The 250,713-nt window shown below is 38.7% G+C and overlaps 1 protein-coding gene and 2 long non-coding RNA genes across 3 annotated transcripts; 2 read left to right on the forward strand and 1 right to left on the reverse strand.

Annotated features, from left to right (window-relative positions):
* Nucleotides 1-16,597: 16,597 nt before the first annotated feature.
* On the reverse strand, nucleotides 16,598-187,159 carry LOC140227861 (uncharacterized). The gene is made up of 5 exons (XM_072308251.1): nucleotides 186,820-187,159; nucleotides 153,278-153,412; nucleotides 152,477-152,607; nucleotides 102,180-102,408; nucleotides 16,598-17,196 (listed from the first exon to the last, which is right to left on the reverse strand). Exons 1-5 carry the CDS (start codon nucleotides 187,157-187,159, stop codon nucleotides 16,598-16,600), a joined length of 1,434 nt encoding a protein of 477 aa, XP_072164352.1.
* On the forward strand, nucleotides 81,555-83,964 carry LOC140227239 (uncharacterized). Its single transcript, XR_011901026.1, has 3 exons — nucleotides 81,555-82,108; nucleotides 82,964-83,222; nucleotides 83,706-83,964. It is a non-coding gene; the product is annotated as an uncharacterized lncRNA (long non-coding RNA).
* On the forward strand, nucleotides 170,747-172,963 carry LOC140227240 (uncharacterized). The gene is made up of 3 exons (XR_011901027.1): nucleotides 170,747-171,131; nucleotides 172,014-172,232; nucleotides 172,713-172,963. It is a non-coding gene; the product is annotated as an uncharacterized lncRNA (long non-coding RNA).
* Nucleotides 187,160-250,713: the final 63,554 nt, after the last annotated feature.

Raw genomic sequence — 250,713 nt, forward strand, 5'->3', positions numbered from 1 at the left:
ATTGTTTTTTATGAAAGTTACAGGTGACCTTAGGCATTGAAATTTGGCAGAGATCATCTTTGGGTCTTTCTAAATATGCTGATCGATGTAGCTAAAAAGTAATTTCTAGCTTTTCTATTGATGCACACTTAGTATTTGTGTGAACAAAACGGAACTGCATATTGTCTTGTGAAGATGAGTTCTAAATCCATTTCTGAACATTGTGTTTTCATACTTTCCTCCAGATAAAAAGACGTAACATGACAGTTCTTCGGGAGTGATGGTGATTTAAAGGAACTCGGTATAGGGGTCATCATTTGGAGAACGAAGACAGATTGATAGCTGTACAGTCTCTGTCACACCACGAGGGTGCAGAACACCAGATTGAAGAAGTGCATGTAACAGATGTGGCCAACGACTAGCCATTGAATGCAGGGTTGACGAATGCTGGAAACACCGGGCCAACATCAGCGAAGGAGCCTCTGAGATATGGACTTCCATTGCACTAACCCTGCTGTAAGCTATTCTGTTGTTTTCCACGATGATTAATGAAGGGAGACTAGTTTGAAATTGATTCACATTTATTTTACATTCTAGAGTCTCAGTAATTACATAAGAGGCTACATTAAGAGACTGAAAGCTTTGTTGGTTTTGTTTTGTTTGAAGAAATGATTTTCAAGTATTAATTATTCTTCATGGAGCAGTTTTGGAGCTGTCCTTCTCTCTGAAAATGAAAGCCTTGAGAGGTTAGTACTCGTATTTAAGAAAAATGTGTACTTGCTGTATCGACAGAAGTGAAAACCATGTTATGGTCAGTCTTGAGTTGTGTAAGTAGAGCTGAACGTTGCTTATGGCAAATATGTATATTAAATGATTTTGCATTTCAAGTTTATAATAATGTAAACTGGAGGGACCTATTATCCTCATGCCATAATTTGTATGATTTGTAAAACCTTTAAATTTTACTTATTTGCCCAGGAATTCAACACACACATCACTCCAAGGGGGAGGAGATACTTCAATAGCTGATGGAAGGAGTTCTGACTGCTCCAAGGAGACACCTGCTTATCCAGATCATCGTAGCATATTTCTTGTTGATAATGGAAGCAGAAAACTGTACAGCGTATGTTCAATTGTTTGAATACTGGTCTGGAAAACCAGTTTCCCATTGTCATGTCTTGTACTATACATTTCCATGCAATATAGCACCATCTAATTTGCCTGTTCACTTTTGTTTTTGTCTTCTCAAATATAGAGAATAACAGTCTAAAATGTGCCCCCCCCCCCCAAAAAAAAAAAAAAAAAAAAAAAAAAAAAATGAAGGGACCGGTAAGTATAACGTTGTAAATGAAGTGATGGTTATAGATTAAAAATAAAGACTGATATACTTGTATGAAACATGTAAACAGAGTGTACCTACAAGACTCCGCGCTGACTTATTTTCTTGGTAGCCCCATTGGGCCACATGTAAATGATAATAGTCCTAATACTTATGATATAATTATAATAATGATGAATTAAAAAAATGGAAATTGATTTGCCATAAAGTTCGATGGATAATCACATCTTGTATTTTTCTACTAACTGTGCACATCCACACTTAACCCATCTGCATGAAATTTTCATTTGTATTAACTGATATTTGGTGTAAGAAGCACATGAATAAATGTACTTGAAACAGCGGTACTGAATAGCAATAGAAATTAATGCCAAGAAAAAAAAAACATGAAAATAGTTCAGCCCCTTACAAGATTGAAATGAGGGTAAATTTTTTGATGTTATATATTTGCTTCGTAGAATATGATTAACATTCTTCTTGCTTCCTTTTAAATTCAGATACCCAAGTAGTGAGCAAAAGACGTGTTGAAGCCAAGGCAGTTGCGATGCAGTACCCCACTTTGTGAGACACCACACAAGGTGCACAAGGATATGTAAGTTTATACTCATAAGTTTATGTGATCTACAACTTTTTAGCCCTCTTTAGCAGAAAGCTTAAGTGACAAACATGGTATCTTATTCATCTAGCTTTTAAAAACTTGAACATTTTCAACTTTTCTCCAGAGATAGTGGACAGAATTCAACCATACTAGGAGTTGATCATCCTTGTTTAGTTAGGGGGCAAGGACCCAAAGTTGTTCAGGATATGGTCATGAGCCCCCCCCCCCCTCCCCCCCCCCCCCAAAAAAAAAATGGCCTTTACAGGGAAATTAATTGCATCTATGTCTTAATTAAATCATTGGGTAAATATACAGGCAATGTGGGGGCTTTTGATAATCTTTGATGTACATGTTCATAGATGTCTAATAAATTTTGTGTGCAGATTGGTCTGATTCCATGACTTAGGTTGGATGTACGTAAACTCCAACGTAACGTAATGTAACGTAAGCTCCAACATGCCAGTTGCGCCGTTCATTTATTATAAACCTATTCTCGTTTTCTTCCATAAGAATGCCACTACATGTATTTCTACTGCTATTAGATCTTCATCAGTTATAGTCAACTCTGTGCCAAAGTGAAATTTGTTGAGACTCGAGAAAAAGCTTCGACCTACAATGCATTCTTATATTTCAGGAGTACCTGTATGACAAGGATCTCGGGATTCATTGAGTATCGTTTGGAGACCTTGAGGAGCTATGACACCACTCATCAACTCAGGCAGAGAGAGAGTAGTTGCAGCTCCCACCAAGCCCCTGACTGAACACAATTCCAACGTTAGATTAGAAGCCCAACGAGAAGAGACAGCTACCATCGGTGTATAGGCCTACGTACATATCCTTGCTTTTTCCTCTTTTGAGATACATTAAATGCTCCTCTGAAGTTGGAACTTACATTCTTGTTGAAGAGTCAGCCTCATCAGGCTCATCTGTAGTTGAACATGAAGCTGTTACCAGGACGTACTGCAGCACTTCAACACTAAAAGTAGAACAGGGCTCGTCGATGAAAAGAGTTTGTTTTGAAACTTCAAGCTGCCCTGAAAACAACCTTATTATAGGGAAGATTTTATTTTCCCAAACAACTGGCAGTATTCACCAAATATTGTGATGACACAAAACGATCCAAATTCTGTATGTTCATCCATGCTTCCTTCCATGTGTCCATCTGTTACAGTTTCAGTAACTTTTTTGAACTTCAATCGTAACCAAACTTGGATAATAGGTGCACTATGGTAACTTTCCCCTTATGACACACTTTGAAGTCACATGACAGGGTCAAAGCCTCAAAAGTAAAAAAAAAAAAAAAAAAAGGTCATTTGAGGTATAATTGTTAGTTTATTTTGGTTAACTGTTTCAAATTTTGTCAATTAGTGCTAGTTGATATTTAATTTGAATATTAGATGATCAAATATCAGTAACACAATAAACTGCCTTTAGTCAGAAACTGGCTTTCTGGTGAAAAAAAATGATCTATTTTTAGGACAGAGACTGGTCGATCCATGTACTGTTTTCAAAATGTGGTCTTAACAACTGCTAGTGAAGTGGGTAATGTTCATTGTGTCTATTTTAAACTCAACTGAGCCAAAGGCTTGAGTGAGCTATTGCGATCGATCGCTTTTTGTTCGTCATGCGTCGTGCATAGACTTTTACATTTTCATCTTCTTCTCAAGAACTGGTGGGCGGATATCAACCAAACTTGGTGGGGATCATTCTTAGGGGGTAGGGACCAAAAGTTGTTCATGTGGAGCATGTGGCCCAGGGGGACAGCCCCAAGGGGAAAAAGGGGGTAATCTTTAAAAATCTTCTTCTCCAGACCCCAAAACAATGCAGTTAATATGTTATTTGTAGATCTATACATTTACCTATAAACAATATAGTTTGTTCATGGAAAGACCCAAGTTTCGGTGGTGGGGGCCAAGGGGAAAAACACATGTCCATCTTCTTCAAACCGGAGTCCAGATTTCAATCAAACTTGGTTGGGATCATCCTTAGTGGGTAGGGTCCCAAGGTTGTTCATGTTGAGCATGTGGTCGAGGGGGGGGGGGGCAAGGGATGATGGGAGAAACTTTTGTGCTCTAGATCCAAAAGCATTATAGGCAAGATATGGTGTATGTGGATATCTTTATAGGTGAAGAATATACGTTCATGACAATGCCTCAATACCTATGATAACCTCCTTGGAGCTGGGGGGGGGGGGTGGGGGGGTGGGGGGGGGGGCAGAGGATAGGCCCCCAAGAGAGGAAAAAAAAATCTTGCTCTCCAGACCCAAAAGCATTACAGTCAAGATACGTTTTAAGTAGATACCTTAAAGATAAAGAATATTCATGAAATGTTGTTCATGACAATACCTCGGAAAACCCCTTTGGACAGACTGTTTTGTGTACTAACATCGGTCTTGTACTAGTCTGATTTCATACCTTGATACCACCTTCAGAAATGCATCCTTTCTGTACAAAATGGCATGATATAAAAAGAAAGTCAAAATCTGAAATTTTTAGAGAATTTGTTCCGTTTGTTGTATTTTTAGATCAGATTAATACATTACATGTACCTACATTTGTATTGGATGTTACATCACTGCAAGCCTCATTACATCTTATTCTTATGGACAGTAATGTGTTTGTGTGTGAAAGTTTATGAAATATACTCTGTAATAACGAAATTGTATAGGAACCACACACATTATCTCAATGAGTTATTACTATATGCCTATGTTATAATCATTTGTAAGAAAGCAACCAGAGTCAGATTTCTCTAATTAAATTCCAAAATACATGTACTGTACATTTAGTACACAATCCTTGGGAATGAATTTCTGCTTTAGTTTCAGACTTTGCCTTGCGGCTACTTCTTGACACAGATTTCGAGTTGTATAGCCACATATAATTTATAGTTCTTAATACACTGTACAATAAAACATGCGTTATGAAGCTGAAATAATGAGAAGGATGAGAAAGACTCAAATCAAGTTTGTAGCCCATATTATACCAAAATTATGAATTATGATAAATTTGCTCTCATAGTGTTAAGTTGACTTGGTCATATGATTAAAGCTTTTGTGACTTGATTTGAGATAATTATCATTGAGAAATTTATAATGCATTTGGAGTTGGATTATTATACCTGTCCTAGCTGTAAGAAAAAACCAAAATCAACTGCCTAGTTCCTAGTATAGCAAAGTTATTCACATAATTAAAAAAATCGCTCCCATAGACTTTATGTGTACCGTTTCTCTCCCCTCTCCCCTCACCTCCCCGCACCTTCGTTTTTTTTTTTATTCTATCACTTGCCGTGTCACAATTTCATGTGCTTAATGAGCTCATATAACAATGAATCATAACATAATTTTTTTTTTTTGGTCCACCCTTTTGGGTTGCAAGTTCACAACACATGGCCATTTACGGGTTCAATTTTATATAAATGTTGTATATAAGGAGATATGCAGTTGTAGAGCTCGACTCTTGATTTATTTCATGCTTCCCATTGTGCATTGAGTGTTTTTATGTAACCCTGTATATTCATATGTTTATTCAATGCTGCAATTCAATTTCTTTTCAATTATGTAACATTCATTTGTGATATTCATGATGCCTACATTAATTTGCTGCATTCGTTGGATGAATAAAATTTGAGATTTTCAACCTGATATTATTGCTTTTGTTTTAATGTATTTTCGTCACAGTTACATTATCTGCATACATGTAATTTCATTTCAGATTCATCTCCGAGACCATGACTAGCTTTCGCTTGTCACGCATGCTGCACTAGGTTTGGTGAAAGCTAGTCAAAAGGGCCAGACCAGCAATAAGCTAGTCTAGCTGTTTGTACTAGCTCTATGTTAGTGTAACTTGACACCATCTACACTAGTTTAAAGCTAGTCGTTTTCTAGTCAAGCAGCAATGACTAGCCTTACTCAGCATAGTCTAGCATCCATTACAAGTCTCATGCTAGTCCAGCAGTCATGACTAGCATGGAAATCCAAAGCTAGTAACTTAGTTCAGCAGACATGACTAGCTTTGTGCTAGTCCATCACTCTTTGACTATCTTTTGCCTAACTAGTCCAGCAATCACTACTAACATGATGAGTAGTTTTATGCTCATTACTAGCTTGATTTCCCTAGTCCAGCAGTGTTAACTAACATCATGACTAGCATTATGCAAGTCCAGAAGTCATTACTTGCCTTGGCTTACCAAGTCCAGTAGTCATTACTAACTTCACGGTAGTCCAATAAGCAAGTCAAGCTAGCATTACTAGAATAACACTAGTCCAGGGTGACACCATCTGGACTAGCTTCTTATTAGTCCTGCCTACCAATTTAGGTTGTGTGTGCATGGTCGGTTACATAACATTACGCAATAACTTCTGAACGGCGATAATAGACCTTATGCATTGACGTCATCACTCGCTTGACAACCACTCGCGACGCCATCTTAGAGGGCAAGCGAAGTCCTTGACATCGCAGAGGCGTGCAGTTAGTTATGTGCTTTTCCTATGCGCGCTAGCGGCGATCGCCTCACTCGCCGCCAGTCCCCAGGCTAGTGGCAGGTTTTTTTTACCATCAAACAAGTTTGACATGACATGACACATTATGCAGCAATATTTGGGTAATTTTCTCACATTGTGCAATCGAAATACTCACAGTAACTACAGAATTCATAGGTTATATCGCAGAAATTTGTATCCATAGCGCAACATCGCCGTTCGCTGAATGTGTGTCGCCATTTTGAATTTCATTAGCCAATCACATGCGAGGTACGTGTTTTAGTAAAAAACACGTAGAAATCTACCTCGCATGTGATTGGCTAACGGATTCGTAGGTTGATGAGCTGTTACGACCGCTGGTAGTTGCATCTTTTTTCATGAAAATTGTGCCAAAATGTTGGATATATCATTAACCTGGTGAGTGCAATGCATACATCAAATGTCGATTTTGCTATACAAGCTTGAATTTCCCGATCTAGGGCTGTAGATTACATGCAATAGAAAAGACAGTAAAAGAAACACCGATGTTGTGTGTAAATGCCCATTGCCTCGCGTGTAAAAGCACGCTCTAGCAACGCATAGCTTGCCCTCTGAGGGAGGGCGCCCTTCAGTTAGTAAGACCGTGTGACGTCATATGCATAAGGTCTATAAGCCAGTTCGGGGTTCCACTTTGAGCATGAGCAGAAAAAGGTCATCAGTACCGGCAGAGCATGTTGTTTTTTTATTCACTGAGATAAGCATCTGTGATGTAATGATTATTCAAGTGATCATTATGAGTGGTGCTTGCTAGCACATCCACCTGACAGCAAATGCGGTATTTGACAATATCAATAGAAAAAGATTGTTAATACATTCAGTGCGAAATAATGAAATGGATGCTTTCCAAAGTGCTAATTGATGGACCATTCTGGTCACCTGGTCTACGCAAGTTCATTCTTTCTTTAAACATGACTGATGAATTCCATAAATTGTTACGTCGGGTAAGCTGAAATACCTTCTCTCGCTTGAAAACTCGTGGAGTGCCTAATCAACTGAGAAAGAAGAAAGGTCATTTGTACCGATGTGCCCATGAGCTAACCCCGAACTGGCTTATTCAACAAGGGAATTTCACATACGATACAATTGCAATGACATTATAAGATCACTGATATGCAGAAAGCAGCGTTGTCTTTACAGCTTTCTTGAAAGAATACATAGACTTTGAAATTCAAATTTCTGAAGGAAGAGAGTTCCAAATATCAGGTCCATTGTGTCTGATAGATTTCAGAGCCATCACCGTGTATTCAAAAGGGTTAAGGACGTTTTGGATTTTCTTGTTGGTAATCAGTATTGGAATGAAAGAATGGGACAAAAGACAGTGGTCTGAATTTGATGGGGGCACCACCTATCTCTCTCAATTCATTCTACTCAAGGAACACAATAATGCATGAAATAGATAATTCGTTTAATTAAAAGGGTAAATTCATTTTAATAAACAATTAGTTCAATAACGAATTTTCACTAAACTTTATAAACAGATTTCACTAAATAATATTACGATCTAAACCTTAAGAAGGAGCGTCTTCGATGACTCAATGAATTTAAGAGGAATTACCTTTGCCATCTATTCAGAGAAATAGCCAGAAAAAATTATAAAGTTTAAAGGTGAAACTATAAAATTCGTTCGTTGTTAAATTTTATCATTTCGTCTGGGTATGACAAACATTAAAACTAAATGTTTAAAAATTACAATTTCAGAAAAGTTTGTGCAGCAGACCATTTTTTTTTTGGGGGGGGGGGGGCATAATGGGTACTTCGTACTCTTTCGTCACTGTTCGTTGAATGATATACCATGCTTAGAATTATGTCAAAGTACCTCTAGAGTATACTCTAAGCTGCAACAAATTAACCTTGAGGAGAAATTATATCGGTAGTATCACCGTCAAATGAACACATAAAAAAAAGACATTTACAATCTACGTCTCACAGTGTTTCAGAAATGATATATAACATAAATGACAATTATTTTACACACTAAACCCAACGTACAATGTATCAACCTGAAAATAGGCACCAAGCATTATTTCTGTAGCTATGCGTGAAAGATATGTGGTGAATATCAAGCGATATGACCACAAAATATATACTTTTTGTTCTACAGTATCAGAGAGTAGAGAATCCATGCATTATAGTATATACGAATTAAAAAAGACTTTCGGTAGTGGCTGCACTTAAATGTGCAAGCTATTGTGTGCTAGACACAGATTACTTCCCAAAGTATTTACATGCAAATACATTTATCAAAAGTTGTACTTTCAGGTTCGGTTTAAATACTTTGTTTGCTACTAAAGGAATATACGAATATAAAATCTACAATACAATGTATGTATGAATGCATTGCATAAATTTCTTGCTAAAATACGTTTTGCCCTAGATTTTATACTCAAAATTTGCATTATGATGAGTCTGAATAATTATATATACGGCACAATTTATTTGTATACATATTTCATGCATGAGTATTTGATAAAACCCGACATGTGTAATATAAGTCTCACACGGTTTCAAAAGTGATATACAGATTACAACTTCTTATTCTTACACACGTAACCTAGCCACTTCAGCCTCAAAATAGGTAAACACTATTTTGTAGCTATGCGTGAAAGATATGTGGTGAATATCACACGATATAACCACAAAATATATATTTTTTTCTACAGTATTACAGAGTACAGAAACAATGCATCATAATAATAAAAAAAAAATATTCAGCAGTAGCTACACGTGAATATGCAACCTATTGTGTGCTAGAAACGGTTTACTTCCCAAAGTAATTTCAATAAACTTCCCAGAATTGTCCACAAGGAGACTATAAAATACAATCTTGGCTTTTCACCATGTCTGTCAATTTCCTGCAACTTTAATATCAATTCAATTTCATCTTCTTATGTGATGAGTAGTATTGTTGTTTTCACGTTCGCTTTTTTTTTAACTACATTGTACTGATATGGTGTTATTTTGTGTACGTAAAAGTTTTGAGTTGTTAGAAATGAAGTAAATGAAATGAAATAAAAGTATTTGCATGTGAATACATCAATTTTATCAAAAGTTGTACTTTGCATGTTCGGTTTAATACTTGCTAGGAAATATATGAAAATAAAGTCTATAATACAATGTATATATGAATGCATATTACAAATCCCTTGCCAAAATTAGGTTTGCCAAAGACTTTATTCCCCAAATTCGCGGTATGCGCCTGAATATTTATACAGCACAAGGTATATGAATACATATTTCCTGAATATTTGAAAAAAAAAAGCCACCATCCATAATCTACGCTTCACACTGTTTCTAAAATGGTAACCATAAATGACAAATAGGGATCAAGCACTATTTTTATAGCTAGGCATGAAAGATTGTGTGGTAAATATCAAGTGATATGACAACAAAATATATACTTTTTTTGTAGAGGGAGACAAACTGAAGAAACTCAAACCTGATATACTTTTTTTTTTCTACAGTATTACAAAGTAGAGAAACCATGCATTTTATTTTTATTATATACAAATTTAAAAAAAAGACGTTCGGCAGTGGCTGGACGTAAATGTGCAGGCTATTGTGCGCTAGACATAGGTTACTTCCCAAAGTACTTATATGCAAATACATTTAACAAAAGTTGTACTTTGCGGGTTCACTTTAAATACTTTGTTTGCTAAGACATATGTTAATATAAAATTCATAATACAATGTTTATATGAATGCATGCTTATTCTTACTGTAATGAATTTCTTTACAGCCTCAACGTTCAAAATTTTCTGGTTATTTCCCCAGGATAAACCCAACCATACCACCAAATCGACATTGGCTTTATCTTTGATACAACATGTATTATCTAAAGGGCAGATATGCTGTAAAATGTTTTGTACAGATTTCTTGCTAGAATTACCTTTGCCCTAGATTTTAAACACAGAATTGGCAGTATGATGCCTCTGAATTCAAATGTATTTCTATCAGTACAAGGTATAAGTATATATATTTCCTGAATATTGAGAAAAAAAAAACGACATTTATAATAAATGTCTCACACGGTTTCGGAAATTATATACATAAACGACAATTATTCAACACACTTTACCCAGCATACAATGTACCAGCCTCAAAATGGGCATCAAGCACGATTTCTGTAGCTATGCGTGAAAATTAATGTGGCAAACATCAAGCGATATGACCACAATATATCATGTGACCCTGCACCGCAAAACCAACACCTGACCAACAAGAAGTCGCGTTATCATTACTAAGCCGTGCTACCTGGGCCATGAATGAGAAAAAAAAAATGATGTAGACCATTGTATCAACAACAATGAAGGAATAATCAGGTTAAGGTGAATTTGAGCATGCTCTATTACCACATTCTGTCTATGATAAATCTTAACTTTCAAATCAGTAGCATCATCCTTTCAAAAGTTCTGGAGTTGAAAGTGAAGAGTGTTGAAAGGATTTTCCAACTTGATCACACTACTCTACCAAAAAAAAAAAAAAAAAAAAATAATTGGGGGGGGGGTGTAGAAAACCTGCTAAAAAACACTTTTCCGTTAAGAATATCTCTTTCAGAAAATGTGGAAAACTCAAAATCGGCCAGGTTGACCCGTTTCACCTTTCTTCAGCAGTGTTGTTGAGTCATCACGTAAAATCAAGGGGTGCGACTTTTTGTTTGTTTTGTGATGCACGGTCACATACTAGTATATATATATGAAGAGCTTGCTTCCAAAAGGCGCTAAATCCAATTTTTATCGAACTCCATCTTTCGCATGATTCGAACAGATCTTTGTCATGTGCACATAAGGCACTAAAAATTTAATCAAAATTGTTTGAGGAAATATGAGAAAATTAAGCATGAAATTCACGCTTTCAACCAAAAGGCGCTAAATCCATTTTTGCTTTCAACCAAAAGGCGCTATATCTAATTTCTCTATTCCGGTCTCTGATTGGTCAGAGCACGCCAGCTAGGGGTGCTCTGACCAATGAGAACATGAAACACGTACTATTACATGCAGCGATACTGCACTACATATTTCAATGGCAATTCTTCACGATCATGGATCACTACCACTGTTGTCTGTAGTGCTGTACAGAACCATGGCTATCAGTCGAAAGTACATGACAGTTTCATAATGGATGAAAGACCAAAGACTGCCGGTGATCTAAAAAGTGGTACGAAAAGTGGAAAAATGAGGCAGTATTGAAGAAATACAAGGCTAAGCAGTGGAAATACAGCTGTGAAAGGTGAGTTTACTTATCTGTACAACGCCCAGATTAAGTCAGTCCCATATGTGCGTCTTGGTGTTGGGACCGAGATGGGCATCATACCCTACTTTGAACATGTTGAGTTGATTTATGAGCAACGTAGAATGTCAAATTTGGGTTTTATTACAAATTTTATAATTAGTCATTCACTGGGATCAATAATCTGCTGGGGAAAATCGTGAAATGGGCCCCACCATGCACTGGCACCACAAACAGGGCTCGTCGTCGTGCATCAATGTACATTATGTATTTTACGTGTTGGCTACCAGCTAAATGTTTACCTGTACAAGGCTGTAGTGTAGAGCTCTAACGTTAGAGCTCTAATTAATGTTAGTACTATATAATAAGTTTTAGTAAATTAAACCTCTTGATCTACGGGTTCTGCTCGACGATGCAATAGTAAATACCAAGCAAGGTAAATTTACTACTAGGCTAACTATACACAGCCCAGTCGCCGCTGTACATACGTAGCGCGACAGGGCTGTACCAACGAAGCTCCAAACACGAAGAGGGTCCAACGATAGCATGCGATCGGATTGAATTTTGATACTTTAGATCATTTTTTTGTCACTTCAAACTCATCTGACGAACTAAATGATAATGAGACTTCATATCTATGCTATGAATATTGAAATTTAGATTTGATAACTTACCTAAAATGATGGTTATATGCAGCATGTGTGAACGGTTCACGAACGGTACATCGTCTTTCACGCCAGGCCATTTCCAATATCCGGGAGGTCACATGATCTGAATGCCCTTTCAAAAGGTCGCGCTGTCGACCGTGCTGCTACACCAACACTCAAGCAGCGCATCGCACGCACGCAAAAGATTTCCGCAGAGATCAAGGCGCCATTTTGAATTCTGCAACGATGAACCCTGACGGTGTTAGGGAATCCGCCAGAAAGTATCATTTTTTGGTTCCACGGACTTATCACGAGGGCTCTCAATGGACTTACGAACCTTCTGGAATACAAGCATGCACTTAAGGTGAGTAACGTTTGGTAACGTGTACATTGTTTATAAAGAACGTATAAATTTTCATAAGTTTTGTAGTTGTGTTGTGGTTCCCCACTTTGTAGGTGCCCGCTCGTTGGTCAGACGCTGTATTCGCGTAGCGTATTAACAGCGTCTGGTCGGGCTACTACTAGGCCTACTATACTAGTAGTAGCTACTACCAGATATAGGGTGGACTTACAGCAACAGGGCTGCGTGTGTATAAACAGGGTAAATTTATCGGTACTTTTCGGCGATGCAATACCAAGCAAGGTAAATTACCAGTAGGCCTACTACTAACGTATAGGGTGGACTTACAGCAACAGGGCTGTGTGTGTATAAACAGGGTACTTTTCGGCGATGCAATGCCAAGCAAGGTAAATTACTACTAACGTTACTAACATAGGGTGGACTTACAGCAACAGGGCTGCGTGTGTATAAACAGGCGAGCCGCTGTGAACCAATACTGACATGCAGTGGTGGGGCCTATTTAACAAGTATGCCGTGGCATTAGTTTAGCGTAGGGTTGTATACCTATGGTAAGAATAATCAAGGGTCATGAGGAAGTCTTTCCAAGGATAGAATGAAGGGCAAAATCGTGAAATCGGCCCCACAGCAGTGTGCTTGCACTCGTGCATTTAGCAATTAAGCAAGGTTACGTAGGTTAGGGTTTAATAGGGTTTAAGGTTAGGTTAGGGTTGTACTTATAGTTGAATTGGCTGTTGAATTAGTCGAGGGACATTAGGGAGTCTTTCCAAGAATAAAACATGAAGACCAAAGAAAAAAAAAACGGGAAAAAGGGAGGAGTATGCTGTGCAAATCGGCCCCGCCTCTGTATCAATTGCTCGTAAACACCGTTTGGTGGGGCCGCATTCACAAGTATTATACTATGGAAGAAAGCCCCAACGCCGTGCTTATGTACCGATGAACGCCACACGGTGGGGCTGAATTCACGAGTATAAACAGGCGAGCCGTTGTAGTATTAGTACTGACACGCAGTGGTGGGGCCTACTTCACGAGTATGCCAAATGAAGTGTATTGCTACATTGTATGCAGTGGAAACTGGTCCCGTTGCTGTATCAATCATGCATATTAAAGTGTCGTTTGGTGGGACCACATTCCTCAGTATTAGCCCTGTATTGTGCAAGAAAGCACCACATTGAACACCCCATGGTGGGGATGTAACAGGTAAGCTGCCATATTATTTAGTACTGATGATAGAGAGACAGTGGTGGGGTCCATTTCACAAGTATGTCACTAATTATCTGTTGAAGGAACTGTAATCAATAAATGAAGTTACCTTGACTCATTTTCTCAGTTAAGTTTTCTGTAGATCTACAGCGTGTAACTATTCAAGTCAGTCTATACAGTACTGCTTATGCTGTGTTGCAATGGTAATGACCTGGTTACCTGCTTTTCTAACTGTTCGAGTTGGTCTATGCAGCACGGGTGCATTGCCCTGGTAATGATAGAATTAGAGCCTGTCTAATATTCACTGATGGATCTTATAATCCTGATATGATTGCATTAGTGTTTTTTTTTATGGTTATATTAAACATTAAAAAATTATGTTAACAAATCTGTAAATCAAACTAGTCCCTTTCTTTTTGGTCTTTCAGTAGAGTAAGTGTTGCTCCAAATCACTATGGCTGTCTAGAAGCTATTGAGAAATGTATAAAAATTGGAAGTTTGAGGTTGTGTTTGCTACTTGTGGACAGATACTCTAAGCCAATGGTATTAATTACTTTTGATTGAATTCTCTTATTCTTCTCCCAATTCAGGTTAATGGCAAATCATCCTTGGAAGTCATACAACCTACAGCATATCTGCAAGCAGCAAGTGTCACTGAGCTGGCAAGACACCCAACGACCTGCCCAACTTGTTGTCACGCCCAATACATCTGTCCCCCCAGGAGCAAACCTCCCAAGGAGGGAGTGGGTGTCATTAAATCGGATTCGAACCCGAGTTGGGCGTTTCAACGCAGCCATGCATCGGTGGGGGCTACGCCCGTCAGCAGCCTGCCAGTGTGGTGCACCAGAACAGACTGCTCAACACATCTTGAGTGAGTGCCCTGATCTCCGCCCTCCTGACAACATGGACCTGACACACCCTACTCCTGAGACTGTAACTTGGCTACAACAACTTAGGGACGTTATTTAGCTGCCGCTGCCTCATACGCAAGAAGAAGAAGCGCACATCGATGACATTTACCATGCCTTATACCAGGAGGGTGACAGGATGAATTCATAGCAGTACATGAAAGGCCAAGATTTCGTGAATCAGAGGATTGCGAAAAATCACAGAGCTTATCGTTCATTTCTGAGCTCATGCCTACTGAACCAGACAATGGAACCATCACAGTGGTCTTAATCTCATTGAATGCTGAATCAAGCTTTCTTGAGTACGCCGGTAGGTGCAACGTACTTCGAGTGGCTGTGTGTTTTTGACATCATTAAACTTAAGCTGAGAGGAGGAGAAAATATCCCTGGAAAACAACATCAATGTGATATTGCTTGCATTTAGGCGGTGAACAGGAATTCGGCGAGGGACTAACCAAGTGGCCAGTGCTTTGAATGACTTCCTTGATATTGAATACAGTGGACCTCTGACTCGAGCTTATGGCAACACATTATGATTCCTAGGGCAGGCACTTTAACTAGTTGAGATATTCTGCCATGGACTTGATGGTATGCATTTCATGCGGTAAACCTCCTGCTTTGGCTGTAAATGACTCAATTTTTACTTTTTAGAAATGAACATGATAAGAAGACAAAAAAAGACAATGTGATTCACAGCACAGATGTCTAGATGTAGGCCTTATTGCTGTTGACTTACGTATAAACAAAGAGTTTTGTCCACAGATGTGCTTTCATGTGCATCTGTTGCCTTCTTAATAAGTACTACAGTTTTAGCAAATTGACTTTTTTTTTTTAAAACAGATGTTTGGGTAGTCCAAATCAAAAAGTCTCCAGCAAAGCCTTGCGATGCTTTCTTAGTATTAATAGGTAAAGCATACAATGTGAGGGCTTATCATAGTGATTTGTTTTCATGTCTGTTGCAGTCAGATTTCTGCATGACAGCCTGTATTTTATTTTCACCTGAAGTAAATACTATCAGTCAACATGATTTCACAATCTCTGCAAGTCCTCACTTTCCTTGAGTCACTGTACCTTCTGTATAGACTTCATGATATTCAGTGCAAAGTGTTATTAGGAGATCAAAGTATTGTATTTGTTGTTGTTGCTGCTGCAGTTGTATTTTGCATGTGTGGAATGTATAATGAATAGATGTACAGTATGCTGCTATTATGAGTAAAATTAAAAGCAGCATGCTGGGAAAGATTTCACATGTGTGTGTGTTTTGGTGCATTTGTGTATATGTGTATGTGGGTGTGTGTTTGTGTGGGTGTGTGTGTGTGTGTGTGGTTGTGTGTGTGTGGGGGTATGTGTGGCTACTGTGATGTAAATTTATACAGTTCTCTAGTATTTACCTGGATTGTACATTAATGACATTCCCTAATACCAATGTTATTGAACAACTCAAAAGTATTTCTTCCAAAAGGCGCTAAATCCGAAAAAATCTGAAATACAAAAATTCATAAAAAATAAATGGTGTGTGCAGGATTTTTTTATAAAATGTGCATTTTTATTACCTACTGTGATGGCTCTTCCACTAGGAGCATACAGCTAATGAATAAACAAGCTGTAATATGTGTAATTAAAAGCACGTAAATGCACGTAAATGTGCAAGTTATTGTGTGCTACACACAGATTACTTCCCAAAGCGTTTACAAGCGAAAACATTTATCAAAAGTTGTACTTTGCAAGATCAGTTTATTAACAATGTTTGCTAACCATAACGCATCACAGTCTAAGTTTTACTCCTAGAACAGTCTTCGTCTCCCATTCAAGCTATAATGTTATGCATTTGCGTTTGATTGTTCTAGGCTCCTACTAATGACGACGACTACCGGCTCTTCCTTAGGAGGAACGGCTTCTGTAGGAGGAACAGCTTCTGTTAGAGGAACGGCTTCTGCTGGATGAACGGCTTCTGTAGGAGGCACGGCTTTCTTTGAAAGAACGGCTCCTGGTTGATGGGAGACTTCTGTTTCTTCCTCAATATACATAAATCGGACCCGGAAGGCGTACAATCCCTTCAACATGGCTTGACCCACCAGCGTTGCAAAGATCACACCCACCACTGTTGTGGCCGCTTTGCGAGGGTAGTTTTCGAAATCGAGAATGTGAGAAACGGAACTCTCTCCAAACGGGTCCGTTCCTCCAGCCGCAAAGTAGGTGACGATGAAGAGCAGGTAGACAACCAGGTACAAGAACGGATAGACAACATGAACGAAGCGGACGGTGATCCGGGTGTAGAAGATTTCGAGGAGGAAGATTACGGGGGGATGGATAAAGATGACAAGATTGTCCAGGGACCCCAAGTAGAAAACAGCTACAATGATGGAAGGAGTGGCGACGCAGTTATAGAGAAGCCATTGAATCTGGTAGCGGCATTTGTCTGAAAGTACAACGACATAAATGATAGAGAGAGACCGAGAGTTAAAAGTGATCAACACACATGAAAACAAACATGATTAATGGCCAAATGTCATGCGCTTACTGCAGGATTACTCTAATGAGAATGGTATAAGAAAGTTGGATATATTTGCTTTCGCTCAAAAATACCTTAAGTTTGTTGAAGAAATGCATTTTCACTTTTGAATATATTCAATTTATTTTATGAAATCTTAAATAAACTGAGCCACGACCTTAGATAAAACGTTGCAGTACTGCTAGACAATATAGTTTTTGCGCATAGCTTAATGCACCAACAGTTATCGTAAGATAAAAATGGTAGTTCTTTTTGAAAAGCAAATGAGCCTATATGTCCCCATATACTACGTTTGTTCACACGTACATTTTCATTTCAATTCCGCTTTACTCATTTGTTATCACATGTGACAATATCACATAAAATGTTAATGTAATATTAAGGGGCAGTGCTTTTAGATTACTATTGCACCGATACGAGGTTTATTCATTCAATTCTATTCATGATTTCTTTAAAGGAAAAGGGGATTGGCACATTAACTTTGCCAGCCACAGAAGTAAGTCGCGTATGGAAAATTTGGGAGTTAAAAAGTCAATTAACTAACTGAAAAAGGAACACATTGGAGTATGCTCGGGTGAACGAACGAACTAATTTGAACTCTGTTGAATTTGTTTGCTTAAGTTGCAAAGTGGTAAGTGAAAAGATGCATGTAATGCCGGGAATCTACCAACAATCCTCATCAGTCATAGGGTGCGTTTATCAAATCCTTTTCTCGGTAGAAACAGGTTATCCAAACAGCTTTCAAGGAATTTTTACGAGTTGATAAACGCAAAGCTGTTTTGAAAGCCCTTTAGGAAAGCCTCTTTGAAAGCCCCAAATTTGTGGCCATCCAAACAGGTTTCATAAACAGGTTTTCAGAAACCTGTTTGTAAAAGCCTTTTGGAAGGTGATAAACGCAAAGCTGTTTTGAAACGGCTTTGTAGTCTTGTACTTCAGTACTTGTACAATTTGTACTTCTCCTCGGGTCGAATAGCGCAATGCAGCTGGGCATTGACAGGCCAGTTAAAAAAACGTGTTCGCGAAGAGAGTTGATAAACGCAACTATTTTGAAAGTCGTTTCTAAAGGGCTTTGGAAAGGGCTATCGAAAGCCATTTAAACAGGGGAAAGTCGATAAACGCAGCCAAAGTCTCATGCCGCCACTCAGAAATATTTGAAGTGTGTGCTAAACTGGAGCTGCCTCACAGATAGGAAGACAATTGATTTATGTGGCATTGCATTATGATTCGTCACTCTCAAAGGAAGATATTATGTCTTTAAGATGGTAATTGCTTTTCGCCGTCCCTTCTTAGAAAACAAGCGGCACATTAATAGTACAGGCAGTCAGGGCTTTGGAAAGGGCTTTGGAAAGGGCTTTGAAAAGGGCTTTCGAAAGGGTTATCGAAAGGGCCATCGAAAGCCGTTTAAACAGGGGAAAGTTGATAAACGCAGCCAATGATGGTTCAAAGAGACATAGTTGTGGTTATACAGGTGAACAGAGTTTTCAGCGGGAAAAAGTCACTAGACTGCATCAGCATAAATGCGTTTGCATGGCGGGACAAATTACAAGAAAATTACTGAATCGCGATTTAAATAAGCTGCAGTTCGTATGTACATTGTGGCTCCCGAAGCAGGATCTCATGTGCAACAATCTACTCAATGATGTGCTATTAGGTTTAATTTGCATTTCTGGAGAAGAATCAGTGGTACGGAAGTAGCAACGTTGAGTGTGAAAATAGAACTGTAGTATGTATCGTAAGGTATTATATTTAATATCGTTAGTATTATATTCATTATATTCATATAGATTTGATTCGATTTGATTTCATTTGATTTGATTATTGGTTCCTGCATTATATCATTGCTCATGCAGATACAAATACATATAATAATATACATCGTTGGTGACCCACATATATATACATAAACATCAATTGTTAACAAGGTAAGCGTCTTCATTGCCGTTAAATTGTACAACAAAACATATCAGCGATGCAATGAATAATACAGAAGGGATACAATTTTAATAAGCATCGCTTGATTTGTATGCAGCCCGCGTACATAATACATAACAAATAGGAAAATAGGAGGGAGGAATGACTTGCATAGAGATAGGATAGAAGAAAGGAGAAAGGAAGAGAGAAGTCTGTCTGCTTTCACTAAAGGTTTACACAAAGTTAGATCATCTGAATCATTGAATAGTAAAGCATGACAAAGTATTTTCTCAGCAAGGTACAGGTGAACAGTAACAGGTCATGGTAAGTTACATAACATTAAGCAATAAATTCAGAACGGCGGTATTTCCACGAGGGAATTTTATACACAATTCAATAAGCCAGTTCGGTGTTCCACTTTGAGCATGAAAAGAAAAAAAGTTCATTTGGACCAACAGACATATTGGTTTTAAAATTCACTTGGATAAGCATTTGTGATGTCATGATTATTCATGTAATCCTTATTAATGCTGCTTGCCAGCACATCCACCTGAAAGCATAAGTGGTATTTGGCAAATCAATAGAAAGAGGTTGTTAATACATGCAGTGCAAGGTAATTAAATGGATGCTTTCCACGCGTTAATTGACGGATCATTCTGGTTATCTGGTCTATACAAATTCAGTCTTTATTTGAGCAAGATTGATGAATATAATATACATATCAATTGTTCATTATTATCAAGCACATCAGAAGCTTTTGCACGCAGAAGAATATATGAAGAGTTTGTTCGCAAAAGCCGATAAGTCCATTTTTGAAGATTTTGAAGTACGGTCTCTGTCATAAGTACAAAATAATACCTTTTAAATGATATATTGGTCACTTCATATAAAGGTACATTTTTGAAGTTATGGTCAAAAGAAACAAAATTTTTCTTATTATTCCCTCTATTTTTCTTGACCCTTTAATCGCAAATATATCCATTTGGCAAATATGGACTTATCGGTTTTTGCGAACAAACTCTTCATATGTCTATAGGTTTTGCGCTTTATAACTTGATATTCATAATAATTATTATGAATACCACAAATCATTATGTAAAGTTTATGCATTATGTCACTCTGAAAGCCAGTGAAGTGCCCCTAACCGACTGTGAAAAAAAAAAAAGAAAGGTCATTCGGGCCAATGTGCCCATGAGCTAACTCCGAACTGGCTTATTGCAATGGCACTATATAGTGATATACAGATATCCAGAGAGCATCACTGTTTTTACAGCTTTCCTAAAAGAGTACATAGACTTTAAAGTTCGAATTTCAGAAGGAAGAGAGTTCCAAATATCACGTCCAGTGTGTCTGATAGATTTCGTAGACATCACCGTTTGAGGGTTTAGTAAATGAAGTGTATCAGAGTGCCTAGTGGGATAAGAATTTATGTCATTGTTTCACTGAAATAGTGAGAAGAGGAGATGGTAACTGACCGTTTTACAAACGAAACATAAAAAGTTAATTTTGAAAAAAAAAAAAGTCAATTACCTTAAAAGGTGCCACACATCCTGTGCTGACAAACATGCTTTAGGAAGTGAGTGTATATTCATGTGTGCATATTTAGTCTTTTTTTTTTTTCTGTCATTGGTGATCACGACATGCCTTCATATACATTTTGAGCACACATGTCATCCTACACCACAAAACCTGATTGGCATATAGAGAAAAAAAAATGTTTAAAAAGCTGGAGTCAAATTGTATAACGCAAAATGTGACTCTGCACCTCAAAACAAACAAAAAGTCGCCAGACATGAATTTTTAGTTAAGGCCATATTCTGAAAAAGCAGACTTTAAGCTTTAAAATGATGTATAACTCAAATCAAATGGACTCTCCTAACCTATCTAAATTTTGGAAAGAAAGCACAAACTCAGGAAAAGTGTGAACTGAGAAAAGAGGCTCTGAAGTACAATGTTTATTCAAGCGCATAATCTTTACCAAACCGTGCTGGCTGTGCGATGAATGGGACAAAAAACAGGAAGTAAACCACCAGAGTATTACAACAATGAAGGGATTATCAGATTAAGTTGAAATTAAGCATGCTTCATTAACACATTCTGTCCATAATTAATGCCAACTTTCAAAACAGTAGCACTATCCTTTCAAAAGTTATTAGAGTTGAAATTGAAGAGTGTGGACAAGGTTTTTCAGATATGAAAAAGGGATTCTAAAGACACACCTGATCACACTATTCTACCAAAAATGTTCGAGATAAACTGCTAAAAAAACACACTTTCCTGCCCGTTTTATGATACCAAATTTTAGCATAATGTAAAAGAAGACCCGTTCTTTCAGAAAATATGAAAAAGTCAAGTTCGGCTAGGTTGACCCATTTCACTTATTTTCAGTCCTCACGCAAAATCAGTGTGTGCGACTTTATGTTCGTTTTGAGGTGCACTGTCACAAATAGTTCAAATCTGCTGTGGTGGCATATCATGTTGTTATGCACAATTTGACACGGCATTTTTGTAAAAGAATGTAAAAGTTATTTTCAATAATTATTTTTGTTGTCCAATCATGCATCAGACCAGCTGATTATGTAATCATGTTATCAATTAATGGTCTTCTGTCAAATGTATCGTAAAAAATTCTGTGTCATCCTATTTAGCAGCCTCTTATCATAAATTGCATTAAATATCAAGTCAATTCAACAAAGGATTTTAGCTCAATCAATTCAATCGATAACATAATTATCTGAAAAACAAGAGTTTGAGAAAACAAAGGAAATAAAAAGCCATCACAACCCGTGCCCACTGCATAAACAGCGCGTGTGAAAAACATTACACAACTTGTATTATGTTTGGTGAACAGAGGCAATTTACAAGCTGTGCACTGCCTTACCCCTAGGCATAGACCCTGCTCTTCAATACAATGCCTTATGTGAGGAAGTTCAATGAACAGTAAAGAATTTAGAGCTTTTTGAATTCATTATTATTCGTATTGTTGCAAACATACTTTCGAGTCAAGAAACAATAAGAAACATAAGATTTCGATCAACTTTTGCGGCACTTGTAATAGGAATTTTGAAACGATTTTTTTTTTTTGCAGATCTATCAATAGTTGATGAAATGATTTCTATCAAAATCTATATCAAAATCTATCAAAATATATTGGTGCCATTGGCGAACAAAATATATTGCAGTAACTTAGATGAATTTGTAATATCATAGTAGCGGTCCCAATATGGATCCTTGTGGGACGCCACAATGTATAGGTAAAACTTCAGAGTTTACCGATTCATGGTATACGTACTGCTGCCTATTTGATAAGTAATCTTAAAACCATTCCAGTGGAATGCTATGCATTCCATAATAATTTAATTTGCGTAAAAGGACAGTGTGGTCAAGAGTGTCGAATGCCTTGCTCAGGTCCATGAACACACCAATGACATTTTTTTTTTTTTGTTCAGCTAAGGCAGTAGACACTCTGTCGTACAATTGGGCTAGTGCCATATATTCTGTAGAATGAAATTTCCTTAAACCATATTGGTCTTGGTTCAGTATACCATTAAAAAAAAAAAATCATACAGTCTATAATTACAAACAAGCCGTTCTATGACTTTAGACAGACTGGGAAGAAGAGATAGGACGGTGATTCGAGAAGAGACAAGAGTCATCTTTTTTTTATATTGGAATAACTTTTGCAATTTTACATGCGTTTGGAAATATACCAGTTGATAATGAAACATCACAAATATGTACTAAAGGTGTCAATGTACTCCCAACAATTTGTTTTAGAAGAAACGTGCCCATTTCATCATGACTACAAGAATTACTTGATTTTAGAGAATCTCCCTAAAATTTGTTGGTTTGAAAAATAATGAATTTTCGTTTCACATGCCTAACTACTGCTAGAAATCTGTCTGTGTATGATCAATCTTAAAAGCTTGACTTGGACCTACATTAACAAAATACTCATTAAAACACCTTCTTTTGCCTACTAATGACCTCATCGATAACCTTCCAAGTGGCTGACATATTTCCAGTAGTATTTTTAACAGCTTCCGTATAATACATTCTGCGGGAAAGCCTGATAATCTGCATAAGTTAATTTCTGTATAATTTATATCTATTAAGATAATCATTATTAGGATGCTGTTAACATTATTATTATTTATGTAAAACATTTCTTTCACTAATGGTCGAAAATTCCCTTGTTATCCGCGTTTATTTTTTTTTTTATTGTTTTCCTTTCCAATTGTGGGAATATGTTTTATGTTTTTGTGTGGGAGGAAGAAGTTGGACTCTTAGACTCAGTGGGAGAATGAAGGAGGCATGACTACCATGGCTCTGGAGTCAAAACGCAAGTGTGCTTTATTCATTGTTCTCCAGTATATTAATCTAACACATTTACAATTGATACATCATATTTACAAAACACGACCCGGTGTTGTTTACATTTATATTGCTGATATAGTGTGATGAGGTGATGATAAATGACGGGGAGAGCGGAAAGGAAGTGGGAACAGAAAGTGGCTGTCGGCGTATCAAAGATCAGGATGAGAGAAGGAAACCAGAGTACGATTAGAACTTGACAGTGGACAATTGTGGTGGAAGGATGGCGGTGAGATGGCTGACTATGGAATGAATGAAACATGCTGTTTACTGCTACACCATAGCTAGTCACAATATGTTCCGTGCAGACACAATATCCCTTCCCTTTTTGGAAAAGAAACACATCACTTATGTTGTCTGAAAATGAAATCATAGCTAAGAGTTAAGGAAGAGCAATAGACATAGAGATAATATACGGAATACAGTCACGAGTGATTTTCAAACAAAATACGGTCATGATAAACTGAAACAAATTATGTTTTGCGTGTCAAACTTCAGTGGAATATAAATCCATGCACTGTTGCGTTATGTACTAGGTGTTTCAAAAAACATTTCCCACTTTTGATTCTTAACCCGTTTAGGACGGTTTGCTTTGGCGAGCGAACACCCCCACAGACGGACAGGTTTTCCAAAATCGAGCCCGAACCGAGGGTTACTAAGGGGGTGTGACTTACGGTCCCGCTTTACCCAATCATCAAATTGCCGTGTATGCGGTGTAGGAATCCGCTTTCTGATTGGATGAATAACGACCGCTCATGAATAATAATGTCGCTTCCCTTCGCTATCTGGGTTCGCGCGCGCGGTTTGAACTTCACGTACTGACGATAGTCAATTTACGTTCCCTCGTCAACTCAAATGAACAGCGTCTTTTATTATTGGGCACCAGGCTATGTCGAGGGTGTCGCAAATTTCTACTACATAATTGTCTTGAATTTACTGATTCATGGAGGCAATCTTTTATGGAAACTGTAATCCGTTGATCACAAGCCTTCAAAATCTTTCAATGAAAAGCGATCGATCGGAGGATTGTGTTCAGGCTTGCGTATTTCCATTTACACGACTGTAAGACACGCCAAGTAAATCTCGTATTGTGGCGATATCAAAGGCACACGAACCCACTCTTGACTTCCTGTTGTTCACAAAATTCCTTACCATAGCTAGTCAATGAATTTTGGAAACAGAAGGAAGTTTATTCATTGTATACAACATTTGAAAATCTGTTACACCTTGTTTGTCCCCGCTACTTGTATCCAAATACAAAGCTCGCGTGTCTGTAACAGAAGCACGTGGCTTTATTTCAACACTAGGCAAACCATCAACGATGTAATATTACAAGTAGAATTGGTGATACTGATTTATCAAAGTCGAATTTCGTAATAGAATAACGTCCACTTGAGTTTATTTCTTGGTTCTGTTACAGTAATTCCCATAAAATTGACAAGAGCCTGGAATATGTTCAATATTCAAACAAATCTTTGCATCTTTCTAACTTTCTTTGAGACGAATAAAAATGCATAATCCACGCTTGCGCGATACCTGCCATCCCCTGAAGAAGTCTGTATAAAGAAGTTTACTTCCTGAAATTATCAATCGTGACTACCTACAAATTTCGATCATGCGACTTATAATAGGTTTTCATTGGATGCATACAAGATATCACCGAGTGGATTTGTGAGTTTATTATCGGGGTTTGATGCTGCTATTTTTCTGTGCGATCTTACAATTCCTTTACAACTTCGACGTAATGTCGGGAAGATAATGATTATTCACTATGTATCAAGTGAAATGAGATTTCACACAGTGATACAAGACATATATTTAATTATTATAAAAAGTAATCACCAACCTAAATGAGTATAGTTATTTCTTACATAGAAAAAAAAAAAAAAACTAAGAATAAAACACCGGTCCTGTTTAAGCCAGTTGACAGAACATGTATGAGCTCTTCAGATGAAACAGGGGAGTCTATACGATGAGAAGAGAAAAAGGAGAGAAAAATAGGCTGATCATCTAAATTTTGTTTGATTGACGGTAGATAATCTGAAAAGATTTTTCAAACGTAATGCAAAATTATACAAGATGAGGTTTGCCTACAACCTGTGTTTTGGTAATATCTTTCTACGTTTTATATAATACATATGTAATGTATCATACATACATAATGTATATATAAATTCTATGGGCAGAGTATCTTGGAGAAGCGATCATCACCATCAATGATAATATTCAATCTACACGTTTGTATATATGGGAATGAAGAAGGGGATAGCTGGAAAGGAAAGTGTTGAGATGCAATGAGATAAAATGAAGGAACACTAATTGAGACATATGTATTACAAAGGAAGAGCAAAACGGCAAAAAAGGGCAAAAGGGTACAACATTATGCAAAGATTTTGCAGTCATTTTTGTGTACGTTTGCCTTCCAATTTCGTAGTTACGTAATTCAAAATAGCCAACAAAAAAAAAGAAAAAAAGATAGCGCCATGAAGATGTTCATTCAACCTCGTTTGCCTTTCACTATGTCCTATCACTTCAAAAAATGTAGCATTAGCACAATTCAAATTAGAATTCCCATCGAGAATTCAGATTCGCATCAATGTGAGAGAGTATCTTTTCAGACAGGGTCGCAGGTGAGCATTTCCGAGTTCGTCGGAGAAGTTCATTCATATTAGAAACAGAAAGGTTGACCACCCGCCAGCTGATAGAAGAAGACGACATGACCATGGGAGAACGGCGAGCACATGTCACACACGCTTGAAGGTCTAAAATCATTACATCACTTCAGAAAATAACAAAAAGATGATAATATGTTTGTTGAAATAAACGACATTTCTCCCGACATCCTTCGATCTCTCATAACAGACGGTTAATTTTGCTGAAATGATCTTCTCTTATGTCATGAGTGTAAATCAATATTATTTTGTTTTATTGTGTATACCAGTCATCGCCCGGTAAAAGACAGAAAATGAAGTACTATTCTCATTCAATAAGCATAATGTATAAAGGAAACGAGCATTTGCTGCAATCATTTATGAATATGAAAATGCTTCAATGCGATTTCACGAAGTCTAAAGGAATGAATGCAAGTAGGTCTACGTAAATACAGAGATGTATAATGCAATTATTATAAAAAAATACGGAGCCACGATAAGTGCATAAACCACTTCAATAGCAGCATGAAAACATTTTGATCACATCAATATATGAGATGGACAAGAACATTTCATGCTTTTATTGCTCGAAATTCCTTGCTCCTAAACAAAGTAGAGTGTTCAATTGAAGCGACGGGTTATCACATCTCCGTCTCTCGCAAAACTGAATCATCACTTCGCAAATCTGGAGTGCTTTCTACAAATTTACATAAAAAGAGTTTATTTTTTTTAGGTATGAGTTACCATATTCTACTGATTATAAATCGATTGAGCTACAAAACGGTAGTGTGTTGCTAAAACCATTATAACTCAATGATCGCGAAATCATTTGACTTGTGAACTTCCGAAAGAGATGGACTGAAAACCCAGACTTCTAAACGTATAAATTATTGACAGAGCGACTATATAGATATAGCCGAAAATTAACATATTATGAAGAATTCATACAAAACTAGAACCAAAAAAGACTAAACAGTCAGCATCACCATTGTCGGTATCGTCGTAATATGGGATGTAATTTTATTTTGACTGCCTCTTTGAAATGCTGCAAACATCAAATACTGAACATCATAATTTTTATTTGTGAATTCTAAGCGTATGAGAGAGAGAGAGAGAGAGAGAGAGAGAGAGAGAAAAGACAACTTCTGCCGTATGTCTTGTTTCTCGCTTTATTGCAGCGTATGTCATTGTCGAAGTTTAAATTCTGTAATACATGTTCGTATCAAGTACATGAGAACTTGCACATTGGATTTTCAACAACCATAAAATCATTGGGGTCCGTAAAAGCGGTTACGTAATACATACGAAGCACATCACTATAATGCATTCTATGGACCGGTGCAGAATAAAGAGACTGTCTGTAATCGGCCTTTGAACTTCTCTATTATGCTCATAATCCCCGACTTTTCGGATGGCGTCTACGAGTGCGTCTTAGGAATGTTTTTGTATCAACATCCTGTCTATTCAAGGAGGTACAATGTAACCTGATACTCTGGCCACCTGGTCTATTCAAAGTGTTCTTGCCTATAACACGCGCACATGTTACGCTGTGTTTCGCCATGATGAATATAATTGTAAGACCCCATAGTGGCAATATCGGCTCTTGCATTGTATGAAAATGATGACTATTATACAGTATATCCTCTATTTGGTTCGTTGGCCGAGTAGATTTTTTGAACGATCTTATAACATAATCACGCTGTCATTCATAAGTATGAGAGAGAGAGAGAAAAAAAAAAGCTTCAAGCAACATCGAAGTTGAGTTTCTCAAACCAATCTTCCATTTGAGTTTGTTTCTTGGTTTTGTTTCAGCAATTTTCATAATGTTGACAAGAGCCTGATGGGATGTTCAATATTCAGATAAATCGTTGCATCTTTCTTGCAATCTTTGACAGCTAATGGTGACTAAACCTGCGAACTCCATGCAATTTTGTATAAAGACGTTTGCTTTGTGAAATTATCCATCATGACTGCCTCCAGATTTCGACCATAATTATATGACTTAGGTTTCCATGAGATGAATAAAGGAGATCAACGAGCGCATTTGTATAAGTTTACTGTCGGGTTGTATGTTGCAAATTTTATGTGCAATCATGATTCCCTTACAACTCTACCGTAATGGCGGGAAGGTATTGTTCACTGCACATCACTTGAAATTAAATGTCACACAGTGATGTGATAATCATCAGCAAACGGGATAGATTATTGTATATATATATATATATATATATATATATATATATATATATATATATATATAACACCTATTCAAGTCAGTTGATGGAGCATTTATGAGCTCTTCCGGTCTGCAAACGAAACATCGGAGTCTATACGATAAGAAGAAAGATTGAGAGATAAAGAGATAAAAAATAGGCTGGTCTTCTAAATTTAGTTCCATGGACGGTAATCTGAACACACTTTTGCAAACGAAATGAAATATTACACACGCCTAGGTTTGCCTATAATCTGTGTTATGGTGATATCTAATGAGATTATATATAATAATACGGGCAAAGTATCTTGGAAAGGTGATCGCCACCATCAATGGGGATATTCAATGTAACGATTAATTGTAGATGATGGGAATGAAGAAGTGGATAGCTGGAAAGGAAAGTAATGAGATGCAATGAGATAAATCGAAGCAGCACTAATCGAGGCAAATTAATGTATTACAAAGGAAGAGCAAAACGGCATATTCGAGTGTTCAAAATGGTTCAACATTATGCAAAGATTTTGCAGTCATTTGTGTGTGTGTGTGTGTGTGTGTGTACGTTTGTCTTCTAATTTCACAGTTAGGTAATTCAAAATCGCCTAAAAAAAAAAAGATCGCGCAATGAAGATGTTCATTCAATCTCAGTTTCCTTTCACTATATCCTATCACTTCAAATTACGTAGCCTTAACACAATTCAAATTAGAATGTCCATTGAGAATTCAAATTCGTCTCAATATGAGAGAGCGTCTTTTCAAACAGGGTCGCAGGTGAGCATTCCCGAGTTCGACGGAGAAATTCATTCAATTTAGCAACAAAAAAGGTTGGCCATCCGGCAGCTGTAGAAGAAGCCGACATGATCATGGAAGTATGGCAAGTACAAGCCACACAGGCTTGAAGACCTACAATTATTACATCACTTCAGAAAATAAGGAAAAGACGATATTTTTGTTGAAATAAACGACATTTCTCCCGGCATTCTTTGATATCTCATAACAGACGGCTAATTTTGCTGAAATAATCTTCTCTTATGTCATGAGTGTAAATCAATATTATTTTTTTTTATTGTGTATACCAGTCATCCCCCGATAAAAGACAAAAACAAAAATGAAGTACTAACAATATCATTCAATAAGCATAATGTATAAAGGAAAGGAGCATTTGCTGCAATCATTTATGAAAATGAAAATGCTTCAATGCGATTTCACGAAGTCTAATGGAATGAATGATTGTAGGCATACCTAAATGCAGAGATATACGTAGACATAAAAAAATACACAGGCACGATAAGTGCATAAATTACTTCAATAGCAACATGAAAAAAAAATTGATTACATCGATAAACATGAGATAAGACAAGAACATTAATTTCATGTTTTTATTGCCCGAAATACCTTGCTCCTAAACAAAGTGTTCAATTGAAGCGATGTGGTTATCACATCTCCGTCTCTCGCAAAATTGAATCACCACTTCGCAAATTTGGAGCGCTTTCTACAAAGAAAAAAAAAGAAAAATCGGGGGTTTTTTTCGGTATAAGTTGTCATATTTGACTGATTATAAATGAATTGAACTCAATGATCGAAAAAAAATTGACTCGTGAACTTACGAAAGAAGTGGACTGAAAACACCTCAGACTTCTAAATGTATAAGTAATTGACAGAGCGACTATAGCCGAATATTAGCATATTATGAGGAATTCATACAAAACTAGAACAAAAAAGACTAAACAGTCGACATCACCATCGTCGGTATCATCGAAATATGGGATATCATTTTATTTTGACTACTTCTTTTAAATGCTGCAAACATCAAATACCGAACATCATGATTATATCTACAATTTTTTGGCGAATGCTAAGCGTATGAGAGAAAAAAAAAATGCCATATGTCTTGTTTACTCGCTTTATTGCAGCGTATTTCGTTGTCGAAGTTTAAATTCTATACATATATGTTGGTTACAACCACATGAGAACTTGCACATTCGCTTCCCAACAACCATAAAATCATTGGGGTCCGTAAAAGTGGTTACGTAATACATACGAAGCACATCACTATAATGCATTGTATGGACCGGTGCAGAAAAAAGAGACTGTCTGTAATCGGCCTTTGAACTTCTCTATTATGCTCATAATCCCCGACTTTTCAGATGGCGTCTACGAGTGCGTCTTAGGAATGTTTTTGTATCAACATCCTGTCTATTCAAGGAGGTACAATGTAACCTGATACTCTGGCCACCTGGTCTATTCAATTTATATGAATTTACGACTTCGATGAAGTAGCACAATCGACTGCGTTGTTTGTATGCAGTACATCCCCTACTCGGTTTGTTCTTGGCCAAATGGTTTCTTTCTTTTAAACGATTTTATAACATAATCAGAATATTATTCATGACGGTAAAACTCTTCAAACAACTACAAGTAACATCGCTGTCATGATAACAAACAGACACAAAAACATTCACACACATCACATGCATGCAGGGACACGCAAAAGATTTACTTTTGAATTTATTCAATTCGCCGAGTTTTGGCAAATCCCAGGACTCGGCAGCGGGAGAAGAAGGCCAACATTTCATGCCAATAATGGTAAGCAGGTTGCCATGCCGAGGTGGCTTTCATAGAAGATCCATAAGTACGACATTGCACTGATATAACACGAAGTAGTATGCTACAATACTTTATCATGTAAATGTGTGCTAATAAGGTAGGTGCGTGCACGCAACGGTCTTGACCGCCGCACGCACGCTTTTCACTTGAGTGTGACAATTTGCATACCGATGCAAATGAGATCGCCAGAGCGTGCGGCTGGTCGCTCGTCATTGGTCAGTTCCCCGACCGTTGCGAAGGTCTGAATGTCGTGAAAATTGCACTCATGTTTGTCAATATTTTGCTTGTTTATAGACATAAGATATGACCAATCATCACAAAATGTTCACAGATGGCAACTTTGATGTATGTAGTCCCACAAAATATAAATCATTTTCAACATAGGCATCGTATTGTTGGTGAAATTCTAAGTTTAAAAATGCGTGTTCATTTCACTCTCTCAGCCCGAGTATACTCGGGACCAGTCCACAGCCTGGAAAACGTCAGCCCGAGTATACTCGGGACACGTCCTAAACGGGTTAATAATTCAAAAACTATATATTAGATAACACTGTCATTGGTATGAGTGATAGCTAAATAGTGTACAATTTGGTTGAAGGTGGTTTAAATATGAAAGCATAAATAAGTTTCATGAAATCCATGATTAATTTCACAGTTAGGTTCCAGACTTTGCTCTATTTTCAACCCTCTGTACTAAATGTTACTTTGCACAGGGGTCAATGGGTGTGCATGGAAGTGTGTGGTTAACACCTTGACAATGGTCCCGAACAATGGCCAGGGTTTGAATGCTTCATTGTTTATTCATGAGAAATTCCACTATCACAACTACTCTTTATTCAGCCTCTGGCAGTATCTGTGTAAAGTCAAACGCCTGTCGATACTGTCCTTGAGTCGTGACAGTGCTCTCCCTACTTCTAAAAAACAAAATTACAATGAATACCTTCTGTTCTGTCGTAAACGTGGTGACAGGAAGTAAAGAAAATCAATTAGAGTATATAAAATCTACTGTGAAACAAATCGCCCCACTGATAAATGCTGCTGAACTCTTTACGAAAAATGATCTCTTTTTATCGAAAAAGCGAAAAATTTGTCAGACTATTTAATTAGTAGACAGTTGTATTAAAATGAGGAACTTTAAATCATTTATGCTTGTTTATATCCCAAATTTAGTGACATGTGAAGCAAAATTTGAAAATGATTGCCAGCGGGAATGAAATGTGGTGTTTGCAAGCACTTTACCGTGCATGAATTCAGACTAGCAGTGCCCAGGGCAATCCACATTAATTATTGATTGAGCATTCATGTGCCAGGGAGCGCGAGACTGACGCCTAGTCAACAGGTGGTTCAGGCATGTCCATTGTTCAGGGCCATTGTCAGCACACACTCACATACACATCATTGGTTCCTGTGCGAGGTTCAATTTTTGTACAGAGGGTTAAAATTTGACCAAAATCTGAAACCTTAAATCAAAATCAATCTTAGATTTAATGAAACTGATTTATGCTTTCACGTGCAAATTACCTTCAACCAAACTGTACACTATCCAGCTATTACTCATATCAATGACAATTTTATCGAATGAATAGTTTTTGAACTATTAATGATCAAAAGTGGGAAACGTTTTTTGAAACACCTAGTACTTGTATGTAACGATATTTAACATATCAACTTGTGAAGGTAGAAATTAATACATTAAAATGTGCTTTATGATCTTTATATTATGTTTTATGTATACTTAAATTTGGTATACCAACAAAGTTGTATTGCAAACATGAATATGCATCGTATTATAACCATAGAAACAGGAGATAGAGTATAGAGAGTAAAAAGAAGATAGAAGTAAGGCCAATCTGATGTCTGTTATTCAACATGAATACAAATATTTTTTTAAACAATTTGTGAATACTTCCGATAATATGACAATACACGAATGAAATGTCATACGAGCAATGTAATGTGAATTTCATTACAAGTATATAAACAGGGTTCATAATGAGTTGTCTTAACTTAGTCTGCGTTATATTTTGCTTTATATGAAAACATGTGGTGCCGGAAAATACAAGTGTTTTATATCAATGTAAAGCTTAGGAAATGGGCAATGTGATGCAATGAAAAAATGAGTTTTCAAAATTCCCGACTTTTGCCTGAAACCGTTGTCGCGGGTCACATTTTATAAAGTTCGATCAAGTACATCAATGTTAGACATTAGCTTTCTTTACAAATTCTGTCTTGGAATCCCCTTTCTTTTCCTGTTTTTTTTTTTTTTTTTGATTAAACATTTCGCCAGTCACTTTGTTCTCACACAGTCCTAAAGCAAAGGTCATCATCATCTATTTACAGTGTATTAACAGTTCTTGTGGCACTGGTAATTTTCCGCTGAGTGTTCCTTTATTTTTATCAGTCCACTTTACAGTTAACGAGTCAGGAATTCACTATGGTTCACATGAGTGTGTAAATGATTACACCTGATTTGAAGTATGTAAGTCTGTCTGGTGGTCGCGATTGCCTGTGCGATCGTCGACGCTCTGCTCCGTTCTGCTGCGGAGCGGTCTGACGATCACGCTGCGTGTCATCGTGAAGGTCGAAGTCGGTGTGGTCGTCGCGTTCTCGCGAATCTGGCTTTTGTGGAGCAAGGATCTGGCGTATTTCCGACATGTATCTCATCGCTGTCTCGTTTCCCCTGCGAAGTTTTACGCTTCCACCTTTTCTCGCGATAACTACCCACGGTTTGGGGTTGAATCGCAAGGATAATTTGTCTCGCTTTCTCTGCTTGATGATAACATGATCCCTCGGGTTGACATTCCGTGGTCGCGAGCGTTTCTTGTTGTCGTGGTACGCCTTCATGTTCGCTTTGTACCGCTGATCGTGTCGTCTCGCAGAGGTGTACGCTCTGCGAGTTGGCGTTGGCGTTGACGGCAACTTCGTGCGAAGCTCTCGATTGTATAGGAGCTTTGCCGGTGTCGCCAGTGTTGCCGGATGAGGCGTTGAGCGATAGACAAGAAGAAAAGCTAGCATAGCTCGATGCCAATCACGGTTGCTATTCCTCGCTGTTCTGATCGCTTTCATGAGAGTGGCGTTGAATCTCTCAACTTCAGCGTTTGCTTGTGGATGGTAGATTGTGACGCGGCGGTGTTCGACAGCAATCGCTTTCAAATATTCTGCGAACTCCTGCGAAATAAACTGCGGTCCGTTGTCCGTCACGATTTCGTCTGGAAATCCATGCTGCGCGAAGATTTTATCTAGCCGCGACGTGATCACTTGCAATGTCGTTGATCTGAGGATTTCAACTTCTGGCCACCGCGTAGCTGCATCTACGACGACTAGAAGCGTTTCTCCAGTCGGTAGAGGTCCACACAAGTCGATGTGGAGTCTGCTCCACGGAGTGCGAGGCATGGGCGATGGCTGGAGAGGCACAGAGGGAGGAGCTGGCATCTCAGTTTGGCAGGCTGAGCAGTTTCGAACTAGTGTCTCTGCATCGACATCGATTCTCGGCACCAAACTTTCGTGCGTAGGGCCTGCTTCAGTCTCACAATGCCCTGATGCGGCTCGTGTGCGATGTCGAGCGTTTGCTTTCGCAGCACAGTAGGGATGACGATGAGAGTTCCGCGAAGAAGAAGACCATTCTTCGTCGATAGCTTGTCGCGAACGCGTTGATACCCGGATAATGCGGGTTGTCGGGCCACTTCTGTTACAATCTGTATTCACCGCATCGATCACCTATTGGATTTCGGAGTCGACTAGGGAGGCTGCGGTGATTTGTTGTCGCGAAAGTGCTCGTGGAATTGCGTGCGTCAGAATTGCGTCAATGTACTCTTCTGCGATATTTCGATCGCGATGAGGTTGATCAATCGGTAGACGTGACGAAACATCAGCTGGATTTGTCTTCCCTGGCATATGCCTAATCGTGAAGCGATATTGCTGTAGGCGTAGGGCCCATCGTTCAATACGTGCGTATGGTCGACCGTGCGGTCCGTAGATGCATAGGAGCGGCTTGTGGTCGTTGTGGAGAACAAACTCGGTTCCGTACAAGTAGAGATGAAATCTCTCACAACCCCAAACGACAGCTAACGCTTCTCGTTCGATTTGCGAATACCGACGTTCCACATCAGAGAGCGTGCGACTAGCGTGAGAACAGCACCGAGACCGACGGGGCTGGCATCGACTCGTAGCTCAGTCGGTGCTCCCGTGACGAAATGTGCCATGACTTCCTCGCACGTCAGGGCATGTCGAAGTCGGTCAAATGATTGTTGTTGCTCAGGACCCCAAATCCATGGCTGGTCCGCTCGAGTTAGTCGGCGAAGGGGCTCGGCAATGGTGCAAGATTTGGGATCAGTCGCACACAATACATGTAATTCACTAATCCCAAGAACGAGCGAACTTCTGAGGAGTTTGTCGGCTTTGATGGCCGCTATTCGAGCGTCATCGGCTGCGATGCCGTCCCTCGAAATCACGAAGCCGAAGAATTGATTTTCGGCACCCGGAAAATGCACTTCTCCGGATTCACGGTGAGGTGTCGGTCGCTGAGTCATCTCAGCACGGCGTGGAGGCGGGCATCGTGCTCGGCAATGTCCCTCCCGAACACCACGATGTCGTCCGAGATGTTCTTTACGCCTTCCAGTCCTTGCAATGCGGTCTGTATGGCATATTGATATGCCTCGCTGGCTGATGACAATCCGAAAATCAGTCTCTTATAACGCATCACACCACGATGCGTCACGAATGTCGTTATATCTCGTGAGGTCTCCTCTAGCTCAATTTGGTGGTATCCCCACTTTAGATCAAGTTTAGAGAATACCACGGCACCGTTGAGTGCGGTAAGGGTCTCGTCTAGGGTGGGGATCGGATGGCGCTCTCTTTTCACCGCTTGATTGGCTTTTCGCATATCTACATGTAACATTCTTGCTTTGCAGCTCTTACAAGAATAAAAGACGGGTTCTTAGAATGGATTTAACAGGAACAAAGTGCCATGGTCTGTGGCTTTATTACAGTATATTTTGTGCTGCCCTCTACATGAATAAGCATTATAGTGTGAGATTCAACACATAGTACATAATGTCACATCCTCCCCCTTTTGAAAGCTTGCAAAATAAACAGAATTACATATATCATGTACTTCAAAATGAGAAAATGAACATCTCTAGATGAGAATGGGTTCCGCAGTTTTTTACAAATTGTGCTGATTATTATCCATCTATTTCAAAACTGTATGTTTAGCCATGTGTTGCTAATACCGGATAATAATAAACATTTTACAAGAAAAGTTAACACTTTCTCCAATACTCCAAAAAAGTACATTTGGCTTCCAACATCTGCCAAACTACTAACATGCTACAAACTATCAAAACAGACATTTTAAGAACAACTTGTCCTTATTCGGTTTGCATATGTCCTTGATACATATAAAGCAGTACTTTCTGCAAATGATTCATAATCACCCAAGAAAACTTAAGAAGTTTTCTGCATGCCAAAAACAACATATTTTATGCAACAATGATTTAATATGCTTACAGCTTTGTAGTGTTTTCACATATTCTAATTTTGGCATATCTTTCCAAAAACACTGGCATTTATAAGTATGACAAAATAATACATCAATAAATTTTGCTTGCAACTTATGTACATATTCGTGTACATTTATGAACAAAATCAGAATAACCACAAACGCTCTTTGCAGATAAGTCCAAATCAGTCCATCAAATGTTGATGATAATCTGTGATATGTAAAAAAAAAAAAAAAAAAAAAAAACAAAACATGCATGTCCATATGAGTACATATCACATTTTTTCCTTTCCCTTTTTGATCAAGCTTCAGGATGCAATAACAGTCTTGTTTCATCATACTGCTCCAGCGTCCATTGACAAATATGCTCCAAGCAAATTGAAATAATAGTTCACTCTTATTGAAGAAACAGTCCTATTAAACTCAAATCTCTTTAGAGTTATTTTCTTTCAATATTCCTCCTGTTTATGAGAATTGTGATTTTAAAAGCATGCATTAACAATTAATACTTCACGTAATCAGCCAGGTTTTTTGGCTCACGTCTCCGGCGGGTAGACCTCACAAATGGTTGTCCATCAGCTGGTCGCCCATGCTGCTCGCTCGGGTTGGTGCGCACAGGCCTGGAACGCGATTCATGAGAAACACCAGTATGCGACTGTGAGGTAGAGCCTTGTCCAGGATCAGCAGGGGGCGGGGTAGGCTCAGGATCAGGCATCTGAAACAGAGGTGAGTCAAGATCAGGAGACCCTCTGCTTGAGCGAAGATGTTCCCTGTTCCGTCTATACACCTGATTGTGGTACATCACCTCGTACGATCGCTCGTCAAGCCGTCGTACGACTGTCGCCTTCTTCCACTTGTCATCACCTAGTCTGAAGGGTTTCATTCGTACAACATCTCCTTCATCAAGCTCAGGTAGGGGTTTGGAATGTTTGTTGAAATAATGAGCTTGTCTTTTCTGATTAAGCATGAGTTGCTGGATTTCATGCTTGCTCTGATGTTGCATTGGTTTGAGAGCGTCATGAGTTGTTGGAATCTTGGTCTTAGTGCGTCTCCCAAGAAACCGTTGCACAGGGCTGCTATCAACACCTTGGGTAGGGGTGTTTCGAATGTTCAGTAAAGCCAGGCATTGATCCTCACCAGACTTCCTGCATTTCTTCAGCATGCGTTTAGCGGTTTTGACTGCTGACTCAACCTTGCCATTTGCCTTGCTGTTGTATGGTGATGTTGTCTGGTGTTTGATTCCCAGTTCTGTCGTGAAATCAGAGAATTCTTGGGACTGAAATGGGGGACCATTGTCGCTGACCATTACATCTGGCAGGCCATATCTTGCAAAATGGTGTTTCAGTTTTGATATGACCGCTCCAGCAGTTGTCTTGGAGAGCTTGTCCAATTCCCAGAAGTTGGATTTATAGCACACGGTGACCATGTACTCAGCACCTTCAAAACTGAAGAGATCCACTCCGATCTTCTCCCATGGTCGGTCAGGGAGTGTGTGTGACATGAGAGGTTGTGGACTTTGAGAATTGCTGAGTTCCATGCATACCTCACATGTTTCAATCCATTCAGTGATCTCCTTGGTCATTTGCGGCCAATACAGATATTCTCTGGCCCTTCTCAGTGTTCCATCAATGCCATTGTGTCCAATGTGAAGATCCTCCTTGATCTTCGGTCTCATTGCTTTTGGAACAATCAAACGTTCTCCACGAAAAATCAGCCCATCTTGCACTGACAATTCATCTCGAAAATTGAAGTAGGGCTTCACCATCAGCGGCAGCTGATTTCTGTGTTCAGGCCATCCATCAAGGATTGTTCGTTTCAGTGCTTGCAGACTTGGATCCTCAGCTGTGAGATCTCTCATCTCTTGAAGATTTTGTTCAGGTAGGGTGAGGTGATTGACTGCATTCACCCTTTCAAGGTCTTCCTGGCCTTGTGCATATGGAAGTGTGGCTCGGCTGAGGGTGTCTGCCATGAGATTATCCTTGCCTTTCAAATAGCACACATCTATGTCATAGGCAAGTGCGCGTAGGAGCATCCCTTGTAGTCGCTTAGGGGCTCTGTCAAGAGGTTTACAGCAGATCTCTAGGGGCTTATGATCTGTGTAGATGATCACTTCACGGCCAAATGTGTATTGATTCCATTTCTGCAGTGCGAACACAATGCCAAGCATTTCCTTCTCTATGACAGAGTATCTCGTTTCAGTCTCGCTGAGGGCTCGGCTGGCATAGGCAATTGGTGTGCCGTTCTGCGTCATCACAGCTCCTAACCCACCGGCACTAGCATCAGTGTGGATCACCAGTTCTTTCTTTTCATCGTAGAAAGAGAGGACAGGGGCCTTGATCAACAAGTCCTTCAGTTCTTGGAAAGCTTTGTCACAGTTAGCATCCCATTTCCACACCACATCCTTGTGAGTCAGATTGTTCAGAGGTTGCATAACTTCAGTCAGTTTGGGCAGGTATCTGGCCAGATAGTTCACCATACCACGCAAACGATGAACGTCGTCCTTGCATGTTGGTGGTTTCATGTTCACGATTGCCTCAACCTTGCAAGGATCAGGTTTCAGCCCAGAACCGGATACAACGTGGCCAAGAAATGTAATCTCTTTCAGACGGTATTGACATTTCTCTTTGTTCAGCACTATGCCCACAGATTGGCACCTCTGCAGAAGTTTGCGGAGTCTTTCATCATGCTCAGCATCACTGCTTCCCCAGATGATGATATCATCGGCCACACATTGTACTCCAGTGAGTCCATCAAGAGCTTGAAGGAGGCGTTTCTGGAAGATCTCGCTGCTGACCTTCAAACCAAATGGGTGTCGTTTCCATTTGTATCGTCCCCACGGTGTTGCGAAGGTGGTCAGCAGACTGGACTGCTCATCAAGGGGACAGTGTAAGTAGCCATCTTGAGGTCACATATTGAGAAGACAGTTGCATTTGAGAGCTGAGGCAGGATATCATCAAGAACAGGTAAGGGGTAATGTTCCCTTTTCAGAGATACATTCAGGGGTCTTGGGTCTAGGCACAAACGAACTTTTTCATTCTTCTTCTGTACTACAGCCATTTGGTTGACCCAGTCAGTAGGTACAGTGAGTTCTTCAATGATTCCTCTGCCCTCTAATGTGTCAAGTTCTTCCTTGACCTTGGCCTTCAGAGATTCAGGGATAGTGCGAGCAGGCTTGATGCTAGGCTTTGCATCATCCATCAAGGTAAGATGAACATCTGATCCAGGAAGTGTACCAACTCTGGTAGACGAGAAGACATCAGGATAATCATCAGGTATGTGTGTCAAGCTTATGTTGTTCACCAGTTCCAGTGAGTCATAGTTCACTTTGATAAGATCCATTTTTTCTGCAGCTTTCTTGCTGATCAAAGGACGAAGATCATCTTCAACTATGACATAGTCGACATTGTATTTCTTTCCAGTGGCTGGATTTCTAGTTTTGACCTTGCATCTGCCCAGTGCTTGTAGTGTAGATTTGTTCCACATTTCAAGTTTGACTACTTCCTCTCTGATTTCATCCTTGGAAGTGAGAAAGCTCTTTGGCAGCAGGTTTACAGTAGAGCCCGAGTCAATCTGAAATTGCACTCGTTCATCATGAATGATCATGTTGCACAGTATAGGGCCATCATGAGCTTCAATACAATTGACAGCATGATGTGTGACACAGCTAACGCTTTCAGCTGATGAGGATGCATCATCACCGTCTTCCTCAACTAGGTTTACAGTGTTGGCAGGACAGAGTTTTGAAATCCTGAAATGGTTTGGCTTCTTGCAAGCATTACACCTTTGACCCCAGGCAGGGCACATTTCTTTCTTCATTTCATGTTTCCTGCAGCAGAACTTGCATAACAATATCTTCTTGCTATGCTGTGAAGAATCCTTGGGTGGTTTCTTTGTGAAGTTTGTAGAGTGGGCCTTGTATGACTTACTTGAAGACTTGTGGGAGCTTCCTTTAGCAATGGCATGGACCTCCCTACGCATTGACAACAGCTGAGAAGATGCAGCTTCCATCGCCTTACAGATATCAATGGCTTTAGTCAATGTCAAGTTGTCAACAGCCATGAGACTTTCCTGCATTCGCCTGTCACGTACACCCAGCAGTAGACGGTCCATAAGTAGCTTGTCAGCCATGCATTTACAAAATCCACAGGTTTTGCTCATATTGCGCAGGACACTGATGTACTCATCAATGCTTTCACCAGCATGTTGATCCCTTCTGTTGAACTGAAATCGTTCAAAGTATTCTCTGCATGAGCCCAAGAAGTGTGCATCTAGTTTTGCCAGAATGGTTGATGCTTTAGAACAGTCCTCACCAGGGGCAAATTCCATTCCGTTGTACACCTTGATACCTTCGGGTCCAAGACAGTGTAGCAACAGAGCTTTCTGATAACTCTGCTCTTGAGAATTGAGGTCAGTTAAGATGCAGTAATTGTCCCACATTTGCCGCCACATTTTCCAGTCCTGAGCAGCATTTTTTCCACTAGGGTGAAATTTTTCAGGAGGTTGAACATTGGGCCTTAGAAACTAAGATCTCGCACCTACAGAAGAAGTACCAGAAGCATCAGGACGGGCAGAAAGAGGAGTATCATTCCCATCCACTCGTTCAGCAGTATCAGATTCAGACATGATGCTAATCGGTGCTAGAGTTCTAACAGCAAAAGACAGGTGTGGGACTTACCACTCAGTGGAGCTCAAAGCAGGCACAAAACATGTGAATTGTGGTCCAAAATCAGATCCATTCTATCAGTTCACAGGACATTCCACAGTAGAAAAACAGTTTCTACACCGCTGCCACCATGTAACATTCTTGCTTTGCAGCTCTTACAAGAATAAAAGACGGGTTCTTAAAATGGATTTAACAGGAACAGAGTGCCATGGTCTGTGGCTTTATTACAGTATATGTTGTGCTGCCCTCTACATGAATAAGCATTATAGTGTGAGATTCAACACATAGTACATAATGTCACACTACACATACGCGTATGTCCCCATTTGGCTTTGGAACTACCACAAGCAGGCTGGCCCACGATGTCGGGCCTGACACAGGCTCGATGATGTCCAGGTCGATTAGCTCTTGAAGTTTTTTGTCCACCTTTTCACGGAGGTGAAATGGTATCCGACAGGCTGGCTGAGCAATAGGGGCTATGTCCGGATCAACATGTACACGCACCTTGTAGTCGGTGAGCTTGCCGAAACCGGCAAAAACTTCTGGATATTGACGCTGGAGGTCATCGACGTGGTGGCTGGCAAGATGAGCGTTAATGTGAACGGCGCTGGCGTTGTGATTTGTCTTTTGTACACTCTCGTCTGCGACTCGAATTAGCTGTACCGCTGCGGCTGTGTCTCGCCCAAGAAGACATCCACTGCTTCCGTGCACGACAGCGAATCGTGCTGTCGTTGAAAGTTGAGTCGAGCACGAAGTCCTAGCGCTGAATTCCCCAATCACTGGCAATGGGGTTGTATCACCGTACGGAAACAGGCGAATATGAGTGGGGGTCAACCGCAGATCAGTCGTTGATGCGCGGCCTCTCATCCACTCATACGTGCGGGCGTCTATTATATTTACCGACGCTCCGGTGTCGACCAGCATGTCGATTTCGATGTCCGCTATTTTGACGCGGGTCTTGTTTCGCGACTGCCCAATGGTGAAGAGACGGTGGGTGTTCGTGGTAGGCGTTTCACCAGTCTCACTGCTGGGGTCTCGGTGGTTGGCGATCTCGTCATCGAATGGCTGGAAATTACTGAGTTCTTCAGCCACTGAATTCACGCCTTTCGAGCTGCTGCTGCGACAAACTCGAGAATAGTGTCCGATTTTATGACACTTTCTGCACTCCTGTCCTCTAGCTGGGCACTGTTGATCTGGAGGTTGATGTCCGTTGACCCCACAGTTATAACACGGTCCAACGTTAGGTTGGCGCGAGTATTGTGGCGCGTTTCCTCTTCCTCCTCCTTTGCGGTGTCGACCGCGATTTGAGAACCGCCGACCAAGCCTGTCATTAGGCGCTCGATAGCTCTGTCTAGCAGTCACTTTGTCTTCGTCTACGTGCTCAGTGGAGGGAGTCGAGTTCTTCATCACCATCGCCGAGGCTTGGCGATCGGCTGCTTCCGCAGCACGAGCGATAGAGAGAAGACCAGTTAGCTTAAGGTCCGGCTCTCTCAGCAATCGACGGCGTAGCGACTTGGAGTTGCATTTGTCAATGAACTGATCTCGAATGTGGTTGTCCTCGTTGTCACCGAATTCACACGTAGAGGAGAGCGTCTTAAGCCTCATGAAGTACTCATCAACAGACTCGCTGTCACGTTGCTCACATTGGCGGAATGAGTGTCTCTCGAATGCAACGTTTTTCTTTGCCACAAAATAACCTGTCAAGGCTGACAATGCAGAGGTGTAAGATGTTCCCCCATTCAGAGTGGCAAAAAGCTGCTGCACATCTGGTCCGACGCAGTGAAGAAGAATTGCCCGTTTTGCTGCATCTTCTGTGACTCCCGTAGCGGCAATGTAGTACTCGAATCCCATCCTCGTCGCCATTTTTATGTTTTTGTGTGGGAGGAAGAAGTTGGACTCTTAGACTCAGTGGGAGAATGAAGGAGGCATGACTGCTTGACTCTGGAGTCAAAACGCAAGTGTGCTTTATTCATTGTTCTCCAGTATATTAATCTAACACATTTACATTTGATACATCATATTTACAAAACACGACCCGGTGACTTTCCGGTGTTGTTTACATCTATATTGCTGATATGGTGTGATGAGGTGATGATAAATGACGGGGAGAGCGGAAAGGAAGTGGGAAGAGAAAGTGGCTGTCGGCGTATCAAAGATCAGGATGAGAGAAGGAAACCAGAGAACGATAAGAACTTGACAGTGGACAATTGTGGTGGAAGGGTAGCGGTGAGATGGCTGACTATGGAATGAATGAAACATGCTGTTTACTGCTACACCATAGATAGTCACAATATGTTTCGTGCAGACACAATAATATGTTTGTCAACATAAGAAAGAAATATATTCCAGAAGGTGTCAAAAACAATGTTTGGGTCTGCACAAAGTAGTACATCATCCCATGTTCCCGAGATTAAAAATAAATGTCGTTGAGAAATGATGTATCTTTTAAGGTGAATTTCCGCTTCTTCAAGTTTCAAGTTTGTATAACATTCATTTTCCATCTTTTTTTTTTTCATGTAGGAAATCACATGCATGAAATTATTGTACAGGGAGGCAGAACCTCAAAAAAACAAAGCTTGTGGTGAGCTGCCTTACAAAATACATTACATCACAAAGACAAACACAAAAAACAACGAAAACATGATAATAGTTCCCATGAAAATATTGAAATGAGATATTCCTCAAAGGGAGTTGTACAAAGAGGCAACAATGAGTGTGAAAATATGTTACAAGCTACAGGCTATGGCAAATGTTGCATATACAGCAAACCTCGCACGAGTCGAAGCTCTCGGGACTGAAAAAGAAAAAAAAAAATGTGACTTTCGCGAGAGTCATTTTTTTTTGTAAACTCACAGTTATGTACATGTATAATACATTTGCATGCATGTGTGTGTGTGTGTGTGTGTGTGCATGTGCTATGTCTATAGTGCAACATAGGTAGCCACTTCTTCTTACGTTATTATTGCTTAACATAGAAATAGTGTGTGTCGCCACGAAAGAAAAACATAGGTAGGTGGTCAGAAATGTCACTATACATAAATAAAACAGATTTCGAATAATCCGTGCCAATATTAGTAAAAAAAAAAAATATAGTCGATCATCGTTGATTTAAATACAAATTCAGAAAATAGTTACTTTCTACCTATAATTTTAGATAATTTAAATTGTTTTAATTTATGTTTGAGAGCTTTCACCTGTCCTGATGACGCAGCACTTTGCGTGTTCTGCATGCGGACCTCCCTTCTTTCTTCTCTCCTCTTCCTTTCCTGTCTTTTGTTCTTCGTAGACTTGCATTGTTACCGTCTTCTCTCCTCTCGGTACTGTCTCGCGTCTTATATGTGTCTGGGTAATGTGCGTACGAGTGTGTTGTCCTTGTCATATTTTCTCGGTACACGTGGTTCAGTAAACAGTGTCCAGGCATTAACATTGATATTTTATATACTTTTCTCCCGACCTGTGTATCTCAATATAACTACACATATATATTTTTTTACAAATGATTTAAATAATCTATATCAAATATAATAGCTATAAAAACTCTCGATAATATGTTATTTACTCATTATTTATCTAGCGATCCACGTCCCACAAGCTTTGCTTTTTAGTGGATCACTGTTTTCCATAATCGAATTTATTTTTCGCACGTCCACGAAGTATATATGTATTATTGTATATATATATATATATATATATATATATATATATATAAATAAACATATGTTGTTATATACATGTATTCATATTACATGAATCTTTTGCAAATGCCCGAACAATATCATTTCATGACATGTATACTTTGTACTATGTTTTGATTTCTGTTTATTGGAAATTTGTACTATGTTTCTTGATTTTCGTTGAATGGAAATAAACTATGATTGATTGATTGATTGATTGATTGATTGATTGATTGATTGATTGACTGATTGATTGATTGATTGATTGAGTGATTGATTGATGAGTTGACCGTTGAGTTGAAGGTTCATCAACTGTAATATTAAAGAAATTTGCTTGCCAATTATTGCAAAGTTTGTTTCTAACGATGTATCTTCTTTCGAGATATAAATGTTAAAATCACCCATCATACAAATGCATCTTTGTTTTCATGATTAATCAGCTTTAACAAAACATCAAAATTATCCAAAAATGAATTACTAGCTGAACAAGGGGGCCTATTATTACACAACGTGTTATATATCTTGTTCTTTTATACATATGAACGTCAACACATGTGCAATCAAATTGATTTCCATTGTATATCAAATCAGGCCTTACTTTACGAGTGTGATAGGAACAGGGCGACTCCGCCTCCTCGTCCGCATTTTCTATCAGAACGGACAGCAGAATATCCATCAATGTTATATGTGACCCTGCATCACAAAACGAACACAAAGTCGCCAGACATGAAATTTTATTTTTAATCTGCAAGAGCAGAATTTAAGCTTTCAAATGACGTATAACTCAAATCAAATGGACTCTCCAAACCTACCTAAATATTGGAAAGAAAGCACACTCTCGGGAAAAGTACAAACTGAGAAAAGAGGCTCTGATGTACGGTGTCCATTTAAGCTCTAAATTTTTACCAAGCCGTGCTGGCTGCGCGATGAATGGGACAAAAAAAAAAAAAAAAAACAGGATATAACCCACCAGAGTAACAACAATGAATGGATTATCAAATGAAATTGAAATTGAGCATGCCTTATCAACACATTCTGTCCATAATTAATGCCAACTTTCAAAGCTGTGGTCTCATCCTTTCAAAAATTATTAGATTTGAAAGTTAAGCGTGTGTACAAGGTTTATAAGAAATAAAAAGGGGACTCTAAAGACACACTTAATCACACTATTCTACCCCCCCCCCAAAAAAAAAAGCTGTTCGAGATAAAATGCTAAAAGACACATTTTCCTGTCCGTTTTACGATTCCAAATTTTAGCACAATGTAAAAGAACACTTGCTCTTTCAGAAAATATGAAAGAGTCAAGATCGGCTGGGTTGAACATTTTACCTATTTTCAGCGCAGTCCTCACACAAAATGAGTGTGTGCGACTTTTTGTTCGTTTTGTGATGCACGGTCACATATAAAGGGGGGGGGGATTTGTCCTTACGTCATCTTTCTGTGATACCAATAGCGGAAAATTGCATGTTTACCCTCAAAAATAATAATTGCATATTTTCATAATTTCTTAGCAGACTGCCGGCATTGATTTGTAATACACTGAAAGAATGTCCATTATTAGTGAATTCTGAATTGAACTCGTCAGGCAAATAATATCGACCATGGACATTTGACTATGTATACATGAATTAAATTCACCCTTATTTAAGATAAGGACAACACATGGACCATACCGTGACCATCCCCACTTGTTAATGCAGACAAAAAGAGAAGGAATGTATATAGCAAGCTCTGTAAATTGTTTACGAAGTACTCTCGTGAGTAGCGGCCGCATCGGACAGGTGAGATCTCACAGTAAAGATCATTGGTAATTCAACTCTCCCTGTACACAATATATTATATCAAAGTCAAAATGTATTTGGATTACATATTCCATTGACAGATAGTAAGCCTACACGTTCATGATATCTAATTACATAAGTGCACATTGATATTCATATTCCGTGTTGCAGACTTAGAGGTCGTCAGAGGGAAAAAAAAAAGCAGAGAGGAGGATGAGAAGAAGAGAAATAAACATAAAGAACGTGGTTGTGACGTGATGAATCAAACAAGTAATATGAGAAGCATTATGGTACAAACACGCGGCAGACTCAGTCTGTAGTGATCCATTCGGAGGAAAGGAAGTTGTGCGGGACTCCGGTTCGGTTCCTCCATTTCCCGGCAAAGATGCGAAGCTTCACGCCGTTCTTGTAGAGCTCCTGAACGTCTACGGACCACTTCCTCTTCTCGGCCAGATCGTCAGATATGAGATCATCTCTTATGACTCATGGGCTGGTTCTTCGTGATGTCGACTTTCTCGCGGTATGACAGGGTTTTGAAGAGGATGTGCCTGGGCCGATCCTTTGATGCTTTTCCATCGCTGTGCGCTCTTTCTACCTTGATGTCAAGGCCAAACATCTCCTTCGTGACTTTCTCGACGAGAGATGTGCAATCCTCGTCGGCAATGGTGGACTCGGGTATACCCACGATGCGAATGTTGTTCCTCCGTGAGAACCTTTCACTCTTGCTGATGGCTGAGTTGTGCCTCTCCACTTCTGATCGCAGTGCACTGACCTCTTTTCCAGCTCGCCCATTCTTTTTTCCAGCTGTATATTTCTAGTCTCTACCTCCGTCACTCTCCTGCTCTCAAACGCGACAGCCTGTTCCAGATGTGCCTCCACCGGTTTGATGTCTTCTATCAAGGAATCTATCGCTTTCTTTATCATCCGTTGGAAGTTCTTTTGTTGCTTCGTGGAAGGAGGGTATAATACCTTCAGGTGAACTTACGTCATCCTTTTTGTCATGGAGATCTCTTGACATGTCTGGCATGTCGTGGGTATCGGAAGGTACGGGTGCTGCGGCCGCTGCTGTTGAAGTGGTCTCGGGGTGGTGACTTTACCCGGGGTGGGCTGGCGGGTTGAGCTACGGAAGCCCGTCTCCTTGGTGGCGGCTTAGAGTTCTTCAGAGAATTGAGAGTGGCGCCACGATTTTCCGTCCCAAAATTACACTTCCTATATACCCTTGCCTTCCTTGTCTGGGTACTAATTCTGATGATTTAGTATAGCAGATGTCGACAACAGTATTCAAACATTAATATCCAAGTGAGATTCGGGAGAGCTGATAAGGTGACGTGTTACTCCCTGGCGGTCATTGAATACGTATGATGAGTACAATAATGTTAGCGTTTAAGGAGATGATTTATTTAATAAAAAAATATACGATGTGACCCTACACCACAAACACAACAAAAAGTACCCGGGCATGGCTTTTTAATTAGGGACAGATTCTGAAAAGGCAGACTTTAAGCTTTAGAATTATGTGTAACTTCATTGAAATGGACTCTCTAACCCATCTAAATATTGAAAAGAAAACGCATATTCGGGGAAAAGTGTTTACTAAGACAAAGAGGCTGTAAAGTATAGGTCTCTTCAAGCGCTTAACCCCCGTTATTTGACCCTTCCCGGGAACAAGGGGGAGGGGTGTAACAGTGAGTGGAGAGCGCCTGTCAGAATCGCCTGTCAAAATCGCCTACCAATGTCAAAATAACCACAAATGTCTTACTACGTCAACCGCAAATGACAAATGACCACTAATGTCATAACACGTCAACCACAGATGTCAAAATCTGATTAACCACAAATGTCAAAATCTGAATAACCACAGATGTCATAACGCGTCAACCACGAACTCGTTGCAGAGAGAGAGAGAGAGAGGGAGGGGAAGGGAATTGAAGCCTCCCTAAAGTCCCTAATCTCCGGATTTTTTTTTTCTTCTGTCGAACCGAAAAAGATAGAACTCAGTTAGTGCAATGAAGACATTAATGACTTAAATTTTATGTTTCATTATGGCGTATACAGGGGTGCTTTGATGGTGGCAGAGATGAGGGGAGGAAGGGATTTCCACATTTACAGCATCTTATTGAAAAGTCTCTGACGGATTGTCGCCAAAGTAAGCAGATATCATGTTTATGGTGATATCATCTTTATAATTATGATAAAATGAACCCCATCCACCCCCCCCCCCCCCTCCACCGCCGAAGGGGGAGGGAGAGTTCAAGCCTCAGAATCTAGGCTAGAAACTCTGGAATTTTTTAGTCTTCTTCTGTCGAACTGAAAAAGATAGAACCAAGTGAGTGTTTTGGAGACATTAATGACTGAACTTGCATCTTTGATTATGGCGGATTCAGGGGTGTCCAGATCCCGGGGGGGGGGGGGGGGGTGATGGGGGAATCTCCAACATTGTCAGCATCTTCTTAACAAACCATACGACGGGTTTCCCCCAAACTTAGCAGATTGCATCTGTATCTTGATCGAATCTTAATTTGATAAAATGAGCCCAATCCCCCCTCCCCCCGTCGAAGGTGGGGGGGGGGGGTGGAGTTGAAGCCTCAGAGTCCCTACACTCTGGAATTTTTTATCTTCTTCTGTCATTTTTATCTGTTTTTTTTTTTTCTCACCAGAAACCAAGAACATCTAGTTATATATTACCCCCAACATGGAGCAAAGCTGAAGTCTTTTAAAGCGAAGTATTATACTTTTTCAGTTTTGCACCATAATAAAAGAAATTTGATTAAAAACATTGACCAATTAAATTTTTTCTCGATACTTTGATTGTAGAACTCTCAGTTTTGGGGTTATGTGAAACCTGGATGGCCGAAAGTGTCACTTCATTAGTACAATTAGACGGTTACACCCTCAAATACACTAGAATTTGAAAAACGAGGTGGAGGTGTGGCATTTTATGTGAGGTATATTGAAATGATAACCCAGTTGAAGTATATGTCTGATTCAATTTTCACTCCTTGTATTTACCAAGCCAACAAGATTATCTGGAGCCTCTGCAACACCGAGGTATAATGTATCCTCAAACAATCACACTTATGTTGATCAATGTATTGTTGTAACAGACATGTCAAATCATTTTCCCGTTATAGTTTCTCCCAATCCTGCTATACCTGAATCACAGAAACAAAAGATGTGTAATAATTTATTACATACATGAATATTCTCTGATTATGATATCCAGCTGTTTGAACATAATTTATCCGCAATTGATTGGAATGAAGTTTTTGATTCCACTGATCCGAACGACCGTGCGTATAAATCAAAGAGGAAATTATAAAACAGTTCCACGTTCACCTTGGATAACTAAAGCCTTACTTAGTTCCATAAATAAGAAAAATACTTTGTTTTACAGATACAAATCACATAATACAGTTTTTATTAAATCAAAGTATATTTGTGACCCTGCACCACAAAACACACAAAAAGTCGACAGACATGAATTTCTAGTTAAGGTCGGAATCTGAAAGAGCAGATTCTAAGCTTTAAAATGATATATAACGCAATCCAAATGGTCTTTCCTAACCTATCTAAATATTGGAAAGAAAGAACACGGAGGTGCGCACGCAAACCCTTTTTACCCGTAACCATGTTTAGGCCTTGTCACACCTTTCCGGGCAAGCTAGCGGACTTTTTGCGTGTGGCGATTTTCCAGCATACAGGCCAATTTCTGAGGGAGCACAAGGATTTGGGCGAGTTGTGCATGTGTCTTACTTGCTGGATGCGTGCTACTTATGTTCTTCTTGTAGGTATTCAGTGTGATTGATTTGCGTCCCAGGCGCGTGGGGGCTGACAACTCAGAAATTCATCTGAAGGAATGGCAGAAGTCCAATAGAAATGACAGGGTGTCATTATCTTGGCCGCGCTGGCCGCATACTGGAACTGCGAAGTACCTGCGTGGGAGTTGCCCGAGAGGTGCTGCTCAAAACTTGGCTGCGGGTATTATCGGACTTGCTAGCGCAGCTCCGGGCATCTGTAACCCCTACGGGCGAGATAATTTCCCTGCGTGCTGGAAAAACCTTACTCGCAACAAACCCGCGTAGCTTGCCCGGAAAGGTGTGACATGGCCATTATAGGCTACCGAACTCATTCGGTGGGGACAAAAACCAGCTACACTTACAATTTGTTTTTGTGATGATTGTGGAGGAGCAGAAAGTTACCAAAAAGTGCCATCAATGTCCTGCACATTATGGTACATTTAACAAAACGTGCAGTTACCAAGGCGTGCCGTAACAAGGTGGTTTAAAATCGTTTACTTATTTTTTTTTTTAAATGAAATGTGATATTTTAGCTGATAATCAATTTAGGTTTCGGAAAAACATGCAACCACCCGTGCTACATTATTACTTGTTGAGAAAGTTGCCAAAGCTACAGACTAAAAATCCCCGAATGAGAATAGCACAGGCTCAATGGGCCAGCGAACAACACTTTAGATTACAAGAGTTCTGTGCTACAAATCTCCTGACCCAAAATGGCTGTCTGAGCGAGCCACGAGAGCTTCTGAATGAACGCACATTCTCAGTGCGCATGCGCATGAAGAGAGGCCAAAAGAGCCACGCGTCTTCTGGCCTCTCTCCTCCAATCACCGCAGCTCACGGTCACAATGTTTGTGTATGATGCGTACACACACAAGCACATACGCACACGTGTCTCACTGGCAGCATGGAGCTACCATGGTGGCAGCATATATGGATATGGCACCGAGTCTGGCATTGCGCAATTGCATGCACAAACTTCGGTCGTTCGGAGTTTACGTACCATTAGGGATGACGATAGTCTGCCTTTAAGAAAAACTCTAAAAGCCAAATTTTTAAAATCCTATGTTTAATTACTTGCCATGATCATTTGATATATCTGTGCTTATTCGCAATGACGCCTCGCTTGGGTGACTACATTTACTAGACCAATATTGCACTTTATTTGGCACTAAAACCTTGAGTTTTATCATGAACATTATTAGTTACTAGGGGTTTCAAAAAACATATCCCACTTTTGATTCTTAATAATATTCAGAAATTATATATCAGACAACACTGTCATTGATATGGATGAAAGCTTGATAGTGTACAAATTTGTTGGAGGTAGTTCAAACAAGAAAGCATAAATCAGTTTCATCATTACAAAAAGTCTACACGCGAACGGTGACAAACATATAATAAGCTATGACGTAGATCCGTCATTTGCATACCTCCAATCACAGGGCGTTGAGCGTTAAAGAATGATACATATTCATGATGCAATCAGGCGCCGCAAATGCTACATTGAACTAATGTATTAATGAAATCTAAACAGTAATAAAGACGCGCGCACCTATTGTCACGTCACGAATTTGCGAAATTTGCGAAATTCACGATCACGCGTTGACCCGATGCGACCTCGTAAGGCCAATGACATTTAGCCAATCAGCGTAACGTATTCAAGTGAGAAGCACGCAGGGACGCGCAATTGCTTTAGTGTATGACCATATTGGTGGGTTATTCACTCGGGGCTAAACTAACATGGTTTATGAATATCGAAAAGGTACCGATGGCGAAGTTTCACGAAATTCTTCCAAACTCAGTATAAATACACGTGAGTATTTGCTGCAACTCACTAGGCAGGTGCATTGTACAAAAACAACAGGTATGGCAGTAAAATAACCCTTCCAAAATGGCCTTCAGGCTCGCAGTTGGTACACCGCGCCGTCAATGTAAAATTGCGTGTTGTCGTAGAGCTGATTGTGTTTGAGTGAGAAATGACACCTAATTTTCAATTCGAAAGGTACCGATGTAAAATTTTCACAAAACTCTACAAATGAGGTATGTATAGCAAACTTGAAATCTATATTTTCATAAAAACCAGGTGCATTTAAGCAAAATGGCATATTCTGGGAGGTATTGAGTTCGTAAAGTCGAGAGTCCGTGTAATTGTCCTATATCTGATTGTGCGCTCTGCGCGGTGCATTTAAAAACGCTCGTTTCCTATGGAGGATGTCACCGCACTTTTTGTAATGTGAAATCCCTGATTAATTTCGCAGTTAGGTTACAGATTAGAGTATACACTTGTGTATATGGAGCCTTTAATAAATCTACTGTGAAACAAATTGCCCCAATAAAGAAAACTGTTGCTGAACTCTTTACCAAAAATGATCTCTTTTTATCGAAAAAGCGACAAATTTGTCAGACTATTAGTATACAGCTGTATTAAAATAAAGAACTTTAGATTATTTATGCTTACCTATATCCCAAATTTAGTGATATGTGAAGCAAAATTTGAAAATAATTGCCAGCTGGAATGAAAGGTGGTGTTTACAAGCACATTGAAACACGTGCTTACATGTGCAGACTAGCAATACCCAGGGCAATCCATATGAATTATTGATTAAGTATTCATGTGCCTGGGAGCGCGAGACTGACGCCTAGTCAACAGGTGGTTCAGGCATGTCCATTGTTCAGAGCCATTGTCAGCATGCACTCATATATACATCATTGGTTCCTGTGCAAAGTTCAATTTTTCTAAAGAGGGTCAAAATTTGACCAATATCTGAAACCTCACTTCAAAATCAATATTAGATTTAATAAAGCTGATTTATGCTTTCACATTCAAAGCACCTCCAATAAAATTGCACACTACTCAGCTATTATTCATATCAATGACAGTTTTATCGGATGAATAGTTTTTTGAGCTATTAATGATCAGAAGTGGGAAATGTTTTCGGAAACACCTATTATTTTGTACATTCCGTATTTTACCATAATCTCGACACATTGAATTTCGCATGCCCTTTGTCATTTTTCGTAATTAGCATGTTGTACTAAACGGTTATATTATAACTTTGGAACCTGCATCCTACAAGCATTGCTTATTAGTAGGTTCCTCATATTACACATCAATTACATTATATGTGACCTTGCACCTCAAAACGAACATAAAGTCGCACACATTGATTTTGCGTGAGGACTGAAAATAAGTGAAATGGGTTAACCTAGCCGATTTTGACTTTTTCATATTTTCTGAAAGAGCGGGTCTTTTTTTACATTATGCTAAAATTTGGTATCATAAAACGGGCAGGAAAGTGTTTTTTTTTTAGCAGTTTATCTCAAACATTTTTGGTAGAATAGTGTGATTAGGTGTGTTTTTAGAGTTCCTTTTTCATTTCTGAAAAACCTTGTCCACACTCTTCACTTTCAACTCTAATAACTTTTGAAAGGATAATGGTACTGCTTTGAAAGTTGACATTAATTATGGACAGAATGTGTTAATGAGGCATGCTTAATTTCAATTTAATCTGATAATCCCTTCATTGTTGTTACTCTGGTGGTTTACTTCCTTTTTTTTTTGTCCCATTCATTGCACAGCCAGCACGGTTTGGTAAAGATTAAGCGCTTGTATAGACACTGTACTTCAGAGCCTCTTTTCTCAGTTCACACTTTTCCTGAGTTTGTGCTTTCTTTCCCAAATTTAGATAGGTTAGAAGAGTCCATTTGATTTGAGTTATACATAATTTTAAAGCTTAAAGTCTGCTCTTTCAGAATATGGTCTTAACTATCAATTCATGTCTGGCGACTTTTTGTATGTTTTGAGGTGCATGGTCACATATGTCCTTATACAATTGTGAAATTAGGTCTAAAATTTATTGTTGTGTTAGATATATTTTACTTCGAAATCAAATGGAATATGAAACCTGAATGTGAAATGTGGAATATTGAAAATGAATAAAAAGAAAAAAAAATAAGACTAAATTACTTCTATGAAAGTATCAATTAATGAGATTTTAAGTTTGATTGTGGCAGATCCAGGGGCGCCCTGATGTGGGGAAGGGTTAGGAGGCGAGAGGTGTTTTTTTTATGTTTTCAGCATCTTCTCGAAAAATCTCTGACGGATTTTCGCCAAATAGTATAGTTATTATTATTATTTAGTATGTTATCTTTATTTGTTAAAATTAGCCCCCACCCCCACCGCCGAAGTAGAGAGAGAAAAAAAAAAGAAGGGGGAGGGGAGGATTGAAAACTCTCGACAAAAATAGCGACAACAGGGTAACTTTTAACTCGGTTTCATTGCCCCCCCCCCCCATAACCCCATTTGGGTAATTTTTGTAACCCCGATGCTTGGTTAGGCCTATTTAAAGTGACCACGGAGAACGTGGTCATTTTGACCCCGGATGTAGTAGGTGCACAGTTGGCCACGGAAACGGAGGTTAAAATAACCCTTTTGTGGTTAGACCACGCTTCCGTACAATGTACAATTAATTCTATAATTATCAAAACATTTCTTATTCAAATTTTGAACAGTGTGTGTGTGAAAAGATGTTATTATGGCAGAAATGACTTGTCATTGTAGATGATAAGTTGAGTTCTAGAGCAGTTTTTCTTTGCATAATATAACGACTGAAACGTAGAGTTCTATTAAGAATTTGTGTGTCAAAAATATATTAATAACATAAAAACAATTCCAATTTAAAGCTACCACAAGATACCAAAAGGCACAGAAATCAACAAAATATATTCCTCACTCTCTCACTTTATTCATCACATGGGTAGAATTCTATTCCTGTGACACATATTCACCACAAATTCATGATATTGAATATCGGTCATTTGAAATGATGACATTTAATTGTACAGCATAATTATAGTTAGTGCATCTATACTGCAGCCGCCATATTGACTCGATATTATAAAAAGTGATCATTCAGCAGAAAAGTGTCTTCTCCTTTGCAAACCATAATATGAAGAGATACAAAGAAAATATTTAGACTTTGGAAATCTGTGGAAAGTTTCGGCTGTTTCCCCAGTACAAACTGTTACAAGTGAATATATGTGACCCTGCACCTCAAAACAAACAAAAAGTCGCCGGACATTAATTTTTAGTTAAGACCATATTCTGAAAGAGCAGACTTTAAGCTTTAAAATGATGTATAACTCAAACCAAATGGACTCTCCTAACCTATCTAAATATTGGAAAGAAAGCACAAACTTAGGAAAGGTGTGAACTGAGAAAAGAGGCTCTGAAGTACAGTGTCTACTCAAGCGCTTAATCTTTACCAAACCGTGCTGGCTGTGCGATGAATGGGACAAAAAACAGGAAGTTAACCACCAGAGTAACAACAATGAAGGGATTATCAGATTAAACTGAAATTAGGCATGCCTCATTAACACATTCTGTCCATAATTAATGCCAACTTTCAAAGCAGTAGCAATATCCTTTCAAAAGTTATTAGAGTTGAAAGTGAAGAGTGTGGACAAGGTTTTTCAGAAATGAAAAAGGGATTCTAAAGACACACCTAATCACACTATTCTACCAAAAATGTTCGAGATAAACTGCTAAAAAAACACACTTTCCTGCCCGTTTTATGATACCAAATTTTAGCATAATGTAAAAGAAGACCCGTTCTTTCAGAAAATAAAAAAAGTCAAGCTCGGCTAGGTTGACCCATTTCACTTATTTGCAGTCCTAACACAAAATCAGTGTGTGCGACTTTATGTTCGTTTTGAGGTGCACGGTCACATATAAGAAATGTCGAGTCTGGGGAAACTTATGGAAAGTTTTGCGAAGGATGCTAGTCCCGGGGAGGAGGGAGGAGCACCACACATACTCACATAAGGGATTTTCCATCATGACCAGGCAGGTGGTAGTGGACAGTCGTCAAGAGTCGTTAAGAGCATGTATGGACAGTCGTTAAGAGTATACATGTGAATATTCTTTTACTCGGAAAATGTGAAATATGAATGCAGTAGAATTATATTAACATGGTTTCTGCTCTCATTAAGTAAATGAATGAATGATTGATTGATTGATTGATTGATTGATTGATGATGATGATGATGATGATGATGATGATTGTTATTATCATAGGCATTGTTATTATTATTAAAATGTACCTACATAATCCCACTACTGCATTAATTATAAATCATTAATTATGATCATGTTCTTCACTACGAAATTAGATAACATGCGCGAGTGAGTGTTGCGAACGCTCTATAGAATGCACATATTTAAAATGTAAGAGAAAGTTATCTTTCTGATAATCCAGGACGTGTAGCTCCAATCTCCAATTGCAGGCTATAACTGTTGGCATTGCTGATAATCTATTGCGAAAACCTTGTAACAATACTCTCTAAAGTCATTCGATATATCCAGAATCATCATTATAAAGCTTCACTTATTTGTGTATGCGAGAGAAAGAAAGCGAGCCAACGGCTGAAGAAGCATGCAGTTTCCATGTGTCTTGAAAACATATCATATTTATCCGATGAATATCTTCCGAAAAATAAAAGTTCCAGAAGCAAAAACTCCTATCTTTCTTGTTGGTGCAAGGTTTGTTACATGTTAACAGTTTTCCTTACATTGATTATGGAATGCCGGTGTGAAACGACATATTACTGACAGCAACATCAGGGGAATTGCGTAACAATTGAATGCGAGCAAGCGGAGCGAGCGAGCAAGCTTTAAAATTTTGACATTCTACAGTCCAAAAACTGCCGTTTGCTGCTTTTTTTTTTTCGCTTTGCAAATTCAAGAGGGGGGGGGGGGGCTGATGCGCCCCCCCTTGAATTTGCCAAAAATCTGCACTTAACAGCATCCCCTAATTGTTTGTGTTTTTGTGTGTATGCGTGTGTGTTTTATATACTTGGAAAAGTTAGGAAATAGCCCAGGTCATGTCATTTAATTGGCAATGCAAGGCGTTTTGATATAACACTGCAAAATCAACAATCAAGGATAGCTTTCATATAACGAAGCGTAAGGTACATTCTACATTCTACATTCTACCATTGAATTACCCTTTTTATAAGTTTATATATATATATATATATATATATGAAGGGTTTGTTTGCAAAAACCGATAAGTCCATTTTTGAAGATTTTTAAGTACGATCTCTGTCAAAAAGTACAAAATGATACCTTTTAAATGATATATTGGTCACTACATATAAAGGTATATTTTTGAAGTTATGGTCAAAAGAAGCAAAATTTTTCTTATTATTGTCTTTATTTTTCTTGAACTTTAATCGCAAATATCTCCATTTGGCAAATATGGACTTATCGGTTTTTGCAAACAAACTCTTCATATATATATATATATATATATATATATATATATATTAAAACAAGAAAGGGAAAACTGAACAGAAACAAATAATTGATAGTGAAAACTTTGAGCAAAGAAAATGGGTTTTCATCGGCATTCGTACCCGAGACATCTAGATTACTAGACCGGTGATCTACCGACTGAGCTATTGAACAGAAAGCCCTAGATCGCTGTTCGTCCCAAACCCTTAACTCTCTTTGCTCGTGTGGTCAGAAACTACGGTACTACAGCGTGTGTATGTGTGCCCCACACACACATTACCCTGACATAAACCCAAAGAATGTAAATCAAATTTGGAATAAATGCGAGGAATCCCCGAAGTGATGCAGCTTTTTGTAATATATTTCGAAACAAGAAAGGGAAAACTCACCAGAAACGAATAATAAATAATGAAAACTCTGAGCAAAGAAAATGGGTTTTCATCGATATTCGAACTCGAGAACTCGGATTACTAGACCGGTGCTCTACCGATTGAGCTATTGAAAGCCCTAGATCGGTGTTCGTCCCAAACCCTTAACTCTCTTTGCTCGTGTGGTCAGAAGCTACAGTGTGCGTATGTGTGCCCCACCCCCCCCCCCCCCCACCCCCCACACACACACATTAACCTCCCTATTTGAAGGATTGACAACACATTCGACACTTACGCATGTTCCAGTACACATGCTACGAGAAAGCGTGCTTGAAGCATCTGACTTTATAGGTGCAGCAACGCATCTCGATCCCAAATTAACCAATGTCTCACCTGACATTATCCCCACTTGATAATCTACCCCTTGGTGAGATTCAGTGACATCCACTCTCATGTTACACTTTGTTGATACGTCAACTGATTCATTATTTATTGCATTTCTTTCTGGTACCTCAGCCGAAGATGCTACAATTCTCGAGCATTTCACACTGCTAGCGCCCGACGCCTCTCGAAGAAGTGGAATTTCGTTCATTCCTATCTTAAGTGTTCGAGTTGCCATATCGATCATGCAATCTTGCGTAGAAAGAAAGTCAATGCCAATGATGCCCTCGTCGACAATATCAGCTACGATAACACGATGCTCCACCACGTCATTGCCCATGCGAATGCGCACCCACGCGGTACCTCTAACATCCGCCTTCTCACCAGTCACTGTGACAATTCGTCGTGCATCTGCGGTAAGTTGCATTCGTGCCTTCCTCTCGATTCTTCCCCAGACGTCCGGTCTGATTAGGGTCACCCCTGACCCAGTATCGACGAGGAACCTACACGCCTCTCCTTCAACTTCACCCCTCACGACAAGCCCTCCCGGCTCTCCTCCCAGTGACCTGATCATAACGTGATTTGGAGCATTCTCAAAGTTCCTAGTCGTCCTCTACTCCGTGAGGGCGACTACTGGTCGTTTCCCTGCTTCTCCCTGGAAGCAGAAGTTGACGTGCAATCCTTTGCAAGATGGCCTCGTTGTTTGCAGACGGCACACGTCATTTCAGGGTAATCCCTGATAAAGTGTCCCACTTCGCCGCAGTTGTAGCATTGCCCTTTTCCCTTTAGTGTGGTCTTCTCTCTGCCACCAGTTCCACGTCTGATAGCTTTCTCAAGTCTCTCAACCAGCGTGTCCATCAATTCCCCAATGCCATTGTCAACCTTCACCTCCCTTGTCTTGACATCCCTCTGTCTTTCTCTACTAGCTAGGGAGAACGACTCCAGTTCGAGAGCGAGCTGCAAAGTCTCGTGAAGCGTCGCGCAACGATGTTGACGAAGTCGCAAACGCATATCTTCATCGCTGATGGCGTCGATAAACTGATCGAGAGCTAGCGACTCGTGAATTGCGGTGCCTGCGTCTGGATATGCCTGCATAACGAGACGCTCTAAGTCTCCTGCTAACTCAGGCAAGCTCTCGTCAGGGCGGCGTCGACGATTTCTAAACTGTACGCGACTCAGTTCCGACTGGTGGATGCAGCCAAATCGCATTCCAAGGGCTTGCATTAGTACCCGAAATTCACCTCTCTGCTGTGCTGGAATGGTAGCTAGAACCGAAGCCGCCTTACCTGTCAGACTTGCTGCCAGATAAACAGCCATCTGATCTTCATCCCACCCGTTTGATCGTGCTAAAAAAGAAAACTGAGAGAAGTAAGCTTCCCACGGCACTGTTCCATTGTACGATGGAGGTAGAATCACTTTGCCGCGTTTCTGATTCAAACTAGACTGCTCTAGTAGTTGCGACGGAGATGGTTCCCTGGTTTGATCAACTTTAATTTCTTCATGGTTAGTTTCAACAACTGTCATGCGCTCTTCAAGTTCTTTTTGACTAGCTGTAACCGAGTCTAATTTCGCATTAATCGTAGATGTAGTCTGCTGCAAGCTTACAGTCAACCCATTCAACGCCGTAAGTAGGGCAGTCACGGCAGACTGATCGCTCGATGACTGACTTTTTACCGTTTTGGTTTTCCGCTTAGAGCGTGTTTTTACCGGTGTTCGTCGCATCATACTCGGTACATCAGACACTGATAATAAACAATAAAATGAACAACACGCATACACAACGTTGAATAAAACACATCAATTTACGTCAGCTGACAACTTAGGCAATATTCATCTCATGAAATATTGTCACAAATGTACACACAAGTAGTTCTGTACATGCATCAAGGCTGTATGCATGGTTGTTTTAATGTGTATGTACACAGGTAGACCAGATTAATGGAGAACATTCTATATGATATTAGATATAGTACATACAGGCTGACCAGATCAGTGGAGAATTTTCTACATGGTATACAATGTAGCTACAGTACATGTATGCATGTGACAGGAAATACATTATAGCTCACTCAATCTAGAATCATTTCACCCATTCCAGAAAATTCTAGGAAGTGCTGGCTGAGTGAGGCACTGCCCTTGTAGCCCAATGTGATTGGTAGTTAATTTTGGCAATGATGTTATGCACATATTAGGCAGTGAGTCATCCAGGATTCCTGGAATTTGGACTTGCTAGTATGTTCAGGTATGTGGCCCCAGGTTGGAGAAAATTACAGAATGTACTAGAAAGGGGTGAATGGATAGCATATAAGCTGGAGAAATTCTGAGGTAGGCAGAGTATCCAACACCTCTGCTCCGAGAGTTACGTCACTTCTGGCTCTGAAGCGACTTGTTATAGTCAGTCCTGTGTTACCTGCTGACCTGCTATATAAACTGTGTTTGTGGAGATAAGGCCTGGGAGACATTTTGCCTGCAGAGAATTAATTTGCCTACGTTGGAGATAGACTCCATATTTTAATGTCAACGGACATTGTTACGGCAAAGCTGTGACGGGCTGGATTCCTCGCTGGACATTATAAAGTGAATCATCATTCAATACATCAACTGGACGTGGTCGTCATAACGTTTGGATTCTGCACGTTTTGCTGTGGACACATAACTTGGATTTTACCCCGGATCTATACCTTGGACTATCGTAACCTGCACCTCTGGATTTACGTCGAAGGTATCATTCATCGGTGCATCGTGGATCATTCCTTTGTGTATCGAGCATCGTATTTGGACATTTCCAGGGATATTGCATGTAATAAGTGTAAGTGATTCTATTACTGATTTGTAACTGTTTCTATTGATCATTATTGTACTGATGTGAGAACCGATCACGAGTCTGTACCCACAATATCACTGTTAATAAACCGCCTGAACATTAGTTGATTGTTTCTTTTGTGCGATCATTCTCAGAGTGATTTTGGTCGTAACAAAATTGGGGGCTTGTCCGGGAAGTGAATTTAAACCAAAACTTAGAATTTGGAACGTTCCGGAATCCAGAATATTGGTACAGACAAAATACCAGTGAGTTGATTGTTTAATTGTACATTGTGTGTAATACATGTGACAATGTCAATCAGTACAATGGATGTTCAGGCATTTGTTCAGAGGACAGATTTGTCCCTCAAAGATTTGCAAAGGTTACGCATATGTGATTTGACTGCTATTGCACAGCATTTAAATGTTGATGTTCCACAAGGTGTAAGAAAGGCAGAGATTCTTGACTTTGTAGCTGGTCACATGGAGCTCAAAGAAGAAACTGACACTCCAGAACAAGCTCAAATTTCAGATCAAACACGGCTTGAGCTTGCTAAATTGCAAATGAAGGAGAAAGAAATGGAACTGGAAAAAGAGAAGATGAGATTAGAAAGAGAGAGGGAAAGAGAACAAAGAGAAATTGAAATGAAGAAACTTGAAATGGAACAGAAGAAATTTGAGGTGGAGCAACAAGTGAAATTGCGTGAGATGGAAATGGCTCATGCACAGACTGTTGGAAATCGTGAAAGGGCTCCCTCTGAGTTTGATTTGGCCAAGAACATTCGATTGGTTCCAAAGTTTGAAGAAAACAGAGTCGATGCGTATTTTGTGTCATTTGAGAAGGTGGCTAACAGTTTGAACTGGCCACAGGAATTTTGGCCCTTGCTCCTTCAAAGTGTGTTTGTCGGCAAAGCAGCCGATATGTACTCATCTCTCTCTGAAGAGCAATCACGTGACTATGCTACAGTCAAGAAAGCAGTGTTGAATGCTTATGAGTTGGTGCCAGAGGCTTACAGACATAAGTTCAGAAATTCGTACCGCAAACCAGGCCAGACACATGTTGAGTTTGCTCGTGAAAAAGAAATGATGTTTGATAGGTGGTACAGGTCCCTGAAAGTGGATCAGGATTTTGATAACCTACGTGAGGTTGTTCTCTTGGAAGAATTCAAAAAGAGTGTTGCTTTCAGTGTGAGGTCGCATTTGGATGATCACAAAGTGACAAGTTTGCATAAAGCAGGCTTGATGGCTGATGAGTATGAGCTGACCCACAGAAGTGACAACAGACCACCTTTCAGGAATTTCTCTGGAAATAAGAGAGACAAAAATCAGTCGAGCAATCCAAAGAATGCTGGTTCTGAAAAAGGCAAGAGTTCTGAAACTTCATCGGCACCGAAGCCTCAATCTGACAAAGGGTCCAGTACAAGTGCAAATGTCATCAAATGTTTTCACTGTAACAAGACAGGGCATGTGAAGTCACAGTGTTGGAAGTTACAAAACAAAACAAAGAAGGACATGGGATTTGTCATGTCAAAAAGTGTCCTACCCGAAAACAGTGTCCCGTTCAGTGAAACACAGGCCATTGAAAGTCGATCTCCAAATTTCAAAGATAGGACTAAGCAGGTGGATGAGAGCTATCGTAGCTTTTTGTTTAATGGTGAGGTGACCCCATGTGCTTCTGGTGAGGCAGGTAAACCAGTAGTCATCCTGCGGGATACGGGGGCCTCTCAGTCGTTGATGGTGGATGGTGGTATGACTTTTCCACCAGATAGTGCAGTGAATGCAAAAGTCTTGATTCAGACTGTTGATGGCAGTTATATGTCAGTTCCACTGTATAGAGTGGATTTGAAGTGTGACCTAGTTTCTGGTCCTGTGACTGTTGGAGTTGTTCCTGAGCTGCCCATGGCAGGCATCGACTTCCTGTTGGGGAATGACTTGGCTGGGGACAAGGTGGTTGCGTCTCCAGTTGTTTCGGATAAACCAGTGGTGGTTGCTGAAACTGAGCAGTTGCAGGAGGAGTTTCCTGGGATTTTCCCAGATTGTGTTGTGACTAGGTCTCAGGCTCGTAGAGCTGTTCAAGATGATGCGGATTCTGTTGATGTGGAGGAGAATTCCGGTGTTTGGTTGGCAGAAACCTTTTTCAAGGATTTGAATGATGGGGTTGCTGTATTAGGCTCCGAGGCTAACAGTGATGGGCTGTTTAGCAAGTCTTCCTTGGTTGAAGCACAGCAGGCAGACTCTGAGTTGAAAGGCTTGTCTCAGACGGCATGTTCTGAGGCTGAGGCTGAAAAGGTCCCTGAGTGCTATCATGTCAAAGATGGCATTTTGATGAGGAAGTGGAGACCTCCCCATAGCCCAGCTGATGAGGATTGGACGGTGGTCCGTCAAGTTGTTGTCCCTCCCTGTTACCGCGGTGAGATCTTGAGGATTGCTCACGAGTTACCTGTTGGCGGCCATTTAGGCGTCAGAAAGACAAAGGATCGGATCATGAGGCATTTCTATTGGCCAGGGTTGAATGTGGATGTGGCTGAGTTTTGCAAGACTTGTCACACATGTCAGGTGGCTGGTAAGCCACAGCATTCAGTGAAGCCGGCGCCATTGATTCCGATACCTGCGTTTGAAGAACCATTCAGTCGGGTTCTAGTCGACTGTGTTGGACCTTTGCCTAGGACTAGGTCGGGTCATAAGTACCTCTTGACAATCATGGATATGTCTACACGGTTTCCAGAGGCTATCCCATTGAGAAATATCACTGCTAAGACTGTGGTAGATGCTCTAGTGCAGTTTTTCACTAGGTATGGGTTGCCCAATGAAGTGAAGTCTGACCAAGGGTCAAATTTCATGTCAGGCATATTTCAAGAGGTGATGTATCGTTTGGGTGTGAAGCAGCTGAAGTCGTCAGTTTATCATCCCCAATCCCAAGGTGCGTTGGAGCGCTACCACCAGACCCTAAAGACAATGATTAGGGCATTTTGTGAGGAGTATCCCGAGGATTGGGATAAGGGCATCCCTTTTCTGCTGTTCGCAACGAGGGACTCCCCAAATGAGTCGACGGGTTTCAGCCCATTTGAGTTGGTGTACGGTCATGAAGTTAGGGGCCCACTGAAGCTCATCAAAGAGAAATTCATGACTGAGGATGATGAGGTCCACCTACTTGACTATGTGTCAAAGTTTCGTGAAAGGCTTTCAAAGGCTTGTGAGGTAGCTAGGGAACACTTGAAAGTGTCACAAGACTCAATGAAGAGAAAGGCAGACAAAAATGCCAAAGCCCGAACTTTCAAACCAGGTGACAAAGTTCTTGTACTGCTGCCCATACAAGGTGAACCGCTGAAAGCCAAGTTCAGTGGCCCATACTGTGTCAAAAAGAAACTCAATGATGTGAACTATGTGATCAAAACACCAGACATGAGCACAGATCAGAGAATGTGTCATGTCAATATGTTGAAAGAGTGCTATGACAGAAAGTCAGTTGGTGTGACATAGGTAGTGGATAGCACAGTAGAAGTTAAGGGTGAAAGGTTTTCACCTCACATCGCACATACAGTGTTTAGCTTATCCATTACTGATGTACCGGTATGCAATTTGAGTTTGACATGATTAGCTCAGAAAATTCAAGCAATATCATTGTAAATGGTATCCATGAAAAGAGAACATGGAATTAATGCAGCTATTCACAAGGCATGTGATTATTGTTGCTTGACTTGGATTTTACCTCACATGATAATGAGAAATTGTGAAGGTAAAAGAAACCCTTGCTACGGCAAGGCTTTCTTTTTCCCATGGGGGATGGTGTCACAAATGTACACACAAGTAGTTCTGTACATGTATCAAGGCTGTATGCATGGTTGTTTTAATGTGTATGTACACAGGTAGACCAGATTAATGGAGAACATTCTATATGAAATTAGATATAGTACATACAGGCTGACCAGATCAGTGGAGAATTTTCTACATGGTATACAATGTAGCTACAGTACATGTATGCATGTGACAGGAAATACATTATAGCTCACTCAATCTAGAATCATTTCACCCATTCCAGAAAATTCTAGGAAGTGCTGGCTGAATGAGGCACTGCCCTTGTAGCCCAATGTGATTGGTAGTTAATTTTGGCAATGATGTTATGCACATATTAGGCAGTGAGCCATCCAGGATTCCTGGAATTTGGACTTGCTAGTATGTTCAGGTATGTGGCCCCAGGTTGGAGAAAATTACAGAATGTACTAGAAAGGGGTGAATGGATAGTATATAAGCTGGAGAAATTCTGAGGTAGGCAGAGTATCCAACACCTCTGCTCCGAGAATTACGTCACTTCTGGCTCTGAAGCGACTTGTTATAGTCAGTCCTGTGTTACCTGCTGACCTGCTATATAAACTGTGTTTGTGGAGATAAGGCCTGGGAGACATTTTGCCTGCAGAGAATTAATTTGCCTACGTTGGAGATAGACTCCATATTTTAATGTCAACGGACATTGTTACGGCAAAGCTGTGACGGGCTGGATTCCTCGCTGGACATTATAAAGTGAATCATCATTCAATACATCAACTGGACGTGGTCGTCATAACGTTTGGATTCTGCACGTTTTGCTGTGGACACATAACTTGGATTTTACCCCGGATCTATACCTTGGACTATCGTAACCTGCACCTCTGGATTTACGTCGAAGGTATCATTCATCGGTGCATCGTGGATCATTCCTTTGTGTATCGAGCATCGTATTTGGACATTTCCAGGGATATTGCATGTAATAAGTGTAAGTGATTCTATTACTGATTTGTAACTGTTTCTATTGATCATTATTGTACTGATGTGAGAACCGATCACGAGTCTGTACCCACAATATCACTGTTAATAAACCGCCTGAACATTAGTCGATTGTTTCTTTTGTGCGATCATTCTCAGAGTGATTTTGGTCGTAACACTATTTATCCCATAATTCACTCAATTCAAACACCTCTCACAATTTGCACATAGTGAGGTTATAATTCAGTTTCATCCCACTCCTGACACCAATGTTACAACGGGTGAAATCTACTGAATTGATAACACTTGAGGGTTGAATTGACTTACGTGATGTTAGCTCATTCACTGCAGATCTCCAACTGCCAACGCCGGTGCATCTTCTACCCGCACATCCATGGCCAGGGATGATGATGCGCTGCCTGGCAACGCAGTATGATGCGCGTTGCCAGGATGAGGGATATCCACTACACAACTTTGGAATAAATGCAAGGGATCACCGAAGCGATGCAGCTTTTTGGTAATGTATTTTGAAACAAGAAATGGAAAACTGACCAGAAAAAAAAAATGTGACCCTGCAGCTCAAAACAAACAAAAAGTCGCCAGACATGAATTTTTAGTTAAGACCATAATTCTGAAAGAACAGACCTTAAACTGTAAAATGATGTATAACTCATATCAAATGGACTATTCTAACCTATCCAAATATTGAAAAGAAAGCACAAACTCAGGAAAAGTGGGAACTGAGAAAAGAGGCTCTGAAGTACAGTGTCTATTCACGCGCTTAATCTTAACCAAACCGTCCTGGCTGTGCAATGAATGGGACAAAAAACAGGAAGTAAACCACCAGAGTAACAACAACGAAGGGATTATCAAATTAAATTGAAATTAAACATGCCCCATTAACACATTCTGCCCATGATTAATGCCAACTTTCAAAGCAGTAGCGCTATCCTTTCAAACATGCCGTCAATCCCTCGTTTGAGGCGAGACCTCAGCTGGGTTTTTCCAAAGTGGGGTGCGTATATTTGTCGTTTGAGAGTTGGGAGTCGAAGTACTTGTCCATTGCAAATAAACTTTCAGCTCGGCGTGACAAACCTGGAGGCCAAGCCAGGGTTTGATGACTCCAGCAGCTGTCGTATTACGTAAGAGCATGATAAGGATATCTGCCTGTGGCAGACCATTCAAAGTGAACTCAATTTTCTCTATCCTTTTTAAAGTTTTCAATTTTATATTCTATTGAGAAATTCTATGGTCATCCATTTTACATTTCGAACGAAAAAAAAATGACCCGTAAATAACGAAAATACAGGAATAAGAAGGAGAGCATTGCCAGTTTGCCGGTGCTGACAATGTGTAATGTATGCGTACACACACGCACACAATCGACCACCAGCTAGCTGCATGCATCTCTACATGCGCAATACTCAGTATGCCCTTACTCGCGCATTGATATGATAATCATTGCGATCGGCAATAGTTTTTGTGTTGATGTACAGTTTAAAAAGTATGAGGATTCTGTGACAATCATGCTAAGAGATATAAAAGCTATCGATATTATATACAAAAAGGCCCAAAATCAACACAACTACAAAATTTGTGAAAGAACTTCTTTGCCACTAAATACCTTGATTTCAATAAAAAGTACCTCAATTTGTTCAAATTTTATTTCCTGAAACACAACCAGACTGAGGTTCGTGTACGGCTATTTGGCAGTGAGTTACAACAGGGAGGTGAGACTACCTCCCTGGTTTCAATCAGCCTGCTGTCTGAGAAAGAGAGAGGGAGGGAGAGAGAGAGAGAGAGAGAGGGAGAGATGGGGGAGGGAGAAGGGGAGAGACAAAATGGAATGAAAATAGTTCCGGTCACTGCAGTACAGGCATGCTCTGTCTGCATACGCTGAATGTCTACACTCACACACACACACACGTACACACACACGCACCATGGAGCTACATAGCCCATGCCAAAACCAAAACAATCTCCTCCTCTCGCGGTGCCCCCCCCCCCCCCCCCCCTGTGGCGCTGTGGCGATGACTGATGCTTAGATTAGGCCAGGGTCAAGAAACAGGTGTTTTATATCTTTGGTTTTTAAGTCATTGATTGCCAAGGTATACACTGGCATTATTTACTGGGGTGTAGCCTCTTCAAACGAGAGATTTGCGTCATGAAAGTTATTGGAGTTGAAAGTGAAGAGTGTGGACAAGGTTTTCCAGAAATGAAAAAAGGGATTCTAAAACACAACTAATCACACTATTCTACCAAAAATGTTCCAGATAAACTGCTAAAAAAAAAACACACACTTTTCTGCCCGTTTTATGATACCAAATTTTAGCATAATGTAAAAGAAGACCCGCTCTTTCAGAAAATAGGAAAAAGTCAAGTTCGGCTAGGTTGACCCATTTCACTTATTCTCAGGCCTCATGCAAAATCAGTGTGTGCGACTTTATGGTCGTTTCGAGGTGCACGGTCACAAATAATAAATAGTGAAAACTTTGACCATATTCTTTGCTCAAAGTTTTCACTATATATATATATATATGTATATATATATATATATATATATATATTATATATATATATTTTTTTTTTTTTTACTCCGAGACGTATTGTGACGTATCGTTTAATTACAAAAAAATAAAAAAAATGATTTTTCACATATTTCATAGTCATGCTATTGTCTCAGCCTATTTAAGGACTATCTATTCACCAGAATTTTGGAAGTTAATGTATGTGTATGTTGAAGTTTGAAAGGAACGATAAACTGCTTGTACAAATTTTACATAACCATCACAGCGTGACTATTCGGTTTGATTAAAAAAAAATCGAATGTTTATATTAATCATGATAATTTCAGCTTATGTACAGATTATCTAGACACTAGAAATAAAGTTAATTTATGTGTATGTTGAAATTTGAAAGGAATAATGTACTGCTTTTACATCATCACTCTAGCTACGTCCTCAGAGGAATTACTTCTGTATCAGTCGTGCCAAGTTGTTTATGTATGCTTTATACTTATTGTCATTCTATTATGACGTAACATTGCACTGTTGCCAGGATGCGCGCTGGGTGCTAGGATGCCTAGCATTGATGCGGTAAAGCGCGCATCCTCGGTAACACGGTTGCAATATTGTTATGGCTTAATTTTGTTATTGTTTTCTCAGTATAAACACTTGAGAAAGGGCGGCGAGACACTCGAAAATTTGTGAGAAAAAATAAACCGTTGGTGCAAAAAAAGCATGAACTTTGTTCCAGTTCTGTTTCTCATATATATATATATATATATATATATATATATATATGACCCTGCACCTAAAAACAAACAAAAAGTTGCCAGACATGAATTTTTAGTTAATACCACATTCTGAAAGAGCAGACTTTAAGCTTTAAAATGATGAATAACTCAAATCAAATGGACTCTCCTAACCTATCTAAATATTGGAAAGAAAGCACAAACTCTAATCCCTAAATACTTTAATTTTTGCTTGGAATCCTGCTTATTACTTTATAAAGGACTCGCAAATTAAAAGTTTCAAACCGTATACTAAAACATTTTATTGTACACGGTGTATTTCAAAAAAAAACATTTTGAATGCGTGGTGTGTTAGCATGTTAATAGCATCAATCTGCCTGTTATTTTCCGTACGTAAAGCACACCGAAACGTAACCAAACGTTACCAAATACAGTGAAATGCATTGTACGGCGTGGTACTATCATTATGTATATCCCATTCCTTTTTTTTTTTTTTTATTTGCTTGAAGCAGTCGTCAAACCATGTGTCATTTTCGTAGCGACATCACTTAGGAATTAGAATGTATGAAGATAATCGTTACTCATTTATTTTGCGCTACTATAGCATTTACATTTGCCAACTTTTGTTGACATGCAGTATTATGTTACTGTATGGTTACGATTACGAATGTTGGTTATGAATTCAAAAGACTGGTTCATTAATGGAACTATAAAGGTAATAGCTGTTTTGAAAGTAGTTCGATACAAGTTCAAAACGCAATCGAAGTTATCGTCATAGGGGGAACTGATAGCTCTAGAAAACTTGTTTAGGCTAGTAAAGATTGCCGTATGCAAACTTTGTAGAAAGTTTTGACTCGGGCCATCTTTTGAGTATTTTGAGAAATTATACAAAGAAATATTTGTTTTGATTATGTCAAGAATAAGTTTGAACTTTGAGAATAAAAAGGCGCGGTTACCCAAACAATGTCGTAGTTTGATTAGACATGATGGGTAAAGTGAATTCATGACTTGACTAATCCTTACTGAATTGATGATCACTTCTGTAAACCATCAGTTATGTCTTGTAGTTGATACCTCTGTAATCGTAGTCAAAATTCTTTTGAGCGATGAGACGAAAACCAACAAACAAAATGCCGTGTATCATCGCTCGAGAGTCCAACATTTGGCGTCACCCGACCAACAATAAGTGACGAATCATATGGAATATTATGTTGCAGATAGCAGACTGAGTTACGATTTTTGAATGTTTCGAGCAATTGCTTTTAAAAAAAGAGAGGCAAAAAAAACATGAGGCAAAGTTCAAGAAATTAGAAAAAAGCACGTAAATGCAGGCGATCATATTTGATAATCAAAGTAAGAGATTACAATCGGCCTTGCGGGATGTATATGGTTGCCATATTTACATGTCTGATTTCTGTAAACTACATGTATGTTATATTTAAATTTAGGTTCCCTTCCCTTCTTGATAAATGTTGCGTTGGGTTTTCGCTATAGGCATTTATTAGGAAACGCTGTAAAAACGACAACAAATTCCTACTATACATCAAGAGATGACCTATACATACATGAAACACAAAAATTCTGTACGTTCTGATATAATGCAACTGCTTGCTTGCTTGTTTGTTTGTTTGTTTGTTTATTTGTTTGTTTTGAATTACCATGGTCTTTGTCGGGGAAAGATGAAGAAAAGTAGTAGAGTGTGTCACTCTCAAATCCGGATGATTGCGATAAAGTATCCCCGCCCTTTCTATACAGGTAAACGATTTATGTTTGGTATGCTATTATAAAAGCCTGCATGAGTCACGCAGAAGAACTGATTCCGCGATCACTTTTAACCTTTCATAAAATTCACGTTTTAAGATAGTAACGATAGCTTGTAGGAGATAGAGTAAGTTAGCGTCCCTGACTGTGGTTCTGAACACAAAACGGGACTGAAAAATTCTTTTACAAATTAGCAGACATAATGCCGATCCTCCAACACTGTTGCTCCATTCCGTCACTGATTCTGCTATCAATGGCGAAGAAAGAATACTGGTTGCGTGATTATCCACCCCTTGATAGCAGGAAGTTTACCTTTCATTGTTTATAAGGCTTCGTTGATGCGGGGTTTACTCGGATACAAGGCGTGAACAGTGTCGTCCGAGTTCTTTCATTCGATATTCCTCAGAATACGCAATTCAATGGGCAATTAACGATGCTACTTCGCAAAGCTGTTTGAATAGCCAAATTCTTTGCAGACTTGACCTCTCACATGTCAGCTACACGCAATACACGACAAACAGCTATCATTACAAACATTCTGATTAAAAAGCAAAACAAAATGAAGAAGCACACTTTTGAGTAGCGACACAGTTTTCTGTTTGCGAGTGTATACTAATAGACTGAACTGAAAAGTGTGAACTGAGAAAAGAGGCTCTGGATTGGAGTACAGTGTCTATTCAAGCGCTTAATCTTTACCAAACCGTCCCGGCTGTGCGATGAATGGAACAAAAAACAGGAAGTAAACCACCAGACTAACAACAATGAAGGGATTATCAGATTAAATTGAAACTAAGCATGCGTCATTAACACATTCTCTCCATAATTAATGCCAACTTTCAAAGCAGTAGCACTATCCTTTCAAAGGTTATTAGAGTTAAAAGTGAAGATTGTGGACAAGGTTTTTCAGAAATGAAAAAGGGATTCTAAAGACACACCTAATCACGCTATTCTACCAAAAATGTTCGAGGTAAACTGCTAAAAAAACACACTTTCCTGCCCGTTTTATGATACCAAATTTTAGCATAATGTAAAAGAAGACCCGCTCTTTCAGAAAATATGAAAAAGTCAAGTTCGGCTAGGTTGAGCCATTTCACTCAATTTCAGTCCTCACGCAAAATCAGTGTGTGCGACTTTATGTTCGTTTTGAGGTGCACGGTCACATATGGCGACTGTTTAAATGCGGAGCATGTACTGGAAAACTGTAATGTCTCCTGCCAGTATAGACAAACTAATTTCTAGTCTATCCCCGCTTGAAATGGAAATGATATCAAAAAAAAAAAAAATGAAGTTCGACTTTCAGTAGATTTCAACCGTTATGTATAGTGCCTGATTCATCCCATGGACACAATTCTTTAGCACATAAGCAATCACACAACTTTCGGGAATAGATATGTGTCTTAATTATTGTATCTCATGGAAGAAAACTCGTCTCCTTGCCTGACTTTTAGCTTCTTCCTGTTCAAGCTTGCGTGAAAGAAATAGTTGAACATCAATCACAATCATCAAGAGAGGCACATCCTTAAAAATAAGCACAGGAGTACTTAGACACACTACGAAATAAAAACGGGCCTTTTATCACTATTGACAACGCATGACATTGAAATGATTTTTTTTTTTTTCTTGGGGGGGGGGGGGTAATACAATTGATTATTCTGAAGGTTCGTTAATCACACAATGAAATATGGTTCGCTATTAGCTTAGGTTCGTTAACAAGAAAATAAAATGCGGTTCCTTTCCGGTGGTTCCTTTACCCGAAAGCAATCAAGCAATCACTTTTTTTTTTTTTCTAATAAGGTTTGTGAATACAAAACGAAATGAAGAAGGCCTAACGTTAAGTATTAATTCCGAATATTTGTTAATATTCTTATCTATACTCCACTTCTCAAATGCAGAATATAACTGTAAATGTGATGTAAAAAAAAAAAAAAACAACATTCAGCTTAAGCTACAAGTTAATGGTTTTTTATATGCTATGGTATTACAAAAGTGACTGAGAATAAGAAGTATGTTTATGATACAATCATTGTAAACCCAACGTGAAGCTGTAAAGCCTACATCAACCTTTGCTTCTGATACGTATGATATGTTCAGCATTGGCAAGCGTGATAAGCGATAATTACTGTGCACACAACGTCTATAAAGGAAATGTGCCTAATGTGGCGGGAATTCAGAATGTTACGGCTGTATCAAGCTGCAGCAGAACAGACGCAAAAGCAGTCTTTGATGCTCTGCAACATTACGACCATTGTGCGTAATTTGAGGGTTTTTAGTACACGCAGAGAACACGATCTCAAAAGACGACTATCGTTAATTAACTTCATTGACCTTTTTCTACCCATGCTGTCTTTTGAACCCCCGCCTACACTAGGTTCTCAGGTTCTATTTAGGTATTGGTACTTGCATGCTAAACGCATCCTCTTTAGTTTCCATTGACAACAACATCGGAGGAGAATGGAAGCGATGAACGCCCTCGCTAAAAGACGCTTCTCGTAAGACGCATTGCGTGCCCGCCTACAATAGGTTCTCAGGTTTTATTTAGGAATTGGTACTTGCTAAACGCATTCTCTTTAGTTTCCATTGGCAACAACATGGGAGGAGAATGGAAGCGATCAACGCCCTCGCTAAAAGACGCTTCTCATAAGACGCATTGCGTGCCTTTTTGTCTTTCTACTGTTTCCTATTGTTTATGAGTTAAAAACTTGCGGCAAACCACAACGCAGCCGACACACAACGCGTACCGACTCATTCATGCGGCGGCAGCGGCACGGACACAAACGCGCCGAAGTTTACATTCGGGCTCCTGTATTGGTCAGAATCGTTAATGACAGACCTGTCCTGCGATTGGTTAATTATCTTACATACCCAAGCTATCGCCTTATACGGTAGTGCGTGCGATGGAGCGGAAACGCCGTCGCTAAGCAGGACTGTTGCATTGTTTCGTCTCGTGAAAGAAACAGGATGTGAGCTTGAACGTAGCCTGAACTTTGAGAGCGATTTTCTCCGTTATTTAGAAAATGGACTGACATCATAAACGTAGTTAATGTTCGTTTTTATGATCTATAGGGATATCGAAATGAGTTGTATTACATATCAGTGTAAAGCCTAGAGTCTGTAAAATTCACATATAGGCATAACTGCGCTTGATTTAATTTTTTGCGACTTTTGACTCATTCCGACGGAGCGCATCACAGCGCATCACATATATAAATATTAGAAGAAAAAGTCTCAAGTACGCCATGGATCCAACGATTACATTTTTTTTTTTTTTTATTACAAAATTTTCGGTCTGCCTCAGACCTTCGTCAGTGCAAAGACAATGATGAACAATGATAAACATGAATCATAACAACAATGCTATGCGCGTCATGCGCGTAGTGCGTTGCCCTGGAGTTGCGTTGTCAAGGAGAGCGCTGATACGTATACAGCTTAAAGTGAAAACTAAGTTTCGGTAAGTGCTTGAGAACCCGTCTAGCACCATTTCATTTTTGCTTGCAATATATCGAAAGAGTCCACTAAGAAACTTACCTGGCTGACGCGGTTTGCCGGAATGATGAGTCGGTTTGGAGTATTTTGAGACAAATAATAATAGTAGGAAAACCGACTTTTATTCCAGAAGGCTCCAGACTAACTCGGTCTCGGGAAAAATTCGACCCTACTTCAGACAATTCACACGCAGTAAGTGATCGCCACATTCTACTGGCCACTGCATAATACCAAATGAGGCCTAACTGAATGGACAGGAAAGTGCGTGCTAACGTAATTCTGTACAAAACAAAACAAAAATGACAGCGCGCGGTCCTCAGTTGCTGAGACGCGCGGTAAAGCGCCTTTGATTGTTTTAGAGGTGCTCGATAGGCGCACACTAATTTTGCATGCGCGCAAAAGAGGTTTTTGATGCGCGCGTTGTAACAACTCGGACCATTACTGCGAGTAGCCAGAACACGAAGCGCTAGTTTATACAGGCCGCTCCCATAGGACAACACTGTACAATCAGAGGGACAACCATTACAACTCATCCCGCCGTCAAAGCGAAGCCGAGTTATCCCCGAGTCCGAGTTTAGCCTGACCTTTTTGGTTAATATTTCGCATTTTCGTCGTTACCCATCGAATATCTTGTAATAACATCGTTATCCTGCACATTTCCTAGGCATACGTTCACATTTAGGAGCGAAATTTGACACTTTTGCAAGCGTACCACAACTTTGTTTTGGCTTTAAGCAACACTTGTGTAAAATAGGGGTATGGTAGAAAGTGAAATCTCAAAGAAGACTGAACTCAGACTCAACAAAAGTTTCAAGTGTTAACTGTATCATACTATACTATATATATTATATATAAAAATACATTGCTATCTATACGTCCTTGCAATATTAGACTTTAGCGACTCTATTTTATTCGTAGATAAACATCGAAGAAAAGACGCATATAAAGCATTGATTACAAATGGAGAAGAAATTAAAAGGAATGAGCTAATAATACAATAAGTTATTAGAGCATCTGTTTACTGAAAAAATAAAGATTATGACAAATTTACGGATAATCAAGACATCATATTCAACAACAACAGCAAAATATTCAATACAAATATAATGAAATCTCAACATTAACTCAATTAAAATCTCAATGAAGACTAAACTCAAACTCAACAGTTCCGGGTGTATGTGTATATTATATGCATGCCAATGTATGCTATACATACTATATATAGATACATTACTTTATGTATACGTCCATGTAATATTTGACTTTTATGACTCCATTTTTTCGTAGATAAACATCAAAGAAAAGCATGTAAATACGCATATCAAGCATTAATTACAAATGGAGAAAACAAAAGCTAATAATAATTATAACCAAATATCGAAGCATCTGTTTACTGTAATGATAAGAATATGATAATTTTGCGAATAATCAAGACATCATAATTAAAATAAAAAGTAAGTGGTCAATGCGAAATATAATGAAATCTTAACATCATCTTTTATAAATAATGAAAAATATGCATATATAGGTCTAGTCTCAGATTCTTAATGCTTCATTTCTTCACTTCTCGTAGAAAGAGAAACTGCTTAGCCATCCAAGGTCCTTGTTGAGTCCTGTTTCAAAAGACCTGGTTTGGATGATGAATTTTATTTCAGCTAACTTTCTGACTTCTCTGTCTTTGAAATTAGTGCCAATGATACAGAATTGCAGATCCCGAATTGAGTGGTTGCCTGAGTTGAAATGTTCGGCAACTGGTAGTGATGACCTGTGCCGAATTGAATTTCTGTGATTGTTGAAACGAAGTCTAAACTTAGTACCTGTTTCCCCGATGTACTTCGCGTTAGGGCATTTTGAGCATGAGATGCAGTAAACCACATTTGGGGTGTCACATGTGGCGTAAGGGGTAGACACAGAGAAGCCAGGAGTTAGTTCTACTTTTTCAGAGGTGAGCATATGGGCACAGATTTGGCAACGGCTTTTGCCGTATGGGCGGTTAGCTTTTTGTTTTTGTTTCTTTGAGATTGAGCTCTTTACCAACAATACTCGTAGGTTTTCGGTTGTTTTTGAGCGTTGATGGGGTGGTTCGAGAACGTGGCGGGGAGAGATTTGTCAAGAGATAGGTATTTCCACTCCTTGTTGATTTCGTTAATCAACGCTTTTGTGGAGGGACGATACGTGGTTACAAGAGGTAGCCTGTCAGATGGTTTAGCAGTTTCGCTTTTACTCTTGAGTAACTCTTCACGCTTTTTTGATTTAGCTCTTTCTAGACTGCGGTTAATCATGTGGTTAGGATATCCTCTTTGTAAGAAGAAGCCTCTTAGTGTGATCGCTTGTTTGTCAAATTCCTCGTCATCTGAGATGATTCTCCGGTATCTCAGAAACTGACTGTACGCGACCGCTTCTTTGCAGTGTTTTGGATGGAAGCTTTCATGGCGAAGATAGGTGTGTTTGTCAGTGGGCTTGTGATACACACTTGTCGAAATCTTGTTTCCGTCAGATATTTTGAGTTTTATATCAAGGGAGGCAATCTCTGAATTTGACTTTGACATGGTGAATTGGATGCTTCGGTTGACTTTTCCGAAGTCTTCGACGAACTCCATGAGCGACTCGTCTGAGTCTGTCCTAATAATGAAAATATCATCGATGTATCTCAGATAGAGTAGAGGCTTCTTCTCACATTTGGATAGGAAACTTTGTTCTAGCTCACACATGAATATGTTTGCATACGAAGGGGCCATTTTCATGCCCATTGCAGTGCCATTGGTTTGGAGATAGAATTTGTCGTCAAACGTGAAGAAATTGTGCTTGAGAATGAACTCTGTTAACCTGGCAAGATCAGTTACAAGATATGTTTCTACGTCTTGCTTAGTAAGAAAATCTGTCTATTCACTTAGGCTTCGTTTGGTATTACTAGTATGCAGTGGCCAGTAGAATATGGTGATCACGAACTGCGTGTAATTTGTCTGAAGTAGGGTCGAATATTTCCTGAGACCGAGTTAGTCTGGAGCCTTCTGGAATAAAAGTCGGTTTTCCTACTATTATCATTTTTCTCAAAATACTCCAAAACGACTCATCATTCTGGCAAACCGCGTCAGCCAGGTAAGTTTCTTAGTAGACTCTTTCGATATAATGCAAGCAAATAAAAAATGGTGCTAGACGGGTTCTCAAGCTCTTACCAAAACTTTGTTTTCACTTTAAGCTGTATACGTATCAGCGCTCTCCTTGACAACGCAGCTCCTGGGCAACGCACTACGCGCATGACGCGCATAGCATTGTTGTTATGATTCATGTTTATCATTGTCCATCATTGTCTTTGCACTGACGAAGGTCTGAGGCATACCGAAAATTTTGTAATAAAACATTTTGTAATCGTTGGATCCATGGCGTACTTGAGACTCTTTCTTCTAACAATTACAACATTCGAAGTCCAACACGTGGAAAATTCCAAGATATTATAAACGTATGACCGGCGACAACGGTTTCAGGCAAAAGTCGGGAATTTTGAAAATTCATTTTTTCACTGAATCACATTGCCCATTTCCTAAGCTTTGCATTGATATAAAACACTTGTGTTCTTCGGTACCACAAGTTGGCACAGAAAGAGAAATAACATGCACTTTTAAGTTGTTAGCCTCACAAAATAAAGAGAAAACAAGCTTTGAAGGTTCACCTCTTTCTCAAAGACAATGTCCGAGCGGCGATGCGAGGGGAGAATCACCCATCCGTACGATGGTGCCAATCGATGTTAAGCCCCCCCCCCCCCCCTCTAGCAACAACATCGCCTTCTGATTGGCTCACTGAGAGAGTCAAATTTCCCGGGCACCTTCCTCGGAGCTCAGCGTATGGAGTCGAAAAACAATGCGTTTCGCTCGGGTTTGTTTACCAGTACGTCTTTCTAGATGGCGAATACGATAATTGCACGTATGGTGTAGATGTACATGTGTATGGTGCACGCATTACGCAATGACATCCACACGACATGACTGTGTGCATGTAACAGAAGCGGTGGCGAATCCACACATTTACACATCGTGTTTTCATTGTGGTTGATTTGTCTTTATCAGTGGCGACCCTTTTGAAGGCAGAAAATTGCTAGTGCTGGCAAGGGTCACGCTTCCTGTTTGTTTTGCTTTTACAAGCCATGCATGCATAATATATATATATATATATATATATATATATATATATATATATGTACTGCTTTGTTCGGTGGTGCTAATTAAATTAAAACAAACAAACAAACACGGCTCGTTAGTTTTGTGCGATCCTGACTTGTAGTATTTATATATAATTAGTCACATGTGACCGCTCCTTTCCTTTTATCTACCTTCAAATGAGTCAGTCTGCTGTCATAATTTTTACTACATGTACAAGTAGAAAATTTGAGAATATTTAGTTTTCTTTTCACATGATTATGTCATGCTACATAATTTTTCGTTCACTTCCGTTGTCGAACGTTGCGTTAGAATAGTTTGGATAGACAGCCAAACGAAGAGCACGCACTACAGAGCGAGCGTATATAAACCACTATGGCAAGAAAAATAGAGCATGTAATCGTGCACGCGTGGACAATGCATTACCCAAACGCTGCAACTGGTGTCTCCGAAAGCCGAATTATGTAAATGTATGCGACGCACCAGCCAATCGCATGCGAGACCCTGCGCCGTAGCAACACCGGGGATATTGGCGCGGCGTTCGAAAAAAGCGCGAAAGTGACGAGTGCGATCCAACATAGGGTGCTTAAAATTCCATTTTCGATAGGAAAAATTTGGTCTTATGCTATGAAATTTAGTGTAGATATAGAAAACATATCAGAGATTCGATTTCTGCAAAAAAGCTAAATAGACAAAAATAATGGTCAAAATCGTTGTACCCCGCCTAGGAGGGAATTCGCTCTCGCGACTTTTGCCTGAAACCCTTGTCGCGGGTCACATATGCATACCAGCGGATCGGGGGGTGAGACGTACCCCCCCCCCCCCCCCCCGTCGTGGTAACGCCGCTGTCGGTAGTAAATAGTTTACTACCACTAGGCAGAGCAGCAGGATCGTGATTCCCTTCCCTATTACGCTTATGATGACAAGATGTGTCCAGCCCTGCTCTGACGATGAACCAATCGAAATGTCAGGCGAAAAGTGAAAGCGATTCGACCACGATGATTTTAAATATGCCCAATTGCATTCAGCAAACTATTGTGTCCTCGTACGGGAATTTCCGTGAGAATATAATTTCATGAAGAGCTCAGTTGCAAAAGGTACTACATCCATTTTTTATCAAAATCCACTTTTTGGTCTTGATGTAGGCCTACTCATTTTTAGGACCTCTCTCTCTGTTCTGCCATGGACGTCACTGCCCGTTGGCGATCACTGATGCAGTATGTTTCCGCCATCTCCCTCTATCGTCGCGCGAATGCAGCAATGTAGATCCTCTCTCGCCGACTAATCCAGCCATTGCAGAAAGGAAAGTGAGTCGCTGTCGTCCACGTGATCTCTTCCCATTCACAAATCCAGACAGTACTAGATGTTCAGTTTGCCTCTTCCTCACGACATGGCCCAAAAACTGCATCTGGCGTTTCCTGATGGTCGAGAGCAGCTCACGTTCAGCCGACACCATCTAGTACTTCTGTGTTTGATTTTCTTTCTGTCCATGATATTTTCAACATTCGCCTGTAGCACTACATCTCGAAACGTTCTATTCTGTATCTCATCGGCTTATTAACTGTCCATGTCTCGGCGCCGTATGTCATAGCTGACCATATGTATGTCTTCAAGAACCGTTTCCTTGTGGCGATGGACAATTTGCGGCTCGTCATCACCTTGCGCATGTTCTGAAACGCTGTCTTTCCAATGACAATTCTACGCTTGATTTCTTGTTCTGAGCGGCTGTCTGAAGTCAGCAGGCTACCGAGGTAATTGAAAGATGACACCTGCTTCAGCTCTTGTCCATTTATCATTATCGAACATCAAGGTGGCTGCGCAGTTTTGCTGAAGACCATGGTTACTGATTTCGCGATGTTAATCGATAGCCCTTTTTCCTCGCTTTCTCTGGAGACAACATCCATCAATTCCTGCAACTTCTCTGCACTGTCAGCTAGAATCACAGTGTCATCGGCGTACCTCATGTTTGTGAGTTGACTGCCTCCGATTGCAAAGCCAGGTAATTCGTCCAATTGTCGCATAATTGACTCTGTGTATAAGTTGAACATGTATGGCAAACCAAGACATCCTTGTCGCACACCTCGCTCAATATCCTGCCAATAACAAATTTCTCCATCATGCTGTACCGCAGCTGATTGCCTCAAGGGATGGTATTCTGAACACCGTTTTATCTCTGTTGTAACTTCTGTTGTAACTTCTGTTGTAAGTCTGTGAGTTACAACACCGCTAAAACAGTCGTAAATCGGTATTCTGAGAACCGTTTTAACGGTGTTGTAAGTCCTGAAAGTCACACCCACCCAAATAATCATATCCAATAGGAAATTTTGTTAGAAGTAGCATCTAAGACGTTTTAAAAGGGCATTGTACCGGTTTTTTATTTTTTTATATGTTGTTCTTTTAATTCTAAAAGACCCAGCGGTGCAAACAGAATCAAAATATCATAACGATTAAATCCATAATTTAAAGGGGGAGTCTTTTAACTCGGACATTGGGGCTATATAGAAGGTATTTGAGCTCACTAACACGATTCTGGCGTTTTTATCCACCAAAAATTGCTCAGTAACAAGAAATCGCTCAAAATGTTCACTGATTTGGGAACACCCCCCAAAATTGGCAGCTGATTGGCTTATGCGATTTGACGTATGAGGGGGGAGACCCCGCAAAGCCACCGAGTTCGTCTAATGCTTTGGCAATGTAAAATGAGTGAAACTTTATCTATTTTTAAATCAAGATTTAACCAGTTCTGACAATCTTTGCGTCCCAAAAGTGATTTGAATATGTTGTTTAGACATTTTAGTAGAGGCCCAGTGACGCCACTGACTTTTTTTTTTGAACACTTTACCCATAATAATTGCCTTTTTGGATCCGGTTTACGTTTGGAAAAAACTAGATATTTTCTGCGAGAGAAAAAGACAAGTAGACGTACAGACAGCCGCTTTACTGCTGACCGTACATTGTGACTCTGTGTGTGTGCATGGATGATAACAACAAATTTCAACTGGAGACTGGATGGCACTCTAATTTTTACGATAACAGCATACCTTGCTAGCTAGCTCCGCGGAGATCGCGTTGCATTAGCTTTATACACGGTAAACAAGCTGGTAGCAGTACGTGGTCAACAAGACAGTGTTCTCAATATGGATTCAGACCTGGATTCACCTTTCTGGCTGCTACCCCCACCGAGATGATGAAGGCGAAGGTAAAGCAGCCCCTCGTCAGCTCCAGCTCCAGCCCCACGCAACCCTAAATCTAATCTGTATTGAGTTCATCCCGCCCGTAGCCGTACCGTTCTGGAGTATATGAATCCGACTCTTCACCTCCCGCCCCCGGGGCAGTGGCCCGTGAGGATGCTGCTCGAGGAACAGGGTGATGGCAACGAGCCCGCGACGAGGTTGGGACTTGGAAGATAATAATTGGTAACTATCATTAGTATCAAGTACGCTGAGAGTCTAGATAGTTCACTCTAACGTTAGGCCTAACGTTAATTTTTACAGAATGCAGGTCGATTGGGGTCGGAAAAATCAAAACAGAATTTTGTTTACAATACAACATTAACGTGAAACTGGAGTGGAAGAGGGACATCGGTAAACGACGGTATGAATTGAAAGGCTATGCACTGAGCTGGCGAGGCAGATGTCAAACTTGAGCTCTCATATCTCTCGATCTCATTCATGATGTCACAAGGACAAACTGATTTTTCAGATCCCGATTTTTTTTCCCGCATTTAACAGTATTTTACTGTCCTGGTATAAACTTTGATGTAATTCATAGTACTGTACCTGTATACGCATGTACCCGGTATATAAGGAGGTCATTTCTCTGGCCCCAAGGACCTTCCTATCATGAGGTAATCGACTGGTAAATTCCAACCAAGTTTGTTTCCACTAGGCCCTCCTACTACAGTTTCACATGTAAATTGCCGAGCACAAGACAAGTTATGAAAGGATAAGTGAAAAACTGCTGTTTGCAATAAGGTACAAGTGTTTGCCGGCCATACCATAACTGCAATTTCAATTACTGTATGTGGCTGGGCTAAGCAGTGGTTTGAAGAGTCTGGTATCAGTGGTAACCTCTCTGGCAGTAGGGGTTCCTACAGGCCTAGTCATGAACGATATTTTGTTCACACTTGCCTAATAGGCCTATAGTCTAAACCTCTTGTGTGACAGTGCAGTACATACTTCAAAACACCAACTAATAAACACAAAGAAGGAAATAGGAATGTGTTGTTCGTTATGTTTCTTCTTTTTTTTTCATGTTTTCTTTTTTTTCAGGTGCCTCTGTCGCAGCTGTGTTCCCACATGACCACTGCCAGGGAATCCGTTTGCTGCAAAGAGACAGAGCACATAATGGACAAGATTGAGAATTACGGTACAACGAAAGACATTTCGATGCTCCAATGCGCTGTATTATAGCACATCCAGGTTTCTCAACTGTGGGCCTCGATGAATGGGTGAAAGAAACTGGAAGCTACCAGGACACCCAACAGTAGGCCTATGGAGAAGGTGCTTGAACAAATGCTGCAGATAACAAGTGAGTTTGTTAGGCACATTTAATTCCCTATTTTATTTTCCAAATGTTGCAATAAATATTAGGCTTTTTTCATATCCCTGATAATTTCCTAATGAATTTTATGGTGTCATTATACGATTCTACATATGAAAGATCCATTCACATTGTGTAATTTTATTCCTGTTCTCACGATTTCTAGAGTAACACTTATGTAATATATTATCAAATTTTAGTCCCTTTGCATTCCATTGCATTCCATTTCATTTCATTTTTGTTTCAATTTCAGGCAGTCAATACATGTTTTTATACATGTATATTATCCTGCCATTATACAGTCGTCCCCAAAATAATTACTACCATACCCCATGGGTCCCATTTACATTGTCTAATTTAAATCCTATTCTCAAGATAAATTCCTAGATGAACACATGATGTCATATAATAGGATTATCAAATTTTACTCCTTTTGCATTCCATTTTGTTTCACTTTTGTTTCAATATCAGGCGATCAAGACATGTTGCATACCGGTAACTGGTGAGATGATGCTGGACATTTCTGGGCCAAAATGTGAGAGTCCTACTGCCATCTTCTGCTGTTAGAAAAATCTGATAAACTCATCCATCAGAAATAGTGACAGGCTTTCATTTTGCACAGGTTGTAATAAGACTGTATATGCAGCACTGATATTGGGTGTAGAATGTGACAACTTGTCACATTGCGATCTGCTTAACGGGAATGTGGTCACAGTGTAGAAATGCATCAGATAAGTTTGTACATTTCGAAATGTCACATGTATACTTTGTCAGACACCTTGTCCATTACCCGTATGTTGGGTATACTGATGATATGCAGCGTCCAACACCAACTCATCAAGGCACACAGCTGAGAAACATGCTGTTGAACTTCAGCCTCTGTGTACAAATGATCTACAGTACATTGTATTTTATTGTAATTTATTGATGCATGTTCACTGGAACCTCAATATTATAAGCAGTGATATGACAAACTGTAGTTATAACAAGATCTTGATATACAGGAGTGATATCTCTGGTCCCATAATGTACCTCATTATAACAAGATTCGACTGTATGTCAAATGCACTCTTGTCTCAATTCTTACTCTTACTATGCTCCCCCTCTCTCTTTTGTAATGTAGATCTACTGCATGTTTTAGCAATTGGAAAATGACACTTTCACAACCATACAACTGACGGTAATTTTGATTGTATAGAATTGACATGTTGAACAGCTATGTTGTCAATCATGGTAACAAAAAACAAATAACGATCTAATACAATTAAGATGCTGTAGCCTTTCCGGCAATAGCTTCACAGCCTCTATTTAGAGAACAGGACCAAGTCTAGTTACGAACTCATTGAACTGGAATGTAGCTGGCTCATATAGTAGTATTCTGTCATGAACCAGTATTCATTTGTCAAACATTCCTTCCAGCTGATTACACCAATTATATTTTGTAAGCAAATGTGACCCTGCACCTCAAAACAAACAAAAAGTCGCCAGACATGAATTTTTAGTTAAGACCATATTCTAAAAGAGCAGACTTTAAGCTTTAAAATGATGTATAACTCAAATCAAATGGACTCTCCTAACCTATCTAAATATTGGAAAGAAAGCACAAACTCAGGAAAAGTGTGAACTGAGGAAAGAGGCTCTGAAGTACAGTGTCTATTCAAGCGCTTAATCTTTACCAAACCGTGCTGGCTGTGCGATGAATGGGACAAAAAACAGGAAGTAAACCACCAGAGTAACAACAATGAAGGGATTATCAGATTGATCTGAAATTAAGCATGCCTCATTAAAACATTCTGTCCATAATTAATGCCAACTTTCAAAGCAGTAGCATTATCCTTTCAAAAGTTATTAGAGTTGAAAGTGAAGAGTGTGGACAAGGTTTTTCAGAAATGAAAAAGGGATTCTAAAGACACACCTAATCACACTATTCTACCAAAAATGTTGGAGATAAACTGCTAAAAAAACACACTTTCCTGCCCGTTTTATGATACCAAATTTTAGCATAATGTAAAAGAAGACCCGCTCTTTCAGAAAATATGAAAAAGTCAAGTTCGGCTAGGTTGACCCATTTCACTTATTTTCAGTCCTCACGCAAAATCAGTGTGTGCGACTTTATGTTCGTTTTGAGGTGCACTGTCACAAATGGAAAAAAAAAAAGTGTGTTGTGTTTTCTATATGTAGTTGGAGCGGTTGTAGTAATACAGTACATGCAGTATAAATTCATCCTTATTAACAAAAAAAGATTAGCTTCATACAGACACATGAAAATGCACAAACATACACATATACACACACCCTCAGTACACTCATGCATATCAGATACAAACACACACCAACATCAGACACACATAGGATGAATATATCATTGATATATTTGCCCTATGTTTGTCTGATGTTCCCCCTCATGGAATGAATAGAAATATTCCCCTCATAGATATATGTACAGGTAAGATTTGTATGGCATTATACATATGTATGCGATTTGCATGTTGGTGGGAGTGTTCAAGTGATGCCTGTTTGAAGGTGTTTGTGGGTATGTGTGTAGTATGGCAAAGGGTGTGTGTGTGTGTGTGTGTTGATGTGTGTATAGATAGGAGACCAAAGAAAATTAGTAAAAGGGAGTGAGGAAAAGTAGGGGAGGGGTATTGTACTTACAGGAGTGAGATTGTAAATCCCTACCAGTGTGTTATCTCCATATCCTAATGTTGGAACAAAATGGGATTTATTCCACTGGATCAATGGCAGCTGGTCAGTCAAGCACGCATGAGTGACATCCACATTTGACATCAAATCAGTCCGGAAGAGTTATCTTTTCCACATACGTACTGTATATTTCATATCAATATTATGAGACATTCTCATGTAACATTGAATCAAAAGCTTTGTGATTTCTTCTTCACTATACAGAAATCTCTACAGAACTCAAATTTAGGATAGAAATAATATATGTATTGCAAGTGTACATATACAAAACAATACAGGTGAGTGATGTTATTCAATCTTTCACACATTTAAAAATGTGTACAAATGTGTAAATGTATGTGAGCATATGTGCATGTGGGTGTTTGCTTGTGTGTACATTTTCAGAAGTACCTATCTGCATGAATAATTATGAATGTCTGAGTCTGAGTGACCTAGCAATTGTTCTTTCATAAGACCCCTGACACCATATTCATAAGAAAAAACAATGCTTAACTTTTAATGCTTGACTTCAATGATTATGTATGGAGAACTACATGTATAATAGATATCAACAGAATAATTCCCCAACTAGACTTAAGCATCGCATTATGAGTGCGGATTCTCCCTGTGGATGCATTCCAGGTCTCGGAACTTGAGTAACTGGGCCTAAGTCTGCTTAAACACAGATGAAGATTATGTAAAATGTTAATGCTTAGAACACATCTTGTTCTCCTTTTTCATAAATCTGTGAATCATATACCAAGAGTAAATTATTGCATTTTTTCTCAAAACTGCATGTATATACAATTTTTTTTAATCCCTTTGAGTGTGTTGTGTTCTATAATGCATGCACATCTGATTCTAAATTATTTTGTCAAAAATATCAATATTTGATCATAAGAGTGATGAACTCTAATCTATAACAGCAAACATGCTATGATAAAACCATAGTAAGGGACAGCATTCATGTAGAAATCTTCTAAACTTACCATTTTAATACAACACTAAATATCTCTACAGAATAGTGTTAAGAATGCAAGCTCATCTGTCCATAAATATGGTCATTTATGCTTTAAACATCAACAAAAGAATACACAGTTTTCCTTTTGTATCCACATGACTCCTGTATTGCAAATGAATTATGATTTTGCTATTAAAAGGACAATATTCAATTGGCAAAGAAATGGTCTTTGAAACACTATATCAAGTTGGCATATTGTTTGTGATGAAATGCTACATACATGTTATACAGACGGGACACAACAGTAACCAAGGTGATCTTATCTTGTCTTTAGATGATCACTCATGAATAGAGCGCATAAGAATGCTGGGTATGCATAACAAAATTTTGAGTGTTTGTATCCAACATCTTGACAGAAGAACAGATGAAAAAATCATTCCACAAAAAATTTGTATCATATTGTACATAATATGAACTTCAATCTCAATTGCAAGGATTCCTGAAACCATCACATCATTTGTCAGGTGCAAATTGTCTCCTGTGATATTCAATAACTTCCTCCCTTGGATGACACACGATGGCACTCACAAGGGGAGGCGTTGAAGGCTGGCAGGATGCAGGAGTTTTGTCATCGTACTCCACAACAGCAGAAAGGACATCATCAACATGTGCTGTAGAAAATGCAACAGAAAGAAACAAAGGGACACACAAAATAGATGGAATTAAGATGTTTGCATTGGTTATTGGCAACAAAGTCCTTGAGGTGTCATGAACAGAAACCACCATTTTGATAATGACATTAAAAAAATCTTTGCAAATTCATATCAAAATTGGGGTTTGTCCTCCTCAATGCAAAGACTTGATTTGAGAATGCCAAAGTAGCCATTGGTCATGGAATGTGGAGTGTTGGTCTTCGGGAATGGAAAACTGACTGCCTCCCTTCTATGACTTCTGATTAGTGGAACAGGCATAAGACCTGCCCCTCCACCCCCCCCCCCCCTAAAAAAAGAGAAAATGTATATCTTGACCTTTTAAAATTGACCATTTTATGTGTACTCAGTGGTCAAGAAAGCCATGCTTCTACAAAGACAAACAAATAATAAAATGTGTAGTTGACAAATTGTGCCATTCTAATATTTTTCTCTTCATTGTAATTAGTCTTGTAACGTGAATTCATTTTCTTCCAATATTGCATAAAATATCTACACCATTCTTTACGAACCTTCACACTAGAAGACCCAGCCTTGTATTTCGGCTTCACAATCTGGTAGAGCAGATCACCTGTTGCACCTCGAGCTTGCCTCCGGTCTGGATTTGTGTTGCACACTGTAATGCAATGCTGCCAGCTGAACCCTGTAATTAGTAATAGCATAGAGAGGATTGAATTTAAAAAAAAAAGTCTATGTAGGCCTGTAAGAACATGGTTAGGCCAAAAAAAAAAAAATTGCTTGTTTGCCCTTAATTGCCAAAACCCAAGAGGGTCGGTAGGTCGGTTTTTGTTTTTTTGTTTTGTTTTTTTTATATCAGGGTACCCTTTTTTCCATGTCAATGCACTCAAAACTCCAAGAGATTCATTCAAATTTACGTCTTGCTATATATAGGGCCCGGTACGCGAGGCAGAAACACTCACTGACAAACACTTATAACGTTCATTTTTGTTAAATTTTGCAAACAGCTCCAAAAAAAGTACCTTCCAGTGAGATTTTGGTGCCATGACAGCTGGTAACGGATGCTGCAAAAGTAGCCATCTTGTGAAGGGCTGCACACTAACCCATTTTTTTCTGCCGGTCCGACCTGTCTCTGTCGGACCGGTAAATGCCCCGTTTTACCATTTTTTACAGGTCCGAACAGAAAATTTACCGGTCAACAACGACAACATTTTAAAAAACATTAAATGACTTGCAAACTTATTTTCTTGTTTTTTATGGATGTACCCCCCCCCATGTACATTTTACAGATTAATATTTTTTTAAACTTGCATTATTTATTGCACAAGAAATTCAAAAATAAAGACAGGAAAAAATTAGAATGTTTGTTTGTGAATTAGTGTAAAATGATAATGAACAAAATCAGATTGTATCAAATGCGTTTGCGACTTTTTCTAAACATCGGCGCACGAACTTGCTGCGTAACCTGCTCTTGGTGGTCAGTTGGATTGCGATGATTTAATGAATTATTTTAGTTGTGATATTTTCTGATGCACGCGATACAAGGGGTTCTTTATTTTTCTCCCGATAATCTCTTCGCATTTGTGCATGCGTTCTTGAAAGGTGGACATGCAGGGCCGAATTCGCAATCCTTTTTGCGCCCATTTCCACCTCAAATATTAGCGGGATTGTGACGATTTCATAAATTACTTCGGCTGTAATATTTTACGAAGCACGCGCCAAAAGGGGTTGAAAATGCGTCCTTTATTTTTTCCCGATAAACTCTTCGAATTTCGTAAGTGCGTTCTTAAAAGATGTACCACACGGCCGAATTCATGATACTTTTTTGCGCCTATTTCTACCTCAAATGTCAGCGGGATTGTGACGATTTCATACTAGTAAATCACTTCGGATGTAATCTTTTGTGATGCACGCACCAGCTAGAATGGTTGAAAATGCGTTCTTTATTTTTCTCCCCATAATCTCTTCGCATTCCGTAAATGCGTTCTTAAAAGATATACGACACGGCCAAAAATCATGATTCTTTTTGCGCCTATTGTTTCCTCAAACTTCAATGGGATTGCGATGATTTTATGAATTATTATTCGGCTGTAATCTTTATGATGCACGGGCCAAAAGGGGTTGAAAATGTGTCCTGTATTTTTCTCCCTATAATCTCTTCGCATTTCGTACATGCGTATACGTCACGGCCGAATTTACGATCCTTTTAGCGCCTATTTCTAAATCAAATATCAGCGGGATTGCGATATTTCGTTAATTATTTCGGCTGTAATCTTTTGTGATACATGCACCAGAAGGGTTGAAAATGCGTTCTTTATTTTTCTCCCGATAATCTCTTCGCATTTGTGCATGCGTTTTCAAAACTATACACTGCATGCTGGGCCGAATTCGAGATTCTTTTTGCGCCTATTATTGTTTAGTCAAATTTTAACGGGATTGCGAAATTTTCATGAATTACTACTCGGCTGTAATCTATATGATGCAAGCGCCAAAAGGGGATGAAAATGTGTCCTTTTTTTTTTCTCCCGCTAATCTCTTCCCATTTCGTACATGCGTTCTTAAAAGGTATACGACACGGCCGAATTCACGTTCCTTTTTGCGCCTATTTCTACCTCAAATATCAGCGGGTTTGTGGCGATTTCATTGATTACTTCGGATGTAATCTTTTGTAATGCACGCACCAGAAGGGTGAAAATGTGTTTTTTTATTTTTCTCCCGATAATCTCGCCCCATTTGTGCATGCGTTTTGATAACCAACACGGCATGCAGGACTGAATTCAAGATCCTTTTTGCGCCTATTGTTTCCTAAAATTTCAGCGGGATTGCGTTGATTTCATGAATTTTTATTCGGCTGTAATCTTTTATGATGCACGTACCAAATGTGTCCTTTATTTATTTTTTTCTCCTCTATAATCTCTTCGCATTTCGTACATGAGCTTTTGAAAGGTGTACGACGCGGCCGGCCGAATTCATGATCCTTTTTGGGACGATTTCTACCTCAAATATGTAAGCGGGACTGCGATGATTTCATGATTTTTTTTTCTCCCTAGTATTATCTCTTCACATTTTGTGCATGCGTTCCTAAAAAGTACACGGAAGGGCCGATTTCGTGATCCTTTTTGCCCCTATCTTCATTGTGAGATCATTCTGAACGAATGAAAATATTCATTTGTGAAATGACTGTGTAAAATGAAACTGAACGCAATCAGATCCATTTACTCTATCGCTGAATATCGAATATGTTTTTACTTTTCTAAAAATCGACACAAGTAAATTAATTCTAACATGTCAACTGCCACGCTGCTGCGAAGCCGGGATCGGATCGTGAGTAAAATGACCCAGAAATGCGTGCGCTTAGAACTTGTCTGGCATGACCGCCGATCGCAAGCAAACGAAAAGCAGTTACACTGTACATGCTTTGCATGTATTGCATGGCATGGCAGTGCGTGAGCAGCGCCAATGCGCAAGCTAGCGCGACTAGTCGCCAGTGTGCAGACCTGTACTAAGTGCATGATATACATGCATTGATTGGATTTCGTCCGCGTGCACGCATGTAAGCCAAAAAGGTTGCTACATTGTAGCATGCAATGCATGCTGTAAAACGTAGCCTGTGGACCCGCGCGGCCCGAACACAATTACGACGGGTCGATGAGATGAAAAAAAAACACAAACATTTTTAGACTTTTTTTTATTCTTTCTCTAGCTTAAAATGGATAATTTTGGGTTTAAAACCATTCACAAATTTGTAGAAGGTGAAATTTGTGGAAAAAAATAAACTTGAAAGAACAAAAAAAAAAAAAAAAAAAAAAAAAAACGCGACCCGAAATTTCCGTGATTTTCGGTCGGTCGCGAAGGGCAAACAAACCATTTTTTTTTTTTTGGCCTTAACTAGATGCATGTAGGAACTCTTGGGAGAAACAAATACTGTTAATCACAAATAATAACTGCCATTAGTACTTCCCCACATTCAACATTGCAACCAGGGCAAATGAAATTGTAAAGACGACAACTGAAAATAAACGACTGCAGAAAGTTCCTTGTCTGATTGGAAAGTGACTTTTTTTTTGTACATGTAAACTATGAAATCACATTACATTAGTCAACTAATATGGGAAACATTTTGGGACCTTTTAAAATTGATCATTTTATGTGTACTCAGTGGTCAAGAAAGCCATGCTTCTACAAAGACAAACAAAAAATAAAATGTGTAGTTGACAAATTGTGTCATTCTAATATTTTTCTCTTCATTGTAATTGGTCTTGTAACGTGAATTCATTTTCTTCCAATATTGCATAAAATATCTACGCCATTCTTTACGAACCTTCACACTAGAAGACCCAGCCTTGTATTTCGGCTTCACAATCTGGTAGAGCAGATCACCTGTTGCACCTCGAGCTTGCCTCCGGTCTGGATTTGTGTTGTACACTGTAATGCAATGCTGCCAGCTGAACCCTGTAATTAGTAATAGCATAGAGAGGACTGAATAAAAAAAAAAAATGTCTGTGTAGGCCTGTAAGAACATGGTTAACTAGATGCATGTAGGCACTCTTGGGAGAAACAAATACTGTTAATCACAAGTAATAACTGCCATTAGTACTTCCCCACATTCAACATTGTAACAAGGGCAAGTGAAATTGTAAAGACGACAACTGAAAATAAACGACTGCAGAAAGTTCCTTGTCTGATTGGAAAGTGACTTTTTTTTTTTGTACATGTAAACTATGAAATCACATTACATTAGCCAACTAATATATGGGAAACATTTTGGGGCAAGAAAAAAAAAAGGATATTGAAGATTTCACTTGCCTAATGACAAATGGGCAAGTGAAGACAAACAATAATGCCCAGTCCTAGATCAATTCAATCTAATAATTTGTTTTGGAACATACCATCCAACCATTCGGTTACTACGTACAACTCTTTAGAGCTTTATTGGGGAAGCAAGGCAGTCCCACTCGAAACGCCAGACAGAGCTTATCAACCTATCTAAACCGTGAAACTGTTAATAAATAATATGATACTAGTAGAATATTAGCAATAGGCCGAGGCCATATAACCAGACGCCGTGCGAACCCCGTCCCGATTTATACAGCAACTGGGCTGTGTATAGATCTAGTTACGATACTCATATGATAGCTAGAGAGTCGTCTATACAGAACATACCCGACTCTATAGATTTAGAGATTTAGAGTCTCTGTATACATTGGTCTCGTGTTTCTACATGTATCTCGACTCTATAGAGTCGTCTAGACGCTATACAGAACATACCCGCTTTCTCTCCAGCTTCAGAACTGCTGATCCGCTTTGTTTTTCAGCTCTCTGACGATGGGATTGGCTTCCAGTTCCCAGCTTGATGACAGGGATAGCTATGGGCTGTAGGATCCTCTTTTTGGGCACAAATCCTAGCCGAGTATACAGCCCCTCCTCTACTAGTTTACATGTACTTGGCTCCACTCCTCCAAGCGATCACTGCATACGAGGCTGTACAACCTGACGACTATACGTTGAATAGAAGAACCATTCATCGCATGCATCCCACTGGCACTGCACTGCACTGCACTGCTGGGCTCGCTTCAGCAAATGAAATGAGTCTCAAAACCCAATTCGTTCGAATGGCGTCATCTTTAGCCTAGGGAAGTTGTGCAGACTTACACCCATCTTTTGTGTCTTTGCTGCGGTGACGACACACCTCCACGGCATTTTCTTGAAATATTTTCTCTAACTTTCCTACAAATACACAAGACTCACTGCACTGTGAAGTACGGTATACGGCGAGACAGTCGGCACTATGAATACCCCCTCGTACGTCAAAGTGTCACCTGACAAGGCACGTGACCGGTCCTTGCTTTTTCTGGGGGCGTTCCTGACTACCCGAAAAATGAGCGATTTAGGCGATTTCAACTGAGTTTTTTGAAGTTCACAGATCTCGTTGAAGAAAAGCATATGCGATTTCTAATAGTATTGACACAGTATTTTCATATGATCATGCATTATAAAGTTAAAAGACTGCCCCTTTGGAATGTTAAAAATGGAACTTTTTAGGTTAGAATAATTATGCTAATGAGCTGACGAGCCCGGCTGTTATGATGTCACAGGTGCTCTCACTATTACTGATTACAAGTGCTCGCTTATGCACCATTATTATTTATCCGGTTCCGACTTGAAGGGATGGTTCAATAGTGGAACATAATCGAAGCTTTCAACTGCTTTAAAAAACCCTTTGTTATTGTATACTACGATTAAAATGTAACTTTGTTACTTTAGAACCTATTTGTTTAATACAAAGTATTAAAAAATGATAATCGTCTTTGTTTGATATCATAAATCATTTTTTTTTTTTTTTTTTTTTTTTTTTTAAGTTTAGACCTCCCTCTACCCCACTGCTGAACCTTCCCTTTAAGTAACTACATAGTAATTAATTTTGCTTACTGCCAAGAAAGCCTTGATTCACAGATTGAGTGACGGCTGACAACTGTATATACATGTATATATTTTGTACACTATTTGTAAATATGTTCTATATCGTTATAGTATGATACTATGTTTACATTGCATGTTATGTACGTTTAAGCCTTTATATGCCCCCACGGGGCAAAAAGGTGTTATTTTCAATAAAGTTCAAAGTTCAAAGTTCAAAGTTAATTCGTATCGAGTAGCAGACGACGCTTAGGCCTAATTTAGCTAGCAGGCGGCGCTTGTGTACTGTTCTATATCCATGTAGATATCTCAAATTTCACTAAACCAAATCGCACCAAAATTACAGGATATACTTCATAGCATATTTCAAAGTATTCTCTTATATTTGAACGAAATCAGTAATCGAGAAGTATCAATATTGACGTCGACTTTCAAGTCGTCACTCAAAAAAACTCACTCTTCGCGAGAGATCTTGGCGAACGCAAGATGCACAATCTAGAACTGAAGTTAGCCGACTAGTACTGTGCGAACGGGTAATTTACGCGAGAACTAAACTCAAAAGTGTAATGATTTTTGCGACTTGTGTGATATAGGAACTACATTTTTCATTCAATTTACCACAAACAATTTGTAAATTTATTTATTGCCCCCGATTACTTGAAAGATTTGTCTCATGATATTAAATGGCTAACTTCAGTCTGTGCGTGCGCAGCAGGTAGGTAGGGCCTGGCCGCAATCACTCGTGTTAGTCGCAGAGCAGATCATTTTTAGCGACGCCGACAGGAAAGTCGACATCTACACTTACGCTTCCCGACATGTGATTTGTTTCCAATTAACGTGAGCTGTTGGATATGAATCATAAAATATTTCCTGTGAGTTTGGTGCTATTTGGCAAGGTGAATTTTGAGATATCTACATGGATACGGAAGTACGCTAGCACTATACCTACACCAGCGCCGGGATCGCGAAGCGGCGACACTGTGTTAGAATCTACGTGGTCAGGCCACTCTTCCGAGATATGGGTCCTAGTACGTAGGCCTACTGAAACAAACTTTTTGATCTAACATTAGTCCTTGGTGTAAATAACACCACTATGAGATTTATCTCGACTACAAAACATCGGGAATCCATAAAGCAGATACCTTACCTGAAAAATCCAGCACAGGAACAACAGTGCCTGCAGGACAAGGGTACAGATCTAGATCTGGAGTCTGGACTTTCGTCTGGACTTTCTTCAAGTTCTGGCAGCAGGGGTATGTAACGTTACGCTGTGCCTTATTAGCGCTGTGCACATAGGGCCTACAGCTGCAATGTCGACGGTGAGTGAGTGTAGGGCCTACTCATCAAAACTTGGACTGCCACGTAGAACCTACCGTCCTTGACTGCTCAGTAGTCCTAGTCCTAGTTCTAGTATTTCAGAGTCTATGTGTACTGGGTACCGTTTTCATCTCACTAAGCATAAATCATAGTGCGTGCCGTTGAAGAGAGTCTATCTACATTTGGATTTAGATTGATTCACTCAGCCCTCATCTACGTTACATAGTTTGAACTGGCGAACCATCAGTCGCTCGATCATGATCATCAATGCGTAACGTTACTTACACGCAGTCTTCTATGGGCAGCACGTTCGGATAACGATGCCAATTTCATTTTGCATATCTGGAATTTCCCCACAAGTTTTATCTAAATAAAAAGCTGTTGAAGAGATTGCTTTTAAAGATTAATAGATATTGTTTAACATGTTTATTATAGCTCCATATTGCAATTATACTAAATAACAGCTTTTGCAGTACTTCGTGTGAGATTTCATCAGTAAATTGGCATTATGTAGTTCGTCTTGCTAATGTCGGAGTTGTGCACCAAGAGCACCTGTGACGTAGGCCAAATTGTGTGGATCGTTCCATGGCTTGCTCGTTTTCATTTTTTTTTTCAAAAAATCATTACAGGCTTATCCTGGGTTTTACAATCCTCTCTTTCCAGTAGTAGGCATCAAAAAAATGTAGATTAGAATTATCAGACAATTAGAAAATGTCAGTACAGTTTTCTTTTAACCAATAAGATCTCTCCTTTGGGCAAATGCGCCTTGCTTAACTCTGCGCGTTTTAACAAGCGTTCATTCTCTGGCGTGCGCACAAATAGGACAATGACATGCGCAGGTAAAGAGAGCCAGAGATAAAATAATTTACAACAGAAGCTTGATCATTATGCCTTCTTTCCAGTTTTGACGTATAGTTGGTGCGGTACGGGGATTCGAAAAGCTATCTCAAATTGAGTCTTTGTATTTGAAATTTTGTTTAAAAAATAATAAGATATTTGGCGTATGTGAGAAGAATCCGAATTTCATGGTTTATGGGTAACTATACGCTTCATAGGCCCTTGGAATGCCTTGTTATCATTATTATTATTATTATTATTGTCATCATCATCATCATTAGTATTGCCATTATTATTACTAATGTTATGATTATCATTATTTTGGCACAGGATTGTCCATTAGAGGGATATAGGTAATTATCACGCTTAAGACTCACGGCATTCAGGAGATTAATTGACTTCTTGATATTTATGACAATTTTAATATCCGATGTCAGCTTTTTCAAATTTCTCGTAGAACAAACACGAAATATCTTTGAAACACCCAAAGGTACTGAAAATGAATTCTCATTGGTGAAGAAAGTGAGATCACGTAAAAAGAAAAAAAAAAGTGTAATATTTTGAAAGATGAATGATCATAAATGGTACCATAAATAGAGTTTAATGACTTTTACTTTTTTATATCCAGTATCAATTAAGTATAATTCAGAGGAAACTTTCTAAAAGAAGGTCTTTGGCATGGTATATATAATAGTAGGAAGTTTTGTACTTTTGAGTTTGTGTTTTCGTGCTTGAAACAAACTGCCGACGGTGCCGGTAACTTTTCTGTTCATTTGTTTGTGTTTTTATCTATTATATGTGCATATTATGCTACGCGAATGTAGTTGCAATGTTACTGTTACCAAATTTTGTATTGTGGAATGAGTTTACATTTTGTCAAACTGCTTTATCTTTTGCCTTTCTGTACATACATTGTTTTTATTTTTTGTATATTTTTTTTATTTTGAACTCGCGTACCGCAATGTTGAGTTAATGAATTATCTCACTATCTAGCATAAGTTAAAACGAAAGTTACAACAGAGTTAAAACACCTTCCACCCTGTTTTATCTCAGAAGCATAGACTTACACGGAGCATGACTTACAACAGAAGATAAAACAGTTTTCAGAATACCGTGTAATCTAATGGGTGTTCAGGTTTGCGCCCACTTGTACGCGCGTGCGCACACCCTAAGACAATGGTATGCGCAGGCAAAGAGAGCGCAAGATAAAACACAAGTTACAACAGAAGTTACAACGCAAGTTACAACAGAGATAGAACGGTGTTCAGAATACCGATTTGCTCCAACAGACTTACAACAGAGATAAAACGGTCTCAGAATACCACCCCAGTACAGGTCTGCCAACAACCTTTTATCTTCGTCATCAATGTCAAGCTTGTCGAGTGTCTTAAACAGTGATTATTCGTCATGTTTAACCTTATCACACGCCTTCGTGTAGTCGATAAAACATACATACAGATATTGCTGCTTCTCTATAGCTCTTTCTGCCAAGCGGCGAATGACGAAGATCGCATTCCGTGTTCCTCTGTCTGGAGCAAATCCATATTGCTGCTGTGAAATCTCATTGCATGTTCGACCTCTTATCCAGTTCATTAGCAAACGAACAAGAATCTTGGTTAGATGGCTCATCAAACTGATGGTTCGGTGTTCCTCACATTTGGTAGTTCCTGCTTTCTTCGGTAGAGCAATGAAGATTGATCTACACCAGTCGTCTGGTCCTTCCCGATATACTGCGTTCATCATCTCTGTGACCTTGTCAAGGATTTCGTCTTCTGATGCTTGTAGCATCTCTACCAGTATACCATCCGGTCCTGCAGCCTTTCCGGAAGCGCTCTTCCATATCGCATTTCTGACCTCATCTTTGGTGAATTCCAGCATCCGACGTTGTCCTGCATTGTCATCCCCATATGTAGGCTGCGGACCTCTATTGTCAACGAATAATTGAAGACCTGAATATAAGAACGACCCAAGTCCAATTTTTGGCCAAATTCAGTTTGACATGGGAAATTGTCGCTTATGCAATGACTCATCTTGTGTATAAATGATAAATCCTCATTATCCCGGAAGTGCCTGAAATGAATGAGTTAAATCTTACATTAATGTAAGAATGAAGGACTTGGGTCATTCTTACATTCATATAATAGCGCCCTCTCTCATCCTTCTCTAATCTCTATAGCAGAATATCATGTATGTGAATCAAAGAACGACCCAAGTCCATATGAATCAAAGAACGACCCAAGTCCACCACACAAAATGGCCTCTCCACAATTGATGTAAATGTTAATTGTCATAATAATATATGTTTTAATTTGTATATACAATGTTGCCTTCCCATCACAGTTAAATAGAATATTATTGGACAAAAATTAATAAAAAAGATATAAAGTTGTTTTTTTAGTTTACACGAAATGGTCTTCCATGGACTTGGGTCGTTCTTATATTCATATACTCAATTGGCCTATGTACTCTCTCTATCTGTCTGATATTGCCGTTTTTTCCATCAAAATTTCACCGCTGTTATCTCGCAGGCAACCGCCGGCAGTTCACCTTTTCCGCTTTCCAGTCCCTTTCTGAATGGAGCTGTGCATGTCTTCTCTTCTTCCAGTTTCTGGATGTGATCACATTGTGCGTTCAAATATTAACTGCTCACCTTTCTCTAACATTTTGTTGCGTTTCTTTCGTGTAATTATGGTCTTTTCCTTGCATGAAATTCACGATCGGCACGCATTGCTTACGCGACTGCTGCACGCAAACACCCTCGACAGCAGTCGCAATCCCAGCTTGCGCGCCCGGCGCCTCGGCCCGCCGCTCGCCCGCCAATCAAGCTATCGCCAGCAAGCAAGTGAGGAATTCCAGGGATCCCTTGGTCACAACAGTCTCTGACTTTTGCTAATTACCTACGAGTTCCAAAGAGATGAGTGAATGGGTCTTGATGCAAAGTTTTGCAAGGAGAGAGATGTATACAGTGTATGTACCTTCTATACCTACCCTCCACATCAATCTTTCTTTTGAAATCCTGTCATGCCCTCCATATCATTGAAACTCCTTAAATTTCAATAAGCTGACCTGTCATTGCCTGTGATGAGAAGTCCCTCAGGGACATAATGTTTTGGGGTCATTCCAGATAGAAAACATAACCTTAAAGAATATCATGCGCATAACTATGTTAATATATTACTGACCATTCTTTCCGGGTCACACTAACCCTGATGGATTTTGACCCCAACGGATTCGGATTCTGAGTCAAACTGATCCGGAAAGGGTACAAACCAGTGACACAGAATTCCGGGTCGCTGTATAGAAAGGTAACCCAGAAAGGGGTAAATATATGTGACCATGCACCTCAAAACATACAAAAAGTCGCCAGACATGAATTGATAGTTAAGACCATATTCTGAAAGAGCAGACTTTAAGCTTTAAAATTATGTATAACTCAAATCAAATGGACTCTTCTAACCTATCTAAATTTGGGAAAGAAAGCACAAACTCAGGAAAAGTGTGAACTGAGAAAAGAGGCTCTGAAGTACAGTGTCTATACAAGCGCTTAATCTTTACCAAACCGTGCTGGCTGTGCAATGAATGGGACAAAAAAAAAAAAAAGGAAGTAAACCACCAGAGTAACAACAATGAAGGGATTATCAGATTAAATTGAAATTAAGCATGCCTCATTAACACATTCTGTCCATAATTAATGTCAACTTTCAAAGCAGTACCATTATCCTTTCAAAAGTTATTAGAGTTGAAAGTGAAGAGTGTGGACAAGGTTTTTCAGAAATGAAAAAGGAACTCTAAAAACACACCTAATCACACTATTCTACCAAAAATGTTTGAGATAAACTGCTAAAAAAAACACACTTTCCTGCCCGTTTTATGATACCAAATTTTAGCATAATGTAAAAAAAGACCCACTCTTTCAGAAAATATGAAAAAGTCAAAATCGGCTAGGTTAACCCATTTCACTTATTTTCAGTCCTCACGCAAAATCAATGTGTGCGACTTTATGTTCGTTTTGAGGTGCACGGTCACATATTACCAACTCTTTTCTCCGGGTCATACTGACCCGATGGTATATGACCCCAACAGACCCAGTTTCCGGGTCAATTCCGGGTCAATTTCGGGTCAACAGATTTCCTTTTCACTGAATAGAAAGGTGACCCGGAAAGGGGTTAATGTAGTAACGACTCTTTTCTCCAGGTCAGGCTGACCCGGATGGTGTATGACCCCAACAGACCCAGTTTCCGGGTCAGAATTGACCCGGAAAGGGTCAATTCTGACCCGGGATTTGTAAGAGTGTAGATAGGGCATCTCCTAGGTCCAAAGACCGTTGTCTCTGTGGGCCTGTGCAGTTTGCGCGAGACATGGTAATCAATCACACGGTCAGGATAGCCATTTTCGCGCAAGATATCCTTGCGATCGATCAATCTCTGCAGCGTGCTTGCACGGAGAGCACATTTTCTGTGATCTTTCTACGAGAATACCGATAAGACCGGTTTTGTACCGAGTGGGACTAAAAGAGTCCCATCACGTGTACTGACCTGTAAATGTATAATTCCGATAAACGGAAGTAGTAAAGCCATTCGCCTCTATGGTGTATTTGAGAGACGGGTGGAGCGCGTTGAGATGTGCAAGAAAATTCTCACACGCCACGCGGTTGTGAAACAAGGCAAATGTATCATCAAAATAGCGATAATACATTAACGGGGCACATTTAGGACTTATATCAGCGAACGCACGCTTTTCATGATAGCCTACGAAGATGTTCGCAAGTATTGGGCCCAACGGCGAACCCATAGCAACGCCATCAATCTGCGCGTACATGACGTCATCAAAACTAAATTCCACGTTGCATGTGGCCCACTGCATTATTGTCTGAAAGCAGATTCAGAGAGTAAAGGGGGCTCACCGCCACTATGGAAAAGCAGCAATGCGCAAATATCGATCGGACATTGGGGAAAAGGCTAGTAATGTCAAAAGAATGTTTTGTTTTGTTTTTTCGATTTTGCAGTACTAAGCACTCAATCATAATTATTTGCATATACTTTGAATTAATTTGTAAGACAGTATGCTTGCATATGTGTCGTGTAATGTTGATCTCTAAATATGTGTATTCTTTTGTTATGTGTGATTTGGAAAAAGGCAGAAATCAAATCAAATCAAATCAAAAAGGTACCACATCCACAAAATATATAAAATGATTAAGTCATTAAAAATAAATGTATTCACCTAGATTTTCTTAGAGAGTGGTTTTAGTGTTGTATCATTTAGCAGTATAACAGGGGGAAATATCAGTCCAGTCTGAGCTTGCTAAATATGATAATCAACAATCAACGTTTTTCTCAGAACTTGAAATTATGGATGTAGTACCTTTTGAAACCGAACTCTTATATGCGCGTGTATGTGTGTATGTGTAACGGATTTTGTTTTTGGTCAAATGAGTCATAAGGTAAGATTCACATATTTTTGTACAGTGTTGGGAATAATGCTTTTTGTCTTTGAACGATGTTCTGTTTTGTTTTTGGGGAATATGAATTTTGTGGCATTGAACGAAATTCGATTAAAGAATTAAGGAAAAAAAAATCATGGCAGGGATCTGCAAAGTTTTATAATTCTCGAAACCAAGTCACCGCATAAAACAGGTAAGACTCAGGCAAGTCTTTATCAGCCATGGGTAACCTCTGTGTAAGAAACCAACCGTCAACAGTGGAATAACGGCGCGTTTTCACCGAGCATGGTACGGGCATCGGTCAGGGCTTTTTCCTATGGTGCGCCAAAAGGAATCATGTTTGGTTCTGCTGCAATATCACTTCCCCGCTAATTTTGTTACAAAATTAATCTCCTCCCGTTGATTTTCATTGCTCTTGATTTTGTCATAAGAATAACATTTTGGGTGATTTTGTACCGGATTACTGATTCTTTTTAAAGAACCAGATATGCTTCCTTTTGGTGCACTGTAGGCTGGTGTGAAGTCAGTTTCTGTAAAGGGGCTTTTCCGGCCCTGTCGTTTGCCCTCGTGTTAGCTTCCTCCTACCCTTCAATTTTCGCTCTTTCCCTACATCACTGTACCTTCATATGCTGCATTCGTCCTGCTCCTCTTGCGGTCCATCACAACATTAAAACAGGCAAGGGAAACATAACATGTTGTAGAAGCGTATGTCCAAAATGGGAGGTAGATGATGAACTTCGGGCCCAGTTCCTCCTCTTTATTTACGACACTGACTATGAAGAACGCGAAGAAATAGACACCCGTGATTCCGAACCGGTAGCAGGCGAACAAAGCGAAAGTCAATACTGGCTGAAAGAGAAAAAGATTAGTTCAGTTCGCATGATAGAAACTGCGTTTTCAAAGAATTTTTCGAATGATATACTGAATTGTTTATTGACTGTGATAGCCAATAAAATTCAATCACGAAGGAGGTTTGACGTACATGAGAATGGATAATCTCTAATCTCTAATCAGTCGGTTAACAGCTTGACTTCAAAAGTATATGATGTAAACGATATTTCTGGTAGCTGTTGTTGGGCACGGTGTAGTATCAGATCATCTGCCTGAATCATTTTGCTTCCTAGAATATTAACGCCCTCTAACAACAAAAGAAGTTGCTGGTTGTACTGAATGATCCTGCCCTCGGCAAAGGCGGCGAATTCGTCGCCACGGAGGGCACATTTTGTGGAATAGACTGAGGATGGCAGAGGGCCTTGAAAGAAGAATTGGCCCGGTATTGAATGTCGTCTGTAGCCTTTCGACGAGGCCTCGTGATTGAGGCTGGAAAAAAAGAGATTAACTACCAGACCACTTCTTTCGTCGATAGACGCCAAGAAAAAAAAATATGTATACATACATATATTAATATATATATATATATATATATATATATATATATAACGGATAATGAAATAAGAAAATATTTTGTTAACAATCTCAAAAAATGCAGCTTTTTTTCTTTTGATGTTTGCTTAATTCCAATAAAATTATACATGTATTTTTATTGCAACTGATTGACTGACTAATGTGACTCGGTCGAGAGGAACCTGTGAGAGCGACATCTTACCCGGTCAATGGATTTGAAATGTGCGCGCATGCGCTGGCCGTCAATTCAGTGTAGCTCTCCAAGGTTCCTCTCGAGCGAGTCACATTAAAGTCATCAATTCGAACAGAAAGGGAATATTTTTGGCAGAACCAAACGTTGCATGTTACATGTTGTCAAGACTTCAACTTCACCTGTAAGTCTTCAAATTGAAAACATTTTTTTTTTTTTTCGATTTGAAGTTGAATTTTATCCACGATACTACCGCTGTCATGATCCTGAATACTACAGTGCGCAGCCCCACTACGCTACGCGTTGGGGCTGGTCGCAGTTATCCCCGATTGAGCTTTTAGCAAGCAAAATACAAAATAAAGAAAATTTGACCTTTCAACCTCATTTGCACAGCCAGAATGGCGTCCTACCAAAGCGTTGTTATAAAAAAAAAAAAAAGTGATCCATCTATCGAGGCCCATATGTGTGCAAAATATGGCGGCGACATGCACTAATGAGGTTACAGAATGAAATGTATTTGACATTTGACCAAAATTATCACAGCCAAATTGCAATCTGAGCAAAAAGTGGTTATTTTGTGAAATATTTTTTGCAACATGGTCCTTACGTGTGCAGAATGTAGGAAGGATAGGACATGTATTTACCAAGATACAGGATTGAACGCGTTTGACCTTTGACCTTAATTTTCCTACCCAAAATGGTGTCGCAAGAAGTAGTTTTAAGTTTATGAAATGATGTTCGTGATATGATCTAAACATGTGCAAAATATGGAATTGAAAGGACCTGTTGTTCTTCATCTATTGCACAGAAAGTGAAAGAAAGAAAGAAAAATAAAGAAAAAGTTAAGGTATTGTCTGGAAATTTAAAGGAGAAGAACAAAAGGATCATAAAAATATTAAGTTGGGAAGGGAGAACAAGACTTACTGAAGAAAAAGAAAAAATAGAAGGGTTTAAAAAAGCAAGAGAATTGGCTGGAGTGAGCCTCGAACACGGGACCTTACGATCAAAAGTCGGATGCGCTATCCACTGAGCTATTTCATCCTCCATAGGCTCTGTGTATTAACTCTTTATGTGCCATGTTCGCACGTCTCACTCAGTCCACGGCATGCCAACTTCGCATATTCCGCTCAAAAGCACTAATCCGCTTAAACCGATCGATACATCGCCTAATCCCGCGGTACAATGAAAGCTTTTCTCGCGCTTTTGTTCCTTGTACATACAACTTACATTCTATGTGGTGATTGACTATCAAGCGGTGTTCCAAACTAGATGTGCGTCTGAATTCTCGCTATCGCCAATGACGTAAAAAGCACGCGGATGTTGATTTAAGCGTCATTTACGGTGCATTATGGGATAGTCAGGGAGCCAAGTCACTTCCGCTCGTACGCGCGTAATACAGGGGCGGATCCAGGGAGGACCGCAACCGGCGCACGACTCCCCCCTTTATTTTTTGTTGAAACAAAAGAAATAAAAAGAAAAAATGGGGGGATGGGTGCGTGCGTCCCCCTTTAATTTCATAAACGCGCCCTCTCTTTACGGAATTCCTGGATCCGCCCCTGGTGATACGTGACTAATGCTCTTCACACGTACAACCGACTGTATTCTACGTGTACTTACTGTTTCCTCGACTTGAACTTTCGCCTTAAAGGGTTTGTACAGTTCTGGCTGAGGTAAGGATTTAGCTTTTAATGTTTTGCGAGATATTTAGAAACCGCTCTATGAGATGTCAAAGAGCGTCAATTCTAAGGGGTATCAAAAGTTTATTTGATAAAAATCGGTTTCGAAATGGCCGAGATACCCAAAAACAAGGTGAAACAAAGAGATCCTAATAAAAGGCGTGGCCTGTCGCCTTTTATTATCATCACTTTTTTTTTGATATCTCAGCCATTTGAAAACCAATTTTCATCAAATAAACGTTGAATCCTTCTTAAAATTACTGCTCTTTCATAATACTATTTCATTAGAGGTTTCTCATTATGTCACTTAGGAATATTCAGAGCATGAATCCCCACCTCAACCAGTCAGTTCCTTTAATATGATTTGAAATTTCTCTATTCTTGAGAAATTGCTATAAATACGACTATGGGTTGTTACTGCGAGGCTTCCAAGTCTTCTTTGCCCGACAATAAATGAAAAAAATCTACAGAAATAGGACCCTTACTGGCATGCGAGACGTGACATGGCCGCTTGGGTGAAGTTTGCGGGTGACTCCATAGCGCAGCGCGCGTGCGCATGCGACTTATTTGCTTGGAAGAATGCTTCGGAGACAGGATAAGTTCGAGATCACGGTTCATTCCCGATTGTGTTCGCGGCACCTCGACAGAGAACAAATAAAAATGATGGGCATTCTATGACGATATCCAGGTGGACCTATATTTTCCAGTACTAGGCCTATTTTCAGCGTATGCAGACATGACTTATCAGTGATGTGCAAATCGATCGCATGTTCAAGCAGTATGATGTACCGATACGTCTTGACTAAAAGATCGGTCTGTACCTGGTCGTCGGGGAAATGTTCCGCGGAGACTGCGTCTGGCTTCACGGATCCCCTCCTTCACGGAGGAGAGCGATAACGTAAAAAAAATAATAATAAATAAAAGGCCCCTCCGGACAGACGGATCTTTCTGTTTATGGTACGTCTAACTTGTATGCGTGCGGTGCATGCTAATGCAAGGCCGGCGGTCCGCCTAGGGCAATGCGGGGGCTATAGCTACAGTGTACGAGTATCACAGGCCTGGCCACTGGCTGGCTCGGGTACGACAGCCGCCTACTGTACTAGTACCCGTAGTCGGCGCGGCGCTATAGGTAAGGTACACATACGCGCACGCTAGCGCTATGCAAAATATACCCCGCGCCGGAAGTGCCCAGTCCAGGAAGTGCACTAAATCTTGACGACAAAGCCACATCCGCGTACTTTTTACGTCATTGGCGATAGCGAGAATTCTAAATTTCTCTCACGGTTTCATATGCAAAAGTCATGCCTGTGCAGTAATGTAGCAACCGGTCATTAAAAAATTAAATAGAAATAGATTTGTCATACAATTTATATCAAAGCAAAGCTTGACATTCCTCTTCAACTTTGCTCACTATTATATCCAGCTTAATAAAATTTTTTAGAAGTTATATAGATTGGAAAAACAAAATCTTTCTCAAAGCATGACTACCTTAGTGTCTCAGAATAACGTGGCACACAGGGGGTTTCCACCATGGCAAATAAAGAGTTAAGCAAAATGACGCTACATAGAAGCCAAGTGTCAATTTTAACCAAGTTTTTCGACGTAATCCCGACATCCAATGAAAAAATGGAAGTCTCACCTACAACATATTTCAATCTGGAAGAAATTCATGGAAGGGTATTGATAAGTGAGCCAGTGCTCGATAAAGACAGTCATATCAATTTTCATTTCCAGGAAAACTGCACTCCCATGATAGAGATAACACGTGAACTTGTCAAATTTGACAAGGTTACTTTCAATCCATTTTTACCAGGTGATGATGTCATCCAATCAAAATTTTGCTTGAACATTACTGAAAGAGCATAAGCTACAACATACTGAAATCTGGGTGGAACTTTGTCAAGGATAAGTGAGATACACAAGAGTGAACTGTAAATTTTATGACGTCATTTTGAAAATGTGGTTCAATTTTTTTTTTTTAGAATTTCATAAAGGAATTTGAAACCTTTAATAATTTTTCCAGTATCGGACACCAATGAAATGATTTGTACAACTCGCCAGCTTTCAGAATATGTAAAGAAAATTGGGGGTCACTGTCCATCCTGACGAGTTAAATCGAATTTAAAATCAGTGTTTTTTTTTTTTTTTTTTTTTTAGTATATATGCACTATATGTATCGCCATTGACGCGCGCGCGGAATTTCAACTTTGATGGGCCCGTATGACGTCATATTGAGTCTTGTCGACTTGAAACTTAGTAGAATTATTCCTTGATATTTTAGACAACCGATCCATGTGCGTACATGTGCGCGCGCACACGAGTCCGTCCATTTTTTTTTTTTTTTTACAATTTTTCAAAAAAATGCTCCAAATGATCTGAAACGTGTGTCAAAAAACAAAAATGAGTTCGATTGGAGCATGTAAATATTTCAACACGCGCTTACGCGTACGTTTTAAATGTAAAGATGAAATTTGAGAATATGCGTAGAAAGCGCTTATTGTGAGTTATATGAGACGTAAATTTCATTTGGGAAATTCCATTCCATTAATGTGATATGGGTGAGAATGTGATTTCAGGTAATGACGTCATAGAGACGTCACAGTCGACTGACCGTTATGATCACATTAAATCTGTCGTCTTCGGGACACGAGACATTTATGGTGTAAGTTTGATTTTGATATTCAAAGACCTTTTTCACTTCTTCACAACATTTGGGGAGAAATAAAGAAATAAAGAAGAAGAAAAACAAAGAATCAGTACAGACAAAGAAGCTGATCCGAGAGGATACTCGGATCACCTACTTTCAACACTATGGGATTCGTGGCTGGAAGATCTTAGTTTGATACTTTGAATAGCCGTGTGTCCAGTTCACAGCCTATACCTTGTGGGGTACCTCAAGAATCACTTTTAGGTCTTCTACTGATTATTCTTTATATGAATGGTCCTCTCTGTTTTATTTTCTATTTGTTGCGATGACACCAGCATTCTTTATTAAATACCATTAATACTGAATCAAAGTCAGTATCTAAGTGTATTCAGGCGAATAAATTGTTACTGAATTTGATTAAGACAAAATGTATGAAGAGTTTGAAGTACGGTCTCGGTCATAAAGTACAAAATAATAACTTTTAAACGATATATTGGTCATTACATATAAAGGTACATTTTTGAAGTTATGGTCAAAAGAAGCAAAAAAATATCTTATTTTCTTTGTTTTTCTTGACCTTTAATCGCAAATATCTCCATTTGGCAAATATGGACTTATCGGTTTTTTTGCAAACAAACACTTCGTATGGTTTTTAGCTATATAATCAGTATTTTACCGGGCAAGTTACTCGTAAACGACGTGGAATTGAATCTTGTTGAGTATATTAAATTCCTTGGTCTTTGTATTGATTGTAAGTTGACATGCAAAGTTCATGTCAATTCTCTGCGTAAATTATTATCAAAAAGTGTAGGTGTTATGTATAAGTGTTTTTCTAAGCATGTTCTGCATACATCGTATCCTACTCTGGAATCCTGGCATGGGAAAACTGTTGTACAGCTAGACGTAATTCTTTATTATGGGTACAGAGAAGATTGGGATAATTTACTTCGCTACATCTCTTGAACACACGAATGCCTTTTTTATTTCAGTAGAACAATTAAGATCCAGGATTTATATTATTTCAATATCGGACTAGTATCAGTTAAACTCAGGTGGTCTACCCGATGTGTTTTCTTCGATGTTTTGTCTGTACGGACCGTATGTGCTTTTGATAAAAAAACAATAATTCATACTTAGAGTTAAAGTTATTCTTCAATCCTTCTCGACATTCCCTGTTCATACTTCGTATTACTGTCATTATCGATTATGTAACATGTGCCTCGCTCGCGATTTCTTATCATCTCCCGGACCTTCTTTGTGCATATTTTGTATTTCTGCTATTGTACACTGTATCTGACTTGTACCTCGCTCGGGTGATCTTCGACGTTTACATTTCCTCAAATCACAAATTGTCATTGATAATAATAATAATAATAATAATAATAATAATAATAATAATGAAATTTATTATAGCGCATAAAACAAATAAATGTTCCACATGTGCTTTACAATCTCATTACAAAACATATTGTAATTAACATTTTACTTTCAATACACACACACATGTACAAGAAAAAAGGAAATATCAATTCACAAATAGATAAGTCTTTAGAGTGAAAACAAAGTTCTGGTAAGGGCCTGAGAACCCGTCTGGCACCATTTCATATTTGCTTGCAATATATCGAAAGAGTCTACAAAGAAACTTACCTGGCCGACGCGGTTTGCCGGAATGACGAGTCGTTTTGGAGTATTTTGAGAAAAATAATAAAAGTCGGTAGTAGACCGACTTTTATTCCAGAAGGCTCCAGACTAACTCGGTCTCAGGGAAAACTCGACCCTATTTCAGACAATATACACACAGTTCGTGATCGCCATGTTCATCAGTACTCTATAATACTACGGGTACCAAACGAGGCCTTGATGAGTAGACAGGAAAGTTCGTGCTAATTCTGTACAAAACAAATGGACAGCGCGCGGTCCTCAAAGTATACAAGTAGTATACGCAGTATCTCAGTTGCTGAGACGCGCGGTCTTTGAAGTTTTTGTTGTTGTTTATCAAGTGTCTTTGATTGTTTTTAGAGGTGCTTGAGAGGCGCACACTAATTTTGCATGCGCGCCAAAGAGGTTTTTGATGCGCGCGTTGTAACAACTCGGACCATTACTGACTGTGTAGCTTTTGTAACCTGGGTCGGATAGGGGATGAATTTCATTATTTATTTGAATGTCCAAAGATGGAGTCATGCAGAAAAAAGTTTGTCAAACCGTATTTTAGGATCCGCCCAAATACATTGAAGATGAATCAGTTATTCAATACAGAATGTAATAAGGAACTGCTAAATCTAGCTAAATTTTCGATAGAGATAATGAAGATCCATTTAACATAAAACGTTAGCATTGTTCCCTTTTTGATATCTTAATTCTGTTATTTCATTATTATGTATATATACTGTACAGTTGTGTTTCGTCGGTTTTTTCCTTGTTTGTATATATATTTAATTATTTGGATTGTTTTGTTTTGTTTTTCACTCTTTTTTAAATCAATCTCATATTGTAACAGTGTCTTGATTTCGATCCAGATAGCAATTATAAATGATAATGCTAATACCCGGTGTTGCCTAGCAGAAATTTTAATCAATATAATCTAAGATATTAAAAAACAAAAAAACATCTGCATACTTTGATATATTAATTAACCACATACATACTCAGTCAAGATTTTCATTCATGCATACATGCATCTATTCTATTGTTGTTTTTACTGCTGATTGTAAATAATGTAAATAGTTTATCAAACGCATTTCGTTCAAGATTTTTGCCAATTATATCAAATGTATATAATCTACTGTGCTTTGCTGTTGATTTGTAAATAATGTAAATAGTAGTTATAAATTGTATTTTTCTTCGTTTTCGTGTTATTAATCTGTGCTATGATTTGATTTTCCCCAATACTCTATATTTGAGTGACATGGGAAAATAAAAAAACATTGTCATTGTCATTGTCATTGTCATTGTCATTGTCACTGCGAGTAGCCAGAACGCTACAATGTAGTTTATACAGGCCGCTCCCATATGCATAGTACAACGCTGTACAATCCAGAGGGACAATCAATACAACTCATCTCGCCGTCAAGCAAAGCAAGGCCGAGTTATCCCCGAGTCCGAGTCTAGCCTGGTCTAGCCGAGTCTAGCATCGAATATCTTGTTATTACAGCGCTATTCTGCACATTTCCTAGGCATACGTTCACATTTTGGAGCAAAATTTGACAACTTTTGCAGGCGTACCAGAACTTTGTTTGGGCTTTAAAGAAGATTTGAATGAGACCAATGAAGATGACTGACGGATATGTTGTGGTAGTGAGTTTCACAATCTTGGGGCAGCAACTGAGAAAGACCTGTCACCATAAAACTTTGTATTAACTTTAGGAAGCGGAGAAGGGATTGATGTTGTGATCTACGACTACGTATGGAGACAGGTCAGGTAATCAATTCCTTGAGATATTGTGGACTAATATCATTTTGAACTTTATAAACTAACAGGAGAACATTAAATATGAGATGCTTTTCAACGGGGAGCCAGTGAAGTTGAGTAAAAGTATGTGAGATTTCACTACATGTATAATTGGCGAGCTTTTCAATGATGTGGGCAGCAGTGTTCTGAATCCTTTGAAGATGATAACAATCCAATTGGGGAAGATTAGTCAACACACTCTTACAATTATCTAACCTACTGATAACAAAAGCGTGAACTAAAGTGTGAGTGATCTTCTTCGTGAGGTAGGGTCTTAGTTTGCCAATACATCGAAGAGCAGCTGTAGCAGACTTGCAGATCTGCTTAATGTGTTCCTTCATAGTGAGATGGCTGTCAAGAAGGATACCAAGACTTCGAACACAGGACGATGGCATTGTGTTGACATCACCGATACTGATTGCCACAGGACTTGGGGATGTAAGAAACTTGGAGGAGAAATGGATAACTTCAGTCTTTGAGTCATTCAATGTAAGGCAATTGTTGACAGACCAGCGTTTTATGTCAGCCAGACACTTATTGAGCTTGAGAACTGACACCTCTCGATCGTCCGGATTGAAAGTGACCAGAATCTGTATGTCATCTGCGTAGACCATTGGTTGAAGGCCGTGATCATTGATGATGTCGATGATTGGAGAACTGTAAAGCGTAAATATCAATGGTCCCATAACTGAACCTTGTGGGACACCACAGCTGTCATGGTGGATATCAGATGTAGCGTCTTAAATCTGCACACTGTGTGTCCGGTCTTTCGGATAGGATTTTAGCCATTCAAGGACATTTCAGCGGAACCCAGACCTTTCGTCCAGCCTTCGAAGGAGGATGGGATGGTCCACGGTGTCAAATGCAGCACTATAGTCAAGAAGGACGAGGATGGCTTCCTTGTGTGAATCTAGGGCCAGCAGGATCTCATTATAGACTTCCAAGAGGGCCGTTTCTACGATGTAGTTTTTCCTATTGGCAGACTGCGTTGAAGGAATTAAGTCTTGTACACAGAGGTACTCTATGATCTGTGCACAAGTGGCTTTTTCGATCAATTTTCCAATGAAGCTCAGATTAGAAATAGGCCGATAGGTGCTGAAATCATCATGTGGCAGTCCCTCAGTCTCTTTTCAGACGTGGACGGACTAAATAGTGCTCCAGAGAAGGAGGGAATCGACCTGTTTGCAGACTGGCATTGACAATTTTTGAGATGGGGGACAGCAGACTGGACATACAATTTTTCAGCAATGATGGAGGAATAGGATCGAGTGCTGACCAGGAGGTAGAAGCTGCCTTGAGAGTGTTTGATATTACTTCTTCTGAGACATTCTCAGACATTGTGATGGTACATTTCCTGGGTAATTGAAGTGAGAGATCTTTATAAACTTGCCCATCAGCATGGCAGTTATTCCGTAGACGTTCTATCTTCCGATCAAAAAACTTTGCAAAGTCATTAGCTAATTGCTCCGGTGAGTGGTGGGGTGGCAGCACAGGCGCTATCGATGAGGAAGGACAAGACAGGCTTTTGACCATGCGGTAAAGACTGCGTTGATCAGCGGTGTTGATCTTTCTTGAGATATACTCGGTCTTTGCGTGGTACAGGAATTTGTTGTAATCTATGCACAGTGCCTGGTAGAATTCTTTATGAACAGGTAGACCAGATTTCATCCACTCTCTCTCATTCTTTCTTCGCTTTTTCTTTGCTTCACGAAGTGAATGTGAGAACCATGGAGCATGCGGTCGCACAACAACGTCCTTCTTCTCCATGGGAGTGTATTCGTCAAAGATTCTACGAAATTCTGCGCCATAGAATTGAGTTAGTGCATCGGGGTTATCTACCAAGTCAGCCATTATGCGAGACTTGGGAATGTCAGATTGGAAACTGACCACATCAATGTTTTTCATATTTCGTGAAGAAACCTGCATCTTTACAGAGAGCGGACGAGCAGCAGCTAGAGTACACAGCACAGCAAAATGATCAGAAGGCAGAGAATGAGTTGCTGAAACACAAGAGACAAAATTGTCCTCTTCTGAAGCAATCAGCAGGTCCAAAGTATGACCACTGCGATGTGTCGGGATGTTCACATAATTCCGAAAGTAATTTCTTTGAATCATTATTTGCAGGATCTTCGAAATGAATGTTGAAGTCTCCTGCCAACATAAACTGTTGTCGGGATGATATCAGAACCTCCAATACTAGCGACAATTCTCTGGTGAAGGATCCTATAGTAGCTCTATTTTTCCTAGAAGGTGGTGGCCTGTAGAGAACAACTTTTCGAAATGAAGAAGTGATGTGTGATGTACAGGTTAAGTCAATATATTCAAATGATTCCAGTTGTAAGCTACGGTTTTCATTGAATCCACCTCGTAGCAGAAGACTCACTCCACCTCCGACTGTGCCCTGATTATATACATGGAACATCTTGAATCCTGTTTAATAGTGTCCTGTGAATGTCAGCAACTGCGTGGTTGTCATGATCAGTACCTGTTAGCCAGGTTTCGGTTAGGGCCATGATGTCGAGGCGCTGTGACAGCACAAAATCACATATTGCTGTTGACCAACCCCGGGCTTTGACAGCTAGACCTTGCATTCCATAGAGCAAACTTGATCTGTCGATAGTGTTTTGGCAGAGCACTGGATTTGCACTGGATCAGATTACTATGTCTACTAAAACAGTGGTGTCTAACACCGGTTGTACCTTTAGAGTAACATGGGGGTGATGGTGAAATTACCACTGGGATTGGTTGTTGACCGATCCCGTATTGTGAGACAGGTGCTGTTTCTTGGGGAGGACGGCCTCTGATCTTCACACCACCACGAAAGCCATGACGGATTGGGCGAACACGATTCAAACCCAGAGCTTTAATGGTAGAGTACACTTGCCTGGGTAATCTCGCCTTCCCATGACATCCGTATGACAGCTGTTTCGAAGTAAGACAATTGTACTTGTTGCTTACATGGTTACCATGTAGCTGGCTGCCATCTTGTACAGGGCCTGGGTTTGGGTGTACATCTCCAGCTCTAAACAATTCACATCGGAAGACGCTTGGCTGTTAGAATAATACGGGATCCTTCTTGGTATGAAGTGTTTACGAGTGTATAGCTGCTTCACAAAAGGTCTTGGCGCTGTGAGGGCTGAGCTATGGGATCCATTCAGATGAGGAAGAAGGGTGAGGGTTCCAATCACAATCAGAGCCCCCATTGTGATCAAGCAGCTTTCCTCAGCTCAGAGACAGGGCAGGTGCAAGCACAGTCAATGTCACTCAGCCATGCACGAGTGAGCACCTCAGGTTGTGCTTTACTGCATGGGGCATATACGGCTTCCCTGGCTGTTTCCTTGGTCAAACAAACAAAATGTGACCGTGCACCTCAAAACGAACATAAAGTCGCACACACTGATTTTGCGTGAGGACTGAAAATAAGTGAAATGGGTCAACCTAGCCGAACTTGACTTTTTCATACTTTCTGAAAGGGCAGGTCTTCTTTTACATTATGCTAAAATTTGGTGTCATAAAACGGGCAGGAAAATGTGTGTTTTAGCAGTTTATCTCGAACATTTTAGGCAGAATAGTGTGATTAGGTGTGTTTTTAGAATCCCATTTTCATTTCTGAAAAATCTTGTCCACACTCTTCAGTTTCAACTTTAATAACTTTTGAAAGGATAGTGCTACTGCTTTGAAAGTTGATATTAATTATGGGCAGAATGTGTTGATGAGGCATACTTAACTTCAGTTTAATCTGATAATCCCTTCATTGTTGTTACTCTGGTGGTTTACTTCCTGTTTTTTGTCCCATTCATCGCACAGCCAGCACGGTTTGGTAAAGATTAAGCGCTTGAATAGACACTGTACTTCAGAGCCTCTCTTCTCAGATCACACTTTTCCTGAGTTTGTGCTTTCTTTCCAATATTTAGATAGGTTAAAAGAGTCCATTTGATTTGAGTTATACATCATTTTAAAGCCTAAAGTCTGCTCTTTCAGAATACGTTCTTAACTAAAAATTCATGTCTGGCGACTTTTTGTTTGTTTTGAGGTGCGGGGTCACAAATGCCATTTGATGTAAAATCTTGGCAACCAGGCGAATACAAATGTCATACAAAGTCCTCCTCCTTCCTGGTACTTAGTTCTTGTAGTGGGGAAAATCTTCTCCAAAAGTAATAACAAAAAGTCACCAAACAGCCAACAAAATTGGAGAGCAGTGAGAGCTGCATGCATGCATGCGCTCATCCATTCAGATCCTTTCAATTGTAAATATCAAGTAAGAATTAATCTCAAATCAGCATCTGGGAATCTACACCCTACAAGCAATGCTTCTATGTAGATTCCTCATATGTATTTCACATGTTAAATTGTCTAAACTCGTGTACTTCACAATTCATCCCTGCTTTTGTATTATTATGTTTATGATTTATCTATTTGTTGAAATGTGGAATATGGAACAATAAAAGGCAAACATAACAAACAATATTACTGCCCCCCCCCCCCCCAAGGAAAAACGCAGTATCTACATCCAGCTCCATTTCTAAACAACCGAGATATTCACCATTTTATCTTTTTGCCAAAGCCCCTGGAAAATATACTCTTTTGAAAAATTCCTTCATTGTGGAATTTTAGTCTATCTAGCTACCAATTTTCCTGGAAAATATCATTTTGTGTTTTTGTTTTGTTTTTCAGTTATTGATGAAAATGTAGATACTTTGGGGAAACCCCACGCAATTGACTGATTTCCCCAAAGAAAAACGCAGTATCTACAATGGATCGAATTTCCCCAAGGAAAAACGCAGTATCTACAGTGGAATGACTAGGATTAATCTTCTGCCATAATTATGTATGCATGTAACCATCATTGTTCAAGTATTCTTTGGCCCTGGGGGATGCATCCTCCACCCCCCCCCCCATTTATGCCCTGATTACAGAGCAGGCTTCATAAGATTATTAAATAACAGATCGTTCCTGGAACGTTTTGCTTAAAAGTGTATCCCAGACCGATCTTGCTGTAGGCCTAACGTTGCGTCGATACGTCTTTAATATGAAGCTTGCCAGGGCTGCAATGTGATGCTACATCACTGATACATGGCCTAGCCGCTAACTAGCATCTAGAATACTAGATCTAGATCTGTACAGTCTAGGTTACACTCTGTCTAGACCAAAATAAATATAAATCGGATGTCTGGACCTAGATCGATCTAGACTAGGTCTAGTTTTTATATCGTTTATTCTAGGCTGGCTACGTAGCAGGCTACACGAGTCTACCGTCGCGCCTCAGGCTTTACATGCACGATGGTCACAGAAAAAAAAATAGAACTGCAGAAGGTTTAAGCCCTACACGAGCCAGGACTCTTTGATTAGAAAAAAAAAATGCATCTAGAACCGGTCTAGAATGAAGTGACATCCGCTCTCTAGGCCTATTCCTTCTGGATTTAACCTAAGTTTAACGTCATGTAAATTTGTAATGTAACTTTTTTTTACTTGTAAGGTATGTAGCATGCAGCATGGGATCATGCATGCATTTTACGCAACCCAGTCTCACTAGGGTCTAGACACAGTCTAGATCCGATAAGAATTAAAATACAACTTATTCTTAACTGTCTCTATTTCGTCCATTTACCGTGGGTACCTATTTTTCACATGGACCCTAATCTATAGTATTGTCCACTCTGTAATTTTAAGACAGTATGGTATGGAGTAGATAATTGAACATTGACACTTCACTAGACTTAGGATTCTAAAAAGTGGTTAAGTTTTAGACTTCTTACTAACGTTACAGGCCTGCCCTAGAGTAGGCCTATTCAAGTCCTACACTAGATCTTTCTTTAGACTTTCGGAATACGAACCCTGAAAGTTCTGATTAACGTTAAGTCTAACATTAGAAAAGAGACGCAAGACTCAAACGTTACTGTCTAGACAAGTCTAAAAGACTTAGACTTAGATCTAAGGGAGGGTGACTGTAACATATTACATAACATGACGTTTATCCGATACAACACAAATAGATCTAACTGTTAGGCCCTATTGCCTTTCGAAGAAACTTTCGGATTCGGAGCCTGAGGAATTTTGACAAGGGTCTAGGCCTAACAAAGTTACTTCACAACAAGTTATAGTACGGATAATGTTCATCATTGAGGTAGAATATGAAAGAATAAAGCTGATCGTTTATCACACGAAGCGAAGTAAACACAAATGTACGTGTATGCATTTGTGTTTACCTCGCTTCGTGTGACAAACATGCATTTGTGTTTACTTCGCTTCGTGTGACAAACAATCAGCTTTATTCTTTCAATACTGAAATAGTTTTGAATAACTTACTCATTATCTGCAGATAAATTTTTCTTGAGGGCTAGGCTCACGAGTAATTTTCCCCACGACAACATTTTGTTTTATTCCAAGTACACACTCCCACTGTATGCTGACTAGCCGGGCCCTGTGCTGACTGCTGCAGCAGCAGCATCAGTGCAGCTAGCTGCAAGCTGTCAGTGTTGTGTTGTATTGTTTAATGTGCACTCGGTTAGTCTTAATCACACACTGTGTTTTATATTAGGATCACGATCTCATCAAAATATTTACTAATCAGTATTGTTTCGGTTAGATATTTTGAACATTATGTCTTATTATTGAGCAAGTATATCTAAAGAAAGTAATTTACGTTCAAATTACAGAACAACCGGCAAAGTATTCACATATATAAATAACAGTGTCTGGTAATTAAGACTAGCTTTGTAGATACTGCGTTTTTCCTTGGGGAAATATTCATCATGTAGATACTGCGTTTTTCCTTGGGGAAAGTGCAAGTTAAGTGTAGATACTGCGTTTGGCAGTTACGGAAAAGTAGCTTTCTAAACGTTTTTTTTTCAAAAATCTGAATATGTCATATGAAGAAGGATTGCCCACTGACTATATTTATGCAAAAAAGTGAAAATCGCCAAAAATGTTAGATGCTGCATTTTTCCTTGGGGGGGGGGCAGATTAGGAGCATTGACAAACATTTTGAAGAATAGCGGTTACTTTTCAATAATTCCGGCATGCATTTTCTACTACACTGGACCTACTCTGCCCCCCCCCCCCACGGAAAAACGCAGTAACTGACATTTTTATGAATGTTTACTTTTTTGCAAAAATGAATAGTTAACCCAATGCTCTCCAATGTTAATAGGTCAGTTTTGCACCCAAAAAAAAAAAAATGAAAGTGACCAAAAATGCAATTTTTCACTTTTGCAAAAAGCAGTAACTGCATCCAGTTGATTCAACTTTGCAAGTTTCCCCACGGAAGAAAGCAGTAACTAACAATTTAGACTAATCATTCAGACTCTGTATAGTCCTTCCTGTATATTTTTCCCCTAATACCATTTATTTTTTCTACTATTTTTTTTAACAATGTAAACAGCAGTTTCTTCCGTAATTTAGGGGAGTAGATATAAAAAAGATTGTTTCACCAGTAACTTGACTCTGCCCGGAGGGAATCATATGACAAGTTGTACAAAAAGCTTCTTTCTGGAGACTAGCAAACCTGGCAGACTCAGCGCGCTCACAGTGTAGAATACGCGTGCAGCTAGCTGCATGCGCGTAAATTCTGCAGCATACTGCACAGTAACTAGCTAAACACTGCATCACATCACAGTCATCACTTGCACAGTATTGCATGCAGGTCTGGTACGTATCAGTCTGAGTGATGCATGCCAGTGCTAACCATGCTGTCACACAGTTTCTGCGGTCCAGGCATGCCTGTAAATCTATCATGAATTGCAGAGGAAAAGTCATGGTAGCCATGGCTTTGGCCAGAACCAGAAAATCTAGGTGAGCTGAAAATATATTGAAGGGAGATGAGCACTAGTATTAATACACTAACGTTAGTCTAACGTTAAATGTAGGCCCTATAGGTCTGACGCGTACCAGATCTAACGTTACAGAGTAGATCTATTGTTAACTGTTTAGTGTTAGACAAAATGTCAGTAGGCCTAATCTAACGTAATAGCTCTAGGTCTAGCACTAACATTAGGCATAGATCTGTAGTCTAACTTAAGTGTAATGTCAGAGTTTGACTAGGATCTAAGACGAAAAGACTTGATATTTTATTGTCTAGTCCAGGGTCTTGTGTCAGGGGCAAGGCCGGGCACTTCAAAGTTAAATTAGGGTAGGCCTACATGTACCTTATTTTTACACAGAATGCCATTCAATCGACAAGACCTAGTCTAGGTCTAGCGTTAGGTCCTAGATCTTATAGATCTAGACTAACCAGAAAGTAGAAGAACTTTATAACCTGGTGGTGGTAACAATTCTCCTCCTATGGTCATGTGACATGTGCAGTTACTGCTTTTTTCCATGGGGAAAACAGCAGACTCCTGGCCGTCTGCAGTTACTGCTTTTTTCCGTGGGGAAACTACCCAGAAACAAGGGTGAGCCACCGCAGTAACTGCATTTTCCTAAATAACATTTAAAAAATAATGGAAACATATTTTTTTTTTCATAGGTATTGTTAGACAACTAGGTATGGTGCATAATCATACCACAAAATTATTTTTGAATGTTTCTGTGTTTTTGAAGAATCTGCAAAAAAACACAAAATCGCATTTATCTCAGCTCAGCAGTTATGCAGTTACTGCTTTCTTCCGTGGGGGGGGGGGGGCGCATTACTCTTCACTAGAGACTCAGATTCTGATATCATCCGCCGTGTCAGCATGTTATCTTCGCTAACTTCAGATCATTCTGCAATTGTTGCTTCAGCAAACCTCACAAGGCCGCAGAATCTCAAGAAACAACTGAGCTACAGAAAATTTCGCAACATCGACATGGACTCTCTACGTAGTGACATTGACTTGTTAGTCAGTTCTTCTCTTGATCTGACTTGTCCTTCTGAAGTTGCTGATCATTACAACACCTGTCTCTGTTCTACCTCAAGCACCATGGTTCAATGACGAGATTCGAGAGGCAAAAAGGAGACGACGCCGGGCAGAACGTCGAATGATCAAGTCAGGACTTAGTTTTGATCGGGAACAGTATCGTTACGAGTGTGAATCATACTACGAATGCATCTTCAAGGCTAAGTCAACTTACCTTAAGAATCTCATGGCTGATGCTGACACCAAGAGACTCTTCATTCTTGTGAAATCACTCTCCTCATCAAATCACTCACTGATTCTTCCTGAACACTCGTCGAACTCTGAACTTGCAAACAAATTTGCAAAGTTTTTTGCTGAGAAGGTAGCCAACGTTATATCTGCCTTCCCCGACTCTGTTCCAGTGTCATCAACCGCAGCTTTGATTGGTCCATCTCAGTTTCAACTTTCAGAATTCTGTCCTGTATCTGATCTGGAAGTTAAGGAACTTATCGCATCACTACCACCGAAGTACTGTAAATTGAACCCAATACCTACCTGGTTGTTGAAGGACACGCTGGATAATGTTCTTCCTGTCATTACCAAGTTGTCTCTCTCTGTCCACTGGTCTCGTCCCAGAACCATTTAAGTCATCTCTACTCCTCCCTCTCCTGAAGAAGTCTTCACTTGACCCAAATGAACTCAACAATTATAGACCCATCGCTAATCTTCCATTTTGGGGTAAGGTCTTGGAGATGATTGTGTCATCACAACTCAAAGATTACCTTGAAAGATCTGGCATGTTTCCTATTTTTCAATCCGCATATCGAAGTCATCATTCGACAGAAACTGCCTTGGTTAAACTTTTCAATGATCTTCTACTGGCCGCAGACAAGGGAAATGAAGCAGCTTTAATACTTCTGGACTACACAGCTGCTTTTGACACTATTGACCACAGTGTATTACTTCGCCGCCTTGAAAAAGACTTCCTGATATCCGGAACTGTTCTTGACTGGATCCGTTCATATCTTCACAGCCGTACTCAACGAGTCATCATCAATGACACGCTGTCTTCACCATTCCCCCTGTTCCGCAAGGTTCTGTGGTTGGGCCACTCCTTTTTCTTCTATATACCAGTCCATTGTCCAAAGTCATTAAATCCCACCAAGGCGTTCAGCATTTGGTGTATGCTGACAACACACAGATTTATGTTACACTCAAACCAAATGAGACGGCTGAAGCAGCTCAAAAACTTCAGAACTGTCTTGAGGACATCAAAATCTGGTCCTCAAACAATAAGCTTTGCCTCAATGAACAAAAATCAGAGATGATCCATATATATTCCAAACATAGAAACACCAATCCATTCCAAGATTAAGTTTCTGATAATGTTTCTACCAAGTGTAGTGAATGGGTACGCGTTCTTGGTTTGATCAGTGACAAAAATCTTACCCTTCAACACCACATTAAGCACATTTGTAAGGCAGCATCTTTTGGATTGTTCAAAATTGGGAAGATGAGGAAAGTACTTGACCGACCTACAACTGCCAAATTAACTCATACATTTGTTTCTTGTCATCTAGATTATTGCAATTCCATATTTTCTAACCTCCCTCAGACACATGATATATTCCCACTTCAACGGGTACAAAATTCTGCCGCAAGACTTGTCTCCCTCTCCAGGAAATCCGAGCCCATAACTCCAATCCTCCATTCTCTCCACTGGCTTCCCATACATCACCGCATATCTTTTAAAGTTATTTTGCTTACGTACAAAATTCTGAATGGGCAAGCCCCCAGGTATCTCACAGATCTTGTTTCTTTACGTTCCATTACTTCCTCAAGATCCCTCCATTCATCCTCTACAATGCAATTGACTCCTGGACCACGTACTTCCACAAAATACGGTGATCGTGCTTTTTTCTACAATTGCCCCTTCTCTCTGGAATTCTCTACCCGCCTATATACATCAAGCCACTTCCGTTAATCAGTTTAAGATTTTGCTTAAGACTTATCTTTTTAGTAGATAGTCCTTTGGAATAGTCCAGTTGTTGGTCGGTCGATGGAGGTGCACACTGATTTTGATTTTCATTATTTATCGTAATTATACACTGTATCTATTCTTTTTTTTTGTATATTTGTACTTGTATTTTGGTATTTTTGTATTATTCTGGTATAGATATTAATTTTCCCGGTAAACTGCGCGCTTGGAAACATCGGTATTAAGCGCCTTATAAATGTATTGTATTATTATTATTATTATTATTATTATTATTATTATTATTATTAAATTAGGAGCATTAATCAAAACTTTGAAGAATACCGTGGTTACTTTGAAATTATCTAATCATGCAAAAATTCTGGGTAGTAGGTCTAACAGAAACCAGGTTTTCCCAATACAGCCTGCTGGCAGGTGACGACGCAGCCGGTACTTGAGCGTGCCGTGTGAAAAATTTGCTTCTGAGCATGATACAATCCGGTATTCGGTATACGGTATTCGGCTAAAATAGCGTTCGGTCCAGATACAGCTGGGCAGAAGTGAGCCAGGTGGCACCTCCTCCTGAGGTGGAATATGGAATATTGCAGACAACATCTCCATTGAGGTCAAGCATGAAAGAATTGCTGCTATTTCAGGAAGCGACAAAGGCCGTGAAAGATGTCAAAGAGCATGCAATTCTAAGGGGTATCAACATTTTATTTCATAAAAATCGGTTTTGAAGTGGCCGAGATATCCAAAAACAAGGTGAAACAAAGAGATCCTAATAAAGTTGTGGCCCGTAGTCTTTTATTCTTATCACTTTTTTGGATATCTCAGCCATTTTGAAAACCAATTTTCATCAAATAAACGTTGAATCCTTCTTAAGATTACATGCTCTTACATATTTCACAAGACGTTTCTCATTATCTCACTTAGGAATGTAAAAAACATGAATCCCCACCTCAACCAGTACTGTACAGCCCCTTTAAGAGCAGGAGAGTCACAGATATGGAGGAGAAAAATTCACGCCTGGAGAAACGAGTAGGAGAGCTTGAGAAGGAAGTGAAAGATCTCCGGTATGAAGTCGCCAAGCACAACTCGGCCATCAACAAAAGTGAGAGACTCTCTCGCCGCAACAACATTCGCATCGCGGGCATATCAGAATCCAGCGATAAAGACTGCATCGCCCTTGTGGAAGGCATTCTATTAAAAGGAGAAATTTGCTTGCGACGCCAAAGATGAAAAACGGTTAGTCGGCGCAAAGAAACCCAGGCACAGCCGGCACACTTTATTCATTTCATTCTGTCGTACCTGTCACAAGACCCACACACCCACCAGATGAAGAACCAACGTGAAAAGTTAGCAGATGAGCCGTACTACATGACGGACGATCTGACACTCGACGATCTCATCGAAGAGAAGAAGTGGTCCAAAGCTAGGCAGGATCTGTACAGGAAAAACGTCAAGCTCCGCTTCTTCGCATGTAAATGGCGAAGCCGTACTGGAGTCCCCTACACCTTCCAGTTATCAAATTAGGGGGCATCGAAATGCATGCACATAATAATGATATTATGAAAGTTCTACAATTGATGTCAATCATTATTGCCATTGATGCCTTGCTTCTTTTTTCTGTCCATTTCCTCATTCTCTTATTGCATTATCCCTTCATATCTCCCTTCTCTCGTCTGCTATGTGTTATTATGTAGTACATACCTCTGTATAGGATTATTTTTTGAAATCCACTGGGATTTATTTGTCTCTGTTATAGTTTATCTACGGGGAGTCGATGTTTATTTTGTTTTAATGATGAAATAGAAAATAATTTGGAACAGGTAACTGACATTTCTCGGAATGTAGTTCTGCTCGGAGATTTTGATTGCAATATGCTTATCGAGAACACGCTGTCAAGAAAGACAACCCGTCTGTGTTCTTCTTTTCAGCTGACACAATTAATCAAGTCCCCAAGTAGAATCACGAAAAGTAGTCGAACATGTATTGACCTGATATTCCTGCCCACAGAAATGAGTAATGTCAACTCAGGTGTAATGTAATGTGGGTTAAGCGATCATTCTTTGACATTTCTACAGTTGAAAGCTCAGGTGCCCCGGAATGTACAGGAAATTTACACCTTTCGTTCATTCAAACGTTTCGATAGAGAAAAGTTTATCAATGAAGGCTCTCGCATTGACTGGAGTGTGGTTTACGAAAGTAATAATGTTGAGTTTCTGTGAAAAATTTTCAAAGATGCATTTGTAGATATATAATCAGTATGTGATGATAATACCCCCAGAATATCAGTTCGCCAAAAAAATAAATAAATAAATAAATAAATGTGCAACCTGAATAGATAGCAAATATATAAATATCGTAAGTGAGAGACACTTCTTTAAAAAAAAAAAAATAGATTTGATGCTACAGGTGACCCAAATGACTGGGAAGAATATCGAAGAAAACGCAGCATGTTGAACAAATTGAACAAAAAGCTCAAAAAGCGTTATTACTATGAACAGTTGTGTAATGGAAATTCAAGAAAAAACTTGGAAAAATATGAAAAAGATCATTCCTAAAGTGAAAACAAACAAGTTCGAACTGACAAAGGATGAAACAGATGTCTACGATCCGGTTGATGTAGCTGACCTATTCAATGAATATTTCACTTCTTTGTGTAAAGAGACTGGACCCATTTCTTCTTTAAGCAGTTGTGCAAAGTACACCGACCTGCAATATCACCTTGATGATATTGCCGAAGATGATGTTATAAAAGCATTGAGAAATATAAATGAGAATAAAGCCCCAGGACTTGATGATTTTCACCCACGCCTACTTCAAGAAGGTGTAGTATCCATAAGCAAACCCGTGACGTATATTTTCAATATTTCACTTAGAATGGGCAGTATACCAAAGGAGTGGAAACAGAGCAGGGTGACACCACTTTATAAAAGTGGAGACAAAAAGAATGCTGTGAATGATAGGTCTATTTCAGTTCGCTCCCACGTCATCAAAATATTAGAAAAACTTGATGTTTATGGTCACTTGTACACTTATTCTAAAAACAATAATTTGTTAAGTAACTAGCAATCTGGATATCGACTAATGCATTCCACACACACACTGCGCTAATTGATGTGAATCATTATTTTCTGAGAAATATTGATGAGGTGAATCTGACCGGTGCAGTTTTCCTTGACCTTAAACGTGTTTTTGATTCAGTAAGTCATAGTATTTCGATTGAGAAACTGTCAAAGTATTGTTCTACTGAGAGTGCGCTCTCATGATTCACCAGTTATTTTACCGGGAGGGAAGGATGCGTATCTGTCAACGAAGTAATGTCGGATTTTAAGTCTGTTCAAACAGGTGTACCACAGGGGTCACTTCTGGGCCCGTTGTTGTTTTCCGTTTTCATTAATGACATGTGTCAATGGCCTTTGACTGTAATACCAAAGTATGTTGTCTGCGGACGACACAGCCGTGTTTGTCCGCTCGAAGAATGGCAATGTTATCTCAGAGCTGCTTCAAATGGAAATGAGAATAGTCTGTAAGTGGTTGGATAAAAATGCTCTTTCATTCAATACAAAGAAAACAAAAGTAATGCTGATAGGCCCCAAACGGAAAATAAAGGGCATTTCACTTTCAGTGAAGCATGAAAACGAACCCTTTGAACAAGTGCATGATTTAAGTACCTTGGTGTGATGATAGACAGTCATTTGAATTGGGCCAAGCACGTAGACTACACAGAGCAAAAAATAAAAATAAAAATAAAAAATAAAATCTAGAACGATCTGTTACTTCTCAAGGACAAAGAGTTATTTACCGGGTGAAATACTTAAATTGTTATACTATAGCATGATTTTACCTCACCTTGATTACTGCAATGCTATATGGGGAAGTGCAGCCAGTTGTTATATAACGAGGTTACAGAAGCTACAGAACAGATTCACTCGATTAGTACTTATAACGCAGATTTTTTGACCCCAACACAATATTGATGCATTAGATTGGCAGTCAGTCACCCAGAGAATCCAGTATCAATATTGTGTCCTTGTATATAAGTCGTCAATGGACTGACCCCAACGTATTTGCAAGCTTTGATACCAAAACGAAATCTTTTTTTTTTTCAAACTAGATATGCAATTAGCTGTCCTCTCAATATTAAACTTCTTAGAGCTGAATATTACAAGAGATCTTTTCATTATCGTGGATCTAAAACTTGGAACAATTTACCTGGTTTTATCCGAAATGCCACCTCTGTTAACTCTTTCAAACGGCAATGTAAAATGCTTAGCTTAATTGATAGACTTTAGACATTTTGTGCGCGTGGGTGTGGTTGTGTGTAGGTTTGTGTGTGTGTGTGTGTGTGTGTGTGTGTGTGAATGTGCGTGCATGAATGTGCGCGTGTACGGGTTTGGGTGGGTGCCGGTGAACTGGTGAAAGAGGTGAAAGTGTGTGTATGTGTGTGTTGGTGTGTTTGTATGTGAGGTCTTTTCTTATACGGGTCTAGGACTTGTCCCCCGGAGGACAACTCTCCCGGGGACTACTCCCGCCTGACAACAACCCCGGATGCGATTTTTTTTTTTTCCGTAACCCTATCGCGTCGAAATAGCCAATTGTGTCACTTGAGCAAAGACTATCAGTGTACTGGCTGGTTTTTGTACGCATGCGCGTGGACTTGCCTACTGTCGCACAGTACCAGTGGCATGGTCGTCTGCTAACACAGAATCAGGTTCGAATGGCACGCCTTCATGCCTTGCAAACATAATGACGGGTTTGTGCGTGTGTGTGTGTATGTGTGTGTGTGTGTGTGTGTGCGTGTGTGAGTATGTGTGTGTGTAGCGTTAAAAAAAGAAGGTGATTCTGCAGCACAAGTGTTTGCGTATTAACGGAAGACAGATAGTGATTGGCTTAAAGTTACTATAGTGTAAGTATTAAATCAGAAAGCTTTTTTCTGAGATTCATGCAGACTTCTATGCCAATATTTTATGTCTGTTACGTTTTTTTTTTATACATAGGCCTATATTGTACTGTATGTTAAGAAAAATATGATTTAGGAGCACAAGAGATAAGAATTCAGCTGCTTATTTTTTGTTCAAATTAATTTCATTGTAAACATGGGCCTGATATGGATGAAATTCTAATAAAGAATATGATCAAAAAAATGTTTGGTGTATTGGTCTGCTCGCAGTGGAAGTATACACACAACAGTAACACGTTCCCATTAATTGAAGTTACAGAGGAAAATGAGACGTTAGGAAAAAAGTCGTACATGGTAAATTGGAGCATTATTCGAAGATGTTTCGCATGGGCAAGTCGTTTAGAAAGTCATCATTTACAAAACTCAGCAGTCAGTATACTGGCGTTGACAAGCCACGAATGATTTATTTATTTTTTTTTTTTTTAAATGGAGGGGAGGGAGTAGGAAAATAGTGCTGCATGATGTTATAATGTGTACATAGGGCGTGAGGGGGAAAGAAATTGCATTTGCGTCCATATGATTGTTATTTTTTGTTTGTTTGTTTGTTTTATAACAGCTATATACTGTATGATAGTAATTTGCTATTCAAGAGTGTTAGGATGGGGTTAACTGGTGTCTGTGAAGCAACGGCGTAAATCCGTACTGAGGAGTGGGGGGGGGGTGGTCACCATTACCACGATTACAAGCCCATAACCGGACCGGCGCAGCCTTGGGGGAGGGGGGGGGAGGGGAGTAGCTGTGTCCCCCCCCCCCCCTCCCCCCCCCCCCCACACACACACTTTACAGGGATCGGATGTCCAACTCTTTTGCATGAATTATAAAGTGGGAGGAAAGTGGCAGCAAAAATATAAAGACTTTTTGTTCTTGTTACTTCCTGTTTTTTGCTTGTCAGATGACTTTCTGCTGAAAATCAGACCTGAAGACTTTTTTTTTTTTTAAATATCTGTGAGAGGGAGCGGAGCGGCCGAACGAGGGGAGGGTGTGTTTGAAGGGGGGGGGTAATCCCTCTCCCACACGAGGAAGATTTTGCATTTTCAGACCTGAAATTTAGCGATCTGGTGTACACTTTTGGTGAAGGTATTTTGTTTTCTTTTCTTTAATAAACAATAAGAAAATGAAATATTCACAATATATATTATTGAATGACTAAATCGTGGTATTTCAGCTCTTGCTCCGCCCGTGCGACATCACTGTGAAAGCCTGCTAAATAATGGGGCCTATCACCGGCGTAGACAGGATTTGATCTTAGAGGAGCGGTTATGTGAGGGAGCGAAGCAAGCGGGGGGGGGGGGGGGGGTTCCCCCTCCCACGGTGAAATCTTTTTGCATATTTGATTTGATTTGATTTGATTTATTTCTGCTTAATTCCGTTACATCAGATATGATTATGTACATGTCATTTATGACAAACAGTATATCGACACATAGTTTTTAGTACAATTATACAAGACAAATACAAACAGCTTATGGAACTTAAACAGAACGGTCTCCAAAATAAGCCGAGGCTTGACGGTATGGAGACTATATATGCTTACCTACACTGGATAGAATAGGGAATAGAGAAAGAGAGAAATAGGGAAGGGTAGGGGAAGAGGGGAAGTTACAGAGTGTATGTGTACCACTCCAACTACTTTACAATAATAGTAATGATGATAAACACAATATGATAATAATATTAAAGTTTACACGTTCAGTTGCCTTTGCCGGAGTAATGACCGAATATGCACTATGAAAATAATAATGTGTGATTACAAAGTATCCTATACATATTGTTATCTGATATGGAATGAAATATATCGTGCTTATTTTATGTACGGAGTAATGGTATAAAAGGCACATCGTACACATACATATGCATGCTCATATAATATACATGATGTACCTATCCTATGCATACATATATATTCATATTCATACTATGGACAGATAAATAAATCGATATATGTATGCACACATACATGCATCATGTACCACGTACATTTTCATATACATTTGATTATAATACAATACAGGAATCAGAATGTTATCCTGGGGAATACTGCTTAAGGAGGTGAAGTTTTACAGCCTTCTTAAATGAATACATAGTGGTCATGTTTTTAATTTCGATGGGAAGGGAATTCCAAGTGTCAGGGCCGGAGTGTCTGATAGAATGATGAGCGAGTGCGGTTTGGGGTTAAATAAATGTAAATTTGTGGATTGTCTGGTTGGATAAGAGTAAATCTCTGAATTTGACCGAAATATTCTGTTGAATATTGGAGGCAAGAGGTTTGACTTGAGACAAATAGACCAGGAGCTGGCTGCTGGTCAATTCACCCCATCAAGCCCAAAAGGTTTGACCCCTGAAAGTTACTGGGGCCACCCCCCTCATTACAAAACTGGGCGTCAGCCTGATACCTGAGGGCGGGGTCGTTCCCCAGGGAACCCCCCCCCCCAAAAAAAAAAAAAAAAAAAAAAAATGGCCCCCGGCGGGTGTAATTTACCCCATGGAGCCCATGGACCAAACCTGGTCTAAAAGAATGGCCTAGGGGTGTACATAATAAAAATGTAAAAACTGACAAAATATCTGGTCGGGAAAGGGTTGCCAGACCGTCCCCCCCCCCCTGCCCCCCCCCCCCCTGGCGGGTGTAATTTACCCCACGCAGCCCCATGCACCAAACTTGGTCCAATGAAAGTACTATGGGTGTACATAATGAAAATATAACAACTGACACGATATCTGGTTGGGAAAGGGGTTGCCAGATCCCCTCACCCCCCCCCTCCCCCCACCACCGCCCATTACGCCCCTTCGTGGGTTTAATTTAGCCAACAGCACCCATGGATCAAATTTGGCTGGGGGAAAGTAGGCCCCACTACGGTTGTGTAAAAAATAAAGATAAAAGCTGACAAAATATCTCACTTACAAAGAGTAATCAAACATATTCCCTACCTTTGCTACCCCCCCCCCCCCCCCCATTTTTTAGTGTGAAGGGCCTGTACGGTTTGGAGAGGTATGAATGAGCGTGTCATAAAAAGTAATAAATAGAACTTCTTGAATTAAGATGAAGTTATGATAACAGAAGCATTGTGTGCGTACATATATCCACATGCCCCATCCCACTCCCTCCCCCAAAAGAATGAAGTTATCGATATCTACACTAGAAACATACTCAGACAGTGCAGACCTTTGCCAAGCAGCTCATTTCCACCATCCACACATGCTAAAAACTGCCAAATTTCCCATATAAAAGCCTCTTGCTTTTAAATGCCATCAACTTCCAGCTGTGTGGTAGTGCATTATACCTTGAGCACATGCCTTTACCTTTAGTGCGCATGTATGCAAACCTCAAATTCATGCAGCTTGAACTCCCAATTCCATTGATCTCATCTGCCATAAGATAAAAATCATCAAAATTTCATATAAAGATTCTGGGATCACTACCAAAATTTATATCTATCATCTGTTTTTAAAATGCAATTGTGTTATTATCATCTTTTCATACAAGTTTCATCCAAATGTGTTCTCAACCTTTCAAATTGTTTTGCATACAAACAATAATGCAGACAATACTTTATAGGCCTATAAGTAACATAAAACCCCAAGTGGCAGAAATAATTAAAAATGTATCCAACATCCTACAGTTCAACTGTGTTACCATGCATGTGGAGCAAGCTCATGTACAACAGTACAAGAAACTGTATACCTGTGATAAAAAATTGTACATGCAGTGGGTGCATAGGCCATAGTGTGGTTAATTGCATGCATTTGTATGTTGTATACATTTTACTTGTTGCATGGAATTATACATTTCGAAGATCGGCAACACGTGTATCATCAGTCTGCAATCAATAAAAAGGTGGTGTTTTCCTGACCTTGGTAAGTGAACTGGGCTTTCCTATTGTAGGTACTATACTGGTAGGCCCCTATGACAGTAGTACATGCATTTAATCACTGGATGACAATTGGTGTCAGTAATAGAGCAAACAAAGAAAGGTCAAGAGTCTAGATCTTGGACTAGATCTAAGTCTCAAATATGCTATGATATGGCTAGATAGCTAACGTTAGACCTATATTTCCTATACATGCTATAGCTTGTAGAGTACCTAGTACTATTTGGCGACACCAAATGAACTGGAACAGGGGATGGATTATCAGCGAGATGTAGTGTATCATGAGTCATAACTGAGAAACCAATAAATAGAACATCAATGTTCTCAGCCTATATAGGTTTAAGTGTCAAAGGTGTGCATTGAATTTGCATAGAACACTTAAACCCTGAATTTGTTAAAGTCACTGCACTTCCTATCATTCATAGCTAGAGTCAAAAAGGCAGAATTATACTACATTTCAATTTCTCTATGTAATAGACAACTTTGACTTTAGGATTAGAAATAGCCTTATTAATAGCTATATGTATCATAAGTGTTGAAGATGCAGATGTTCCAGTGAATGAATACTTGCAGAATTGGGTATGAAGATTAGGCAAATAATCTGAAACTCTCTTTACATATTGCAAAAGAAATAACAAACAGCCTGATTAAAGTAGCAAATATTGTGATACCGATGTCTTAACAAGCTACAGTACATGCAGCATGTCTACCATGCCAGAAACATGGACAGAGAGCCTTAAGATTGAAGAGCTGTGACCAAATGAAGCCTCAAATTGCTTAAATTGCAAATCAAAACCATTGGTAGTAAGATAATATTTTAAATACCTGCAAAAATATAGGAATCTGTACCAAAGGTCATTCACTTACACCTCTGTTAGAGCCAAAGCTATAATTGTGCATTGCTACAGTATTTATGCTCAACTCTGAGTTTGTTTACACTGATGTATGAGGCAAAAGTACACATAAGCTTGTTTTCACTTCAGTTGTTTGTTTTCCATACCTTGTGCAGCTCTCATAGTTTACAGGTACAAACCTTTGTTGGTTGTCAATGAGTCTGCACTCTACTACATGCACCACACTGGCACTGCAGCCTCTCCTGGGAGAGGCTACAACACAGGGACAGTTTGTTATTTCTTTTGCTATATTTAAAGAGAGTTTCAGATTATTTGCCTAATCTTCATACCCAATTCTGCAAGTATTCATTCACTGGAACATCTGCATCTTCAACACTTATGATACATATAGCTATTAATAAGGCTATTTCTAATCCTAAAGTCAAAGTTGTCTATTACATAAAGAAATTGAAATGTAGTATAATTCTGCCTTTTTGACTCTAGCTATGAATGATAGGAAGTGCAGTGACTTTAACAAATTCAGGGTTTAAGTGTTCTACGCAAATTCAATGCACACCTTTGACACTTAAACCTATATAGGCTGAGAACATTGATGTTCTATTTATTGGTTTCTCAGTTATGACTCATGATACACTACATCTCGCTGATAATCCATCCCCTGTTCCAGTTCATTTGGTGTCGCCAAATAGTACTAGGTACTCTACAAGCTATAGCATGTATAGGAAATATAGGTCTAACGTTAGATATCTAGCCATATCATAGCATATTTGAGACTTAGATCTAGTCCAAGATCTAGACTCTTGACCTTTCTTTGTTTGCTCTATTACTGACACCAATTGTCATCCAGTGATTAAATGCATGTACTACTGTCATAGGGGCCTACCAGTATAGTACCTACAATAGGAAAGCCCAGTTCACTTACCAAGGTCAGGAAAACACCGCCTTTTTATTGTTTGCAGACTGATGATACACGTGTTGCCGATCTTCGAAATATATAATTGCATGCAACAAGTAAAATGTATACAACATACAAATATATGCATGCAATTAACCACACTATGGCCTATGCACCCACTGCATGTACAATTTTTCATCACAGGTATACAGTTTCTTGTACTGTTGTACATGAGCTTGCTCCACATGCATGGTAACACAGTTGAACTGTAGGATGTTGGATACAGTTGTAATTATTTCTGCCACTTGAGGTTTTATGTTACTTATAGGCCTAGTATTGTCTGCATTATTATTTGTATTGTCACAAATGTACACACAAGTAGTTATATGTACATGTATCAAGGTTGTATGCATGGTTGTTTTAATGTGTACATTGTATGTACACAGGGTGACCAGAATAATGGAGAACATTCTATATGATATAGATATGGTACATACAGGCTGACCAGATCAGTGGAGAATTTTCTACGTGGTATAAAATGTAGAAGGGGTCTACAGTACATGTATGCATGTGACAGGAAATACATTATAGCTCACTCAATCTAGAATGATTTAACCCATTCCAGAAAATTCTAGGAAGTGCTGGCTGAGTGAGGCACTGCCCTTGTAACCCAATGTGATTGGTAGTTAATTTTGGCAATGATGTTATGCACATAGTTAGGCAGTGAGTCATCCAGGATTCCTGGAATTTGGACTTGCTAGTATGTTCAGGTATGTGGCCCCAGGTTGGAGAAAATTACAGAATGTACTAGAAAGGGGTGAATGGATAGTATATAAGCAGGAGAAATTCTGAGGTAGGGAGAGTACCCAACACCTCTGCTCTGAGAGTTACGTCACTTCTGGCTTTGAATCGACTTGTTATAGTCAGTCCTGTGTTACCTGCTGACCTGCTATACAAACTGTGTTTGTGGAGATAAGGCCTGGGAGACATTTTGCCTGCAGAGAATTAATTTGCCTACATTGGAGATAGACTCCATATTTTAGTGTCAACGGACATTTTTACGGCAAAGCTGTGACGGGCTGGATTCCTTGCTGGACAATATAAAGTGAATCATCATTCAACGCATCAACTGGACGTGGTCGTCATAACGTTTGGATTCTACACATTTCGCTGTGGACATATATCGTGGAGTTTACCCCGGATCTATACCGTGGACTATCGTAACCTGCGCCTTTGGAGTTACGTCGGAGGAATCATTCATCGGTGCGTCAAGGATCATTCATCGGTGCATCGAACATCGTATCTGAACATTTTCAAAGGATTACTTGATAACAAAATATGTAAGTGATTCCATTACCGATTTGTAATTGTTTCTATTGATCATTATTGTACTGATGTGAAAACCGATTACGAGTCTGTACCCACAATATCACTGTTAATAAACCGCCTGAACATTAGTTAATGGTTTCTTTTGTGCGATCATTCTCAGAGTGATTTTGGTCGTAACAGTATGCAAAACAATTTGAAAGGTTGAGAACACATTTGGATGAAACTTGTATGAAAAGATGATAATAACACAATTACATTTTAAAAACAGATGATAAATAAAAATTTTGGTAGTGATCCGGGAATCTTTATATGAAATTTTGATGATTTTTATCTTATGGCAGATGAGATCAATGGAATTGGGAGTTCAAGCTGCATGAATTTGAGGTTTGCATACATGCGCACTAAAGGTAAAGGCATGTTCTCAAGGTATAATGCACTACCACACAGCTGGAAGTTGATGGCATTTAAAAGCAAAAGGCTTTTATATGGGAAATTTGGCAGTTTTTAGCATGTGTGGATGGGTGGAAATGAGCTGCTTGGCAAAGGTCTGCACTGCTCTGAGTATGTTTCTAGTGTAGATATCGATAACTCCATTCTTTTGGGGGGAGGGAGTGGGTGGGGCATGTGGATATATGAATATAACAATGCTTCTGTTGTCATAACTTCATCTTAATTCAAGAAGTTCCATTTATTACTTTTTTATGACACGCTCATTCATACCTCTCCAAACCGTATACAAAGTTGTAGGCCCTTCACACTAAAAAATGGGGGGGGGGGTGAATTAGGAAAGGTAGGGGATATGTTTGATTACTCTTTGTAAGTGAGGTATTTCTTCAGCTTTTATCTTTATTTTTTTGCACACCCATAGTGGGGCCTACTTTCCCCAGCCAAATTTGATCCATGGATGCTGTTGGCTAAATTAAACCCACGAAGGGGTGTAATGGGCAGTGGTGGGGGGGGGGGGGTGAGGGGATCTGGCAACGCCTTTCCCAACCAGATATCGTGTCAGTTTTTATATTTTCATTATGTACACCCATAGTACTTTCATTGGACCAAGTTTGGTGCATGGGCTGCGTGGGGTAAATTACACCCGCCAGGGGGGGGGGGGGGGGGCAGGGGGGGACGGTCTGGCAACCCCTTTCCCGACCAGATATTTTGTCAGTTTTTATATTTCTATTATGTACACCCCTAGGCCATTCTTTCAGACCAGGTTTGGTCCATGGGCTCCATGGGGTAAATTACACCCGGTGGGGGCCATTTTTTTTTTTTTTTTTTTTTTTTTGGGGGGGGGGGGGTCCCTGGGGGACGACCCCGCCCTCAGGTATAAGGCTGACGCCCAGTTTTGTAATGAGGGGGGTGGCCCCAGTAACTTTCAGGGGTCAAACCTTTTGGGCTTGATGGGCTAAATTGACCAGCAGCCAGCTCCTGGTCTAAAAACATAAATACAGCTTTTTGGAGAAAATTTATGTCATTTATCTTAAGGGATTTAAGCTGGAAAAAACAATGGGTCGGTGTGATCTCGAGAGCGTGCTCGACTGCACACTCGAATTGCTCTTTTCTGTAGAAGAAGTATACGGTCTGTGTTACATTTGTGGGTTGCCCAGATAATGTTGCAATACGATATATATGGTAAGATTAAAGCATTATACAGGGTAAACAATACACGAGTTGATAAAAAATGCTTAAGCTTAGTTAGCAGGCCAACGTTTCGGGATATAGGCAAAATGATATGTTTTACATGATCATCCCATTTTAGGTTTTTATTTATATACACACGGAGAAATATTTAAGTCCAAAAACAGCCTTTTGTAGATATATTCTTCGCTTTTGAAATTAAAGGGGGCACACCGGGCGCAACTGCCGGCAATTACTGGCAGCAACATCAGGAGAATGACATAATGATTAAATGCGAGCGAGCGAAGCGCGTGAGCTTGAAAATTTTGATATTTTACAGTCCCAAAAACTGTCCTTTGTGGCTGTATTTCTTCGCTTTGGAAATTAAGGGGACGCATCGGGCCAAAACCGCTGGCAATTACTGGCAGCAACATCAGGAGAATTGAATAATGATTAAATGCGAACGAGCGAAGCGAGCGAGCTTCAAATTTTGACATGTTACAGTCCAAAAACTGCCGATTGTAGCTATATTTTTCGCTTTGGAAATTAAGGGGAACGCACCGAGCGAATACTGCCGGCAATTACTGGCAGCAACATCAGGAGAATTGAATAATGATTAAATGCGAACCAGCGGAGCGAGCGAGCTTTAAAATTTTGACATTTTACAGTCCAAAAATGCCGTTTGTAGCTATATCTTTCGCTTTTGTTTGTCCCACTTTTATGGGGGAACCATCCCCCCCCATCGACGCCTTTGCCTATGAGGTTGCTTTTATAAAGTGAAAGATCTGCTGCACACTCTTTGATAAATTAGGGAAATTGTATACGTCAATTTCAAAAGTGTACAAAGTTTATCGAAAGGGATCCTGTATAGCGGAGCTTTTGTATGTTTATGATCGCAATACAACGATCTGGTCCATAGTTCTGGCGATATTTGGACAATTCTCCATTAAGAAAGTTCGAGATTTGTCCTCATCCCGGGAATTGCTTGGGGGATAAATGATTTGTCTGCCTAAACACTTCCGTAGGGGCAGGGCAAATTCCCCTTTGCCCAATTCCCCTTCGCCCCCCCCCCTCCCCCGAGATAGATTCGACGCCCCTGACCTTCCCTGGGTATGCCCATAGATGTATCCTGACTGAGTCATCAGTCAATGTCGCTTCTCAGGAATTATGGCCATATAGTTTTTTGTTATTGTTCGTTTGTTTGTTTGTTTGTTTTCGAACATATTTTACAGATGGTCCCCAGTTACTCGCGTCATAGCATGTTTACGCCTTTACTATTTGACGTTGTCAAAGTCTGAACCATACCTATACAGTGTATGTCGATGTTACTTTCTTCGCGAGCGAGCGAAGCGAGCGAGCGTTTGAGAAAATTATGTATACATTTTCCTACAAAATAGAATACTGTTCAGCTCTGTTACCTGTCTGAAGGCCGGCGTACAGACGTCATGCAGTATGCCAAAATTGATACAATCACATTTCTGCTTCCTCCATTTTTTCCCTCAAAATTCAGGGGGGGGGGGATGATTGTACAGGCCACCCCCCTCCTCCATTTCAGGCGGGATATATCCCCCATCCCCCCGGATTTACGCCCATGGTGTAGGATTGCATTTGTATTACGTCAAATTGATTGTTTAAATGTTTGATCTACGGTATTAAGATGTTAAAAGGAATGATAATATTAAGTGAAAAAATTGTGCCAACATCCATGTGGCGTAATCAAGTAGTAGAACTGTCATCACAGAGGTTATTATTTTGTAAAATATTTGGAGTGATTACTATAGAGGATGCATTTAAAGGAAACCAAAACCCACCGAGAAAAGTGGATTGAGTGAAAGCAGCAACATTAGTAGACCACATCAGTGAAAGTTTGAGGAAAATCGGACAATGGATGCAAAAGTTATGAATTTGTAAAGTTTTTGGACTGGAATTGCTGGATGAGGAAGACTAGTAGAGGTATGATGTCATGTGTGGACAACAATATAAAAAAAAAAAAACATAAAGGGAATTCCACAAAAATTCACTTTTCTAGCATAATGAAAGAGCACTTGATTAACCGCTATTAGAAAGCAGGGGGAATAATTGCTACCCTTAACATATGTCAGTATCAAGTTGATGGAATGTGTAATTTTCATGAAAAATAAAATCTTGTGAAATTCCCTTCATATTTTCTTGATATCGTTGTCCACACATGACATCGTAACCTCTAGTAGTCTCCTCATCCAGCAGTTCCAACACCAAAATTTTAGAAATGCATAACTTTTGCATCGATTGTCTAATTTTTCTCAAACTTTCACTAAAGTTTTCTACTAATGTTGCTTCTTTCACTCGATCGACATTTCTCTTTGGGTTTTGGTTTCCTTTAAAATGGGATACAATGTATTTTAAAGGTCCTGTTCACCTTTTGGGGCAGTGATTTAAAAAAAAAATCAAGATATTACTTTTGATGCATATTATGTGTAGGCCAGTTGTATCACAATACATCCTACCATATAAAATGTTTTCAATAGAGCATAAAAGGACATAAAAGGACATATCACGGGTTTTCCCATTCAACCATAACTGTATAAAGACTGTTTGATCAAGAAACATTCTTAATTATTAAAACTATTTTAACATTTTGTATATCTAACAATAGCATCGACGATAATGGTTCACATATTTATATTGGTTGTTTCTATTCCTACCGCGCATATTTTAGAAAATAATGTTTTGAAGCACCAATGCTGGGTTTTAGTTTCATTTGCAAATGTATTATGCCTTTAAGTTAGAATGCTATTTTTGCATACATGTACTTTCTTTTCTATTGTCTTGTATAAGAAGTCGCTGGAAACGTCATAGATTTCCTGATTTTCTTGATCGATTATAATCTGTTGAAAATTAGAGTGATACCTTTCTTTAGAAAATTTTCCTCAAATTTTCACCAGTCATATTCTTTTTTTTTTATTATTGTCAGGGGTTTATTTCTAAAGAACAAGTTATCTTTGAGGGTGAAATTCCCCTTTAAGTTTCACAAACAGACCTGTGAATTCATCTATTCCAACGTTTGATGTTGTATCTCAGCTCAGCAAAAGTTGTCGATTTCTACAGCCTGGATGTATTAATATAGATGCATGCGGAAAATGCACAGAAATTGGTTTGAGAAAAAAAAAAATAGCACTAATACTATACACTGTAGTCATGGTTGAATTGGAAGAAAGGAATGGAACCAACTTTATGAATATCCCATCAGCTGTCAGACGGAGGTCAAAAGGACGTCTTAATCATTTTGGTCGCAACTGGTCAAAGTGGTCGCACGTCTGATAATGACCAGGAAATGACGTGATTTCAACGTATTTTTCGTTTTTTCCGACATATTTATTACCTAATATTAGTGACATTTTAAAGACGTATTAATGACGTAAAATCTATGTTGCTTTGCAACGCATTCATAGCGTTATCTAAATGACGTCTTGCATACCGCAATATTTACTTTGTTTTGCAACGCATTTATGACGTCATATGAGCGACGTGAACTTTTCCTCAGTTTTGCAACGTATTTATGACGTCATATTAGCGACGTACTAAAGACTTAAAATTCAAGTCAGTTTTGTGACGTATTATTCGCGTCATATATACGACGTATTAGTGAAGTAAAAAATAATTTCCGTTGCTTTGCAATCTGTTTACCACGTCATATCAATAACGTATTAATGACGTTAAATTTACGTCAGTTTTGCGACGTCTTGCAAAGAAAACAATGTCATTTAGAGGTCTCAACCTGACGCTAGAAAGTCGTATTTCTGCTCAAATGGAAGAAATCTAAAAGACGTCATATTTGTGACGTCTTTCTGACGCCTGGGTGGTTATACAAAGACGTCGTAGAGACGTGTAAATTACTAATTTAAAGTCTTTTAGACGAAAATAAACAAAGATTCTTGACGCCATATAAACGTTTAAAACTGACGTGAATATGTCGTATTTTTCAAACTGACGTCAATATGTCGTATTTTTGATCGATGGAAATTGGCCCAGAAATGTTAGTGGTGATCAAAGAGTCGTCTTAATGACGTGTAAATATCAATTCTAAAGACAAGATGTACATGAGAATAACGTCATGAGCACGTCGTTTACACGTCAATTCATGACTTTTTCACGTATATTGGTAAGGAAAACAAGAAAGACTTCTGAAAGACGCATTTTTCACGGAAACTAAACAAGGAAAATGGACGTGATTTTGACGTCATTTTAAGGTCGTGGCCGGTTGGTTAATCTGTATTTCATTTTAAGATCTAATAAAGCGCATGTGAGCACCTCAAGGTACATGACCATGATACAAATCTTCTTCCCAGCTAACATTTGGAAGTTTTCTCAACGTTCTTGAAACGTTCCAAGTTTGTTATTTGGACGTTTTGTTAAAAACGTTTTCAGAACGTCTTTTTGTGGAAGGTTTTCAACGTATTGAAAACGTTTCAAATGGACGTTTTTTAGACGTTAAAAAACAATAGAAAACCTTTCGGAATTTTTAAGGACCTGCAGAAAACCTTTCGGACATTACAGACGTCAGTAAAACCTTTCAAGAACATTCAAAACGTTTTGTGGACGTTCTACGGACGTCCAGAGAACTTTTGAAAACTGTCTAGAACGTTCAAAAAACGTTTTAAGAACGTCTAAAAAAGTCTTATGACCCGTTCCAGAACGTTTAGAGAACCTTCCATATCCGTCTAGAACGGCCAGAAAACCTTTTGAGAACGTGTAATGTTAATCTTATTATCGAGTATTTAAAAAAAAAATGTAGGCACGTATCTGGGATTAATGTACCCTAATCCTAATCCTACGTATATAATCCTATCCTAACCTGTTCCTAATGTCCTACAGCCTATACCTATACTACATCCTATTCGAAATTGATGTATCACATTCTTTTATATACCAGCAAAATGATGAGATGCATGAAGACATGGTTACGAAGATTAAATCACACACACCTTCATTAGGCCTATTAACATATGAAAATACCTCTTCATAACACAATTTGAAATTGTGAGTGACTGAACAATAACTTAGGTAAGTTTATTTTTATGAACACAGAAAGTTTGAACCCAGCATACATCTTTAGATTTAAAGGTCTTTTATCTATTTCCACTAGTTTTCAAAATATTTTAATACTTTCTTATTTGAATATTCATAAATAGGCATGAATATTCATGATAATGAAACCAATGACGAACACGTAGCGGACGAAATAAAAACGTTTTTTTAACGTTCATTAAAGACGAGTGGATTAACGAAAACGTTTTGTGGGCGTTTATAAAGGACGAAGACTAGCAGACATAATAAAAACGTTTTGTAACGTCCATTAACGATTTTAAAACGTTTCCGCAAAAATCCTGTGCTTTACGGTACATGATAATTCCCAACTTTGTCGTTGTATGTACATTTGAACCCGTTCCTTCCGCAATTCTCTGAGTGTCTTTAATGCCCCCAAACGAGATTCTTTTCGCCTGTCGACAGAGAGGCACACAAGTTGGTAATCCAGCTGTGTGAAGGCAGTCAAGCGGTTCATTGTGTCCCCCTTTCTACGGTCAACTACATGTGCCCGTGAACAATGGAAATATCGGTCGGGTGCGAGGTATGAATAGAGCGTGCGCTGATGAGCTCTCAGAATCTTTTGTTCTACACAAAACCAGGTACCTGAATGAGGTGACTGGGGTCAGCGAACCCTCATTTCTAACTGATCTCAGCCTTGATCATTATTTACATGTTCGTACGAGTTTACAGCAGAACAAGCTAAAAACTAAATCAGGAAAAGGTACGTAATACTGTAAAACCCCTTTTTTTTAAACAGCAGGAGAACAAATCCTCATAGAATAAACTCTGATTTTTTTTTATCAAACCCACTTTTCTGAGCATTTTAATACAAAGAAACATGAATTTAGGCCACTGAAGCAGGCACCCTTGTCTTCATTTTGGGAACCTGGTAAACCAGGTTCCCGTATATCAGTTGCTCCCACGGGAACCTGGTAAACCAACTTCCCGTAAGGAACGGGTTAAAAATGTCCCTTTTTCACGAAAATTTACGGAACCTAGAAAGAAAAAAAAAAGTTTATGAATAGTTCTGAAAACGTTATGCGTTTACCAGGCTGGATTACACTTCGTTATTCCGAAGGTTCGTTATTCCGAAGGTTCGTTATTCCGTAGATGGGTTATTCCTAATGTTCGTTAATCCTAAAATGAAATAAGGCTTGTTATTCCGAAGGTTCGTTTATCCGAAAATGAAACAAAGCTCGTTATTCCGAAGGTTCGTTACGAACCTTCGGAATAACGAACCCTATTTCATTTCGGATTAACGATCTTCGGAATGACGAACTTTATTTCATTTTCGAATAAACCAGCCTTCGGAATAGCGGACCTTATATTATTTTCGGATAAATGAACCTTCGGAATAACGAACCTTCGGAATAACGCCGCAAATGTTCGGATTAACGAACCCTTTTTGATTTTTTGATTAACGAGCCTTCGGTTTAGTAACCATGTCATAAAGCATTACAATGTTTTGCCCTTATACAGCGTGTCCCAGAAAAAACGAAACCGAGTTTCATTGCCATTCTTTGCGATCATAATCACATATTTACTTTATGAGTTGTACATGGATTGAAAGATACACTTCTCTTCTTTCATTCAATGCACAACACGTTGTTCATAATTCATGCATAACTGAGTTAGAACAATAGTCAGTGGTGCTACTAAGATTTCACTTGCACGAGCAAATGACAACTTTTAATGAATTTTTCAGACTTTTCCAGCAATCTTTTGCAAAAGATAGAATCATAGCTTTGATATCCATTCTTTTTTCCTTTCATATGATATCCCATGCGTAAAAAATGATCAACGCCTGCTCGAGAAAACTTAAGTTGAAAACATCCTTACATTTTACCCTGATAGATAGATAGTACAACAGGAGCTGTTAGCATTCCCGACTCCTGCCCGACTTGGCAGATAACAATGGCCTTCATGCTTCAATGAAATTCCACAAACATGACGGGAGGGGTAAAAGGGAATGTTACAGACGATTCGGTTGTGAATAGGGTTCTAAATTAGCGCGTGATCATGAGCTTGCCTGACCATGCAGCTAACTACAGAGCAAAGGGTGTTCATCAGCGGAATGTTTGGGAAGGTAGGGTGGGAGTAACGGAGCGAAAAAAAAAAAACACCTTCCGAACCCCCCCCCCAAAAAAAAGACAACATTTTGCTCTGCAGTTGCACCTTTGAAATGTTAGAAGCGCAAGTTTAGTGATGAATAAAGTGATGTACCCTCTCTTTCTGCTTCGCCACCCCCTTCAAAAACTTCCAAATCCTGTCAGTGATGAAGGACTAACCACGCGTGAGGGAAATGTAGGGAGGAATGAAAACAGTTAATAAGTTTGAGGTATAAAATCATCAAAACGTGTATCATTGTTGTAATGTTGATTACCCGTAGCCATTTTTCCTCGTCAAGTATTCTTTATTCTGGCACATCAGACCACCCACTTGTATTCACAGTCTTTTCTATGATAAAGTAGCAAAGCAAGTTCAACACTACAGAAACCCAATTGACTCGTAATTTTACCTCTGAGAAAGTAGCTAATTTGAATATGATCTTAGCTTTGAGTGTTGCGACAGTGTATTGCTGAATGAAAATGTGGATAAAGCCTTTGATGTTTGTATGACACGTTTTTCAGTATCATATGTGACCGTGCACCTCAAAACGAACATAAAGTCGCACACACTGATTTTGCGTGAGGACTGAAAATAAGTGAAATGGGTCAACCTAGCCGAACTTGACTTTTTCATATTTTCTGAGAGAACGGGTCTTCTTTTACATTATGCTAAAATTTGTTATCATAAAACGGGCATGAAAATGTGTTTTTTTTAGCAGTTTATCTCGAACATTTTTGGTAGAATAGTGTGATTAGGTGTGTCTTTAGAATCCTTTCTTTCTTCATTTCTGAACAACCTTGTCCACACTCTTCACTTTCAACTCTAATAACTTTTGAAAGGATAGTGTTACTGCTTTGAAAGTTGGCACTAATTATGGACAGAATGTGTTAATGAGGCATGCTCAATTTCAGTTTAATCTGACAATCCCTTCATTGTTGTTACTCTGGTGGTTTACTTCCTGCTTTTTGTCCCATTCATCGCACAGCCAGCACGGTTTGGTAAAGATTAAGCGCTTGAATAGACACTGTACTTCAGAGCCTCTTTTCTCAGGTCACACATTTCCTGAGTTTGTGCTTTCTTTCCAATATTTAGATAGGTTAGGAGAGTCCAATTGATTTGAGTTATACATCATTTTAAAGCTTAAAGTCTGCTCTTTCAGAATATGGTCTTAAGTAAAAATTCATGTCTGGTGACTTTTTGTTTGTTTTGAGGTGCAGGGTCACATATAGATAAAAATATACCAAAATTAGGCAGTATAAACGTAAACGTCGATTAAACCTCTGGTAAGTTAGGGGATACTGAAATCAATAAAGAATAGAAATGTGTATTATAGAAATAAGTATTAGAAATCCCATTGTCAGCAGTTAAAATAGATATAAATTTTATCGGAATAAATTAACATTTGTTATCCGTTTGTCTATCAAATTGTAATAAGAAATCATATTTCATTATACAAAATTCGAGAATATAAATGGTCGTATTTCAGCTACTTGGAAAAGGATAGATGAAGTACTTGGTCGTTCAAAAGAATCCATAACCCAAAATAGCTTCGGCCATGGAGATGATGCATATCATAAATCAATAGATATAGCAAATGATTTTAACTTATATTTTGTAAATATTAGACCTAATCAAGGTTCAAAGATTTTAGGCATTATTTGGAAACAACATGTTAGATTTCCTTGTTGTTGTTGTTGTTGTTGTTTTGGGTTTTTTTTTTTTTGGGGGGGGTTGTTCCAGTAACATGTAGTGAAATTCTTGTCAATTGGCTTGAATGTAGTAATTGTATTTATTCAATAAGTCATAATGATATAAATATCTTAAAGTAATGTTGAATATTGCTACCCCGCTTACACATATTGTCAACTTATCATCCAGTATAGTGGTGTTATTCCAAATAAAATTGAAATTTGCCAGAGTTATACCCATTCATAAGAAAGAAGATGCCTCCCTCATAAGCAATTACCGTCCTATATCTATTCTCTCTATTTTGTCAAAAGTTCTTGAAAGAATATTGTATACAACAGACTGTACGGTTTTTGATACTAAATAGCTTACTCACGTCTTGTCAATATGGTTTTAGGAAAAACAACTGAACAGATGTAGCTCTAATTGAAATCTGTGATAAGATTTCGATTTCATTATCTAAGAAAGAACATGCACTTGGAGTGTTATTTGACCTCAGTAAACAATGACAAAGCTTTTGATACCCGCCTTGATCATATTAGATAAGAAAAGATGAATGTTTGTGGTATACGAGGAACTCCTCTTATGTGACCGAAAACGATATACTGTTTATGATAACCTTCACTGTGATGTATTACCAATCAAATGTGGGATTCCCCAATGTTCAATCCTGGGACCTTTATTATTTCTCTATACATAATGATATCTATAACTCATCCTTTTTACTTTATTTCATTTCATTTGCAGACGAAACCAATGTGTTTCTTTCTGGTCATAATCTTGAGTGTCTCCTTGACACTATGAAGGCAGAATTACACAAAGTCTCTAAATGGTCCATAAGCAATAGGTTATCATTTAATGTAGCAAAGATACATTTTATACGGTTTAAAAGTCAACGATCAATAAACAGTAACATTCATTTTGATATTATTCAGATTTATTGATGACATGAAAATACAACAGAAGGAAAGTACGAAGTTTTTAGGCGTTACTATAGATGACAAGATGAAATGGAATCTGCATATTATAGCTAGTGGAGCTGCATAGCCGAACAATTGTGCATTTTGTGATAAAAGCACCAAATTTCGTACACAGGTTGACAATCACGTTCAGATTAAATTTAGATATTGGGCCATCGTAAATAGCGCCCTCGACGTCCATGGCAGCCATTTTTCAAAATGGCTGCCATAAATGCCATGTTTTCGTAAAATTTGCTAATTTTAGGAGAGAAAAGTAAACAAGATTTTGGTTACAAATGGGAAATTACATTCAAAATAAATCTAGACATCGAGCCTTCGGAAATAGCGCCCTCAACGCCATTGGCAGCCATTTTTCAAAATGGCCGCCATAAATGTCATTTTTTCAAAACATTTGCTAACTTCAGAAGGGAAAGCCAGTAAGATTTTGCAAACAAGTGGGAAATTACATTCAAAATGAATTTAAATATTTTGCCATTTTAACTGCGCCCTCAACGTCCATGACAGCCATTTTTTTAAATGGCTGTCTAATGTGCCACTTCTTCGATGATTTTGCAAATTTCAGAAGGGAAAAGTTAATAAGATTTTGCCCATAAATGTTAATTACATTCAAAATAAATCTAGATATTGGGCCATCGGAAATTGCGCCCTCAACGGCCATGGTAGCCATTTTTTTCAAAATGGCCGCCATAAATGCCATTTTTTTGTTAAAAAATGCAAATTTCAGAAGGGAAAGCCAGTTTTTTTCTCTTTTGTGCAAACAAGCGGGAAATTACATCCAAAATAAATCCAGATATTTGGCAATTGAAAATTGCCCCCTCAATGGCTATGGCAACCATTTGTTTTTTAACATGGTCACCATAAGTGCCACTTTTTCATTAAAAAGAATGCTAATTTCAAAAGGAAAAGTCAATGAAATTCTGGTTATAAATGGAAAATGACATTTAAAATAAATCTCGATATTGGGCCATCGGAAATTGCGCCCTCAACGGTCATGACAGCCATTTTTCAAAATGGCCGCCATAAATGCTTTATTTTCGAAAAGATTTACTAAAATCAGAAGGGAAAGCCAACGAGATTTTGCAAACAGGTGGGGAATTACATTCAAAAGTAAACTTATTGGGCCATTGCAAATTGCCCCCTCAATGGCCATTCCAGCCATTTTTCAAAATGGCCACCAGGAATTTATTTTTTTCGTAAAGTGTTGCAGACGTCAATCAGAATTTCCACAAATGTGGAAAATTACATTTAAACTGAATTTAATAGTAGGCCATCCAAAAGTGCACCCTCAACAGCCATAGCAGCCAAGTTTCAAACAGCTGCCATGGATGCCCCCCCCCCACCATTTTTTTCCAAAAAATTGCTGATGTCAGAAGGAAAAGTCAATAAGACTTTGCAAACAAGTTGAAAATTCTGCTCAAAAATAGATTTAAGTATAAGGTATTCTTAGAAGGCGCCCTCAAGGGCCATGCTGACCGCCATGGATGTCTGCTTCTTTTTTATTTAATTTTTTTTTTGAAAGATTTGCTAATTTCAGAGAGAAAATCAATGAAATTTGTACATATGTTGAAAATCATATTCAAAAGAAAATAATATATGAGGCCATTACAAATGGCACCATCAACGACCATGGCAACCATTTTCCAAATCGCCACTATAAATGCTATTTATTTCTTGAAAATATGGTAATGCCAGAAGACAACACAATTTCTTGTGGAAATTGACAAAAGACATTCAAATAAATTCAAATTTGAATTTGAATTTGAAATGAAGGTAATTGAGCCACCATTTAAACATCGTCCCCAACGGCTATGGCAGCTCTTTGTCAAAATGGCTTCCACACACTCCCTTTTTTTTTTTATTTGCCTATTCCAGAAGGAGAAAGCAATAGAATACTGCTAAAGAGCAATTATATCTAATGCAATCTGGTGTTCAAAGAAATTTAAATAAAAAAAAAACCAGGTTTCATTGATGGGTTAGTTCTAAATTCATGTTTTCAGTTTGGTTCTAATTGCAGTATTTCGCGTGTGACGGCTAACAGTATGGATATCAAATGTATGTGTTTCTTTGGAAGCATAGCATAAAGTAAAATAACTTTTTTCGTGAAATGAAAGGCCATTAAGAATGTCTTAAGAATGTTTAGGAAGTTACATTTTAGAATAGATACACGTCATATAGTACCATATATTCAATGATATGGTGTTGATACATGGCGCCATTATCCCTGGATATTCATATTACCTTTTTTTTCGGAAATTTTTCATGTTTGCCACCTGAAATATGCATTCATCATTGGTGAGATATAATCGCTAAGCATTTGCCTTGTTTATTTTAGTTGTTCCTCAAATGATTTCTTTAACACCATATTTCAGCTTACACAATGTCTCTGTGAGTATTCTACTGTCTTCTCCTTCTAAAGTTAAGCCAAAAAAAAAAAGAAAAACAAGAGTGTATTGTAGCCATTTTGACAAATAGCTGAAATAGTCATTGAGAACACAGCTTATGATGGCACAATGTTTAAACTTCTTTGTATGTAATTGTCAACTTGCGCAATACAAATATTTATTTCAAACATGATTTTCAAATTGTGTGCAAAATCTTATTGACTTTTCCTTTTGTGAAATCAGGAAATAAAAAATAATGGAATCCATGGTGGCCATTTTGAAAAATGGCTGCAATGGCCATTGAGGGCGCTATTTGCGATGGCCCAATATCTAAATTTATTTTGAATGTTATTTCCCACTCGTTTGCAAAATCTTATTGATTTTCCCTTCTGAAATTTTTAAAATTTTACGAAAACTGGCATTTATGGCGGCCATTCTAAAAATCTCTGTCATCGCCGTTGAGGGCGCAATTTGCGATGGCCCAATATCTGAATTTATTTTGAATGCTATTTCCAACACATTTGCAAAATCTTATTGATTTTCCCTTCTGAAATTAGTAAATATTTACGAAAAATGGCATTTATGGTGGCCATTTTGAAAAAAAATGGCTGCTATGGCCGTTGAGGGCTCTGTTTACGATGGCCCAATAACTGAATTCATTTTGTGTGTCATTTCCCACTCGTTTGCAAAATCTTACTGGTTTTCCCTTCTGAATTTTTTTTTTCTTTTTGCAAAAAATGGCATTTATGGCGGCCATTTTGAAAAAAATGGCGGCTATGGCCGTTGAGCGCGCTATTTACGATGGCCAAATATCTGAACTTATTTTGAATGTTATTTCCCACTCGTTTGCAAAATCTTACTGGTTTTTCCTTCTGAAATGTTTATTTTTTTTTTTGCAAAAAATGGCATTTATGGCGGCCATTTCTAAAATGGCTGCCATTTCCGTTGAGGGCGCAGTTTGCTGTGGCCCAATATTTTAATCTATTTTAAATGTTATCTCCCACTCGTTTGCAAATCCTTACTGATTTTTCCTTCTGAAATTTGTAAATTTTTACGAAAATTGGCATTTATGGCGGCCATTTTGAAAAATGGCTGCCATGGCCGCTGAGGGCGCTTTTTACGATGACCCAATATCTGAATTTATTTCAAATGTCATTGTCAACATGTGTGCGAAATTTGGTGCTTTTATCATAAAATGCACAATTCCTCTAATTTTTCAAGCTATGCCGCTCCACTAAGCCAATGTTGTGACTTCTGTAGCATTTTGAGTTGGAATATTGTACAAGCTTAGACCATACGTATCGCAATCTAAACGGTTCACCCTGTATGATTCTATCATCTTGCCATATATTATGTACTGCAATATAGTTTTGGCATGTCAGAAGACTAAGCTCAACTCATTGCTTCTCCTTAAAAAAAAAACAAAAAAAAAAAAACAAACAAACAAAATTGTCCGTATTCGCACGAAGTCGGACAACAGGTCTCATGCCAACCCATTGTTGTTTTTTGTTTTGTTTTGTTCTTGTTTTTTAATTGTGTACACTCTCTATAAACGACATTCATTATATACATCCGAGGTGCTGTGTTCATGTACAGATTCCATTCCCACGAACTCCCCACCAGCCTGTCAAACATGTTCCGTTTTAATTCGACTATACATAATTATTCAGCCAGAATCTCGCCGAATTTATGCACCTTGAAAATCCCAAACCTGCCCTTGCCCACCAATCAATACGACATGCTGGAGGTCCGGACATCTGGAATTCTCTTTCTCATGAAGTACGACGGTGTCAATCAAAGCATACTTTTAGAAGACAAGTGAAGCACACCCTTCTTTGCAGATATGTTTAAGCAATACCATTTGCATTGTTCTTGCTTCCACCCCAGTCGCAGGTTTACAAGTTTATTTTGTCATACGTACATCACGTACATAAAAGCTAGTCTGTCTATGTTACCAGAATTGTCAATCTTGTATACCTTTAACCATAATGATGTAGAGTACCTCTCTTCTTATTTTTTTTCTACCTATCTTTCTCTCTTTCTCTCTCCTCTCAATTCCCTAAGTGCGTAATACATTTTTATGATATTTATGTACATTAATTATGTGTACGCCTACGTACGTCCCAGTCATGCTTTTCATAGCTTATGACGATCCACGCAAATATATATCAACATATTCCGTGTACACACTTTGTGTACATTCGTGAATAATGTATGTATAAATGCATTTTGTGAATAAATGAAATCAAACCAAAATTAAAAAAAGCCGGTTTTAATGCTAGTTTACATACTACAGATTGGTCCTGCATTTATGATACAAATAATGTTAACTTGTCGTTCGAATATTTTATGAAGATTTTTATTCAATATTTGATTGGACAGTAGTGGAGACCTACATTCCAGAACGTAGAGAGAGAAAAAAATATCTAAAAATTCACCCAGGCTCCAATGGATCCCTCAATCGCTTTTGCGTTCAATAAACACAAAGAATAATCTATATTATAAATTCAAAATGAAACGCACTGAGCAATCAAAATGAAATATACTATCTATACTACTAAAATCATACGCATTGAAAAGTAAAAGTTTTAAAGCAAACAATGAATAAAATTCATTGTTTGCCTATTATATCAAAATGATAAACCTGATATTTCTAGAATCAGATCTCATGATGAAATTTTTGAAGATTCTTATTAGATTTGTAATATCCTAAATAATTATTTCTTTTCTTTGGGAAAATCTTGCCAGTAATGTTCCTCCCTCAACAATATCATGGCCCATCAAATTCTAGCCCAAACATTTCTAAGTCCAATGTTGTTTCAGGAGGTAATCAATATTATTTCTGATTCTGGTTCCCCCCCCCCCCAAAAAAAAAAAAAAGTGCTGGACACGAACACATCCTTTATTTTCTTCTGAAGTTGGTAATAGCGTCAATCGCGGACCCTTCAGCTCACATATGTGATTTATCGCTTTTTAACGGCATCGACCCCGAAAGCATGAAAATGGCAAATATATATCTCTTAAAATGGTTGCAAGTAACAAATGCTTAACATAAAATCAGTGGGGCCCCACGCAGGGAAGATTATTAGTTCAGCTCTGATCTATTGTCTTTCTTAATGATTTATGTAGGTTATCATCGGATGACACAAATCTATTGTTTTTTTTAACAATACTCCTCTTACATTTGTAAATATCATTAACTCAGAACTACAAAATGTCCCCCCCCCCATGGATGAAAGTAAATAGATTATCTCGCATTCTTCAAAAAAACAAAACAAAACATGTGCTTTTTAGTAACTCTAAAGTATGGGGCGCTACCTGTTTATATTGTTTTCGATAGTACTCCACTGTAAAATGTTTCCTGTATAAAATTTCTTGGAATTACAGGCTATAATGAGTTTTCATGGAAATTTCATATTGACAGTATATGCAAAACCATTTTACGAAATATTGGTATGATGCACCAGCTGAAATGTGTCCTTTCTTGTCCCTGCTTACTTTACAGTCATCTCACATATTGTGTAATTGTCGAATTATGGTATTCTCGCATGGCAAATTACACATCAAACACTCTTAAAATTACTTAGATTACAAAAGAGGTTATTCCGTACCATATGTCATACCACATTTTCGTGTTTTTTTTTTTTATTGAAAAATAAATACATGTTTCTGTTTAATCTGGGACGATTTATGTATAATCCTAATTCAGAAAATTTCCAAATTTATTTGAAACACAGTTACGAAAAAATTAATCGATTCACAGTTATCAAACAAGGCGACCGAATACATTCCATTTGCCTTTCTCGAGAGGTTTACTGGCTCAGAACAGTGTCATGTACGATGGGTTAGTATTGGAACTCACTTTATAACAGCAAGGTATAATAACACGTAAAACTTTAAATAAGAACAAAATTAAAGGTACTTTTATTGAAAGCTTATAGTATACAACCGAATTAGATTCACTTCACCGTCTTTCTTTAAGCATTAAACAATGACACATTGTTATTTTTTTTTTATCAGAGAAAAATAATCTGTCAAACACAAGTCCTCAGCAGATGTTCCTGCTATCACTGGCTATTGTACCGTATATATACCATTGTGTTTCCTTCTTTTATGTCCACTCTTTTGAATTCTTACCAGTATGTGTAGACAGTTCTTCGAAACATATTCAATCAAGATTGAATTTTATCATTACTCTTACAGCATGGAATCCAGTTTACTTGTGTCCACAGTGGTACGTGTTGTAGTTTCATTTTTTTTCTCTCATTTTTTTCCTCTTTTTTCCCTTCCTCATAATATGATTTCATGTTAGTTGACATTGGTTCCTTTGATTTTGTTTGTAATTTCGTTAATTTATTTTTCGTTTTCTTATGTCTTTTCCGAGGGTCCTAAATCGTACAATTTTTGCTTTTTGGTGGAACGCTCCATTTCTATTCCCATTCTGATTTAATTTTTACTAGGTATATGCACATATATAAAAAAAAACCAGTCTCGTTTTCGTCATGTTGTTACTCATTTTCACATTGTATTCTGTTAATTTACGTCTTGCAGTTATTACAAATATTATGTTCTTCTTATACATTTTATATAATTTTTGTTTATTTGATGAAAAGCAAAAATTAATAGATTTCAACTAGAACTTCAAGAAATAAAATTCCTCAGCTCCCTCAGCTTCAAAGTAGAACATGGAATTGCAGCACCATGAATGCCCATTGATAAGTGGTTGCTATCATAAATGTAATCACGATTATGTGTGTGTCGTTTACTGCAGGTTGAGGTACTGTGACTTGTCAACTGAAAGAGTGCAGTATGTATATAGTACGTCGTTTTGAACATTGCATTTTTTTTTTTTTTACAAAAGCAACCATTGTCTTTACTTGGCTGCACACGAGTTTGCTTTCCGTATCATCGAAGGCACAGTACACTCATAAGATGCTCATGGTTAAGAAAAAGAAAAGAAAAGAAAAGAAATCTTGTTTGAATGAAGAGTGGTGAACCCCCATATCATACTCACGTGGTTTGAGGACACATCTTTGAGTCGTCTGCAACAAAGTTTGAAGTCCGCCCATTTTACGGAGTACCACTTCCTGCTCTCATCTTCACTATTCAGTGTTGTCTGTATGGTCGGTGGTGATTCCTTAGAAACTTGACAACAGAAATAGAGATGTCATATATCCTAATAGTGTAAAGCACGAGATGCTTGTACAAGTATAGTGAAAAAAAAACACGGTATTGGTAAATCTGTCACGAATGTGTCAATGTTTCATAAAGTTTGCAAAGAATTTGAACTTATTGCAGGGGATTCTGCCTTTTTAGGTCTGATAATCCATCCAGCTGACAGGCATGACTGAGGTCATTTTACATGGGGTAATCCGTTGTTGACAGGGCCATAGTATTACAAGCGTCACTAATAGCGCTACTATAACCAGGCTGACACTCAGAAGAATATTTTGCTTTTTACTCTCTCTCTCTCTCTCTCTCTTCTTAGCAAATTCTATGCTCTTGTCCCCTTAAAACATTTATTTTTTGAGGCACCCCATATGACATGTCGCCATGTTGTGTAGAATCAGGTAATATCACGACGTAATCTGAAGGGGAAAATCTCACAGCGCTGGGGTCCAGCTCTCCGTGGAGGTTGCCGTTTTGCTGATTGTGTATGATTTCGGAATAGGTGGCGCTACTACACTTCATGGCACCATCATCAGGCATTAGCGTGTAGAAGGGATTATACATACATATATATATATATATATATTATGAAGAAACAATAGATAAACAATCGAATGAACAGACGAAGAAAAATAGAAAGTGACACCTTTTTGTGGCACGTAGTCGTGATCCCGTTTCTGACGAAACTTTCGAATATTGTGAAGCAGGTATGGGATGGCTACGGCAGCTGATACACCAATAATGACTTGTCCGATGATGAGACCGACATTGTCACGTTTTCCTGAAATTTAATATAGACACAGTAAAACACAATACTCATTATATGAGTGAGAAGGCAGTTAACATGTCGATAAATATATTGATAATTTTACAAAATCAACGCATTTTGCGTAGTGCTAAAGAGGTAGTTGATGACACGGGTCCAACTTTACCGTTGTACGCAAAGCACATTATCACAGGCCCTTATCTTTACTCAGCAAAATTAGTTAACGATGATTGTGTCGTCAAGCAATTGTACAGTACTCAAAACCACTAACTAGAGATTAGACTACTCCGTTACAAATAAGATTCAAAGCATTTCGCTGAAGTATTGTTATTTTTCGTTCTGCAGACTTCCTAGTAACGACGGCAGAAGCTATGATATGACTTTCATTATCACAATATTTAGACCAGGAGCTGGCTGCTGGTCAATTTACCCCATCAAGCCCAAAAGGTTTGATCCCTCAAAGTTACTGGGGCCACCCTCCTCATTACAAAACTGGGCGTCAGCCTGATACCTGAGCGCGGGGTCGTCCCCCAGGGACCCCCCCCCCAAAAAAAAACAAACAAACAAACAAACAAACAAACAAACAAACAAAAAAAAAACAAACAAACAAACACACAAACAAACAAACAAACAAACAAACGCCCCCCGGCACGTGTAATTTACCCCATGGAGCCCATAGACCAAACCTGGTCTAAAAGAATGGCCTAGGGGTGTACATAATAAAAATATAAAAGCTGACAAAATATCTGGTCGGGAAAGGGGTTGCCAGACCGGTCCCCACCCCCACCCCCCCCCCCCCCCACTCCGGCGGGTGTAATTTACCCCATGCAGCCCAAGCACCAAACTTGGTCCAAAGAAAGTACTATGGGTGTACATAATGAAAATACAAAAGCTGACACATTAGGGACTTTTCGATTTGCACGTTGAGCCAGGCGTCACCCTGTTATGACGTAGTTTTTACGTACTGCGCATGCGCGAGTGTCGACCCTCGGCTCATCGCACAAATTTCGAACGCGTTAACCCCGGTTATCACCGTCCACCCAAATCGGTTGCGCCGCGCTCAACCCACCCTTGCTATGACGTCACACTCCTCTCGGGTACCGTGCGAATGAGCACGATGACTCTCGGGAAATCCGTGCTCAGTTCACCTGTTTTCCTTTTCTTTCGAGAGAATATTTATATTCTAATTACATGAAAGCTTATGATCTTGATACGTCACAGCAGCAGCGCTGACATACAAACTACAGCCTCTGGTACCTACTTTATTTGCCCGTTTTCACTGTTTCGCACTTTGCAACTGCCTACCGTAGTCCCACACATGCATTTACACGTAATGCTGTACGCAAACAGATTTTGGTGCTTTTGGCCTAGCTAGTGCAGCAGTGCATTTGCCTAGTAGTCTTACCATGCATCATGTTTTAAAATCCACATAATTCCTCCCAGGATACGCATCTAGTCAAAGACAAAATGAATATTACAAGTACAGAAACGAGTCACAAATTCCGCTTATATGCACGCAAGGCACAGGGCCTGGTTGCCTCCTTCACACGCCACAAGACGTGACGCCGGCGCCCGAAATCGAAATGTGTTTTAGCAGCGGGTCAACGTAGGCCCCCTACACACATAAACACCCCTTATGGGTTGAGATTTCTCAGTGTAGCGTGCAAAGAGGTAGAAGTCTACATGTACATAATAACATTAGAAAAGCTGACATTACATACAAAGCAATACGCACCAACATGTGTACTGTAATGTACCAAGTCATTCCGAAGGAAGAGGTACGTTGTATGGTGATACATATCTTTTAAGTCCATACAGAAAGGGTTAAGTATTGATACAATCTATCCATTCATGTTGTGTGGCCTATCATCCATACAGCACAACCTGTATACTAGATGTAGTAGTTATATGCCTATTTTGATCAATTTTGTATATGATTTTGGATATTGTGGTGTGTATATATCATGGACCTAGGTCCATGGTATATATGCTGTAACAGTAGGCATGTGCGCGCACACACACACACACACACACATGCATACTGCTTACACATGACCATGGACATACATGTATTTTTATACTGAATGTATATAGTGGTAAACAAAATGTCTCACAACCATGGTCACTTGTACTGGTCGGACTTAAGACTATTTCGGATTATAACACTGTAGCTTGTACATCAATCATAAATGCGGAGCGTCCAACATTATTATGAAGAAAAAGTGATTAAATGGGGTATTGAATGACTCAGATGCATTGCTATGTCAGTACATAAATTATCTGATATTAGGCATATTGAAGCTTCACAGTTGTTGCAGAAGTAAATATGAAAATAAAAGAACAACACCAAAATCAAATACAGTGTAGGTCTGTAAGATGTTTATACCTTTTGAATGTTATACTGTACAGGGATACTATCAGTGGACCTCCAAGCAAGAGCACTGAACAAATTTTGAAAGCTATGTGTGTTAAGTTGCATCATGTTTTACTCTATATACAGCCTACTGAGTACTTACATAATGTATTCAACTTATAGGAAACGAGTAGCTATTTAAAAAAAAATGCTAAAAAAAAAGTCTTTGTTGAGAGAACGCTACGGTTTCACACCATCCACACAAATACTTAAGGCCAGTTGTACACCAAATTAAAGTTTATCTTTTCATCAACATGCCTTTAATAAATGTTAACATAAACAAAGGAGGATATCCCAGAGTACAGTCAGACCATTAAGTTATGTTACTCCCGCACGCACTGCGCACGGGGCTGCTTCGTGCGGCTGCGTGCGGTTTCGCACGGGTGCGTGCGGCTCCGTGCCATTTCGTACGGCCTCGTGCGGGTGCGTGCGCTTCTGTACGCCCCCGTGCGACCCCGTGCGACCTCGTGCGCCTCCGTGCGGCTGCGTGCCAGTCAGTGCGCCTCCGTGCGGCTGCGTGCCACCGTCGAGTGCGGACTATCTGGCACGGTACCGTGCGAGATGTTGGCACGGTACCGTGCGTGGTGTTGGCACGCTACCGTGCGAGTCCGTGCGAATCCAGCATCCTGCTAGTCCCGATACGGGACTCTTATCTTTTTTTTTCACTCTCTCATACGCCCTCATTGGCGGTAGCGCGAAGTCTTCTCGATCGCGCGAAGTCTTCTCGATCGCGATAGTCCACGCATCGCGTGAGTCCACTAATTGCTGCCCCCGAAAAAAAAAAAGAAAAGAAAAATGATCAACACTTGGTCTCTCCTTATACTACACGCCCTCAACGACGGTATTTCCGTGTGCAATATTGCTAATACCATACACACCATAATAGTACACACCGTATACGAAGGCAGTCCAGGCAGTGGACTAGCATCCTCTGCGTGCGAATCCATTGGAGGCCGTGCGTGCATGCATTGTAAATAATAATATCCTCTTTGAAAGTGTGTGCTCATGACTATGTGTGCGCCTGCGTGTCCATGTCTGTAGATCCGTGCCCATGCCTGTGTGCATGCAAGCGATCGCGAGAAGACGATACGATGTACACGCTGTACAATGTTCAATGAAAGCCCTCATAAGTGTGTGCAACTGCGTATTACATGTAAACACTCATGCCTGTCCAAAAATGGACGATTTTCTACATTGCAGAGATCACTGCCAATCTTTCTAAGAATTTGGAGTACCACCACCGTGTGTACATGTATCTCTCCTTGAAAAGAAATTGGAAAAATTGTGTGGTTGTATGTGTGTCTTTATCACTCGATAACTTGAACAGTGTAGAAATAATTATGGTAATATAATGACAATTAGCAACAACAACAACAACAACAGAGAAAAGCTATTGTATTATTACATTAAGGGAACCATTTGTTGATGATGATGATGATGATGTTGATGATGACTCAAAAGGTAGTAATACATGTACATTGTAGATGTTCCATATTGTTACATTATCAGTATGGTGTATTAGCATTTTTACTATTTTTGCCTCCCGTTCCTTCCGCAATTCTCTGAGTGCCTTTAATGCCCCCAAACGAGATTCTTTTCGCCCGTCGACAGAGAGGCACACAGGTTGGTAATCCAGCTGTGTGAAGGCAGTTAAGCGGTTCATTGTGTCCCCCTTTCTACGGTCAACTACATGTGCCCGTGAACAATGGAAATATCGATCGGGTGCGAGGTATGAATAGAGCGTGCGCTGATGAGCTCTCAGAATCTTTTGTTCTACACAAAACCAGGTACCTGAATGAGGTGACTGGGGTCAGCATTTCTAACTGATCTCAGCCTTGATCATTTTATGTACATGTTCGTACGAGTTTACAGCAGAACAAGCAAAAAAACTAAATCAGGAAAAGGTACATAGTACTGTAAAACACCTTTTTTTTAAACAGCAGGAGAACAAATCCTGATAGAATAAACCGTCGCTTGCCCGGAAGAAGGGAACGAGCGCGCGAATACGCGTAAAAATAGATTTCGAGAAAAGACCTGCATGAGGTAAGATCATAAGCAATATCATAAAATTTGTAGATTATTCATTATAGCCACTTTAGCTAGTACCAAATTGGAATATTTTCTGTTCACTTGTGAATTTTCAGCAGTATTGATATTCAAATATCAAAGATATAGTCAATTGAAACTTTAAATTGCGATTTTCTCGAAATCTATTTTTACGCGTATTCGCGCGCTCGTTCCCTTCTTCCGGGCAAGCGACGAAACTCAGATCTTTTTATCAAACCCACTCTTCTGAGCATTCTAACACAAAGAAAAATGAATTTAGGCCACTGAAGCAGGCACCCTTGTCTTCATTTTGGGAACCTGGTAAACCAGGTTCCCGTAAGGAACGGATTAAAAAAAACACACACACACAAACACATTCTTTGTCCTTTCTGATATTCCCCCAAAGCCTTGAAATAAATGTAGAGCTTACACATTGTCGTAAGCAGGAGATAAAAAAAAAAAAAAAATCGTCGCTGCAGGATAGGTCGGTATATTAACCATTTCAGTGCCAATAAGTCAAATGTACACAAATGTAACACACAAACCTATGGAGAGGAAATCAATGTGGCATTCAGAGGGTTAACAGTTTCCGTCTCGATTGGTTTGTAATCTTGGCAAAATACTGACAACTACTAGATTGCTAGAAGAGAGCGAAGTCATATGTGGATTTAAAACGTTTCTTGTGATGGCTTATGCACCAACATGCCCCTTTGATAATGATCGATTAACCCGCGAGTATCGTAAAAACAAACAAACGAACAAATACCTCGGGAAAATCCGATTTGTGACTGCTTCACCATAACATTCGCGCCTATCGCATGCATGTGTATTTGCGTAATTGTTGGATGTTGACTGGATATTGGTAAGCTGGCTTAGTGCATTGTGGGAATGTGGGTAAATAAACATCCATCATGGCGGTTGCAACGATTTGCCGATCGATGCATTGAATAGTGTTATGTATGGTGTGGTTTTGTTTTCAGCCTAGTTTGGCACTTTCTGATGATGAAGCACAATCATGTCGTATTTATACTTCTTTGTCATACAACTTGTACCTCGCATCCCGTGTATCGGATTATTATTAACCATGCATTGTTCCATTGCGCTGACGGGGGAACTAATCCATGAAGAACAACCTCGGGAGATTGTTACGATAATCAAAACTGTTTTGGGCTATCGGCATCTGAAAAACATTATTCTAGCTCTGGACTTGACTCCGCCACTAATTAATATAACGTAACCCTCACTAAAAGAACGCATTGTGCCACACATAAAAGGCGGATTACACCTCTGAAAGCCATCATCCGCGACCAGGCTTCTAGAAATGTCTTTTGTATCGATACAGTACTGAGGTCATACTCCAGCCAAATGTTTTGATAAAATCATTAGTCTACCTGAAATGAGAATCAAGGAACGAACTGACCCCCCCTTGTTTTTTTGTTTTTTGTTTTTTGTTTTTTGTTGTTGTTGTTGTTGAGTAAACGCTCCCTACATCCCCTTACCCACAAGAAGGCTACGACCACATAGGAGCAAGTGCGCTGTTAGCTGTCGTGCTTGAAACAAAACACGGGCATTATACATATGTGTATATATAATACATAGATTAATAAATATAAATATACATTTGTATATATATATATATATATATATATATATATATATATATACATATACATAAATATATAGAGATATTGATTGAATCGTTTCTTTACTCAAGAAATGTTTTACATTACACCACCGGTCTAGTTATCTCAAGGTTTCTTTGAAAATGCTGCAAGCATCAAAATATCAAACATCGTAATTTCTATATACAATTTCCCGTGAATGCTAAGCGTATGAGAGAAAGAGATAGAAAAGAACAAAAAGTTTCTCGCTTTATTGCAGCGTATGTCATTGTCGAAGTATAAATGCTATGATAATGTTGGTAACAACCACATGAGAACTTGCACATTCGATTCCCAACAACCATTCAATCATTGGGGTCCGTAAAAAAGGTTACATAATACATACGAAGCACCTCATTATAATGTATTCGATGGACCGTGCAGAAAAAACTGGCTGTCTGTAATCGGCCTTTGGACATCTCTATTATGCTCATAATCCCCGACTTTTCAGATGGCGGCTACGAGCGCGTCCAGGGATGTTTTTGTATCAACATTCTGATTATTCATGGAGGTACAATGTAACTTGTCCTGATACTCTGGCCACCTCTGGTCTATTCAAAGTATTCTTGCGTAATACACGCGCGTAATTATGTTAGGCTGTGTTTCACCATGATGAATATTATAGGACCCCATAGTAGCAATATCGGCTCTTGCTTTGTATGAATGTTATACAGAATATCCTCTATTTGGTTCGTTGGCCAAGTAGATTCTTTTAACGATCTTATAAGCAGGCTGTCATTCATAAGTATGACAGAAAAAACAACAACTTCAAGCAACATCGAAGTTGAGTTTCGCGAACTAATCCTCCATTTGCAGGGATGCCAAGTGCAAAAAAAAAAAAATTATGAGTGAGATTTTCATGACTCGGCATCTCGGCATGCGAATGTGCGCGCGAGCGAGGGTGTGGGAGGGGTTCCCCCCCCCCCGTGGCCTCCCACGGTAGGGAGCTTTTTCAATTTTTAGCTCTTAATGGTGCAATCAGGTGCATACTTATTAAATTAAGTGACTATCTTTTACTTATTTTGAAAGACAAAAGGGAAATATACCTTCAATTGCAACTCTCACTTTAATATTTTGAGCTATGCTCATTATCATAGGCCCAAGTTGCAGACTTCGCGCGATGCGTGAGAAAAATGGATGTCATGCGTGAGATCGTGAGATGGCCCCTAAATGCTTGGGTCTCACGCAGGATGCGTGAGACTTGGTAGCTCTGCATTTGAGTTGGTTTCTCGGTTTTGTTTCAACAATTTTTATAATGTTGACAAAAGCCTGATGGAATGTTCAATATTCAAATAAATCATTGCACCTTTCTCGCACTCTTTGACAACTAATGATGACTAAACCTGTGAAATCCACCCTGACGATTTATCTATTCATTTATTTTTTTTTATTTTTCATTTTTTGGTATAGATACGTTTTTGAATTTATCCATCATGACTGCCTCCATATTTCGACCGTATAAAATTATATGACTTAGGTTTCCATGGGATTAATAAAGGAGATCAACGAGCGCATTTTCGTAGGTTTCCTATCTTGTTTAATGTTGCAAATTTTATGTGCAAACACGATTCACTTACAACCCTATACCGCAATGTCGGGATGAGATATTGTTCACTACACATCAAGTGAGATTAAATCTTACACAGTGATATGATATATATGATAAAAGTCATCAGCAAACGGGATAGATTATTGTTTTGTCTATGTGTGTGTGTCTGTGTGTGTGTGTGTGTGCGTGTGTGTGTGTGAGAGAGAGAGAGAGAGAGACGTGAGAAAGGGAGGAGAATATATGAAGGATTTGTTTGCAAAAACCGATAAGTCCATTTTTGAAGATTTTGAAGTGCGATCTCTGTCATAAAGTTCAAAATAATACCTTTTAAATGATATATTGATCACTACATATAATGGTATATTTTTTAAGTTATGGTTAAAAGAAGGAAAAATTTCCTTATTATTCTCTTTACTTTACCTGTAATCGCAAATTTCTTCATTTGACAAATATGGACTTATCGGTTTTTGCAAACAAACTCTTCATATATTCACTTACAACTATATAATTTTATAAAACACATGTTCAAGTCAGTTGACGGAACATTTATAAGCTCTTCCGGTCTGCGTATGAAACATCTGAGTCTATGCGATAAGAAGAACGATTGAGAGATAGAGAGAGAAAAATAAAATAGGCTGATCTTCTAAATTTTGTTCGATGAATGGTAATCTGAACACACTTTTGCAAACGAAATGAAATATTATACACGGCTAGGTTTGCCTATAATCTGTGTTATGGAGATATCTTATTAGATTATACATAATAATACGGGCAAAGTATCTTGGATAAGTGATCGCCACCATCGATGAGGATATTCAACCTAGACGACTAATTGAAGATGATGAGAATGAAGAAGACATAGTGGATAGCTGGAAAAGAAAGTAATGTGATGCAATAAGATAAAATGAAGGAGCACGAATCGAGGCAAATGTATTACAAAGGAAGAGAAAATGGCATATTCGAGTGTTCAAAATGGTTTAACATTATGCGAAGATTTCATAGTCATTTTTTTTTCTGTGTTTGTGTGTGTGTACGTTTGTTTTCTAATTTTACAGTTATGTAATTCAAACTCGTCGACAAAATAAAAGAAAAAAAAAAGATAGCGCCATGAATATGTTCATAATTCAATCTCAGTTTCCTCTCACTATATCCTATCACTTCAAAAAACGTATTCAAATTAGAATGTCCATAGACAATTCAAATTCGTCTCCATGTGAGAGAGCGTCTTTTCAAACAGGGTCGCAGGTGACCATTCCTGAATTCGACGCAGAAGTTAATTCAATTTAGCAACAACAACAACAACAAAAAAAGGCTGGCCATCGCGTATACTCCAGCAGCTGTAGAAGAAGCCGACATGATCATAGAAGTATGACAAGCACAAGCCACACAGGCTTGAAGGCCTAAAGTCATTACATCACTTGAGAAAATAAGGAAAAGACAATATTTTTGTTGAAACAAACAACATTTCTCCTGGCATTCTTCAATCTCTCATAACAGACGGCTAATTTTGCTGAATTGTTCTTCTCTTATGTCATGAGTGTAAATCAATATTTGTTTTATTGTTTATACAGTACCAGTCTTCCCCCGATAAAAGACAAGAAAGAAATGAAGAACTAATCTCATTCAATTAGCATAATGTATAAAGGAAATGAGCATTTGCTGCAATCGTTTATGAATATGAAAATGCTGCAATGTGCATGAGTTCGCGAAGTCTAATGGAATGAAAAAATGTAGTCCTACCTAAATGCAGATATATGCTTATATATATGTATATATGCATGTTACATATATATATATATATATATATATATATATATATATATATATATGTGTGTGTGTGTGTGTGTGTGTCACACTGGCACGATAAGTGAATAAACCACTTCAATAGCAGCATGAAAACATTTGATTACATCGATACACATGAGATGAGACAAGAACACTTCATGCTTTTATTGCCCGAAATACCTTGCTCCTAAACAAAGTGTTCAATTGAAGCGATGGGTTATCGCAGGTCCATCTCTCGCAAAATTGAATTGCCCTTCGCAAATTTGGAGCGCTTTCTATACGAAGGCAAATGCATTCTATGGACCGGTGCAGAAAAAAGAGACCGTCTGTAATCGGCCTTTGAACTTCTCTATTATGCTCATAATCCCCGACTTTTCTACGAGCGCGTCCAGGAATGTCTTTGTATCAACATCCTGTCTATTCAATGAGGTACAATGTAACCTGATACTCTGGCCACCTGGTCTATTCAAAGTATTCTTGCGTAAAACATTCGCATATGTTAGGCTGTGTTTCACCATGATGAATATATAGGACCCCATAAAGGCAATAACCATCGGCTCTTGCGTTGCATGAATGTTATACAGAATATCCTCTATTTGGTTTGTTGGCCAAGTAGATTATTTGAACGATCTTTAAATGACATAATCAGACTGTCATTCATAAGTATGAGAGAAAGGAAAAAAAAAAAACTTCAAGCAGCATTGAAGTTGAGTTTCGCAAACCAATCTTTCATTTGAGTTTATTTCTCGGTTTTGTTTCAGCAATTATCCCTTTCATAATGTTGACAAGAGCCTGATGGGATTTTCAATATTCAAATAAATCATTGCATCTTTCTTGCTTTCTTTGACAACTTATGATAACTAAATCTGAAAAATTCATGCTATTGCGGTACCTGCCATCCACACAGAAGTTTCTTCTTTTCTTTTTTTGTATAAGAAGTTTGCTTTCTGGAATTATCCATTATGTTTGCCTACAGATATGACTTAAGGTTTCCATGGGATAAATAAAAGAGATCAACGAGCACATTTTGTGATTCAACAGTAGGGGGTTAAATGCTGCCAATTTTATGTACAATGTTATAATTGACTTAAACTCTACTGCCAAGAAGTATTTGTCATTACGAATCACATGAAATAAGATTTCACAAGACAGAAGTTATTTGTTATAATATAATTATGATGAAAACTCATCACTAACCGGAAAGACTATTGTTTTGTGGAATTTGTATATGTGTGGCGCTCCGTCGGAATGAGTCAAAAGTCGCAAAAAATGAAATCGTATTTATGCCTATATGTGAATTCTACAGACTCTAAGCTTTACACTGATATGTAATACAACTCATTTCGACATCCCTGTAGATCATAAAAACGAATATTAACTACGCTTACGATGTCAGTCCTTTTTCTAAATAACGGAGAAAATCGCTCTCAAAGTTCAGGGTAGGTTCAAGCTCACAACCTGTTTCTTTCGCGGGACGAAACAATACAACAGTCCTGCTTAACGACGGCGTTTACGCTCCATCGCACGCACTACCGTATAAGGCGATAGCTTGGGTGTGTAAGATAATTAACCAATCGCAGGACAGGTCTATCATTAACGATTCTGACCAATACGGTCGTCCGATGTAAACTTCGGTGCGTTTGTGTCCGTGCCGCTGCCGCCGCATGAATGAGTCGGTACGCGTTGTGTGTCGGCTGCGGTGTAGTTTGCCGCAAGTTTTTAACTCACAAACAATAGGAAACAGTAGAAAGAAAAAAGGCACGCAATGCGTATTACGAAAAGCGTCTATAGCGAGAGCGTTGATCGCTTCCATTCTCCTCCCATGTTGTTGTCAATGGAAACTATAGAGGATGCGTTTAGCAAGTACCAATACCTAAATCGAACCTGAGTACCTATTGTAGCATAGGCGGGCACGCAATGCGTCTTACGAGAAGCGTCTTTTAGCGAGGGCGTTGATTGCTTCCATTCTCCTCCCATGTAGTTGTTGTCAATGGAAACTAAAGAGGATGCGTTTAGCAAGTACCAATACCTAGATAGAACCTGAGAACCCATTGTAGGCGGGGTTCAAAATGAAGTTAATTAACGATAGTCGTCTTTTGAGATCGTATTCTTTGCGTGTACTAAAAACCCTTAAATTACGCACATGGTCGTAATGTTGCAGAACATCAAAGACTGCTTTCGTGTCTGTTCTGCTGCAGCTGTATACAGCCGTAACATTCTGAATTCCCGCCATATTAGGCACATCGGCGTTGCGTCCACAGAATTATCGCTTATCAAGCTTGCCAATGTTGCACGTACTATACGTATCAGAAGCAAAGGTTGATGTAGGCCTGACAGCTTCACGTTGGGTTTATAATTATGACTGTATCATGAATATACTTCTTATTCTCGGTCACTTTTGTAATACCATAGCATATAAAGACTCGTTAACTTGTAGCTTAAGCTTATCTTTTTCTTTTTTAACATCACATTTGTTTTTTTCACATGCATTTGTGAAGTTGAGTATAGATAATTATAATGACATACATTCTAAATTGATAGTTAGGCCTTCCTCATTTCGTTTTGTATTCACAAACCTTACTAAAATAAATGATTGCTTGATTACTTTCGGGTAAAGGAAACACCGGAAAAGGAACCGCATTTAATGTGTGTGTGTTGTTCGTTGTTGTTTTTTAACGAACCTAAGCTAATAGCGAACCATATTTCATTGTATGATTAACGAACCTTCAGAATAATCAATTGTATTACCCCCCCCCCCAAAAAAAAAAACAAACAAACAAACAAACAAACATTTCAATGTCATGTGTTGTCAATAGTGATAAAAGGCCCGTTTTTATTTAGTAGTATGTCTCAGTACTCCTGTGTTTATTTTTAAGGATGTGCCTCTCCTTATGATTGCGATTGATGTTCAGCTATTTCTTTCCCGCAAGCTTGAAAAGGAAGCAGCTAAAATTCAGGCAAGGAGACTAGTTTTCTTCCATGAGATACAATCATTATTGTATCAGGCACTATACAAAACGGTTGAAATCTGCTGAAAGTCGAACTTCGTTTTTTTCTTTTTTTTTTTTTTTTTAGATTCCATTTCAAGCGGGGATAGACTAGAAATTAGTTTGTCTATACTGGCAGGAGACATTAGTTTTACAGTACATACTCCGCATTTAGATAGTCGCCATATTTTCGTGGTCAGAATCAGATACACACGTGATATTATCATAAAAATGAAAATACAAAACAACTAACACGCCATAATCGTACAAATATTATGAACTTCAATGAATTAGTGACTATACTTACCTGTAATAGTCCGCATAAAAAACAAGCACGCCATTCAAATAATTTGATAGAATTAATAGAACATACAGCGATATCATGCGTGGCAGATCAAATCAAGTTCAATTGGTGAGAAAGCTAAATGAAGTTAAAAAGTTGACTTCTTTACGTTTCTCTTTCATTTTATGAAAACAGAATTACATTGTATATCTACTGAAACGGATTGTCTCTGTTGCGAGCGATCGCCATATAAAGCATTTTTAGTCTTCTGAGCAAATCCGAATCCCTATATACTTTAATTTTTGCTTGATAATGTAACAACCCTTGTAACTTTACAAAGGACTCGCAAATTCAAAGTTTCAAAACGTATACTAAAACATTACATTGTACACGGTGTATTTCAAAAAACATTTTGAATGCGTTGTGTGTTAGCATGTTAATGGAATCAATCTGCCTTTTATTTTCCGTACGTAAAGCGCACAGAAACGTAACCAAATGTTACCAAATACAGTGGAATGCATTGTACGGGGTGGTATCATCATTAGAAGTATATCCCATTCCTTTTTCCTTTTATTTGCTTGAAGCAGTAGTCAAACCATGTGTCATTATCGCAGCGGCATCACTTAGGAATTAGAATGTATGAAGATAATCGTTACTCATTTATTTCATGCTATGATAGCATTTACATTTTCCAACTGTTATTGACAGTATTATGGTACTGTATGGTTACGATTACGAATGTTGGTTATGAATTCAAAAGACTGGTTCATTAATCGACCCATAAAGGAAATAGCTGTTTTGAAAGTAGTTCGGTACAAGTTCGAAACGCAAACGAAATCATCGTCATAGGGGGAACTGATAGCTCTAGAAAACTTGTTTAGGCCAGTAAAGATTGCCGTGTGCAATCCTTGTAGAAAGTTTTGACTATGGCCATCTTTTGAGCATTTTGAGAAATTATATAAAGAATTATTTGTTTGGATTATGCCAAGAATGAGTTTCAACTATGAAAATAAAAAGGCGCGGTTACCTCAACAATGTCGTAGTTCGATTAGACATGATGGGTAAAGTGAATTCATGACTTGTTGATTAATCCTTGCTGATTGATGATCATTTCTGTATTAAAAACCATCAGATAAGTCTCGTAGATGATACCTCTGTAATCGTAGTCAAAATTCGTTTGAGCAATGAGACGAAAACCAACAAAACAAAATGCCATGTACCATCGCTCGAGTTTCCAACATTTGTCGTCACCCGACCAACAATAAGTGACGAATCAAATGGAACATTTAATTGTGGGAAAGCGGACTGCGTTACGATTTTTAAACGTTGCGAGCAATTCTTTAAAGAAAAAAGAAAAAATGAGGCAAAGTTCAAGAAATTAGAAAAAGCACGTAAATGCAGGAGATCATGTTTAATAGTCAAAGTAAGAGATTACAATCGGCCATGCGGATGTATATGACTGCCTTATTTACATGTCTGATTTCTATAAACTATGTTATATTTAAATTCAAGTTCCCTTCCCTCCTTGATAAAAGTTATGTTGGGTTTTCGCTAAAGGCATTTATTAGGACACGCTATAAAAACGACAACAAATGACTACTATACATCAAAAGATGACCTATGCATGAACCACAATAATTCTGTACGTTCTGATATAATGCAACTGCTTGTTTGTCTGTTTGTTTGTTTGTTTGCTTGTTTGTTTTGAATTACCATGGTCTTTGTCGGGGGAAAGATGAAGAAAAATAGTAGAGTGTATCACTCTCAAATCCGGATGATTGCGATAAGTGTGTATTCCCGCCCTTTCTATACAGGTAAACGATTTAAGCTTGGTATGCTATTATAAAAGCCTTGTGTCACGCAGAAGAACTGATTCCGCGATCACTTTCAACCTTTCATAAAATTCACGTTTTAAGATAGTAACGATAGCTTGTAGGAGATAAAGTAAGTTGGCGTCCCTGGCTGTGGTTCTGAACACAAAAGGGGACTGAAAAAAAATCTTTTACAAATTAGCAGACATAATGCCGATCCTCCAACACTGTCGCTCCGTTACGTCACTAATTCTGCTATCAATAGCGAAAAAAAGAATTGTACTGGTTGCGTGATTATCCACCCCGTGACAGCAGGAAGTTACCTTTCATTGTTCAAGGCTTCGTTGATGCCGGGTTTACTCGGATACAAGGCGTGAACAGTGTCGTCCGAGTTCTTTCATTCGGAATTCCTCAGAATACACAATTCAATAGGCAATTAGCGCTGCTACTTCGCAAAGCTGTTAGCCAAATTCTTTGCAGACTTGACCTCTCACATGTCAGCTACACGTAAGACACGACAAACAACTATCATTACACACATTCTGATTAAAAAAAAAATGAAGAAAAACACTTTTGAGTAGCGACATAGCTTTCTGTCACTTTCTCATAGGTCCTACTTCTAATACACAAATGACAAGAGTCAGAATATCCTCCAAAGGGTACACGAGCTATTTGGGCATTGATAATGTTTGTCGTCCGATTTCTCTTCATGCCGTTGCGGCTCAAACCATCATAAGAAAATAGGGCAATAAGTTTTATTAACCGGGGAAATAAAATTACGCATTACACACATTTGGCTTAAATTATCATGCGAATTGTCGACTTTATAAAGACGAGAATAATTGACAACTTATGCCATGCTATATCTCCAAAGATGAACTTTAAACAGCAAGTCACATACCAGGGAACGACAGTTATACATAATTATTTGAATGAATTCATTAATGAGGCCAATAAAAGTTGTAAAAGTACACACACACATAGAGAGAGGTTTCAAGTTCGATATGTGATCATGTATTAGCTCATTGATAAAGTATCATAAATTTTGCGTGATCATTCGTTGGAATTTTTTTTCAGCGCCATTTGTGCGTCACATCAATCACCACTCCATGAAATGTGCATGTATCAAACGCAACTCGCTGGTCATGCAATCGATAGCCTTGGTCAGCTCACTGTTATTGCGTAATTAAGCCCTCGCCGCCGCCGACGCCGCCGCGCGCACCATGCTTTGTTTTGTCTTCAATGGGGTCAAGAGCAATGCTTCATTAGCATACGCCCTAGCAACGGAGGCGGAGTCTCAATCGGGCAAGAACAATAGGTGCGAAACGCAGCGCAAAGGCGAGCGTTCGAAAAAAATGTAACCGAAAAAAATTGTTTCAGAAAAACTGTGATTTGGGACACTTGTCCTCATTTTTACACGCTGAAATTTTCTGTACAAATAGATAAAACGTCAAGGAATCAAAATCCGTCATGAAAAATTTTCGACCCGAGTAGTGCTTCCCCTTCATTTTCGGCTCATTACGGGAAAAGTCCCCGTGCGACTTATGACTCATTTTGTCGGAGCGCCACACATATTTCGTCGGTCGCATTACGAACCGGCGAATGTTCGAATTTGGGTCAATTTTTCAAAATTCACTTTTTTCCATTTTTTGAATGTCCATACCAAACTCTATCTATCCCCAAAATATCAAATCGCAAAATTCACGAAAACATGTATTTTTGGTAGTGACGAATTTTCAAAATGTCCAAATGCTGCAATTTGTGACATTACGAACCGGCAAATGTTCGTATTCGCCGGTTCGTAAAATCCCTGTTCAGACGGAACACACGTGAGGTATGTGGGGCGAATCGAGGAGCTTGCGAGGCCGCGAGCGAGGGCTCGTCATCACCATCAGTCCCATGCACTCGGAATTGTGCTGGTATGTAACTACTAGGTGCATTTTGTTGCTCATTTGTTATTTAATCTTCTGTTTAAAAACAAAAGTAATGATAATCGGGGCAGGTTAATGTGTAATCATAAAATATTACATCAGAGAAGTAGAATTGCTCGACATTATCATGTAAAAGTAGCTTTCCTGTGTATTTCATTTCCTTGTAGATCCTACACAGTCGGACTCGTAGACTTCTACACCTAGCCACCATTTTGTCGAAGGGGGTCCTTGATTATTCTTGGTCAGAGATATAGCAATCCTCCCATATGTACAACCCGGATGCATTTTTTTTTTAACTAAAGCATAGTAGAATCTATAAACTGAAAAAAAAAATATCGTGTAGCAATTGCATATACCCAGGTAGAACTGAAAATAGGCCCAAAGTAATAAATGATTATCATTGTTTTCAAAGATTCATGTTGTTGCATTAAAAAAAAAATGTATTTAGGCCCTAAGTAAGAATGAAATTGCATGATGAGACTGTTTAGGGTCAGTGTTAAGTCAGTTATAGTTACATATAGCTTCCTTAAGCATGCAAGAATAGCTACTCTGGCCTTTACTGTCTAACTAAAATCCTGCATAAACAGTAAATTTATAGGCTAGATCGAGGTTGTATTCACCGGTACGTTACCGAAGGTACCCGGTACTTATTTTGATTACCGGGACAGATATCAATGAACTTTCAGAAAAATTAAACGAAGTTGATTACCGGTACACGGTACTCACAGTTTTTTTTTTTTTTTTTTTTTTAACACTCATGTACAAGTATAAGCCTATATCCAGGGATTTTTATTCTATATAAGTTAACGCGGTATCCTATTTGTGCCCTGATAACACTGGCATGATTTTCCTTATTTATATCTTAGGGATAATTCTAGGAGCAGCAGGCCACTACAAGCAGGAGCCGAGTCCCCACAAACAAAGGCAGCACCGCTATCATTACAACTGTAGCAGCTAGCATCCCAGGAACATCAGCAGCACCTCTCGGCGCAGGAGCAGCATTAGCAGAGCCTGTAAAGTGCAACTGTAGCAGCTGAACTTCTCCATACAATTGTAGTCGCGAAGCCTCTATGTACTACAGTAGGCCTACCGACAGTACTATTGCAACAGAGCGTCTACGTATGCTACCGTAAAACTGTACATTTGTAGCAGCATGATCCTAACTTACAACTGTAGCAGCTGAGCCTTTCAGACTGTAGCAGCAGAGCCTCTACGTACAACCGCAGAGAGTAGTGGTGATGAGGATGTTTTTCCTTCTGCCTATAATGGTAAGTTTGATTCGTAACAAGTGATTATGGTACCGGTACTTGTGGACCATAAAGTGTACCAGGAACCAGGTATTCACAAACATTTCTCAGTTTACGGTGAATGGGATAGGTCATTTATTACTTTCAGTGGAATAGATGATTGAACAATACGATGTCATTTGACAGAAATCACTGTTTTGATATCTGGGATGTAATGTAGTCATACCTTTTCTGTAATGTCGATCTTATCTAACTCAACTGTCAAGTATCTTATGCAGATATTAACCTGGTGAGGACAGGCTCATGTTGATATTACAAGCTCTTCCCTAGGCACCTGCTTGAGCATACTTGGGGCAAGTTTCTAATGGCCTTACTGTAATTATTTCATACATGTATATCAATGTTGACTGCTACTCAAAGAGAAAAAAAGCTATTAAAAGAGAAAAAAAGCAAGCACTAACACTTCTGTGTATAAGATTGTTAGGTTTTTATGTGAAAAACATCACATTTCTAATCAAAGAATGTGTAGCAGCTATCATTATTTACCTTTGCCAACCCCAAGGTGTAAAAGCTCGACCAATAGCACCTGAATTACTATGCCCTTCAGAGATCGGCAGACTTTGATGACAATTTATTTTGCATTTCAAATAGGTATGCTGGCTGTAGCTATTTTCATTTTGTCTCACAAAATAGGTGATTGTATAGGTGATTGCCTGTAAAGAATTTCCTTATGTTACTTTGTTTTTTCTTCTGAAATTGTGCTTTAGCTCTAAGAAATACTCTTCTTCACATTTTTCAAACCTGCAGGTACTTGTAATGTTTTATCACATAGTGTATGACACAACTGTCAAATTTCTCACTGAAATTGTCCATACAATGTTTTGTGTTTTTGAACCACCGTAGGCATAGATGTTCTTGTCAAGTGGAAGAGGGATGGTTCTATGAATCCTGTTAGCTCAAGTGACCTCTATCATGCTCAACGGACCAAACCGAAACAAGGTTCCTGCGTACATATGAGAAGTGAAAATGGCTGGTGGAAAGGGAGGGTGCTTCAAGTCTTCAACACGCCCATGGATGGACGTAGGATGTCAGATGATGAGGGCATTCCTCTTTCTGCCTGAGGTAATTTGAATACATAGTTACTGATTTGTTCTACATCAATAAGTTTATCAAGATATATTATGTCTTTTTTCATTTTAAAATGATGTAGAGATTTTTATGCATAGTATCATGTAGGTACAATGTACTTTGATTGCATTACCATTTCAATATAAATGTTCAATTCTGTGTAATGAATAAAACAAATGTCATAATTGCAGTTTGTAATGACTGTAGGATGCTGAAGACTGTTAGCTTTCCACTTCCTTTCTTTAAAAGTCTGATATTGATTATTACTTACAATTTATTATGTCAACGTCTCTTCTCAGTCCCAAAACAAAATCAATTACTGATAATTTGCTTTATGTGCATGTAATACACTGTAGATTCTAGTGTCCATGATAGATGTTTGCAAGTATATCTAGTATAAATCTTGTTGATTCTACCCTCAGGATGGTCACATAATTTGTTTCATTGATGCATTGTTTACAACTTCCCCAGCAGTATCGTTACTTGCGACAGCAGTAGCAGAGCCTCAACGTCGATTTGTAACAGCTGAATCCCCAGAAACATCAGCAGCACCGCTTGAATGAAGCAGCAGCAGCAGCAGCAGTGGAGCCTGTACATACAGCCCTAGCAGCTGAGCCTCTAAGTACGACAGCAGTGGTAGAGCCTCTACTTACAACTGTAGCAACTGAGCCTCTACTTACCACTGTAGCAGCAGAGCCTCTACTTGCAACTTTAGCATCTGCACTTCCAGGAACATTAGCAACACTGCTAGAAGCAGCAACAGAAGCAGAGCCTCTACAAACAAGTGTGGTGTCCGCATTCTAAGAAACAACGCAGCAATGTTACCTTTGAAACTGAAGGTAATTCAACTGGAGTTGAGAAGTTCAGGGCATTGTATAACTGTTGTTTGTATTTCTTGCATTATCTGTCTGTGTGGTGCAAATTCCTAAAAAAAAGCAATTATGAGCCAAAACTTCATTTTCCAATAACAAATGTAAAATAATTTAAACATGTGATAAATACTTTGATTATCTTTTTTTTTCTTTTATCCTTCACTCTTGTAAGAAAAAGTTTGTGGCAGGCAACCTGTAAAATTTATAGAAAATAGTTTGTCTTCTGCAAACGATAGTTTTAAAAAAAAGTAAATGAAGTAACAATTATTCAACCAGACTTGGCAGTTTCATCAAATTATGTATTTGTTTTTCTTGCATTAGGTGTACCTGATTTCAATTTGAAAGCAGACTAAGTCCTCCACTCTTATTTCAGATCACAAAGAATACTGAACCTTGCTGGATGATGGAAAACTGTTAAATCTCGAGAAAGCAATGTCCCTGTCAGACATTGAAGAACTGATTTTGATGGTAACCGGACACAGGAAAGCAATAGAAAACTGTTTGTGAAGTGTAATGGAAGTACAGCATATTCATATGCTGTATGTATTCTATACTGCCCTCTATCTAGTCTTGTTGGTATACATCTGGTTGTATTTACATTATTATATGTAGTGCACTAACTGTTGACCAACTTTCCTAAAATAAAGACCATTTAGGCAAACTATTGTACATGTTTCTTGTAAGGAAAGGAAAGGGAATTATTGGTGAATTTCTTGCTCATAATGCCTTGTACAAATATAGACTTGATGCATGATCAAGTTTGTAATACTTTCTGGTAATTATTTTATCTTCATTGTTACATATTTGCTGCATGCTTTCAATAATTTCAACACAGTTTCACACAAATCGACCAATTTTTATCACTTCAGGAGGACCTTATTCAAATATAAAAGAAACAATAGAAATAAAGTGTAGTGTTCCAGTATGTATTCCATTTATTGTCTCTTCATTGCAAATTTAGAAACTACTGCCATTGAGGCTTTTGAGGGAGTGGAAGATAGATGTCAGTGCAAAGCCAGAAGATTTTCATGTGGAAGAATATGTAGGTACTGACATCAGTTTTATTCCTGATAGATCTTCAGTTGTCATGAAAAAATTTATGGAATCTAAAACAGAATTGTCAAAAAAAAAAAGCTGAACAGTGGGGAAGCCTACAAAAAGTCAGAAATATTTGTAGATGGTAGAATACATTTTAACCATCAAAGATGTGATTTAACACGTAACCATAAATCTGTTGGCTATGATTGCCTCAGTGAAAATGGCAGAATGTCTATCAGACAATATTATCATGCCTTGAAAATTCTGGTCCTAGAAAGAGAATGGCTAGCCAGACATGGTATTAACATGTTGTCCCCCGTCCTAAGGACAGCAAAAAGAGACAAATGACGTACACTACTCTCCTCCCAGCAGTCCAGTAGTTGGCAGACTGTTAAAGTTTGTAGACTCGTGTTTATAAACACATTGGGTATCACTTTCATTAATTCAACCCTGGGCAAAATTACCTTGTGAAGTGTGAGGAGAATGGTACACTTGATCATGTTATTGCACTATTTGTGACTAACACGCGTACTACAGTAATACATTAAAGTCAAGGAAATGCAGAACTTCTCACCAATTTACAGGTCAGATTACCTCGTGAAGTGTTGGGAGAATTTTGTATTTTGTACATGTTATTGCACCACTTTTATAGTGGTCAGAACACAATTCTGAAATGCAACAAATGCCTAACTTCTCATTCCAAGTGAGATTACATAGTGAAGTATCATGGAGAATGTCACATTTATTTTGTTTCAATTGTAATATAATGTATTGTGATAATAGTGTGCAATGTAATTATTGTGAGCTGTCGAAAATGCAAAAAAAAAAAAAAAATCACTCTCTGAATTTACAGGTTATATCTGGAAGTTTGAGGAGAATGCTTTGTTTTGTAGTTACTGTATGTAATTATGAACACACATGTGGAATGGTGCATTTTGAATTAATAAAATGCAGAATTCTTCACAAACTTGGGGACTGGTGAATAGAAAACAAAAAAAAAGAACAAAAGAATAGAAAAAAGAGGAGTGAGAGAGACACAGATACCTAGAATTGAGAGAACAAGGTGATTATGACTGCTTTGTAAGAGGGTATGTGTGTGTGTGTGTTTGTTCGAGTGTGTGTACTGGTATGTGCATGTATAGTGTGTGTTTGTGTATGTTTGTGTTTGCATGGCCGTAATTATATTCTCTCAATAATGAATTTACACTTTTTTATAGACAGTGACTACCAGGCGCACTTTTAGTACTCATCCAGTAATCAATAAAAACCCATTGCACAGTTTGATAACATTACTGGCATCAACAATTAATGTGTCGGAAAGTAGGTTGTGTGTGTGGGTTCGAGTGTGTTTACTGGTATATGTGCGTGTATGTGTGTTTGTGTATGTTTGTGTTTGTATGGGTGTAATTATATCCTCTCAATACTGATATTGACTTAACACTTGTACCTGTAATATTTATAGATAGTGACAGGGCTGCCAACATTTGAAACTAGTTGAGAGTGAGACTCCCATAGGCCAATGCTATGATGTAGGAGGCAAAATGAGTGAGATCAATAGAAATGCATGCAAATGAAATAAAGTTTTAGAGTGAGAAAGGACCAAAATGAGTGAGTCTCACTCTCGATGAGTGAGAGTTGGCAGCCCTGCAGTGACTACCAGGCACACTTTAATAGAACGGTACTCATCCAATCAAAAACCCATTGCACAGTTTGATAACATTACTCGCATCAACAATTGATGTGTAAAAGTACAGGTATGTTGTATAGTTTGAGAAAATAACTGTGGTGTTTGTTACACTTTCCTAATATCCATCATTATGATACAACTAACATGAATGAACATGAATGAACATGAATGTATAACAATCCCACTACCTAGAGCGGCGAATGTATACATTACACTGTGCGCGTACCACCTAAGCGTGTGGAATGTGTGATGATACGCGCCATTTTATGTTACATTTGCCGGTTCGTAATGCGCACTCGCTACGTCCACACGTATTGAGCATGGGCTTTACGAACCGGCAAATGTAAACATTTGCCGGTTCGTAATGCCCTCTCTTTAGTACACGATATACGTAAAACGCTGAAATGGGGGGTTTTACGAACCGGCAAACGCACTTTGCATCACTACCACAGAGCCCCAGGTGCTGCTACAAAATAATATTTAGTATCAAACAAAGCAGAAAATTCCGCTTTCATCACTCTCTTAATATTATCATCAATGTGCGGTTATAAGACACGTTTTTATACGTTTAAAGAAGTCCCGAATCTTTAAACGCGATTATCTCGTAATCGTGTTTCCGCGCAAATTCGAACATTCGCCGGTTCGTAATGCGACCGACGATTTGATAGAACATTTATGAGGTCTTCCGGTCTTCAGGCGAAATACTGGAATCTATGCGATGAGAAGAAAGATTGAAAGGGAGAGAAAGAGAGAGGGAGAAAAATAGGATGGTCTTCTAAATGTTGTTTGATGAATGTATATATATATATATATATATATATATTATATATGTATATATATATATATTTATATATATACATATATATATTATATATATATATATATATTTATATATATATATATATATTTATATTTATATATATATATATATATATATATATATATATATATATATAATGCACGCAAAGCATCATCGAGAAGTGATCTTCACTAATGATACTATTCAATCAAAGAATTGGATAACTGGAAAGAGAGGGAGAGAGATCAAAGAGGGTGGGGGAGAAATATGATGGTCTTCTAAATTCTTTTTGATGGATGGTAATCCGATCACACTTTAGCAATCGAAATGTAATGTTACATCCGGTCAGGTTTGCCTATCTACGTTATGGCAATATCTTTTTAGATTGTATATACGGGCAAAATATCTGTATCTGTTGGCACCACCTGAGGTGGCAAAACCTTTTTGGTGTCAGTTTGTTTGTCGGGCAGAGATATGCTTATCAAGCTATGATAGCATTTCCAAATGAGTAGCTTAGTCATAAAAAATGATTTTTTAAAACCAATTTGGTCTCGTTTGTATATCGCTATACTTCTGAATCGAAACTAACCGCTATACAAAGACGAGCACTGTCTTCCTTACGTCCACAGGTGTTCTGTTGTAAACGCGATGCGCTTAGTCTTTATTCAAGGCAGCGAAGGGAATATCCAAAGGGTTATGATGTCCACAGCTGTCACGCGGTGCGCTTAGTCTTTATCTGGACCAATGTACCGTTATCATATCTAAAGTTCCTCATAAAATGGATCATCTATACTATTTTTATACTACCCTCTAAACAAAAAAATCAATTTTAAACAAAAATCACTCTGTTTATTTACAATATTATTCATTATAATGTATTGTAGTGTACCGGTACATTGTTTTTGCATTATCCTTTTTTGTTGGATGAAAATAAAGCGACATCGGCGTGGTGTTAGCGTTTTCACACTTGCGTTTTTGCCGGAAAATAATAAATAATTGCAAAATACGGTAAAATTCAAGAGGAATCTTTTTTTTTTTTGGTTGTTGTTGTTGTTTTCAGATAAAAGGATATACACGTTGTACACTGTATCATAAGATTTGGATATTCCCTTCGCCGTCTAGAATGAAGACTAAGCGCACCGCGTTTACAGCAGAATACCTGTGAACATACCATAGAGCTGCATTTTGCATAGAGCTGCATTTTGCAGCTCTACGGAACATACAGAAAACAGCGCTCCTCTTTGTATAGCGGTTAGTTTCGATTCAGAAGTATAGGGATATAACAACGAGACCAAATTGGTTAAAAATTCATTTATTATGACTAAGCTACTCATTTGGAAATGCTGTCATAGCTTGACAAGCATATCTATGCCCGACAAACAAAATGACACCAAAAAGGTTTTGCCACCTCAGGTGGTACCAATATCTGGCCTGGCCCATGGACTACTAGAATGCCAATCGAGAACTTACTTTCGTCTCTATATGAGAGAGTGGTTTTGGGGTGTTTTTTTGTTTTTTTGTTTTTTTTTTTTCAAACAGAGTCGAAGGTGAGCATTTTCGAGTTCGTCAGAGAAGTTCACTCAATTTAGCAACAAAAGGATTGCCACCTGGAAGATGAGGAAGTTGGCATGACCATGGAAGAATGGTGAACACGTGCCACACAGGCTTAAAGGCTTAACGGTGACTTAGTTGCCGCAAGTTTTTAACTCACAAACAATAGGAAACAGTAGAAAGAAAGGCACGCAATGCGTATTACAACAAGCGTCTTTTAGCGAGGGCCTTGATCGCTTCCATTCTCCTCCCATGTTGTTGTCAATGGAAACTAAAGGAGATGCGTTTAGCAAGTACCAATACCTATAGTCCATGGGCCAAGAGCCGAAAAATGGGTTGGTAGTACCACTCGAGGTGGCAAAACCTTTTTGGTGTCATTTTGTTTGTCGGACATAGATACGCTTATCAAGCTATGATAGCATTTCCAAATGAGTAGCTTAGTCATAATAAATGAATTTTTAACCAATTTGGTCTCGTTTTTAAATCCCTATACTTCTGAATCGAAACTAACGCTATACAAAGAAGAGCATTGCGGTACGCGGTACGCTTAGTCTTTATTCAAGGCAGCAAAGGGAATATCCAAAGGGTTATGATGTCCACAGCTGTCACGCGGTGCGCTTAGTCTTTATCTAGAACAATGTACCGTTATCATATGTAAAGTTCCTAATAAAAGGGAGTATCTATACTGTTTTTATACCACCCTCTCAACAAATACATCAGTTATAAACAAAAATCACTCTGCTCATTTACAACATTATTAACTATAATGTATTGTAGTGTACCGGTACATTGTTTTTGCATAATCTTTCATTGCTGAATGGAAATAAATCGACATTGGCATGGTATTAGCGTTTTCACCGTAGCGTTTTCAGCGGAAAATAATAAATAATTGAAAAATACGCTAAAATTCACGAGAAATTGCTTTGTTGTTGTTGTTGTTTTCAGATAAAGGGATATACACTGTATTATTAGCTTTGGATATTCCCTTCGCCGTCTTGAATATTAAACTAAGCGCCGTGGACATCATAACCCTTGGATATTCCCTTCGCTGCCTTGAATAAAGACTAAGCGCACTGCGTTTACAACAGAACACCTGTGAACATACAGAAGACATCGCTCTTCTTTGTTTAGCGGTTGGTCTCGATTCAGAAGTAGAGGGATATAACAACGAGACCAAATTGGTTTAAAATTCATTTACTATGACTAAGCTACTCATTTGGAAATGCTATCATAGCTTGATAGGCATATCTATGCCCGACAAACAAAATGACACCAAAAAGGTATTGCCACCTCAGATGGTACCAATATCTGGCCTGGCCCATGGACTACTAGAGTGAAAAGAACCTGAGAACCCATTGTAGGCGGGGATTCAAAAGACAGCATCAGTAGAGAAAGTTAATGAAGTTAATTAACGATAGTCGTCTTTTCAGATCGTGTTCTTTGTGTGTACTAAAACCCCTCTAATAATGCACATGGTCGTAATGTTGCAGAGCATCAACGACTGCTTTCGTGCCTGCTCTGCTGCAGCTGTATACAGCCGTAACATTCTGACTTCCCGCCATATTAGGCACATTTCCCTTACAGGCGTTGCGTCCACATTATTTATCGCTTTTATCGCGCTTGCCAAAACTGCACATAATTTATACTATACGTATCAGAAGCAAATGTTGATGTATAGGCCTGAGAGCTTCATGTTGTTTTTTTATAATTATGATTGTATCATATTGATTTAAAATTATAGTACTTCTTATTCTCGGTCACTTTTGTGATACCATATCATATAAAGAACCATTAACTTGTAGCTTAAACCTATCTTCATTTATTTATTTATTTATTTTTTTTTTTTTTACAGAACACCACATTTACAGTTGTAATCTTTCTGCATTTGAGAAGTTGAGTATAGACCAATAATCATATTTACAATTATATTCGGAATTAATACTTGAAAGGCCGTCCTCGTTTCGTTTTGTATTCACAAATCTTATACTGAAATAAGTGATTGCTTGATTACTTTCGGGTAAAGGAACCACCGGAAAAGGAACGCATTTATCTGTTTATTTTTTTTTTTCTTAACGAACCTAAGCTAATAGCGAACCATATAAATTTTGTGATCTATGAACCTTCAGAGTAATCAATAACCCCCCCCCCCCAACAAAAGGAAGCATATCATTGTCATACGTTGTCAATAGTGATAAAAGGCCAGTTTTTATTTCGTAGTGCGTCTCAGTACTCCTGTGTTTATTTTTAAGGATGTGGCTTCTCTTTATGATTGCGATTGATGTTCAACTATTTCTTTCCCGTAAGCTTGAAAAAGAAGAAGCTAAAATTCAGGTGGGGAGACGAGTTTTCTTCCATAAGATACAATCATTAAGGCATACATTTATTTCCAAAAGTTGTGTGATTGCTTATGCGCTAAAGAATTTTGTCCATTACATGTATCAGGCACTAAACAAAACGGTTGAAATCTGCTGAAAATTGAACTTCGTTTTCTTTCTTCTTTTTTTTTGTGTAATTTCATTTCCATTTCAAGCGGGGATAGACGACTAGAAATTAGTTTGTCTATACTGGTGGGAGACATTAGTGTTCCAGTACATACTCCGCATTTAAATAGTTGTCATATTTTCGTAGTCATAATCAAATAATGGACACGTGATATATTATAAAAATGAAAATACAAAACAACGAACAAGTCATATTATGTACAAACATTATTAGCTTCAATGAATTATACTTACCTGAAATATTCTGCATAAAAAAAAAAAAACACGCGTGCCAATTAAACAATATCAAATTAAACAATATCATAGAATTAAACGAACACACAGCAATATCATGCACGGCATATCAAATCAAGTTCAGTTGGTGAGAAAGCAAATTGAAGTTATAAGGTTGACTTATTTACGTTTTCCTTTCTATTTATGAAAACAGAATTACATTGTATATCTATTGACGCGGATTGTCTCTGTTGCAAACTATTGCCAAAGATAGCATTGTTAATCTTCTGAGCAAATCCGAATCCTCAAAGTACTGTAATTTTTGCTTGATAATGTAATAACCCATACAACTTTATAAAGGACTCGCAAATTTAAAGTTTCAAAGCGAATACTAAAACATTACATTGTACACGGTTTATTTACAACAAAAAAGAATCATTTGAATGCGTTGTGTTAGGATTTAATACCATCAATCTGCCTTTTATTTACCGTATGTAAAGCGCACAAAAACGTAACCGACTTTACCGAATACAGTGGAATGCCTTGTACGGCGTGATATTATCATTAGAAGTATATCCCATTCATTTTCCTTTACTTTGCTTGAAGCAGTAGTCAAACCATGTGTCATTTTCGAAGCGACATCACTTGGGAATTAGAATGTATGGAGATGATCGTTACTCGTGTATTTCGCGCTATTATTATAGCATTTGCATTTTCCAACTGTTATTGACAGTATTTTGTTACTGTATGCTTACGATTACGAATGTCGGTTATGAATTCAAAAGACTAGTTCATCAATCGAACTATAAAGGTAATAGTTGTGTTGAAAGTAGTTCGGTACAAGTTCAAAACGCAATCGAAGTCATCGTCACAGGGTGAACTAATAGCTCTAAAATACTTGTTTAGGCCGTAAAGATTGCCGTATGCAATCTTTGTAGAAAGTTTTGACTGAGGCGATCTTTTGAGTATTTTGAGAAATTACATGAATATATTTTTTTTTAATTATGTATAGAATTAGTTTGATTTTGACTATGAGAATAAAAAGGCGCGGTTACCTCAATCATGTCGTAGTTCGATTAGGCATGATGGGTCCATTATAAAGTGAATTCATGACTTGTTGAGAGAGAGCGAGAAGAGAGAGAGAGAGAGAGAGGCCAAGCAAGAGGCAATAGGCTACTTGTACATAATGCCCACCGACAGACACAAGCACAGTATATCACAGCTAGTAGACGCTTATAATTGACCATGTCAGTTACGCTGGGGTCGCTCATAACACACAAAGGGCATCCATGGAACACGTCAATTTCTATATGTGGGACAGTACAATATTTTTGCGATTTCGTGCCGAGTAAAGGAATGATATCCTTATGATTTCAGCTGGCGCGCGCTGCTGACCCATCTAATCATCACGTTACACCTTAGGTATCATCTTATAGCTGGATAATACTTTTCCTTTTACATGGTATGCGTTCGTTAGTGCCCTACAATGAAAAAGAAGACTCTTAGGGGAATTTTAGACGAGTATGTGAACCCATTATTTCCGGGATATCGGTAATGAATTAGCCATGCACGAAGTCGATGACCTTTCATGTCGCTCTTGGAAAATTTAAACAATATTGCATTCAGGTTTTAGCCTTAACCTGTCAAAAAAAAAAAAAAAAAATCATGTGAAAACGTTATTCAGTGATCATGATCTGAGGGGTCAACTCGATGTCACCCGTGCGAGAACTTGGATATTCTAGACGAGGTTTTTCGGCTTGCCGACTGACTGGCAATGCGCAAGCAAGGGTTTGAAGCTCCTTGGCGCAAGTAACAAGCCTTGTATTGTCGGGAATCGTCTCATTTCACGCTTGCACTGAAACTGTCGGCCGGGGAATGGCGCATGGACTCGCACGCGGTATACACCTGATACACACGTACCGTGTAAGCACAGCGGGAACCAGGGAGGTGAGATGGGATCATGCGGGAACCAAGCACTGGCGGCACGGGGCCGTGCGAAATCGCACCCCAAAGCCGCACGGGTCCGTGCGCCCGACCCGCACGGGCCCGTGCGCCAGACCCGCACGGGTCCGTGCGACAGCGTGCGAGGGAGTATGGATCCGCACGCAGGCGTGCGGATCTGCACGGGGGCGTGCAGATCCGCACGGAGGTGCACGACTACGCACGGGCGCGTACAGGGGCGCACGGAGCCATACGCTCCCGTGCGAGATCGCACGAACCTGCACGCAGCCGCAAGAAGCAGCCCCGTGCGCAGTGCGTGCGGGAGTAACATAACATAATGGTCTGACTGTACTTCTTTTTCTCTTGCTTGATATCCTCTTTAACATGCAGATAACAGCTATCAGTCTTTCACTCAGATTCTTTTTAAAACCTCATAATAACCTGTCATGTTTTTAGCTGACAAAAAACACAATTTCCTAATTTGTATGAGGTAGTGCTAGGATCACAACATTCAGGCTCACATTACCTTTATGTGACTCTAGTAAATTCCAGTTGGAATAAGTTGCATTAGATTTACACGGAGAAATGGTTTCAGGTATGATATGCATCCATTATTACACTCAGTAGTGCATGTCATCTCATAGTTTTGGACATATCATCTCCACATCTATAAAGTAAAGAACAGGTATTTAAAATATTATCTTATTACCAATGGTTTTGATTTGCTATTTAAGCAATTTGAGGCTTCATTTTGTCACAGCTCTTCAATCTTAAGGCTCTCTGTCCATGTTTCTGGCATGGTAGACATGCTGCATGTTCTGCAGCTTGTTAAGACATTATTATCACAATTTTTGCAACTGTAATCAGGCTGTTTGTTATTTCTTTTCCTATATTTAAAGAGAGTTTCAGATTATTTGTCTAATCTTCATACCCAATTCTCAAAGTATTCATTCATTGGAACATCTGCATCTTCAACACTATTATGATACATATTTAAAAGGCTATTTCTAATCCTAAATTCAAAGATGTCCTAGATAGAGAAATTGAAATGTAGCATAATTCTGCCTTTTTGCAGTGACTTTAGCAAATTCAGGGTTTAAGTGTTCTATGCAAATTTAGAGCAATGTACACCTTTGACACTTAAACCTATGTAGGCTGAGAACATTGACGTTCTATTTATTGGTTTTTCAGTTCTGACTCACAATACACTACGTCTCGCTGATAATCCTTCCCCTGTTCCAATTCATTTGGTTTCGCCAAACAGTACCAGGTACTCTACAAGCTATAGCGTGTATAGGAAATATAGGTTTAGATATCTAGCATTATCATAGCACATTTGAGACCTAGATCTAGTCCAAGATGTAGACTCTTGACCTTTCTTTGCTTGCTCTGTTACTGACACTAATTGTCATCCAGTGATGAACTACATGTACTACTGTCATGGCCTACCAGTATTCTAGTACCAACAATAGGAAAGCCCAGTTCACTTACTATAAAGGTCAGGAAAGCACCGCCTTTTCATCGTTTGCAGACTAATGATACACGTGTTGCAGATCTTCGAAATGTAGAGATCAATTGCATGCAACGAATAAAATGTATATACAACATACAAATATATGTATGCAATCACTATGGCCTATGCACGCACTGCATGTACAATTTTGTATCAATACAGTTTCTTGTACATGAGCTTGCTCCACATGCATGGTAACACAGTTGAACTGTAGGATGTTGGATACAGTTGTAATTATTTCTGCAACTTGAGGAGTTTATGTTACTTATATAGTTGTATTGTCTGCATTTTTGTTTGTATGCAAAACAACTTGAAAGGTTGAAAACACATTTGGATGAAACTTGATTGAAAAGATGATAATAACACAATTACATTTCAAGAACAGATGATTAATATAAATTTTGGTAGTGATCCGGGAATTTTTATGTAATTTTGATGATTTTACGGTATACTTGTTACGGTATACTTGCCTGGGGCAACTGTGCCAAATTACACATTGATAAAATTTTCAAACTACAAAAACGGGCTATTCGTTCAGTTAATCTAGCCGATTTTTATTGTCACACGAATCATTTTTTCTTTGAGAACAGACTCCTTAAGGTTGCTGACTTGTTCTTATATAACTTAGGCACATTTATGTTTCAGTTATCAGCCAACGGCTTGCCTGACGTATTTACCCACATGTTTCAGAAAAACTATGCCGTCCATGCTTACCCAACAAGACAAAGAGATTCATTTCACCTTCCACGTACTCGTACACTCCTTGCTCAAAAAACAATTGTTTTTACCGGACCTAAATTCTGGAATGATCTTCCCACCGATTTAATCAATTGCTCTAGTATGTTTATATTCAAACAAAGATTGAAATCAAAGTTAATAAATGAATATAACCTGCCTGATTAGAATTTAACTTTGATATGTTATCTGCAGTATCCTTATTTAATGTATGATGAACCAACCTGCAGTTTATGATTGTTTGCTTCTGGTTAATGCTCCCATTATATAATCACTGCATCCGTACCAGTAGTAACATATTGAACTCGTTATGAATTTGATTCTAGATATGTGTGTGTATATACTTGTGTATCTATATGCTATATTAACTTTTTTACCCTGTCGTTATTCCTTAGGTTCTTGTTTCTTTTTTCCTTTTCTTTTTCATATCTTTTATTTTCTTTTTCCTTTGTACCTTGATAATTAAGTTTTTACATAGTTTCGTCATTATTACTTTGTGTCCTATCTCCATTGAATGCATATCAAATTTACACTGGTATATTTTCTTGGAACCTGCGTTTACAAGCTGTACTTTTGCGGTTCCATCATATTTCACAAGTTATAGAGAATTGTCTTATGTACATTATATACGCTGATACACTTTCCGTCCATGACCCGATTTATAACATATTTTGTATCTTGCTTGGTTTGTATTCTTTTTAGTGTATTTCGATGAAATGTATCTCAAGTGAAATATAAAAATAAATATGCTGGAACTCTTTACTGTGTCTCGAGTGTAAGACCGGTGCAGTTTCAGTTATTCAATTCAATTCAATTCAATTTTTATCTTATGGCAGATGAGATCAATGAAATTGGGAGTTCAAGCTGCATGATTTTGAGGTTTGCATACATGCACGAAAGGTAAAAGCATGTGCTCAAGGTAGGATAAGGTGCTACCACACAGCTGGAAGTTGATGGCATTTAAAAGCAAAAGGCTTTTATAAGGGAAATTTGGCAGTTTTTAGAATGTGTGGACGGGTGGAAATGAGCTGCTTGACAAAGGTCTGCACTGTCTGAGTATGTTTCTAGTGTAGATATCAATAACTCCATTCTTTTTTGGGAGGGAGTGGGGTGGGGCATGTGGATATATAGATATATGCACACACACTCACAATGCTTCTGTTGTTATAACTCCATCTTACTTCAAGAAGTTCCATTTTTTACTTTTTATTACATGCTCCTTCATACCTCTCCAAACCGTATATGCCCTTCACACTCAAAGGAGGGGGGGGGGGGAGTAGCAAAGGTAGGGGATATGTTGATAACTCTTTCTAAGTGAGATATTTTGTCAGCTTTTATTTTTCTTTTTTGCACACCCATAGTGGGGCCTACTTTCCTCGGCCAAATTCGATCCATGGGTGCTGTTGGTTAAATCAAACCCACGAAGGGGCGTTATGGGGGGGGGGGGCTGAGGAGATCTGGCAACCCCTTTCCCGACCAGATATTGTGTCAGTTTTTATGTTTTTTTTTATTATGTACACCCTGTGGTCCATGGGCTCCATGGGGTAAATTACACCCGCCGGGGGGGGGGGGGGTCCCTGGGGGACGACCCCGCCCTCAGGTATCAGGCTGACGCCCAGTTTTGTAATGAGGGGGTGGCCCCAGTAACTTTGAGGGGTCAAACCTTTTGGGCTTGATGGGGTAAATTGACCAGCAGCCAGCTCCTGGTCTAATTGACAACTTTTCACAAACCTGATACAGGCAGAAGAGTGATTTCTACGGACGACGTTCCATTCACTGAGTCACCGGTAGCTATACACGCGAAGGTTTGTTCTGTCCCGTGATTGGCTGAAATACTGATTTTCTCGAACCTCTCGTATGTGTTGTCAGATAGTGTTGTCTGTAGCCAAGCCACGGAATGTAGTGACTCTCCAGACTCGTCGGTCCACATCAGAAAAATATCAGGTTTGAATCCACTCACGACACACGTAAGTATGATGGAAGTAGCGTTGGAGGGAGTTTGGTACGTACATCGGTTTTGACTGGACTGACTCTTATTGACGCATTCCTCGATTATATGTTTTGATGCCATCGCTAGGGAAACAAAAAATTCACTAGATGGAACAGACTTTGTACTAAAACGATATATATATATATATATATATATATATATATATATATACATATATATGTATATATATATATATGTATATGTGTGTGTGTGTGACCGTGCACCTCAAAACGAACATAAAGTCGCACACACTGATTTTGCGTGAGGACTGAAAATAAGTGAAATGGGTCAACCTAGCCGAACTTGACTTTTTCATTTTTCTGGAAGAGTGGGTCTTCTTTTACATTATGGTAAAATTTGGTATCATAAAACGGGCAGGAAAGTGTGTGTGTTTTTTTTTTTTAGCAGTTTGTCTCGAACATTTTTGGTAGAATACTGTGATTAGGTGTGTCTTTAATATCCCTTTTTCATTTCTGAAAAACCTTGTTCACACTCTTCATTTTCAACTCTAATAACTTTTGAAAGGATAATGCTGCTGCTTTGAAAGTTGGCATTAATTATGGGCTGAATGTGTTAATGAGGCATGCTTAATTTCAGTTTAATCTGATAATCCCTTCATTGTTGTTACTCTAGTAGTTTACTTCCTGTTTTTTTTTTTTTTTGTTCCATTCATCGCACAGCCAGCATGGTTTGGTAAAGATTAAGCGCTTGAATAGACACTGTATTTGTAAGAGCCTCTTTTCTCAGTTCACACTTTTCCTGAGTTTGTGCCTTCTTTCCAATATTTAGATAAGTTAGGAGAGTTCATTTGATTTGAGTTATACATCATTTTAAAGCTTAAAGTCTGCTCTTTCAGAATGTGGTCTTAACTAAAAATTCCTGTCTGGCGACTTTTTGTTTGTTTTGAGGTGCAGGGTCATATATATGTATGTGTATATATATATATATATATATGTAATATATATAATTATTTTTATGATTATTATCTAAATGTGACCCGCAACAACGGTTTCAGGCAAAAGTCGCAATAGCAAATATTATTCCCTCCCAGGCGGGGTAAAAAGATTTTACCATTATTTTTTTTTTTTTTTGTGATTTGGGGTTTTTGCAGAAATAGAATCTTTGATATGTTTTCTACATCTACACTAAATTTCGTGGCATAAGTTTTTCCTATCGAAAATAGAATTTTAAGCGCCCTATGTTGGATCTCATTCGTCAGTTTCGATCTTCTTTTGAACGCCGCGCCAATATGCCCAGTGTTGCTACGGCGCGGCATCTCGCGTGCGATTGGCCAGTGGTGCGTCGCACGTATTCATATAGTTCGGCTTTCGGAGATAGGTCTCGCAGCATGTCGAAAATGTTTTGCCCACGCTGCATGCTCTATTGTTGTTGTTACAATAGATACCAGTACACTGGCATTGTGGTGTGTGCTCTTCGTTTGACTTTCTACCCGAGCTTTTTTTACCGCAATGTGCGACAACGGAAGTGAAACAAAAAGTGAACTGTAATGCTAGGCAGCACTTACTTCAAACGTGAAAACAGATACGACAGGGCACATGGCTTGATCGTATAAGAGTCGCAAATCGGCACACATATCGTGCAACATGCGATCGGGATTCTGTCAGTGGTATTGTGCTTGAAGTACGGTACATGTATAGCAAGGTTGACTCAAGAGCAGAAGAGAAGAGGAGCGTTTATAAATGACCAATATTTAGATACACTGTACTGAATGCCAAAATTGCACCAAAACCAAGTAAAGTCATGCTTATTTGTTGAGTCTTGCTATCTTTCTGCCTTTGAAAAGGTACCAAATGATTAGATTTACAAGACTAATCAACCGCAAAGAAAACGTGATTTGCAAAGATGTGGATACGAATGCGCCACACGCTCCTGTGACTTGTATACACACACATGTATAGCGTGTGGATGCCATTGGGTAATAAGTGCACATGCAAACGTAACCAGCAAGCTTATGATTATCGTATCCGCCATCTTTTAAGACGTACAGGTAAACAAACCCGAGCGAAACGCATTGTGTATTCGGCTCCATACGCTGAGTTCACAGGAAGGTGTCCGGGAAATTTGACTCTCTCGGTGAGCCAATTAGAAGCCTCTGTGGTTGCTAGAGGTGGAGCTTAATCTCGATTGACACCATCGTACGGGTGGGTGATTCTCAACTCGCATCGCCGCTCGGCATTGTCTTTGACCAAGAGGTGAATGTTCAAAGCTCGTTTTCTCGCAATTTTGTCATTCTAGTAAATACACAATTTTATTATATTTCGCTTTTTATGACCACTTACGGTGATAGAGAATATAAGTATTTGATACCACTGTAAAGCTTAGGAAATAGACAATGTGATTCAATGAAAAAATTAAAAAAGAAAAGAATTCCCGGCTTTTGCCTGAAAACGTCGCCGGTCACAAATGTTATTCATGATAACACGATAATGTACATATTAAGGAGTAGTATTTGATCCAAACCTTACATGTCACGTCACGTTGATTATACCGTATAAGAGGGAGCATTTGTGACCATGCATCACAAAACAAAAAAAAGACGAACCCCTTGATTTTACGTGAGGACTCAGAAAAAGGTGTCAGGAGTCAATCAAGTCAGTTTTTAGTTTTCCACATTTTGTGAAGGAGCTATTCTTCATCTACATTATTCTTGAGTCTGGGATCATAAATCAAATAGGAAATGAGGTTTTCAGCAGTTTTTCTGCAACCCCTTTTTGGGTAGAGTAGTGTGATCAAGTTTTTTTTTAGAGGTCGTTTTTCATTTCTTGAAAATTCTCTGCACACTCTTCACTCACAGCTCTAATAACTTTTGAAAGGATAATGCTACTGCTTTGAAAGTGGACATTTATCTTTGAAAGAATGTGTTGATAGAGCACGTTTAATTTCAGCTTAATCTGATACTCCCTTAATAGTTGATGCTACAATGGTTTACATAATGTTTTTTGTCCCCTTCATGGCACAGGTAGCATGGGTTAGTAAAGATTTAACGTTTGAATAGATCCCATACTTCAGAGCCTCTTTTCTCAGTTCTCACTTTTTTCAGAGTCTGTGCTTTCTTTTCAATATTTATGTGGGTTAGGAGAATCCATTTGGGTTGATTTATACATCATTTTAAAGCTTAGAGAACGCTCCTTCAAAATCTGTCCTTAACTAAAAATCCATGTCTGGCGACTTTTTGTTTGTTTTGTGGTACAGGGTCACATTTGGAAAAATGTGAAGAGTTTGTTTGCAAAAACCGATAAGTCCATTTTTGAAGATTTTGAAGTACGGTCTCTGTCATAAAGTAGAAAATAATACCTTTTAAATGATATATTGGTCACTACATATAAAGGTACATTTTTGAAGTTATGGTCAAAAGAAGCAAAAATTTTCTTACTATTCTCTTTATTTTTCTTTACCTTTAATCGCAAATATCTCCATTTGGCAAATATGGACTTATCGGTTTTTGCGAACAAACTCTTCATGTGTTCCTCTTGAGGAAAATCCGGTTTTGTGTGAATTTTAAAGTTGAAAAAAAAAGTATTTTTCTATAATTCAATCTTATTGGATTATTGGTCACCAGTATGAGGTAATGCTGCAAAACCCTACTTTAATAGGCTGTTTGTTCTACAGACAAGAACTTTACACGTAAGGGCTTTTTACACTTGTGTTTCTTAACCCCGGACTTTCTCTGACCCAGGACTATCGTTAGTCCCGTACCAATTTTTTCAGCTTTTTACACTCGCCAATTAGTCCCGTACTATCTCTTGTCCGGGGCTAAGGAGAAAACTGACCTTTTTACACTCGTCTTTCTTAGCCCCGGACTTTCCAAACCACATGAATATTCATAATTAGGCTGTGTACTGTACACGTACACGCACGCACCGGCAGCACTTGATTACCTCGTTTCTGATTGGTCAGTGAGGGTCGCACTTCGTCTCCGTCGCTTAGCCCAGGATTATTTTTTCGTTCTGTTTACACTCACTTGCTTGGCACCGCAATTGCGGTGCTAGCACCACAATTGCGGTGCTAACCCCTGCTATTTTGCAGGGCCAGATAGTACCGTACTATCGGTGGGGCTAGCCCACTTTGGCAAAAACGAGTGTAAACAGAAAGTGGGCTAAGGATAGTCCCGTACTATCGGTGGGGCTAAGGCCCCCCCTTAGCCCCACCGATAGTCCGGGGCTAAGCAAAAATTTACAAGTGTAAAAAGCCCTGTAGTGTATCAAAGGTAGATAATTCAGAAAGAACTTCGACGCTGTTTATTAGATAGGTATATATTAATCTAATATATGTGACTGTGCACCTCAAAACCAACATAAAGTCGCACACATTGATTTTGCGTGAGGACTGAAAATAAGTGAAATGGATCAACCTAGCCGAACTTGACTTTTTCATATTTTTTGAAAGAGCGGGTTTTCTTTTACATTATGCTAAAATTTGGTATCATAAAACGGGCAGGAAAGTGTGCTTTTTTAGCAGTTTATCTTGAACATTTTTGGTTGAATAGTGTGATTAGGTGTGTCTTTAGAATCCCTTTTTCATTTCTGAAAGACCTTGTCCACACTCTTCACTTTCAACTCTAGTAACTTTTGAGAGGATAATGCTACTGCTTTGAAAGTTGGCATTAATTATGGACAGAATGTGTTAATGAGGCAACTTTAATTTCAGTTTAACCTGATAATCCCTTCATTGTTGTTACTCTGGTGGTTTACTTCCTGTTTTTTGTCCCATTCCTCGCACAGCCAGCATGGTTTGGTAAAGATTAAGCACTTGAATAGACACTGTACTTCAGAGCCTCTTTTCTCAGTTCACACTTTTCCTGAGTTTGTGCTTTCCAATATTTAGCTAGGTTAGGAGAGTCCATTTGATTTGAGTTATTCATCATTTTAAAGCTTAAAGTCTGCTCTCTCAGAATATGGTCTTAACTAAAAAGTCATGTCTGGCGACTTTTTGTTTGTTTTGAGGTGCAGGGTCACATATGATCGTTGAAAAAGAGCAAATGTGATTTTGTTGAATAAATGTTTATACGGATTCGCACCACGATATCTTTCCTTAACAATACATTTAGAAAATCAGTTACAAACGCCGTAATTCCCAGGTACAAATTTGGTTACCAAAACCTAAACTAAATTTCATGAAAAGAAGTTCTGACGTGAGTCAGGTCTATGTAATCTATTGACATTGGATACCAAGAACACTCGAGATATAAATTGTTTTTGTCAGAAGATGGAAAAAATGAGATTCAGACCTTTTAAGTTGTGATTTGATATATTTTCATTTATATCCTCATTTTTTCTTAAATAAGGTATTGATTTTTATCAATCATTGGTCACCCGTTTCAAGTTACCGGTTTTAGATATCTTCCTTCCTCATACACACACATACACAGTTGACACACTCAACACTTTTTTTTGTCGTTAATTAGTATATGTTGATTAGGTATTTAGTTGTGTTAAGTCGAGTTCTCTGAGTATATTTGTATCTTCTTCTTGTCCGGTTATTTCTATTACTGCTATTATTTTCATGTATCATATGTGACCCTGCATCACAAAACGCACAGAATTTCGCCAGACATGAAATTTCAGTTAAGAGCATATTCTGAAAGAGCAGACTTTAAGCTTTAAAATGATGTATAACTCAAATCAAGTGGACTCTGCTAATCTATCTAAATATTGGAAAGAAAACAAACACTCGGGAAAAGTGTGAACTGAAAAAAGAGGCTCTGAAGTGCAGTGTCTATTCGAGCCCTAAATCTTTACCAAGCCGTGCCGGCTGTGCAATGAATGGGACAAAAAACAGGATGTAGATCACCAGAGTAACAACACTAAAGGGATTATCAAATTAAACTGAAATTAAGAGTGCCGTATTAACACATTCTGCTCATAATTTATGCCAACTTTCAAAGCAGTAACATTATCCTTTGAAAAGTTATGTGAGTTTAAATTGAAGAGTGTGTTCAAGGTTTTTAAGAAATGAAAAGGGGACTCTAAAAACACACCTAATCACACTATTCTAAAAAAAAAAAAAAAAAAAAAAAGTTCAAGATAAACAGCTAAAAAACACACTTTCCTGCCCATTTTATGATCCCAAATTGTAACATAATGTAGAAGAAGACTTACTCCTTCAGAAAATATGAAAAAGTCAGGATGGGTTAGGTTGACCCATTTCAACTATTTTCAGTCTCCACAAAAAATCAGGGTGTGCTACTTTTTGTTCGTTTTGTGGTGCACGGTCACATGTTAATATGTCGACTGTAGAAATCATTTTGTTTCTAATAATCTTTTTCCATTGCTGCTGAAATCATTTTAACTCTTTATGTGCCACGTTCGCACGTCCGGCTCAGTCGATGGCGTGCCAACTTCGCATATTCTGCTCAACAAACAAAGCCGCCAAAACCGATCGATAAATCGCTAATCCCGCGGTAACAATCAAAGCGTTTCTCACGCTTTTGTTCCTCTCACATTCGGCTTGCATTCTATGTGGTGATTGACTATCAAGCGGTGTTCCCAACTAGATTTGCGTGTACATTCTAAATTTCTGTCATTATTAATGTGCCAAAGACATGCCTTTACAGTAATGTAGCAACTGGTAGTTCAAAAGAAAAATTGAAAATAGAATCATTATACATTGTAAATGGAAAGCAAAGTTTCGCATTCCTCTTTAACTTTGCTCACTATTATGTACAGCTTTACAGAAAAATTTGTAGAAGTTATACAAATTGGAAAAACAGAATTCTTTCTTAAAGCATGACTACTTTTGTGTCTCGGAATAACGTGGCACACTGGGGGTTTCCACCATGGCACATAAAGAGTTAATGTATCATATTAATTTCTAAGCTGTAAGTCACCTATGTTTACAATGATTTTATATCCTTAATGTTCAAGTTTTTAATATGTACTCGAGTCGTTTTTTCCAACTGAAAGATATATGTGACCCGCTACAACAAAAAGATCCGAAAGTCGGGGGAGGACAATTTTCTGAAAATGACATGACATTATTCCCTTACTCTTCTCTTTTAATTTCATGTATAACACAACTCATAAATGTACTCGGTTGCGGAGATATTGATGATTTTATTAGCGCATGTCAAGTGGTTGAGGAAATCAGAGTTTCGAGAAAAACGCCTTCAAAGTTATCGTTCCGACGCTATCATGATCAAGAAGAGGTGAGACAGTCTTCACCGCTTGACAATAGAAGGCATGCTCCTAGCGACCTCCGTGATGTTCATTCAAGCTTAGCGCCAGCGGTCTACGCACGACCAATTAGTAATCAGGATGCCACGCACTGACCAATAAGATTACTCCCTCGTTGATAGGGGCGGAGTCTAGTTGCGGCGCTAAATCCAAATCTTCGGACCCGTTTCTGCTATATTGAAAGTCGGAAAAATCATGGCCCAGAAAAACGCTAATTTCTTGCCTTTCGTTCGATCATTTAGCTTCGAAATTTCGACAGATGACAGACAAAATATTAAACTACAAAATTATGCCAAAAACAGAAATCCGATTGTTTTGACCAATTTTGATGATGTGACTTCAAACTCGATTTTCTCGGCTCAGCCATCAGCGACTTTAGGATCCTTTTGTTGTAGCGGGTCACATATTTTCGACTTATTTTTCGGGCATTTTTTGAGTGTTTTCTTTTAAGATGCATATTTTTGGGAAAAAATACTCTTAAAATAGCATATTTTATTCATATTTTTAAAATGTGACCCTGCACCTCAAAACAAACAAAAAGTCGCCAGACATGAATTTTTAGTTAAGACCACATTCTGAAAGAGCAGACTTTAAGCTTTAAAATGATGTATAACTCAAATCAAATGGACTCTCCTAAACTATCTAAATATTGGAAAGAAAACACAAACTCAGGAAAAGTGTGAACTGAGAAAAGAAGCTCTGAAGTACAGTGTCTATTCAAGCGCGTAATCTGTAACAAACCGTGCTGGCTGTGCTGAATGGGACAAAAAACAGGAAGTAAACCACCAGAGTAACAACAATGAAGAGATTATCAGATTAACCTGAAATTAAGCATGCCTCATTAACACATTCTGTCCATAATTAAAACCAACTTTCAAAGCAGTAGCATTATCCTTTCAAAACTTATTAGAGTTGAAAGTGAAGAGTGTGGACAAGGTTTTTCAGAAATGAAATAGGGATTCTAAAGACACACCTAATCACACTGTTTTACCAAAAATGTTCGAGATAAACTGCTAAAAACACACTTTTCTGCCCGTTTTATGATACCGAATTTTTGCATAATGTAAAAGAAGACCCCCTCTTTTAGAAAATATGAAAAAGTCAAGTTCGGCTGGGTTGACCCAATTCACTAATTTTCAGTCCTCCCGCAAAATCAGTGTGTGCGACTTTATGTTCGTTTTGAGGTGCACGGTCACAAATACTCTGAAAATAAAATATTGTGGGGGTATTTTTTTCGAGTCTTCAGATGAGCTCACTATTTTTTTTCTATATTTTTTCATCTTTCCTAGAAACGCTTTTGTTAGTTTGTAAAAATACTCTAGAAATAGGATTTGTATGGTATCTTGTCAAATTTGAGATATTTTTTTCTGTATATATTTTCAGCTTAATTAAACAAATCAATAAACAAAGCATTAAAATATGCTTTAAAATTAAAAATGTGGTAAAATTGTGGTAAAGTGAATTCAGTTGGTACATATTGAAGTCAGTTGACATTTCAACTAGCAAACTTTAATGTAGACCAGGTATGTATAATGCTCTTGTGTGGTTTGGTAAAGATCAGGCGCTTGAATAGACAGATAGACCCTGTACTTCAGAGCCCTTTTTCTCGGTTCACACTTTTCCAGAGTGTGTGCTTTCTTTGCAATATTTAGATAGGTTAGAAGAGTCCATTTGAATTGAGCTATACATCATTCTAAAGCTTAGAGTCTGCTCTTTCAGAATCTGCTCTTAGCTAAAAATCAATGTCTGCTAGCTAAAAATCAATGTCTGGCGACTCTTTTTGTTTTGTGATGCAGCGTCACATATCGTCGTCGGTGTTTTATGTCAAATGGACCCCTTTGAAAATCAGCTGTGCTAATAGGACAGTCCACGCTACTGCTGGAAATAAAGAAATAAAGAAATAAATACAGAAATACATACATAAATAAATAAGATTTCTGCCTAAACAATGCCACCGTGACGAAAAATTACACGCTGATGTGCAGCTTGCAGTAGAAAGGATAACATTACGGTATTCAACCTAGTGCAAGATACGAAAATATTACTTCTTAATCTGCAAATACAAAAAGAAAAAGAAGAATACGATAAATTGTGAAAATTGTTTAATACTTCATATGTTGATGTCTTACTGAACATTTGGAAGTTATCGTTCAGAATGTGTGGAATGAGAATTATTTTAAACACTAGCATCGTCAAAGTTCATCGGGTTGATTTGTTGAAATTGATCACCTGCCATGAATAGCGAACTGACTTCCCACTTTACCAGAGAGCAGTGTAATTTCTGGCACATAATTCATTTTATCTTATAAGTAGATGAAATAAAATGACAAAAATGAAAGACAAATAGATTTCATAAGAACAGAAAGGTGGTTGGGAAATTGTGTTAACTCGTTCCTTACGGGAACCTAGTAGGTTCCCGTGGGAGCAACTGATGTACAGGAACCTTGTATACCAGGTTCCCAAAATGAAGACATGAGTGCCTGCTTTAATGGCCTAAATTCATGTTTCTTTGTGTTTAAATGCCCGGAAAAGTGATTTTGATAAAAAGATCACAGTTTATTCTATCGGCATCTGTTCCTTCTTTTGTTTGAAAAATGCGTATTTCACAGTATTATGTATATTTTTCCTGATTTAGTTTTTCGCTTGTTCTGCGGCAAAATTCGTACGAACATGTACATAGCAATCAAGACTGAGATCAGTTACATATCTGGGTTCGCTGACCCCAGTCACCTCATTCAGGTACCTAGTTTTGTGTAGAACAAAATATTCTGTGAGCTCATCAGCGCACGCTCCATTCATACCTCGCACCCGATCGATATTTTCATTGTTCACTGGCACAATGTAAACACTAAACAAAAAGTAAGTTCCCCCTAAAACAAACCTCTGTAATTTATGAATCAGACACCTTTGAGGAAAACTGAATACATTATTGTGTAGCTTTATTTCTCGGCTGCCTTTCATGTGAAATTCAGTGGATATCACTTGGTCACGCTTGAGTGAGCATGACTTAAAGTCAAAATGGTCACTTTTTGAAGTTCACAAGCCCAAATTTGCAACTTTGATTTGGTGATATCGAAACAAATTTCAATTTTCCAGGATAAAAAGGCATGCAACGTATAATTTATGTGCTTCTTATCGTACCATGTGACTTGTGCACAAAATTTCACGGTTGAGTTAACACGGGGTGAAAATTACCGAAATGGCCGATTTGACATGTTTTTCGTGGTAATTTCTGTCAATTGAGATTGAATTCGTATGTTGAACAGTTTTTACACACAATTTACGTAATTTCACGGTTGAATGAGCACATTGAAAACAAAGAAAAATAATAATTTAAATTGTGCAGTAAGAATTGTAATAATTTTGCGCACTGAAATCAAGTGTTTAATGCTTTTTGTATTGTGTTTAATACCACTGTGCATACAGTAATCACCTGACATTTCAGTCACGCTTCAATGAGCATGTGGGGCTGGAAAACCCGTTTTACCCTATATAATAAAAAAGTATTCATTGTTTTTTATGTTTTAATTGCAATGTTGGGAAATTACTCTGATTTCAATAAAAAATAACATTTCAATAAAAAATTACATGGTAACATGCTTCAGTGAGCACATAAGATGAGCAAAGTGTGCGGGTCAAAACCATTTTTCGTGGCTGAAATTCCCATAAGATTTACCTTTGCTTTGTTTATGAAGACGTATTCAGCGGTGTTAAGGGATAGAGCCTAAAAAAGTGAGTGAAGATGCTACCCAATCAGTGTTATATTGCCATAATGATCGCATAATAGTCAACCAACATTTTAAGCAACTATCATTACCATCACAGTCATCAACACCACATGAACAACAAAGGCCACTATCTCACCACATTCAATATCTGTCTCCAGACTCTCAGTGCATATTTGCAGCACGGGAGGATATTGAGGTTTAACAAAAGTGAAATTTGGTACCATGTCAATGACCAATTGCATTTATTTTCCCTTCTTGAGTTAATGCATGACTTCATGACGTCACAAAAACATCAAGAACTTAATGCCAAAATCGGTATTCAGTACCGAGGACAAAGGCCCGAGATTTAATTTGCATAATTTCTCATCTCTGCCCCAACAAGGGAATGTCATCAAACTAAAGGCAGACCAATTTCCCAGGAATACTTCAATATTTAATCAAAGGTAGCCATAGATTACAAGGGGGGTTCCCGGTCCCAGGTACCCTTTGACGTGTAAAATTTTGAAGGAATGCCAAGGATCACTGAGACATTTATATCGGTCCTAAAACGCAATAATGAAATGTTTTTCAGTTGATTTTAAATGCAGAACACCTGCTGGATGATTTCAATAAGATAAATCATTGTTTCATAATGTGGTCATTCAACCGTAAAATAAACCACATTGCATGCATAAACCATTGTTAGCTTTCAAAAACATAAATTCCTCCTCTTCACATGAACTTACCATGGGGATTATGGCCAAACTGCCAATTTTTCATTATGTAGGGTACAAAAAGGGTTTCCAGCCTCACATGCTCATTGAAGCGTGACTGAAATGTCAGGTGATCACTGATATGCGTGTGGGTATAATAAAATATAAAAAAAAGCATCATACAGTTGATATTAGTGCGCAAATTATCGCAATTCTTACTGCACAATTTAAATTTTTATTTTTCTTTGTTTTTAATATGCTCATTCAACCGTGAAATTATGTGAATTGTGTGTAAAAACTGTTCAACACACGAATTCAATCTCAATTGACAGAAATTACCACGAGAAACATGTCAAATCGACCATTTTGGTAATTTTCACCCCGTGTTCACTCAACCGTGAAATTTTATGCACAAGTCACATGGTACGATAAGAAGCACATAAATTATACGTTGCATGCCTTTTTATCCTGGAAAATTGAAATTTGTTCCCATATCACCAAATCAAAGTTGCAAAATTCGGCTTTGAACTTCAAAAAGTGACCATTTTGACTTTAAGTCATGCTCACTCAAGCGTGACCAAGTGATATCCACTGAATTTCACATGAAAGGTATCCGAGAAATACAGCTACATAATCATGAATTCAGATTTCCTCAAAAGTTCCTGATTCATAAATTACAGAGGTTTGTTTTAGGGGGAACTTACTTTTTGTTTAGTGTTTAGTTGACCGTGGAAAGGGTTACAATGTACTCACTTGACTGCCTTAACACAGGTGGATTACCAACCTGTCTTCCTCTCTGGCGACGGGCAAAAAGAATCTCGTTTTGGGGCATTAAAGGCACTCAGAGAATTGCGGAAGGAACGGGTTAAATGATTTACGGACAAGTCACCCTTCCACCATTACTATAACTCCTTCAGTTGTTTTCTCCACTGACTGTTGCTTTGATTCATCAAATTCTTTCACAACTTAATGCAAACCGATTTAAAAAAAAAATCGACCTCTACATCATGATGATACAAAATATCACTTACAGTAAACTTTCAAATGGACAGAATTTTCGATCTTCTTGGAATTCTTCAGAATCACGCGACAAACGAAATGACCCCCATCTGCCACCTTCAAGTCGGTGATGGCAAGGCTGAAGTTCTTGTCGAATTCGAATCCCTCGTCCAAGCTCTCAAAATTCCCATCGCTAAATTCAGCCTTGGGAACCGCCTGATACAAGATACTCTCCTTGACCCAGGTCACAGCTGCAGGCTCCCCTTGGAAGTGACACGGCAGTCGGATGTCTTCCCCTTTCCATCCCTGAACGCTGGAGACAGTGTCTACCACTAAGAGTACAACGATAATAATTGGGGTATCAGCAAATGTCGTGATCTCCTCACACAACTTCGATTGTTTCCTGAAAAAGAGAAGCTACAAAATGAAGAACCTGAAATGATGTTGACCCGAGTCTGTCATAAAACCTTTCCTAAGTGGTCAGTTACATGTTTAGCGACATTCTTATAGCCTATAATGGGTGCCAAAACCAGACTTTGGGCCTAACCTTGTTTCACCGTCCGCCCAGTGATTGTTTGTCTTACCCTATTTCTAAAGTGCCGAATCTAAATGTGGGTGGTGCATCCCTTACACATTCTTGAGGGTTTAATGTGCCTCGGTCGCACTTCCGACTCAGTCGACGGCGTGCCAACTTCACATATTCTGCTCAAACGCACAAAGCCTTCCAAACCGATCGATTAATTGCATAATGCCGCTGTACAATGAAAGCGTTTCTCACGCTTTTGTTCCTCTCACATACAGTCTGCATTCTTTGTGGTAATTGACTATCAAGCGGTGTTTCCAACTAAATTTGCGTGTAAATTCTAACTTTCTGTCACGGTTTCATGTGCAAAATGCAGGCCTTTACAGTAATTTAGTGACTGTTCATTCAAAAGAAAAATCAAAAATAGATTTGCCATACAATTTATATCAAAGCAGAGCTTGGCATTCCTCTTCAACTTTGCTCTTATCATGTCAAGCTTGACAGAATTTGTAGAAGTCATATAGACTGGAAAAACAAAATTCTTACTCAAAGTGTGACTACCTTCGTGTCTCAGAATAACGTGGCGCGCAGGGGGTTTCCACCATGGCAAGTAAAGAGTTAAAATCATTCACGATGGCCTCAAATATGGCTGCCAATATCTGATATTACTATCTCCTCACATATTGTGAATAAGATTAAAAACAAAAATATACCTTTACAAAAACGTCCTGTGGTACTCCTGCGGTAATTACCACAGGACAGTGCCACAGGACAGTACCACACGACAGTACTACAGGAATTGTCCTGTGGTATTTTGGGACGTACCACAAGACCGTATCACATGGATTCCTGTGGTATTTTGGGACATACCACAGGACAGTACCACAGGAATTGTCCTATGGTATTTTGGGACGTACCACAGGACAGAACCACATGTCATTACCGCACATCATTACCACAGGGTAGTACCACAATGCATTGCCATGGTTCCACAGGATAGTTCTACACAGAATAGGTCGAAAAAAAATCTGGGAGATTATTAGCCACATACAAAGGAATATTTGTGATGGGCGAGGGATTGATTTCAGGACAAACATGGCCCTACTTAATAACCTGTCCTACTCTTAATTGGAAGCAGTCCTGAGATTTTCACTGTATTGATAATTAAGAAGAGTAAAAAAACATAACCTTTCACCAATTTATACGCGTGGAAATGAAAAACTGCCTCCGTACGCGATATTTGAAAAATAATTCCTGCAAGCGATCGTGTAAGAGCCGGCAAAAAGATGCTACGTAGTGCATGCCCTACTCACCAAGTTGACAGCCGTGCCTCTAAAAACCAATTTAAGTGTTGAAATGATTAGTTGCAATTATCATATAATGTGAAAGTTTGTGGTTTCATTATTTCAAACAAAATATTTCAAGCTTAGATTTATATAATTCATGCAAAAGTAATATTGTTAACATAAATTTATATGTATTTTAAAACCAAATATACCATGAACTTGACATCCAATAGGCACGGTCCTTTTCTAGCTGCCGTCGGTGTTGCATACGTGTTTTTTTTTTCCAACTTTATTTTCCCAATTCACATGCTGCTTCATATACCAAATACATGCAAAATAATGAATAGTACATTATGGACAAAACATATAACATAGAAAACTATGGTATAAGAGCTTGCCATTTGCTCACATGAAAATCTAGACGATTCTTTTTCATAGCTATGATGCGTTTTGTATTTTCCAAATGCTTCATAGAAAACAGAAAGGGACTTAGAGTTGGAATGATATTTTTGATTTTACAAGAAAATATGAAATATTTTGCATAATAGATAATTGTATTCACGAAATGTCCCCTTTCAACATGCAAAGTTCCGAAACAGATTTCTTCATCTGTGAACATAACATTGCGGACATTTTTAGCTTTGAGCCAAAAAAAAAAAAAAAACACTTCATACCAGAAGGATGACACATGGGTACATTTCAGAAATAAATGTATTAATGTCTGTGGATGAGAGTCACAAAAATTACAAATTGCAGAATCACTGATACCTGTTTTACATAGATTATATTGAGTAGCGATTTTTCTATGAACGAAGTTAAATTGAAAATTACGAATTCTGTTCTCTATCGATGATCTATAGATCAAAGAAAATCGAGACTTCCATAACAAAGAATCTTGTAAGTTCAACAGTAAATCAGTTTCCCATTTTACTTGATGGTCTGTCTCTGAAAGTGTGGTTTTACGATTCTTTACAAAGTATGAGTAACAAAAATTTGAAATTCTCTTGGATTTAAGAAAATTGTTCAGTAGAAGATCACAAGGATTCGAAAGTAATACAACACTTTGACAATCCACATTTTGTTTTATGGTGAATTTCCATTCTTGAGGAATTGCATATACTATTGAAAAATAAATCGAGAATGACCGTGGATTAAATTTCTGTAATATTTCGTCGCCGGTCACACGAACCGACGAATCACTCGATTTTGGGTCAAATTTTCGATTTTGAGATTTTCAATCATTTCGATAGTAGACATTCCATACTACATATACTGAAATTCTCAGTGTGTAATTCGGTGTAATTTTTACGTAGTTATCACTTTTGTAGAAGTATGTCATTCCATTTGTGAAAATTATTTGTTTTCCCCATAGACGCGTGTGTTAAACAATCAGGCGATTCGACTGTTCGGTGACCGCGCGTACTAGTACGCGCGGTCACCGAACCGACGAATCAGTGCGCATTGACTTGCGTGTTGTTTTTGAGATTCAACAGTTCATTGACCGCGCGCATAGTGCACGTACTATGTAATACATGTGTTGACAATGACCACGCTCAATGTACATGTGCATATGGACACACATGGAAAATGACAACGTTCTTTGCAGACCGAAAATACATGCATGCAGCTCTTTGACGATTTCCCGCTTATTTGTTAACAATACAATTCGATAAAAACTTCACAAGTTAGAGCAAGAATTGAAGTCTGGTGTACTACAAAAATAATTGGAAATTATAGACATGAAAGTGTAGCAACCATGAGTCAAAAATGGGCTAACTTCAAACGCGTTTTTCTCGAATTGTCATTCTTACGCAAACCTGAGGGATTCATCGGTTCGTGTGACCGGCGACGATTTGGTCATAATTCATGAAGGAACCATCAGGGTTGATAATATCTCCTATGTAAGTCATGTTTGATTCAAACAAATTTCTAGAATAAATAGGCTGACCATCAACTAAAATATGGGAATTAAACCATAATGGCTGTGAAACAATTTCCTTCAATTCAACTGGACTGTAGTACTTGTAATGACACCATGCAAAAAGAATATCGTACCGAAAAAATATCAATATTATCATTTAGAATAAGGTGCCGAGGTGAAAGATTCCATTTAAAGAACATATCACCGCCTATAGTTTTTACATACATTCTAAGAAAAACGTTGTGTTTACTCTCGTTTTCTTTATCAAGGTACCTCTTTACCCAAGTTATTTTCATACCAGAGGTAAAAGATTGCAGATGCGGCATTTTCAGACCACCCTCATTATAATCATTATACAACATTCTATCTTATCGTTCTTATAACTCCATAAGAACCCAAAGAATAATTTTTGAACATCATCAAAGAAAGATGGAGGAGGGTTTGGCAATATACTTAAAGGATAAATCACTTTTGGAATTACCAAAGATTTTATAATAACAGTTTTTCCATACAGTGCCAAAGATCTACAATTCCACAAATTCAAAAGTGCTCGTATTTCTGCAATTTTAGGTTTGAAATTCAAATCATAATCGTTGATACAATCAGAGAGGGGAATCTTTATTCCTAGATACATAAACAGATCTGTTGGCCAAATAAATGGAATGTCTCGACACAATATTTCTGAAAAACCTCCAAGTCTGACTACATTACATTTCTCAAGGTTTATTTTTAGGCCTGACATTTCTCTGAAACTATCCAACACTCCAAGACATTTTCTTAGATTCAATTCATTCGGCTTCAAAAACATAATTGTGTCGTCTGTATATTGACATATTTTCACATCTTACTGCCATTTTTACCTCTGCCATTTTTACCTCTGCCATTTTTATGCCTCCACCACGAAGTGGTGCCGGAGGCATTATTTTTTCGGGTTGTCCGTCCGTCCGTCCGTCCGTCCTTCCGTCCGTCCGTCCTTCCGTCCGTCCGTCCGTCCGTCCGTCTTTCCGTCCGTCCGTAATGAATTTTGTGGACAAGGTAACTATCAAAACCTGTTGAGGTATCCTAATGAAACTTGGCATGTGTGTGTATTAGGGGGTGAACTTGTGCCTATCGACTTTTTGGGTGCACGTGCTTAAGGTCAAAGGTCAAAAGGTCAAGGTCAAATACATAAAATTGCACTATTTCCACCATATCTATGCAATGCCTGAAGATCTTTTCTTGACACTTAGTGTATACATGTATTACCCAATTTAGATTCTCTGGTGAAAGTTTGGGTCATGAGGTCAAAGGTCAAAGGTCAAAAGGTCGAGTAAAAGTATTAAAACGTCTTTTTTTCTCTGTAAATTGGAAAATTGTTCAAGGTATCTTCATGGAACATAGTATATACATGTACTGACTGGCAGTGATTATCTAGAGAATGTAGGGTTCATGGGGTCAAAGGTCAGGGGTCAAAGGTCAAGTGCAACACTTCAAAATTTTACTATTTCCCTCATGTTCATGCAATGCCAGCAGGATTATTATCATTATTTTTTTTACACTTGGTGTATGCCTGTGTAACCTAATAGAAATTCTCTGGAGAGTTTTTTTTTTTCTTTTTCTTTTTCTTTTTTTTTGCCTCAAAGGTCAAAAGGTCAAAGATCAAGTGAAAGTGCTAAACTAACTTTTTCCTCCATATCTTGGAAGTGGCTCAATTTATCGTGAAACTTACTGCATATTTATGCATGTTCTACCTGAAAGTGATTATCTTATGAATTTTAGGGTCAAAGGCCAGATGAACATGGTAACAATTTACTATTCAGTACAGAAATTGCACTTTTTCTCCATACCGGTACCATGAAAATTACTCAATGCATAAATGTATGAATGGGTCAAAGTCAAGTTAAAGTCCTTAAATCCCCAAATACATGCTCACCTATTCATCCAATTAAACCAAGGCCAAGGAAGGTGAACATTCAACACATTTGTGACAAACTTGTCATTTCAATATTTTGCCAGTTTTGTGAAAATGTAATCACACATTGTCCACATGTACTATCTACAACTATTAGGAGAATCATGCATTATGGCGGAGGCATACCAGTCGCCATAGCGACATTTCTAGTTACCTCTGTCATTTTTACCCCTGCCATTTTTACCTCCGCCATTTTTACCTCTGCCATTTTTACCCCTGCCATTTTTACCCCTGCCATTTTTACCCCTGCCATTTTTACCTCTGCCATTTTTACCTCTGCCATTTTTACCCCTGCCATTTTTACCTCTGCCATTTTTACCGCTGCCATTTTTACCTCTGCCATTTTTACCCCTGCCATTTTTACCCCTGCCATTTTTACCTCTGCCATTTTTACCTCTGCCATTTTTACCTGGCACCACCGTCCAAACGTGTACTGTGCGACTACAATACACAATACACACACACACACACACACAACGTAGAAACAATGTCAAATACTACTACACGTAGTAGCCACCGACGTCTTCATGCATCCGGGTAACTAGGGAGCGTACGGATAACGAACAGAACACGGCTGGGAAGAGTTGTGCATCGGTGACGTCTGACTCTCCGCCAGGATTTGCTCATTAGCATATTCACCATGCAGATTCACACTTTTTCAACCAAAATTTACGAGCTTATTTGGTGATTTGAAAGTTTGTTTTCGGTGAAAGTAGTTCATTGGAGGTACCAACAACAACATATTTTTTTTTTATTTCGTGAGGACTGCTTCCTTTTAAATTGTATCATCAAACGACAGTCCCATAAGGCCAAGTGCAATTCTAGTCCCATCGTAGTCATCCTTTTCCTAGTTAGTCATCGGTCGTATCAGTACATATTATGTGACCCTGCACCTCAAAAAAAAAAAAAAAGGTCTCCACACATTAATTTTTAGTTAAAACCAAATTCTGAAAGAGCAGACTTTTAGCTTTAAAATGATGTATAACTCAAATCAAATGGACTCTCCTAACCTATCTAAATATTGGAAAGAAAGCACAAACTCACGAAAAGTGTGAACTGAGAAAAGAGGCTCTGAAGTACAGTTTCTATTCAAGAGCTTAATCTTTACCAAACCGTGCTGGTTGTGCGATGAATGGGACCAAAAAAAAAAAAAGGAAGTAAACCACCAGAGTAACAACAATGAAGGGATTATCAAATTAAACTGAAATTAAGCATGCCTCATTAACACATTCTGTTCATAATTGATGCCAACTTTCAAAGCAGTAGCAATATCCTTTCAAAAGTTATTAGAGTTAACAGTGAAGAGTGTGGACAAGGTTTTTCAGAAATGAAAAAGGGATTCTAAAGACACACCTAATCACACCATTCTAACAAAAATGTTCGAGATAAACTGCTAAAAAGCACACTTTCCTGCCCGGTTTATGATACCAAATTTTAGCATAATGTCAAAGAAGACCTGCTCTACCAGAAAATATGAAAAAGTCAAGGTCGGCTAGGTTGACCCATTTCAATTATTTTCAGTCCTCACGCAAAATCAGTGTGTGCGACTTTATGTTCGTTTTGAGGTGCACGGTCACATTGTGATACTATGCACTTAATTAATGCAGTGTGGAATTTCTGTGTGGAACAGTGCCCATATAATTATGTTCTTCCTTTTTATCTGTAGTAATGCTGTGAGGTACTGCCCTGTGGCAATGGTATGTGGTACTGTCCTGTATCACTGGTCCTGTGGTAATGTCCTGCGGTACTTGTTCTGTGATACTGTCCTGTGGTAATGCCCTGTTTTAATGTCCTGTGGTAATCTCCCGTAGTACTGTCCTGTTGTAATGTCCAAATATACCACAGGACAGTTCCTGTGGTATTGTCCTGTGGTACTCTCCTGTGGTACTATCCTGTGATACTGTCCTGTGGTTATGTCCTGTGGTACTTTCCTGCGGTACGTCCTAAAAATACCACGGGACAATTGCTGTTGTACTGGCCTGTGGTACTGGCCTGTGGTACTGGTCATGTGGTACTGTTCTGTGGTAATGCTGTGTGGTAATGCCCTGTGGTAATGGTATGTGATACTGTCCTGTGGTAATGTTCTGTGGTACTGTCCTGTGTCACTAGTCATGTTGTACTGTCCTGTAGTAATGCTGTGTGGCACTGCCCTGTTGGAATGGTATGTGGTACTGTCCTGTGGTAGTGGTCTTGTGGTACTGTCCTGTGGTAATGTCCCAAAAATACCACAGGACACTTCCCATGGTACTGTCCTGTGGTACTGGACCTGTGGTCCTGTCCTGTTGTAATGTCCCAAAATACCAAAGGACAGTTCCCAAGGTACTGCCCTGTGGTACTTGACCTGTGGTACTGTCCTGTGGTACGTCCAAAAATGCCACGGGACTGTTCCTGTGGTACTGTCCTGTGGTACGTCCAAAAATGCCACCGGACTGTTCCTGTGGTACTGTCCTGTGGTACGTCCCAAAATACCGCAGGACAATGTATGTACTGTCCTGTGGTACTCTCCTGGTAGTACTGTCCTGTACCACGCATCAGTGCCTGTGCTGACATATGTGACCGTGCACCTCAAAACGAACATAAAGTCGCACACACTGATTTTGCGTGAGGACTGAAAATAAGTGAAATGGGTCAACCAAGCTGATCTTGACTTTTTCATATTTTCTGAAAGAGCAGGTCTTCTTTTACATTGTGCTAAAATTTAGTATCACAAAATGGGCGAGAAAGTGTATTTTTTAGCCGTTTGTATCGAGCATTTTTGGTAGAATAGTGTGATTAGGTGGTCTTTTAGAGTCCCTTTTTCATGTCTGAAAACCCTTGTACACACTTTCAACTCTAATAACTTTTGAAGGGATAGTGTTACTGCATTGAAAGTTGGCATTAATTATGGACAGAATGTGTTAATAAGGCATGCTTAATGTCAGTTTAATTTCATAATCCCTACATTGTTGTTACTCTGGTGGTTTACTTCCTTTTTTTTTCCCATTCATCGCACAGTCATGCCAGCACGGTTTGGTAATTATGGTCGTGTCACACTGTTCCGGGCAAGCTACACGGGCTTGTGGCGAGGAGGTAGTTTCCAGCATGTAGAAGATTTTCCGTGGGCGAACAAGAATGTTTGCAATTTTCATTCATGCCTTGTCATACCGTACGGGGAAACTTCTGCGGCTTGAAATGCGGGGAAACAAATTTACTCCCCGGAGCTCTCCGCAGTTGGTCCGCACCTGACAGTATCTAGCGTGTAGTTGCCCGGAGCTGCTCACGCAAGTCCGATTTAACCACAGCCAAGTTTTGAGCATGACCAAAACTTTTTCCGGGTGAGTCGCGGAAATGCCCGTAGAGGTCCACGCAGAACGCCAGTAGGAGACCCTTAGCGGCAGTACTTCCTAGGCAATTCCCACGCAGGTACTTCGCAGTCCCGTATGCAGCCAAGATAATGGAATTCTGTGGGATTTCAGCCATTCCAATAGAGGAATTTCTTCACTGAGTTGTCAGCCCCCACGGGACTGGTACAAAGGTCACACAGTATACTCGCAAGTATAACACGTCCAGCAAGTAAGACACATGCGCTGACTCGCACAAATCCTTTTCCGCCCTCAGGAATGTCCGGTATGCTAGAAAATCCCTACACATAACAAGCCCGAGTAGCTTGCCCGGAAAGGTGTGACAGGGCCTAAACACGGTTGCGGGTAGAAAAATATGCGTGCGCACATCCGGGCGACTACTTTTGAGATACATGCTAGGTACTGTCATGTGGGACAGTACGGGACACTACGGGGACCTCCGGGTAGTCAAAATTGTTCTTTGCAAGTCGCACGCAAGGCTGGTGTGACACGGCCTTAAAGCTTAAAGCGCTTGAATAGACACTGTACTTCAGAGCCTCTTTTCTCAGTTCACACTTTTCCTGAGTGTGTGCTTTCTTTCCAATATTTAGATAGGTTAGAAGAGTCCATTTGATTTGAGTTATACATCATTTTAAAGCTTAATTTCTGCTCTTTCAGAATATGGTCTTAACTAAAAATTAATGTCTGGCGACTTTTTGTTTGTTTTGTGGTGCAGGGTCACATATGTTTGTGTTGTGCTTGTGTAGTACTGACAAGTACCACAGGGAGTACCACACGAGCCTGTGACACAGTACCACACAGTTCTTGTGGTACTGTGTGGTAAATTTTGTGATACCAACAAGTACCACAGGGATTACTAAACGAGCCTGTAATACAATACCACATAGTTCCTGTGGTAACAACTATTTGTGTGGTACATTGTTTGGTAGTGACAAGTACTACAGGGAGTACCATACTAGCCCGTGGTACAGTACCACACAGTTCCACTGGTAACATTGTTTGTGTGTGGTACATTGTGTGGTACCGACAAGTACCACAAGGGTTTACCACAGGACTTTTTTGTTAGGGTAATTTGACCATTTTCGTGGGTGTTGAATCCTCTTCAAGATGGTGAAACATGTGCATACTTTTGGACGTTAAGATATTCAAGATGGCAACCAAAAACTACCTTCTCTAAAATGAAAAATTAGAAAGACCCTGATAGTTTCACCCTTATTCATGGGAACTGAATTCGAACCAGGTTGCGTCTCTAAGGGTGGGATTTCACGGAGCACGCGAACGATTTGCGAAGGACGCGAATGACAAAATACAACATTCGGAAAAGTTTTTCTCCGAATGTGTTCCGACAATGAAGCCGAAAACTATTCTTGCGCAATTTGTGCGAAGTTTTCACGACGTACGTGCGAATGTCGTGTATATCATTGCTAAAGTACAGCATGTTACGTACATGAAGAACACGCGACGGAAATGAGAACAACGACAAATTTTCAATAGTCATGAGAGAAAATGTACCCAAGGAGAGATGGAAGCTGTCTTGAGTTGATTGTTTTTTCCTTTCCTCTATTTCTCCTTTCTTTTTCTCTCATTTCTCTATCGTGTGCTTGCCTACATTTTTTTTTCCAAGGACCTATCTCTACTAGTAAAGCATTTGTTGTTGTTTTTTGCAGTTCCTCCAACACATAATCTCTATAGTTCAAATGATATTTTACATACTTTAGATTAATTTTAAGTGTATTCTGCGATTTCTTTTGTATATCTAACATTTCTTTCTCTTTGCTAGTCTTTAATTTCTTTTCTTACTATAGTTGTTAATAATTGTTTGATATTTAGATGTATACTACGATTTTTATTTGTAGAAAGTATATAGGTCTTACATCCCCCAAACGTGCGCTAAACGTTCGCGAGAAAGTCTCAAAAGGTACGCGAACAGTTTGCGATTACGTCGTAAAATGATCGGAAAAACTTCGCAGATTTCGCGTATAACATACGCAAGACATTCTCCAAAGTTTCGGAGTCTGTTTGGGGTTTCACGAACATTTTGCGAACATCGCGCGTGTCTTGCGAAGGTCTTGCGCATATGACGAGGCTTTAAAGACGCTTTCGAGAACAATTCACGAGCAAATCACGACCAAGTGTGCGGAAAAGGTTCGCAAGAAATTTCAAACTTTTTTGAAATTCTCGCCAAAGTAAAAACGACATTTGCGAACAATTGACGACGCTTCCGAACCCTGACGTATGTTTGGCGATCTTTTGCAGACTAAAATACGAGTGCTGGATTTTGCCATTCGCGTCCTTCGCAAATCGTTCGCGTGCTCCGTGAAATCCTACCCTGAGGATTTGAGGATTTGAGAAAGTAAAAAAAAAGAGAAATAAGTATCTCCTTTAAAAAAAAAGTGAAAATATATATACAAATTGATGGCTTCACCCTTCTTCGAGGATGCTGAATCCGAACTTAGTTAAAGCAAATCTTGCATCATGAGGGTATTGAGGTAACCAACCAAGATGGCGACCTCAAAGTTTTTTTTTTTATTTGCTTTCTGTAAAACTGGTACGCTTTCTTGTAAATTGCCTTTACTTGTCCACATCTAAAAGAGGAAAATAATGTAGACTGAATTAATCAAAATTACCTTTATTTTCATTTCCACTTACAAACATGACACACAATGCAGACATCAAAGGTAGTAATACAGCTGGTAAAGCATTGCATTAATGAATACACAGGTTCATGAAATAAAGATACAGTTACCTTCTGCAGTGAGGCCATGGAACAGAGAAGCAGTCAATGCTGATAACAGAACAATGGCGGATTTTTCATCCATTTTAGGCAGACATAAACGGGGACAATTCTTACACAGTAAAGTAATAAACGTGTCTATCTAATGTCCGACAAGCCAGTCAACGATCGCAGTCTTCACGGTTCTCATAAGCGGCGATTGTCGAGCACATATCATGCAGTGTACCCTTTCAAGACAGGCCCAGTTCCTTCCTAAAAAGAGAGCGAATGTGAGGGAAATGTAACGCTCCTTCCCACGATGCAGCTGTGTTTGCTAGTTTGTCGAAGTCTCACATCCTGCAGACTGCGTGACGTGAACACGCCAGTTTCAAAAGATATACTGTTGATTCAAGTTCATTGAGGAATGATATGTACGTGTTCGTTAGAATGTGACGAATGCATAATGATGATTCTAAATGAGGCACAGAACGACAAAAAGTTGTTTGCTTCTTCCAGGGCCAAAGTCCAAACTGTAATGTCATTTCTTGAGTGCTGCCTACATGCGGCTGACGTGCATACATTCTGTAGTGCTTAAAGGAGCATCTATTACTATTGTCATGATGAATAATGTGGTGCTGACTCACATGATTTCAATAATACTGTCAGTGACAACGTTGACTGGCAAGAACATTCAGTTTATTTCATCATCATTTCATTGCATGTTTTTTACTCTCTGTTGGATGAGAAAAAAAAGAAGTTGAATTGAATTAGAACTTCGATCTTGCTTATTGTTTTCTCCACTCCTTCCTCTTTTTGTTTTCCTCCACCTTTAAAGCATCCGTAGGTTTTCTTACAATTATTCTACTTAATTGTACTTGCCATATTTTCTAATACACTGAACTCTTCGATTCACATTACGTTCAGTATTTTCTTTCTTTCAAATTGATCAAACAATTTTGATTGTTTAAGTATGCCTTGCATTTTGTCTCACTCTTTGTGGATGAAAACAAAAATATATAACCAGATTGAATTGAATGAGACGTAAGTGAATTGCAACACGGAAATAAAGGGAACTGGTTCAGCAAGTGGTTGTCATCTTACAAGTCAGAGATTACAATATATCGGTGAAAATATAGCACAATCCACTCAGAGGAGGGAAAGTGTTTCTATACATACAGAACATGGAGAAAGTACAGACAATGACAAGAGACTGACATTTTACAAAGTGACAATGCTAATGATCACATAACACAATATCAAACTTATCACCCAAATTATCCTTGAAATGCGATAGACATAATTCAACTAAACTGTTGCTGTTTTAAATGAAACCTTAAAAATAAAATTATTTTTTAATCATTACTTGATATTACTACTATTACTATACTGTTTACTCGTCTCATTCATATGGGGCAGCCACTTCAGTAATCTGAGCACTGTTCTAACTGTTCTCCTAGTGGATCCTGTTTGCATCACAAACACAAATACAAATACATATACAAATACAAAAACGAATAAAAAATTAAGGAAATACTAATTTTAAGATAATAAAAAGTTTTGGTACCTCAAAAGTTTCCCTGAATGTTCTTGTCTTAGTTTGTGTTTCAGGTTAAAGTACCTTTCATATAACTAACACTGTGAGACTTACTCGCCCCAAAGTGCTCTCATGTCTTAGTAATCATGCGATTAACTGCGACCAGCAGCCTCATACGCATAGCGACCAGCAAACCCCATACACATAGCGTAATGGGGCTTCGCATTGCAGCATTCAGGATCATGACAGATTTAGTATCGCAGGTAAATATCAACTTAAAATCCAAAAATTTCTTCAATTTGAAGACTTACCAATTAAGTTGAAGTATTGAAAACAGGCTTCGGGCAACGTTTGGTCCTGCCAATAGTCCCTTTCTGTTCGAATTGAAGACTGAATGTGACTCGGTCGAGAGGACCTTTGGAAAGCTACATAAACTGAATACTACGGCCAGCGCATGCGCACACATCACATGCGCACAAATTTCAAATCCATGAACGGATAAGATGTCTGTGTGCGCATGCGCTGGCCGTCAGTTTAGTGTAGCTCTCTCAAGGTCTTCTCGACCGAGTCACATTCATTCATCAATTCGAACAGAAAGGGACTATTGGCAAAACCAAACGTTGCCCGAAGCCTGTTTTCAATACTTCAACTTAGAGATACCTCAAAAGTTTCCCTGAATTTCCGTGTTTCAGGTTAAAGTACCTTTCATATAACTAATACTGTGAGACTTACTCGCCCCAAAGTGCTCTCATTTCTTAGTAATCATGCAATCAACTGCGACCAGCAGCCCCATACGCATAGCGTAATGGGGCTTCGCATTGTAGCATTTAGGATCATGACAGATTTAGTATCGCGGGTAAATATCAAATTAAATTTCACAAAATTCTTCAATTTGAAGACTTACCAATTAAGTTGAAGTATTGAAAACAGGTTTCGGGCAACGTTTGGTTGTGCCAATAGTCCCTTTCTGTTCGAATTGATGACTGAATGTGACTCGGTCGAGAGACCTTGGGAGCTACATACACTGATTACTACACCCAGCGCATACGCACACATCACATGCGAACAAATTTCAAATCCATGAACGGATAAGATGTTTGTGTGCGCATGCGCTGGCCGTGAATTCAGTGTAGCTCTCCCAAGGTCCTCTCGACCGAGTCACATTCAGTCATCAATTCGAACAGAAAGGGACTATTGGGAAAACCAAACGTTGCCCGAAGCCTGTTTTCAATACTTCAACTTAACTAGTAAGTCTGCAAATTGAAGACATTTTTTGGATTTTAAGTTGATATTTACCCGCGATACTAAATCTGTCATGATCCTGTAAGCTACAATGCGAAGCCCCATAAGCTATGCGTATGGGGCTGCACGCTGCTGGTCGCAGTTATGCAATACTGGTTTCGTACAGTACGTGTACTACCTCGCCGCCGTAACGGCTCTGATACGAAACAATTCGTCGGTCGCATTACGAACCGGCGAATGTTCGAATTTGGGTCGATTTTTCAAAATTCACTTTTTTTCCATTTTTTGAATGTCCATACCAAACTCTATCTATCCCCAAAATATCATATCACAAAATTCACGAAAACACCTATTTTTGGTAATGACGAATTTTCAAAATGTCAAAATGCTGCAATTTGTGACATTATGAACCGGCAAATGTTCGTATACGCCGGTTCGTAAAATCCCTGCTCAGACGGTAACACACGTGAGGTATGTGGGGCGAATCGAGGAGCTTGCGAGGCCGCGAGCGAGGGCTCGTCATCACCATTAGTCCCATGCACTAGGAATTGTGCTGGTATGTAACTACTAGGTGCATTTTGTTGCTCATTTGTTATTTAATCTTCTGTTTAAAAACAAAAGTAATGATAATCGGGGCAGGTTAATGTGTAATCATAAAATATTACATCAGAGAAGTAGAATTGCTCGACAATATCATGTAAAAGTACGGTAGCTTGCCTGTGTACATTTCCTTTTAGATCCTATACCTAGCCACCACAGGGGTCCTTGATTATTCTTGGTCAGAGATTGATTAAAGCAATCCTCCCATACAACCCTGATGCATTTTTTTTTTTTAACTAAAGCATAGTAGAATCTATAAATTGAAAAAAAAAATATCGTGTAGCAATTGCAAATACCCAGGTTGAACTGTAAATAGGCCCTAAGTAATACAGTTTAAATGATTATCATTGTTTTCAATAAAGATTCATATTGTCGCATTAAAAAAAATAGTACAATAGGCCCTAAGTAAGAATGAGATTGCATGATGAGACTGTTTAGCGTTTAACAGTGTTAAGTGTTATAGTTACATAGCTTCCTTAAGCATGCAAGAAAAGCTACTCTGGCCTTTACTGTCTAACTGTATAGATACATAAAATCATAAACAGTAAATTTATAGGCTCTAGATCGAGGTTGTATTCACCGGTACAGTACTGGTTCTTATTTTGATTACCGGTACAGATATCAATGAACTTTCAGAAAAATTAAACGAAGTTGATTACCGGTAGGACGGTACCGGTACTCACAGTTTTTTTAACACTCATGTACAAGACAAGCCTATATCCAAGGATTTTTATTCTATGTACAGAGGTAAGTTATCCTATCTGTGCCCTGATAACACAGACATGATTTTCCTTATTTATATCTTGGGGTTTTTCTAGGAGCAGCAGGCCACTACAAGCAGGAGCCGAGTCCCCACAAACAAAGGCAGCACCGCTACCATTACAACTGTAGCAGCTAGCATCCAAGGAACATCAGCAGCACCTCTCGGCGCAGGAGCAGCATTAGCAGAGCCTGTAAAGTGCAACTGTAGCAGCTGAACTTCTCCATACAATTGTAGTCGCGAAGCCTCTATGTACTACAGTAGGCCTACCGACAGTACTATTGCAACAGAGCGTCTACGTATGCTACCGTAAAACTGTACATTTGTAGCAGCATGATCCTAACTTACAACTGTAGCAGCTGAGCCTTTCAGACTGTAGCAGCAGAGCCTCTACGTACAACCGCAGAGAGTAGTGGTGATGAGGATGTTTTTCCTTCTGCCTATAATGGTAAGTTTGATTCGTAACAAGTGATTATGGTACCGGTACTTGTGGACCATATAAAGTGTACCGGGAACCAGGTATTCACAAACATTTCTCTGTTTACATAATATGTAGGTGAATGGAATAGGTCATTTATTACTTTCAGTGGAACAGATGATTGGACAATACCATGTCATTTGACAGAAATCACTGTTTTGATATCTGGAATGTAATGTACCTTTACTGTAATGTTGATCTTATCTAACTCTACTGTCAAGTATCTTATGTAGATATTAACCTGGTGAGGACAGGCTGATGTTGATATTACAAGCTCTTCCCTAGACACCTGCTTGAGCATACTTTGGGCAAGTTTCTAATGGCCTTACTGTAATTATTTCATACATGTATATCAATGTTGACTGCTACTCAATGTAGTAAAAGAGAAAAACAAGCAAGCACTTCTGTGTATAAGATTGTTAGGTTTTTATGTGAAAGACATCACATTTCTAATCAAAGAATGTGTAGCAGTTATCATTATTTACCTTTGCCAACCCCAAGGGGTAAAAGCTCGACCAATAGCACCAGAATTAATATGCCCTTCAGAGATCAGCAGACTTTGATGACAATTTGCATTTGAAATAGGTATGCTGGCTGTAGCTATTTTCATTTTGTCTCACAATATGTCGTAGTTGATTGCCTGTAAAGAATTCCCTTTTGTTATTTGTTTTTTTCTTCTGAAATTGTGCTTTAGCTCTAAGAAATACTCCTCTTCACATTTTTCAAACTTGCAGGTACTTGTAATGTTTTATCACATAGTGTAATGAAACAACTGTCAAATTTCTCACTGAAATTGTCCATACAATTTTTTTGTGTGTTTTTGAACCACCGTAGGCATAGATGTTCTTGTCAAGTGGAAGAGGGATGGTTCTATGAATCCTGTCAGCTCAAGTGACCTCTATCATGCTCAACGGACCAAATCGAAGCAAGGTTCCTGCGTACATATGAGAAGTGAAAATGGCTGGTGGAAAGGGAGGGTGCTTCAAGTCTTCAACATGCCAATGGATGGACATAGGATGTCAGATGACGAGGGCATTCCTCTTTGTGCCTGAGGTAATTTGAATACATAGTTACTGATTTGTTCTACATCAATAAGTTTATCAAGACATATTATGTCTTTTTTTTCATTTTAAATATGTAGAGATTTTTATGCATAGTATCATGTAGGTACAATGTACTTTCATTGCATTGCCATTTCAATATAAATGTTCAATTCTGTGTAATGAATAAAACGAATGTTGTAATTATATTGCAGTTTGTAATGACTGTAGGATGCTGAAGACTGTTAGCTTTCCACTTCCTTTCTTTAAAAGTCTGATATTGATTATTACTTACAATGTATTATGTCAACGTCTCTTCTCCGTCCCAAAACAAAATCAATTACTGATAATTTGCTTTATGTGCATGTAATACACTGTAGATTCTAGTGTCCATGATAGATGTTTGGAAGTACATGTATATCTAGTATAAATCTTGTTGATTCTACCCTCAGGATTGTCACATAATTTATTCATTGATGCATTGCTTAAAACTTCTCCAGCAGTATTGTTACTTGCGACAGCAGTAGCAGAGCCTCAACATTGATTTGTAACAGTTGAATCCCCAGAAACATCAGCAGCACCGCTTGAAGTAGCAGCAGCAGCAGCGGAGCCTGTACATACAGCCCTAGCAGCTGAGCCTCTAAGTACGACAGCAGTGGTAGAGCCTCTACTTACCACTGTAGCAGCAGAGCCTCTATTTGCAACTTTAGCATCTGCACTTCCAGGAACATCAGCAACACTGCTAGAAGCAGCAACAGCAACAGAAGCAGAGCCTCTACAAACAACTGTGGTGTCCGCATTCTAAGAAACAACGCAGCAATGTTACCTTTGAAACTGAAGGTAATTCAACTGGAGTTGAGAAGTTCAGGGCACTGTATAACTGCTGTTTGTATTTCTTGCATTATCTGTCTGTTTGGTGTAAATTCCTAAAAAAGCAGTTATGAGCCAAAACTTAAGTTTCCAATAACAAATGTAAAATAATCTAAACATGTGATAAATACTTTGATTATCTTTTTTTTTTTCTTGTATCCTTCACTCTTGTAAAAAAAAAAAAAAAAAAAGGTTTGTGGCAGGCAACCTGTAAAATTTAAAGAAAATAGTTTGTCTTCTGCAAACAATAGTTAAAAAAAAACAGTAAATGAAGTAACAATTATTCAACCAGACTTGGCAGTTTCATCAAATTATGTATTTGTTTTCCTTGCATTAGGTGTATCCGATTTCAATTTGAAAGCAGACTAAGTCCTCCACTCCTTTAATTTTCTTATTTCAGATTACAAAGAATACTGAACCTTGCTGGATGATGGAATACTGTTAAATCTCGAGAAAGCAATGTCCCTGTCAAACATTGAAGAACCAATTTTGATGGTAACCGGACACAGTCCAGAGCAATAGAAAAATGTTTGTGAAGTGCAATGGAAGTACAGCATATTTATATGCCGTATGTATTTTATACTGCCCTCTATCTAGTCTTGTGGGTATACATCTGGTTGTATTTACATTATTATATCTAGTGTACTAACTGTTCACCAACTTTCCTAAAATAAAGACCATTTAGGCAAACTACATGTTTCTTGTAAGGAAAGGAAAGGGAATTATTGGTGAATTTCTTGCTCATAATGCCTTGTACAAATACTTGTTTGTAATACTTTCTGGTAATTGTTTTATCTTCAGTGTTACATATTTTCTACATGCTTTTAATAATTTCAACACAGTTTCACATAAATTGACCAATTTTAATCACTTCGGGAAGACCTTATTCAAATATAAAAGAAACAATAGAAATAAAGTGTAGTGTTCCAGTATGTATTCCATTTATTGTCTCTTCATTGCAAATTTGGAAACTACTGCCATTCAGGCTTTTGAGGGAGTGGAAGATAGATGTCAGTGCAAAGCCAGAAGATTTTCATGTTGAAGAATCTGTAGGTACTGATATCAGTTCTATTCCTGATAGATCTTCAGTTGTCATGAAAAAAATTAATGGAATCTAAAACAGAATTGTCAAAGAAAAGCTGAACAGTGGGGAAGCCTACAAACAGTCAGAAATATTTGTAGATGGTAGAACACATTTTAACTATCAAAGATGTGATTCAACACGTAACCATAAATCTTTCGGCTTTGATTGCCTCAGTGAAAATGACAGAATGTCTATCAGACAATATTATCATGCCTTGAAAATTCTGGTCCTAGAAAGAGAATGGCTAGCCAGACATGTTATTAACACTTTGTCATGTTGTCCCCCGTCAGCAAAAAGAGACGAATGACGTACACTACTCTCCTCCCATCAGTCCAGTAGTTGGCAGACTGTTAAAGTTTGTAGACTCGTGTTTATTAACACATTGGGTATCACTTTCATTAATTCAACCCTGGGCAAAACTACCTTGTGAAGTGTGAGGAGAATGGTACACTTGATCATCTTATTGCACTATTTGTGACTAACATGAGTACTACTGTAATACATTTGTGAGGTCGAAGAAATGCAGAACTTCTCACCAATTTACAGGTCAGATTACCTCGTAAAGTGTTAGGAGAATTTTGTATTTTGTATGTTATTGCACCACTTTTATAGTGGTCAGAACACAATTCTGAAATGCAACAAATGCCTAACTTCTCATCGATTTCCAAATGAGATTACATTCTGAAGTATCATGGAGAATGTCACATTTATTTTGTATTAATTGTAATATAATGTATTGTAATAATGGTGTACAGTGTAATTATTGTGAGCTGTCGAAATGCACAAAAAAAAATCACTAATTTACAGGTTATATCTGGAAGTTTGAGGAGAATGCTTTTTTTTTGTAGTTAATGTATGTAATTATGAACACACATGTGGTATGGTGCATTTTGAATTAATAAAATGCAGAATTTTTCACAAACTGGGGACTGGTGAATAGAAAACAAACAAAAGAAAATAACAAGAGAATAGAAAAAAGAGGAGTTAGAGAGACACAGATACCTAGAATTGGGAGAACGAGGTGATTATGACTGCTTTGTAAGAGGGTATGTGTGTGTGTGTTCATTTGTGTGTAATGGTATGTGCGTGTATAGTGTGTGTTTGTGTGTGTTTGTGTTTACATGGGTGTAATTATATTCTCTCAATATTGATAATGAATTTACACTTTTTTACAGACAGTGACTACCAGGCACACTTTTAGTACTCATCCAGTAATCAATAAATACCCATTGCACAGTTTGATAACATTACTGGCATCAACAATTAATGTTTAAAGAAAGTAGGTTGTGTGTGTGGGTTCGAGTGTGTTTACTGGTTTTGGTATGTGCGTGCATAGTGTGTGTTTGTGTATGTTTGTGTTTGTATGGATGTAATTATATTCTCTCAATACTGATACACGTACTGGTAATGAATTTAACACTTTATTTATAGATAGTGACAGGGCTACCAACATTTGAAACTAGTTGAGAGCGAGACCCCATTGGCCAATGCTATGATTTAGGAGGCAAAATGAGTGAGATCAATAGAAATGCATGCAAATGAAATAAAGTTTTAGAGTGAGAAAGGACCAAAATGAGTGAGTCTCACTCTCAATGAGTGAGAGTTGGCAGCCCTGCAGTGACTACCAGGCACACTTTAGAACGGTACTCATCCAATCAAAAACCCATTGCACAGTTTGATAACATTACTCGCATCAACAATTAATGTGTAAAAGTACAGGTAGGTGTTATAGTTTGAGAAAATAACTGTGGTGTTTGTTACACTTTCCTAATATCCATGATTATGATACAATTAACATGAATGAACATGAATGAACATGAATGAATCACAATCCCACTACCTAGAGCGGCGAATGTATACATTACACTGTGCGCGTACCACCTAAGCGTGTAGAATGTGTTATGATACGCGCCATTTTATGTTACATTTGCCGGTTCGTAATGCGCACTCGCTGAAGTCCACACGTATTGAGCATGGACTTTACGAACCGGCAAATGTAAACATTTGCCGGTTCGTAATGCCCGCTCTTTAGTACACGATATACGTAAAACGCTGAAATGGGGGGTTTTACGAACCGCCAAACGCACTTTGCATCACTACCACAGAGCCCCAGGTGCGGCTACAAAGTAATATTTAGTATCAAACAAAGCAGAAAATTCCGCTTTCATCACTCTCGTAATATTATCATCAATGTGTGGTTATAAGACACGTTTTTATACGTTTAAAGAAGTCCCGATTCTTTAAACGCGATTATCTCGTAATCGTGTTTCCGCGCAAATTCGAACATTCGCCGGTTCGTAATGCGACCGACGAATTATTGCATGATTAGTAAGTCTAACAGTGTTAGTTATATGAAAGGTACTTTAACCTGAAACACAAACTAAGACAAGGAAATTCAGGGTAACTTTTGAGGTAATACCAAAACTTTATATTATCTGTAACTGGTAAGTCTTCAAATTGAAGACATTTTTGGATTTTAAGTTGATATTTACCCGCGATACTAAATCTGTCATGATTCTGGCTGCTATAATGCGAAGCCCCATTTAGCTATGCGTATGGGGCTGCTGGTCGCTGTTATTATACAAATGATGCACAGGATAGAGTGTGTTAGTGAAGGTGCGGCGCGCTCGAGAGTATTGACAATGGTGCGACATGCACGAGGCGCAGCCGAGTGCATGTTTGCAACCGTTGTCAATACTCGAGAGTGCGCCGCACCTTCACTAACGCCACGAAATAATCCTGTGCATCATTTGTTTTATAAAATGGGTCGAAAACTAACAGCATTATTCACGTACCTTTGTGGGTCAATACCAGTCAGCTACATGTAGCTCTCGCTCAAAAGTCAAGATGTCCGAAGATGGTCCCAAACATTTACGCACTTTCGCACTCGGAAACCCCGCACATAAGTACTGTCGTATAAGAGTATACGTACGCCACGTACTGTTATGCACGCGCACAAGAAAGGCCGCCGGCTGTTGTGGCAGCCCGCGGCCCGAACTAGAAGTTGTTTACAAGATTGACAGCGCGTATAGTAGCGCGTGACGCACTTGTAACAACTGATTGAGTGCGCACTGCTAGTGTAAACATTGTGACGTACGTCAGGCCAGGGAGGTGGAAGAGAGACTCTTCTTAGTGCATACCTGAAGAAATTAATGCACGCACACGTGACTCATTTCAGCGCTTCCAATTGGCTACATTCTTGAACCCATTTTATAACATGCAATAATGGTTTCGTACGATACGTGTACAATCTCGCCGCCGTACGGCGGTGCATACTATACACGGCTCTGGTACGAAACCATTAATGCATGATTACTGAGACATGAGAGCACTTTGGGGCGAGTAAGTCTCACAGTGTTAGTTATAGATTATGAAACGTACATTAACCTGAAACATAAACTAAGACAAGGAAATTCAGGGAAAGTTTTGAGGTACCAAATCTTTACATTATCTTTAAGCAGCGCTAATGAACATTATTTCAAGATAACATCTCTTTTACTAGTTCAATTATGTATGCCGAGTGGGTAACTATTGTGTTCGTTCCAGAAGGCCTTTCGAGGAAATGGAAACGCTTTGTTTTCTGCTCTCTGCAGTAGCTTTGATTATTCTGAGATGAAACCATTGTTTCGTAAATTTCTTGCTTTGTAGCCACGAGTTAGTCTGCATTGATGACATAATTAAATCTGTGAGGTAAGTTGATGAACTTTCTGAAAGGACGCCTGCCTGAATTTGGCTTTACTAATTGTGATCGTTCCTCCATAGGCATGACAGGAATCTTTCATCGTACTTTCAACAGCTGAAGTGTTGGAGTTTAGTTTCTTTTACGCTATTCAAGCCATTTGCTCATATTGTTTAACAGGAATTTCGATATACTGTTGGAAACACTTAGTTGAGGTATTGTAACAATATTCAGTATATGGCAGTAAAGGGAAATTATTAAACTAGTCATTTCGAATAATACAGGGTTTTTATTTCCTTACTCTTCGAAAGAGAACTACTCTGGGAGCTGTTCTCACAGTTCTTTGCTTTTGATAGAATCTTAATTTAACGTTTTCTCTTGTTTTATACTCAGGTTTCAATCACTGATATTCGTATTGTCGACATACATAACAATGGTGTTTTTCAATATTGCTTCAGTAATGTCATTGTGATTATCCTGACAAGCAGGGGTCCTATTAAAGGTGGACCTCCCGTGGTATACAATAGCTCATAGACGATCTCAGATAATCAACCTTGTATAGGACTATGAATAAATACAGTTGTGGATAATTGATAAGGTATGACCTAAACTAAGTGTGAGATGGATTTCATACACTTGTAATTTGTCTAATGACAACTAGTGGGGGGGGGGGGCGCAGGGGATTTTTGGTTCAAATTTTTCCAAAACCAACAAAATCTGGCACACATGTAGCCCAAACCATACTATTTCGATTTTTGATGGGCGCCAAGAAGGGCGCCCTCTGGGGCGGCCATATTGGCTAAATCCAATATGGCCTCCATATAGGTTTAAAGGTCACTTGCATTTGAAAACAAAGAAGGGTTACAATCATTTGAAAAGTCAGGTTAAGAGGTTTTCTGGGTCAAGGAATTCGAATCTGAAGTTGTTTTCATGGTCTCAAGTCAATTTTTCTTTATAAGGTCATCTTAAGGTCATATAGGGATCAAGCCATTGTATTCATAAGAGTTTATTGAAAAAACATGGCTTGCCCGTAGTGGTCAATATTCCAGGAATGCCAGCCTTAGTAATAGAATTGCAGTTGTCGACGGCTGAAAAAAGGCGTATTTCTCGTGAAGAGCGCCCTCCAGGGCGGCATATTTGCAAAATCCAATATGGCTGCCACCTGCCACCTACTTTTAAAGGCCAGTATAACAATTACATGGCGTTCAAGTGTTGCAATAATTTGAAAAGTCGGCTCTAGAGGATTTATAGGTCAAGGAATTCGATTCTGAAGTTATTTTTATGGTCTGATGTCAACTTTTCCTTACAAGGTCTCCCCAAAGGTCCTTTGGAGTCAAACCATTATATTCATAATAGATAATTTAGAAAATGGTTTGCCTATAGTCAATATAGGAGGAATGCCAGCCCTGCTAATAGAATTGCAGTTGTCGAGGGCTGTGAGAGAGGGAGAGGTGGGCTTTCTCACGAGTAACATCAATATATCTGCTTTCGTGTTAAGATTTCAATCACTAGGTATACACTCATGAATTATGATAAGAACCCCTTTCTGAGAGTAATTAGGTTTAAGGGATCTTACTCAGATCCTTATTTCACAATTAAATTTGAAGACTTTCATAGTAACCCTTCAATTTCATTTTTAATGATTACTTACGGTAATTTTTTTTTTCTGCATCATTTCAATTATGGCCTGTTGTAAAATGGCTACACAAGCTTTTTAGTGAGGGTCTGTCCAAAGCTATGAAATATCATAGTTCATGTCACAGTCATTCCATTAATCATTTTTACATTACAGGCGCTAAGAAGAAATGTCCTCACCGACTGGTCATATTTGCGGAATTCAATATATATTATCATTTGCTTTAATGACAGCCAAAAGAGCTAGTTTGAATTATGGGTAATGCCCTTTCAAAGAATTTTCAAGATTTGATTATTGGATTATTATTTTCATCTTCATCTGCAAGGAATGCAATAAAAACATACATATATAAGAAATAGGATCCTATTGCTACCTAATATATTAATAGTTTAGAATTAAGGGGGGGGGGCTACTCTCTATATTACCAGCGTCCTTGACGTTGCCACTAAAATGAGAAATGTTTTTATTTCTCGGTTGCAGTTCAGGGATCCTCAATCACAGTAGATATTCATAATTCAGATTAAAATTCAATGGAATAATAATTATGCAGGTCACTCCTAATCTGGATTAAAAACAAAAATCTGTCGTGTTTAAGAGAGTTTTTAGAACAACAGGTTGGCATCAATTTGCTTTTTTCGAACTTGTGTAAGAAAGTTCGACTCTAACGTCCATATAGGAAATGTGCCTCTAGAGCTAAATATGCCGTTCAGAGAACATGACGGTCCTGGTAACACCATTTAGGGAACAAGCATATTGCACAGGTGCCACAGTGACACCATTAACAGGGTATAGATTAGATATGCTATCGTACAACTTTCATGACACCTTCTAGGGTCTATTAAGATTCTATCCAAAGTGCTTGGACGCAAATTGGTATGATATCACAAGACTTTATAAGTTGGTATCTCGTTGGTCTGAAGACTATAGGTTGCAACTCTACTCTCCTCATCATCTCTATTACGACGCATCTGGAGACGAGCCAAATCTCCGGGATTCACAGGAGAATCGAACATTTTCGATTTTTGCAGAAACTTTTTCCGTCTACCAGCTCTCCGAGACGTCTATGTGAAGTCTCCATCACTGTGGCCATGTCGTGGGGACTAAATTTGCCTGCAACATCTTCGAGATGTCCCCGCTATCTTGTGGAGACCGTAATAACATCATGGCGACGAATGGGGGAAGTCGCTGAGAAAAGACGTCTCTGATAAGTCCCTGCGACTGCAAAAGCCGTGCCAACATCCTCGTGACTTCAAAGCAAATAAGTTGTCCCTTTGTTTGAAGACGTCTTGGACGTCGCCCTGGAAATAATTTCTTCGAGACGCTGGCATTGCGACAATGTCTCCTCCCGTCAGATAGGCCCTCAATCCCCTCCCCCACCCCACTTTAGATTTGTAGCTATATCAAACTACTGACCATGGCTCGTCTGACAACTGCTCTACATTGTGCATTTTCACCTTCATTCATTCATTCATTCATTCATTCATTCGTTTCATTATTTTTTTTTTCCATGTTCATGTTTTCCACCTCCCAATGCATACTTTGAAATAGTTGTGGTGCAGAAGAATGAAATTTAGTACTGAAGCATTCCGGAGAGTGGCTGATAGTACTAATAATTGCCATGTACCTGTGCCATCTTTCCTCCAGCTCCACTCCCTGAAGTCAGGGATCACATCATGACCCATGCTGTCATGATTTCAGTAAAAACTCACTTGCAGCAGCACTCATCTTGAAAATGTTGATACAGCGCCGCTTGAGCAGATAGGGTGGTTTCGGATGATCTGCTCCCACGTTATGACGAGATGATGCCTACCCTCGTTGACGCTGGCTGCCCCATAAACCTTGTTTCTCATCAGTCCTTGCTGGACATGAGCACGATTATTAAAGTAGTTAATGTGTCAGTGAGCTCTGGTTTGCTGACAAATACTACTTAGGCATTTTGCATGCCACATCAAAACAAGTCTGAAGTAATGTCGCACCCTGTCAGTGCCTGATGTTGTGCTCTGGAAGAGAGGTATGCTGTACAGGAAAGAGCTGAAAAGGTCTTTATCTTTTCAATACCACGACCATGACGACCCACCCTTAACTCAGATCAAAGGGTTTAAAAAAGCACACTACCGAAAATGTGATGTTATGCTCATCCGTGCGATTGTACACTGTTTTCAGAAAATGCTTTCAGAAAACATTATGTCATCCTTTGTGAGGATATCTTTGCGTAGATCGCATCTAAGTTGTTGGAAAGCTGAAGGGTTGTGAGATCACAATTCCTGTTGGATATTTCCGTCTCGAATCAGGTGCTCAGGATGAGTTGTCCGTCCCATTTATTCTTGGATATCTGTGCGCTGATAAATGAGGGCAATTCTTTATATTTCAATCTTAATTTTCAGGAAGACGCTAAGCTCTTTCAATCATAACTTGAGATTTGAGTGGTGCCATCACCATCTCTTGTCGAGACTGTTTTCAGAAAATGCTTTCAGAAAACATAATGTCATCCTTTGTGAGGATATCTTTGCGTAGATCGCATCTAAGTTGTTGGAAAGCTGAAGGGTTGTGAGATCACAATTCCTGTTGGATATTTCCGTCTCGAATCAGGTGCTCAGGATGAGTTGTCCGTCCCATTTATTCTTGGATATCTGTGCGCTGATAAATGAGGGCAATTCTTTATATTTCAATCTTAATTTTCAGGAAGACGCTACGCTCTTTCAATCATAACTTGAGATTTGAGTGGTGCCATCACCATCTCTTGTCGAGACTGTTTTCAGAAAATGCTTTCAGAAAACATAATGTCATCCTTTGTGAGGATATCTTTGCGTAGATCGCATCTAAGTTGTTGGAAAGCTGAAGGGTTGTGAGATCACAATTCCTGTTGGATATTTCCGTCTCGAATCAGGTGCTCAGGATGAGTTGTCCGTCCCATTTATTCTTGGATATCTGTGCGCTGATAAATGAGGGCAATTCTTTATATTTCAATCTTAATTTTCAGGAAGACGCTACGCTCTTTCAATCATAACTTGAGATTTGAGTGGTGCCATCACCATCTCTTGTCGAGACTGTTTTCAGAAAATGCTTTCAGAAAACATAATGTCATCCTTTGTGAGGATATCTTTGCGTAGATCGCATCTAAGTTGTTGGAAAGCTGAAGGGTTGTGAGATCACAATTCCTGTTGGATATTTCCGTCTCGAATCAGGTGCTCAGGATGAGTTGTCCGTCCCATTTATTCTTGGATATCTGTGCGCTGATAAATGAGGGCAGTTCTTTAAATTTCAATCTTAATTTTCAGGAAGACGCTACGCTCTTTCAATCATAACTTGAGATTTGAGTGGTGCCATCACCATCTCTTGTCAGAGGACTGCACAGTGTTGCTGCGCAAAAATGTAAAGATTATTTTCTTCAGGATCAGTATCCCATACAACATCAATAGGTGTTCAGGTTCACTAGTCTTTTTCCGCTTTCAATACAGAAACTGTTCCGTTTGATGAAAGAGAATAAAAAGAGATGAGAAAAAAACCTTCGCTGAATAATCTTCACCTACTCTGATGATATAATGGAAATTAAAGGACTTTAATGATCGAATTTAGTTAACTGCCCCTAGAATACTTGTCTGACCTGGATTGAGGAGCTCGATTCCTTGGAAGCTTCGGCCATTGCTTCCTTCACTCTGAAGAAGCAGACGCTGTCTTGTCAAGGGAGAGCAGGCGTACACCAATTCAGCAGGAGGAGAATCATATCGCTTGCCAGCTGGAAAGTTATGTAATTGACCATGAAAGGTGACGAGGTGGCACAGTCGGTAGCGTGTGGCTTGCGGTCCAGTTGTGTTCCAGCACGGGTTCGAATCCCACGTATCTCAAGTCTACCTGAGCAATGGTGTGTGTAGTAGAGGCACACACTTTGCACCTCATCACTTGGATATAAAAAGCGGAAGTCCCTTGTGTGAAAGAATCACAAACCCAGACACATGAAAAGATCTCGAATCGGTATTTCGTTATCGGAAAACTCAAGGTGCATAAATCGGTAAAGTGGTCCACCCCAAGTACATACAACTGACCAGCTAGTTGTATATGGGCTATCCAGCTATCTCGTCAGAAGGAAAAACGAAGACAAAATAAGATTAGGCGTGTTATTACCCTCTTTACCATTGCACCCTGATTCGGCATCTTGGAATAGGGTGGCGGCCGTATTAAAGCACATTTATATATATGAAGAGTTTGTTTGCAAAAACCGATAAGTCCATATTTGCCAAATGGAGATATTTGCCATTAAAGTCAAAAATGGACTTATCGGTTTTTGCAAACAAACCCTTCATATATATACATGTTGTTTGCAAAAACCGATAAGTCCATTTTTTAAAGATTTTGAAGTACGGTCTCTGTCATAACGTACAAAATAATACATTTGAAATGATACATTGGTCACTACATATAAAGGTATATTTTTGAAGTTATAGTCAAAAGAAGCAAAAATTTTCTTATTATTCTCTTTAGTTTTCTTGACCTTTAATCGGAAATATCTCCATTTGACAAATATGGACTTATCGGTTTTTGCAATCAAACTCTTCATATATATATATATATATATATATATATATATATAGTATATATTGAAACAAAGGAAGGAAAAACTGACCGGAAACAATTGATAAATAGTGAGAACTTTGTCCAAGGAAAATGAGAAAAGAAAACGAAACCAATGGAAGCCCGTGTTCTGTGCTTAAAGATTTCAATATATATAAATATATATATATATATATATATATAGATATATATATATATATATATATATATATGGGTCAGAATTTTGAACGATGTACAATTGAGCCAAAACAAGGCAAAATTCAAAAAGTAGGAAATTCTCCAAGTCATGTATCTTACCTGAAAGAGTATAACTCAAGCTTTAATATGAACCCAATTATACTAGGATTTTCCCAGAGGAACAAGTTTTTATTCACCGCGGAAGTTTACCATGTCCAGAGCAGCGAACGTCCGTGAGGAATAGTACTGGACATACATTTGAGTACCATTTAACATAGTTTGCAGAGATCTGATTCAGTTCAAAATCGTAATGAAATATCTTAAGGGACATGTGTACGTGTTGGCAGAATATTAAGCTTGTACCCTTAACCTGTACGTAATGGTAGACTTTGATTTGATTTGAATTTATTTTCCGTTAAAAATCACATTACAAAATTATATTCATTGCATGAACAAAGTAGTACATAAAATGAACGGAAGGATAGCCCTACTCAGCTATGTTTATCATAACACAGCTGTTTTCCAGAGGGGTCCTAGAAATAACAATGTTGTGATACACATAATGATAAAGACATGAATAAGTAATACATATTAATGAAGAATATCAATAAGTCTTGAATCAAACCAAAGTGAGATTAAGATGGAAACATACCTCTGACACCTACCAGTTAAATCAAATACATTGTAACCCCAATTATCCCATCATTATGACTCACTCTCCTCCCCCCCCCCCGCCCAAAATATCCATGATACCATTATATATATATATATATATATATATATATATATATATATATATATGTATGTATATATATATATATGTATATATAAAGAGTTTGTTTGCAAAAACCGATAACTCCATATTTGTCAAATGGAGATATTTCCGATTAAAGGTCAAGAAAAATAAAGAGAATAATAAAAATTTTGCTTCTTTTGACCATAACTTCAAAAATATACCTTTATATGTAGTGACCAATGTATCATTTAAAAGGTATTATTTTGTACTTTATGACAGAGATCGTACTTCAAAATCTTCAAAAATGGACTTATCGGTTTTTGCAAACAAACTCTTCATATATACATATATACATATATTTATAATTATATGTGACCCGCTACAACAAAATGATCCTAAAGTCGGGCGAGTTCGATTATTTGAAAACTGCATGACAAAATTCCGTAATCTTTCTGCTTTAAATTCATATATAACTCATGTTATGAAAATAATCGGCTGCGGAGATATCGATGTTTAAAAGAGAGCATGTCGAGACGTCTGGGGAATTACTGTTTCGAAGAAATAAGCGCCCTGAAAGGTTTCCTTGCGACGCAATCGCGATCAAGGGACACGCAAGTCAGTTTTCACCTACGGACAATAGAAGGTAAACCCTAGCAACCCCCGAAATGCTCATTCAAGCACAGCGTCGGCGGTCTCCTCACCGACCAATCACTGGGCCTAGCGCACCCCGCCCTCACGCTCCAGTCGACTTGCGAGCTTCACGCTTCGGTTAACGGCAAGCAGCAAACTGACCAATAAGATCACTCCGGTCGTTGTTAGTGGCGGATCCTATCTGTGGCGCTCAATCCAAATTTTCGAACCAGTTTCTGCTTCATTGAAACGCCCAAAAACATGGCCCAGAAAAACGATATTTTTTGGTCTTCCCTTTCATCATTTTGCTTCAAAATTTCGACAGATGATAGAAGACATGTCAGACTCCAATAATACGTCAAAATCAGAAAATCGTAAGTTTTGACCAATTATGATGGTCTGACTTCAAACTCGATTTTTCACGGCTTCGACCGTGCGCGAATTTAGGACCTTTTTGTTGTAGCGGGTTACATATATACATTAAAGCTATTTTGGTATAATAAATTGATCAATTTCTTTAAAAAACAAATTATATGAGATTAAACATCTAACGTCACGTGGTAAATCATAAAAGATAAGAAGCTCCACGATATGAAAACATTCTTTTACAATAATCAGTGTGACGCTTTGGTAAGGAGAGATTTCCATAGGACCGTAAATTGTATGGATGTGAAACAAATTGAAATAAATTTTGCATATATGGTGCGCTGAGATCATTTTGTACACCAAAGATATAGAATGCTTAATTCGGCAAGATTTCAGGGATTCCCAATTCAAAATTTGATGTAATTCATGATTGTATATATGTTTATAGGGACTTATTCCAAGTATTATTCTACCAGCCCTGTTTTGTAATTTCTGCAGTCGATCGGTATATTTCAGGTGGGAGGAATCATACACTATATCTGCGTAATCAAGCAAAGGGAGAATTAGTGTGCGGTAAATCAATTTCAAATTACATTCATTAATATAAACTCGAAGACGACCTAAAAAATTAACCAATTTACCATTTTTTTTTTTTTAACAAAGATATTCAATATGATCATTCCATTTCAATTCTTGGTCTATTATCACCCCTAAGTATTTCACGGCTTCTTTGCATTGAATATGTTTCCCGTTTATATAAACATTTAAATCTTTGCGTTTTGTCAACATTGCACGGGTACCAATCAGTATACTCTCCGTTTTATCAACATTCAAGCTAAGTTTGTTCAAACACATCCAATCATGTATGCGTTCCAAGTCTGTGTTCAGAAAATAATCTATACAATTAACATCTTTGTGAGAGTAATACAAAATAGTATCATCTGCATAAAGTTGTAGGTCGCAGTGTTGTACGTGCTGAACTATATCGTCTATATAAAGGGTGAACAGTAGTGGTCCAAGGATTGAACCTTGAGGTACGCCGTAATTGACATCAACAAACTCAGACATTTCAGAACAAAAATAAATACATATTTGACGATTGGTCAAATAAATTTCAAACCAGGCAAAACTATTTCCTTGCGCACCAGCACCCATAAGTTTAACCAAATTCATCAGAATTTGGTTAAAACTGATGATTTAACCAAATTCATCATTTCTGTTGAAATATTGCTCTTCCGCTAACACTTTCTCCACTTTACGCGCATTTTACAGAAACTCTTGACCTCTTATTTCACTATCCCATACTTAAATCCTCACTCTCAAGTAATAGCATACCTTTTTAAGATGTATCTGATCTAGGCAGTCTCTATAACCCAACAAACATAGCATAGATTTCATCACGGAGGTTCGCATATAGCTCACGAACGTTCGGAACAAACAAGATATTGAACAATGTCTCTTGAGTTGGAAACGCATTCTACTCACAACAAACAGCAATTTCATGTCGAGAACAAACTCCTCTGCAATATCCTGAATAGATATTACCAATTCTCAATTATAAAAGCTTGTTCATCTCCTCATACTGAGGAATCAAAGAAAACAATTTTCCCATCTCTCGTAAATGAACGTACAAACACTCGTGTATTCTCAGTGATGTAGTCCATCCTTGAGAACGAATATATTTATCAAAATTTCGTTATCACGAAGTTAAGATTCATTTCCTAACTTTGTTATCTAAAGTCTACAATGCAAAATTTGCATAATTATAACGAACACGGTCACAGCAAAATATGACAAAGAATTAACATAGAAACACAAAAGAAATGTGCTCCGTTATAGAAATACGAAGTTTAGCTGGGAAGGGCAAACGAACACGTTAGGAAGAAATCCCTCTTCGTTTGCTCCTTGTGTTACACACTGTTACCCAGGAGAATTTGTGTTATTATATTAGTCAGAAATGATATTAGGTTCGATACTGCGAAGTTTCGTCTTAACAAGTCACAATAAGTCCATGTAGCTTGGATGGATGTTTGTGACTTTGATATTATACAATATGGTTTGTTATAACAAACATTTGGTAACGCGTCATTTCGGAGGCTCGTTATTCATACAGTTTGTCAATCCGAAAATTGATAGCTTTTTTATTCGGTAAATGATAGGAATCTCCGAAGGTTAATCGAAAGGTTTATTACTTGGAAAGTAAAAAAAAAAAATCATGTTCGCCTATCCAAATGTGGAGAAACAAGTTAACAACCAAATCCTCCAAATTTCAAAACCTCAGATAACCGTTTTCACCTAAACGAATATCAGGCCCATTCCACATTTAGAAGAACGGACCAAAATATAATGAACCTTAATATTTAGTTTTTGGACTAACAAACTTTCGGAATAAGAACATTTTTAATGAGAAACCTCCTGAATTAACTACGAACATTTTTTGATTTCATTTTCGGAATAACAAACCTTTGGACATTCGGAGTAACGACTCTTTAGAAGAGCGAACGTATCAAAGAGCAATCTTAAACCTATTCTTAATCATTACTTTTTTAGCATGTGTTTTCAACGTAAGCACAAAAGCACAAACAAATTGACGATCTCTCTGTGCTTTAAATGTAAAATGAAAAAAAAAATCTTGGAAAGAATTACAAATTAACATTGCTTTTCATTGATGAGTATAAAGAAACACCATGTCATGATAAGCGGAGGATTTGCGTGTTTTCATCAGAAAATAATTGTATGCTGCATTATTTTGTTCGCTTGTGACGGTATTTCGATGAATAAAAGAATAAACAAACAAACAAAAAAAAAACTTCTCCAGAGGAATTTGGTATAGCGGGAGTGCACTGGCAATTCTTTTTACTGTGTGTTGGAGCTCGAGTCCTTCTCTGTTTCTTCTCATTTTCATTCAACTGCTTCCACGTCCTTTTGAAACTCTTTCGTTTCTTCTTCAACACATGCCCATTATAGTAGAGCGGTTAAACCCTCAAAATCATGAGAATTGTGCAAAATTTGACTAATGTATGAAACTTTCACCAGTGTTAGTACATACCATAAGATTCATTTTAAGATCGGGAGGCAAGTCTAATTTGACCTCTGATGACCTCCAGAGGTCAATGAACTTTAAATATCAGAATATTGATGTTTGGAGGCATTTGTGAATGATAGGCTTAGATCTTGGTTACGCTGCACTAAATATGCATTTGTACTTGAAATCTTCTGATTCCACAGGGCATTGACAGGTTTCTACCTTTGACCTCTGATGACCTTTAGAGGTCAATGACCTCAAAATACCATAATGTTGATCTGTGATGTTATTAGTTATTGATAAACATGGTTAAGATGTGCAAAACAAGCATATCTGTTTTGCAATGAAAGTGTCTTCATATTCCAAAGAGCAAAGACAGGTTTCTAACTCTGACCTCTGGTGACCTTTTGGAGGTCAATGACCTCAAAATATCATAATATTGATCTGTAGTGTCATTAGTTAATGATAAACATTGTTTAAATGTACAAAACAAGCATACCTGTTTTACAAGAAATTGTCTTCACATTCCAAAGAGCACAGATAGGGATCTACCTTTGACCTCTGGTGACCTTTAGAGGATGTACAAAACAAACACAATTGTAGCCCAGATGGCTACTAGCACATGTTTATAATAAAGAATAAAATAGAATAGAATAGAATAGAGAGTAAAAGAAAACAGAACACTGCAGTCGTTTTCATTGACACCCTGTGAGGTCAATATATACTCAGTCTTTTCCCCTTCCTGGAGTTTACGAAACCGTTTATCTTCGTTCCAGCTATTTCCTTTATTTTTTCTTTCTTTTTTTTTTTTTTGTCAAAACCACCTCTTCCAAGAAAAGTCTATGGTCATAGGAATTTATGAGTTTGATGTTTGCTACTTTCCCCGCTAGTGGTCAGCACTTTCCATCCCCAAAGCCCCGCGCCAAATTACGGGGAATGACGTGATGACGTGTTTTTGCCCTCTGATCCCCAAACATAAATGACCCTCTGAGCTTGAAGGTGGCCCTCCTGCCAGAATTTATCCCTCTATTTTAGCATTTATTGTTTAGTGGAGTGGGTCAAACAGAAACTCCAAAGACAAATTCAGGGGTAATGACCCAGAACAACGATGACGTTGGTTGCCATAGCCTAAGGACACTAATATTCATTTGGTTTATCATTTTGATAACCAAGAAACAATAAAGAATTTACCAGTGGTTACAGAGAACAAGTGAATGAAGAAACTAAAAGAGAGTGGACGAGTTAATCAGAAATTGAGATGAATCATAGAAAATTGAGTTTTCACAGAAACGAATAGGAGGAGGAGCAAATTGAACATTTCACCAGTAAGGAATTAATTTCTAGTGAACGCCACACCCCAATATAAGATTGAGCCAATGAAATGCTTTAGGGAAAGGAAGTTTGTTAGTAAATTATAGTTATAAAAAAGCATGTCTCAGCCGAGAAATCAGTTAGAGTGGCAAGCACAGTGAGAGCGGCTTCACACTATGTAGTGAAGCAAAGGCTGCACAGTATTTTGGAATTTTGAGGAACTTTGAGAATAGTTGGAGACTACAAAGATAAAGTCAGGAGTTCCCCTTTCTTGGTACATCATGCCCCCCCCCCCTCCAAGTCAACCAACTAATCTTTAACGACGCTGAATGCACCATCGACCTACGCTGTGAATGTGATGAGGATCTGACTGTCATGACTGAACCGGCGAGCAGCAGGACATTAGGAAAAACTATGAGTCACGATAAGACAAAACTTTGGTTTACGCCAATTTGGAGTGCAATTACAAACTCCAAATAGTCAACTGGTGTCATCGGAGATGTTGAAGCGCCCTGTCAGACTGATACAAAGTGGAGAGTGATGGTGACGAAGAGAATACTGACAGCGTGACGGCAGACCGCTCAACGGACGGCCCAGTCACACTGACGAGATCGACAATGACATGCAGACGAGGACCTCATTCGTCAACCGAGAGTAATCATTTAAGAGGAATGACTTTAATTTGCTTTTGAAGACATTTCAAGAAATGTAGTAGTCTGATATGTTAAGGGGCAAATCATTCCACTGTTTGCAGTCTTGTGAACATACTTGTATCTTCAGCGAAAAATGTTCGAGTACGTGGACAGTGATAAGTAGGCCCCTATAAATCACTCTGTCGAGTAAATTTCATATGAACCAAATGGCTTCTTTTGAACACGTATTGTGTTGAAAAGTTCATGGTAATTCTTTTCCAGGCAAAATGTGTACATGAAAATTCCCATGTTAAAAGCATATGATGGGAAATGTAAACAGTATGTGCGAATGCTTCTAGGTTTCCTGCTAAACGTGTTTGTTAGTGGGGAAAAGAAAAGAGAAGAGAAGTCCCGCTCTACCACGTCTACATACCACAACGCCTACGGATATCTTTGTTTCACATTGTTGGTGGGGAAAAGAAAAGAAAAGAGAAGTCTCGCTTCATGAGAGATGTTCAGATCCCGCTCGACTCCACAACGCCTACGGATGTCTAGGCTGAAGGTGGGGTTGAATGTCTTATACGGCCGATAGAGCACCAACAGTAAGTGCAGATTAATTGGCACGCTATCTTTTGAAGAGAAACAATACTTTGTTTCACACAAGATGAAAAAGCAGAAAGAAAACTGATAATCATCCGCTCATGTAAAATCAAGCAGAAGTTTTTCAAAACATTTCGAGAGGCATCTTGGTGAGTTACAGTCTGTTAAACATGCCAATATACTGTGAAAAACAAAATGAAGACCACCTGCAATAGGCCACCTGCAATACAGCCTTGCATTTTCCGACATCATAAAAACTTTGATCAACACGTCCCATATATACTCGTGATGGAGAGGGAAAATAATAAACAACAACATTGCAAGATTAATGCATTTCTTCCAAGACAACAGACAGGAACTGATTCCACGTAAAATACGTAAACATGTATTTTGATTTTTTCCATGCCTCTGCCTTTGCCTCTGCCTCTGTCTTTCCATACCTCTGCCTGAGAAAGGATTGTAGCCTATCCCGCGAGTCAAAAAGAAGCTTTCTTATCATCTCGTGCATCCTGTACTCTATGTGCAATGCACTCATCATAGAGACAAGCTTGCCTTCACCCAAACTGTTTAGATATTGCCATTGGAAGACTCTGATGATCGCATACAGTGGCTGTGCACCTATAAGAACGCTGGTCTGACCTCAGGATGTCTATCCAGTTTAGTCGTGGAGGAGATCTGTGTGCCGATCCGTGCAATGTACGTAGGCTCAATCGCGTGCTTCACTGAAGACGCAGATGCTGCCCTGTCTTGAAAGAGATCGAGAGTATAGATCTAGACCAATTTCAGTAGGTTACACTGAATCATCACTTGCTGGCAGAGAGTCTTAACCAGATCATGCAGGTGATATTACCCGCTGCCAGCGTACCCTGATTCACACATTGGATGCAAACCGGATGGCGGCCATTAGTGGAAACAACATTTGGGCTTGGGGGCACAACTCTTGGCCAGGCCCAAGTGTCAAGGAGTATCGAGCATAAAGAAGACAATTAGAGTAAATAGTAGTTCCACTCTTATTTGGAATTGAGGTTCCTGAACAGGTCATTGAAAAAATGCCCAAAATTGCCCGACGTAATGACCCAAACTTAATTGGATGACTTATAGCAAGTTGCAAGACACAGGGTTGCTTCATGGGGAATGCATGTTATGCCTCACAGTATGTCGCTTTCCAGATGGTCCATGACGTCACTGTATCCTCCAGGACCATGAGTCATTCACCGAAACCATACAGCCCACGAGCTTGACACTGACCAACACAGGCCCGCCAGCTCGAAACTAGGTAGCATTGCCCACTGAGTGAGCTTGATACTTAGGCAAACCAGGCCCATAAGAGTCCGACACATGGGGAGAGGGGGAGGTCCACAAAGACCTCAACTGAATAGATTAAGCTTTCTGATGTAATACATATATTAATCTCGTGGGCCTTGTTTTCTTCGAGTGTCGAGCTCGCGGACCGCACAGCTTGTGGGCCTATTGATGTCGAGCTCATTGACCTTGTTCATCTAGTGTTTAGGTCACGGGATGTATGACTCGTGGGGTGCGTAACTCATGGGCTGTACGACTCGGGTTGTTTGACTCGTGACGTACATCTGATGAGGTGGGCCTGTTGTTTTCTGGTTAGCATCTGTCACCCTTTCATCCAGGTCAAGGGACTTTGCCATATGCCTGTTCACAAACTATTAAGCATCAACCCAAAATATGGTATTCCTCTCCCCACCTTCCATGTTTAAGCGTACAAATTTTGTCAAGTGCAAATTGGATAATGTTGCACATAATTTCATGCAAGCTAGTCTGCACAACTAACCCAAACATAAATATGATATTTGAGGTCACTGCCATTACTGAAGACACGTAAGCTTAATTTCTGAAGTAATTGACTGCTCACATTCCTGAGACCTGTTACTATGAACCAATGCTTTGTGGAATGTGGATACATACTTTGATTATAACGTCAAGGCGTGATTTGTACATGATTAAACATTTAGGATTGAACCATTGAAGCCAAACATCAATATTTGCAATCCTACACAAATTTTTAGTGATATTCTAAAAGTCTGACCTCACATTGTCCTTAGAGGTCAAAGTTGGATATACAGAGGGTAATGACCAATGTTCTGGGGAATGAGAAGACACTTCTGCTGTAGCATAAATGCTAATAGCATAATGCATGATTGCACACCAGGTATACAGTTAACCGTTGCATATACATCAAATATCAATATTTTGATATTTTGAGGTCATTGACCTGTCACAGTCCTCAGAGGTCAAAGGCAGAGACGTGTAAATAATTTCCCTTGATCTGAGGAATAGGAAAACGATTCAGTTGTAACACAAATGAATTTTTAGGACATCGTTATGTTTATCATCAACAAATTGCACCAAATATCAAAATTCTGATAATTTGAGGTCATTGACCTCTGGAGGTCATTAGAGGTCAAAGGTAGAAACCTGTCAAGGATCTATGGAATATGAAGACAATTCCACTGTAACAAAAATGAGTTTATGGTACATCATTACCATATTTAACATTAATCAATGACGCAAAATATCAATTTTTATCAAATTTTGAGGTCATTGACCTCTGGAGGTCATCAGAGGTCAAAGGTAGAAACTTGTGTGGGTTCTATGCAACATAAAGGCAATTCCACTGTAACAAAAATGAGTGTTTAGTACATCATTACCATATTCAACATTAATCAAAGACGCAAAATATCAATTTTTATCCAATTTTGAGGTCATTGACCTTTGGAGGTCATCAGAGGTCAAAGGTAGAAACCTGTCAGGGTTCTATGGAACATGATCGAAGACAATTCCACTGTAACAAAAATGAGTCTTTAGTACATCATTACCATATTTAACATTAATCAATGACGCAAAATTTCAATTTTTATCAAATTTTGAGGTCATTGACCTTTGGAGGTCATCAGAGGTCAATTCAGACTTACCTCCCGATCTTAAAATGAATCTTATAACATGTACTAACACTGGTGAAAGTTTCATGCTTTAGTCAAATTTTGCACAATTTTTCGACTTATCTGCTCTACTATTACAGACTTCTTCCGTCATTATCCTGAATGTGATTGCGTAGCACTTTTCGGATTTGTTTTGTTTTGTGGATGTGTTCTGTTTGAGACGACAGCTACCATACTCAAAAGATAAACACTTGGAGCATCTGTCAATAAAAAGTGGAACTGTTCTTCTTTCTCCTACTAGGTAATCCACTGACTTATTCTACCAACGAACATCCGTGACCAAAACGTTTTCCGTTTGTTATTACAAGTAAATTAAGTGCTGGACATTATTTATTTTTGGGTATGAGCGATTCAGTGATTTGTTAATATTTTCAAGTAACATTAACTTAATGTGCAGTGATATATTTGTAATTATCAGAAATATCCTTTCTCGGACAGAACGTCCGTAAGCGAAACTTTCAGAGCCTGTAACAGTACAAATTGTCTCCAGAACATCATTAGAATGAAATTTAAATGCACAGAAATTACAGATTACGCAAAAATTCCATTTTCCTATAACTTTGTTTTCAGTGTTAAGCTGTTTTTGTATAATTAGAGGGAAAACAAGCGTAAAATTGTGAGTAAATTTTCAACTGTTTCTTCATCATGATTACATAACGCCTAAAAAATTCTGAAACTACTGCTCTAAACTCATTGTTTACTTTGTAAAACTTTCTTTGTCGCTATTGGAGCCAAAAAGTTTAAAGAATACAGGACACTTTTGGGACAAGTTATCCCTATCGGTGGGATTGCCTACGTCACGGACGTTCGCTGGAATTGTCACGGACGTTCGTTCTACTACTAGGGTCATGTTCCAGGACGGATAACTAATCGGCAGAGAGTACCTAGCCTTCCTAACTCTTTCAAACATTCGAAAAGGTATTGTCAATGCAAATTATAAGAAATTTGACATCCTTACAACATATGTGACCCGCTACAACAAAATGGTCCTAAAGTCGCGCACGGTCAAAGCCGTGAAATTCGAGTTTGAAGTTAGAGCATCAAAATTGGTCAAAACTTACGATTTTCTGAATTTGACATATTATTAGAGTCTGACATGTCTTCTATCATCTGTCGAAATTTTGAAGCAAAATGATGAAAGGAAAGACCAAAAAATAGCGTTTTTCTGGGCCATGTTTTTTTGGCGTTTCAACGAAACAGAAACTGGTTCGAACATTTGGATTGAGCGCCACACATAGGCTCCGCCCCTAACAACGACCAGAGTGATCTCATTGGTCAGTTTGCTGCTTGCCGCTAACTGAAGCGTGAAGCTCGCACACTGCCCAGTCGACTGGTGTGTGCGGGCGGTTGCACTATGCCTAGCCGCTTCTCCTGACATCCTGGTCACTGATTGGTCGGTGAGGAGACCGCCGAATTGCTGTGTTTGAATGAGCATTTCGGGGGTTGCTAGGGCTTAACTTCTATTGTCCGGAGGTGAATACTGACTTGCGTGTCTCTTGATTGTGATTGCGTCGCAAGGAGAACTTTTAGGGCGCTTTTCTAGAAAAAGTGATTTCCCAGACGTCTTGACATGCTCTCTTTTAAACATCGATATCTCCGCAGCCGATTATCTTTATGAGACGTGTTGTATATCAATTTAAAGCAGAAAGATTAGTGAATTGTGTCATGCAATTTTCAAATAATCGACCTCGCCCGACTTTAGGATCATTTTGTTGTAGCGGGTCACATATGTATTGCTCAGAGGGGGATCAGGAGGTGAATTTTCAGAGAAAATATTAATTATTTGCTTGGTTTTCGGTGAATTGCATTGTCCAAAAACTGCGGACGAGCCTCAGTCCGCTCCAAAAATGACATGCAGCTCCTATGCTAGAGAGCCAAAGGCAAAATGTACCTTCGCCATCAAAGCAAGATGGTGTCCCACTTGAAAACGTTTTAATCATCACGGACGTTCTTTTTTTCTCGGAGTTTCGTCTAAAAATATTTTTTCGGTTCCTATTTGACAAAGAATGGACAGAAACTCAAAAGAAACATATTATCGTGTGGCTAGATCTCAGTTGATTATGACTCAGAACAATATCGCCAATAACGTTTAATGGGCTACGATCTTTATTAGAAAATAGGGGAAGCACGTCCGTGACGAAAACTGAGTACAATTTTGCATAAAAGAATGTTACGTCACATGTACAGCCAACAGACGTACAATTTTTGCAGGATATGTTCATTAGGTGGAACACCAAATTTTCGTATACATTACAGTTTGGAGAACAAAGTAGAATTTGCAGCAGCGATAGAAATAAAAGCATCACGGACGTTCGTCTGTTTAGGGCTTTGATATTTCAATTGTTCTTTGTAATTTTATACGTGCTCATAAAGTTCTCATAATTTGGTGGTACATACCCATGATATGTCAGATCCAGAACATGGTCAGACATTAGATGCCACGTACCATAAAAAAGGCACATCATTAGTTTGAAAAACAAAAATTATTGTGAAAATAGCGTTTTTACCGTATTTTTACGCTTTAAGTCCTTGTCAAATGAAAAATATCAGGCAAAAGTCAACAAAACCATACATTTCATGCCGTCAATCCCTCGTTTGAGGCGAGACCCCACTTTAACGAAGCTGATGGGGTGCTATACCCCCCTAACGATTCTTCGTTTGATCGTTGGTAGTCGAAGTATTTGTCCATTGCAAATTAGCTTTCTGCTCAGGCGTGACAAACCTGGAGGCCAAGCCAGGGTTTAATGACTACAGCAGCTGTCGTATTACGTAAGAGCATGATAAGGATATCTGCCTGTGGCAGATCATTCAAAGTGAACTCAATTTTCTCTATCCTTTCTAAAGTTTTCAATTTTATATTCTATTGAGAAATTCTATGGTCATCCATTTTACATTTCGAACGAAAAAAATTGACCCGTAAATAACGAAAATACAGGAATAAGAAGGAGCTACATAGCCCATGCCAAAACCAAAACAATCTCCTCCTCTCGCGGTGCCCCCCCCCCCCCCCGTGGCGCTGTGGCGATGACTGATGCTTAGATTAGGCCAGGGTCAAGAAACAGGTGTTTTATATCTTTGTTTTTTAAGTCATTGATTGCCAAGATATACACTGACATTATTTACGGGGGTGTAGCCTCTTCAAACGAGAGATTTGCGTCATGTCCCGAAAGGAAATTTACCAATCTTTGAGATGACATGAAAAAATCTGGTTTCTTAGATCATAGTGGCGTGTTCTAAAGGGAAAGAATGTCACAAGGTGCGAAAATTGGCAATTGTACATCGTTCAAAATTCTCATCCATATATGTGACCCGCTACAACAAAAAGGTCCTAAAGTCGCGCACGGTCGAAGCCGTGAAAATCGAGTTTGAAGTTAGAACATTAAAATTGGTCAAAACTTACGATTTTCTGATTTTGATATATTATCGGAGTCTAACATGTCTTCTATCATCTGTCCGAATTTTGAAGCAAAATGATCGAAGGAAAGACCAAAAAATAGCGTTTTTCTGAGCCGTGTTTTTTGGCGTTTCAACGAAACAGAAACTGGTTCGAAAATTTGGATTGAGCGCCACAGATAGGTTCCGCCCCTAGCAACGACCAGAGTGATCTCATTGGTCAGTTTGCTTCTTGCTGCTAACCGAAGCGTGAACTCGCACACTGCCCAGTCGACTGGTGCGTGCGGGCGGGGTGCACTATGCTCAGCCGCTTCTCACATCCTGGTCACTGATTGGTTGGTGAGGAGACCGTCGACGCTGATGTGCTTGAATGAACTCTTCGTGGGTTGCTAGGGCTTACCTTCTATTGTCCAGAGGTGACAACTGACTTGCGTGTCCCTTGATCGCGATTGCGTCGAAAGGAAGACTTTTAGGGCGCTTTTCTCGAAACAGTGATTTTCCAGACGTCTCGACATGCTCTCTTTTAAACATCGATATCTCCGCAGCCGATTATTCTTTTAAAATGTGTTATAAAGCAGAAAGGTTAGGGTATTATATCATGCAATTTTCAAATAATCGACCTCCCCCGACTTTAGGATCATTTTGTTGTAGCGGGTCATATATATATATATATATATATATCAAATATAATTTTTCATTTATTTTTCATAGTCATAATTGATATGTAGGGGAATGGAACCGCTCTTGGCCCTAATTGACCATTAAAGGAGTATGGAAGAGGTCATGAGGCAAATCTCTCGTTTGAAGAAGCTACACCCCTGTAGACAATGCCAGTGTATATCTTGGCAATCAAGGACTTAAAAACCAAAGATATAAAACACCTGTTTCTTAACCCTGGCCTAATCTAAGCATCAGTCACCGCCACAAGGGGGGGGGGGGAGGGGGGCACCCGCGAAAGGAGGAGATTGTTTTGATTTTGGCATGGGCTATGTAGCTCCATGGTGCGTGTGTGTGTCGACAAACTTCTACAATGCTCTCCTTCTTATTCCTGTATTTTCGTTAGTTATGGGTCAAATGTTTTCGTTCGAAAGTCAAAACGGATGACTATAGAATTTCTCAATAGAATATACAATCTAAAACTTGAGAAAGAATAGAGAAAATTGAGTGCACTTTGAATAGTCTGCCACAGGCAGATATCGTTATCATGCTCTTACGTAATATGACAGCTGTTGCAGTCATTAAACCCTGGCGTGGCCTCCAGGTTTGCCACGCCTGAGTAGAAAGTTATTTTGCAGTGAGCAAGTACATCTACTCCCATTCTCAAACAAGGAATCGTTAGGGGGGGGGTATAGCACCCCATCAGCTTCGTTTGGTGATGGGGTCTCGCCTCAAACGGGGGTTTGACGGCATGGTGACAGACAGGACAAAATAGGGGTACCAGTGAATTGCAGTTTAATGCTCACATACACCATTTCGAAAAATGCACAAAATGCCTGATTTGACCCTTATTTGACCTTGAAAGTGACCTTGAGAGGTGAGAGTAACCTTGAATTGCAGAAATGATATTTAGAATCACATTCTCTTACCCCGTAAAATCTCCCACGTGGGATCATAACATTAATCAACCTTTTCAATTTGTAACTGCAGTTGACCCTTAACCCGGATGGCGGCCATACTTGGTTTCACCAATATGGCGGCCCCAAGGGTTTTTAGTCTTAACGCCCATCAAAAATCGAAAGAGTATGGTACAAGGGACCTATGAGCCAAATTTGGTGCTTTTGGAAGAATTTGAACCAAACAGCCCATTTTTAGCCCTTAGGCCTCCAACTAAACTGGTGTTTATGTACAGATTCTGTCAAGCATTTTCGAGAAAATTGGCGAAAAGAAAGAAATTGAAACATCGGTCATTGATAGCGTCTCAGTCACCTGTTTTAATCGTGGGAGTCACTATTGCATGCTTCTATTCTTTTGGATTTGTTTTTAATTGATTTGATTTCAACTATTTCCACATTCCATCAAGTACAAATTAAAAATAGATTTTAAGAGCACAAAGACAAAGAATTACAATTGCAGTGATTTAAAATTTTAAGAGATGCACAAATAGAATATACCCAACATGCAGTAAGATAAATCTATTTTCACTAAATAAAAACGATAATTGAATATTATGGAGACCGCCATCGTGATATGGAGCACCAGTGTACCTAGCTGCTGTTCTGGAGTACCTGACCGTCGAGATTCTGGACCTTCCCAAATATGCTGCAGAAAAAAAAAAGAAACACTCACAAAATATCAATATGGACTCATCTCAGGATCCTAAAAGCTTGTACGGAGAGCAGAACAGTCTCATGGAATGCAAAGCATGCCGAACAAGTTCCCTTTATTTCCGAGTTGCATTGTTGTGGAGTTTGTGGCATTCTACTGGAATGGTTTGAAGATTACTTATCAAGTAAAAAGCAGCAGGTATTCTTTGAATCTGTAAACTCTGAAGTTTTACCTATACAATGTGGCGTCCCACAAGGATCCATATTTGGACGGCTGTTATTCCTATAGTGCAAACAAATGATATTACAGACTCATCTAAATTACTGCAATACATTCTGTTTGCCGATGGCACCAATGTACTTTGTTTCAATTCTGACTTTCAGTCGCTTCTAAGATTCTGAACACCTAATACTGAATTATTGATATCATCTACATGGTTTAAGAGCAAGAGAATATTAATCAGCAGAAAAAAAAGACACATTTCTTTCTTTTTCTTTAATAAGAAGCATAAAAATGAAATGCTATATCTGAATATTATGGTGCATGGTATGTTATTGGAACCAAAAAAAAAAAAAAGAGAGAAAGCGTCAAGTTTCTTTGAATATGTATAAATCTAAAACATTGAATAATATATACGTCTTTGATAAAGTGTCTCGTAACGTTGGTATACTCCATACATGCTACGTGAAGACTAAATCCCGCTCATCAGACTAGTTGATTAGGGTAATTAAAGGGAACGTATAATTTTGGTTGAGATCGAACTTCAGGTTTCTAATATTTTGGTGAGATAATGAAAAACCTCTCATGGAATATGAAAGCACATGCAATTCCAAGAGGGATTCAAAGTTTATTTGATAAAAAAAGAACGGTTTAAAAATGGCTGAGATATGAAAAAAAGAGCGTCTCTGATAAAAAGCGGGAATCCATTTTTGGTAGGATCGCTTTGTTTTACTTTGTTTTTGGATGTATCAGCAATGCCAACATCGATTTTCATTTATTAGACTTTGAACTTCTCTTAAAATGGTATGATATGCACTATTCCACACGTGGTTTCTTGGTGTTTCACAAAAAGTTAAAAGCCCAATTATCATCTCAACCAATACTATACAACCCCTTTAATAAATTCCAATTCCTTCAAATTCTTCTTAAGCATTGATGAAACTGAACCTGACAATCAGACTGGGACTACAGTTGTGTAGACCCCTATGACAGGTATTCGAAATGATATTCCTAACTTTCACATACTTGGTATTCATGACTCAGTGTAACTGAAAAACGACGAAACAAATTTACGATTTTACTGGAATCTATTCAAAGTATGGTGAAGTAGACATTAAAATCAAGAAAACCATACAAAAGAAGGTGTCAAAGCAGAGGGAAATGTCTCCTGAAACAGATTTTTAATGTGACTTATTAAAAGATATTCGCGCCACTGAGAAATAGCGAGTTAAAAGTGACTGATTTGGTTCACCGATATTCGCTCCGGAACAGCCGTCTTTTTCGAGCCCTAAAATATGACGTCACGAAATGAACAAACCCTTTACGAGTGCAGCGGGATATGGAGGCCGCCATTCATAAGGCACGTATTTCTTGGTGAGCGGATGCAATATCTGGCCTGTCTTTAGTCGCCTCTGCTTTCTCGTCTGAGGCATTAAAACGTTCAATTTTTACGTTATATTGTACGGAAAGACTTTGAGTTTGACATCGAGAGTGAATTGAGTGATGACAGTGACATTGACACTGATAGTGACAGTGGCAAAGTCGGAGTGGTAGAAGAAGCGACGGAGAGGCGACGGATATGGAAGGCTGCCGCGGACTCAACTCGTTTGGGGCATATGGACACACTGCCTCTCCATACGTATGCCCCAAACGAACCACCTCCGCAACGGCCCTCCATGGACGCAACCCACTGTGTGGATGGAGTAGTAGCACAGCGCACATTTCGTGACGTCATAATTTTGATCACTAAAATTTCGCCGTCAGATCAAATTCAAGTTCAAGTTCAAATTTATGTTATATTTCCATTTCCATTTCTCAATGATGACATTACAAAATTATTGACAACAAAACAAGAATACAAAATATATACAATCATGTCTTTTGATTGCAGAAGAAAAGAAAAAGAAAATATACTTGACACAAAAAAAAAGGTCATATCGTGTGAAAATGTCACTAGTAAGTATAAGAAATATGATGGGGCCTACATAAAATCTTTAAAGCTTGTAAAAATGTAGGTTCCCGAGTTCATAGACATATAATTTTACACGGAGAACGGATATGATTGTCTTGACCAACTAAAATTACACAAGTACAAAAAATCGATGAGTAATAAACTAATGAACCACATAGATATCGCACAAACCAGACTGCATACGAATCTCGCAGTGTTTGAATAATAAAAATGCTATATTATCAAAAGATGTATCGGTACCATTAAATAACTTGAATGACTTGGTGCTGCGGACAAGGACAAAAGACTGGGAGCATAAAGGGGTTGCTAAAAGCTTGGGAGTGTGTATCCACTAAGTAATAACTGTTTTAATTTGCGTTTGAAGGTGAATAAAGGTAAGGAAGAAGTGATATCTAGAGGGAGATCGTTCCAATATCTGAGTCCAGTAAATATAATTGTTTTCTTTGCAAAAATAGTGCGAGTACGGGGAAGGTGATAGGCGTCACTCTTGCGAGTGGGATAACAGTGGAAAGAACGATTCTTTTTGAACATGTGGATAAAAACAGATGGTAATTCATTAGTTGTTAGTTTATACATTAAAATTCCGAGATTGTAATAAAATAGGTCTGGATCAGGTTCAGGTTCAGGTAGTCTAAAAAGGATCTCATATCACCATCTGTCCAACGTTCTGGAGACGTTTTTACCTTCTGAAAGTTAATTATTCATATTCCTAGAGACTTAAGCTTTCCAGAAATGTATAAATCACCTTGTTTATGAATAATTATCGTCCTTTTTTTCTCGTTCACAATACTTTAAGAACGCCTTCTAAACCCTGTCTTTCAATCCGATTATATTCAAGTCAGTTCAATTCAGTTTGTATATTTCCGTCATAACAAAAATAGCAAGAAAAAGCGAACATGATTCAAAGCTGAGCAAGTTGTCGATTATTATTTCATTCGTCTGACAGTCAAAGCAAGTACCCTGTCAGGGATAAACCTGAATTACCTTCTCAGGGCTATTCAGCGGCTCAACGAAGCGTTGCGATCGTTATCGCTATTCTCGTTGCCGGTCGTTACGATTTGTAACTCAAAATTTTGCGAATTTTGCAGGCTCGTGCGAGCGCTGCACGCTGGCTATGATCTGGGTGGCCTTGTGTACCCATGTAGAGCCCACTAATGTCAAAATCGCCTACTAATGTCAAAACAACCACTAATGTCATAACACGTCGACGACAAAATGTCAAAACAACCACTAATGTCATAACACGTCGATGACAAATGTCATAACAACCACTAATGTCATAAGACGTCGACGACAAATATCAAAACAACCACTAGTGTCATAACACGTCGACGACAAACCAGATTAATGTCAAAATTTCCATTTTTACTGCAAATGTCATAACACGTCGACGACAAAATAATATGTCAAAATCGGATTAACCACTAATGTCATAACACGTCGACGACAAAAAATTAATGTCAAAATTTCCAAATTTACTGCAAATCTCATGATACGTCACAAGGGCGGGTCTAGGAATTCCATATTCCCTAGGAATTCCTGCCCCCCCCCCCTATTTTCTTATTCTTATTTCTGTTGTGTTGACAAAATAAAGAGAAGGGGCACTAAAAGGGGATGCGCCTCCTCAAAATCCGCGATTGCGTCAACCACAAATATCAATATTGGATTAACCACAAATGCCATAACATGTCGATCATCACAACACGTCGACCCTACCCTTCGTCCAAAGCCCCCCCCCCCCCCCCCCTCCGGTTTTGCCGAAAGCGTGCGTTGGTACTTTTTCTCATGTAATATTAAAAGACGAGTTTTGAAGTTATATTTAACCTTCAAACAACCATTTCAAAGAGGCTATCGTCCGGATCGGTTTACACTCTATTACCAATTGGTCTACAGCCAGTTGGTCTAATAGACTGTTTAATATCAGTTGGTCTAATAACCAGTTGGTCTAGTCATCATTTCGTTCAATTACTGTTTGGTCTAATTGTTATTTGTTGTTTGATATCAGTTGGTTAAATATAAATTCAAAACTCGTCTTTTAACCCTATAAAGCCCAAGGGGTGGGGGTGGGGGGCACATTGTGCCCCCTACCAGATTTTCATTCGCCACTCCTTCGCCCTAAATCCAGTGTTAACCAAATTTGGTGACTTTTCCTAAAATCTTATCCCGAACATTTTGATATATAATTTAGCTATATTTGATATTGCTGGTTGCCATGGCAACAATAAACTGACAACCATGTCAGTCAGATTTTGCATATTTTTCTGTTCCAATTCCAATTAGCCATATGTGACTCTGCACCTCAAAACAAACAAAAAGTCGCCAGACATGAATTTTGAGTTAAGACCATATTCTGAAAGAGCAGACTTTAAGCTTTAAAATGATGTATAACTCAAATCAAAATGGACTCTCATAACCTATCTAAATATTGGAAAGAAAGCACAAACTCAGGAAAAGTGTGAACTGAGAAAAGAGGCTCTGAAGTACAGTGTCTATTCAAGCGCTTAATCCTTACCAAACCGTGCTGGCTGTGCGATGAATGGGACAAAAAAACAGGAAGTAAACCATCAGAGTAACAACAATGAAGAGATTATCAGATTAAAGTGAAATCAAGCATGCCTCATTAACACATTCTGTCCATAATTAATGGCAACTTTCAAAGCAGTAGCACTATCCTTTCAAAAGTTATTAGAGTTGAAAGTGAAGAGTGTGGACAAGGTTTTTCAGAAATGAAAAAGGGGTTCTAAAGACACACCTAATCACACTATTCTACCAAAAATGTTCGAGATAAACTGCTAAAAACAACACACTTTCCTGCCCGTTTTATGATACCAAATTTTAGCATAAAATAAAAGAAGACCCGCTCTTTCAGAAAATATGAAAAAGTCAAGTTCGGCTAGTTTGACCCATTTCACTTATTTTCAGTCCTCACGCAAAATCAGTGTGTGCGACTTTATGTTCGTTTTGAGGTGCACGGTCACATATTATAATGTATAAAATGGGCGTTTCTACGATGAAATTTGCTGAAGGAGCAAAATGTGAAGTACTTATGGCCCTGAAATGTTTTTCCTATTATTTTTTTTTGTTTTTCTGTGACAATGCCATAAAACAATAGATATAATAGAGATACTTGAAAATAACAGTATTTTAAAAAGATTGCCATTCTATTTTGTGTCATTTTGATTCCTTCACCCAAGTTATACCTCTAATATCATTTGTTTATCGCATTATCAATCTGCAAACTTAAAATTCCGATATTATGGGAACATGAAATATGATAGCTATGCATGCACCTATCCCAAACAATACATCACAGGTCTCATAATGTGTTTCTTTATTTTGTTATGAATAGCGCCCCCATGTGGTGACCTTGAGAAACTTCAACCATAAAAAATAATGAGCTTTGACTTGCAGATCATTTTGTGGCAAATATAAAAATATTGGTCTATGATAAGACATATATACTGGGGATAAAGAAATTATACGGAAAAATCATGTTTTAGC

Source organism: Diadema setosum, chromosome 4 (assembly GCF_964275005.1).
Source record: "Diadema setosum chromosome 4, eeDiaSeto1, whole genome shotgun sequence".
In the NCBI taxonomy this organism is placed as follows: domain Eukaryota; kingdom Metazoa; phylum Echinodermata; class Echinoidea; order Diadematoida; family Diadematidae; genus Diadema; species Diadema setosum.

Excerpts from the sequence above, each read along its gene's own strand:
- LOC140227861 (XM_072308251.1), bottom strand. The coding sequence starts at position 187,159 with ATGGCATCAAAACATATAATCGAGGAATGCGTCAATAAGAGTCAGTCC. Across the intron at positions 153,413-186,819 it reads CACTCTTCTGCCTGTATCAG|GAAAACGTGACAATGTCGGT; the intron begins GTTTGTGAAAAG and ends ATTAAATTTCAG. Across the intron at positions 152,608-153,277 it reads CGACTACGTGCCACAAAAAG|TTTCTAAGGAATCACCACCG; the intron begins GTGTCACTTTCT and ends TCTGTTGTCAAG.